Source organism: Dysidea avara, chromosome 1 (genome assembly GCF_963678975.1).
Source record: "Dysidea avara chromosome 1, odDysAvar1.4, whole genome shotgun sequence".
Classification (NCBI taxonomy): Eukaryota; Metazoa; Porifera; class Demospongiae; order Dictyoceratida; family Dysideidae; genus Dysidea; species Dysidea avara.
This window is the reverse complement of record NC_089272.1, coordinates 43,753,461-44,041,818: the sequence shown is the minus strand read 5'-3', so window position 1 is coordinate 44,041,818 and position 288,358 is coordinate 43,753,461. Positions and strand designations below refer to the sequence as shown.

The following is a 288,358-nucleotide window of genomic DNA, read 5'->3' as shown; positions in this document are numbered from 1 at the left end:
TATGAGGGGGGGGGGCTTAAAAAGGAAATCGGTGTTTTCGCACTTCATAGCCACCATATGCGCATTATTTGCCCATAACGAAACTGAAAGTTGTTGCAACAAAATTTTCCGGGCTTGTTTGGTTGAAGCACCAGTCGTGCCAGTAATCAGCGCCGGATCAGTTGTAGCTAGTCTAGCTATGGAGGGTATGAAGAATGAAGGGTGAACAAACACCAAAGGTTTCTTTTACAAGAGGGATAAAATCACACCCTGTCTCCTCTAGGCTCTACACTACAGTATCTTGACGTTTCCAATCTTTAGCTAACTCCCCAGCTGCATTGACCATATTTCTACGTTTGGATAAAAAAGAATGCATATTTGACATCTCTGATGTGAAATTAGAATGTCAGCTTGAGTAACATGAGTAGCTGTGAGAATATAGTACAGTTGCATATAACCATATAACCCATTAGATTTTACACTGGAGAAGATCAATGAAATTTAAACATGTTAATCTTGATGTGGAATAAAGATAGGGGTACATAATGTATGTATCTATGATGAACAACCCCAGCACAAGAGGAATATCAACTTGAAGTAGCTAAGCAGCTCAGGACGACTATACTAAAATTAAGGTAGTACATAGCTATCACCGGCCGGGAACAGTCCTCACAAGAAACACGTTGTTCCTTTAAACTCCTGGATGACCTCTGGTGACAGATTATGACAGACGATATCAACTAGAGTGTCATGGTGGTGAGTTTTAATGAGTCCATGGGAGCATTCTAGAAGATGATCACCAAATTGGTCAACAGAAGCAAGGCACACGCATAGCTAGTGGGGATAGTGGAAAACAATAAACTGAGGTCCAGGAAAAACCAGAGCAAGAGAAACTTGGAAATAGCCTTCAGCCATCCACTACTAGCGAGAGAGAGAGAGAGCTGTGAGATGAGCTCGATCTCAAAGAAACTTGCCATGTTGGTGTTGGTCTAGTACAGCCTGTAAGTCATGTTGAGTAGCACAAGAGATAAAGATATTAGACAAACACCTATCAGAGCAACAGCTTCTTGTGATAGAAGATGAGAAGGCCAGTAGACAAACACTGTTACATGACTACATGTAGAGCTGGGAAATAGTTGAAAAGTATCGAGTATCGTGATATTAATTTTCAAATCGTATTGTGATTGTTCAAGTAACCTCTACACTATTGTGATGGATGTAACACTTTTAAATGACTTCTAAACAGTTCTATTCATGAACCATATTGTTATCTTTTCACAAGAAAGGAGCAATAATTAGGTGTAAACAATGTATAAATTAGCAAGTTTGTTCACAAAATTCTCAATTGTACAAGCAGCTAACTACTGATCTGTCATTTAGATACTATCGTGATGCATATCGTTATCATGATATTTCATTACTATCGATCATCTTGTGAAAAATTTGCTATAGCCCAACACTAGTTACATAAACCCAGAAAGGCAGCAGCAGCCATCAAGGAGGGGTGATGTAATTCAACACATTTCAAAGTAGCTAAATGGATCACGTTTATCAGTTGTTTTGTTGTAAACCTCTATAAAAGAAAAGGTATTATGAATGCCATCAAGTTGATGAGCTGTTGACTGCACCAAGCTCCATAAAGCATTGAGTTTTATTGTTTTCTGAGTGATGATGCTGATGGCCAGGCTGCCTTGTCTATTATATAAATGAAGGCATCAGGTTCTTGGCCTGGCATGGATTTGTGGTAGTTTACATTTTGTTTCAGATACAGTAGCTACGTAGTTGTGTTTTGCCCTGAAGGCTTAACACACTGTTTAGTAGTGCAGTGGTCACTCAACAAGTCAAGCTTTAAAATAATTAACTGGAAATTAATTGTGGTTGTGCCATAATAGCAGAATTATATTTTTGTTGAGTGTGGAGCAGAATTGTCAGTTGCAGTGTTCACAGCTTAGCTATCTGGGCCTGCCCCGATATTCATATCTCTAGTACTGTTTTCAGCAAAACTACACGCTCCTTGATTTAGTGCATCACATCAGTTCTGTAATATGCAATGCAGTATTTGACAAACTGTTTACAGAAGTAACTAGTAATGCAGGTGTGCAATGATGAAAAGATGATCCATGCAAATGGCATTAGTAATAGCCACTCATGATCAGGGGCAGGCACAGTAGTGTATGAACCACAAGTTGATGCAGAGCGCTAGTCTAATCTTTCATCTACACCTTGTGGACCAGTGAAAGTTTTTGTTGTACAGAACCGGCAACTATGATGTGATGGCATTTGTTCCCATTTAGTAGCATGTTTGGCTTGACAAACCGACTATTTACAATTTAATCTAAAGGAATAACGCTATACAGTGTAGTCATATTTAAATATTTCATTACAACTCACAAATGTTTTAAAGTCATTACAGTATATAGTGAAATCCTTAATTAAGTACATGACTAAAATGTGGAAAATGGACTCACAAACTGAATGGAAGGAACTTGCTTGACTGAAAGTGCTTATTTTCCATAGAAACTCAGTGTATAGCTGCTAGAAAGAATATAAAACATAACATCAGCCTAAAGCAAACCTCTGAACACAATCTTGAAGCATGACCTTAAACCCTGGTCTTTTAAAATTGCCAGTGCAAGAACCTGTGATAGCAAAGTTGTTTCTGTTAATGCCGTAAACAATTTTTAATAAATACAATAACACAGATTGCATTAGTAGCCAGCATCTTGACTTGATTTTTTTCATTTGACTTGATTATGACTTTAAAGTACCACATACAGGTGTATGGTAATTACAATCATTGGTATTGGGGGTACAGTACTGAAGATCCACTAGCTCCAGGTTATATAGCGGCCATTTAAAGAAAAAAACACTTACAATACTTAAATTTCATTAATAAGGGGAGCCGGAGAGTATTAGAGCATCTACTACATGGATGGTACATACAAGGATTATCATGTCTAAAGAATGTGTCCATAAAAATTGTATATTCCTGTCTTGCTAGATAGAGATAAATCAATTGGGGGTAGGGCGTTCCATAATTGAGGGATTTTATTGAAGACGAATATAACGTCTACACTTATATTACTACTGTTTTGAACATGACCACTTCTTGAAAACCTAGTAGTTCCATTAGCAAAGGTGATGTAGTTTGTGACATTGAGCATGAGAGGGATACTTAAGTGACTTCAGCACAAAAATAATTTCGTTAAATTCAAAGCTATACATTAAGGGTAGCAAATTTAGTTCTTTGAGTCTATCAAAATAATTGGAGCTGTATATAGCCAATTATGAACTTTATTGCTCTCCTTTGAATCTGTCCGATAAGCATAATATTCTTGATAAGGTTGGTCTCTATATCATTGAACAGTATGTAACTTGTGATCTCACCAAAGACAGGTACAATGTTCTCTTGGCTGTCACTGTTTGGTACCGGCTAAAGGTGCAATGGAGCAACCCCAACATTCTAAAACACAACATAAAGTCTACCCGTCACCTGTAAAACTGAAGAGCAGGCGCCAAACTAATTTCAGCAATTAACAAGAAAATTCAAGCAACCCTATCCAAAATGACCTGATTGGGATGAGCCTGAGCGAGCCCCACACTAGCAAGATGTTTGTAGCATGGTTCATGCACAAAAAACTACGACAAAAATTGGAAAACTTACAGGCACGTCATTGATAACACAGAGAATAATCGGTGTCATTTACTGATCATCCATATAAGGTACATACGTCGTTGATAACACGAGATAATAATCGGTGTCGTTTACTGATCATCCATATAAGGTACATACACAGGGAGTAATCATGAACAGAGAAGACCAGCTTAGAAGAAGAAATGGGCATTAGAGATATAGAAGAATAAGAGAATCACAACAGCAAAGGGAATCTAGATTAGCTAAGAGAAGAGAAAAGGACAGAACTAAACAGGCTGCAATTGCTTTCAAACAAAGAGATGCCATCTTCAAGCAATGGATATCTACGTTTACACAACATTTCTAACAGTACACGTTTACAAGAACAACTTTCTGAAGATCACGTTTACTTTTGCACACTTTACAGCAGGAAAGTTCATCTACATCACAAACCGGTCTAACTTTAAATAAAGTGGTAATAGACATAGGTAAAAAAGAATTTTGCTCTACCTAACTTTTGTTACTTGTTCTAGAGTTAGACAACTTAATGATCTTTTGTTTGCTGCTCCATTTTCATATGAACATTTACACAATTTCTAACAGTACATGTTTACAACAACAACTTTCTCAGTGAACATCAAGGTTTACAAACTTTATCAACATCAGGGAAACTCATCTACATCACAAACCGTTTTCCATTTTCATATGAACATTTACACAATTTCTAACAGTACATGTTTACAACAACAACTTTCTCAGTGAACATCAAGGTTTACAAACTTTATCAACATCAGGGAAACTCATCTACATCACAAACCCTTACATTACAGTCAACACCTGCCACTAACAATTAATGTCATTTCACCATATTGTACAACACGTATATATAATGCTACACAATACAGCACAATCTCCCCCTATAATATCATATACTGCATCTCCTATAATGTCACAATACAACACCCTCTCCATCAATTCCATCTTTGTATCAAGTAACAACACACTGTCTCCTATAATGTTACATAGTCCATGCAACACCATCACCACCTTTGTTAACACGTATGTGACTGGATATTGGAAAATTACCCTTATGGGCACATTGTTTATCCAGAGAAAACGTATTTTAATAATTTAAAGCTTTGTTACTCACCAGCCTTGGCAGCTACACGTTTGGATTTTTCAGCAAAGATGGAGCAATTCACAACCTTTAAGAGCAGCTAGTGGCCAAGGTAATCCCTGTAGAGTTTCCTGCCATTTTAGATAGGTTTTTTCACCGGTGTTACTGTATCATGAGTCCTCAAAAAGGGGTGGAGGGTAGGGGGTGGCGGGGCAGGCAAGAGATAGACTACAAAATGGATGAGAATCGTAAATGAAGGCACTAGACCACAAAACAGCCTGTCAGAGGCAGGAAATAGACTGAAATCTCACAAAACAGACATACATCACACATTCAGCTCCCTGCTTGTCTGTCCAGAGAGTATGAACCCCCCAAAGCACTTCCCTGATGTTCACAAACCTGTACAGACATCTGGGGTGGTTATACAGGCCGCCAGAGAATGGTCCACCAAAAGCAGACCCGACAAGTTGAAGGCGAGTTTGATATGGAAATTGTTAGCCTGATAGTGCAGCAACTTCATGCTGGTGTTATCTCACTTTTGCCTTTTGCGCCCATATGGTTGATTTTGCTAAATCTGGTCACATATTACAACACCATCTCCATCAACTCCATCAATGATCTCAACTAACAACACACCATCTCCCCCTATGATGTTACATAGTCCAACACCATCACCACCCTTGTTAACACACAATACAACACCGTCTCTATCACATAAGAACACACCATTACCTCCTATCATCTCACATACTATAACACAGTCACCCTCAGCTCCATTTCTATGACAATATCAATAATACTTTAATCAAAAAAATAACTAGTTGTATAACAATTATCTCTTCATGTTATGTATACTCACTATAATATGTAACCTGTATAATATATATGAATATAATATTATTAATTATCTTCTAAAAATCCATTTACATTAAGCAATTAACATTAAATTGCTACACTCAGTGTTAACCATTTCCACCTTATTCAGTATTAAGCTTTTAAATGCACTAGCTACATGCTTTCCAAAATCCATTTAAATGACCTCCCAACTTCCTATTCTTGCTTTCAGTTCCACTTTGTAGTACACACATTTTTCCACTACCATTTAAATACTGGTCTCAGCACATATCAAATTATCCTTCTTCACACAATTCAGATCACCACCTACAAAATACCAAAACACATCAATATTATACAATTGGCTATACCCATATAAAATCAGTAAAAAACACACACACACACACACACACACACACTACCTCAGGCTCGTCCCATGATGTTATAAACATCTGTCTAGTTAGTATAAATTGCAGTTATTTTATGTACATGTTGTTGGTCCAAGAATGATGCAATTTGTTCAATATAAAAAGGCACTTTATAAATAACCTGTGAAACCTGTCATGTATGGTTGTTTATGTGTTTATCAATGCTTCTGTTAAATATTATTACAGTTAATGACTTAAAAATCAGCAAAAAGGCACTTTGTAAATAACCTGTGAAACCTGTCATGTATGGTTGTTTATGTATTTATCAATGCTTCTGTTAAATATTATTACAGTTAATGACTTAAAAATCAGCAAAAGGTACTTTATAAATAACCTGTGAAACCTGTCATGTATGGTTGTTTGTGTGTTTATCAATGCTTCTGTTAAATATTATTACAGTTAATGACTTAATCAAGAGTCCATGGGTTAAATATTATTACAGTTAATGGCTTAAAAATCAGCCAGGCTTGCCACACAGTATCCAATACATTAGTAAGGTGGCTCCCCAGTGTAGGCATGAATGGACCACTGACAATAGCAGGCCAGGACCTGAGTCTCTTCCTACATCTAAATGCAATGTGTTAATGGTGTAAATAGTGTGAATAGTAAATGGATATAACTAAATGTAGTACTAATTGTGTAGGCAGATAAATCTGTAGCTCATACAAATGGCCTTGCTACAGTACTTTTATAGAAGTATCAGTTTTGTTTCTTGAGATTTTATTAGTTGTATGGGTGATACAGCTGTACACACTATTTTGAAGATAAAAAATGAGCTGTAAGACACCAAAGCTGTGGAGTATTTCATCATCAGAGGACTGAGAATAACATATGTATCCAAAATTCTCTTTGGGGAAAAGTTATGGACGTTTGAAGTCTTATGCTCAGGCTAATAATTGCATTCTTTGAGTAAATGAGTTTTCGTTGGTCAAAATAACATTACTCCAGCATTGAATGTAATCATAACAGTCACGTGAACTAAACAAATACAATACACCTGATAATAAAATTATACCTTCTGTGTGGTTAGTATAGGATATGCTTATTTAATTGAATAATTGTTTAGGTAAATCCTTTTCTATATCATGGAACAAGTGATGCCTTTAAACTATATTAGAATTTTGTAAGCACTTTGTCATTAGGATATTGTGTACAAGAAATTATAATCATACTTTTAGATGTGGTAAAAATGATCAAAAGACTACAATACTTAGTGTGAATGAAGAAAATAGCTGCCAATTATGTTATAAATCCATCATAGGGAAGGTTAATAGGTCTTGTTTCACTTATATATCTATAAGCCTATTCATTATCTGTTATTTCAACATGCTTCATCATAATATAGAGCTATTATACTCTAGTTTACTGCAGCATTCTTAGTGAATATTTTGCATCTACGTAAATTAATCCTCAAATTATTAACATAATTAACACACTAAAAGGTTATAAATAAGGGGAAAATTTAAATTAAGGTTGAATAAACACGTTTTTATTATCATTAACACTTTGCAGTGACCAGCTTTTATCAGATGAGTTTAAATTGATTATTGGAGTAGCATCTTTATAAGATAATTATGTTAATAATTTGAGGATTAATTTGAGTAGATGTAAAATATTCACTAAGAATGCTACAGTAAACTAGAGTATAGCTCTATATTATGATGAAACATGTTGAATAACAGATGATGAATAGGCTTAGATATATAATCAACGTTGATTAGTGCCATTCATTTAAATAATGACATGGTGTTGCTGCTGTTATTAAAAGTGGGCCATTAACATCATTGTAGTCCTTTCCTGACTGCCACCTTTGATTTCACAACGTATTTATCCCAGAAATTTGAAGGCCACTTCATTTCCCTTTTCATAGCTTGACTGCTTTGGCATGAGTTTTTAGTACACTAAGATGCACCTGTACTGATACACTCAACTGTGGACAAGATGTTGATGATGTAGAAGCCATTACACCTAAGTCACTGAATACAGTGTATTTGGTGATATCATACCCAGATTAAAAATACTTTAATGCATATAGTGATGACCATTCAGCCAATTTATTCAACATAATTTTTTTAAATCTATTCAACTTAACATGTTCCTAGCCTTATCATTACAGTATATTAAGTTTATGCCAGATCAGAATGTTGGTGCCTACCACCGCTTGCTTGACTTATCAGAGATGTATATCAGCATGTGTGTTTAATATTATCCAAAGCACATTAGTACTAATAGGTTGTGGATATATGAATTTTCTTTCTAGACATTAAATTCATAATGTTACAGTCTACAGACATGCTACATTTTAGAGATTCATGACTCCATGAATTTTTTACCAGACTACAAGTTATACTAAACTTATGTCATCTTGCACATCCACGTGCACATACCAGTAACTCCACATTTCAATTAAGGGCAGATTTCATGGGGTGAACCCCTCGGATTTTTAAAATGTCCTAGTAGATGGGTGTGCATTTTGATTGAGCATAGACAATAAAAGTTATCAATAGTTGTAAAAATCTATTAAAATCAAAATACTCTTATAGAACACTGTTGCAACACTATAGTACTGTGACCTTTATGCCACTGCTTAAAATCAGTCATGATGTTTATTTGTAACCCTAAATTTATTCCTCAAAGTGCTATATATAGTGAGTATTCCCATGGCATGCTATGATTCTAATTTTTCATACTGAGTAGCTAGCACTTGTCCCTTGTATTCCAAAACACATACATGACATGTTAGAGTTTACATTAAATTTGGCCACTCATGAGGATCACCACTGGACCTGATACCTATAAAGTTACAACACAAAACAGTTACTGACATATTTAATGAAGAATTTTATCTTGCAGTTAGATATTAAATGAAATCTACCAAAACTATTCTTAGACTACTGTTTTAATGTGTGGGCACCTTAAGATCTCTAACTGAAGTTCTGTGAACCCCCTCTGCCAAATCCTGGCCATGAATCTGACCTATGATATATTTATTTTCAGTAATGCCATTTGCATTGGCAAGAGTTCAGAGTTTTTATGAGAAAAAAATACATGGCAACCAAAACATTACGATACTAAATTTACCAGTGTTGTCATATCCACTCATCAAGTACTCAAAGTAGCACACGATGAGTTATCATATATGAGAAAAACATACATGGCAACCAAAACATTAGTATACTTAATATACCGATGTTGTCATATTCTCTCAACAAGTACTCAAAGTAGCACACATTGAGTTATCCTATATGAAAAAATATATACATGGCAACCAAAACATTAGGATATTAAATTTACCAGTGTTATCATATTCTCTCAATAAGTACTCAAAGTAGCACACAATGAGTTATCCCGGCTATTGAGAAAAATATATATACATGGCAACCAAAACATTAGGATATTAAATTTACCAGTGTTATCATATCCTCTCAACAAGTACTCAAAGTAGCACACAATGAGTTATCCCGGCTATTGAGAAAAATATGTATACATGGCAACCAAAACATTAGGATATTAAATTTACCAGTGTTGTCATATCCTCTCAACAAGTACCCAAAGTAGCACACGATGAGTTATCCTATATGAGAAAAAATATACATGGCAACCAAAACATCATAGGATATTAAATGTACCAGTGTTGTCATATCCTGTCAACAAGTACTCAAAGTAGCACACAATGAGATATCCTATATAAGAAAAAAATATAGCGACATGACTCCCTGTATTAGCCTTCTCACAGGTCCCAAGTGGGATAGCATTCACAGATAGCTATAACTATTGCTGGCAAGAATTAAGTCAATGTTTCAGTACAAGTTGAATGCAGAGAAAATCTCAGATCCTGATTGTTGTGGCTCCTTTAGCACCTATAGACTGCATGTTGCTGGGGATCAAGTCACCACTGGGTCTGGGATTTTTTTCTGCATTCTTCAACATTTTAGTTACATGTTAATGACTCCCTGTATTCACAGGCTTTAGCCTTTTCACAGGTCCCTAGTGGGATAGCATTCACAGAAAACTAACTTACCAGCATTGTTATATCCTCTCAATAAGTACTCAAAGTATAGCATACAACGATTTAGCTATCCTATACTGTATGAAAAAAGTACATGAGTATCCCTACTGTGCACTGCCACAAGTACACCTTTGATGAAATTAATGCCTCAGAATTATTGATTGGCATTCAATGCAACTCTGGTATTAGAATATAGAACTGTTGATTGGTGCGAATATGATGAAGCCAATATTGCTGAATCTACCTCAGTTAGATACTCTCTCTTATTTACTACTGTATATTATGAACTCTTGGTAATGGCTTATAATGTATATTGTGCGCTTAATATTCATCCTTTACTACTAAAATGTTGAAGTCATGCACATTCATGCAACCTACATCAGAACTAATCTATTGTCATGTGTGTGTAGACAAAAATGATAGCATTAAAACTGATTGTATATTTATTGCAATTAAGACCTTACAAAGAAAAATTACTTATAGATGTGCAGCTCAGATTGCTAGGTACAGCTGTGCCAATATGGAAATTGCAATGGAATTTGTCTGAGCTAATTATCCTCAGGACAAAATTTAATTTCTTAACAGAACTTAATAAGATGGTAGACAGGTGGATTACTGTTTAAATTTCTCACATAGGGAATTTGAAGTTGGACTTTTATATAGAGAAGTGACCTCCCTACAGTGGTAACTGCTAAAACAGGTTTCACTGTATGTGTGTGTGTGTGTGTGTGTGTGTGTGTGTGTGTGTGTGTGTGTGTGTGTGTGTGTGTTCTACAAAATCACCAAATCAGTCCAATACAGTATTTGTAGCAGAGTGTGGTAAATTTTCATGAAGTGGGTTTTGATAATAAAATTTGTTTGTCTTGTTTTGTTACAAACATTTTAAAAATAGACTACCAATAGGTAGTTAGTTACAAGGCCTTAGAGGGATCATGTTACGGTAATAGCTGTATATGTGAATATATTAGATTCCAACACCCATAATATAAGTATACTATCATTACTTCTACTATAATGAATCATTGTATCCCACCAGTTTATTATGCCTTCTTGAAGTTTGCATGTACATACCACTGTGCTCTCTAATGAACAAGGCACATTCATATTAACATGTTAAGGTATAACGTAGTCCAAGCATGTATGTTGCCATATTGATGTAGTATGATGCATTTCTAAAAGTACTGTACGTACACATTCATAGAACACTTTCACCTTAACAAAACTAGTTATAGAGTACTTCTAACTTGACTGTTCTATTAGAGTATATCCGTCTCCAGTATCAATCTCACAAAAAGCATGTGCTGAATAGTAAATGCCACTCTACAGAGTAAACTATATCTGTACAAGACTAGTAGCTACAGCTTAACTCCAATGAGCATTATATCCCTGTACTGAGTTGGCCATAGAATTTCAATGGTAAACTTATATGGTGATACTGTGTACTGTACAGTAGCTATATTACACAAAGGAAATGTGCTGACTTATCACCATGACATTCACTGATAACATGCCTTTATTGTAATGATCAGAACACCATCTATAATTACTAGTACACGTCAGTCTCACAAGTACCCAAGCTGTAAATGCATGCAATATTACTGTATGATAAGGTGACACAATATATATTGTAAGTTGTGATATACTGGGTACATGTGTTTCATTGAGGTAACACTTCAGATATTCTTATGGGTCAGATAAGCTGGATTAGCCATCATTGGTACATCTTGATGATCAGAAGGAACTTGTATAGTATCATATTGTGGTACTATGGAAGAAGTTGAATTGTCTTGACCTACTGGAACATAAGCTGGAGATGACTGCATCTTGATTGTGTCTGTGTTTAACTGCTGCTGGTTCACAGGAGTTTTAACTTCTACAGTAAACACAAAAGTCATTGATAATTGTTCACTTGTGTTTATACATCTTACCAGAAGTGTTGTGCTCCTGTTTGTGATAACGCTCCACACAACCAAATAATAATGACAACAGTTATTACTAATGTTATAATGAGGAGGACAATGATAATAGTGAATACAATGATCAAAGTTGCGTTCCCATCATCATCTGATTCAGTGTCAATACTCTGATCTATTAGTGATTATGATGAGCATAGTGACATGGTCAGTATAATAGTTCGACATCGAAACACAGGGTTCTACAGAAATTAGAAACCCAAACTGAAAACCCTGTGTTGTGGTGCAAAAGTGAAGCGAGGGCACTACTACGGGACCTGAGGGTTTCTAAATTTTGTAGAACCCTGTGTTTCGATATCTAACTAATTTAGACCACAGTTTGTTGTTGTACCTTCACTGCTGCTTTTTGTATCTTCACAGCTGCTTGTGACACAAGAAATGTAGCATTAACAGCTCCCTGTAACTTGTAAAGCATGTTACAGCACCTTGTTACCAGTTAAACGCCCATGCACTGCCAATGTTACAGGCATGTAATTGCCGTGTTTTGTATCACCCCATAGACAGGGATCTATTGAGACATGAACAAGGATTTAGATACCTGTAAATAGCCAATTAAATTTGAGTATTTCACCTTGCTGTGGTCTAAAAGGTTTTTAGATATGTATGAGTGTATGTATTGTAGTTATGGTACGTCCATCACTAAGGCCATACCAGAGCCAGAGGAGGGAAAATTGAGTTGGTCAGGCCATTGTATGAAGTTGTTACTATATACATGGTGCTGCCAATGAGAGGAGTTACTGCACAGCGTGCAAAACACACTCTGCGAAGTGCAAAGCACGGGCCTTCTAGGGGGATCTGGGGGGCATGCCCCCACAGGAAGAAATTTTTGAAAATTAGACACTCAAATATGCAATTTTAGTGATATTTCACTGTTAGTTAGCAATATAAATCTCAAGCCTGTATATAGCTATCTGTTCTTCAGACTTCTATACTATATTATATGCATAAGTAATTGTAGACCTGACATACAGTGGGCACAGCATGAAACTTGCTAGGCTCATGCAGTGTACAGCTAGTTATAGCAATTAGAAGTTCAAGGGGGTTTGGGGGTGCCCCCAAGGAGCTGCAGAATTTTTGCAATTTAAAGGCTTGAAAATGCCTTAAGGCCAATGAAACTTGATTACCAGTTTTTCGCTCAGATTTTTAAAAATTTGATGCGGGCGGGCAGTTATTATTCATTATTCATTATTTTCCAAAAGTACAACACACATCCCAAACAAGAAGATTTCTGCCAAAAAACAGTGAGATCTACATTGATTACTCTTGCATTAAATAGCTAAAATACATTACTAATTCATATAAGAATATTCAGCTATTTCTGTTACTCCTAAACAAGTGATTTTTCCATTAGAGTATAGCTGATTGCACTATTAGAGTAAAAGTGACTGCTCTATTAGAGTATTTCGATCTGAATTACCAATAATGAAATTCCACGCGGGTATATAAAAAGCATGCGGGCGATGACGCGAAACTGCTAATCAAGTTTCATTGGCCTAATATTGATGCTAAATTTTGAAGTAAAACTAGCTAGCTAGCAACTTGCAACTTCCCCAAAATTTCGCAGGGAACTTATGCAACCACCTTATGAAAATTTTGTTGTTCGGACCTGACTGACCCAATTTTGATTTTAACTAAGAAATAAAAAAAAAGTTAGATCACGTGACATCTTAAAAATTGCTGCAAAAGATCGAGATACTCTAATAGAACAGTCAGTTGGTACAATTTTGATCTCAAATATAATGCTAGCTATCTGTAAACGTAAAACCAGCGTGTTCCTCATCTCTGGCAAAGAAAATCTATGATAGCATCAGTGTAGTGCTCATTGAACCACTAGCTATGTTTATCTGTTGTAACAGTTTATAGAAGGGATTTGATAGGTCTGCATACAGTTTTAATGTGACTTACTGATCTGTGGAATAAACTACCGTTCATTGATCTCGACCAGTGTACCAACTATCAAAACCACCATCTATCAAGACACACGGTAGTGTGTCGTGCGGCCCAAGAAGCCGGCGCGCCACACCCGTGAGTATATTGACAGGAAGAACGAAAACGTCATTTTCACACCTTTGTATCTCGGTGATCACTTATCTGCATAGGCGGCGAAAAGGGGGGGGCTAGGGGGCTAAAGCCCCCCCTAGGTCTGCTGAGGGGGGGCTTAGCCCCCCCTCAGAATGATATCACACCGGAATTATCTTTCTTGGAGTGGGGCTGAAAACCGTGATAAAGATCGAGATACTCTAATAGAGCAGTCACTCTAATAAAGTAGTCAGTGTGTAGCGAGCTATGTAAGGATTTTTATGTAGTTTATCAGCTAGAAATGGTAGCTGGTGAGGTGGAAAGCTCTTGTGAGTTGGTTGTGACCTTTTTTTTTTTTTTTTTTTTTTGGTCTCACCTTACCAAACTATAGAAATAAGTCTGGGTCAGCTCAGCGGAGCCCCCCCTCATATCAACTACTTCCTCCGCCGCTGCTTATCTGATTGGAACCAAATTTGCTACACAGTTTCCCGCCAGCCAAGGGAGTCTACATTCCAAATTTGAAGGAAATCGCTCCAGCCATTTCCGAGATACGAGCTGCCAAAGTTTCGTATTTTTTTCTTCGTTTTTTTTCTTCTTCGTCTTTTCGCACACTTGCAAAAATTGCTGTAACAAGCAAACGCGTATTCCGATCGCCTTGAAATTTGGCACACAGAAAGGGAGTCCAAAGGCGAATCCTAGCATCACATTTGGTACAAATCCGATGAATAGTTCAGGAGTTATGACCGATTATTCGCGTAAAACAAGATCGATTTGTGTCACGCCTACAGGGTAAACCGCTTCATGGAATGAGTTGAAAATTGCTATGTAGATGGAGTAACCATCGTAGGAGTGCCTTTTGGTGGTTTCAAAGGAATCGAGATAAAGACCACGGAGATATGACACAAAACCCAACCTGTGTCACAATTACGCGATCGATTTTTATGAATAAAAAAGTATTAGTTTTCACGCCTACTAGGCAAACCGCATAGAGCAATGAGCTGAAAATCGGTGTATAGCTGGAATAATCTTCATAGAAAGTCCTTGCAGTAGTACAGAAGAATCGGATTACAAACCACTGAGTTATGATTCGAAAGCCAACTCCGTGTAGCAAATGTGAGATCGAGATACTCTAATAGAACAGTCACCCTAATAGAGCATTCGGCTAATTTATTTACTCCATTATAGAATTTTATTACATCACAACTTATTCTGTAGGGAGTTCAGCTGCAAACAGTTAATCTTATAGACAGTTCAGCAAGAAGACAGTCATCATGTGGAGAGTTAAGCAAATATATCACTATAGAGATTCAGAACATTACAAGTCACACTGAAGAAAGTTCAGCTATAAACAAGTCATGCACTGTGTAGAGAATTCAGCTACAATTAAGTCACTCACTAGAGAATTCAGTTACACAGAATTCAGCTACACACAAGTCACTGTGGAGAGAGTTCAGCTACAAACAAATTACCCTTTAGAGTGATCAGCTACAAACAAAACACTTTGCAGGGTGTTCAGCTGCAACAAATCAACCTTTAGAGCGATCAGCAATGAACAAATCAACACAAATCTACCTGTAGAGAGATAAGCTAGAAACAAATCACCCTGAAGAGAGTTCAGCTACAAAAAATCACCCTGTAGAGACATCAGCTAGAAACTAGACACAATGTAAGGAGTTCAGCTACAAGCAATCACCCTGTAGAGAGTTCAGCTAAAACAAATCAACCTGCAGAGAGATCAGCTACAAACAAATCACCTTATAGAGAGTTCAGCTACAAACAAATTACCCTATAGAGAGATCGGCTACAAACAAATCAACCTGCAGAGAGATCAGCTACACACAAATCAACTTGTAGAGAGATCAATTACAAACAAATCACCCTGTAGAGAGATCAGCTAGAAACTACACACAATGTAAGGAGTTCAGCTACAAATAAATCACCCTGTAGAGAGTTCAGCTAAAACAAATCAACCTGCAGAGAGATCAGCTACAAACAAATCACCTTTTAGACAGTTCAGCTACAAATAAATTACCTTGTAGAGAGATCGGCTACAAACAAATCAACCTGCAGAGAGATCAGCTACACACAATCAACTTGTATAGAGATCAGCTACAAACAAATCACCCTGTAGAGAGATCAGCTAGAAACTACACACAATGTAAGGAGTTCAGCTACAAACAAATCACCCTGTAGAGAGATCAGCTACAAACTAGACACAAAGTAAGGAGTTCAGCTACATGCAAGTTACCCTGTAGAGAGTTCATCTACAAGCAAATCAACCTGCAGAGCAATCAGCTAGAAACAAATCACCCTGAAGAGAGGTCAGCTACAAAAAATCACCCTGTAGAGAGATCAGCTAGAAACAAATCACCCTGAAGAGAGGTCAGCTACAAAAAAATCACCCTGTAGAGAGATCAGCTAGAAACAAATCACCCTGAAGAGACAAACAAAACACTTTGCAGAGAATTCAGCTACAAACAAATCAGCTTGTAGAGAGATCAATTACACACAAATCAACCTGTAGAGAGATAAGCTAGAAACAAATCACCCTGTAGGGAGTTCAGCTACAAGCAAAACACCCTGTAGAGAGTTCAGCAACAAAGAAACCACCATGTAGAGAGTTCAGCTGCAAACAAATCACCTTATAGAGAGTTCAGCTACAAACAAATTACTCTGTAGAGAGATCAGCTAGAAACTGGACACAATGTAAGGAGTTCAGCTACAAGCAAATCACCCTATAGTGAGTTCAGCTACAAACAAATCAACCTGCAGTGAGATCACCTACAAAAAAGCACCTTGTACAGAGTTCAGCTACAAACAAATTACCCTGTAGAGAGATCGGCTACAAACAAATCAACCAGTAGAAAGATCAGCTACACACAAATCAACTTGTAGAGAGATCAGCTACAAACAAATCACCCTGTAGAGAGATCAGCTAGAAACTACACACAATGTAAGGAGTTCAGCTACAAGTAAATCACCCTGTAGAGAGTTCAGCTAAAACAAATCAACCTGCAGAGAGATCAGCTACAAATAAATCACTTTATAGACAGTTCAGCTACAAACAAATTACCTTGTAGAGAGATCGGCTGCAAATTAATCAAACTGCAGAGAGATCAGCTACAAACAAATCACCCTGTAGAGAGATCAGCTAGAAACTAGATACAATGCAAGGAGTTCAGCTACAAGCAAAATCACCCTTTAGTGAGTTCAGCTACAAACAAATCAACCTGCAGTGAGATCACCCACAAAAACGCACTTGTACAGAGTTCAGTTACAAACAAATCACCCTGTAGAGAGATCAGGTAGAAGAATTCACCTTGTAGAGAGTTCAGCAACAAAGAAACCACCATGTAGAGAGTTCAGCTGCAAACAAATCACCCAGTAAAAAGATCAGCTAGAAGAAGTTACCTTGTAGAGAGTTCAGTTACAAAGAAACCATCATATAGAGAGTTCAGCTACAAAGAAATTACCCCGTAGAGAGTTCAGCTAGAAGAAGTCACCTTGTAAAGGGTTTAGCTACAAAGAAACCATCATGTACAGAGTTCAGCTACAAACAAATTACCCTGTATAGAGATCAGCTAGAAGAAGTCACCTTATAGAGAGTTCAGCTACAAAGAAACCATCATGTAGAGAGTTCGGCTACAAAGACACCACCATGTAGAGAGTTTAGCTGCAAACAAATCACCTGTAGAGAGTTCAGCTAGAAACAAAATACCCTGTAGAGAGACCAGCTAGAAGAGGTTACCTTGTAGAGAGTTCAGCTACAAAGAAACCATCCTGTATATATTTCAGCTACATTTCAAGTCACCCAGTAGAGAGATCAGTTGCAAAAAAAATCCTGTGGGGAATAATGGGCATGTAATAAATATATGTATATAATTTGTATAATTACTAATAAAATCAAAAATAATTGAAGTAATAAAATTCTTCTTTAAGTTCTTTTCTTCTTCCTGTGGTAAAGCAAAAAACACATGGGTTAAAAAAGCCCCAAAGCCAGCCATAGGCCGGCTTTGCAGTATACAAAAACAAAAAGAAGTGATATCTAATCAAAAACAGCCAAGCTGTAAAAAAAGGTGCGGCCTCCAAAAAGGCCATGGTGAAAAAAGATGTGAAATCCAAGGTGGCGGCCAAGAAATGGCTGTGATGGTAGGTTAATGGTTACATTTTAATAACGACAATTCAGGTGAATTTTGTGCCGCTTGGTCTTGGCACCAAATTCACCTGAATTGTTGTTATTAAAATGTAACCATTAACCTACCATCACAGCCATTTCTTGGCCGCCACCTTGGATTTCACATCTTTTTTCACCATGGCCTTTTTGGGGGCCGCACCTTTTTTTACAGCTTGGCTGTTTTTGATTAGATAATTATTTGCAACAACATTTTCAAAATAATTTCTCATCTGACATTCCATGCACCTATCATTTTTGTTGTAGATGTACAAACTTCCATAATTTAGGAATAATCAGTGATGTAAGCCTAGCTAACTCTTATCGTAATTGTATATATATAGTTAATTAGTTTCATAATTAAGTAATTAGTTCCGTAATTAATGATTTCCTGGCTGCCAGCACAAGTTGTTGGCAGACCATCAATACATACTTGTATTGTAAAGTATTAACAATAACATAGGGTATAAAGGATCTATGATGATAATAATAATAATATTTTATGGCTTGTAACCAGAAATCATAAGCATGTACATATCTAAAATTACAGCTAGCTATTTTTTTGTTGTTGTTTTTTTGTTTTTTTTTTGTTTTTTTTTTGCCTAGCTACTGACTGATCCATTTTCATTGTTGTAAAATGAATCCAAGCAACAACTTTTTAAATAGGTATGGCCTAATAGAATAGAAGTATATTATATGCATGCTACTAGGTGGTTCGCATGCAAACACACTATGCACCTATTACATTTTGCGTACTGTTAATTTACACAGTTAATATAAGTAGTACTTAGCTTGTAAGACAGCAGCTACTGGAACATAATTTGTACACATTATCAAACCTTTAATTGAAATGGTAGGTAAAACAATTGACTTGCTTCTGGAAGGTTGAACTATACAGACAGAACATTTGTAACAAACAATTTGTAAATACAAAGTTAACATGTTTATTATGGTGTCTATTTTGTGAGCAAATACTGTAAAAGCTAATAGAGAGGTTGCACATGAAATGTACATTGTAAAATGCTTAACAACTGTTGCTAGCCAGCCATGCTTGAGAGCAGAGGATGAAGGCTACAATCATTTTCAATGGTTAAATTGAAAATTAATAATGAGCTTGTCTGTTAATATTATTTTGTTCCCAACCTTATCCTAGCATCTGACATCGATACCGGCTTGTTGTTGGTAGCTCACAGTGACAAACCAAGAGCATTCATCTCATTCGGTCCCTTTGAGTTTGAAACCCGTGTGACTAGCAACAGTTGTTAAGCATTATTGGCATGATACAAGACCTTTATAGTGTGCAAATAACTAACGAATATGATTGGAAAAAAACTGCATGGGTGGTAAGTTGAATTTTTGGGACTTTTTTACAATGCCAAACTGAAATTATCACTGAAATACTTAGCTAGCTATCTATACATGGCAAACAATAGTAGTGACTATAATAATTGTATAGTATGTCTACATATTTGCACTAAACATGAAGATTTGTTTAATCACAAAGTAATGTAAGCTAATGCATATCTATTGTTAAAAGTCTTTTATTACAGGTTTTTGCTATTGGATTTGTCACCTTTGCAAATGATTTTGTCCCATTTGCAGTAGAAGAATTGTAGAATTAAGTGTTATTACATTAGAATTTGTTATGTTTGCAGGAAATTTTGTCACAACTAATCAGTGAGCACCTGGCTAACCAAGAACTTGGAACACTATGTGAAGCAACTGAAATGATTGTTGACTAACAAGAACTAGTAGTGATTAGTACTTAATAGTTTGGCTACAGCACGTTTGCAATTGATAAGGCCAGTCCAAGTTGTAATCTTGTTTCTGGTCCCCACCAGCATCAGTTATTGGACAGGCCATTATTGGTACTGCACTTGTGTAATTCTAATATACATCACATAAACAGGTGGTTGCTGTTAGAAGCTGTGCAGGTTTGTAAAAGAGTTGTAAATTGTAAACTGTGCCAATGTGGTGTTTTATACCTGTATGCATGAATAGAATCTCAGAGGCTTTGTGGTTTGAATAGATTGAGTGCCAAATATAGTGCCTTATAAGTTATAACTTTTGTATTTATTTAATTTATCCAAAGAGGAAGGGGTGGCACCAAAAGGCTAGGCATGCACAGGGGTGCTTCCCCAAAATCTTGTATTGTATGATTAATAATCATATAATGGCCCCTTCATCCAATTTTGCACTCAGCCAGGACCAGAAACAGGTAGGAATACCACTTAGGATGGTCTAAGGTTTCCTACCACTAGTTCACTATTGACGGACATTATGCCATTCATCAGATGCACATCTGAATTTTATACCTCTGAAAATACTAGATATGTAGTAATTTATTTTGAAACAACTTTATACAGAATTGTCAACAATAAATTACTCAAAGAAATTCACTTCTACCTTGGCCGAAGAACAAACAATCAGTCCTGACAAAATTTCCTGCAAATGGCAACTATATATATATATATAGTACCTGAATTCTACTGCAAGCATGTCGAATGAGTTGCCAAGGTAGCAAATTCAATTGCAAAAGAGTTAGTGATGAATGCTACTGTAAAAGTGAGAAATTCAATTGCAAATGGGATAAATTCTACTGTAAAGGCGACAAATTCAATAGCAAAAACCTGTAAGTCACAAGTGTATGTGAATAAACTGATAGCTTACATGTGGGTATGCTAGTTGATGTATCCACCATCAACTCTTTTCCTTCTCCCTGACACATTCCCACACTAGGGACAACACTGATCCTATATGATGTATTACTGGTTAGTCCATTAATAGTGTACTGAGTATCATTAGTGATGTGTGACATTATCACATCACCAGTTGAAGATGATAATGATATAGTATAAGTCACACTACCAACTGATGTACTGATCCATGATATAGTGATGAAGGTGTTACCAGTATCCTCCACTCTGAGGTTGAGTGATGGTGGATCTGTAACATGTATACTACATGAGTATACCTACAGAATAGTGTATGTATGTTATACATGTATGTGTGTAGGCCAATCAGACATGACTGCAGCATGCAAACTTAGATTCTATATAGTCTAGCAGGTACATAATTCTGTGTAAACACCCTGCTTACCAGTAACTAATGCACGTGATCAAGGTTTGCAAAATTGTGTTCAAAACTATTTTAAAACTATTGTTAGGCCTGATTGCTAGTTTCCCATTTCCGCCTGCATGCCTTAATAGAAGTGCCACAAAATTTTCATTATATGGCTATTTCCACTGCATGGGTTTTTCAAATATTCACAATATTGTAATAGTGAGTTTTAGTGTTTTCTTCAAGGTTTTAGCCATAATGAATAATGAATAATGACCTTCCGCCCGCATGATGTTTTGAAAATCTTGAAATGGGAAACTAGCAATTATCTTCGCCTGGGGTTGTTTCTTCATGCAAATGTCACGAAATATATAGGATCTCATATTTATAAATACACATGTATTTGCATTTTTAAAATACAGTTGCTAATCTTATAGATTATAATAATACAGGTACTGCTGGTACCACTGGTACTGTTGGTACTGCTGGTACTACTGGTACTGTTGTACTACTGGTACTGTTGGTACTACTGGTACTACTGGTACTGCTGGTACTGTAGGTAATACTGGTACTGCTGGTACTGTAGGTACTGCTGGTACTACTGGTACTGGTGGTACTACTGGCAGGGCCGCCCACGGGGGGGGCCAACTGGGGCATTTTGCCCCGGGCCCCAGCCTGAAAGGGGCCCCAGGAAGGGCCCCCTGAATACCTGTTTAAAAGATCGATATACTCTAATAGAGCAGTCAGATCTAAATACTCTAATAGAGTAGTCACAGTATTCTTCAGAGGAGCAGTGTAGTAAGCTTATAGATAAGGAGATATGGTTGGTGATGGGTAGTTATTGTCATTGCCAGCAGGTTGTGACCTTTTTTTTTTTTTTTTTTTTTTTGGTCTTCACCTTACAACTTGGGTCAAGGGCCCCACTTTAACTCTTTGCCCTGGGCCCCTTAATTTCTCTGGGCGGCCCTGACTACTGGTACTGTTGGTACTGGTGGTACTGTAAGTACTACTGGTACTGGTGGTACTGCTGGTACTGTTGGTACTACTGGTACTGCTGGTACTGTAGGTACTACTGGTACTGGTGGTACTACTGGTGGTACTACTGGTGGTACTACTGGTACTGGTGGTACTGCTGGTACTGGTGGTACTGTAGGTACTACTGGTACTGCTGGTACTACTGGTACTGCTGGTACTACTGGTACTGTAGGTACTGCTGGTACTACTGGTACTGCTGGTACTGTTGGTACTACTGGTACTTTTGGTACTACTGGTACTGCTGGTACTACTGGTACTGCTGGTACTGCTGGTACTACTGGTACTGCTGGTACTGCTGGTACTACTGGTACTGTTGGTACTGGTGGTACTGTAGGTACTACTGGTACTGGTGGTACTGTTGGTACTGAAGGTACTACTGGTACTGTTGGTACTACTGGTACTGGTGGTACTACTGGTACTGGTGGTACTGCTGGCACTGTTGGTACTACTAGTACTACTGGTACTGCTGGTACTACTGGTATTGGTGGTACTGTTGGTACTACTGGTACTGTTGGTACTACTGGTACTGGTGGTACTGGTAGTACTACTGGTACTGTTGGTACTACTGGTACTGTTGGTACTACTAGTACTACTGGTACTGTTGGTACTACTGGTACTGTTGGTACTACTGGTACTGTTGGTACTGGTGGTACTACTGGTACTGTTGGTACTGCTTGTACTACTGGTACTGCTGGTACTGGTGGTACTTCTGGTACTACTGGTACTGCTGGTACTACTGGTACTGTTGGTACTGCTGGTACTACTGGTACTGTAGGTACTGCTGGTACTACTGGTACTGCTGGTACTGTTGGTACTACTGGTACTTTTGGTACTACTGGTACTGTTGATACTGGTGGTACTGTTGGTACTACTGGTACTGTTGGTATTGGTAGTACTGTTGGTACTGCTGGTACTGTTGGTAATGTTGGTACTGGTGGTAATGTTGGGGTACTGGTGGTACTACTGGTACTGGTGGTACTACTGCTACTGCTGGTACTGGTGGTGCTTTTAGCAATACTGATACTGTTGGCACTTTGATGTGGGATTTCTACTAATGGCTCAGTGGCTCAAAATTGTGGCTCAAAATTGCCCATATAATTATGTTGTATTTATGTTGTAGTAGGTTCTTTGCCCATATACCTGGTTGGTATTGGGACTATGTACCAGATTGCCACTGTATCTGTGTTTATATTAATTATAATATTAATGAAGTGAAGATTCTATTGTATTTCGATATCTGTACAGATCATTGTATTTCTGCCATCACACAAATATAGGTTATAGTTATAGTTGATAATGACACTAACTCTGTTGTTTTAATTGATGTAGCTGTTCCTGATGACACTGTTATTATTAGCAAGGAGTGCTAAATATCAAAGAGCAATGTATTGAGTTGAAGGGACTGTAGAATTTACATTTTGTTACTGGTTGTGATTGAATGTCTGAGATTAAAGGTTAATTCTGGGTACAAGTCCCAGAAAAAGCTATTAGTTTGCTGGTGAGGTGTGTTAGGTATCTTATATAACGTTCCAGCTGAGGTCTGTTGCAGAGGTCCATACTACCATCCACGGGATCCTTCTCTCCTCATTTGTCAAAATATTTAAAGGAACTTGCAGGGAAAATCCTATAGCTCCAAAGCTGCTATTCTTAGCTCTGTGTACTTGCTACAAAGGGTTCTGAGTTCAGGTAGAGCTTCAACTCCAGACCCTCACTGACCAACATAGCTATTTATGTTTTTCAGTGTGTGTATGCTATAGTTACAAGAAATAATCATAATCTAAGCGACTACATAGCCAATTTCTTAGTGATATATCAGATACTGTAGATTACACGTTTCAGATGAGCTGGCTCTCCAACAGCAACTGTAGAAAGCAATTGAAGGATTTGTCATGGCTTGCCAAAATCAAGCCACATCTAATAAAACTAAGGTTAAAGTTTTCATCAAGCTAGTTTTGCTAATTGCAAATTATGTAAGTCACATGATGAGACTGTTGATCATTTATTGACTAGTTGTAGCATAATGGGTCGATCATATTTAAGCACCATGATGCAGTTGCTAAGATAATCCACTGGGAGTTAGCCAAGAGAGGTGGATTTAAGTATGCTGCCAATTGGTGTGAACATTTCCCACAGCCTGTAATACAGAATGATCATATGAAACTTCTATGGGACATTACTGTTTAAATAGATAGGCATTTTCCCCACAACAGGTCAGATATAATAATGTATTGACTTTACAAAGAAGCATGCTTTCCTCATTGACATTGTCATCCAAAGAGATAGTCACATCTCAAAAGGTCAACAAGAAGTGCCAACGGTATACTGATCTGAAGATTGAGACACAGACGATGTGATTAATGACAGCCTCTATAGTCCCTCTCATACTCTCATACTTTGCTCACTTGGTTCTATTCCTATATCCTTGAAGAGTGCATTGCAACAGTAGGGTATCTATTATGATAATCTTATCCCCAAGCTATATGCAAAAGCTACAAAGGAGTGTGCTTCTGAGCTCCTCTCACATCTTATAGTATGTACAGGTTGAGCTGGATCCTCAAAAGCATTTAATGTTACACACTATCTTGAAATTTGGCTCATTTGTAGTACTGCTTGACGTGCTAAAAGTATTTCAAAATCTTTTCGTTGAAATGTCCTGACATTATATTTACAGCCAATAAAAATTGTCACCATACATTTCCTGTAAGGAAACCATAAAAGTGGTGTGTCCTTTACAGCCTTTTCCCGAACTTATGATGGAGCCAAACCATACATGTCTGTTGTTGACACCTTTGCTGTCACCACTAATCATCTGGTTGGCTGAAATGTTAACTCTTTGGAGAAAAATCCACTTTTAATATTTAGATGTTTTTCAGGATTCAGTTCAACTTGTACATACTACAAACAGTCAGATGGCTTCAGTGCATACCTTCCATCCACACATCTTTGTACAAAATCTAGAAAGGGAATATTTTAGCACAATCAAGGCCTAAATATACATAATTAAACCCTCCCGAAAGAGTTAGCTATACATACTACATCCATGGAAATAATGCATTGCTTAATTCTGTTCTAATATGTATATGCATGTCTGGAGTCTGTGTGTTGTGCATGTAGAGTATTGTACAGTTGATGTGTGCAGTGCATGTGTGTTTGTGTGCGTTTTTGTTTGTGTGTGTTTTTGTTTGTGTGCGTTTTTGTTTGTGTGTGTATGTGTGTGCGTGTGTATGTAAGTATGAAGTCTGCAGTGTGTCAACATGAAATTATTAAGGTTGCATTGTTTAGTAGCTTGATTGATCCTAAACAGTACAGTATCAATAATACCAAAAGCAGCAACAGTACCAGTAGTACAAATAGCACCAGCAGTACCAGTAGTACCAACAGTACCAGTAGTACCAGCAGTACCAGTAGTACCACCAGTACCAGTAGTACCAGCAGTACCAGTAGTACCTACAGTACCACCAGTACCAGCAGTACCAGTAGTACCAGTAGTACCTACAGTACCGCCAGTACCAGTAGTACCAGTAGTACCAGTAGTACCGGTAGTACCAGTAGTACCTACAGTACCATCAGTACCAGTAGTACCAGCAGTACCAGCAGTACCAGTAGTACCTACAGTACCACCAGTACCAGTAGTACCAACAGTACCAGTAGTACCAGCAGTACCAGTAGTACCAGCAGTACCACCAGTACCAGTAGTACCTACAGTACCAGTAGTACCTACAGTACCAGCAGTACCTACAGTACCAGCAGTACCACCAGTACCAGCAGTACCAGTAGTACCAGTAGTACCAACAGTACCTACAGTACCAGCAGTACCAACAATACCAGTGGTACCAGCAGTACCTGTACTATTATAATCTATAAGATTAGCAACTGTATTTAAAAAATGCAAATACATGTGTATTTATAAATATGAGATCCTATATATTTCGTGACATTTACATGAAGAAACAACCTGAAAAGTGAAGTTTTCATTGGGTGGCACCAATGAAATTTTATTTTCATAGCATTTTTATAGGAAAATTTAATGAAAAACCAATGAAAAATTACCACTGAAACTTCCACGAAAATCAGTTTCACAGAGTTTTCAGTGGTAATTTTTCATTGGTTTTTCATTAAATTTTCCTATAAACATGCTATATGAAAACAAAATTTCATTGGTGCCACTCAATGAAAACTTCACTTTTCATAGGGTGAACATTGTTTTTCATTGGATTTTCATGGACAAAATCTCCAGTAGTGAATCTAATTAATCATGGTTGTGCGTACTTTGTGTAGTAACACTACTGGTCTGTGGTGGAATCTAACTTACCTACAACTGTCACAGTTCCTATTATAGTGCTCTCAATAATTTCATTCAACAATGCAAAACTACACTGATATGATGACTGGTCATCAGTCCTATTCACTGGACCAACTCTTAACACACTAATGTTTCCATTAAATGGATCAGATATCCACTCCAGTCCATCGTTAGTGTTAGTGATAATATCTCTTCCAGTGATAATGCCATTACTGACAACTTCACCATTTCTTCTCTTGATTATTCTCCAGTTTGGTACCACAAAGTTAGGATCAGCTCCAGTAAATCCACATGTACAATTTGCCACTTGATTGATACACACTGTTGTGTCTTGTGGACCATTAGAGATAGTGAGAGCTATACAGATACATTTCATAAGTGGGAAATTTACTATCACACAACCTCTAGAAACTTTTAAAAATTCTCCATACAATTTACCTACTTCAAAAGTAACAAAATTTCATAAGAAAGAAAACATAGCTGTTATATATACACAGGTAGAAAATGGTAGTAGGCTCCACTATGACACACAATAATCATACTGGTATTACTGACTACACACATAGTTTATGCACACATGTTTTTACCATTTTCTACTAACCTGCTGATGCTGCTGTAACAAGACAAGTCACTAAATACACCTTATTATCCATAGAATTCTGTAATATGTATCAAAACTAATATACAAGTATGCACTGTTCTCCTACAGTACAGAGTAACATTCCCCTTACATCCAAAAATGACCAGACTTGTAGATATTGCAGTTATATTACATGTTGTTCTAAGAGTGATAATGTATTTTTTGTAAAATTAATGTTACTTTATAAGGAAATAGGTAATGTGTGAAACCTGTCAAATAATTATGGTTGTTTATGGCATTTGGGAAGTTGATAAATTATATATCTATTAAATTAGTCTATATGGCTTCAAGATTGGCATTAATATTATCCAAAATACATCACTCGAATGGCTGCAGGTTCAAGGCTGCCACATCCAGTCATGGATTTTTCTCCTTGGCTGTTGGACCAGGTGCCCTACAGACTTTCATCACTTGTGCTGTAAAGCCTAAAAAATTTAATTAAATAAATAAATAAATAAAAGTATTGGTTGTGGACATAATAATGAACTTTCTTCCTAGATAATAACTTTGTTATCATGCATGATGCACAGTCTACAGACATGCTACATACATGTATGTAAATTTTGGAGATTTATGAATAGTTATACTACTAAACTTACATATCTTGCACACCCACATGCCACTAACTATGTATAATGTCCACATTTCAAGGGCAGGGTGTTTGGGTGAAGAATCAAACCTCCTCAGATTTTAAAATATATACTAGTAGAGGGGCGTCTGGATTCAGTGGAATAGAATGGTGGATTGGAATGGTGGAATGGAATGGAACGGTACTTAAGTAATGTCAATTAGTGGTCACCTCTTTATAAAGACCACCTTCTAACAAAGGCCACCTATTTACAAAGACCGTTTTACATTTTTTAAATATCTAAATTGTTGTTTTAGAGCCCTATTAGACAGTCTTATTGATGAATTGTGTGCCACATGTTATATCTAGAAAAGCCAGTGATATCTGATTATGATACAATACAGTAATAGCTATATACCCCATACAAAAAACAGCTTGGCTATACAAAAAAAAGATATGCCCACAAAACTAAAAGTAACTGGCAACTAAAGGAGCTAATATCTGGTGAGGCCAAGAAATGAATGTTAATATATACTGGCAACTAAGCATAATTTACAATAATCTTGGTTCTTTATCATTGACTTGTGCAGTCTGACTGTATTCCTAATTAATTCCCTGTAAATCTAATCGGCTAGTAAATTGGTACCTTTCCCAATAGTCCGGCATTGTAGAGGAGTAAAAAGGCGGCTAAATTACTAGCCAATTATAGAGTTGCAGGAATTAATTAGGAATGCAGCAAGACTGCATGAGTCTATGATAAAGAACCAAATTATAGCGAGTTATTTGCCAGTATTTCTTGGCCTCATCCAGATATTAGCTTCTTTAGTTGTCAGTTACTTTTAGTTTGATGGGGGCATCATTTTTGTATAGCCAAACTGTTTTTGCATAGGGTATATTACTGTATTACAAATCAGATATCACTGACTTTGCTAGGCATGTGGCGCATGACTGATCAATAAGACCATTCTATGGGGATACGCTTTAAAACTACAAGATATATAGCAGAAATTAAAGCATTAAAGTAAAACGGTCTTTATAAAGAGGTGACCACTAATTGACATTACTTAAGTACCATTCCATTCCATTCCACCATTCCATTCCATTCCATTCCACCATTCCTGTCCATTCCACCATTCCTTTCCACTGAATCCAGACACCTTAGTAGGGGTGTGTGTGTGTGTGTGTGTGTGTGTGTGTGTGTGTGTGTGTGTGTGTGTGTGTGTGTGTGTGTGTGTGTGTGTGTGTGTGTGTGTGTGTGTGTGTGTGTGTGTGTGTGTGTGTGTGTGTGTGTGTGCATGTGTGTGCAATTGAATATTGAGCATTGAAAAGACAGAAAAAGCAAGGGGAAGGGTTAATCTCCACTGAGTCCAGGTCCCAAATCAACAGTATACCCCTTAACTAAGGACACCTCTTTAATATAAAGAATGAAAATAAATTCAGAATCCCCAGTGGTGTCCATCATAGAGGGGTTCCACTGTATTTATTCCTACATATACTGCGTACTTGTACAGCACCATTATAGCTCTTGTTGCATCAATGACTGTTACTATCAGCTTCCAAATATTTGCTCATCTACTATAGCGTTGACGGTCTGGCAATGCTTGTAACACTGCTTGTTAATTGATGCAGCTATACTGTATTACAGTATTTCCACACATTGCGCTAACCTATCCCAGACATCATATGCATTAAAAGTATTTCTAATCTGTGAGCCTTTACTACCCAAGTGTATGATATGCACCAAATAAACTGTATTCAGTTGTAATGGCTTCTACAGCATCAACACCTTGTCCACAGTTGAATGTAATCAGTATGGGCATCTTCATATTCAAGTGTCAATGCCAAAGCAATCAAGCTTTAAAAAGGGGAGTGGCATTCAAATTTTCCAGGATAAATGCACTGTGAAATCAAAGGTGGCCGTCAGGAAAGGACTACAATGATGTTAATGGCCCACATTTAAACCAGCACATTACTTAAATTAATGGCACTAACATCAATGCAACTTCTTTGCTACTACTTTTTATTTTGTTCACAGATTGGTATCACTTCTGAATCAGTTAGTGTTTGTGAGCCCCCAGCAGCCATCCTCTATGGCCAGCTTATATATACTTTTTGCCTCTTCTTTATGACCCTGATTAAAGGTTACTGTATATAATGGGAAAATTTGATTATTGTGCTTGATTTTAAATTAAGATTGAGTAAACACATGTTTTATCAGACGAGTTTAAATAATATTGCTTATTGGAGTAGCATCATTACAAGATAATTATGTTAATAATTTGAGGATTAATTTAGATGCAAAATATTCACTCAGAATGCTACAGTAAACTAGAGTATAGTTCTGTTTATGACAAAGCATACTGAAGTAACAGATAATATAGGCTTATATGAGTGAAACGAAACCTATAAAACAACAGTAGAAAAAAATACAATTTTAGAGGATTTTGGGATGTTTTCTCCAGAAAATTCTGCATCTAATAATATAAAATCTATCTTGGTACCATTTTTTTCCACATGTCATGGCCCACCTGTAGATGCACCATTGATGGTATAGTACAGGTGTTAACTAGGACTAGGTTGACTGACATCGATACAGCCAGGCTGCATGTGGAAAAATAGGACAGATCTGCTGCTACTCAAGTTTCTGTAACTGTAATGCAGATAATTCATAAGCATGTATTCAACTGTAGCCGACAATAAACCTATATTCCGCAGCAGTCTTGTAGATCAGACTGTGAAAGGTCAGAAGTTATACAGAAGATGGGGCAAACAATTACAAAAGAGAAATGGTGAATGACATCAATAATAGTATTGCACAAACATTGAAATATCCTGGATTTTCAAAAGAAACCTTTTCACACACAAAATGTGACTCACATTTTGAACCTTGAAGCTTCATAACTTTTTGATCATTGCACATAATAGCCTGAAATTTTCTACAAGTGCAGCTAAAGTACCTGGCTACATTCAGGTACTAAGAGCAAGTTAATCAGTATAAGGAGTCAAGTGTTACATCATTTTGTGTGCTAGCATGTACAATGTGTGGAAAAGGTACCTTTTCACAAATCCAGTCACATATGAAATGTAAATATACTATATCGGTTTACCTAATAGGCTACAGCTAGAAAAGTCAGTGATTAATATCACATAAGGCTTCATTGTATACACCAAAATTAATTATATTAAATGTCAACTACTACAAATGTCCCATAGTTGGCTATTTAGAATGAGAATCATTATAGTGACCACTAACCAGCTAAAAGAATACTTTAGATTACATTCTCATAGTCTACAACAGCATGCAATGAAAGACAAAATAAAAGGTGTATAGGGATAATAGGCAATTTAGTAAAGGCAATGAATAAGTTTTTGGTCTAAAGTAGCTATAATGCTCAAGTTTATGAGCATAATAGTCTCTTGCATACAAAGGTTCTGTACTCAGTCATGCTCTACCAGGCATGAGGCGAAGTACTTTGGTACTTGTACTTAAGGACACTTAAGTACACCTTCTTGAGTACTTGTACTTATACTTTTTGTATGAAATGTAATGTACTTGTACTTACACTTAAGTTCTAAGCGATGTACTTAAGGTACTTAAAGTACTTGTAAGTACTTATAAGTACTTTGAAGTACATGAAGTACAATGAAGTCCTTTTACATATGTATAAGTGAAATAAGTTGTAGCTATATATACATGTATATATATTGGCTCAAAGATAATATATTCCTGGATTGACATGGTCAGCTTTTGGTTGAAGTCACAATTGCTGCATTTGCTCTAAAAACAGGATTTAAAAGGTTTCCCATCTTCTGATTCATTTCTCTGTTGATCTTAGAAACAGTTGTACTGCTTTTGGCCTGAAAGATTTAGTTGATCATTATAATAAGCAGGCAACTATAGCAGCTAAGAAGAAAGATTATGTCCTGAACAGAAAGTCAAAAACAACGAAGTACACTCACTAAGCAGGTGGATGAATACGTTGAAGCTGACGCAGTAACAATGGCCCAAAGTCCAGCAAATAAGATAACCAAAGGAAATATCCTCTGCTTTCAAGGTTGGCAAAAAACATCCTAGGAGTAAGCACCATCTTCTTCTGTGTCTGTTGAGAGACCCTTTAGCATTGCAGGAAAGGTATTTACTCCTGAAAGATTTCGCCTTACAGATGGTAGATTTTCACAATTTTATTAGGTGCAACTAAAACTACATAAATGCAATCGTGAACACTGTAAGCATAATCTGTACTTGTATTTAAATACCTTCAAAAGTACCTGTACTTTACTTAAGTATTTCTCTTAAAACAATGTCATGTACTTGTACTTGTACTTCAACAAATGTCAAAGTACTTGTACTTTACTTAAGTACTTTCACATGTACTTTGCCCCATGCCTGTGCTCTACACATGTATGCATCAAACTATTTTTTTCTAGTGGGCAGTAACTGAGGGAAAGAATTAGACAGCATAAAATGTGACCACTGTATCCCCTGCAGATATGCCTATACTGCATAGAATTTGGCACACACCTTGACAATGTGAAATCTTCTATCAATGTCCACTACAATAATTGCACCTCAGTAATACAAGGTGTGGATTTTAATTTTACACAATATACAAGTTCAGACAATTCACACTTGTTCAATAATACTACTAGTAATTTCTCCAGCTCCCCAAACTAGAAACCCTACCAGTGCTCCTACAACTAATCCTCTGGGTCCATGACCAATACATCCAAAAACTGCTAAAGTTCCAACATTCCCAGCACCACCAATAATCATTCCAGCATCTTCATACCCAATACGCTTCAATCCTTCTTGGGCAAGGTCAGCTATCACAGCTATAGACAGACCAGTACTGTGTAACGTCGTCACTTTCTCAATGTGAGATTTTAACAATTCTCTCAAGAGAATTTTTGCAGCTGGTTTAGCAAGCAATTCAATTATGGTCTTATATCTTCGACAAAATCCCCAAATTATCTCTGGCAAATGGGTTCTTAACCATTGTTCAGCAGCTTCCTGCAGTTCCTCATCATCAAGCAGTCTTTCCAAAAGGTTATCTGAAAACCATACACAAAACATTAAAGTATCAGTAGTTTCCAATACAATATTAATTAACTAGTTGCGGTTTCTATGACCAACCAATACTATTATATGAATACATATGAGGCTCGTGTGGAGGAATGGGTGTGTCAGGGTGGAATGGCTGAATTGTCTTGTATCATTATTGTGTAGCTAACCATTTTCCTGGTTTAGGGCACACGTGAGATCCTCACGTGATCCGGGAGACAATTCAGCCACTACAAATCTTCATTACAAACTCATGTGGTAAACAACCCCACAGCTGTCCATATTTTGACACCCTGAACCCATGTCACATTAACCATACCAGGTTAGGCATGATCAATGGAGACAAATTTAGGTGAATTAAAGGAAGGGAGGGTGGGAAAAGCAGCTTCCTAGCTCACTATGGCTTGTCTGTTGAACGTCGCTAAGTAACCAGTTGGTGGGCGCCTCAATCTTATTCAAATTCTCGCCCACACTATGTTGGTGCACGTGACTGCACTGTTGTTCATATTTCAAGATCAACAGTACTAGTTATATCAATGTAAAAATAACCTTCTAGTTAACACTGTTTAACCTGCAATTAAACATGTATTATACAGTGACTATGTATTTATTTAAGTAACAATAAGCTGATTTCAGAAGTAGTTTAATCAGCAAGTAATACAACATGACCTCACTAGAAATCAAGAATGACCTTGTAGTAGGAAAGTCTGGCAGCATTAAACTTTGGAAAATAGCTATTGGTGAAAAATACTTTTGTCACATTCAATTTGGCATTAACCAATGGCAGGAAATAGAAAATGTTTGCAAGCTAAACCAAATTTGCCAATGTTTTATGTCACCAAAGTTTCTTGGTAAGTATATCTAATCCAAAACAGCCAAGCTGTAAAAAAAAGTGTGCGACCCTCAGAAAGGCTATGGTGAAAAAAGATGTGAAATCCAAGGTGGCGGCCAAGAAATGGCTGTGATGGTAGGTTAATGGTAAAAATTTTAATAACGACAATTCAGGTGAATTTTTGTGCCGCTTCACAAAATTTACCTAAATTGTCATTATTAAAATTTTTACCATTAACCTACCATCACAGCCATTTCTTGGCCGCCACCTTGGATTTCACATCTTTTTTCACCATAGCCTTTCTGAGGGCCGCACACTTTTTTTTACAGCTTGGCTGTTTTGGATTAGATTTCATTTCTTTTTGTATTTGTATACCCCAAAGCCGGCCTATGGCCAGCTTTGGGACTTTTTTAACCTATGTTTTTTTCTTTACTACAGGAAGAAGAAAAGATGAAGTAGATGTACTTTAAATATTTTATCAGTAAATGTACAAATTATATATGCTGTATAATACATATGTGACCGGATTTGCGAAAAGGGGTCTTCCACACACATCCAATTTGCCAACTTTGACAATTGATAACTTCATATTGGAAAGAGCTATTGCCTTGAAATTTGGGCAGTGGTGAGCACCACTATATATAGCTGAATACATGGTGAAATTTTCAGGTTAATATGTTACTTGAACACTGAGTTATGGTCTCCAACGTTTATGGAATTGGATGTTTGTGGAAGACCCCTTTTCGCAAATCCGGTCACATATATTGATTACAGAAATCTCCATGGTGGTTTCTTTGTAACTGAACACTCTACAAGGTGACTTCTTCTAATTGTTCTCTCTACAGGGTGAATTGTTTGTAGCTGAACGATCTACAAGGTAACTTCTTCTAGCTGATCTCTCTACAGGGTGATGTGTTTGTAGCTGAATTCTGTATAGGTGATTTGTTTGCAGCTGAGCTCTTTACAGAATGGTTTCTTTGTAGCTGAACTCTCTAAAAGGTAACTTCTTCTAACTGATCTTTCTACAGGGCAATTTGTTTCTGGCAGAATTTTCTACAGGGTGATTTCTTTGCAGCTGAACTCTCTACATGGTGGTTTCTTTGTAGCTGAACTCTCTACTAGGTAACTTCTTCTAACTGATCTTTCTACAGGGTGATTTGTTTGTAGCTGAACTATCTACAAGGTAATTTCTTCTAGCTGATCTCTCTACAGGGTGATTTGTTTGTAGCTGAAATCCCTACAAGGTAACTTCTTCCAGCTGATCTTTCTACAGGGCGATTTGTTTGTAGCTGAGTTCTCTACAGGGTGTTTGTTTGCAGCTGAATTGTCTACATGGTGGTTTCTTTATAGCTGAACTCTCTACAAGGTGACTTCTTCTAGCTGATCTCTCTACAGGGTGATTTGTTTGTAGCTGAACTCTCTACAGGTGATTTGTTTGTAGCTGAACTCTCTACAAGGTGATACTTCAAGGTGATCTCTCTACAGGATTCCTTGTTTCTAACTGAACTCTCAACAGGGTGATCTGTTCATAGCTGAACTTTCTACTGGGTGATATGTTTGCAGCTGAACTCTCTAAATGGTGGTTTCTTTGTAGCTGAACTCTCTACAATGTGACTTGTTTCTAGCTGATCTCTCTACAGGGTGACTTGTTTCTAGCTGAACTCTCTACAGGTGATTTGTTTGTAGCTGAACTCTCTACATGGTGGTTTCGTTGTAGCTGAACTCTCTACAAGGTAACTTCTTCTAGCTGATCTTTTTACACTGCATATTTGTTTGTAGCTGAGTTCTCTACAGGGTGATTTGTTTGCAGCTGAACTCTCTACATGGGAGTTTCATTGTAGCTGAACTCTCTACAATGTGACTTCTTCTAGCTGAACTCTCTACAGGGTGACTTGTTTCTAGCTGAACTCTCTACAGGTGATTTGTTTGCAGCTGAACTCTCTACATGGTGGTTTCTTTGTAGCTGAACTCTCTACAAGGTAACTTCTTCTAGCCGATCTTTCTACAAGGTGATTGAGTTTTTTGCAGCTGAACTCTTTACATGGTGGTTGCTTTGTAGCTGAACTCTCTAAAAGGTGACTTCTTCTAGCTGAACTCTCTACAGGATGATTTGTTTGCAGCTGAACTCTCTACGTGGTAGTTTCTTTGTAGCTGAACTCTGTACAATGTGACATCTTCTAGCTGAACTCTCTACAGGGTGACTTGTTTTTAGCTGATCTCTCTACAGGGTGACTTGTTTCTAGCTGAACTCTCTACAGGTGATTTGTTTGCAGCTGAACTCTCTACATGGTGGTTTCTTTGTAGCTGAACTCTCTACAAGGTAACTTCTTCTAGCTGATCTTTCTACAGGGTGATTTGTTTGTAGCTGAATTCTCTACAGGGTGATTTATTTGCACCTTAACTCTCTACAAGGTGACTTCTTCTAGCTGAACTCTCAACAGAGTGATTGATTTTTTTTGCAGCTGAACTCTCTACATGGTGGTTTCTTTGTAACTGAACTCTCTACAGGGTGATTTGTTTGTAGCTGAACTCTCTACAGGGTGATCTGTTCATAGCTGAACTCCCTATAAGGTAACTTCTTCTAGCTAATCTTTCTACAGGGCGATTTGTTTGTAGCTGAGTTCTCTACAGGGTGATTTGTTTGCAGCTAAACTCTACAAGGTAGTTTCTTTGTAGCTCTACAATATGACTTCTTCTAGCTGAACTCTCTACAAGGTGACTTGTTTCTAGCTGATCTCTCTACAGGGTGACTTGTTTCTAGCTGAACTCTCTACAGGTGATTTGTTTGCAGCTGAACTCTCTACATGGTTTATTTCTTTGTAACTGAACTCCCTGCAAGGTGACTTCTTCTAGCTGATCTCTCTACAGGGAGATTTGTTTGTAGCTTAACTCTCTACAGGTGATTTGTTTGCAGCTGAACTCTCCACATGATGGTTTCTTTGTAGCTGAACTCTCTACAAGGTAATTTCTTCTAGCTGATCTCTCTACAGGCCGATTTGTTTGTAGCTGAACTCTCTACATGATGGTTTCTTTGTAGCTGAACTCTCTACAAGGTGATTTCTTCTATAGCTGATCTTTCTACAGGGTGATTTGTTTGTAGTTGAACTCTCTACATGATAGTTTCTTTGTAGCTGAACTCTCTACAAGGTGATTTCTTCTATAGCTGATCTTTCTACAGGGTGATTTGTTTGTACCTGAACTATCTACATGATGGTTTCTTTGTAGCTGAACTCTCTACAAGGTAACTTCTTCTAGCTGATCTCTCTACAGGACAATTTGTTTGTATCTGAACTCTCACATGATTGTTTCTTTGAAGCTGAACTCTCTACAAGGTGATTTCTTCTAGCTGATCTTTCTACAGGGTGATTTGTTTGTAGCAGAACTCTCTACAAGGAAACTTCTTCTAGCTGATCTCTCTACAGGGAGATTTGTTTGTAGCTGAACTTTCTATACATGATTTGTTTGCGGCTGAATTCTCTACATGATGGTTTCTTTGTAGCTGAACTCTCTACAAGGTAACTTCTTCTAGCTGATCTCTTTACAGGGTGAATTGTTTGCAGCTGAACGATCTACAAGGTAACTTCTTCTAATTGATCTCTCTACAGGGTGATTTGTCTGTAGCTGAACTCTCTACAAGGAAACCTCTTTTAACTGAGCTCTGTACAGGGTGAATTGTTTGTAGCTGAACTATCTACAAGGTAACTTCTTCTAGCTGATCTCTCTACAGAATGATTTGTTTGTAGCTGAACTATCTACAAGGTAACTTCTTCTAGCTGATCTCTCTACAGGGTGATTTGTTTGTAGCTGAATTCTGTATAGGTGATTTGTTTGCAGCTGAGCTCTTTACAGAATGGTTTCTTTGTAGCTGAACTCTCTACAAGGTAACTTCTTCTAGCTGATGTATCTACAGGGTCACTAGTTTGTAGCTGAATTCTCTACATGGTGGTTTCTTTGTAACTGAACTATCTACAAGGTGACATTTTCTAGCTGATCTTTCAACAGGGTGATTTGTTTGTAACTGAACTCTCTACAAGAAAACTTCTTCTAACTGATGTCTGAACAGGGTGAATTGTTTGTAGCTGAACTCTCTACAGGGTGATTTGTTTGTAGCTGATCTCTATACAGGTTACTTATTTCTAACTGATCTCTTGGATTCTGTTCAGGGTGACTGCTCTATTAGGATGACTGCTCTATTAGAGTATCTCGATCTCGCACTTGCTACACCAAGTTGGATTTCGTGTTATAACTCCGTGGCTTTAAGTCTGATTCTTCTACACCATTGAAGAGCCTTTCTAAGATGATAACTCCATCTGTACAGCGATTTTCAAAGCATTACCCCAAGTGGTTTATCTGGTAGGCGTGGCAAGCATAATAATAATAATAATAATAAAATATAATAATAAAAAATTAGCTAATCTCGATTGCGTAATTGTTACACACTGTTGCTTTTTTCGCTGTATCTTCCTGGTTTTTAGCTCGATTTCTTTCAAACCACAAAAGGTTTGAGGTTCAATAGATAACCTATTCACCCACCGATTTTCAGCTTCTTCCCATACGCGGTTTACCCTGTAGGCGTGACAACATATTGGTGTTATTTTTCGTGCATAATCGCTCATAACTCTTTGGCTGTTTATGGTATTCCAGCCAAAGTTGGTACCGAGATGCGCCTTTATACCCCCCTTCTGTGTGCCAAATTGCAAGGCAATCGGATAACGCGTTCGCGTTTTATAGCAGTTTTTGTAAGTGTGCGAAAAGAGGAAGAAAAATAAGAAGAAGAAAAAAAAAACGAAGAAACTAAGCCAATTTTGGAAGTCGCATATCTCAGGAATGCCTGAAGCGATTTCGCTCAAATTTGGAATGTGGAGTGCTGAAGGTGGAGGGAATCTACACAGCAAAATTTGTCTTGTTTCATCAAGGCAGCACAGAGCTACGGAGGTGCGAAAATTGCATTTTGTTTCTTCCTGTCAATATACTCACGGGGTTGCGCGCCGGCTTCTTGGGCCGCACGACACACTACCGTGTGTCTTGATAAGAAACCCTATCAAATTTGAAAATGCTGCAATATGATTGGTTTACATGCACCTTGAAGTCTAGTCTCCTAGTGGAGCAATGATCTGGTTGTATCAATAATAGCACTTGTGTGAAGTGCAAGAATAGATGCAGCACCAATAATTTTCAAAATTGATAAGGTTTCTTTACATTGACTAGAAACCAAGAAAAGAAATTCACTGCAATCTGATTGGTACTGCATCTATTCTTGCAGTTTGCACAAGTGCTAATTCCATCACACATGATTGCTCAGAATGGACACCAAGTCAAACAGGCACAATATAATATAATCAAACAGTACGATAGTACTGTTTAAGTAGGGATCCGGGTGGATTTGGCGCGCGACTCAAATTTCGATCCCTCAAAAATCATCCTAGAAATATCTCACACAGCAATAAACCTTTTACTAAAGAGTCTTCAAGTTTCTAACTTTATTTCTAGCGTTATATATCAGGAAACGACTAGAAAAGTGCTGGAATTTTATTTCTAAAAAATCGCTAAAACAGAAATTTTCGTCTGCCTGCCAGCCTGCCTGCCTGCCTGCCAGCCTGCCTGCCTGCCTGCCTGCCTGCCTGCCAGCCTGCCTGCCTGCCTGCCTGCCTGCCTGCCTGCCTGCCTGCCAGCCAGCCTGCCTGCCTGCCAGCCAGCCTGCCTGCCTGTCAGCCTGCCTGCCTGCCTGCCTGCCAGCCAGCCTGCCTGCCTGCCAGCCAGCCTGCCTGCCTGACCACATTCGCAAGGCTACAGGCCAAACGAAGCAGCGAAGGATCACCATTCTTTGCCACAATATTTAACTCGCTGCTGGGATGTGCCTTTTCGGGTTCCGACGAGTATCTGCCTTCTGCGCTTTGCCTTTCCTTTTATCTTCAATTACGGATCGTCTTCTTCTTTTCCAGTCACGGAGGTGTTAATAATTCGTATCGACACTTTCCTTAGAGCAGCCGTATTCGGACGCCACAAAACTAATAACGGATTCCGTACTGTAAGGGCAAGTAGATGCCTGTATATATAGCAACACTTGCAAAGCGATCAAACAGCCTAGTGAAGTAAGAACACACGGCCACGCCCTTATCAATCAGAGCGCGCGCTCGTACTTAACGATCAGTGGACCACGCCCATTATTAATGGTCCAGCTGTAACTAATTGTAGATAACAGGAGATAGAAACCCTGCATGCCTTTCAATTTAGTAATTGAGCAGCTTGCATAAAGCAAGCAGCAAGATCGAGATACTCTAATAGAGCAGTCAGTGCCAAAGATCAATAATAGCTATATACCTATACCAAAAAAAGTTAACAAACTAGTGAATTTAAAAATTGTTAATTTAGAAATGGAAGTAGGGATCAAGCGATAAAAACTACTGAACAAGTGATTTGAATGATGGCAACTATTACAACATAGCTTTGTGGGGAAATCCCTACTTTGGCATTCAACATATATGGTGACGTGGTGAGATGCCAATGTAAGGATTTCCCCACAAAGCTATGTTGTAATAGTTGCCATCATTCAAATCACTTGTTTCAGTAGTTTTTATCGCTTGATCCCTACTTCCATTTCTAAATTAACAATTTTTAAATTCACTATATATATATATATACGTATCATACAGTATTTACATACAGATTACAGCTATGCCAGTCTATAAAAATGATCAGCTAAAGTTGCAAATAAGTACATAGCTAGTAAGCAACAGTTCAGCTAGTTCCAACAGTTCAGAAATATAGAATTTTAGTGGGTTGGGGAAGCAGCCCCCAGAAGCTGTGTAGGATTTTTGCATGCAAATTGAATGGTTTTTGTAATGGATTAAAATTAATCTTTCAAGACCACAACCTGAAGACCCTGGGAAAAGTACACCAGGCCAGTTGCCCTCCCCCAGCTTGGCAGCCCTGCACACACAGCAGTAGCTATATGCATCTGGTCCCTTACAGCTTTGATCATATGACATGGTGGTCCCAACTGAGCACCACTGAATAGGTCCAAAATTGGTACAGTGACACCTTATGAGGCTAAGCAGTGGTGGATTCAATGGGGACACGTGTCCTCCCCCTCCCCCCCCCAAAAAAAAATCGAGATACTCTAATAGAGCAATCAGTCAAATACTCTAATAGAACAGTCACCGCATGTAACGCTAATAAGAATCTTCCAAGTATATAAATAAATAAATAAAAACTGGAATCTGCAGCACCATCCCATGGGCACAGTTAGCCATCAATAGCCAGCTAGGAATTTTGCAGGTGAAATGGGCATGGTCCATTGTATGCCACTCTATATGACAAATAACTTATAACTGAACTACTTATAACTGTCACTAATCCCTAAAATCCTTGATCAGTGCAGACCATTTAGCATTTAGCCACATGTTTGTGCACAAAACTGCTCTACATCAAAAATTTTAGTCCTGAAACATATGAGTTACATTTAGCTTCTGGGAGGCTGTGCCCCCCAAACTCTCTGCTCCATATGTCTACTCCCCTGGTGGACCCCCCTTGCCAAACTCTGGATCCGCCCTTGCTAAGTGATTTCAGAATGGGCAGCACCTTGAAATCTAGTGTAACATAGCTAAGATCCTCGTGGAGCATATCAAAACTACTCTGTACATTTTGTCAAATCACAGCCAAAACCTCAATGGTCAAATTTTTTTTTTCACAGAAATCTAAGTTTTACCCTTAATTCTAAAGAATTAAACATTAAAAAGATGTAATATCTACTTTATAACCCTTTCACTACCTCAGGTTTGTCAAACAAGCTGATTAAAAAAAACTTGTCATTCCTTGTAATTCCCTTGTCCAATGCAAAATACATGCGTTTCGTGTAATATATTCAGAAAACACAAAAGTACAGACATTAGCACCCATAATTTCTACAGCACATTATACAATGAAAGAAAGCCCATGAATTGCACTATACAATACCGCCCATACTGGGATTGTAACATTACCAGAGTGTCACTTATTCATTGTTGATTACGGCATAATGCGCACTCCATACAAAAGCCTATTGGAGAAATTGATTACGCGGGTGGACAAATACCAAAAGTACAGGCTGTTATCCTCCACCAAATCCCCAAAACTTAGTATCATTGTATGTGTTGAAGCGTACTGATTAAGAATCTACCCGTACTGAGTGTTTAACTGGTAAGTTTACAGAGAAGTACTCGAAAAACCTTGTTTTTCCAGCATTATTTTACCTACCTGATGATGCGTAATTCACCAGAACAAGGCTCTTTCTGCCCTTCCTGTTCGTCTCAGAGCAAAATCTAATATACCACAGGACTCGCCTGACATTAACGAGTTCGATAAACCAAACGGTGTTTCCGTAAACTGAAGTATGCGGAAGTTATAGTGGTTTGTTTACGAGGTGGTGTAATTTTTACCGGAAACAGGCAAAACCTTGCGGAATCCGGTAAATTTGACATTAGTTTTGATATGGTGAGGGTGTACGTCTTGTCTGCATCAATCAACTACGTAAAATTGATCAACCCCCCTAGATTGCATCTCCACACTGATTGCTAAAATTCAAACTTTCTGGTAGTGGCGTAGCCAACCAGGGCTAGAGCTCTGCTTCACAATTAAACCCTTGGTAATTTGAGCTCAACCTGTCAGTTCAAACTACTGTTAGGCCTGGAAATGTTATCCAAAAAGCCCTAGTACCCCTTGTAATCATGAAAGGATGGCTACGCCTCTGATTATACATGCCCCCAGCTCCCCTAGCATGGTGAGTAGTTACACACTATTGGTTGTAGGGGTCCCCGCCGGCTCAGTTCCCTGATTTCTCTTGGAAGCCCTGTGTGTGGCACTAGATTTAGTAGCCTCGGGCGGCTACAGATTAGCCACAACATAGCTACCTGTACAGCTACATACACATAAACAACAACTGCATAGCAATTATCGAGGTACTCATAAATTATATTGACGTACCCATTCCATACAGAGAAAGGTAGCTAAGGGCGTCCGACTGAGATAACGCTAGAACCAAATTCACCGCTGCGAGTTGTACACACCTCTTATAATCTGATTAAATAATGGCAATCCATTACCACTTTTGTGTCTTCCTACTCCAAATAGGGAAGTAGTAAGCCATACATGAAAGCCGTGGTTGCTTTGTAAACGTTTGCCCGTAAGTCGGTTAAAAAACCATAATCGACTTTTATAGCTGGGAAAGGTGTGGCCTACTTAGTGCTTAGAGAGATCAGCTCCTTTCGTGATGGACCTCACGGGGTTTATGTTTGGTAAAATCAATGAACAGGGAGAATTAGAAAATGACGAACTGCTTGACAAGGTAAAATATTGAATTATAAAATTATATAAGCTGACCGACTTTAAATGCTCATGTAGAAATAACAGGAATAATCTCGGACCCCCTCTTGTCAATTCCTAGAAGAGATTATATAGCTCTTCCCTTCTTGCTCTTTCCATCTTTTCATTTCCCATGTATGCTTTAGATACAATTGCACCGTCCGGGCTTATTTAGCCTTGTAGCTCAAAATTAATGGAGGGGGTGCTTCATCACCCCATGCACCCCCCTAAATCCGCCTTTTTTTATTTTTGGCAGAGAGGCTAAAATAGCCTGTACACCAAATCATGATAGAAAAAATACATATTATTAGCTAGTCTAATACATATCCAGCTCTGACTTGAAGTTGTTCAATGAGCGTGCCTCAATAATATGCTGCGGTAAACTGTTCCAAAAATTCACTACATGTTGAGAAAAAAAGTTACTTTGTAGCAAACAAGAAGAATAACACTTGTAAATTTTTAAATGATGTCCTCTGGTAATTCCTGACTGTGTGAAAAAATCATTAACATTGATATCCACTAAATTATCTGACATAGAAGTATCATGTCACCATGCTGATGACGATAATTAAGTGAAGGCAACCTTAATTCTGTGAGTCTTGTGCCATAGTCACTATCATGCAAATTGTTTATCAATTTGGTTGCTCTTCGTTGAATTGTTTAAACTTTCTTTTGGTCTAATAGGCAGACATGGGGCCAAGTACATTTAAAAGTACTTTTGAATTTTCCAAATACAAGTACAAGTACTCCAGCAGCAATCAAGAGAGTACTTAAGTAAAGTACAAGTACATGCTGGAAGTACTTAAGTAAAGTACAAGTACATTTTGCTGTAGTAAAATATTTGCTGTATTCAGTGTATTGTAGTATGTAAGTGTGCCTAGGGGGGTTGGTTTTTGTCAACTATTCTCTCTCTTAAACTCTTAAAACGCACTGACTTGAACAACAGCATTGGCGACATCGTTAATCGTGGCAACATGATACATAGTAAGGTTGGGGAAGGCAGTAGAAGAATCGCAAGAAGTTGTAAACTGCACCTTCATACAATTTTGATATTCTCATTGTACACCCACTGTGTACAAACTATGTACAATGTTTGCAGTACTTACAAGTACTTTAAGTACTCAAGTACATACAAGTACTTAGCAAAGTACTTGAGTATAAGTACAAGTACATTGGGGAATTTAAGAAAGTATTTAAGTAAAGTACAAGTACTTTCAAATCTGTACTTAAGTGTACTTAAGTATAAGTACTCATGTACTTGGCCCCATGTCTGCTAATAGGTAGTGGGTTCCCCATATTACATTACCATACACTAGTATAGGACGTATACCATAGATCTGTAGAGATGAACCAACATGTTGGAGTCTAAATAAGAAAAACGTCTTTTAATCAACCCAAGTATGTGATTTGCTTTGTTGGTTACAAGTGAAGTGTGCTCATGAAACTTAAGATCTTGATCAATCATAACCCCGAGGTCCCTGAAAGATTGTGCTGATTGGATGGCAGTGCCGCAAAGGAAATAGGTGTTGTTTTCTTTAGTGCCAAGATGTAAGGTATTACACTTGCTAACATTGAATTTTAGTTTCCACTTAAATGACCATTCAGAGAGGCAATTCAAATCTGATTGGAGCCAGATATAATCTTCGTGCGACTTAATGCATCTAAAGATCTTGATGTCATCAGCAAACAGAAGAATTGTACTATCAACAATATCAGGTATGTCATTCACATATAAAAGGTAAGGGCCCCAAAACAGACTGTTGGGGCACGCCGCTAAGTACATCAGCCCAGGTGGAACAATGACCATTTAAGACAACTCTCTGTTTCCTTCCAGTAAGAAAATCTTCAATCCAAGAGAGTAATTGTCCTGAATACCATATCCATACAACTTGCTCAGCAAGTACTTGTGTGGAACCGAATCGAAAGTTTTGGAAATCCAAGTATGCAACATCCACAGGGAATTAGTCATTCAAACATTGTGTCCAATAATTCATTGCACAAAGTAGTTGGCTGGTGCAAGACCTTCTTGTGGTAAAACCATGTTGGCTTGGTGAAAATAAGTTGTTATTACTCATATAAGCAGAAATATTAGACTCCATCAGTTTCACAATTGGGGAGATAAGACTAACTGGTCTATAGTTACTAGAAAAAAGCCGGCTGCCTTTATTATGAATAGGGGTTACAGTATGTGGCTATGTTATAGAGGTTATCTTGCTATAAACTTTATGCTGTTCTCTCAGGTTACCTGAGAAATCAGCAAAAAATTACACCAAGTACTTGGAGGACTAACACTTGTTAAGTATTAGTCCTTCTTGTACTGCTCCACCCAATCTCCCCTCATCACTTAGCAGACTTGGTTTAGTATTGGTTTTCAATGACTCTATGAATTTTAACAATCACTTCTTGCTCCAGAAAAGTGGATCGCTCCTCAACCTTCAACATCACAATGTTTCTGTTGAACTTGTTAGGGGTGAAGTTGGCCGTTTAGACCAGCATTGATAACAAAAAATTCAAAAATAAGCCATCTACCGAAATGCACTATTAAATCAATTACTGAGCAAGCTGCTCATCTCTTGTTCATACGAAATTGTGGGGTGTCACTGAAGATTTTGACTGCCGATCAACTGTTGTGTGTACATACACGGAGAACAAATTTCAGTAGTTAACAAAAAGAAATCATCAAAAAATGTAAACACCATCTCAGTCTCTCACTAGAGCCATGGGCCAGCAAAGTTGTGGTATGATTAACTAGGAGTAGCAGAGGAATGGCAGAGGATTTGATTATGGGTTAAACTAAAAGAGAAATTAAAACAAGAGCCACAGTCACCTGGTGATGAAGACGATGAAGGCAAGCCACCATCAGTGATTGAAGACCAACTATCACTGGAGAGTTACAGTGTGTTAGCAACTGGCACATGGGAGGATAATATTATCTGGGACTGTCCACCACATACTGGACCAATGAAGTTTGCTATAGGTATGTACATGTATGAGTAAGGTGGGCTGGAAGAAGTGTGTAGTGAATTTTTTTCATGCACCACTGAGGGCGTAGAGATGGGTTGCACTTAACCTTAAATTGAAATTTATATTTCTAAATTAGCTGGAAATTATTTAGTTTGACAGCACAAAAATGAGTGAGTAATAGTATGTGGTTCAGTTAGTATGTGGTAACAGAAAACTTCCATTCATCTCTCAGGGTTAGATCTTGACTCTCTAGAGGGGGGTATGAGTTTCCCTTTATTGAGATACTCTAAATATTAACAGTTAACATGACTAAGACCTTCATTCTCTTTTCTGTTGGGGTGATGAATATTTCTAGACATTATAAATTCTAGGTGATATGAAGTTATATACATAGCTCGTCTGCATACAGTTTTTATTCAATGGGAATAGTCCTAGCTAGTCATATCAAATAATGAACATGGCTGGTTTATCATAATGTGTATATGTGACCAGATTTGTGAAAAGGGGTCTTCCACACACATCCAATTCTATGAACTTGGATGACCATAACTCTGTACTCAAGAAAGATACAATACAAACTTGAAATTTCTTCATCTATTAACCCATGTTGGTGCTCACTACTTGCCAAATTTCAAGGCAATAACATTGTCCAATCTGAAGTTATGAAATGCCAAAGTTAATAAATTGGATGTGTGTGGAAGACCCCTTTTCGTAAATCCGGTCACATATATTGGTTATGGTACTACAGGGGTGGATACAAGGGGGTCTTGACCACCCCTCAGCAGTCACTCTAATAAAGCAGTCACAGTACTAGAGTAGTGTGTAGTGAGCTATTTATGGACTTTTATGTTCACCAATAAATGTGTAGTTGGTGAGGTGGGCAGCTGCTGGCTGTGACCTTTTTTTTTTGGTCTCACCTTACCAAATCACAGACAATGTAGTGCCTCAAGCTCATTTTGACCCCCCCTTTCCATAAGTCTGGATACTCCCTGTGGTACTTTACTTACAAACACTACTGCATGTATAACTGTATAGAATGATCACCAGCAATAAATTGGGATTGACTGTGTCAGCTATAACAGACTTGGGTTATTGTACGTACATGTATGGTATTGATAACACAAAATTTTACAGAAATGAAATCACATGTACTTGTATGGGTTCACTGAGACAGGAAGTTACCACATTCTATAGTGATAATGTATGGGAGAGTACTGAAAACAATCAACCATTAAAACTCAATGTGAATGCTGCTAATGTGAGAAGTAACATTGATCAACCACTGTTGGTAGTGCCTCAAGCTCATTTTGACCCCCCCTTTCCATAAGTCTGGATACTCCCTGTGGTACTTTACTTACAAACACTACTGCATGTATAACTGTATAGAACGATCACCAGCAATAAATTGTGTCAGACTTGGGTCATTGTACATACATACATACATGGTATTGATAACACAAAATTTCAGAAATGACATCACATGTACTTGTAACTGTATTTATATCACTTGGATGATGTTGGATCATGTCCAAAGGGTTGATTGTAGTTAGAAATCTAAGTAATGTTTTGATTATTTACTGTTGTATCTGTTAAATAGATTCATGTCTGTATAATAGTGTATATAGGAATCATACGAATATAGCTCATGTACTGATTAACACATGAAATATAGCAATCTGTCAAGTTGAGTTTTGAATCATTGAAATATTCAAGGACTCTCAGTGGCTGGGAGCTGTGTCCCCAGACCTCTGCATCTGGTACCATATCTCAGCCGGTTCCCCTTTTAAAAATTCTGGGTATCTATTACAAATTCCAGAATTAAGTTTTCATAAATATCTATATTAATGGTACAATACATTGTTTCTCAAAAGTAAATTTCTATCTTAGAGGGACCAACTTTCACTAACCCTCCAAACATTACCCCTAAATTTTGCTTTGCTAATTTACAGTATATATTGCACTTCACTAGATGGTAAGTGCACTATTAGATCCAGTCTACCACTGGCAGAGTAGCAGTCAGTTATCATCCAATAAGGTAAGAGATGAACAAGTCTATTCTATTCTGCCAGCCGAGAATTACAATCTGATACACACTAAATGGGAAGACGACATAATCGTGTATTCCATGATACTGTGCATATTGGAATGGGTTTTGTTAATAAGAAGTGATTCGCATTCCATATCCCAAACCACTCCAAATTGACTACTTTGATCCTAACATTGTAGTGAGTGTGTTTAAAGAGCCAGAAAGCTTAGAATCAGCTGAAAAGAAGCCAGAAAGAAAAGTAAAGTAGTGTTTTGTTATGGTCAACCCTCACACTACATACCCACATTGCAGGATACAGAAGGACGATCAAAGTCATGAGGAGTCAAGTCAAGTCATGGAGATAACAGTCAAGTAAGTACACTGATCATATGTATATTAAAGTAATTTTTTATTGTGCCATTGGATGTTGTTGTTACATCAGTGGATGAATATGTTCACTACCTCTCATGATGAGTATTATAATCCTTGCCACACTGCTGGTGATAATGTAATGGTAGGTACTGGACAAATAGCACAGGTACATATGTAAAAAAGAAAACAAAAAGGTGCTACCAAAAAGTCCAGAAAATGTGGGGAAAAAAAAAAAGCTTAAGACACATCACCTTCAAAACTTTCACCTTCTAAAGTTTGGTCATCTGGTTGACCAGAACACAGAGTCATGTCCCATACACAACCTTGTATGGTGACTACGTCAAGTCAGTCAAAGTCTGGGTACTAATTGACTTGAGTAGTGGAAACTGGAGTGGAGGATATCCAATTTGTAGGAGGAATAATTGCTCCAATCACATAACAATATTCAGAACTGACAAATATTCACAAGTAATTGAGCATACTACAATCCTAGCAGGATGTGGTCTAGAATATCAGTCAACATGTAATGTATCTTAAGCTTGTGAATATGGAAGTTCATTTTTGCAATATGAATGCTACAGGCACCTTATCAATGTAAACTACACATGTGCAACACAAATATCTAAGCACAACAAGTTAACCAATTTCAGTAGTTCTTGTTTAATTCTACATTGAATTCTACACTGCAGTCAGTTCCATTCCATCATCCAGCTGTGTCTGAGAAAAAACTACTTAACTACCACAAAGTCATCTCAACTCCAAAGGACCTGGAAACAATGAGAAAGGTAGTAGATATTAACCTTATATGACATCACATTCCTGTGCTCTTGTAGAAGTGTAAGAACCACATGTACTGAAGCAGAGAAGAATATTTCTGGTCAATGTCACCCAAATAGTCCAAAACAGTGTCAAATACAATGGTACGATATAATGTGATATAGTGTGTAACACCAAGTTTTTAAATATGTATATCAGGGCCAGACAGTTTCTTCATTGAAGTTACCAAATTGTCATTTTAAAACATTATTTACGATGTTTTACAGAACAATGTAGAGTTTGACCAACTTGAGGGCAAAATACTACTAACATCTCAGCAACTAGCTGAGGGATAAGATGATGATTCACATTTGTCTGGTAGTAGCTCCATATCTGTCACTCCCAGGGCAGTTTGAAGACTTGATGGAGATTGATGTGGGAGGAATGGACATGCTGTTAGAGGACCTGCACTGATATATCAACACAGCATTCAAGTGATCATAGCTTAGAGAGTGACAACCTGGACAATGAACTATCTGCTGTTGGTTCACTTCCTATGGATTTACAGTCAATGAACCAAAGTTCATTGTCTCAGATCAGTCAACCTTCACCAGATGAAACTTCCAGTAGTAGTGACAATAGCAGTAGCAAAGAACAAAGTGACCTAGAGGATGACCAGTACTAGCTGGATGTGAGTAAGATACATGTCCTTCCCAATAACAATGAAATCAGTACTAATTGAGATGTACTCACAGTTTGCTATAGCTATACATTGTAACTAACAAAGCAAATCACATACTTGCATTGATTAAAAGAAATTTTTCTTATTTAGACTCCGACATGTTGGTTGTCTCTACAGATCTATGGTATACGTCCTATACTAGTGTATGGTAATGTAATATGGGGACCCCACTACCTATTAGACCAAAAGAAAGTTTAAACAATTCAACGAAGAGCAACCAAATTGATAAACAATTTGCATGATAGTGACTATGGCACAAGACTCACAGAATTAAGGTTGCCTTCACTTAATTATCATCATCAGCATGGTGACATGATACTTCTATGTCAGATAATTTAGTGGATATCAATGTTAATGATTTTTTCACACAGTCACCAGGAATTACCAGAGGACATCATTTAAAAATTTACAAGTGCCATTCTTCTTGTTTACTACAAAGAAACTTTTTTTCTCATCATGTAGTGAATTCTTGGAACAGTTTATTGCTGAGGCACGCTCATTGCAGAGCTGGATATGCATTGGACTAATGATATGTATTTTTTTCTATCATGATTTAGTGTACAGGCTATTTTAGCCTCTTTGCCAAAAATAAAAATAAATAAATAAATGTAATAAATCAGGAACCCTATAAAAATGCAAACATGCACTATAATTATACTTCGTCTATGTACCACAGTACATACAGAAGCCAAGTAGTGAATGTAATTCAGTTATGGGAAAAATATAATTTAATGTAGTTTTTAAATTTAATACATGATATTGGCAGTCATATTACTGTAGATTGCGTGACCATTGTCAAAAAAAATTTAAGGTCAATGATATCACGTGAAAAGTAACCAATCGAAAGCCATTCATTATAGACTCGGTTTAAAACTAAGTTGCAGCCATCTATCTGATTCACAGCTACTCATGCCTATATCAGTAGATCCAAGGTGGCGAATTGTTTGGCAACACATCTTGTTTAATAGCAAAGCCTGCTGAAGAAGCTGGTAGTACGTATGCTATTCGTCAGTGAAAGAACTGTCCATCGCAACCTCGAGTCTACTGAATAAGATACAGGCATGAGTAACTACTTGCATGTGAAACGGATAGACTGGCTGTAACTTAATTTTAAACTCAGTGTATAATGTCTTTCGATTGGTTACTTTTCACGTGATATCATTGACCTAAAAAACTTATTGACAACGGTCACGCAATCCGCAATACTACCTAGGTGTGAATCAACCACAGGAAATGATGAAATTTGCCCTCCGCCAAAATTGTGATAATAGTGATCTGTGTACTTTAAAAGTTAACACTCATACAATACAAAATAATATAATCGCACTGTATATACTATGGTTATGGTGAGGTAAGTGGAGTACATGAATAGCATTAATAAATTCAACAGTACATATACTCTGTGCATAACTCATTATATATATATATATATAATACTGTTATTACATAGCATAATAAAATTAGAAACCTTGTGACTTCTGTACCTACCCATATAAACATATTGATATTTGGAAGTTCTGGAAGACACAGTGTCTAGGACTTTAGTCTAGATTAGTCTAATTAGCAATGAGACAAATCCCAACTCCATAGTCTGTTGTACTTGTGACTTACGATCAATTAAATGAGCACCTGTAATTATTTATTTTCTGTACAGTCATGTGCTCTTCCTGCTATCTATTGCTATATGAATTTATTCACCAGACAAGGCTGAAACTTTTAACAGCCAATTGGTTATTCTCCGTAGACAGCAAAGAAATCATAAAATTAGTTCAACAAAAGTAAACTAGTAGTTTGCTCACCAAGTCACATGTATTACTTATACCATGGCCACTTGAAATTAGCCTGATATACTATTTTATTATGCTTAGCGGGTTTCTTGTTACAGGTTCTTGTACACAGTAGAAGAACAACTATGAATTAAGTCAACCCGAGGTATGTAAGCATCCATCAAATATTTATATTTAATAGCTTGTCAACCATGTACTGTTTTCTGCAATTCACATTACATGAGCTTATTATATTTTATGCTAATACTTCTCTGTACTCTCTGGCCTATAACCACATCATCAACATCAGTGTGTATATGTATCAGTATTGAGTCCCTGAATAGTTTAACCACAAGTAATAATAGTTGTTATCCATTTGACTCTGGTGTCAATGTGGTGGTGATGATCTCAATAGATAGTTAATTTAATTTTTTTTATTTATTAAGGCTTCACAGCACAAGTGCTGAAGGTCTGTAGGACACCTGGTCCTACAGCCTGTTTAAAGATGTTACATAAAGTGTGTTTGAAAAGGTGGATATGGTCAGAGCAATAACTGTGACTATGGGAAAATTGGCCTACTGATTTAAAAGCTTTGAGAAAGAAATGCTGTTTTCAAGTAATTAGTGTATTGTAGTGAAGCTACAGTATGTATACCAAATTTTCACATGTTATATACCAATTCTTTACCTTCCAGAGCATCCACTGTACAAGTAGTAGTTTCCCACCATTTATAGTTTTCAACTAGAGGTTGACTATGACTGTATCAGGCAAGCTCCAATAAGGGTAGTGAGTGGGGAGTGGAGGGGAGGGCAAGAGGTTTTTACAAAATAAAATAGAAATGCTTACAGATAAATTAGGCCAAATTATCAAACCGTACGGTAGTACCATTTAAGTAGGGAGCTACCTGAAAATTTTGTGGGCCTCCTAAAATCTTGCCTTTAAAAATAAAAATCATCCTAGAGACATTTTACTTGACAAAAATCACCTTTGTGGAATAGTACTAGTCCATATAATATATAAAACAGCATTAATATAACAAAACATTTACAGGTGGCCGGATATAGAATTTTAAAGAATCATCAAAATTCGAATTTTAGTATCACTAATTGCCTCACTGCCTGACTGACCACAGTTGCAAGGCTAGAGGCCAAACGAAGCAGCGCATGGCCACAATTTTGCACCACAATAACAAACTCACCATGCAGTGGGTTGTGCCTTTTGGGGTTCCGATGAGTGTTGGCTGGCTCTCTGCGCCTTGTCTTTTCTTTTATCTTCAATCAGGCTGCTTGTCTTCTTCTTTGTCCTACGAAACCATATCAAGGTGTTAATTTTCTGTATCAAACACTTTCTTTCAGCGGCATATTTAGCCATCACAGAATTATTTCAGAGCTGGATTTCAGAAGCGCTTCAGTCCTGGCACTACTGTAAGAGTTACACTAGCTAGATATCTACAACTTCACGATTGGGATCCCGTTCACGATAGGTTTGCGACCACGCCCCCTCAAATAAAGATGTAGGTGGATAGATTAGGGAGTCCCCACCTCTTAACAATCAGCACAGTAAACAAACCCTTATTGGTATACCATATAACCTAAATATTTTGAGGGGCAAGTATTTCGAGGTTGAGCAATGTTGCTAAAAATAAAAATTTTGCAGATTTGCAAACACTCCCAAAATGTATTAGACATTTAGACTATATGGAGGTCTAAATATTTCAAGGCTAAAATTTTTGCTGATAACTCCCAAAACCGTGAAATCAGCAAAAATTTTCCTCCTCAAAATTTTAGGCTATACAGTAGCTAGCTGCGCACCCCTTGGCTGACCCGAGATATACTCCAATACAACAGTCACTCTAGTAGAACAGTTGTAAGTTACATTGTTCTGGTACTACTGGTAGGCATAATTTTATAAGAAAAAGAAGCAAGCACAATACAAAAGCATTATTGTTCTACAGGAGACAGATGCCGGCCCCTCAATAACAGCATGGTGGACAGCTGGAGGCACACAGAGATGTTTGGATCTAGAACATGATCCCCTGATACACATTAGTGAAGAGCACAGTAAGGAGAACTCCAAATTACAGCGAAGCCAGCCCATAACCACAGAATATCCACTTCTCACTGAGCAAATGGGCAAGATGTTTGTAAGTGATGGTATCTGCCTTCCCCATACCTACAGATGTGGATACAAGTTACATTGTAGCTAGCTGTGCCACAACAAAAAACTAAACAAACTAGTATTTTTTTTAAATTGGTAATTTAAAAATGAACTAGGGATCTATGCAATAAAAAGTAGTGAAACAAGAGATGAATGATGGTATCACAGCAGAGCATAGCTCAGTGGGAAAGTCCCTACTTTGGCACATTAGCTATTATTTTGTTCCATGCCAAAGTAGGGACTTCCCACTGAGCTGTGCTATGTTGTAATACCATCATTCATCTCTTGTTTCACTACTTTTTATTGCATAGATCCCTACTTCATTTTTAAATTAACAATTTTTAAAAATATATAATTATGGGCCATTCCGGTCTCAAAAATTGGTTAAAATGAAAGTAAAAGTTTATATAGTATTCAATACCACAGAGCTGTACAGCCACATACAGCCATCCCAAGGTTGACCAGAGCTTCATTAAGAAGGAATCAGACCACTCAAACTCTGCTTGGGGAAAAAGCAGCCAGCAATAGCAGACAACTCAAGTCTGGCTGATGTAGATGTATTGATGTGGCTGATTTAGATGTATTCATGTAGTTTTGTGTTCATGGTGAAAAATAAAACCTGCTGTCATGGGCGATAAGACTTGTTTTCCCCTTCACTCAAAGCTTTGTGCCATGTCAGCATCAAGTTTTGACATATCCTACATGTGCATCAAGTCAATATTCTCTCTTTCCTTATGTGTTGTTAACTTGTTTTTCTTCTCTATGAATGAATCATCTCGTACCCCTGTATGAGACTGTGTGTCTAAATCCTCTGCTATTCATTGATAATACAGTAGCAATCATCACAGAGCTGTAGTACACACTAATTAGCAATTGCTAAAGTGGTCACCATCTTTTCATGGGGTGGTGGGGCAAGCTTTGATGCCTTGTTACAGTTGGCTAAACATTTTCTGTACTAATTATACCAGCCATTAATGAGACAGCACAGCCCTATAACTTTATCTCTGCAGTTCAATTGTGATTCCCATTCATTTGAAGCGGTGTATTTGGTACCCCCATCTCCCCACCTCAATGTGAGCACTCATGATACTGCTATACCACTCAGTTGTTTCATTTTATGCAGTGAGAAAAAAAACCTACAGGTAGCTACTAGGTGCTGGGAATACTCTGGAAGGTAATACATGGTGTAAATTTCAAAAGCATGCTTACTATGGCTTAAAACTGTTTATCTCAAGAACTACTGATTTACATATTGAATTAGTTCTGTCACATATATGGCTTTTTGTTGTATGGTTTATGAGATAATCTTCCAGAAATCATCTTGTAAACCATTTAATTGATTAAGAACGCTAAATTTTCAGATCCCAGTTGTTTTGACTTCTTTGGCACATACCTAGACTGCATGTTAGAAGAGGATCAAGTTATACTGCTAAGTCTGGGATTTTCACACATTAGCTTTCTCACAAGTCCCTAATGGGATAACACTTTCAGGGTGATATAACTACCACTATAAGTGGTTGATGGTAATCAATTACATAATTATGTGCTTATAGCTGCAAGAGGGTCTGGTATAGTTCAGATAGCATAGTTGTTCTAATAAACATTCACTTCTCATCGTTTTGACACTAGCAATCTTGATTCAATCCTCTCATTCTGGTTCATGCACTAATTATCCACCCACCACTTGCAATTGACAGTGTGACGTGGTCTGTGACATTTATAAGAATCTGACCACGTGTTTAATTATCACTCTGAGAAACTTCAGGTGTACAACTTTGCTATACACATATACCAGACCCTCTCACAGCTAGGCTAGCTTGTAATATCCAATGAATACCATCTCACAGAAGGTAGGATCTGGCCACATGAGACTACCCATGTACTACTACATGAAAAATGAACTAATGTGTTAGAATACATGCTATGCATGTGTAGCATACCAGCTGTGGCTTGTGAGATAAACAGTCTGGCCTCACATTGGTAAATTAATTACTACGTAGCTATATTCATGATTCTCCATTTGTAAGCTTTCTAGCACTACATGCATCAGATGCACAGAATCTCCATAAGTTGGGCTGGTTTTCCAATCTCCTTATGCTTATAATCAAAGTTCACCGATACAAAAATATGTGTAACGAATTATTCTTGAGTGTACTTGCTATAGTTGTCAATACCATGATCAATAATCGTGATAATACAGTAAGCTTGTCCAACCCTTAAATATAGCAGGTACTATATGTTATTCTATGATATATGATGTCATCCTTAGGTAGAGACATATGTATATGTTTGGATATCTACCTTGACAACAACATTATGCACCTTGTCTACCACAAAGTCAGAGCAGCATTGTTGATGTGTACTGCAGCGTTTACTAGAAAGATGTGTAAGTTTTGGATATGCATGTGTACATATGTACATAGTGTGGAGGTTATGTCTGTCTGTCTAATATCTGGAAGACCTCAGTGCTTTAGATGTACATGCCGAGTTTTGTACTTACATTTGTATTATGTATGTTTTCGTCAGTGGTGTGGGTTATATTTATTGTGTATTTCATGTGTATAGCGCTAATCTGTACCTAATGGTTGGGGGGTAACTTATATTATGTTATGCAATAAAACGCACATTGTATGATAAGTAGCTGGTTAAAAATATTACACAGACATAACCTTACTCCAACAATTCCTTCGTGTTTTGTCAACTTTTTCAGCAATTCCTATTTCTTATTTATTGTATCTTGAGGTCAGGAGAGACAGTATTAGGCCAGGGTACAGATACCACAATACAATTTGTCTTTATTTGTGGACACCAAGCAACATGTTGTAGGGTGGGATCTTGTACATGTGTTTAGCAGACTGACTCACTTTTATAGCTTGTAACAGTTAAAAGTAATATGAAATATTATGTTATAATTATTAATATCTGGCCTGACAACATTTCCATAAGATAATGCATGTACTTTATATAAATCATTTTAACATGCTGTTATAGCTGTTCTAGGATGTTTTTCATGTATCTCCACAAACGTTACGTTAGTTGCATGTAATTAAAAGCTATAAAAGTATTTGTCTACAGGTTGCAGCAGGGGCGTGACTAAAACACGGAACTAGGACTGGAAAATGGACTCGCAAATGGACAGGGAGGAACTTGCCTAAATACATTTATTTGCCATAGAAACTCAATGTATAGCTGCTAGAAGGAATATTGAACACAACAACAGCCTGAAACAAACCTCTGAACATGATCTTGAAGCATGCTCGAGCTGACATTAAGCTGCCCTGGGCTAACCAGTCTTGTAAAAACTGTGACACCTGTGTGAGCGCCTGTGATAGCGAAGTTGTCTCTGTTGGTGCTGTAAACAACTTAAAATAAATAGACTAATATGGACTGTATTTGTAGTAGTCAGCACCTTGCCAGCTGATTAACGTGGTCTCCATAAAGCCAGTAATGTAAAACTGAAGAGCAGGGGCTGAACTGATTTCATTAACACAAAATCCTGAACAGTGTGTCTTTATATACAGCCTTGAAGCTTGTCTTGTCTTGTTTCTCATCTTGTAACCATGGATAGATGACTCTTAATAGGGATTGGAAATGGCATCACATGCCCAGTATGCTACCTGTACATTTTACATCACTGGTTAGATACGAGGTGCATTTCGCTTGCTACCATTTGAAGAGCATGAAAAGACTGACATGTCTTCTTACTGTAGACTTTTACTGTAGGTTTTGTATAATATGTAAGTTCTGTAAGGTTGAGTGATACAAGCTGCTTTGGTGGAAGCCACTAAGTAGCCTTTCCCACAGAGGAAACCTGTTTATATCATGCTGTTTCGGTATCGCTTCTACACCAAGGTACATTTCTGTTCCTGTACCCTCCACAGACACTTCCTGGTATCAACAATATGTGGCTTTTTAGTACACCTTTGGTCATTGGAATTGAATAGAATGGTTTGTAAGTCACACCCTTGCATATTTCCTTAGTTACAACTTTGCTTGGTGCTGTAATACTCTCGCGTTTCTGATCTTTTAACTCAGCATGGTTGTTGTCTAGCAAAACTATTTATCTTTCAAGCATAAATCTAATGCCCAAGCTGTTGAACAAAGCTAGCAGTATGGTGACACACTTCGCTATCAGGTTCTAACCCCTCTTGTAAATCCTGAAAAACTCCATCAATGGCCAATAAATTTAGTATGCAGTGCAAATTATGGGAACCACATGCCCATTCGAAACACAGCTATCTTAGGTGCGTGACCCCCATTTCCAATCCCCCTGTTAAGAGTTTATATATCTATGTTGTAACAGAGAGTGTGCTTTTAATTAAATCATACACTACTAATATTGAATACTATATTTAAGCGCAGGACTTACAAGCACACTTCACAGGTTTTTTTAGGCAGTTGTAGCATTTTATAGCAAGTATACAGTGAGTTTTTATGGCAAATAAACATCTTCAGGCAAATTCCTCCCAGTCCGTTTGTGAGTCCGTTTTCCAGTCCGTTCCGTGTTTTAGTCATGTCCTTGCAGCAGTTATAATTTGCTATTAAAATCACTACTATAATATTCCAAATGCTGACCAAATCTGCTAAATTTTACAGTGCAAAACATTTATTATAATAAACCAGTTATGTTGACTTGGATGACACACTCCAGACCCACTATAGCAATTAAGTTGTAATCCAAATAAGAAAATAGAAAACAACTCACTCAGCTAGATCCACATGATCCCAAATGAAATGTAGCCTGGTAGTGTACATATTTTCTATTTGATTGGATTTTGATATATAGATATATTAATTTATATATAGATACAGTGGGAGTATCGCAAAATGGAATTTGTAACAGTCTAACTTGTAAAACTTTTCAAACATTTTTCAACTCCACAAGCACTTATTATGTGATACAGTGTATGTACCCTGGTTACGTTAGCATAGTATCCAATATATCTTAAGAATTTGATTTATATTTCACTTTTAACTCAAAATGTATTTGTATGAATTAAATGAAACATCAAGTAATTTTTCCCTAAAGTCTGCATTAATTCATAGATTGTTGAAATATCAAAGTGTGTACTCCTTTCAGCATGCCATCTCGTCTGCTGCCAACTCTATTTGCAAGCATAGTAATACATAACAACATTGCAGTGTAGATCTGCATTCAATAGTGGTCAAGGTGTCTCTATCATTTATATATTTATATAACATGCAGGGTGTGCAAAGTGTACAAAGTAATATGTACACACTACACAAACATATGTACTGTATTACATTCAAAATATTGTACTGATCACATGCTTTTTTTCACATGTATCCTCTGAACTTTTGAAATAGCAGCTATCAAGCCATTTGGAGTGCAAGTTATTTCCTTGTTTATTGCTTGTGTGCGTATATTTGTAGATAACAGACAAGTGCATGCTACGTATGTGTGAATGTGTGTGGCAGCAACATGTTTAGCCAGGTTTGATTCCCTACCCAGTTTCTGCATGTTGTTGTCCATTCTACCCAGTTAATACATAGTTACTGTACCTGCGTACTGATGCTACCCCTGTACTTACTGATGGTGTTCAGCAGAACTAAAGCTTTCAGTGCAACAAAAATTTGAATCATGCACTTTAATGGAGAGCATAGTATCAATAAAGAAAGTAATGTTAGAGAGCACCATGTCCCACAAAACTACATTAATGCCATTTGTATACAAAGATTTGCTCATAATTGCTACGTATATACATACTGTAACTTATGCTGTTTTAGTGCTGAGAAAATTGACGAAATGAGTTGAATACTCAAATAACAGCTCAGGCATTCAAAATCCAAATAAGGGTGGTACTTGCTCTCGTGTCCTTATAAACATTTGCATATTGTTTATGTATGGCTCAGAGGAGGTTGATCATGTGTCGTAACCTTATGATGTATAATAGCATTACGCCAGATGTGAGGCTGTTTATTAGCCAGGCACAAAATGTGTTGTGCTCAGGGATGCATATGGCATGGATATACAATTTATACTTTAGAATGTTTGGTATCAATCTAAGGTGTATATCTCATTTCTTTGAGATTGCGTGACCAATATCCTCTGTAATAGTGATCAGTTTTGTTTTGTTTTGTTTAATGATGTATAAAATGTTGTAATCACTCACACATTACTTTAGTTACTGGTATGTGTGCTATGTAGTAGCTGTTCATCTATGGTACATTACATCATGACATTCCCAAGTCTGAATTTCTCACCCACAAGTTCAAAAGTCCTCTAGTGGTGCTAGGTTAATAATAAGTTGCTACATGTATGTATAACCTACATATGTTATGTATTCTACAGGTCTATGATATGCAGTGACATGGTTGAATCATGGTGACATGTATACACGGAAAGATGCCAAACAGCAAACCACCAATTACCAAGTAAACAACACATAAGGTGAGTTTAGTTGTATAAGTTTATTATATACCATATAGCTGGTTATTTGAGTCCACTTTTTTACTTTGGGTAGTGTAAAACACATTTCATGAAAGTTGATACCTGCAGCTGTATGCATATGAGTCTGGTATATACCACTTCAGAGAAATAAATACCTCAAAAGTCCTTTATGAAAATGGTGTCTATAGGTTATGCATGTCTTAGAGTAGAAGTAGTTTTATCACCTGTATCATCAGCGTTAAATAAGTCGCATGTTAAGTGGTCATACAATTGCAAGAGTGATTATTTAAAGCTAGAGTGTTTCGAAGAGTATATAATGGGGAGGGAGTGTATCGAGCTGCACTATAGGCTGTGAAAAATGAGCCTGTAAAGTAGCCCGCGTACCTTCGTTTCTTCTTGTAGACCTAAAGTAGCCCGCTGTAAAAAAAAGAGTGTGGCCCCCAAAATGGTCAGGGTGAAAAAAGTTGTGAAATCAAAAGTGGCAGCCAAGAAATGGCTGTGATGTAGGTTAATGGTAAAAATTTAATAATGACAATCTGGGTGAATTTGTGTTTCCTTCTCCAAGAATTCGGCACAGAATTCACCTGTATTGTCGTTTTAAATTTTTTTGCCATTAACCTATGGTTGTCAGTCTAGCTTTAACAACTCTTGAACAGCACAACTTAACCTTGTGGAACTACCATCACACATGCAGGGTAGTTATCGTGCAGCTGTGGAAAGTTGCTAGACCTTACAAATCAGAATTCTACAACCATTTGCTAATAGGTCATTGAAGTACATGTAATGAGTGTAAGTTGTTAAGATATAGTAGAGACCAAGCACAAAGACCTTAGAAAATTTGTCTGAGGCTGTTGAATCATCATAGAAGAACTGTTCACCATTAAAAGTCTCACCAGAAATACGTACATTACGATGATTACGGCAGCTTGGACAGCAGTTTTTAAATCCACTCATATGTATCATAAACAGCAAGATTACAAAAATCAGCTTACCAGTGTCCACATGTGAACTCTAGTGTACATTCATTACCACACGTGAATAGCACTTTGCCAACCCCAACCAAGACTTGTAGTCTGTGTTGTGTTGTTGCATGTAGTCAAGTAAATACTTGCTAGTAATGCTTGAGCAGGCCCCACTGGGTTTATTTGATTATTATTGTAGTCATACATAGGTGTTTACCACATCTTGTTGACTGTGCCAAGGAGACTCCAGTGATAAAGTTAAGGCTATTCAAATAAAACCACTGTGTAAATGTGTGTGTTATGGCATTCACTATACAAGGTTGGTTCTGAGAGCTACTATCTCTGAGTGCTGTGTCAAGTTGGAGTAGTAACATCTGACCATGGTGATGACAATAAACAGTTACAAGAGTGGATAGTCTTGTACAGTTCACTAAAGTTTTTCTGTGTTGATTTTAGCCAGTATGGAGCAAGTGCAACCCTATAATTTTTCCCCCAGCCTTTAGTTATGATCTTTAATTTTAAAGCCTAGCTGGTGCCCACCTTCACCCTCCACCCAGTATGAACACCCGTCGTACTACTATACTCCTCAAATTTCTATCTAAAGTCAACAGGCATGTCTGTAATAAAAAAAAATTCATGTTTTTTTAACTGCCTTTGATGTGTTATAATAGCTTGACCATCTATCTCAATCCTTCTGTTCTGGAGTTTTCCCATCTTATTTATCCTTCCTACAAAGATCCCCTTCCAACCACATACAATAACACCACATGTTTGTTTGTGTTCTGGTAACATGTTTTTATCATGAGCCAGAACATGAGTGCACTCTGCACTTCACATGTATACATGATATCTGCCAGCAAACTGTATACTCAAATAGTCATAACTATAGTTCACACATGTCTTACATCATACAATGTATGTGTAAGATTGGCTTAAATAATATGTGACCAGATTTGCAATAAGGTACACATTTTCACACACAAAATTTGACCCATTTTTTGAATTTTAAAGCTTCATAACTTTTTTTTGTTATTGCATATAATTGACTGAAAATTTCCATAAGTGCAGCTAAAGAATCTGGCTGTATTTTGAAATGAAAAGCAAGTTAATCAGTGTAAGGAGTCAAGCGTTACATGCTGGCATGTAAAATGTGTGAAAAGGGATACCTTTTCATAGGTCCGGTCACATACAACAGTTGTGTTAGATATAAGTTGCATGAAAGCCAGAAAATGTTGCTAATCAGATTCACTCCTACACTCTCCCAAGTGTACAAGTACCACAGTGAGTTGGTTACAATGATTGACTTTATTTGCAGAGTTATGCTCAACAGTTGTGATGGACACAACCCAAAACCCTATACTGTATATGTACTGTAGTAGTACAGTGTAGTATTGATACAAGCAGTTTGACTTTTACCATGTTTCTAAATTTCTATTTTTTGACATCAATAGCACCACATAATGTCACATGTCAGGTGTAGCTACCAACTGAAAGTTGGTCAGTCATTGCATGGTTAAATGGTTAGTCTTGCAAAGTCCTGGTTCTGGTTTTTGCCTGATACCTCTATTAGAGTGACACCCCTTGTTGACAGACCCAAGTACCGTGATTTTTTATCGTCTAGTTTTGCTTTTTGGCCTAGCTTGGTCTTAATCTTAAGTATTTGTCACTTTACTATCGTTGAACCTTGAGTTGGAGGTAACAGTGTGCTGTATTTGGAGTATAGATGGATAGTCGTCCCAGCAAACGTAATGCAGACGAAATAGAATCACCGGATGGGAAAACACAAGGAAGAAAGGAACCTAAACTGACCACAGAAGGTGAGTCTTTTTGTTGTCCAGTTTATTTAGGAGAAGTATTACATTGCGAAGCGTCAAACGACTGTGATGACAATGAATCAATATTTTGTGAAGGTGATTGTGACAGCTGGGTACATAGGCACTGCATTGGCCTACCCAAGAAGGCATTGATCAATTATAGGACCTCCAACAACCCATTTATGTGCCCTTCCTGCCGAATCAACAAATATGAACATCTGATTTCTGACATGAAATCTACCATTGCTTCCTTAGAGCAGAAAGTATCACAGTTAGAAAAGAAGAATGTCACTCCTACCAATAAACCACCCTTGCACAACCCCACATCAACTACCTCTACTAGTGAAAATTCTAATATTTTGAACAAATGTGCCAAACTCAATTCAGTACCAAGGTGGTAATAAATAAAGCCTTCAGCTTAGGGAAGAAAGGTGCAAAACCCAGATTACTGAAGATTAGTCTGTCCTCTGATACTGAAAAGACAACTATCCTTAAAAATAGCACAAAGTTGAGAAGCTCCGATGCATCACCTGTTTACAAGAGTATTTTTATAACACCAGACCTCACTCCCAAAGAACAAGAGCACAACAAACAATTTAGAGCAGAACTGAGAACGCAACAGAGGGGGCCAAACTTTCCAGATAAAAAATGGGAAGATAGTGCGGAGGAAGCAATAGCTACCTGCTGCACTGATAATAACAATACCCCACCCCTGCAACAACTTATACAGTTACAAATAATTCCCCACCAACTGAAAATTCTCTTAAATTACTTTCCTTAAATATTCAGAGCATCATGGCCAAAAAAAGCCTCTTTTGACAACTTACTACATGAACACAATCCTGACATTATTGCAATATCTGAAACCTGGCTTAAACCTGAAATCTTGTCAAGTGAGTTTATATCAACAGACTATAACATCTTTAGAAGGGATAGGCCAGATGGATATGGCAGTGTTTTTATTGCCTGCCGTAACTCACTGAATTGTCATCATCTGAATATAAATTTTGATACAGAAGCTATTGCTTGTCAACTCACTCTTGCTAATCACCAGACTCTGTTATTGTATGTGCCTTCTACGGACCGCCAAATAGACAGCCAGACAATGAAACAAATCTATGTCACCTTTTCAGAAGCATTGTTGATCGCTATCCTACTTCACCTATTTGGATTGCTGGAGACCTCAATTTACCAAAGGACACTAACCATATCAGTAACTTCACGTACCCTATGTGATACTATCATTGACCTTGTTGAAGAACATGGGTTTACACAAACAGTCAACTCTGCTACCAGAGAAAACAATATTCTCGGTGTATTTTTTACCAACAGACCATCTCTAGTCAAATCCCGTCACACTGTTCCTGGAATTAGTGACCACAAAGCAGTTGTTGTACAATCATTAATCTCTTTTGCTCCTCAGCAACATAGCCCAAGAACCATCTACATCTGGCACAAGGCCAACATGCCATCTATTAGATCCACTATAGAACAATTTAGCTCCAATTTTTTCACCAGATACTCTACATCTACCTCAATTAATACCTTGTGGTAAGAATTTAAATCTCTGTGTTGTATATGTTTATCATATATACCAACAAAGTTTTCCAACACTGGAAATAAGAAACCATGGATTAACTCTCACATCAAACGTCTTTCACGTAAAAAGCAATGCCTATACAACTTAGCAAAATCATCCAGCTGTCCAATTAAATGGCAAACATATAGAAATTTTAAAAAGACAGTCCAGCAAGAAAGCCATAGAACATATCACAGATACATATCATCCCTCACTGATAAATATAGTGTAATAACCAAGCGATTGTGGTCCTATATTAAAAAACAACAGAAGGACAACTTTGGTGTTGCCTCCTTAAGACATAATGACAATGTATATAACGACAACCATACTAAAGCACAACTACTGAACAATTATTTTACCTCAGTTTTTACACTGCATTTATCAGAAACTCCTCCACGTATCTCTGACTCACCTTTTTCTGATATTGCCACCATTTCTGTAGATGCCAACGGAGTTCTCAACTTGCTAAATGCATGAGTTAGATATCTCTAAAGCAACTGGACCTGACAAAATTCCTGCCCATTTCCTGAAGTTGTGCTGCACTAAAATAGCTCCCATTTTGACACTTAATTTCAAGCATCCATCCATCAATTCAGAGTCCTACCTGATTGGAAACAAGCAAATATTGTCAAAGGGAGACCGTACCCTCTGCAGCAACTATAGACCCGTATCATATGCTCCAAGATTTTAGAACATATGATATATTCGCACATTTTCTCCCACCTTTCCCAACACAACATCTTGTGCGATGAACAACATGGCTTTCACCATGGTCGATCTTGTGAGACACAACTTCTACTTACTATCAATGACTTTGCCGAATCCTTAAACAACAATGGACAAACTGATGCAATTCTTTTAGATTTCTCTTAGGCCTTCGACAAGACCAACATCTCTACCATAAATTACATCATTATGGTATCCGGGGCAACACTTTGGAATGATTGAAAGACTTTCTTACTGGAAGACGACAACAAGTATTAGTTAATGGTGAGCAAAGTGACACAACTCAAGTGACATCAGGAGTTCCACAAGGAACCGTTCTTGCTCCATTATTGTTTTTATGCTTCATAAATGATTTACCGAAAAACATACTATCAACTGTAAGATTATATGCAGATGACATCATTCTGTACACCCTTATTAACTCAAAAGAAGACTGTTACCAACTTCAGAAAGATCTAACTATTTTGGAAAGATGGGAAAATAAATGGAAAATGATGTTTATTAATGTTCAGAAATGTAAATTTATAAGAATAACACACAAGAAAAAGCCTATTCTTTACCATTACACTTAGTATGACACTGTTGTGCAGGAGGTGACACACACCAAGTACCTAGGTCTTACTGTTGACTCAAAGCTATCCTGGTCTGTACACATTAGACAAATAACTAACAAAGCTAACAGTATCAAAGGGTTTTTACAACGTAACTTTCATAGCTGCTCAATGTTGGTCAAAGTGAGTTGTTACAAGTCACTTATTAAACCAATCCTAGAATACGCCTGTGCAGTCTGGGACTCTTATACACAAAAGGACATCTTAGCTATTGAATCAGTTCAAAGATGGTGTGCGAGGTTTGTGTATAATAATTATTCTTCATATGCAAGTGTCACAAATATGTTGCAAAATTTGAATAGGCCACCTTTGGCTCACTGCAGAAACCAGCTGAAAGCGATCACAATGTTTAAGATCATGCACCAATTAATAGATATACCGACTGATACCATACTCATACCAGCTCCATCTAACTACTGTTTACGAGGTCACCTAATGAGGCTGTTACATGCAGCCAAACACAAGAGTAAACTCATATCTTAACTCATTCTTTCCATCAAGTATAAAGATCTTGAACAATTTACCCAATGACCATACAAGCATACAATTACAAGTACTGTAACAGTAAACATTAAGTTAAGTACTTACTGTAAAGTACTAAACAATATAAACTGTACAAGTAATATGCTCTATACTTTACATATAATTTTTTTTTTATAAATTAAATTAGTCCCCATGTACACCACCACCAGCAGGCTGTAATACTGCAGGGTTGCTGACACTAATAGAAACATATGTTGATGAAGTTACAGTGTCTGGAGTAGTATGCTTCTGATTGGCAGGTTGTTTAAGTTCTACAAAACAGCAAAACAATTAATGATTTAATACAGGGTATATGTACATCTGTACAGCTTACCACATGTGCCAAATGTTATCTTGTAGCGATGTTTAACACAGGCCCAGGTGATGATAGCAACAGCTATTATTATTATTACTACCAGACAAACAATTACAATGATGATTGCCGTCCTTCACTGATCATCAGAGTCACTGCCACCTAGTACACAAAGCAACACTATGACAGGTAGTTTTTACAGTAAGCAAAGCATGGTAGTGATGTAGTTTACACTTTTCATGGGTTACTTTGGTGGGTATAATTCATTCACATAGTTCTACCTTGTCATCAAATTTTACTTTGTAAGAAGAATGTGTGTCGTAAAATTAAAGGTGGCCACTATCAAATGGCTGCAGCGACAATTTACAATAATGAAATGTTGACATTGTCATTGCAGCCATTTCACCTTTAATTTCAAAGCCATTGCTTTTTTGATGGACATGTCATTTTTAGCTTTAGTTAGTAGATATATTAACACAGAGCATATTAACTATCTCACCTACAAGAACAATCATACAATATCACTTTCATACAGTTATATTATTATATACACCCTCACAACTTACGTAGTTAAATTACAATGGGTGAAAGGTAATCCACCATAACCCTGTATAAGGTATTAAATGATTTGTCCACAACACCCATTTGTACTTGGTGGATGTCTATATCAAGAGAATCACTTCTGGATAACCAGCTACGTAATTGAGCACATGCACAAAACATTCTAATAGAGCACTCCTAATTATGAGATATTGTTATACGTATTATGTGCATAAATAACAGATATAAAACTACAAATTAAACTTTATCGTTAAGTTTTAAATACGTTATTACACGTAGTACAGGGTACATACTAAACCACATGTACTCAAAATCACCACACTGAATTTCACTACTTGACATGTGCGAGGTGCAGGAATACATCATACACACAAACACATATCAGTACTTCCACAAATACACAAACTACAGGGTACGCACACTTTCAAATATCAAATTATTAAACAGGAATTGAATAGTAATAATAAATGAGTCAACTACATTAATAGAACATTCAATTACTCTAACATAACAATCATTTGGTATCCAGTATGAACAGGGTAAAAGTACACAAATTGTCACCATTCAAAATTTTCAAGGGATATTTCACTTTTCTCAAGGAGATTTGCATGTACACATGGCCTACTGTGATTGGTTCAATGCTACTAGTACATATATTTCAGTTATCTAGAGATAAAAACATACCATGCATACTATAATAATATTCCAAATGATATTAGACCTCAGGCTATCATGTGTTTTGATGTACCTGTTATGAAACATGTTACCTTTGAGGTGAGTTGGCATGTAAATTTTGACATCAGGAGTACAGCAAAGCTCAGTGGTTTTAAATGTACATGTATAGACCTCTAAACTGCCACAATTAAATTCAACCACAACAGTGCTTAACGTATTTGCTATAGAATCATCACTGAATAACTGTACACCATTAAAAGCCTGCAGAAGCACATTATGATGATTGCAACAGGGCTGGAACAAAGCTTCACAGTGTTTGTAGCCTTAGAAGGTTCTTCCAAACTCATGGATGCTGGCATGTCTAATCAGTCAAAAAGCCATGTTCCTGAAAGCATGCAACTCACCTTGACTAATTTTGGTATATTTAGTTGTACTAGAGCCTGTCCTACAGCTGCAACAAAGTGTTAGACCATATGGGCATACACTCATCACTTTTGATCACTAACCAACGAAGCTTCAGTGGATTTCTTGCAAGAACCTTCAGAGGTTAAAATTTCACTTTGTTAATTCCAGTCCCAGTTTGAACAGCAGTTTGAACTCCATGTGTATACGTATTATAAACAGCAAGATTTCAAACATTCACTGTTACAGATGTCTACAAAATCTGTAAATGTGTGAAGTCTGTATGTTACCATGCATGAATAATACCTTGCCAACAAAGAGTTGCTGTTATCTGTGTTGTTTACATGTGTCTGCATTTGTAATCCAGTAAATACTTTCCAGTAATGTTTGGGCAACACCTCTGGCTCTATTGGTATTATTGTAGTCATAGGTAAAGTTAAAGTTATTCAAATGAAACCACCATATAAATGTGTGTGTTATGGCATTGGAGCTGTTACTGTGGACACTTAAAAAACGAAAACACTTGTGGAACTGAGTTCTAAAGCATCCCTTAGTTGCTAAACTGACCTGGACATCTCAGAGAACTATTGAAAGTGTCTGTAATATAAGTACATTAACCATCTGGTAATAGTGGTAATAAGAAACTTTGATTTAGGTAAAGAAATTCAAGGTTGTGGTGTGCCACCTACAGTTGTTTAATGTTATTCATAGCAGTAAGGTATTCTACCCTCTGACATTTCTAATCACTTGCTTTACGTATATAATGACTGAGTAATTTATTTTTTTATTTGCATACCTAATTATTGGCATGTTACTGTATTATCTATGAAGAATTGAACATTATAGAAAGTGATTTCTCAGCTTATTTATACTGTCATGTTTTCTTGTGTTAGCTACATGTAGTGTTCGTGGCTGCGTATTTTAATCCCTATAACTGCTATTCAAGCACACAAGACTGATAGTGATAATTTTCACCCACATAGCACATAAGAATGCCCTACATGATAATATCAAAAGACACAGTACTTCCCAATTATGGATAGTTGCAACAAAAAAGCTATGCACCATTTAATACGACCTTCATTTATAAACTTTTCCTTTTAGTTGACATGTTGGGGTGGACAGACATGATACACATGGTTGTTTTGAAATGATTTAGTACATCCAGTCAGCTGTAGGCATGTAGTGTTGTGTCAATCATACAAATATAAAACTAGTTAAATATACAGTGTGTGCATATACACCTGTAGTGAGGTTTGCTGAGTAAAATCCCACTAGTCTGCATTACTACAGTAGGATAACAGCATTTGTTACTACTGTGGCTACATCAAGCACTCCTTACCTCTACTGGATTTCATTTCCCATTATCTCTCTGGCTGCTTTAGTTTGTATGAGCCTCTGGCAACTTGTGGAGACTTGACAGTTTACAGGTCCAGTAGAGTTCTGTTATTGTAGTTACTCTACTCTTGTAAGGTTTGAAATTAAGTACGTATGTTGGCTTCTGATGTATAGCATTCTGTGGCTTCTTACCTTCCAGTTCTATTTTTGTTTGTCTATTTTGCAATATATTATTAAAATGAGGTTTACATACACATTTAAACCAAGTTAATGTAAGAGCTATTAATTATGCACGCATTAGTTAGAAATGTTAGTGAGCATTAACTAGAACTTGCACATGTGCAGTGTTCAACACATGCCTCCTAGTTTGAACAGCGTGACTCGTTAGTTGTTAAGGGTGAACCATCATGCCACAGACAGAGGACAAAAGGAAGAATCCCTCCCTCCCATCCCATTGGTTTGTACAATGGTTACTCTGTCTGTCACCAAATGGGCCCCCAGTTTACGAAATCACGATCGCATACTAGCGTACCTTATATCTGATGTGTTTTTTTTTTATACATGTGGTTGTGTATTTATATGTATAGTTTGTTATTGCAGGAAACAAGCAAGTTAATTACAATGCCTAGGGAATCGACACCCAGTCAAGGCTTTGAGCAACCCAATGTGTGTAGTAAGAAGAGCACAAAAATGGGAGGACTGGTTGGCATTACCGAGTGTGTTCAGCAAACAATAACCGCAGCTCATGCATGAGTAACTGTAGACATGTGCATGCAGCTGTAACACCAATGGGGTCACATAAAAAATTGGGGGAAGGGGGGGGAAGACACACTATATAATACCTTTAGTTAATTAAATCCATAAGAATTTGTGTATCCATTATTTTGATTCACTGTAGGTTACATGGAAATGTGTACTTTAATCCTATCATCATGTGTGGTTTCTATTCACTGCAGGTGTAATGTGAGTCTGAAATGTTCACATAAGTGGGTACTAACAGCGCGATGTGAATTTTGGCAATAGCTTGTTAGTGCTAATGCTACCCGAAGTCACAGACAGAAGCAGTGCTACCAGTATTACAGGGTATGTACAGTCTGGCAGGAGCCTGTCAGTGTTAATGCTACCCTCTACGTGCCAGCAAAAGTATCTTGTCAGAGTATACCCTACCCAAAACATAAAAACAAAAATTTACCAGTCTATGCAGTCTGGCAGGAGCCTGTCAGTGCTAATACTTCCCTATATGCCTAAACAGTATCCTGTGTCAGAGTTAAGTGTGAGTATAGGCACAGCTGAATACAAGGTGGCAGGTGTGCGCCTGCCCATGATTCAGCATCTCCATCCTGACTAGTCGGGATGTGATAGTGTGAGGACTCTAATAGGGTCTGCCTCACTGTATACTAAGTGATGCCTGATACACCCAAGCTATGTCAAAAGTCTGCAAAATCCCATTTTACCATTCAAAAATATTCACCAACCCATCTAATATACATATAACTTCCCAATTTAAGTCCCAGCCTACAATTTTGGTTAGGTTTTCCCACGGCAGACAGAGTCCTTGTACAACTACCAACCCCACCACCATCAGATGACGGTGGTGGATAAACCAATCAGTAACATCTGTGTGGGACAAAGATTGGTGACAAGTACGTTAGAGGTGAGCGAACTACATTAATTAATAATATTGCCCACCCACAATCCGACTGTTACTCCTATGAGAGTGTTTGTATTTCTTTATCTTAAAATGTGAGGCAAGCCTTTGTATACAACTATGCCTATTAATATCGTAGCTCTATTTGTGGTGTATACTTACAGTAGCCAATGGTCAGTCACGACTACTTTAAAATTTTAGCCATGATTTCTACAAAATGCAACCATGTCATGTTCTTGCTCGACAATATGTCATATATAACATGTGAATATATGCAAGCACACAACTCTTAAGTTTCCTTTGTTTTGTAGAGTCTTTTCCTAAAGACTTTTATCTGGAAACCATTAAAGATACTGTAGCGTAAACACCCACTGCATCTCTATACCTTTTGCTTAAGTGTATATACCTGTTCTTTAAGCTTATTGCAGGTATTAATCCATTCCTTTTCTGAAGGATTAAAATGTCTTTATGGTATTTGTGTGCATACACATACATCATAATGGTGTCCATCAGTCATGTAGTCACACACATTTAGTCCACAGTGCATTATGTACAACCCTAAATGTGTATGTGACTATATTGGTATTTTGTGATATACATAAAGTGTAGAGTCCACACATGTTCTGCCTCATGCATAATAACATACACAAACAATCAACCTACAATTCAGATCAAGCTGTAGCACCTCAGACTGTTGGTTTTGAGAGGTAGCTACTACCTCTGGGTGCTGTGTCAATTTGGAGTGGCAATGTTTGGCCTTGGCAATGACAAGAGTGGATTATCTTGTAAAGTTTGCTAAACTATTTGTGTTGATTTTAGCCAGTAAGGAGCCAGAATTACCTATAATTTTGTCCCTAATCTTTAGTTGTTATCCTTTATTTTAAATTCTAGCTGGTGCCTACCCTGCCACTTTCACTCTCCACCCATATGAACACCCATCATACTATTATACTCCTCAGATTTGTATCTATAGAGGTAAGAAATCAACATGTACTTTTGTAGCTAGTAGAGTAATACATACTTTAAATGGTGACCAGTCGATGCATTTGTAGTAAAAATTTCATATGTGTTTTAACTACCTTTGATGTGTTACAATAACTTGATTTCTTTAAAGCTGTGTATTTCAAGCTGCCTGATGTGGAGTTTTCTGATCTCTTGTCCTTGCAAAATTCCCCTTCCAACCACACAGTAACATCATGTGCTTGTTTGTGTTCTGTTGACATGTTTTTCTCATGAGCCAGGACATGTGTGCACTCTACATTTCACATGTAGAGTGCACACATGTCCTGGCTCATGAGAAAAACATGTTGACATGTAGAGTGCACACATGTCCTGGCACATGTCCTGGCTCATGTTATACTTGTTTCCAGGAACTGCCTATTTTTTTAGTAGTGTGTCCATGTGTTGGCAAATGTACTCAAACAGTCATAACTATTATATGTACAGGGGTGTAGAAAGATATTTAACTTATGGGTGCCCAGCGTTAAAGACCAAAAAAAAAAAAAGGTCATGAGGGTGACTGCTTTATTAGGGTCATAGACTGCTCTTTTAGAGTATCTCGATTTTTTCAGTAATATATAGTACAATGTACAGTGTGCTGACACCCGTTAGTTATGCAACTGGAAATGTTTATGGGTGCCCAAACACCCATGCTTCCTATGCCCCTGATGTGTCAAATTGACTTAAATAATATAATGGTTGTATCAGATAAAAGTTTCATGGGAGCCAGAGATGCTATTCCTGCACTCTCCTAAGTTTACAAGTGCCATCGGGGTACAGTGAGATTAAACACATGGTTACAGTGATTAATGTTCTTGGCAGTGTTTGCACAGTTATGCTCAACAGTTGTGGTGGACACGAGACCCAACACTGTATAGTGTAATTATAATACAGCCATCAATTCAAAATTTTCTATTTCTTGACATGTAGCATGTATGCATTGTCTAGTTTGTATTGATAATGTATAGTGGGTGTGCCCAAACTTGTATATGTTATACATAAAAAAATGTGTGTAATGTTATGTTATAAAACACGACTGACTACACCCATGTGCTTACTATTATCTCACAGTACTAAAAGAGAAGTCTTGTATGTCCGAGTATGACTGCTACCGTGTATGTAAAGTAATACTAATTTATGATATATCTCTATGTTTATTCACCACTGTAAGTGTTTCACCATCCATGTACCTTATATGTTTTGTTAACTTGTGATGTTCTATAACTGCACTGTCATTTTGACAACTACATGTATATGCACACAATACTATACCACACACATATACACACATGTACACACACAAACACACACACAAAAGCCTTCAGCTGCCGCTACACAGTCATGCTGCCCAGTGCCTGTGTGCTACTCAGGTGCTACGAGTCAGCATAGGCATTCCCTCCTGGGGCAGGACTAGTAACCCACAGGAGGCTGTACCATGTTTCACAGGTGAAGGTGTCCAACCCGAAGTCCCTAACTGCTATATGAGACATGGACAATTGAGCATTTGCTTCTTTAGTTTACACACACACACACACACACACACACACACACACACACACACACACACACACACACACACACACACACACACACACACACACACCACACTAACAGGCATGTGCACATGCAGCATCAAACGCACAGTACACACACACCGACACTATTGTAATATATAGACCCACTACAGATTCACTCACATACTTACACACGCGTACAATTAGCATGCAAAGCACTCATGTATGTATGGAATAAGATTAGTTTGCATGCAAAAGTACAGTACTTGAGTTGTAACTGAATTATGTGTCTGTATTAATATTGTTTTTTTTGTAGGTGTATGTCTCACACCCAGTGTTGGGAGTAACGCGTTACTTATGTAACATGTTACATAAATTATTACTTTTGTGGTAACTAATATAAGTAATATAACGAAATACACTATAAAAACAGGTAATATAACTCACCATGATCATTGCTAGGTATGTTAGCAGCAATGAGGGGTACCTTTCCCAAATCCCTTCTTACATGTAAATTTATACCTTTATTCCGTCACATTGCAATCACAAAATACTCTAATAGAACAGTCACATTAAATTTATTTCTCTAAGTGCATTTGGCTATTTACAGAAATCTCCTAGTAAGTATGCCCATGGTATACTATGATTGCAAGTTTTCATACTGAATAGTACTTATCCTGTGCATGCCATATACACTGTATGTACATGTCACATTTTACACTATAAAGCCACTTATGAAACTCACCACTGTACCTGATGCCTATAAAACTGCTGCGCATAATTATTATATATTTAATGAAGACCATAATTTATCTTGCGATTGGATATTTGCAAATTAAGACTACTCTTAAACTACTGTATTTAAAGTTTGTCAAATGTGTGGGGTTACCTATACCTCTTAAGACCCCCGCCTAATAGCTTGCATTGATGTGATGTTCTGTGAACCTCACTGCCAAATACTGGTCATTAATCTACATAATTATTACAAGATAATAAAGAAAGTAGCTTAGTATGGTTGTGCCAGTATGGAACTTGTCTGAACTGGACAAAATTTTGTAGCTTTAATATATAATAAGGTGGGGGGGGGGGGGGGGGGGGGGTAAAGGGGGATGTATCCCCTGTCAAAAAGATTATGGAGGGGCTTATCCCCCCTAATATTATCTATAGCTGTCATTGAGAGCCTAGCTCAATAGCAACAATGATTCGAGATACTCTAATAGAGCAGTCACAGTATTCTTCAGAGAAGCAGTGTAGCAAGGTAGCTATAAATAAGAAGATATGGTTGGTGGAGGGCAGCTATTGTCAGCAGGCAGTTGCCTTTATTTTCAACTTACAGCTAGGCCATGGCATCACCAACCCACTCCCCAAGGTGCCTCCTCCGCCCCTGTAAGAAAGGTGGCTGATTTAGACAAGTAAATTGCTTCTCACATGGGGAATTAAAGTTGGAGTTTTAGAGGGGGCCTCCCTACAATGGTAACCGTTAAGACAGGTTTCATTATATGTCCTATAACATATTCTAAAGTATAATTTTGGGGTAAAGTGCAGGAAGGACTTTTACACTTGTGTAGGAACATAGTTCCTACATGTGTAGAGTTTTTGAGAATTTTTGCAGAATTTTGTAGGAAATATTCCCGTACTGTTGAATTTTGTAAGAAAGATTCCTACCTACACATTGAGCAAAGTGTAAGACATCCTAATAATTCCAATGAGTGTAAGAATTGTTCCTAAAAATGTTCCCAAAATGTCCTACACATTGTGCCATGTGTAGGAATTAGGGATGCGGCGATTATGCCGGTATAATTTCGGGCATAATAGGTATGTGTGGGAATCAGGAATTATGTTAGCATTTTGAGGTGATTATAAAGCTTTAACTGTAGGAAAATCTGCAGATTGCACAATTCAGTTTAACAAGATCGAGATACTCTAATAGAGCAGTCAAAAATTCTAATAGAACAGTAACTGAATCACATTGAAATGAAATTCTCTAATACAGCAACCAGCTAAAGAATTTGAAGCTTAAACATCAATGAAAATGGTCCAATACAACAATAAACTGGCATTATTAGCCGATTATGGTGGCATAATTTAGAGAATAATGGGCAATTCTCAAAAGCATAATAGGTGATTTTTGAGCATTGCTCAAAAGCATAATGTTCAATTTTTGGAGCATAATAGCCTCATGCCTAGTAGGAATCTTTCTTACAAAATTCAACAGTGTGGGAATATTTCCTACAAAATTTCTTAATGTAACTCTACACGTGTAGGAACCATGCTTCCTAACAAGGGTAATTTTTTGGTACATTACATAAAATTTGTTGTATTTTTGAGAAAAACTTGCCACAACTTGAAAATTTTGGCTTCTTATTTAGTTTGGAACATATTCTATACAACACAGTAATATTTGTAGCAGTGGTATTTGTACCTAGTAAACCGTATGTGGTATTTGTGCTAACTTATTGCAATCACTGATGGTATATTTTTACTGTAATGATCAGAAGACCATCTATAATATGTAGTACATGTCAATCTCATGAGTGCACAAGCTGTAAAAAAGGTTTGCATGTATACAGCACTACTGCAAAGTGATACATTATATTTTGTGAAAGGTGTGATGTACTGGATACATGTGGTAGCACTTCAGATGTTCTTATGGGTCAGATAAGCTGGATTAGCCATCATTGGTACATTGTGATAATCAGAAGGAACTTGTACAGTATCATATTGTGGTACTATGGAAGAAATTGGATCATTGTCTTGACCTACTGGAACATAAGCTGGAGGTGACTGCATCTTGATTGTGTCTGTGTTTAACTGCTGCTGGTTCACAGGAGTTTTAACTTCTACAGTAAACACAAAAGTCATGGCTAATTGTTCACTTGTGTTTATACATCTTACCAGAGGTTTTGTGCTGTAGTATGTGATAACGCTCCACACACAACCAAACAATAATGACAACAGTTATTACCAATGATATTATGAGGAGGACAATGATAATAGTGAATACAATGATCAAAGTTGTGTTCCCATCATCATCTGATTCACTGTCATCATCTATTAGTGATTATGATGAGAAACGTGAATTGGTCAGTAAACCTTTTAGTTATGAGTGTATGTATTGTACTTATGATACTAGGTGCTTGGTTCACACACACATGCACGTACACACACAAGCATACACACTAGAGACCCGCCGATTATGCTGGCATAATAATGAGCATAATAGGTGCCTGAAAGCATTGAGCATAATGCTAGCATAATAGGAAGAATATTTGTGAAATGCTATAAATTCTTGCTTATCAAAATACATATCCGACAAAAAGATCGATATACTCTAATAGAACAGTCAGTAACGCTAATAAAATTATCAGGTAGCAGACTGTTCTATTAGAGTATATCGATCTTTTCTGTGACATGCATTTTGACAAGCAAGGATTTACAGTCTGTGCTTCCACCACTTACTGCTTTTCCATAAAGTGCAAAGTTATTAGAAAAACATGGGAACTGAAGTAAAAATATTGAGCATAATTTGAGCATAATAGGTAAATATTGAGCATTAATTTAAGCATAATAGGTAAATTTTTGAGCAGTGCAGCATAGCATAATAGGTAAAATAATGAGCATAATCGGCGGATCCCTAATACACACACCCACTACACACAAACCAACTATTACATACAGCATAACACTACGTTATACAGTATCTAAGTAGTATTTAGCTTGTAGGAAAGCAGCTACTGTAGCATAATATTATTTGTAAAAGTCAACAAATCAACACACCTTTAATTGAAGTGGTAGCTTGTAAAACAATTGACTTGCTTCTGGAAGGTTGAACTGTGCACAAATCATTTTAACTAATATTCAATTACAAATTGAACTACGTACATGTTTACCATGAAATTATACAAAAGGGTGTCTATTTTTGAGTGATATACAGCTAATAGCATACAAGTAACTGATGAGTATGATTGGAAAAGCTGCGTGGACAGATTGATTGAATTTTCAGGATGCCAAACTGAACTTCTCTTAGCTATCTATACATGACAAAAAATAACAGTGGTTATTGTATATAATACATACTTATACTAAGCACAAAACATTTGTAGTATTATAAGCTAACAGCATAAATTATCTAACATACAACTCATACAGTATAGTACTGTATATTAGGGATCATGAAGGTTAGCACCTTTTCACAAACAATTGACCAGAATCAGCCTTGCAATAGTTTCATGGTGCCTTGGCAGTATTGGTTAAGAAGAATCAAGAGGAAGTAGGTAGAAGAAGAAGGTATCAGGTAGAAGAAGTTATCACATGACTTATTTTTAAGTGGATTTTCCAGAGCAAGATGCTGTGTAACATTAGCAAACCAAGTGTGATATGATTCTCTTCCAAGCACAACAAAAGGAAGTCAGTATATCCTCCTGTTATGATTGAAGACCAGCCTCTTAAAGCCATCACAAAGCAATGCTATTATTTAGGAATAATTTTTTACTGTTGTCGGCCAGCATCACATATGCCAGCATAATGTTAGTACATTAGGTGGATATTTCAAACTATGGAGCTTAATTCCTTAAAAATAAATTATACTCCCTACTAGAGCAGTCAGAGGAAATTGCAAACTAGCTCCTTAGGTCGATACTCTCTAATAGAACAGCCACTTTGTAGTGAAATACTCTAATAGAGCATTCATTGATTAAAATGTTCCAAAATGATGGTAAGAAATGTTTTTAACCTAGAGTCATTAATGGGAACACTGAAGAGCATAAATTTTGGGAAATTCTGTAAGCATTTTGGGCAAACTTCTGAACACATTTGACTCAGGCCTAGTTGTCTTCAGTGAAACGCTCAAGTGTCTGATGTGTGTCACAAGTGTTCTTACTATTTATATGTGACCAGGCATGACAAGTCATACCTCAGTACTGGAATGGAATATCCACATTCTGTGACTTGACAATGCATTATAAAGCTTGCCAATTAAATGTTTAATAAAGACTGCATAGCCATAGCATATGAGTCATGAAAATTTGAAAAAGTAGGAAAATTGTATGTACCCATGTGCCCTATTTTTGCAGGCGCGGTCACATATTTCATTGGGTGCAATCACAAAAATCTTCCTGTTCCACTTCTTAAGTTGTTGAAGGAGTTTTTGATTTTACTGCATATCAGGTATGCTCTACCAGTGTGGGGACTCTCTCTTCTCAATCAACAGGTTAGTCACTTGCGCCATATGCAGAATAGGGTAGTAAGGGTGGTTTTATCTCTTAAAAGATTTGACCATGTATATGTGCCACGTGAACAGCTTGGTTGCCTAACATATCTGATGAAATCAAGATCTGTAGCTTGGCAGCAGTTCACCATCAATATTCTAGTTGCCAGTGCCTGCAACTTCCAACAATATTTTTGGTAGCCCACATACCCATAACACTCGATGTAAGGACTATTTTGCAAACAGTCTTCATTGTCACATGGTTAGAGCACAGCAATATTTCTGACATAGTGCCACTTGCTGGCAGAATAAATTGTCATTTGAACTTCCCCGCAAGCATGGGGAATTTGTCTCATAAATTATAAGTCTCACTATCTGACTAAATGACTAAAAATAGTTAATGTGTGAGTATATTTAACTGTGTAACTTTTTGTTGTTTTGTATTTATCATTTATTTATTTATTTATTTTGTGTGTGTTCTTTGTTTTGGTACTTTGTCTTTTTTATGCTTATGTACTCAGGCATGAAAGAACAGCTATGCTGAATGTCAAAAAATCAAATCAAAATCAATCTAGCGTAAAAGTGTCTCCAAAACAGCCAAAAATACTTCAGGTGGGTTGCTATGGAATTTTTTTTTTTATTCAGTAGAATTTTTTGCTGACCGACTGCCAGCCTGCCTGCCTGCCTGCCTGCCTGCCTGCCTGCCTGCCTGCCTGCCTGCCTGCCTGCCTGCCTGCCTGCCTGCCTGCCTGCCTGCCTGCCTGCCTGCCTGCCTGCCTGCCTGCCTGCCTGCGTCATGGCTGGTTAGTTATAGATAGACTGAATTAGGGGTTAAATGTCCACTAGTATATCTGTAGGTATAGGCGACCTCCCTTGTTTCTTTACTTTTCATTTCTATGATCTCTAATTGAACTTAATTTTTCCTTATAATTATATACAGTAGCGTACCTATTAGTATGCTAGGTGACACTCTGGTTGTATTCACCATCACTTCTTTTCCTTCTCCCTGACACATTCCCACACTAGGGACAACACTGATCCTATATGATGTATTACTGGTTAGTCCATTAATAGTGTACTGAGTATCATTAGTAATGTGTGACATTACCACATCACCAGTTGAAGATGATAATGATATAACATAAGTCATGCTACCAACTGATGTACTGATCCATGATATAGTGATGAAAGTGGTACCGGTATCCTCCACTGTGATGTTGATGGGTGGTGGTGGGTCTGTATAAGCATGGAGCTATAGTTGTATGTACATGAGCATATCTACAGAATAATGTACGTATAATATTATACATGTACATGAGTAGGTCAATATATGTCAATCAAGCATGACTGCTGCATGCAAACTTGTATGCTGGCCTTAGGCTGGTAAGTAAATTCTGTAAACACTCTGTTTACCAGTAACTAATGAACATGATCAAAGGTTTGCAAAATTGTGTTCAAAACTGTAGTGGTTGTCTTCATTATTACTGTGCATACATCTGAAAAAGGTAGCTATGATGCACAGATCACTATAGAGGCCGGTAGAAGGCATATGACTGATGACAAGAATTGATCCCTTCTTTCCCTCAAAATTTGGAATTCTCTACCTCAGTACATAAGTGACTCTAAGGACATCAATCAATTTAAGCTGGTCTAGCAACAATTAATTAAGTAGCTAATTGTTGTTTTGCATTTTTTTGTTTTATGAGAAGTAGTAGGGATGTCAACAAGGTGTTGAATTATTTTAAACATCATTACAGCTCTTATGCTTGGTAAGTAGTTATACAAAAACCTCATTAGATACTTCAATAATCTACAGTACAATAAATTTTTGTTGTTTTCTTGAGACAATACATGTGCTCCATATACTCATACTTGAGATACGTATGTAATTAATCATGGTTGTGTGTACTTTGTTCATTAACACTCTGGTCAATACATAAATCTAACTTACCAAATACTGTAAGAGTTCCTATGGTACTCTCAATAACTCTATTCAACAATGCAAAGATACACTGATATGATGAGTGGTCATCAGTCCCATCCACTGGACCAACTCTTAACACACTATTGTTTCCATTAAGTGAATCAACTATCCACTCCAGTCCATCATTAGTGCTAAAGATGATATCTATCCCACTGATAGTCTGATTACTAACTATTACTCCATTTCTATTCCTCTTAATGATTCTCCAGCTTGGTACCACTGAGTAAGGATTAGCTCCAGTAAATCCACATGTACAATTTACCACTTGATTGATACACACTGTTGTGTCTTGTGGACCATTAGTGATAATGAGAGCTACACATAAACAATACATTTCATATGTGTGAAGTTGATACATACAACCTCTGGACACTCAAAAAATTTCTGAATTAAAGCAAAAGTAATTTAAGTAACAAAGCTTAAAAACTCTAAAAAATAATTTTAACAAGACAGAAAACATAGCTATATAAAATGGTACTAGACTCCACTACATCTAAATTAGCATACATAGTAATAACTATACTGGTGTTAGTTACTGACTTGTATACATTGTTTATGCACACATGATTAACTGGAATTTTCTGCTAACCTGCTGATGCTGCTGTAACAAGACAAGTAATTATAATAAACACTTTATTATCCATAGATGTGATATGTATCAAAACTTATTATAATACAGAGAGTAACATTCCATGTAACTTCCTTACACCCAAAATGACAAGACTTGTAGATATTGCAGTTGTAATACATGTTGTTCCAAGAGTGGTGATGTAATTTTGTAATATAAAATTTACTTTATAAGGAGATAGGTCATGTGTGAAACCTGTCAAATATGGTTGTTTATGACATTTGGGAAGACGATAAATTATATCTCTATTAAATTAGTCTATATGGTTTCAAGATTGGCATTGATATAAGGCTTTCCACAGTATTCAAAACACTTCAGTAGGCTGTGGACATATGAAATTTCTTTTAGAGATTGACTTGGTTATACATATCCACACAAAAAAAAAACAGGCAAGCTGTGAAAGACAGTGTGGCCTTAAAAGGCCTGGAAAAAAAAAAAGAAAGGTGGCAGCCAATAAATGGCTGCAATAATGTTAATGCTAACAATGCACACAGCCATTATTAACATTAACATCATTGCAGCCATTTGTTGGCTGCCACTTTTGATTTCACAACTTTCTTCACCCGGGTAGTGATGAAACCCAGAATGGAGCGGAACGGAATCAATCGGGGGGCGCGCCAAGTTTAAATCGTTTTAAACAAATTGTGCACTGTTTCCAACTGTCACACAATAACTAGAATTGTACTAGAATTAGGTGGTTTCTGTTTATAGGTATGCTAGTAATCGTTCGCTCGAAAGTTCTATTAAATGCCCACCACGTGGCAAGTTGTGTATAAATAAAATCCGAGATAAAATCCATCCAGTTTAGTTTAATCTTGATGTAGAAGTACTTTCGTACCATTCCAAAAGGTAAACTACTGTAGTATATTCATGTTGTAGCGATATTCAAGCCTTTTTAGTACAAGTGTCGCTGGTTTTCTGAAGCAACTATAATTCAACTATTATTGACAGCGATTTACGAGAGTTAGCAAACTGCAGTATGTTATATTAACAGTGCTTACAAAAAATAGGTTAACAGCTTAGCTAAATGATCGTTGTTCAGCTTAGATGATTGTACAACGCATTCTTGCAGTGGGCATTAAATAGAGCCATCGATCAAATGACTTCTAGCGTGTCTATAGCAGAAGCAAACCAATTCCTAGTTATTATGTGAAAGTTGGAAACAGTGCACAATCCTTTTAAAACGATTTTTTAAAATTTGGCGCGCGCCCCTATTCGTTCCGTTTCATTCCGGCTTTTATCAGTACCCTCCTTCACTAAGGCTGCATCTTTTTTCACAGCTTAATTGGCTGTTTTTGTGTGGATATCACTCCTTTTTGTAATTGTAAGTTCCAAAGCCAGTCTATGGTTGGCCTTGATACTTCCTTTTAGCCTTTTCCCCTTTACTACAGGCATCGTTGAAGACCACGTTGCTAAAACCTTGCACACCCACTGATGGTAATTCATGCCACTAACTCTAATGTTCACATTTCAAGGGTAGGTTTAGGGGTGCTTGGGTGATTAATTTTTTACAACAGTATATGCTAGTAGAATCCATATGTGTAATTGCATTGTAAGCATGGAGAGTGTTTAACATAACAATGAGACATGATATTTTAGTTGTAAGGATTAAATCGAAGCCGCCAGCTAAAAATCAAAATGCTTTAACAGAACAGTCAATTACTGTAATAAAATCAGAACATTCAAAAAGACCAGCATATAAGCTGAAACTTTATCCCACAGACATTCTGAATTCCTTAAAGTTAAAAAGTTTTACACTTTTTGTGTACTCAATCATTCATTTTGCAATTCCAAAAATAACCATTAAGGCTTAATATATGTGCCGGGAATTTTCAGCTTTATCTACAAACAAAAATTAATAGTGTTTGGGTAAATTGGGTTGCATGCTTTCTTTTTCCAAATATAAAACGATGCTGATGCTAGTGAGAGGTACAGTAGGCTGCAGAAAAAGTTAACGTTTCATAATTGTAATTACGCTGTAGTAGCGTAATTGCAAAGCGTAATTACGAATTATGCTCTATTGGTAACTATTAGTATAAATTATAGTATATATGGCTGGTGAAAAACGTACTTTTTTGCATAATTACGGATTACGGTCAAAATGTAATTACAGTACAAACATGGTAATTACTTAGTAATCACACCGTAATTACAATTACGAAACGTAAACTTTATTTTGTAACCTACTGTATCTTACAAGTTAACAGAAGTAGCTACATAAGACCCCTTGAAACTGAACTGAACTTTAAAATTATGTAGCTGTCTGTATGACAGGACAGCTCTAGCATTTATAAATTTACCACTGCTAGAGACTGATGATGATCACTTTCCTTCAACATGCTGTTACTCACAATGCACATGATATAATTCAGTCAAAATTGTTGCCAGATGCTATCTCAGAAAGCTAAACTTTTTGAACGTTTCCTTTTGGGGGCATGCCCCCAGACCCCTCCTAGATAGAGCATGCTCTGGATGCTCAGCATACTTTGCACAATGTACACTATATACCTGTATATCTATACTCTTTATATCAACCATTTATAATTATATATAGACCATGGTTCATGCAAATTGCAATAGTTCAAGACTTAAAATCAGTAGGCAAATACATACGTAGTTCATATGTATGTGGCTGTGTAGTACTTTCAACAAGGAAATGTAACCTTAACCATAGATACTGTAGTATATTCTATGTACCTATCTATGTCTTAACTGACAAGATGGCAACCAGTGCCACAACTTAAAATTTGTTATGATGTTCACTGATAATGTTCAGTTAAATAAAAATTACAGTAAGTACATATGTAATATATATAGTTAATCTTATTCATATGTATACTGCAGTGAGTCCCTTTTTGTTGTACTGTACCTACAGGGTTATCAGTACTCGGTGAATTACTAATCTGTAGGGTGCCATGCAAGTTTTTAAAGACAAAGCACTTGATTGACAGTACCAAGACTAAATAATGGAGAAGTGTGTCTGAATGTGTGCCCTAGACACTTGCATATGTGCAGGATTATTCCCTCATGTTTAAATGTTAAAATGCATGTGAGCATAAAGATTGTACAGTAGCATAGATAAAAATACCAACATTGTATAAGCTATGTGTACATCCATGGACATACACATGCACTTAATCAGCCTAGTCTACTGTTTCTTAACTACTGGGGACAAACTTCCGGTAAAATGATGCTAATCCCAGAAACTGTTTCACTGTCTTTACATCCTAGGAAGTAGCAAATTCTTTGACAGCTGTGATTCTCTTTGGTTTGGTTGTAACCCATTTGGTGTGAGGAATGAGGATATGTATGTCCTAAACACTCCACTACTTGACACCCAAAGTGGCATTTCTTTGGATTGAGTTTCAGATTAACCTCCTCCAACTTCTGTAACACTTGTTGGATATGGTTTTTGTGATCAGTAAATGTCTCAGAAAAAATGAGTATGTCATCAAGGTATACAGCAACAAAGTTAGGAGAACCTTCTTGATGTGAAGTACTTAAAATCTGCTGCATGAGTCTTTGAAATGCAGCGGAAGCGTTCATAAGACCAAAAGGCATTACCCGAAATTCAAAGAGCCCTTTATGTGTTGTAAAAGCGGTCTTTGCCTGTGAAGATGGGTGTACTTGTATTTGCCAATAGCCTGACTTTAAGTCCAGTGTACTAAAGTACCGGGATTTCCCTAGCTGGTCCAACAGATCATCAATTTTTAGGAGTGGAAATGCATCAGCAACAGTTATCTTATTGAGGGCACGATAGTCCACACAGAACCTTAATGTGCCATCAGTCTTTCTTCTTCACCAGGACTATGGGACTAGCCCATGCACTTATGGATGGCTTTATAGCATTGGCATCCTGCATTTCCTTGAGTAATTGAGCTACTTCTTGTTGTGCAGCATGTGGGATCTGCCGTGTTGGCTGTTTCTTTGGAACGACATCCTCTGTATTGATTTCAAATTGCATAAGGTCTGTTTCACCTCCTTTCCAGCTGAATACCTGATGATGTTCCAACAGAATCAATTTCAAATCATCTCGTTCACTGGGTAGCAAGCCAGATTCACTACAATCCACAAGGTGACACAATTCTGTTCTTCGCCAGCTAATCGTCTCTGAGGTCATCGTCACCTGATTGATTCTAGGATATTCCAGCCTTTCTGAGTCACTTGATGGTACAATTTCAGCTATTCTTCACACCTTCCTCCAAAATGTGTGTGAACCCGGTGCAGTTATCCACAGTAATGTCATAGGTTCCATAGGCACTATATGAAAGCAAGGCTGGCTCTACTTGAAGCATATTGTCTAGACTAGCCAGTTCTAGTAGGAGCTGTTTTGGCATATCCTGACCTGTCTGAGTACCTACTAGCTTTACAGAGACTACACGGCACTGTTGTGGCAAAACACGAACACTCCTTACCACTTGCACTTCAGAAATAGTGCATGCCAAACACGGACATCTGGGTGATATTGAACTATGCCAAGCTGGCGGCAAACACCAGGAATAACTGATCATGGGTATTAATTTTTATGTAAACTGTGGCCTCCATCCTTTTGTCATTAAACTCCACATCAAGCTCCATGTGACCATCTAATGTGAAGGGCTTCTGATCATATGTGCGTGGAGTGATGTCGGGAGGTTTAAAGTTTTTCTTTTTCACCCTCATCCAAGGTGTCAGTGGTAGCACTACTCGACTCCACAGGTGTATCTTGTTCTGCTACAACCATGCTTGCTTTCTTTGGTTGACTGGTACCTATTTGGTTAGGCCTGTTCAAGCTACTACCATCTTGTTTCTTGGGGCCCTGGCTTTCTTGTTTCTTAGCATCACATCAGTTTGCCAGGTGATTTGGACTACCGCATACATAGCACTTCCGCTGGTTGGTGGATCTGGCAGGTACGTTTGAGTTAACATACTCAGCTACTGACACGTCCTCTAAAGGAGTTGCTATTTGTCAACTGCAGACTGTTTCTAGCATGCTGTTGTCACTTCAGTAATTCTGTTTGTTGATGCTCCTCACTTTTAGCAGCTAGGCACAATTCAGGATATGATTGTACCAAGAGTTCATTATGTAGATTTGACAGTACATTAATTTTGTAATGCAGCTAGCTTCTGCAATTACAAAAAGTTAGCTTGTATAATGCTTAACCAGTAATGAGAGCAATTATTACTACCAGACTGACAACTGATAACGTTGATGATTGCTGTTCTACTGTTTCTATATTATAGCAAATATTATACATTTATTGTACTAGCCAAATAAATTTAATTATGCACTAAACTAGTTAAATTTGCAGTTACTCAATTAACTGTTAGTAATTGTTAATTATACACTGAAACTAATTGAATAACAGAACTTAAGTATTTTCTATGTGTTTGGAAGGTCCCTGGATAGAGTTGCAAATCTAACTAAATTTCTCTGCATGGTTGTACACATGTATGCTAGGTAGCACTGTGAAAAAAGAGGGATATAAGATGGTATTTCCAGTGGCTTATTGAATACAAAAAAGCTTGATATAACCTATACTATACTAACAATCTCATGTAAGGCTTTACTTAATGTGTTAAACATATTGAAACCATATATGTGATGGTATAGTGTGGGAATTATACTAGATATAAACTATTTCAGGTAATGTGGTAAATAAACTGAAACCATATATGTAATAGTATAGTATGCATTATACTAAAGTAGAACATGAGTATAATACAGGGTTTATATTAAAGCTTATTTGTATTCAATAAGCCACTGGAAATACCATTTTATATCCCACCTTTTTCACAGTGTAGGCATCATGCAGCTATCCTACAACAGAAACTTTGATAATTTGTTGATCTCACTGTCGTGACAGAGCTGTGTCCGACATTGACATTTTCGAAAATATGTTAATACAACAGTTATTTTTCATACCTAGTGTTGTTCTATACAGTAGTCTTCGCTTCCAGACATAGAAATTGACTTCGAGTAGCACTTATCTATTTATAAGCGCATGTGCGGAGGATAGGCTAGCACGCTACAGAGTACCATACATTATTTTATAGTTGTAACATGGCTATGTCCACCCAAAGCATGAAGGCCGCAGGCCCCAGGGCTAAGGGTGGACATATCAGGCAGACCACGAGTGCCCGTGTTACAATTATTATGCAACACTTTTATTGCAGGCTAATAGCCTGCCAGGTGATTAATTACCCATGCCAATATGAGTGTAACCATTGGGTTCATTTTAAATACATGCCTGAAAGATTCGATTGTAGTTAGGCAGCAGGTAACGTTGTAGCTACGTTTGTTATAATAAATGGACGAATCCTAAAGTTATCATGGAAATGTTGAGTTTTTGCAAATCACGGGGAATTTACAAGTGTTTTAATGCTATTGAGTTGTTTAAAGACTAACTGCAACATATACTATAGTATGTACAAGTTGAGCTGGATCCTGAAAAACAGCTAAAAATTAAAAGTGGATTTTTTTTCTCAAGAGAGTTAACATTTCAGCCAACCAGATGATTAGTGGTGACGCAAAGGTGTCAACAACAGGCACATATGGTTTGGCTCCATTACAAGTTTGGGAAAGGGCTGCAAATGGACATTGCACTTTTATGGCTTCCCATATGAAATGTATGGTGAAAATTTTGATTGGCCGTAAATATTGTGTCAGTCATTTGAACAAAAAGATTTTGAAATATTTTTAGCAGGTTGAGCAGTGCTGCAAATGAGCTAAATTTTAAGATCATGTGTAATTGCATCCATGAATTATTAAATGTTTTTGAGGATCCAGCTCAACACATACATACTAAGGGCATAAGGGGTAAGCTTCATTGCAGCATGGTTAACTTGTGTTGTCTGTAATGTGGGTATGGTCCGTATTTGACAACGTGCCAAAATGCTTGTGTATGTGCAATAAGACTAGTTCTCACCTTCAACTAATGTTTCCCAACTTGTAGAATGGCAAGGATACTCCATCTGAGTGCTACTTGTGGCCAAACTCCAACTCGTGATAATAGTCACATGAGCATTAATTTATTCCCATGATCAATTTCATTCTGAGCTTTTTATAAAGCAAACCGGGCAGTACCACTACTTCGTGAGTTGGAGGGCATTATAAAGATAATGCCCTAACCACAGGGCATTATACAGATAATGCCCTGACCACAAGATAATATCAGATATGGTTACCCAAAAATTCCTTTGATCTGCCTATGCAAAGTGTTACACATATATACCATTGTACACACACTATAGAATCTAATGCATACTCACAGAGATTTAGCTGGCATACCCCAACTTAGCCTCGCAAGCCAGGACCTTAGTAGGTATAAGCACCTGTACCCTATACTGAAAGCTGAGAACTCCTGGATCTATAGCCTACGACAGTAAACTAGGGTGGATCTCTACAATTACATAACTGTATTAGATTTCTAGAGCACTTGTACAACAGTACATCGTCTATAATACTTGTAGCATGCTAGCCAATCCTCCACACATGAGCTTATGAATGGATAAGTTCTACGCATAGATTATGTCTGAGCCTAGAAACAAAGACTACCGTACAGAACAACGTTAGGTATGGAAATAACTGTTGTATAGATGTAAAAGTGTATTTTGAAAATGTCCGTGTCCACATCCATACCCATATATTCACCTTTTTCAACTACCCTGTCGTAGGTGACACCTGCAGTCAGTCCCAATTTATTGCTGGTGATCATTCTGTACTGTTACATGCAGGAATGTTTGTACATGTAAGTAAAGTGCCATAATCACTATAATACACATTATATATAATTTTGGTAACTCAGTCACATTTGAACAATTATGGCTATATACGTAGCTTCATGAAACCCATATGAATGCTAACAAAATTTAAAATTATTACCTAGTGTGTTGGTAGAGTTAACATGTTTAATAATTCAGCTTCCCACTGTAGTGTTATAGGGAGGGTTTTTCAAAGGTTTCAGGAAACCCCCTATTGAAATTTAGATTTCTAAAGTTCACAGCAGAAGCCTAACACCCCTGGGTGAGTGGGTAACAGCATCTAGTACAGAACAACAGTAACATAAAATTTTCGTACATCTCTCAGGGACACGAGCCCTTTTATTGTTGTCTTGAAAATTTGAGACTCTAATAGAACATTCATATATCTATTAATGTGTTGAGGTGTAGGTTTTGAGGAAAGATATACATATGAAAACAGACATGGTATGTAAGCAATACACAAGATGCATCCTTCATACACTTGAATGCAGAAAGAAGTTTTGATTGCTGATAACTCGTTAGTGGATTCTGATTGAAAATTATATACTGAGTGGGCAGTCAGCTCAGCAGGGAGTGAGAACCTCAAATAGTACAATCATATACAATTCGTTAACTAGATAGGTAAAGTAGGTAAGTAAATGCATCCAAGTTTCTTGACTCTATTACATATTCCAGTCCTTGGATAAAAACTAATCTATATAAGGCCAGCCAAATTGGAGTACTTGTTTCTCATCCATGGAAATTCGGATTTCCATGCAGGTAGGAGGTCATTTTTCTATATTCATTATTAAAGAAAATACTTCAAAACAAGCTGTCTGTTACTATAAAGGTTAGCTAAAGCCTTTTAAGAACTAGTACTTACATTTCACTACCGCTTCTGAGATGCAAGTGACATTTGCTGTACTGTAAAATGAAAGCCAGCTTTCTTAGTATCAAAATACATGTGCACAATAACAGCTGGAATAATGAAATTAGAGATGGTGGGGTAAAAAAGGAATACGGGCGGGACTGAGAAACAATTATTCAAGCTATTAAGTTTGCCTGGCCTAAGTATAGTTTTTATCTAAGAACTGTGTGCAGGATGCATAGGGATTCATGTCTGTAGTCTCCCGCACTGCTATTAAATTTAAAAAATGTAAATCCACCCACATCATGTCCCATATGTATTAACTTTAATTTTGTGCAAAACTCAATGCACAAAGAAGAAGTGAAGACCACAAAGGAAGATTAGGCACAAATTAAATATTTTAAGCTTAAAAGTCATTGTCCTCCATGGTTATTATAGAATACTGGTATTTGATTTTATCCTTTGAAGAAATCTATGTTCATATAAAGGTCGAAACTCAAAAGGGGGGGTCATACACTAATAATAAAAAGGGTATTGTCAAACAGTTTTATCAAGACACACGGTAGTGTGTCATGCGGCCAAGAAAGCCGGCGACCACACCGTGAGTATATTTACAGGAAGAAAGAAAACAGCTTTTTCACGCATGCATAGCTCCATGGCCTCTTCTCCAAAGCACACTATTTTTGCATTATAGCTCAAGACACACGGTAGTGTGTCGTGCGGCCAAGAAAGCCGGCGACCACACCGTGAGTATATTTACAGGAAGAAAGAAAACAGCTTTTTCACGCATGCATAGCTCCATGGCCTCTTCTCCAAAGCACACTATTTTTGCATTATAGCTGTCCCCCAGGTAGGGTACGCCACACAGCAAATTAGATTAAATTCGCAACAGCCATTTGCGAGATATGGGGGTCCAAAATTTCATTTTAATTTCTTCGTTTTTTTCTTCTTATGCCGTACGGGGGGCTACGGGGGCTTCGATTTCTTTTCGCACACTTTGCAAAAATTGCTATAAAATGCAAACGTGTAACTCGATTGCCTCGATCTTTGGCACAAATTAAGAACGTGTAACGGTGGATTCACATACCAAGTTTGTTGTAAGTCTGAGTAGTATTCAAGGAGTTATGGACGTTTATTCACGTAAAAACAGATCAAACTTCTGTCACGGCTACAGGGTAAACCAAGCATAGAAATAACTTGAAAATTTGTGTGTAGATAGGCTGATCATCGTAGCAGCGCCTTTTGATAGTTTGAATAGCAATAGAGTTACAGCGACAAAGTTATAAAGCAAAAACTAAGCAAGTGTAAAATCGCGGATCGAGATACTCTAATAGAGCAGTCACCACGGGGTAAAAAAGGTGTGCAAAAAATGTCGAAAAAAACTTACCAGAGTTCGAACCAGGGACCTCCATACCTAACACCTGCATCCTTAACCACTGAACCACTGCTACCTTGACTGATCACCTCACTTAATTTCTGCTTTATAAATGAAATTTCTAGTTGAAATCTGCTTATAGTCAAACGTTTGTAATTTCATAGATCTACCAATAGAAGTTCTAGACTGTTCTAGAACATTCTATGTATGTTCTATTAGAAGTCCTCAAAAAACTGTGCACTCTATTAGAGTATTACAATAATATTATCAAATATTGAATTAAATCATGCAATGAAATACATTTATAAGTCTGTCTTCAATAATCATTATTGTATCTACATAGAAAAGAAGAAATGTGAGTAAAGACAAACCTCAAAGTCAGCCATAGGCTGGTTTTGGGGCCTTGTAAAGTACAAAAAGGAGTGAAATCCACACAAAAACAGCCAAGCTGTGAAAAAATGGTGCGGCCTTAAAAAGCCTGGGTGAAAAAAGTTGTGAAATCAAAGGTGGCGGCCAAGAGATGGCTGCAATGATGTTAATGCTAAAATTTTTAATAATGGCTGTGTGCATTGTTAAAATTTATTAGCATTAACATCATTGCAGCCATTTCTTGGCCACCACCTTTGATTTCACAACTTTTTTCACCCAGGCTTTTTAAGGCCGCACCATTTTTTCACAGCTTGGCTGTTTTTGTGTGGATTAATCTTCCTTTAGTGCAAATACCCTGTACATCAAATTTACCAATGTTATTTTTTACATCACATATAGCTTGCTTTCCATTCCTTTGTACACATCTAGAACACTAGTGCTGTCCCACCCAATAAGTGATCCAGCTACAGCTACATGCATTTTGTATAGTATACTATATTATAGCTATTTTGAGGGTTAATGTTATCAAGGTAGCTAAAAATAAAATTTTCGTGAATTTGCAAACAAACCCAAAATATATTGAGGTCTAAATATTTCGAGGATAAAATTAATTTTTGCTGTTAACCCACAAAACTGCAGAACCAGTGAATTTCTTCCTTAAAATATTTAGGCTATACAGTAAAATTTCTATTACTATAATAGTATCCATGTTCATGAGTATTTATTAGGCCTGAGTCAAATATGCTCAAAATTTTGCCCAAAATGCTTTCAGGAATTTCCCTAAATTTTCACCCATTATGCTCTTCGGTGTTTCCATTATGCTTGCATTTTGCTCCTAGGTTAGCAACATTGTTTACAATTGTTTTGGAACATGTTAATCAGTGAATGCTCTATTAGAGTATTTCGACTGTTCTATTAGAGAGTATTGATATCAGTTTCTACTGACTGCTCTATTAGGGAGTATTGATCTACTTTCATGGAATTAAGCTCCGTAGTTTTAAGTATCCACCTAATATTGTACTAGCATTATTCTGGTATAACACTCCAGCCTATTATGCTAGCATATTTGATGCTGGCATATTTGATGTAGGCCTAGTATTTTATGACTCATCAAAGTTTTTTGGCTAACACTACCGCAGAGAGTTTACTACTATATAATTAGCATCTTGTTATTGGAACTTAAGGATTCGGCGGCATCGACTCTACCTGATGGTGTTACTATTGCAAGGCGTTCAACAATGTCCTTGGCAAATGACCTCGGGGACATAGGCTTCTTGTTGGGGGTCTCACCGATGATATCTGCAGACACATCCAGGAGACTACTATCCATGTCTTCAATAATGCTACTTGTGTGGTGGAGAGAAAAAATGTAAATAATAAAATGTTTAGTTTTAATACTGTAGTAAGTTATGATATGTGTTAAGAGGTGATTGGTGAGAGAGAAGATGGTAGAAGGAACTCTGTGACATTGTTCAGAATTCCAGGGAACTCTGTCAATAGTCAGGTAACTAAGAATTTAATACAATAATGTTTGGTAGTCGAATGTGCCCAGATTTGTTAAAAGGGTCTTATAGCATTTCCAATTGCATGTACCTGGCAACACATAACTTGACTAGTGAACAAGGTACCAGCTTGAAATGTGGTCACCTTACACTGCTAACATACCACTATTGTTTGATGTAATTTCAAAGTGATCAGTTATAAATATGAGGAGATATGATTAGTCAAAGTCAGAAATTTTGGAAAGGCTCTAAACCCCTGTTCATAGGTCTGTTACTTTTAGAGTACAATATGAGTGAGAATACTGACACTGTATTATTTATTCAATAACAGGACCTTTAATTACCATCATGAAATGTGGGGGACGCATATGTACATATATCCTCCTTTCAGGCCAGTCCACACAGCACAATTGCAGCTCTGTGAATGTAAATATTCTAATATAGCAATCACCATTATACCATCACATTGCAATTTCAGAATACTCTAATAGAACAGTCGCATTATTTAACCTTAAATTTTACATTCCATTTACAGAAATTTCCTAGTGGGTATGGTTATGGTATACTATGATGGTAATATTTTATACTGAGTAGTACTGCATGCCATATACATACAGTACATGACATGTCACAGTTTATTTACATTTGTGACTGGATCTGAAAAAGGGGTCCAATAGCCTTTTCAACTATTCATAACTCTTCATGACATGTGTTTACCCTATCACCTTAAAAATATACCACTATGTTAGCGGTATAAACTGTAAAGTAACCAAATTTCAGGCTGGTGCCTTATTCACAAGTCACATTATGGGTTGCCAGGTTAATGCAATTGGAAAGGCCATAACACCCTTTCAGATTTGGTTGCATTTGGTTCACACTAAGCTATTAGGCAGGTGTCTCAAGAGGAACAGGTACCCACTTATTTAACAAATTTTAAACTCAATACAGTAGTAAATGTCTAATTGCAGATAAATTATGCTGTTCATTAAATATGTCAGTAACTATATAGTGGGTCGTAGCTTTAATTTATAAACATCACGTCCAGTTGTGATTTTTATAAGTAGCCTACTGCCAAATACTGGCCATGAATTTGTCCTTGTGGTATTTTAATGCCATTTGTAATGGCTTATGTATACAGTGGATATTTAGCTGTGTGTTAAAATAATGATGCTTGTTATAGGTGTGTACATGCATCATAACTAATCCATCATCAACTGTAAGGGTACTTTGTGTTTCTAGACAAAAACTATAGCATTAAAATTGGTTGAGATTGCTACACATTTAATATAGATCTTATAAAGAAAATTATACATAGTTTGGTAGCTCAGTTTACTACAGTAGTTATGGTTGTGCTAATATGGAAATTATTACACAGAGCCTGTCTGAGCCAGTCACCTTCAGGACAAAATTTCTTACCTTAATAAGGTGGTGGCTAATATAGACATGTGGATTACTGTTTAAATTTCTCACATACCGAGGAATTTTAAGTTGGTATTTTAGAGAGGTGGCCTCCCAACTACAGTGACCACTAATCACTGTATTCCTATGTCCTACACAATCACCGAATCAGTATGATACAGTATTTGTAGCAGTGGATTACAGTACCTATGGTAATTTCATTTAACAATATAGCAAAGTCTGTTTTGATAACAAATGTGACCCAATTTTGGAAAGCCATTCTTTTGGGCACATTTTCCTACAACTTTTGCATGTGCCCAAAAGGATGGTTTTCCAAAATTGGGTCACAAATTTGTCTGTCCAGGGGCATGCAGATCCAGACTTTTCACTTTGGAATTGCAACTTCAGCCTAACTGTAAGTTGAAGACAAAAAAAAGGTCTTCGCCTGCTGACAATAGCTGCCCCTCACCATAGATGCCCTCACCAACTACATTTCCTTACTTATAACTGTATACATATAGCTTGCTACACTGCTCCTCAAAAGACTATACTGTGACTGCTCTATTATAGGGTCCGCAAACCAAAAAATCGATATCTTCAAATCGACTTACAAACTATAGTCATGTGTACGGGTAGATCTAATCAAGAAAACACTAGAGTGGCAGCAAATTTCGTCCATGTCTTCTAGTGAAAATAACGCTAAATACCTTGAATTTGATCGATTTTCGCCGTCGTAATTTACAATGTTATTCTTTTGAGCCAAAACTCTCTCTCAAGCTTTGAGAGGTTGTCCACTCTTACTTTGGAGTATAGGTAGTTTAATATAATTAATTAATATTTGGTAGTGGCGTCGCGCGCATCGCCGATCGGCGAAAAAAAAGACGTTTCGTGATCTGGAGCACAGCAGACTTGCAGGAAATACTGCAACATTTACTGCAGTGATCACCTCCAAGTCAAGTACCTGTGTGCAGAATATGGTGTGGATTGAAGTTTGTTGACCATCTGGCTGAGACCAGCCTCACCCGATTTAGCGAAAATCATATGGAAACAATTTTGTGACATCAGTGAATGTTCTATTAGAGTATGTAAATACAGTCTTCACGGATTTCATTGATATACATAACACCTTCAGAAAGTTTGTGTGTATAGACACTTAGTAAAGTGCTATATGCATCATATGGACCAATGAATTTGCTTTAATAATGAATAACATTTAAGAAACCAAATATGTCATACCTGTCTCATTGAGTGGTATGTATATATGAATATACTTAACATTTGTAAGGATTTCCATTACCTGAATAAGTAAGTAGCTGACCACTAAAGAAGGCAATACAGAGCAACTGACTTTAAGTACAATTGTTTCTGATATACGATAACAATTATTTTGAAGTTCTCTAATAAAGCAGTCGGCCAGGTTTGGATTACAGTAAACAGTGATCACTTGAAGAAAAATTGAAGGGTTTGCCTTGAGACAACTATTATGTGCACTGTATGAGCTAATGAATTTTCTTCAATAATGAATCATGTTAAAGAAAATTAATGCGACATAGAAAAGGCTTACTGTCACATATTTCCATATGAATATAATTTGCACTTGTAGGGATTTCATTGGTTAGTTAGGCAACTGATCAACAACTAAAGATGTTTGTATACATCAATCATCTCTCAGTATAGCTATCTCTGTTATATGACAGAAAGATTTTCAAACACTCTAATAAAGCAGTCTGTCATTTTTTTGTATTGAATTGTTCCATATGTTTCCTCCACGATCCAACAAATATTGCAGTTTCGTGCAAATTAACACCTTTAGGTGTGCTGAAGTATGGAAATGATTGCTCAGAGCAAGTATAAACTAACGGCAATGGCTTGATTACTGACGGAAAATTTTACAGTTAGCCAATAATGCAATTTATTTCCGGTGCAAAACTAAAACTCTTGTAATGAAAGTTCTACGGAATTCAGCATATAATGTTACTAACTTGATATGATTATAAATCACTGTGAGCACAGTAAGATGATCATTTCTGTAGTAAGGATGGAGTCCAGAGGTCTTGAGTGCATGGCCAGATCTATATAGCTATAGCTATGAAAGTCATGTAGCATAGTTATGCATGCACACCTTTTGATAGTTAAATTAGAGCTTATAATTATCTGATCATTTATTCTTATGTGATACTCAGATGCAGTAGCATGCAAGGTCAAATGGTATGCTCCCCAGACAAGTTTTTACATGCCTTGAAATTATATCTGCATGGAAAACTATCATACAAAGCCGTGATATTTCCTGGTAGCTAATTTTGTACCAAAGTACCAATTGCAACTTATTCAGTCTCAATCATGTCTATCCTGTGCAAGAAATTCCATGACACAAAATCTCTAAAAATGAAGTTTAGTCATTTGTTATTTGGAAGAAATTTTGATTAATTGTTATAATGAGATGCCAATTGGATGATTTACTGGAACTTGAAAATTGACATAGTAAATTAAATTAAATTATAATGGATTAGATCAACATTTAATAAGAGCAGTAGTCACATGTCACTGAATTTAGAGTAATTATCGCAATGACTTTGTCATACTAATATAGATCTTTTCACAAAATTCAAATAGTTGAAAAGTTGTCTTGCACTGGGTCCTGATTTTGAAGTTTTTGAGGCAGAATTTTAGTAGTTTGAAAAATTACATGGAATGTATAAGAGTGGCCCACACAGATAGGATAAACAAAATGTACGTATTTTAAACTGTTGTCTTGAAGATTGCTTTTAGGTGTATATCTCAACTTTTGATTTTATTTTACATATCCTTACAGTAGTCAGCAGAGCCACTCTTCCCTACCATCAACTATGGAATTGGAGCAAACCCTTGGTTTCTGCTTTTGATAGTTACTATAATTATTGCTAATATACTGCCCCCATGCATAAGTGGGATCAGCATATACATACCAAATAATACATTGCATATCAAAATGAAAATGCAGATGCTATGTCTAGACTATACGTTTAACCCTGTTGAGTATATATGAGGAAGAATATTTTTTTCAGAAAAAGGCACAATGATTTTACTATAGCATGCAATATGCCAGCATTAAAATTAATTATATAGGTCAATTTACACCAACGCCACATAGCTATAATATGTATAACTTGCATGAAGGAAACTCTCCAATAGAGCAGTCAGATATTCCTATAGAACAGTCAGAAATTGATTTTTTATACATAATGTCACTGAAATTAATTAACAATCACAAACATGTTTATTTAACTGCACTCAGAGTAGTTGTCAAGTATATTTCACAATATTTTTGTAAAATTATATATTAGTTACGAGAGCCTTGGTTTTGTGCAATAAATCGCGTTTCGCATGCAGTAATTGATTAACGTGTCCGTAATCTAGCCTTCGCTGGAAGTTTGTACTTGTACTGAGTAATCATTTCCATAATTCAACACACTTAAAGGTGCTTATGTGCACGAGACTGCAGTATTTGTTGGATCGCGGAGGAATTTTTGCTAAATCAGGCGAGGCTGGTCTCAGCCAGATGGTCAACAAACTTCAATCCACACCGTATTCTGCACACAGGTACTTGACTTGGAGGTGATCACTGCAGTAAATGTTGCAGCATTTCCTGCAAGTCTGCTGTGCTCCAGATCACGAAACGTCTTTTTTTTCGCCGATCGGCGATACGCGCGACGCCACTACCAAATATTAATTAATTATATTAAACTACCTATACTCCAAAGTAAGAGTGGACAACCTCTCAAAGCTTGAGAGAGAGTTTTGGCTCAAAAGAATAACATTGTAAATTACGACGGCGAAAAATCGATCGAATTCAAGGTATTTCGCTTTATTTTCACTAGAAGACATGGACGAAATTTGCTGCCACTCTAGTGTTTTCTTGATTAGATCTACCCCTACACATGACTACAGTTTGTATGTCGATTTGAAGAGATCGATTTTTTGGTTTGCGGACCCTATCTATTAGAGTATATCTCGAGTAAGAGAGGTTCTTTCAAAAGGGGGGTTCCATGGAACCCTTTGAATCCCCCCGGATCCATGCACCCCTGCTGTCCTGTGTTGTTACAAACATTATGAAAATAAAATAGACTACAAAAAGTGGCTAAAACATCAAGGCCTTAGAGGAATCTATATAGGTATATTTTGTTTATAATAGTAGCTATATTTTTAAATATATTGTCCTAGATTCCAACATCCATTATACTCCTACCAGTTTATGTGCTTTTCTTGAAGGTTTGTACATACCACTGTGCCCTCTGATGAACAAGGCACATTATTGTGTACATCTTAAGGTACTGTAGTCCAAGTGTTGTCATATTGATGTAGTATGATGTATTTCAAGAAGTAAACATTCATAGAACACTTCCACCTTACGGGTTGAGAACAATATTGGAACATGACTGTTCTATTAGAGTATAATATTCATCTCCAATGTGTTGAATAATACGAAGAGTAAATGCCACTCAACAGTGTTCTATGATTAACTATATCCATACAAGAGTAGTACAAATGAGCATGTACTCCTGTAATTGGTCATGGAATTTCATACATTGTAAAGTTAGTTGACTAATAGCTATAGGGTGTTGTCACGATCACTGATGATATGCTTTTTGTAGTGATCAAGAACACCATTTATAATAACTATAACACTTGTCAGTCTCATAAGTACACAAGCTGTAAAGAATGTGCATGCTATATGCAGTATTACTGCACAATAAGGTACACCAATTACATTTTGTGAAAGGTGGGTGCATGTGTTTCATTGAAGTAACACTTCAGATGTTCCTATGGGTCAGATAAGCTGGATTAACCATCATTGGTACATCTTGATGATCAGAAGGAACTTGTACAGTATCATATTGTGGTACTATGGAAGAAGTTGGATTATCTTGACCTACTGGAACATAAGCTGGAGATGACTGCATTTTGATTGTGTCTGTGTTTGACTGCTGCTGGTTCACAGGAGTTTTAACTTCTACAGTAAACACAAAAGTCATTGTAACTATTCACTTCTATTTATGCATCTTACCAGAAGTGATGTGCTGTAGTATGTGATACCGCTCAACACACAACCAAACAATAATGACAACAGTTATTACTAATGATATTATGAGGAGGACAATGATAATAGTGAATACAATGATCAAAGTTGTGTTCCCGTCATCATCTAATTCACTGTCATCATCTATTAGTGATTATGATAAGCATAGTGACATGATCAGTAAACCTTTTATGAGTATATTTATTGTATGTATGTGTGGTATGTCCATCATAAAAGTACAAAGCCTACAAAAATCCATGCAAACACAGCTATTGCCACTCAGCAAACCAACACTGGGATGCCTGTGCATCACTCAAGCACTTGAGCCTTGTGCAGACAAATCCTCCTGGGGCAGGGCTATTGGCCTGTAGGAGGACTGTCCAGGTATCAGTGAGAGGTCGTGGAACCTGAAGTTCCACAACAACCCCAACACCGCTAAGCGAGACAAGGACAGTTGAGCATTTGCTTCTCCAGTAAATACCAGCCACCTACTGATGTTACAGCTGGATGGGCTGCTTCCCCAGATGACACCAGGCCACCAGGTCCCCGATATACAGTAGGGATGCCGCGATAGTCACGATATACGACATGTCACGACATATAAGTCTACGATACGATACGACATACAGTACTGTATGTCGCGATACGTACACGTGACCTCACGTGCACCTGTAAGTGAATAATGGCCATTGTCTCGAGAAATGGATGCCAATTTAACTTTTGCTGCCCCTAGTTTTAAGACTAGAAGTGAAATATGGACTTACTTTGGGTTCATGGCGGACAGTGATGGAATGGTAGTAGACAAGAAGAAAATAGCGTGCCGTCTTTGTCGAGCGATAATTGCCTACTCGGGTAACACGTCCAATATGACGTATCATCTCGAACGATTGCACATCAGCGAATTCAAGAAATACTTAGAGAAAACTGGGAAAACCAACTCTGTCAATGGCGGAAAATTGTCCGAAGAAGACACAGTCGTGGATGATGAAGCTGAAGCCCAGCCAGAGTCTAAACAACTCACGCTTAGTGCAGCATACAAAAGGACAGCTCCGTTTCTACAGAATAGCCCCAGGTACTGTTCTCTGCTTCGTGCAACAACAAATTTTATATTTCACACGATGCAGCCATTAAGCTTAGTGGATGAGCCAGCTTTTCGCAACCTATTACAGGTTGCTGAGCCTAGATTTCAGCTGCCACACCGTACTCACATAACTACAAAAGTTCTTCCTGAGGCATACAGCGGAGTTAGGATGGCAGTTGAAAAACAGCTGGCTTTGGCAAGCAAATGTACCATAACAACAGACCTGTGGACATCACAGCACCAGCAATGTTCATACATGTCTTTAACAGTTCATTTCATAGCTGATAATTTTACTCTGCAGAGCAAGTGTCTTCAAACACTTGAGGTCCCACAGGACCATGATGCAGCTTCATTGAAAGATGTACTCTCATCTATGTTTTCGGACTGGAAAATCACAGATAAGGTTTGTGGAGGTATCAGTGATAATGGTAGTAACATTGTCAATGCCTTCACTCTGTTGAATATCGACCACTTTCCATGCATAGCTCACACTTTACAATTGGCAGTCAACAAAGGTCTGAAGGTAGCAAGAGTGCAGAGAATTATTGCACGTTGCAAGGCAATTGTCAGCCATTTCAAGAGATCAACAAAAGAGACCTACAAGTTACGAGAAAAGCAAGAATTGTTAAAGTTGCCACAACACATGCTTGTTCAAGATTGTGTAACACGCTGGGGTAGCACACTTTCTATGTTACAGAGACTGATTGAACAACAAACGGCTATTTCAGCAGTGTTGGTGGAAGGGAAGGACAGGCATTTGATGTTGGAAAGCGGTGATTGGGAAGTTGTTGAAATGCTAGTGGAGCTACTGAAGCCATTCCAGCAAGCTACCACTGTTATGGGAGCTGTTAGATATCCCACATTAAGCACTGTTAAGCCTCTGCTCTATAAGTTACTTACTAAAACACTGAAGATCACTCAAGGAGACTCTGCTACGTCTAAGGCAGTAAAGCAGGAGATTAAGAAAGACCTGGATGATAGGTATCACAAGCCAGCTGTGGAGAGGATAATCAATATGGCTACTTTCCTAGATCCAAGATATAAGGAACTACCATTTCTTGACTCCTATAGCAAGCGAGAAATTGTAGACATGGTAGAAGAGGAGTTGATTTCTTTGGAATCTGATAGTACAAATCAAGAATTGAGAACTGAAGAAGTTGTGGATGATGATGATTTAGATCCACCGGTGAGCAAGAAAAAGAAGGGACCAATTTCTAAGTTGATAGGAGACTTGTTTGAAGGGCAGAACAGCTCTGGATCTTCTACTTGCAAAGCATCAAAGGAATTAGAGCTCTACAGGGCTGAACAGCCTGTGAAGGACCTTGATTCAGATCCTCTAACATGGTGGAAATCAAGACAGTCAGTGTATCCCCTGTTGTGTCAGCTAGTCAAAGCTGTACATTGCTTTGTAGCAACCAGTGTACCTTCAGAAAGGTTATTCAGCTCATCAGGGAATATCATTTCAAGCAGCAGGAGTCGTCTAACCCCTGAACATGCTGACCAACTAATTTTCCTTTTTGAAAACAAAGCTTAACTAATTACCTGACAGCTAGTGACAAGTGACAAAGTTTTAATGGTTTATAAAACAGTTTATACTTCATAACTTCAGACTTGTACTCATTAAAATTGTTAATTTGTTACATGATGTTATAAACAATATAGCAACTGTAATAATGTTCTAGTTGGATGCAGTGGCTTGGCGTTGGTTGATAAGTGATGAGGTTTTACCTGTAGATAGATATAATACACATACAACCAACTGAACAAAGTGGCTTATGTCGTGACATGTGACATGTCGTGACATAAATGCCTGTGACATGTGACATAAAAATTTCTATATCGTGACACCCCTAATATACAGCTGGGTAGAGTGGAACAATGTGAGTAAAATTTCTTGTTCAAGGAATCGAAACAACAACAACAACACCACAATGGCATAATCAGGCATCAAACTTGGAACCTTTTGATTATCAGGCCGATACTCTAGACACTTGGCTAAGCTGCCTCACACACACACACACACACACACACACACACACACACACACACACACACACACACACACACACACACACACACACACACACACACACACACACACACACACACACACACACACACACACACACACACACACACACACACACACACACACACACACACACACACACACACACATGCATGCACACATGCACGTACACACAGAGTAAATACAAGTTAAAAGTTTAGACAGCAGCTATAACACAATTTCATAAGAATTATCAAACCTTCAATTGAATTTGAAGTAGTAGGTTGTAAAACAATTACCATGCTTCTGGAAGGTTGAACTATACAGATAGAACATTTGTGACAGTTAATTTTGTAATAACAAATTGAATTACATATTTACCATACAATTATACATAAGGGGTTTCTATTGTGAGTGAGATACTGTAAAAGCTACTAATGTACAAGTAACTAACTAGCCGTATGATTGGAAAAAACTGTGTGGACAAGTTGGCTGAATTTTTGGAAGTTCATGTCTTAGTACACTGTACATTATAGATGCCAAACTACTAAAGTAGTTAGCTATGTACATGGCAAATTAAGTGACTATTTTATAGTGTGTTAGCTACGTATGTACAGTATACCATACAGTATATACTAAACATGGCAGCATTTAATTAATTATCCATTACTGACCATTAGTGGATAGCTTACCAATGGATATGCTAGTTGATATGCCTGTTGTATCCACCATTACTTCTTTTCCTTCTCCCTGACACATTCCCACACTAGGGACAACACTGATCCTATATGATGTATCACTGGTTAGTCCATTAATAGTGTACTGAGTATCAGTAGTGATGTGTGACATTATCACATCACCAGTTGAAGATGATAATGATATAGTATAAGTCACACTACCAACTGATGTACTAATCCATGATATAGTGATGAAGGTGGTACCAGTATCCTCCACTGTGATGTTGATGAGTGATGGTGGATCTATAACATGTATGTATAACATACAAGCTAGTAGTGTGTGGGTCAATTCAGATATGACTGTAGCATGCAAACTGATATGCTAGCCCAGCATGTAATTCTGTAAACACCAGTAACTAATGCACATGATTAAGGTTTGCAAAATTGTGTTCAAACTATTATCATCATTATTATTACTACTACTGTGCAGACCTCTGAAAAGAGTAGCTATGATGTACAGATCACAACTGATTCACACATAACTACAATACTTAAGTAATTAATTGTTACTAGACCAGCTTAAATCTATTTATCCATATCCTTAGAGTCGATCACATGCTGGGATAGAGAATTCCAAGTTTTGATACGCATGGGAAAGAAGGAAATCAATTGTTGTCATGGTTACATAAATTTCATAATTATTATAGCCTCTATAGTATCATGTATCATGGGTAAAGATGTCAGGTAAGAAGTAGTGGGGATGTCAACAAGGTGATAAATTATTTTAAACATACCCTTTTTTAGACAAGGAAATTTGTGACCCAGTCTGAGAAAACTGGTCTTATCGCCCATGTCAGCAGATTCGATTTTCCACCCAGGACACACAGCTACATGAATAAACTATCTAATTCCACATTTAAAATCAGCTAGACTTGAGTCAGGGGCGGATCCGGGGGGGGGGGCTTTGGGGGCTGAAGCCCCCCCCCCCCCCCGCCTCCTTCATATTTAGGCTTTACTAGATCAATATGCTGAGTATTATGAAATTTTGTCTTAGCATAATTATATGATCACTAATAATACAAATACTCATAAAACCACCTTATAAACATCTTTCCAAGGTATTATAAGTGGATTTATGCTAAAGTTTATGCAACAAGGATCCGGATCAGCATTGGAGGTGTACAAGATCGAGATACTCTAATAGAGCAGTCAGTTAATTACTCTAATAGAACATACACTGGAAGCATATAGTTGGTTCTGTAAAACTTCTGTTATGGAATTTTTCCAAATCTGTCTGTACCTATACATACAATGAAGTGCATTGGTCTGTTTAAAGGGCTTCATTTATCTACTTGTGTAGTTAATATGTATGGCAATACTTAATTCAGGTACACAATTTCCATTGGAAATGCTCTCAGATCCAATCTTGTATTGTTCAAATTTCAAAATTTTCCACTTTCAACATTATTATTCTAACATGCACCTATTCAGTGTTGTGCAATTGTGAGAGGGTGCATCATGTACTTGGTTGTCTGTACCTACCCAAACTTTTCCATTAATAAAATGATTCAGAGAGCCATACCTATAATCTAAAGGCAGTATATAAAATATCTACAGGCAGAAATTATTATGACTTTTATGTGAAAATGTCTCCAAATTGCAGTATTTTAGCATCTATTTTTCAAAAATTTCCTGGGGGGCATGCCCCCAGACCCCCTAGTTCCAGCATGCTTCGCACACCTCTACCCAAGAGATTAATACCTTGAGTTAGCCCCCCCCCCCCCCCCCTTTATAAATCCTAGATCCGCCCCTGTGAGTGGTCTGGTTTTGCTGGCTGCTTTTCCCAAGACCAGTGGCGATCCGTACGTGTGGTGTGGGGCCTTAATGGAGCTCTGGTCAGCCTGGGAATGACTGTATGTGACTGTACAGCTCTGTGGTGTTGAATAAGTACCTCTGCTGTGAATTTCCTTTCATTTTAGCCAGTTTTGAGACCTCAATGGCTCAAAATTTGGCCTAATTCATCCCTTGGCCTTCCTTTTCTATTTTTGAACACCATCTTTCCCGCCTTCTACAGACATGCCAACTCTCACGCATTAGGCGTGAGTCTCACTCTTTGGCTAGTAATCTCACGCTCTCACGCCTAACCCTCTGTTTCTCACTCTTTCAGCTTAGTTCTCACGCATTTCTCACGCCTGATCTGCTTTGTAATTAGCCCTGTGCTTAAAATTGGGCAGACCTGTGCTTATTTTTGTACTTAGAACATGCGATGACCTTTTTTTTTTTTTTTTTTTTTTTTTTGGTCTTCACTACCAAAAATCCTGGAGCTGCACTTGAATCTGGTCCACACTGCTGGTAGTGTTTGAGGTCTCACTCCTAAAATTGTTCAGAGGTTGGCATCTCTGCTTCTAGGGCCCCCGCCTCCCAACCAATTTGCAGCTCGCCTGATACAGTCAACCTCGGTTTAAAAACTATCTAAAATGGCGGGGAAGTTAGTTGTTGGCTACTTGCACAGTGGATGCTCTGGTACTATAAGTATCGAGAAATACCGGTTTTAAGTATTTAGTGTGTTTTTTTATTTTTTACTGGTAGGTTAGGAATTGGTGTAAAACGTGTGAAAATTTGGTACACATAGCTTCAACCATTGGCGATCTACAACACACTATTTATGTGTTGTTAAAACGTGTTCATTAATAATGAATGAATATAAAAAAACATAAAAAAAAAACAAAAAAAAAACACTAAATACTTAAAACCAGTATTTCTCGATACTTTTATGCACCTATCATTGTAATCCCCGACTACCACTAATACGGGCTGAGGTGGGGGAAGGTGGGGATTTGCATTTCTGAAAATTACAATTCTCCACCTACTGGGGGAGCACTGGCAATACAAACCCCGACCAAGTCTCGGCCTGCAGACCCCGAGAATACTGGGGCTAGGAGGGGATTTGTACGATCGTGTGGCGTTGGTCTATAGTGATGAGTTAGTTCGAGTGGATAGTATGAACGTAATAGCTAGCACCCGAGACACTCTTATATTTTTATTTATTTTCCAAAAATGTGCAGCCTCAGTTTGAGGATTAACGCACATATGAAACATGCATACAAAATGTTTTACAATATGATTGATTATGGGATTACTGATTGGTAGGGGAAAGTAATAATAATTTCAGTTGGTACTTAAAAAATTGTAATGATTGTTGTTGGATTAGGTCAGGTGGGAGTGAATTCCACAGTCTAATTGATCTAGGGAAGAATGAATTACTGTACTGATTGGTCCTTGCATAGATATGATGAAATCTTTGATCATGTCCTCTGGTGTTAGAAGTGACAGGGATTAAATCAACTGGGGATATATCAATGAGATTGTGAACAATTTTGTAGAGGAGGGTGATACTAGATACTTGTCTGCGGTGTTCTAAGCTGGGAATGTTAAGGTCAATGAGCATGTTAGTTACGCTGCTGAAATGCGAGAAGTCAGCCATAATGAATCTGGCAGATTGCCTCTGTACTCGTTCAAGCCTATCAATGTCTCTTCTTATGTGAGGGGACCAGACAGGATTGGCGTATTCTAAGATTGGTCTTATCATGGCATTATAACATTTCAATTTGATTTGAGTTGGGCAGGACTTAAGATTTCTCTGTAGGAATGCTTTGACTGATAGAGCTTTGGATGTGATGTTAGTAATGTGTGTGGACCAAGACAAGTCATTGGTGATTGTAACTCCTAAATATTTAGTAGATGAAACTTCTTGGATAGAGATGTCATTAATGGTGTAGTTGTAAGTGATCGGATTGTGTTTACGAGTGATTCTCATGAATACACTTTTATCAGGATTAAAAAACATACCAGATCTAGTGCCCCATTGTGATAAGGAGTTGAGATCATTTTGAAGTGATAAACAGTCGGATGTAGAGTGAATAACAGTATAAAGTATGGTATCGTCAGCATACAGACCAATGTTGGCATTGATTGATAATGGGAGGTCATTAATATAACATAAAAATAATAGAGGGGCTAAGATTGTTCCTTGGGGGACACCCGAGTTAACTGCATGTGACTCACTGGTTGAACCGTCAAGAGTTACTTGTTGATGCCTACTCTTTCCTAAACTGAAAGCGCACATCTTCGCTGTCTGAGTGAATTTCTTTAGCGAAGACAAATTCTCCAACTTTTCAAACACACCTTAAGTAGTTAAAGTCTAAGTAGCTAAAGTCTTTGAGCAGGCTGTAGGACCAGGTGTCCTACAGACCTTCAGCACTTGTGCTGTAAAGCATTAATAAATGAATAAATAAAATAAATAAATAAAAATCCCCACTATGTCGGGGAAATTTAGCGATCAATTCCTCCACCATCCCCGACCTTTCCCCACCCTCAGCCCGTATCAGTGGTAGTCGGGCATTACATTGATAGGCGCATTAAATAGGCGATAAGCCCGGTTTTGTCAGACTGGGTTACATTTACTATTTTGTGTACACTAAATTAATTGTTGTTGCAAAACAACAACAATACTCCATACTCATACTTGAGGTATGTGCATAGCTAATATAATTAATCAACGTTGTGTGTATTATACTTTGTGTGTTAACACTTTGACTTACCTAATACTGTCAGAGTTCCTATAGAGCTTTCAATAATTTCATTCGACAATGCAAAACTACACTGATATGATGACTGATCATCAGTCTCACTCACTGGACCAACTCTTAACACACTATTGTTTCCATTACGTAGATCAGCTATCCACTCCAGTCCATCATTAGTGTCACTGATGATTTGAAATCCACTGATAGTCTCATTACTGACAGCTACACCATCTCTTCTCTTAATTATATTCCAATTTGGTACAAAAAGGTTAGGATCAGCTCCAGTAAATCCACATGTACAATTTACCACTTGATTGATACACACTGTTGTGTCTTGTGGACCATTAGTGATAGTGAAGGCTACAGACACATACGTACATTACATAATATGTGTTAAGTGTATTCATACTGTACAAACTTTCTGGATACTTTCAAAGTTCTCCATACAATTTAAATCAAAAAGTAAATCTTACAACTTCAAATTAAACCCAAAGGAAAAACGTGTATAATATAGCTATAGTAGCTACCTACATGAGCTGAGGTGACTGCACACAGATAGAAAACAGTATTAGACTCTACTACAACTTAAATATCTACTGCTGACCCGGATGACCCACTGACCCGGATAGCAATCCGGGTCAGACCCGGATTAAATTAAGCTGAGGCGCGCGATAAGAGCTATGTTTCGGGTATTCTCGAGCGAGCGAGACTACGTTTTGAGCGTTCGATTCGTGTTGAGTAAACGAGTAGTTATGTGATAACTAAGCCGGTAAGTTTATAATTTAAAATCAGTCAGTGGGTTTGGTTCCACGTAGCTACTGTGAGTTTACAGACAGCAATTGGGTGTGGCTTCATACATACTTAGTATTGCAATTTCCCAATATATTAAAATGGGTGTGGCTCACAAAAGTACTTAATATCTTGCTGCAAGACTAGACCTAGACTATATACAACTCATACATTAATCGATTAGTGGGCGTGGCTCCACGTAAGCTTGCAGACAGAAACGGACACAGTTTCATGCTACAGACTGCACATTACTAATAAATGGGCGTGGCTGAGCGTATGTTTGTAACGCGATAAGTGGGCGTGGCTCATGAAAGAGCTACGCGACTAGCGTTTATAGGTTCCACGTCGTCAAACGATCAATTTCGTTTCTCACGTGATCCAATCCTGGTCAGACCCAGATAATTTGTAAACCGGGTCAGACCCGGATGGCCCGGAGAAAATGTGACCAGGTTGACCCGGATGACCCGGATGACCCGACCCGGTTTCAACGCTGTTACATATGTAATAACTATACTGGTATTACTGATTAACATATGAACGTAGTTCATGCACACATGTTTGTACTATTAACTGGTGGAACTCTAACCTGCTGATGTTGCTGTAACAAGAAAAATGATTATATACACTTTATTATCCATGAATTTCTGAGATCTTACAATACAGAGTAACATTCCTTGTAACTTCCCTACACTCAAAATGATCAAACTTGTAGGTGTTGCAGTTAAAGCTGCTGTTCCAAGAGTAGTGATGTAATTAATTGTGTCAATATAAATAGTTACTTTATAAGGAAATAGTTAATGTGTGAAACCTGTTAACTATGGTTGTTTATGGAATTTGGGAAGATGATAAATTAAATCTCAGTATTAAATTAGTCTATATGGCTTTAACATTGGCATTAAACTATTAATATAACACTTACCACTGTATTCAGTAGGCTGTGGACATATTAAATTTCAAATTTCTTTTTAAAGATTGACTTGTGATTGGTTATGAAGTAGAGAAATTGGACAGTCTTTAGACACACTATTATAACATTATAAGCTTTGGAGATTAATTGGAATTCCATGGATATACCAGTATTCCAAACTTTTGTATATAATTTTACACACCGACATGGTGGTTCATGCCACTAGCTATTTATATGTTTACATTTCAAGGGTGGGTTTAGAAGGTGGCAGGGTGCTTGGGTAAATAATTTTTTACAACAGTATGTGCTAGCTACGTAGTCAGTTACACATGTAGCTAATTGCATTTTAAGCATAGACATTGAAATGACAGAAAGAGCAAGGAGAGGGTTAATCTCTTACTAAGTAACAATGAAGGGTGGTCAAAATTTTATTTTAGTTGTAAGGATTAAATTAAAGTTGCTGAGTAAAATTAACTACTCTAATAGAACAGTCAATTACTGTAATAGAATTGGAACATTCAAAATGATTAATCATTAGAATTGTCCTAAATATTTGAGGTAAAGATGAGTGTTTAAGCTAAAACTTCTTCTTGGCTTGTGTACTTCTATATGAGTCACCATTATGTCAGACACCCTGCTATACTGATTCCTGCAAGTTAAAATTCATGTACTGAACCAGTAAAAATTCTTCAGACATTTATTGTTGGCCATGCAATTCAAGAAATAACTGTTAAGGCTTAATATTGTGAGATTCTTCAGTTTCATTTACAAATTAAACAATGTTAGGATTAAAATATGCTTCTTTTATTCTAGCTCAGTGAAATACTACTGTAGGTATGGGAAGTATCTTTAGAGTTAACAGGGCTGAACAGTGGCAGATCTAGATGGGTTTCTGGGGTTTCAACAGAAACCCTCTTTTAAATTTAGCTCACTGGCAGTCTAAATACATAAACATTGTTTACTGACAATTTGTCATAGCAAACAACTATATTACCACTGTGTTTCAGTAGCATGCATGCAGTTGCACTTAACTAACACCATTTATAGTTACATGATCCATTCAATCAAACCAAACTTACAAACTATAGTTTGTACTTTAAAATTTGCACTGTAGACAGTGTATAGTATACCGTAATCACCAATGTGTGAATGGCTTCTGGCATAGCACACACACAACTCTGTGATCAAAATGAGTCGAGTAGGCAGTAGTATAGACAACACCATTGTTAACATATAGGTAAAGATAAGGATTGGCAACTAACTATAACATATATAGACTTTACACTTTTCCTTGCACTCTGCAAGAAAAAAAACAACTGCAATGTTGTCATAATCCTGTACAAATTTTCCTGTAGCTAGATCAGAGAAAGAGTAAATTAAATATAAAACTGTAAATGACATATTTATTTAAAAGTATTTTTTTGACTCAGTATGTAAAACAAGAATCAAATCAATGAACAAAAGTACAAATGTGACCATGGTGTACAGTATTAGATTGCACAGTCTAGATACGCCACTGTTAGTAGATCTATGAAATTACAAACATTTGATTATAGCTAAGCAGATTTCAACTAGAAATTTCATTTATAGAGCAGAAATTAAGTGAGGTGGTCAGCCAAGGTAGCAATGTTTCAGTGGTTTATGGAGGTCCCTGGTTCAAACTCTGGTAAGGTTTACATGGTATTCCTCTTTCTAGGGTTGATCAATTGAAATATCTTCGTGTCACTATACATATTTGAAATTGTAGTTTTGTTCTTGATCATGCACATTTGTAATAGCAGTATAGTTTAGTTTGTGTTTTAAACTGCTTATTGTAGCTATAATTTTTGATTCTCTCTCTCCCCCTCCTTTTCTGTGTATAATTATCTTCTGTAGAAGTTTTACACAGTAAGGAAAAATAATAATAATAATAATAATATGCCTTTGGGCATGTATATCAGGCAAATCACTTGTGCCCATGTTACAGCTATAAATATATTATGTGATCCTAGATACTAGTATACTATCAATACTTCTACTACTGTATAATTGTATTGTATCCAACCAGTTTATTATACCTTCTTGAAGTTTGTATATGTATCACTGTGCTCTCTAATGAACAAAATATATTCATTTTAACATCTAAAGTAGTCCAAGCATGTATATTGTTATTTTGATGTAGTATGATGCATTTCTAAAATTATGTACACATTCATAGAACACTTTCACCTTAAAAGGTCGAATCTAACTTGACTGTTCTATTAGAGTATATTCATCTCCAGTATCAATCTCACAAAACGCATGTGTTGAATAGTATAATACATAAAATATTAAATCTGTACAAGACTAGTAGCTACAACTAAACCCCAATGAGCATTATACCCCTGTAGTTGGCCATGGAATTTCAATGGTAAACTTAGTTAACTAATATGGTGATACTGTGTACTGTATACAGACTGAGTATATTATACAAAGGAAATGTGCTGACTTATCATTATGACGATCACTGATGATATGCTTTTATTGTAATGACTAGGAAACCATCTATAATAACTAGTACATGTCAGTCTCATAAGTACACAAGCTGAAAATAATTTGAATACGTATATGCAATATGTGTATAAGGTGACACATTATATTTTGTAAGGTGTGAAGGTAACACATCAGATGTTTTTATGGGTCAGATAAGCTGGATTAGCCATCATTGGTACATCTTGATGATCAGAAGGAACTTGTACAGTATCATATTGTGGTACTATGGAAGAAGTTGGATTATCTTGACCTACTGGAACATAAGCTGATGATTGCATCTTGATAGTGTCTGTGTTTAACTGCTGCTGGCTCACAGGAGTTTTAACCTCTATAGCAAACACAAAAGTCATGGCTAATTGTTCACTTGTGTTTATGCATCTTACCAGAAGTGATGTGCTTCAGTTTGTGATAACGCTCCACACACAACCAAATAATAATGACAACAGTTATTACTAATGATATTATGAGGAGGACAATGATAATAGTGAATACAATGATCAAAGTTGTGCTCCCATCATCATCATCTGATTCTGTGTTTTCAACTATATATTAGTGATTGTGATGAGCATAGTGATATGGTCAGTATAATAGTTAACATCAAAACACAAGGTTCTATGGAATTTAGAAACCTGAAAGGCCCTGTGTTGTGGCACACAAGCAAAGTGAGAAAGCTACTGCAGGGCCTGAAGGTTTCTAAATTCCGTACACGTAGAACACTGTGTTTCGATGTCTAACTAATTTAGACCACAGTTTCTTGTTGTTCCTTTGCTGCTGCTTGTTCTACCTTCACAGCTGCTTGTGACATGAGAAATGTAGCGTTAACAGCTCCCTGTAACTTGTAAAGTATGTTACGGCACCTTGTTACCAGTTAAACTCCCATGCGTTGCCATTGTTTTTGTATCGCCCCAGAGACAGGAATCTATTGAGACATGAACAAGGGATCTACAGGATTTAGATACCTGTAAGTAGCCAATGAAATTCGAGTATTTCAACTTGCTGTGGTCTAAAAACCTTTTAGATAAGAGTGTATCTAATCAAAAACAGCCAAGCTGTAAAAAAGGAGTGCAGCCCTTGAAAAGGCTATGGTGAAAAAAGATGTGAAATCCAAGGTGGCGGCCAAGAAATGGCTGTGATGGTAGGTTAATGGTAAAAATTTTAATAACGACAATTCAGGTGAATTTGGTGCCGTTTGGTCAATTGGCACAAAATTCACCTGAATTGTCGTTTTTAAAATTTTTACCGTTGACCTACCATCACAGCCATTTCTTGGCCGCCACCTTGGATTTCACGTCTTTTTTCACCATAGCCTTTTCAAGGGCCGTACTCCTTTTTTACAGCTTGGCTGTTTTTGATTAGATTTCACTTTTTTGTATTTGTATACCCCAAAGCCGGCCTATGGCCAGCTTTGGGGCTTTTTAACCTATATTTTTTTCTTTACCACAGGAAAAAGAAAAAGATGAAGCAGATTTTATAAATACTTTAACTGATTCTGATTTTATCAGTAAATGTACAAATTATATATATACTGCATATCAAGACACACGGTAGTGTGTCGTGCGGCCCAAGAAGGGGATTGACTAAGTTCACCCAATCCCATGTCACTCACGTGACTAGGATATGTAACCACAGTATTTTGCGGGTGAATCACGAGGTGACGTAACACGTACATTACAACTCTTATTAAAGCGCTTTTACGTTTCAGACTTGCAGGATGTTTGTACAGCGGTTTGTTTTGAAAATCAGTGTAAGTGATCAAATGTCTTCCAATGATTATACCAAGTTTCAGTGGGGTAACTACTGAACAAAGAAACTAGAGTGCTATAAATGGTAAGTAGGAACATAGATATTAGAATACACTCGAATATATATGGTAGGAATGTATTACATTGTACTGGTAGCTAGCTCCATAGTAAGGCTACAGTCCACTAATACTTCCACTGTGGCCAAATAACTGGACTGCTTACAAAGCTGCCGTAGTTCTTTTTCCAAGTCAGTACAGAGGCCAAACAGAAGAAACAGCCAATTGTCAGCTTGTTAATTATGCTACAGTGCATGGCTATTAATGCTCATTCTGTATTCACTGGTAGTGCTGTTGGGTATGCCCTAGTTTTTGCAGCCTACCTCACTTTACATCCACCACCTTAAAATATATTATGTAATTTGTGCAAGCTCGATGTTACGATAGACAAACCATCATTTACATCTATGAAATGTTTTCAGAAAAGCGATAACAGTATAGACTCTGTGCGCACAAGGGTGTAGCACTTTAATACATGCCGTGAAAAGTGCATCCACCTTTTTATAGGGCAAAAAATGTATATTTTCTATAAATGCTAATGTAAAGGAATCTGAAAGGTAAAGTATTGCTATTGAAAAGTAAGTTACTAGGTAAAAGACTTGTTCCATGTCTAGTTATTCCACTTTGTATTTGTAATAGAACACTCAACGTTACTGCCCTCAGTTTCCCCATAAAAATAAAACATCATGAAATCTGAAGCCATAGCAATGTTTAGCTGGACCACTCCTTAGGGTCTATAAGCAATTGTGATTAGAATGTCTTTCAAATCTTTGTAGTGACAAATAGCCTGCTGTTGTTGCAATTTTGGTTACCTAGATAAGTGCTGTGTAATAATCACTTATACACCTGTATGACTTACAGCTGTGATTGATTTTCTAATTATTGAGATAATAGAAACCTTTGTATACTGTTAACAAGGGCAGTTTGAGGGTACACTTGTGAGACATTTCTCCAACCAGTTGTGGCAGTGCTGTTTGAACCATTTTGAGAATAATTACTTGCTTGCTCGTAAACAATTTTTTTGCACCTGTAAAGACTCATTATTATTGTGATAATTGGTTTCATTATTGAAAGTTATTGAGATATAGTCTTTTTCATTATTGCCTACTCCTAAATTCCTAACCCACCCTGTATCGAAGCTGAGGTATTAAGTGGACAATCAGAAACAAGTTATCTGTACTTTGCCTGGCCGATCAGAAAGCTTACCACAGCACTATATACTAGTATGGCTCCATTCATAGACTAACAAATGGCCTGGCTATCTATTTGAGTGGAAACATGTGCGGTGTACCATGGGTGGGATGTTAACTGTGATACTGTTGGGTGAAGTAATCAACTATCCTATGTATATCATCACAACCATTTTGTTGTCACATGTGATCTAGTTGGACCATTTTTGCAAGATATTAGGTCCACCTGAACTGTTTATGCACACGGCCTATGTACTAAACTAAACATTGTTACAAACCATGAAGCAGGGATGAGCCCACAGCGGTCGGTATGACCTCTCAAATGAAATAGCCACCACTACCACTCAACAACCACTACAAATTCACCTCTGCCATACACGAGTTAAGGCCTCACACAACATTTCTGGACTTATCCCTGTCTCTTGTAGCCACCACTATTCTAAACCTGGGCACATCCCTGAAGTACCTGGTGTGAGCCAGTTTGTGTGATGGAATGATAGAACCATCTTGCTTGCCTTATTTGTGTACTGTGAACCTGAGGTATTGGGCACTAATTGTCCAGATGCCCATGTATGTTAATTTATGTTCACAACTTATGGGACCAAACTATATGACAGAGATACTCCTTATAAATAGATGAAGTATCATGATAAATATATTCACGTAGGAAGCATTTAATGATCTCATCACCAACCATGTTCGCAAGGGTTGTCCTGAGCTCCTAAAGATGAAGCTATCTACTTGTGGAATGTGATGAAGAAGGGCAAAGTCAGTGTCCAACTTATGTTAGTTCGATTGGTTGATATAATCTAACTGATCCATCCATCCATTCTGATCTTTATAAGCTCTGGACCTGAAAAATCTGCTAGGGAGTGTGCAAGGCTAAAGACCTTGTCTACATAGCTAGTGGAGAGTTAGATGCTTAAAAGAGGTATTACTGCTGTATTTGTATACAGGGGATATTGGAGGAATGGCTGTCTGAAGTATGAGATGGAGCAATACTGATCTGACAGGCCAATACAGCTATTATGTGTGATTATCTAATGTATAATTAAAGGATATATGAATTACCAGATATGTGGTTTCATTGGTGTGAAATTTAAACTACAAAATTCCCTGAAATGAAATTCTGCCAATATCCCTCCATGCCATGGTTACAAAACCAATGCATAGTCTCCCAATTAAAATCACCAAATAAAATTAGACCACATTTACACTATTGTGTGTGCTGCTTATTACACTGCTCCCCTTCACCTAGACAGTTTGAAATCATCATTTCCTTCATGACTATAATAATACCAAGTTATAAGACTTGTCTAAATTTGTCCATGAGAAAGTTTGGATAGCAAAGAATGCGTTAATTTAATTTCACTTACCCTTACTAATTAGCAGGTCACTTTGTACACAAGTAACCATGTAATAATATCACACCTTAAAGCATTTGCAGCAGATGGAGATTTAATGACCAATAGTCATTAGTACCTGGTACAGTGGAATCCGTTAACCTGTTACAGCAACACCTGTGCAATCTGGACACTCAGTAAAGATCCCAAAGTATCCCATAGTACATAGACGGACTTGGAAAAGCAGGAAGCCTTGATAATCAGGACACTATTAGTTGGTGTCCATAATAGTAGAGCGGCTAAGCAAAAAAAAAATTGTTAACTTTTTGATATAAGCTCCAAACTTGATACAATGTGACTGGATTTACGAAAGGGGTGTTCCACACACATCCATTTGTATGAACTCAGGAGATCAACTCATAACTTAGTGTTCAGCTAATGTACAAACCTGAAATTTTCTCCATCCATAAAGCTATGTTAGTACTCACTACTAGCCAAATGTCAAGTCAGTAGCATTTTCCAATCATAAGTCATTAACCATCAAAGTTGGTAAGTGTGGAAGACCCCTTTTCGCAAATCTGATCACATGTTTGCTTGATTCATACTAATATGATATTAGATATGGTGCCATTAAAAGTAACCATCATATGCTCAAAGAACCTGAAAAGTAAAACCAACAGAAATGTATTGAAGAAGCCATAAAAGTGAACATACTGACACTTTACATCTGCATTTGTCAATGCTGGTATGCTCAGGAAGAAAAAATCATACATTCACATTGGTACAGTAATTTGAAATAGAAAATGAATCAAAGCCATCTAGTTCGATTAGGAATTGTGGTAACGAGTTCCATTCTTGTACTGTTTTGGAAAAAAAGCTTTTTTTTGGTATGATGTTGTAGGTGTTGTTGGAGGCATGAAATGATATTGCCTGGTTTCTCTGGTCATTGGAAGATAATTAAAGGAATTTGGGTGTGGAATGCTTTGTAAAACGTTTGTAGTCTATGTCAAGTTTAAAGATCTGGCCAGGAGCTGATCAAGGGAGGTGTCCATAAACAACACATCCAGAAGCTGAGGTGTCCATCCAGGTCATTCATTAGCTTGCAATGTTAAGAAGCATGGAGAATTAAGGTATACAAAACCATAGATACTGTTTCTATCGGATTGTGTCTCTACTTTTTACACTGAAATATTGGCACCTTTAGAAGTGACTAAGTACAGTTGATTACATTTTCTGATTGCACTAAATTTGAAATTACATTCATGCTATTTAAACAAAAACAAAGATTTGAATATACTTGTATGGCTTTCTGCAGTGATTTGGATGTCGCACCATATCTAAAATGATTTAGTATACCTTACTCAACTTGTACATAAAATTTGGTACTTTTATCACATCACAATAGTGAACAATTTCATCAAAATTTGTCGTTTAACCACTCTACTGTAGTAAGCAGTACTTTTACAGACACTAAGTAATAGTTAGAGACCTACCATGAGGATCTTTGTGGTTTTAAACACTAAGGATGATACATAAAAATCCAAGGCGACCTCAAAGTTTTTTAAAGCCACAAAGATCTGAGTGAACTCTCCAGAGGTCTCTTAGTGATTTTAAAGACCCAAAGATCAAAAGATTTTATGCATACCATGTTGTACAGTAGAGTTATTCTGCATATGGAAGGTCTCAATTCATGTATAGTTGAATGTTAGGATGCTGTCTAGACAAGCTGTGTCATTATTCTTTATTTCTCGGCTTCTCTTATTCTTCAGATATTATTGAACATAATGACTGTACAACACTAAACAAGTATGACCGATGTTTTTCTTTCTAGCTGCCTTCTCTTGTCTCCATAGCCTTTGGCTACTTTGCCATTCATTGTCACATTCCAATAATACAGTGTAGGATGGCTTGGTCTTTAAGAGCTCATGATAACCTTGTAAGCATGGCTGGTGATGAGGTCATCAGATGCCTCCTACATGAATAGTTATCATAACATTTCAAACCAATTCTCTGTAGCACCCCTATTAATAAGGTTATATAATTTGGTCCCATAAGTTGCATACATAGGCACCCGGACAACTTAATTAGTGCCCAATAATTGCAATTCCACTAAATACGATAAGGTTAGTTGGCTGTAGTGCAGTTAGTAAAGTAATGCTAAAGAATTCCCCTTTAGAAACAGTTTTGTTGCAAGACCTAACCTTACCTGTCAATATGCACCATCAGCAGTAACTTCAGTGAATCAACACCTGTTAAAACACCTGGTTGAGAACACCTATGCCTTGTTGTTTACGACCTAAAATTATCCACATCATATCAGGATGATATACAGTGTATGTGTATGTACCTTACCTGTGAAGCAGGAAGAACCAGCTAGCAACTTTTACCAATTGGTTGTATACAAATCTAGCAGCAGTAGATTCTCGATTAATGGACATTCGCTGAAATGGACATTTCCTAATTACGGACACTACATCATGGGCCCCTACCATTTGGTAACCTTTGTACACCTCTATATAACAAGTAATGGACAATCTATGAGTACCCCTGCTGTGCACTGAATACATGCCTTTACCTCTAAACATATTGATTTAATTGCAGTTCCTTAAAGTCAATCCTCCACACTATTAGAGACAACATGCACTGCACCAATTATTACAATACTCTTATGTCTTTAAGTCAGTACAAATTGGGAGGAGTGTTGTGGAACATTTACGGTGATTATGAATAAATAGGTATGTAAGAAACTAAGTAGTTACATTATGTTATCATGCAGTCTACTGTAAAGCTAGCTAGTTGCTGTCTAAGCCATACTTGTGTCTAATGTAATGTAGTGTGTACACTTCCTTGCTAAGTTGTGTGTTGCAGCCTTCAGAATATTAGCTAAAAGAATTGCTAAAATAATTTTGCAAGTTAAAATAACGTCAACCTTCCTGCATAGGACTCCTCCATACAGAGAACAAGCAAGCATGGTCCCCAAGTGTCCTTTACTTAAGAGGTTCCACTGCATTTAAGTAGCTAGCTCTTACCTTAATAGTACATTGTTCAACCCACCGAGATCCTATTGATATAAAGGACAATTTTCAGAGCTCTCCTGTAGGGAAGCCTTCCATGGCAGCAACTATGGATCAATGAATGATGCCATTGAGGGGTAGCTACTTATAGTTCACCTCAGTGTCCACAGTTTTACTTATCATAGTAAAAGAATCAGAAGAAACAGCTACAACACCAGTAGATAATTGCGGTGTACTAGCAATACCTTCAACAGAAGTTTTTTTGGCCCAACCACCAAATCCAGGCAGACATTCCAATGACGAAAACTGATTTCTTGCAAATAATCTCAGTGCTCTCATCAAGAAATGGTTCCGTCATGTATCATGCAGTACCTAGGCCTGTTATCAGATATCATGTAACATGTACTATGTACATCCATATATATATATATATATATATACCTGGGGAATTTCTTCCCCAGTAAAAATCAGTACAACCAGTTATAGTAATTAAAGTCAGGACCTGGGTTAATCTAATGGGGATCTGGTGTTAACTGGCAGCTGATCCCCACTTAAACAGCTGGGTACACTTGAACAATGTAATAGTTTCCTACTGAAGAAAAATACGACCGGACACAACCGAAGACATACGCACACTTCTGGCAGCCATATTGCCCAGCAAACTATCACTGGGCTACTCAGGCAAGACTGTCCAAGTGTCACAAATAGTGGCCAGGCCTGAAGTTCCACAACGACCTAAATACTGCCAAGGATGACAAGGGACAGTTGATAAAGGGAACACAGCCTGGTAGATGATGAGAAACATTGCCTTGCCCAGTATGTTGGAGTATATTGTTATTGTGTCAATCAAGTAAATTCTAGGCAGCATGCAACAACTAGGGCATACCCAACAGCAGCACTAACAGAATACAGAATGAGTATTTAACAGCCATGCACCATAGCCTGACAACTTCTGTTTGGCCTCTGTACTGACTTGGAAAAAGAACTACGGCAGCTTTGTAAGCAGTCCAGTTATTTGGCCACAGTGGAAGTATTAGTGGACTGTAGCCTTACTATGGAGCTAGCTACCAGTATAATGTAATACATTCCTACTTACCATTTATAGTACTCTAGTTTCTTTGTTCAGTAGCTAACCCCAGTGAAACTTGGTCTAGTCCCAACAAAGAAACCGCTGTTCTTCTCTTACAAGCATCCTGCAAGTCCGCATCATCGTAAAAGCGCTCTAATAAGAGTTGTAAGGTACGTGTTACGTCACCTCGTGATTCACCCGCAATCGACTGTGGTTACATAATACTAGTCACGTGAGTGACATGGGATTGGGTGAACTTAGTCAATCCCCCCAAGAAGCCGGCGCGCAACCCCGTGAGTATATTGACAGGAAGAAAGAAAACGCAATATTCGCACCTCCGTAGCTCTGTGCTGCCTTGATGAAACAAGACAAATTTTGCTGTGTAGATTCCCTCCACCTTCAGCACTCCACATTCCAAATTTGAGCGAAATCGCTTCAGGCATTCCTGAGATATGCGACTTCAAAAATTGGCTTAGTTTCTTCGTTTTTTTTTCTTCTTCTTCTTCATCTTCTTCTTATTTTTCTTCCTCTTTTCGCACACTTACAAAAACTGCTATAAAACGCGAACGCGTTATCCGATTGCCTTGAAATTTGGCACACAGAAGGGGGGGGGTATAAAGGCGCATCTCGGTACCAACGTTGGCTGGAATACCATAAACAGGCAAAGAGTTATGAGCGATTATGCACGAAAAATAACACCAATATGTTGTCACGCCTACAGGGTAAACCGCGTATGGGAAAAAGCTGAAAATCGGTGGGTGAATAGGTTAACTATTGAACCTCAAACCTTTTGTGGTTTGAAAGAAATCGAGCTAAAAACCAGGAAGATACAGCAAAAAAATCAACAGTGTGTAACAATTACGCAATCGAGATTAGCTAATTTTTAATTTATTTTATTTTATTATTATTATTATTATTATGCTTGCCACGCCTACCAGATAAACCACTTGGGGTAATGCTTTGAAACTCGCTGTACAGATGGAGTTATCATCTTAGAAAGGCTCTTCAATGGTGTAGAAGAATCAGACTTAAAGCCACGGAGTTATAACACGAAATCCAACTTGGTGTAGCAAGTGCGAGATCGAGATACTCTAATAGAGCAGTCATCCTAATAGAGCAGTCACCCTGAACAGAATTCAAGAGATCAGTTAGAAATAAGTAACCTGTATAGAGATCAGCTACAAACAAATCACCCTGTAGAGAGTTCAGCTACAAACAATTCACCCTGTTCAGACATCAGTTAGAAGAAGTTTTCTTGTAGAGAGTTCAGTTACAAACAAATCACCCTGTTGAAAGATCAGCTAGAAGATGTCACCTTGTAGATAGTTTAGTTACAAAGAAACCACCATGTAGAGAATTCAGCTACAAACTAGTGACCCTGTAGATACATCAGCTAGAAGAAGTTACCTTGTAGAGAGTTCAGCTACAAAGAAACCATTCTGTAAAGAGCTCAGCTGCAAACAAATCACCTATACAGAATTCAGCTACAAACAAATCACCCTGTAGAGAGATCAGCTAGAAGAAGTTACCTTGTAGATAGTTCAGCTACAAACAAATCATCCTGTAGAGAGATCAGCTAGAAGAAGTTACCTTGTAGATAGTTCAGCTACAAACAATTCACCCTGTACAGAGCTCAGTTAAAAGAGGTTTCCTTGTAGAAAGTTCAGCTACAAACAAATCACCCTGTAGAGAGATAAGTAAGAAGAAGTTACCTTGTAGATCGTTCAGCTACAAACAATTCACCCTGTAAAGAGATCAGCTAGAAGAAGTTACCTTGTAGAGAGTTCAGCTACAAAGAAACCATCATGTAGAGAATTCAGCTGCAAACAAATCATGTATAGAGAGTTCAGCTACAAACAAATCTCCCTGTAGAGAGATCAGCTAGAAGAAGTTTCCTTGTAGAGAGTTCTGCTACAAACAAATCACCCTGTAGAAAGATCAGCTAGAAGAAATCACCTTGTAGAGAGTTCAGCTTCAAAGAAACAATCATGTGAGAGTTCAGGTACAAACAAATTGTCCTGTATAGAGATCAGCTAGAAGAAGTTACCTTGTAGAGAGTTCAGCTACAAAGAAACCATCATGTAGATAGTTCAGGTACAAACAAATCACCCTGTAGAAAGATCAGCTATAGAAGAAATCACCTTGTAGAGAGTTCAGCTACAAAGAATCTATCATGTAGTCTAGAGAGTTCAACTACAAACAAATCACCCTGTAGAAAGATCAGCTATAGAAGAAATCACCTTGTAGAGAGTTCAGCTACAAAGAAACCATCATGTAGAGAGTTCAGCTACAAACAAATCGGCCTGTAGAGAGATCAGCTAGAAGAAGTTTCCTTGTAGAGAGTTCTGCTACAAACAAATCACCCTGTAGAAAGATCAGCTAGAAGAAATCACCTTGTAGAGAGTTCAGCTTCAAAGAAACAATCATGTGAGAGTTCAGGTACAAACAAATTGTCCTGTATAGAGATCAGCTAGAAGAAGTTACCTTGTAGAGAGTTCAGCTACAAAGAAACCATCATGTAGATAGTTCAGGTACAAACAAATCACCCTGTAGAAAGATCAGCTATAGAAGAAATCACCTTGTAGAGAGTTCAGCTACAAAGAATCTATCATGTAGTCTAGAGAGTTCAACTACAAACAAATCACCCTGTAGAAAGATCAGCTATAGAAGAAATCACCTTGTAGAGAGTTCAGCTACAAAGAAACCATCATGTAGAGAGTTCAGCTACGAACAAATCGGCCTGTAGAGAGATCAGCTAGAAGAAGTTTCCTTGTAGAGAGTTCTGCTACAAACAAATCACCCTGTAGAAAGATCAGCTAGAAGAAATCACCTTGTAGAGAGTTCAGCTTCAAAGAAACAATCATGTGAGAGTTCAGGTACAAACAAATTGTCCTGTATAGAGATCAGCTAGAAGAAGTTACCTTGTAGAGAGTTCAGCTACAAAGAAACCATCATGTAGATAGTTCAGGTACAAACAAATCACCCTGTAGAAAGATCAGCTATAGAAGAAATCACCTTGTAGAGAGTTCAGCTACAAAGAATCTATCATGTAGTCTAGAGAGTTCAACTACAAACAAATCACCCTGTAGAAAGATCAGCTATAGAAGAAATCACCTTGTAGAGAGTTCAGCTACAAAGAAACCATCATGTAGAGAGTTCAGCTACAAACAAATCGGCCTGTAGAGAGATCAGCTAGAAGAAATTATCTTGTAGAGAGTTCAGCTACAAAGAAACCATCATGAGAGTTCAGCTGCAAACAAATCACCTGTAGAGAGTTAAGCTACAAACAAATCTCCCTGTAGAGAGATCAGCTAGAAGAAGTCACCTTGCAGGGAGTTCAGTTACAAAGAAATAAACCATGTAGAGAGTTCAGCTGCAAACAAATCACCTGTAGAGAGTTCAGCTAGAAACAAGTCACCCTGTAGAGAGATCAGCTAGAAACAAGTCACCTTGTAGAGAGTTCAGCTAGAAGAAGTCACATTGTAGAGCTACAAAGAAACTACCATGTAGAGTTCAGCTGCAAACAAATCACCCTGTAGAGAACTCAGCTACAAACAAATCGCCCTGTAGAAAGATTAGCTAGAAGAAGTTACCTTATAGGGAGTTCAGCTATGAACAGATCACCCTGTAGAGAGTTCAGCTACAAACAAATCACCCTGTAGAGAGTTAAGTTACAAAGAAACCACCATGTAGAGAGTTCAGCTGCAAAAAAAATCAATCACTCTGTAGAGAGTTCAGCTAGAAGAAGTCACCTTGTAGAGAGTTAAGCTGCAAATAAATCACCCTGTAGAGAATTCAGCTACAAACAAATCACCCTGTAGAAAGATCAGCTAGAAGAAGTTACCTTGTAGAGAGTTCAGCTACAAAGAAACCACCATGTAGAAAGTTCAGCTGCAAACAAATCACCTGTAGAGAGTTCAGCTAGAAACAAGTCACCCTGTAGAGAGTTCAGCTAGAAGAAGTCACATTGTAGAGAGTTCAGCTACAATGAAACTCCCATGTAGAGAGTTCAGCTGCAAACAAATCACCCTGTAGAGAACTCAGCTACAAACAAATATGCAGTGTAAAAAGATCAGCTAGAAGAAGTTACCTTGTAGAGAGTTCAGCTACAACGAAACCACCATGTAGAGAGTTCAGCTACAAACAAATCACCTGTAGAGAGTTCAGCTAGAAACAAGTCACCCTGTAGAGAGATCAGCTAGAAACAAGTCACCTTGTAGAGAGTTCAGCTAGAAGAAGTCACATTGTAGAGAGTTCAGCTACAAAGAAACCACCATTTAGAGAGTTCAGCTGCAAACAAATCACCCAATAGAAAGTTCAGCTATGAACAGATCATCCTGTTGAGAGTTCAGTTAGAAACAAGGAATCCTGTAGAGAGATCACCTAGTAGTATCGCCTTGTAGAGAGTTCAGCTACAAACAAATCACCTGTAGAGAGTTCAGCTACAAACAAATCACCCTGTAGAGAGATCAGCTAGAAGAAGTTACCTTGTAGGGATTTCAGCTACAAAGAAATCACCCTGTAGAGAGTTCAGCTACAAAGAAACCATTCTGTAAAGAGCTCAGCTGCAAACAAATCACTTGTACAGAATTCAGCTACAAACAAATCACCCTGTAGAGAGATCAGCAAGAAGAAATTACCTTGTAGATAGTTCAGTTACAAACAAATCACCCTGTAGAAAGATCAGTTAGAAGAAGTTACCTTGGAGAAAGTTCAGCTACAAAGAAACCATTTTGTAAAGAGCTCAGCTGCAAACAAATCACCTGTACAGAATTCAACTATGAACAAATCTCCCTGTAGAGAGATCAGCTAGAAGAAATTACCTTGTAGAGAGTTCAGCTACAAAGAAACCACCATGTAGAGAGTTCAGCTGCAAAGAAATCACCCTGTAGAAAATTCTGCCAGAAACAAATCAGTTAGAAGAAGTTACCTTTTAGAGAGTTCAGCTACAAAGAAACCATTCTGTAAAGAGCTCAGCTGCAAACAAATCACCTATACAAAATTCAGCTACAAACACATCACCCTGTAGAGAGATCAGCTAGAAGAAGTTACCTTGTAGATCATTCAGCTACAAACAATTCACCCTGTAGAGAGAGCAATTAGAAGAAGTCACCTTGTAGAGTGTTCAGTTACAAAGAAACCACCATGGAGATTTCTGTAATCAATATATGTGACCGGATTTGCGAAAAGGGGTCTTCCACACACATCCAATTCCGTAAACGTTGGAGACCATAACTCAGTGTTCAAGTAACATATTAACCTGAAAATTTCACCATGTATTCAGCTATAGTGGTGCTCACCACTGCCCAAATATCAAGGCAATAGCTCTTTCCAATCTGAAGTTATCAATTGTCAAAGTTGTCAAATTGGATGTGTGTGGAAGACCCCTTTTCGCAAATGCGGTCAAATATGTATTATACAGTATATATAATTTGTACATTTACTGATAAAATATTTAAAGTACATCTACTTCATCTTTTCTTCTTCCTGTAGTAAAGAAAAAAACGTAGGTTAACAAAGTCCCAAAGCTGGTATACAAATACAAAAAGAAATGAAATCTAATCCAAATCAGCCAAGCTGTAAAAAAAGTGTGCGGCCCTCAGAAAGGCTATGGTGAAAAAAGATGTGAAATCCAAGGTGGCGGCCAAGAAATGGCTGTGATGGTAGGTTAATGGTAAAAATTTTAATAATGACAATTTAGGTAAATTTTGTGAAGCGGCACAAAAATTCACCTGAATTGTCTTTATTAAATTTTTTACCATTAACCTACCATCACAGCCATTTCTTGGCCGCCACCTTGGATTTCACATCTTTTTTCACCATAGCCTTTCTGAGGGCCGCACACTTTTTTTACAGCTTGGCTGTTTTGGATTAGATATTTATTACATGTCAATTAATCCCCACAGGATAATTTGCAGCTGATCTCTCTACTGGGTGACTTGAAATGTAGCTGAACTCTCTACAGGGTGATTTGCTTGTATGTAGATGAACCCTTTACAGGATTCTCTCTACAGGGTGACTTGACTCTAGCTGAACTCTCTGCAGGGTTATCTGTCTGTAGTTGAATTCTCTACAGAGTGATTTGTTTGCAGCTGAACTCTCTACAAGGTAACTTCTTCTAGCTGATCTGTCTACAGGGTGACTTGTTTCTAGCTGGTCTCTCTACAGGGAGATTTGTTTGTAGCTGAATTCTCTACAGGGTGATTTGTTTGCAGCTAAACTCTCTACATGGTAGTTTCTTTGTAGCTGAACTCTCTACAATGTGACTTCTTCTAGCTGATCTCTCTACAAGATGACTTGTTTCTAACTGAACTCTCTACAGTGTGATCTGTTCATAGCGGAACTCTCTATAATGATGATTTGTTTGTAGCTGAACTCTCTACAGGGTGATTTGTTTGTAGCTGAACTCCCTACAAGGTAACTTCTTCTAGCTGATCTTTCTACAGGGCGATTTGTTTGTAGCTGAGTTCTCTACAGGGTGATTTGTTTGCAGCTAAACTCTCTACATGGTAGTTTCTTTGTAGCTGAACTCTCTACAATGTGACTTCTTCTAGCTGAACTCTCTACAGGGTGACTTGTTTCAAGCTGATCTCTCTACAGGGTTACTAGTTTCTAGCTGAACTCTCTACAGGGGATTTGTTTGTAGCTGAACTCTCTACAAGGTAACATCTTCTAGCTGATCTTTCTACAGGGTGATTTGTTTGTAGCTGAATTCTCTACAGGGTGATTTATTTGCAGCTGAATTTTCTACAAGGTGACTTATTCTAGCTGAACTCTCTACAGAGTGATTGATTTTTTTGTAGCTGAACTCTCTACAAGGTGATTTCTTCTAGCTGATCTTCTCTACAGGGTGATTTGTTTGCAGCTGAACTCTCTACATGGTGGTTTCTTTGTAACTGAACTCTCTACAGGGTGATCTGTTCGTAGCTGAACTCTCTACAGGGTGATTTGTTTGCAGCTGAACTCTCTACATGATGGTTTCTTTGTAGCTGAACTCTCTAAAAGGTGACTTCTTCTAGCTGATACAGGGTGACTTGTTTCTAGATGAACTCTCTACAGGGTGACTTACATGTAGCTGAATTGTCTATCAGATTAACTGTTTGTAGCTGAATTCCGTACAGAATATCTTGCAATGTAATATAATTCTATAATGGAGTAAGTTATAAACGTAGCTGAATGCTCTATTAGGGTGACTGTTCTATTAGAGTATCTCGATCTCGCATTTGCTACACGTAGTTGCCTTTCGAATCATAACTCAGTGGTTTGTAATCCGATTCTTCTGTACTACTGCAAGGACTTTCTATGATGATTATTCCAGCTACATACTGATTTTCAGCTCATTGCTCTAAGCGGTTTGCCTGGTAGATGTGAAAACTAATAGTTTTCTTATTCCTAAAAATCGATCGCGTAATTTTGACACAGGTTGGGCTTTGTGTCATATCTCCATGGTCTTTATCTCAATTCCTTTCAAACCACAAAAAAGCACTCCTACGGTGGTTACTCCATCTACATATACATTTTCAACTCATTCCTCCAAGGGGTTTACCCTGTAGGCGTGACAGGCCTTCGACCTTGTTTTACGCACATTATCGGTCATAACTCCGTGAATGTTCATCGGATTCATACCAAAGTTTGTACTGAGATCCGCCTTAATGAGACCTTCAAGTGTGCCAAATATCAGCCCTATCCGAGTACGCATTTGTGTTTTATAGTGGATTTTGCGAAGTGTGCGAAATGAAGAAGATGAAGAAGAAAAAATCGAAGAAATTAAAAAGAAATTTTGTTCGCTCGTATCTTGAAAATGGCTGGACCAATTTTCTTCAAATTTGGTATGTAGACTCCCATAACTGGCCGGCACGTCTGTAGCAAATTTGGTTCCAATCGGATAAGGGATCACAGAGCTACATAGGTGTGAAAATTGCGTTTTCTTTCTTCCTGTTAATATACTCACGGTGTGGCGCGCCGGCTTCTTGGGCCGCACGACACACTATCGTGTATCTTGATATAATGTATTGTAGTTATGGTATGACCATCACTAATAGAATAGAAGTATGTATGCTACTAGGTGGTTCACAACTTCACACACAAACACACTACACACCTATTACATTTGGCATAACATTAATTTGCACAGTTAATGTACGTAGTACTTAGCTTGTAAGACAGCAGCTACTGCAACATAATTTGTACACATTATCAAACCTGACATATAAATGGTAGGTAAAACAATTGACTTGCTTCTGGAAGGCTGAACTGTACAAACAGAACATTATTTGTAATGAATAATTTGTAAATACAAATTAATTTTAACATGTTTATTATGGTGTCTATTTTGTGAGCAAATACTGTAAAAGCTATTAGAGAGGTTATGTATGAAATGTACATGCATTGTAAAATGCTTAACAACTGTTGCTAGCTAGCCATGCTTGAGAGGAGAGGATGAAGGCTACCATCATTTTCAATCATTAATTGAAAATTAATAATGTGCTTGTCTGTATTAAACCTGTAGTTTTCAATATTTGTTTCCAACCTCATCCTAATGTCTGACAGTGATACCAGCTTGTTGTTGGTAGCTCACAGACAAACCAAGAGCATTCATCTCATTCAGTCCCTTGAGAAACTTGTGTGACTAGTAACAGTTATTAAGCATTATTGGCACAATGCAAGACCTTTATAGTGTACAAGTAACTAATGAATATGATTAGAAAAAAAACTGCATGGGTGGTTAGTTGAATTTTTGGGACTTCTTTACAATGCCAAACTGAAAATATCATTGAAATACTTAGCTAGCTACGTATCTATGCATGGAAAAAAATATCTGTGACTATGCCTACGTATTTGCACTAAACACGAAGATTTGTTAATCACAAAGTAATGTAAGCTAACGCATATCTATTGTTAAAAGCATTTTATTACATAGAATTTGTCACTTTTGCAAACAACTTTATACCATTTGTAGTAGAAGAATCATAGAATTAACTGTTATTGCATTAGAATGTGTTACGTTTGCAGGAAATTTTGTCATGACTAATCAGTGAGCACCTAGCTAACCAAGAACTTAGAAGACTATGTGAAGCAACTAAAATGATTGTTGACTAACAAGAACTAGTAGTGATTAGTTGTATTTAGTACTTAAACGTTTGGCTATAACATGCTTGCAATTGATAAGGCCAGTCCAAGTTGTAATCTTGTTTCTGGTCCCCACCAGCATCAGTTATTGGACAAGCCATTATTGGTACTGCACATGTGTAATTACATCACATAAACAGGTAGTTGCTGTTAGAGGCCGTGCAGGTTTGTTTAATGTAAATGAGTTATAAGTGTGGAAACTGTGCCAGTGTAGCATTTTATACCTGAATGCATGAATAGAATCTGAGGCTTTGTGGTTTGAATAGAATGAGTGCCAAATATAGTATCTTAACTTTTGTATTTATTTATTATTTGATTTATCCAAAGAGGAAGGGGTGACACCAAAAGGCTAGGCCTGCAAGGCTTTCCCAAAACCTTGTATGATTAATAATCATATAGCTCCCTCATCCAATTTTGTGCTCAGCCAGGAACAGAAACAGGTGGGAATACCACTTAGGATGGTCTAAGGTTTCCTACCACTGTAGTTCACTTCACTATTGATGGACATTATTCCATCCATCAGGTGCACACCTGAATTTTACACCTCTGAAAACACTAGATATTTAGTAATTTCTTTAGAAACAGCTTTATACAGAAATGTCAACAATAAATTGCTGAAAGAAATTCACTCCTACGTACCTTGGCCTATAGAACAAACAATCAGCCATGAAAAGATTTCCTACAAATGCAACTATAGCACCCTGGGTCGGAGCCAAGAGATTTTGAGTGGTCCGGCCAACTATGTGGACTACAATGGAGGTCATAGTCATGTATACTACTTTTTATTGATCTGATGTGATATTTAGATTATGTACTTTTATATGTGATACTCAACTGCATGTGCTAAGCACACACAGCCCACACAGGAAAAAATGTGGCATTTCCTGTAGCAGGATATGTGCAGGAAATTTACAGGACAGGTGACATTTCCAGCACATATCCGGGAGATGGAAATGTACTGGAAATTTGCAAATTTCCTGTACATTTCCTACTACATGATAGGGCACAATTTCCTGCAGATTTCCTGCACTGGACATATGAAATTTCCTACACATTTCTTCTATAAGGTATTTATGAAATTTCCAATACATTTCCTCTATACAATATCTATGGAATTTCCTATAGATTTCCCTTATACAATATCTATGACATTTCCAACAGATTTCTTCTATACAGTATTAATGAAATTTCAAATACATTTCTTGTACAGTATCAATGAAACTTATACATGTGGTAAAAACTGTAAACAATAATATCTACATGGTATTACATTATATACATGTACACAGTTACAAGGGTATAGTATAGCTACAAGTTAGTCGATCACATAGTACAGTACCATATATCAGATTTTGTGACCCATCACGAAATTTCTTTTGCTTGGGACAACGTGTGATCACCTGGGCTGAACCTGTTTAATTGACTACCATCTTTATCATTATATCAGCATGTTTACTCCTTAAGCTTGAGTTTTAACTTTCATTAGCTCATCGTGTCACTCCTTGCTAGATGTCTCTCTGCTCTCTTGGTGTATCGATGTCACTTAATATCTTCTTGATTGATAGCTATTTCCACCTTGCCCTTAAGTTCGGCATATTACAGCTGCTCCACTTTATTGAAGTTTCTGCAAATTGTATAATGTAAATGAATGCACGGTATAATACACATTAACAAAAAAAATGCAACCTACACTACAATATAACTATTTTTCTTGGACATTTAAGAAAGTTGGACGATGCAAGATTACTGAAAACAGATCCAGTGTAACCATACGAAAAATGTTTGTGGTCAGGGCCAACAAATATGAAAAACTGAATACATTAATACTATGCATAGAAAACACATTAATAGTAGGACCTAATGTATTTCGCAGACTGGACTCGCAGACTGGACTCATGCACTGAACTAAACAGCTTCTTAACAGTTATCCAGGCATTATCTAGCTCCTGTACCACTGGAAACACCATTATCAAGCTAAAACTGTTGAAGCTGCTCTTCCTACAAAGTTACAGAGTTCGCGAATGCACTAATTTAATAGAATGTTTACAAAACATGTGTACTTGTGCATACTAACAGTGGTGGAGGCTATTGTAGTTGCGTAGGATTAATTCCTTTGCTGCTTTACTGCTTAGTACTAGTGGATAGGCTACTGTGAATGACCAGAAGTAAATACTTAGCGATGTTGTTAGTATTGCGCTATCCGCTTAATGCTGCCCGCTAAGCTAGTTTACATCTAAAAATATGTTGTCACTATATAGACTGTGTAGAAAAGGCTATGTGTAGCCTATATCTAACTATTTACGCACTATTATAACGTCTTGTAAATATTCTAATAAATTAGTGCACGTGCGATATTTGTGACTTTGTAGGAAGAGCAGCTTCAGTAGTTTTAGCTTGACATTAGTGTCTACAGTGGTACAAGAACTAGAAAATTCCTGGATAATTGTTAAGAAGCTGTTTCTAACTTAGTGTGAGTCCACTCCACAAAATACATTAGGCCTATTAGTAACAGGTTGGCAGCTATTCTTGAAAACTAGCTCCTTAAGTGGCTGAAATACAGCAGAATCAATACCAAATCTTTGGCTGGCTGTTGAAGGCCATCCACCACTGATTCTCATGAAGCGAGGTCCTCGTGTCAAAGCCAGAAAATGTGACTAGAGCCTGACAGGGCACCCAGAAAACATAACCTCAAGAAACCAGTTTTGAGCATCAAAATCGCCGGATAGTTTGATAGTGTAGCTACCCACTAGAGGTGGTTGTTCAATTTCTCCTGGTGTATAATTTGGATCTGCTTTCTAAAATCAAGTTACAAATAATGGTAAAGTACTGTGTGGTATTATGTTCAATCCAAATGCACCTGGGAATGCATACATACTACTCAAGGTACTACTTAGCACAATAACTGTAGGCAAGATATGAGCAATGTAGGATATAAGGTTACACATATTTTGAACAGGATGTCTGTTTGTGGCCTTGTTTAATGATGCACCACAGAATAAACACATACTACAAACAAATAAACACATAATTACAAACAAGACTTGTAATCACAAAAGAGAACCTCACCTACAGACCAGGTGACACATCAACGACATTCAGCAACAGCTCAAACTCAATTGTAGGTTGGCATCCTTAGGTCTGATGGACTTTTTCAACAGGTGCTATAGTCTTAATGATGTTCACCATCTTGGCAAAGCTACCATTTTCTTAATATATCTGGTGATACATTCTGCTGACGAGTAACACTATATTTATCTCCAGACATACTACTCTATTGATGAGTGCGATTTTGATAACCTGGATATAATAAATATTTGTGTACTAGACTAGGCGACTCTAAATGATGCCTACCTTGTTTTCCTGCACCGAGTTGTAGTAAGAAGAGCTTGTTTGTTTCCTCACATTAGAAGCAGTGGCAATAATACTATTCCTTTTCACATACCCATATGGAATTATAGCTGTTAAGGTAGGCGGGTGATGTGCGAGTAGTGACTTGAGTCCAGAACCCCTCGAGTCGAGACGGCCGCTTCACTGGCATTCTTTTATTTCACTACTTGCTTGCGGAGTCTTCTCTTTCTCTATGTCACAGAAGAACGCTTCGATTCTCTCCAACTTTCTGCCAGCACCTGCCAACGTCGCCATTTTTAATGTTCCCGCGCAGCATAACAAACGCCTCAACTTTTGTCAGAAAAAAACTATTAAGTTGCGCGCTTAGGTTAAAATCGATCGGTTAAAATTCTTGCTCTTTGCGACCCACCCAACTTTTACTCTAGAAGAGAAAGAGAGTATCTTCCCTCATATTATGTACAGCTAGCTAAATATTATACGTAGCTATACCATAGATTATAATAGAGGGCAATGATCTATGGTTATAAACTCTAGTGCACAGACTAACGTACGAGAAGCCATACAATTGCACGTAAGAGTTTGCTACTTGATATTATTTCAGCCCTTCAGTACACTCAGACTTACTTCAAAGATTCTGTTGAGCAGCATGCAACTGTCAGCACCCAACTAAATTACGTTAAAAATGCTTTCAGATTGCTGCATCTCAGGCTTGAGTGATGATTTTAACCTGGTGGAGAGGGGGCCTGCCCCCAGACCCCCTTGAAAATATGCTACAATTGCTATGCCCTCAACTGTGGTGGCCCACCCGCCTGTATTTTGCCAGAGCCAGCCCTGCTTGGTAGTCTTGTTTGGTTACACTTTGGTTCACACTTATCAGATTTGATCAATTTAATTGTTCAGGACAAGTAGTGCAATCTGGATCCAGAGGCAGAGATGGTTTCAGTGCCCACAGGTGATTAGTGCTGTGAGCAACTGGCAATCTGGCTCAGTGCCCGAGACATGCTGAAACACGTAGTAGCTACTGTAATTATACATGAAGGAGTTGATTATATAATTACAGGGGAGGATCCAAACTTTTAAAAGGGGGGTTCCACTTTAAATTGCAACTTCAGTCTAGCTGTAAGTTGAAGATCAAAAAAAAAAAAGGTGATTACCTGCTGACAATAGCTGCCCCTCACCATAGATGCCCTCACCAACTACATTTCCTTATTTATAACTGTATACATATACCTTGCTACACTGCTCCTCAAAAGACTACTGTGACTTCTCTATTAGAGTATCTCGAGTAAGAGAAACTCTTCTTTCAAAAGGGGGGTTCCATGGAACCCTTTGAACCCCCCCTGGATCTGCCCCTGAATTCGATACAGAATTTTGCATGTATGATCAGCTTTGGCTACACAGCATGTGCAATTCCCACTGAGCCAAACTGGAAATTGACAAATAGCTACACCAAAATCTTTTAAGTGCATTCTATGTAAGTAATTATGCATCAGATGTAAAGCAAAAGCACACATCACAATGTCGACCCCATTTGATGTGGTGTCAAACTCATACATTATGTAGAGTCGTTTTTCTATGATAAAGTGTGTGGGAATACTACCTTAAATAGACATATACTTCTTGTAGCCAATATAGCTCCTAATGGTGTCCAGTCCCCTTCATTGACTCATTGTCAATAGTCTCTCAACGGACCACCCTATAGTTTGTGGCTGCTGATAGTAAAATATCTGAGTTGAGTTAGCTACATATACGTATGCTGGTGAGAATTTTATAAATTTATCCCAGAAATTTTATTGTAGTTGTAGTGGCACAATGGATCCTAGCCACTACTGCTATGACCCAGTAGCAGTAGTGGCTACTGGGTGCTAGCTTCATTGGTTTCGTATACATAATTATGTGTTGACCTGGTTATAGTGGTACTCCTCTGGTAAGAGTAGAAAGGTGTGTGCTGAAGTTCCAACAGGTACTGTAGAAAATGTATGGGAGATGAGTTTCCTAGTTCGCTGTGTATAGAAAATTGTTCCAGCTCATCAATAAAATGATTTTTTGCTTATTGTGAGATGACACATAACAGCCTATAATATTATTTAATTTTATGGTGATCCTGTGTAATTCATAATACAAAGTGACGTAATTATACAAAGGTTGCTTGTTTTCTGTTTTGTGCCATGGTTACCAATGGGGCTCAATAGAGAGTGTCTGGAAAGCCACCCATTTGTTTGTTTAACCATTACTAGCACTTACAAATTGTGGCAAACCTATTATATCAAACAGCATGTAGCATTTTTTGAGCTGTAACAATTTGTTATTACATATATAGATATATTGATCACGAGATTAAAGTTTGGTGCATGGGTTAATTTCTATATTCTGCAAGACAACAAAAACTGTGAAGTGTGCGATAGAATTTTCAGTGGATGCAGATATATTCATGTAATAATTCTACCTTTAGCTACCAGTTAAACTGCATAGTACAAACTGAAAATAAAATTATTGCAAAATTCTACAGTAATTTGAGCTGAAGTGTAACCATATCAATTTAAAATTCCATAGTAACTTCAAATCAATGACAGTAAAAGTGGCACGTGTCAAACTTATATTACATGCCTAACTGCAAACTACCGTAACAGGTGATATGTACTAATACAGAAAATGCACCAGAAATGTAAACAAATTACCTTGAAATTTCCGCATAACTGGAAATCACCTGGACAGGTGGTATGTACTAGTACAGGAAATGTTCCAGAAATGTGAACAAAGAACTCCTTGACAAAATATGGTTGTGGAATTTCCTGCACAACTGGAAATTAGATGGAAGAGTGATATGTAGAAGTACAGGAAATGTGTCAGAAATGTAAACCAAAAAATTTCCTTGACATTTCCTGTATGAGTGGAAATTGCCTGGAAAGGTGGCATGTATTAGAGCAGGAAATGTGCCAGAAATATGAACAAAATATTCCTTGACATTTTTGAAAGTGGCATTTCCTGCAAAACTGGAAATCACTTGGAAAGGTGATATGTACAAGTACAGGAAATGTGTCAGAAATTCAAACAGAAAATTTCCTTGACATTTCCTGTACCGATATAACCACCGGAAATGTGGTATTTTTTGCTGTGCCACACACAGCATGCCAAGCTAGGGGGTCTGGGGCCACCAGGGAAATTATTGAAAATATGGATGGTCTGAAATGGCATCTGGAAGCTATTTTACTTGCAAAGCCTCTTTCTAATTATGCATGTATGTGTGTAGGTCAATCAGACATGACTGCAGCATGCAAACTTAGATTCTATATGTGACCCGGTCTGCGAAAAGGGCTCTTATAGCCTTTCCAATCACTGTGAAAAAAGCTCAGAATAATAAGGTCTATAACAGTCTTATTATTTTAGTATTGGAATGAAATAGTACAGCATATATTATTAGATTAGGACTTTACTATAACAAGCTTATTGAATACATTTAAGACAGTCATATATTAGAGATTAAATCACTAGTATAGTGCGGTGTATTATCAGACTATACTAAGCCTATTTCAACCATATATTGGCTACTATACTACTGTACTTTTTTACATTCCTATAATCTGTGGCTACCTTAATTAAATAATTTCTATAATTATATTTGTAATGAATTTAATTCTGTAAATATGTTAAAACCACAATAAGTACAGCTAGTAAATCAATGTCTCCTTGGCCATGGCAGTATCAAATCAATTTCGTCATTTATCAGTCTTTATCCAACTGCAGCAGGTAAGACAGTAAATACAATTCACAAGTTCCATTACAAATTACCTGTATTATCATCACTATGTAGAACTCTGTGACAATCTGATAGTCGTCTCCCACAGCTCTAATATAAAGATGGTAAATATAATGTGTATTCTGGATAATCGTTGGACTTACAGTTTGCAACAATAAGAATCTCATAAAACAGAGACCTTGTCTGGAAACCTAGTATTACTATGTAGAACGGCGGCTAGGTCCCACAACTTTATTAAAGATGGTAAATATAACGCGTATACTGAACAATCACTGTACTTACAGTTTGTAACAATCTTTTAAAACTGAGACCGACAATCCATGTACATCTAAGACAAGCCTAATAAGACCAGGTCTCACAACCCTAAATGGAGGCAAACATAATTCATATTCTGGATTATTTGGTGCACTTACAGGTGTTATCAGTGAGTCTAACCAGACATAAAACAGCCATGCACTTAGTATGTGACTTTGTTGGGCTAATGTGTTACGTAAGCTCACAAGAAGCATCTGATACACTGATAACCAAGTCCAAGAATCTTGTAATCACTAAGTACAACTGAAACAAGACTAAATATAATATAATTTGCATACTTTCAGTGAACTTACTTTTGTTAGCATACGAGCATGGTCAGTGAAATAAGGACAAACAAGACGGAACAGGTTCTTGAAAACACTCAACTCATTTACAGTACCAGACAAGGTAGCAGCTGTCAGCTGTTGATAAAAAGTAGTGAAAAATATGAAGAAATGAGACCGGTTCTCAGAAGAAATGAGACCAGTTTCCACAAACCTAAACGAAGGTAAATATAAATTGTATACTGGACACTCTCAGTGTACTTACTTACAGATGTTAGCAATAAGAAGAATCTCCTAGAACTGAGACCAAGTCTGTAATTCTACCCTATTGAAAAGAGAATGAATAAAAACACAATCAGGCTTAATGCACTTACAGCTGTAAGTAATTAGAAGATGACGTTGATCAACTCCGTGAAAAAAGAACAAAACTGTCCGCATATGGTCACTACCAGATTCTTTAAAGGAAGCAGCTGCCACTGAAGGAAACTAACACTGCAGATGTTGTACACTGACAGCCTGTAGAACTAAGAGGTTCGACAAGAAACTGTACCTCTGAAGAGATAATATACAAAATCGTAAGAGCAGACCATGTATACTCTTACCGTTGATGGCTGATGAACTGTGTCCACTCGTCATCCGCCATAAGCTGAGATAACAGGATATACAACATGTAATACGTACACAGCAACACCAAAGTTGAATCGTTTGCAGGCCATTGTCATAAATACACAATAAACAATTTAATACGGCTAAACCTATCGTACAAGCTATCATTTTAGTCTAATACTTACTCATCTAGAGCTGTTTTTGATTGCTGCCATCGAAGGAATTGTCCACTTGGCCTGGGCGCGTCACTTCACCACTACAGCCAGCAGGGATGTACAGTTGTGGTCCATAACTATCATCGTGGCTCATTGGACGATAGCGCCGATCGCGCACACTCTCTCCGCTAGATACACCGTCGTATCACTCACATTTACAACCTCTGATACAACAATAGCGACAAAGATGGCGACTTAATTGCACCTAATACGCATGCGCACACCACTGACCCCTTCAATTTTAAACAAGCATTACTACGAACTTTTGCAGGTGTGCTAACTGTGCAAGAAAATCTAGATTTGTATGGCTCTTAGATTGAATGATTAATTTTAGTGGTATTATATGCTTTGCTATATGAAAATGTGTGTGTATGAAATTATCACAACAAACTGAAGCTAGTTAGCTAGCTATAGTGATTAACAGAAGTGTAGCTACTTATTGTAAAATCATCATGACTTTGTTTGGTACAGTAAAAAAATCTTAAGTCACATTAGATGCTTATAATGAGATGGTGAAGCTAAAAATGAGACAATAATGAGACCTGATGGTGAACCTAAAAAGTTATCACATTTAGTTAAGTAAACAAAGCCATACAAAGAATGTGTATTAAACTAAAATATAATCTGTTTCCCATAATATAAGATGGGGTTTATACTAAAGTATAAGATAGTTAGTATAATGCAAGGCTATACTGAGATTATTTGTATAGTTTAATCCATTAGATATACCATCTTATATTCCTCTTTTTTCACAGTGAATTGCATATATATGGTAACCCATAACTTGACTGGTGAATATGGTACAAGCCTACAATTTGGTCACTCAACAACCCTAACCTGGCAGTAACTGTGGGTGTAATTACATGGTGATAGCTTTAGTAGATTAGGAGTTATGATTAGCCAAACATGGATAATTGGAAAGGCTATAAGAGCCCTTTTCGCAGACCGGGTCACAAATTATAGCCTAGCAGATGCATAATTCTGTGTAAACATCCTGCTTACCAGTAACTAATGCACATGATTAAGGTTTGCAAAATTGCGTTTAAACTATTATTATCATTATTACTACTACTACTGTGCAGACCTCTGAAAAGAGTAGCTATGATGTACAGATCACAAAACAAAGAATACAAAACTAAAATTATACTCAAGTAACTGTTGCTAGAGTTTAAATTTATCAATATCCTTAGAGTTGATCACATGCTGGGATAGCGAATTCCAAGTTTTGATGCTAATGGAAAAGAAGGAAGTCAATTGTTGTCATGGTTACATCAATCTCGTATTATATGTCACTATGGTGAAATATGTCGTGGGTAAAGGTATCAGGAAAAAGTAGTGGGGATGTCATACCCTATTAGGCAAGGAAAATTAGTATATTGTGTACACGCATAAATTGTTATTTTCTTGAATCAAAATTGTACTATATAGTCAGCTTACACTCACCTGAGCCCTTGTTTCTTATTAATAACTCTTATTACATGAACCAGCTGCCCAAACATTTAATAGTGCTGTGAAGCCCTTTAAATGCCAGAACTGATAGTCAAAAAGCATTTTGATATGGGCAAGAACAAGTGAGTTGTGAGGCTTTAATATCAAATACCTTTAATATGGACAATTCAGGTGTGCAAACATGTTTACAATATAAAACATGCTTGTTCCAGTAGAAAACACTATTGAAAGTGAGCACATGTTCACCTCTGATATTACTATATTTAGTGGGACTCAGGTGAACACATACTGACTATAATGAAACATCTATACATGTACATACTTGAGGTATGTTTATAATCTAATTAATCATGGTCATGCAAGGGCGGATCCAGGAGCTGGCAAGGGGAGGCGCACAAACAGGCTAAGTTGTAGGCAGTGTTGGGAGTAACGCATTACATAAGTAACGCATTACGTAATATTATTACTTTTGTGGTAACAAAGTAATATAACGAAATACGCAATAAAAACAGGTAATATAACTCAAGTTACTTCACTTACAAATGTAACGCGTTACCTAAGTAATATAGTTACTGTAACGAGTCTATTATTACGTAATATTATTACTAAAAGTAACGAGGTTACTAATTTTGTTAGTTAGCCTCTGAGTAACGCCTAGCCACAACGAAGTAACGAAGCCTACTGAATGAAGCTTATTCACCAGCTTCTTACTTATAGCCAAGATTTGCACATTGTCCAACTACGCAATCATGTCATGTGGTAAAGTGGTAGTTTCACACATGAAAGTTTAAGGCTGTAGACACAAAGTAATATAATTATGTAATATTATTATAGTTACTTTATTTTATGGGTAATATGTAACTGTAACTAAATAGTTCAGTTGCAAGTAATATGTAACCTGTGCCAAAAACAGCCCAGCTGTAAAAAAAGGCGAGGCCAACAATGCACAAGTACATGTTCATGGAGTAACCAAAAGACATGATATCAAAATCTGGCCAAGAAAGCATTTACAGTATAGGCACTTTTGTGTATTCATTTTCTATATGCTTCACATTATCACATCCAGCTAGCTGTACATGTGTGCTTGCAATACAAACAATACTACTGAGATGATAAAAGATATTACATGCATTGTTACCAAAATTAATTTAACTAAAAATTTACAGTTGGTTTCTACTTGGCCATCTTTTTATTTTAATATACAGTGCAAAAAGATATATACAGTGCAAAAAGATGGCCAAGTAGAAACCAATTGTAAATTTTTTGTTAAATTAATTTTGGTAACAATGCAGTGTAATCATCTTTTATCGTCTCAGTAGTGTTGTTTGTATTGCAAGCACACATGTACAGCTAGCTGGATGTGATAATGTGAAGCATATAGAAAATGAATGCACAAAAGTGCCTATACTGTAAATGCTTTCTTGGCCAGATTTTGATATCATGTCTTTTGGTTACTCCATGAACATGTACTTGTGCATTGTTGGCCTTGCCTTTTTTACTGTTTTTGGCACAGGATATCACTACTTTTTGTTGAATAGGGAACATACAGTTAGGTATTATATTACATAGGAGACACTGCATGCATGCATGCATGCATAATAACAGCTTCAGCAATTAGCTAGCTAAATTAGTAGCAAAAGCTTCCAAGTTCAGTGTTTAGAAGTGCTACTAAAAGTGACTTGCTAAGAGAAAATTCATTCAAACTGAAAATAATGTTCAAATTCCCGAAAGGACTCACGTGATATCTCGTGTGATGTTTCACGTAAATAAGAACCGGAAAAGTCGAGGCTACAGTCTTAACTGTTCTTGCTGAAGCAGTGGGTTGGTGATATAACTAGTCTAGTCGAAATATGTGCGTGACAAGTGGAGCCAAATCAGCTGCGAGTTGTTGCTGAATGTATTCCTCGGAATGGACTAGTCTCGCAGTTCATGGCTAGTAAAGTAAGTACTAGTTAGTGTAGTTGAATCGTCTTTACATTGCCGTTTTGACACCTGGCGCGATGTCACACACGCGTAGTGACTGGGCGTGGCGCTTAATTAGCTAGGCCATTATAGCGTTGTAAACATATTCACTGCTTTAGTTTATTCATGGCTAGTATAGTAAGTACTTTATAGTTTTTTTTTATAGAAACAACAAATTAAACATACAAAGAAAGGAGGGAAAAAAATACAATAAGAGTTACTGCTTAATTAATGGGAGTCTTGACTCTACTTGAATGAAGTACTTTATAGTGCACTTAAGCTTCATTATGAACTGTTCAGCTCGTATTTGAGCCTCCTGTGTTTAATTGCGTACCCACAATCGAAGCGATCTGCATGCTCGTGACAATACACTTACGTTCGGCCTCTCAGCAGTGCCTTGTCGTTGCTCTTACGACGTTACCCACAATCGAAAGTCACATGGTCCCATATAAATACACTCGCAAAGCATTCCTGTAGTTTCCATGTACACTTGCAGGCGATTCACCCAAGTGGAATATATTAGTTGTAACATGGGCACTTGTGATTTGCCTGAAATATACACACTCGCACTCGGGCTGTGCCCTCGTGCTCGTGTGTATATTTCGGGCAAATCACTCGTGCCCATGTTACAACTACTACATATATGGCTATGCTGCATAGAATTCAGCACACACCTTGACAATGTGAAATTTTTTTATCAATGTCCACTACAATAATTGCGCCTCAGTAAGAAACAAGGCGTAGATTTTACACAATGTACAAGTTAAGAAAACACATGTTCTATAATACTACCAGTAATTTCTCCAGCTCCCCAAACTAGAAACCCTACCAGTGCTCCTACAACTAATCCTCTGGGACCATGACCAGTATATCCAAAAGCTGCAAAAGTAGCAACATTGCCAGCACTGCCAATAATCATCCCAGCATCTTTATAACCAATAAACTTCAATCCCTCTTGGGCAAAGTCAGCTATCATCACAGTTACAGTCAGACCAGTACTGTGTAATGTCATCACTTTCTCAGTGCGAAATGTTATCAATTCTCTCAAGAGAACTTTTACAGCTGGTTTACCAAGCAAGTTAATTATGGTCTTATGTCTTCGACCAAATTCTAGAATTATCTTTGGCAAATGAACTTTTAACCATTGTATAGTAGCCTCTTGCAGTTCCTCATTCTGAAGCAGTCTTTCCAAAACGTTACCTGAAAAAACAAACACAAAACATAAAAGTATCAGTAGTTTCCAATACAACATTTATACTACTTCTTTAAGTAATAAAAAGCTGATTTCAGAATTAGTAAATACTTAATCAGCAAGTAATACAACAATACCTCACTAGAAACCAAGTATGACCATGTAGTAGGAAAATTTGGCAGCATAAAACTTTGGCGAATAACTATTTGTGAAAAATACTTTTGTCACATTAACAATGGCAGGAAATATACTTTGGTGGGAAAATGTTTGCAGATTAAACTAAATTCGCCTATGTTATATGTCAACAAAGTTTCCTGGTAAGTGTAATGAAACCATATCAATTTAAAAGAAATTCACTGCAATCTGATTGGTACTGCATCTATTCTTGCAGTTCACACAAGTACTAGTTCCATCACACATGATTGCTCAGAGTGGACACCAAGTAAAAAACGGACACAAAATTACCTACAACTATACCAGTTATCAGCTAAATTTGCAATTAAGTACATAGCTAGTAAGCAACTGTATTAGATTTGATGCAAAAACAATTGAATACAACATTCTCAATCAACTACATCACAAGTGTGCCTAACATACAGTCACGTATGTGTGCATATAAATGTATGATTACTTTGTTCAAATATGCTACAGCAACTTTCAACAGTGGGTCGGGGATGCAGCCTCCAGAAGCTGTGTAGGATTATTGCATGCAATTTAATTGTTTTTTGTTTTGTTTTTTTTAAATGGCTTAAAATTGATGCTAGAGGTATTAAAAGTATCTTTCAAGACAACAGCCTGGGAAATGTGCACCAGTTTCCCTCCCTCCAGCTTGACAGCCCTGCACAAATAGCAGTAGCTATATGTATCTGGTCCCTTACAGTAGGCATTCCAACCCGATTTTTAATTTTGGAAAAACGGGCTTTTTATATGCTTAATAGATAGAGTATTGATTGCCAATCTCAGAAATATATAGTTTGCTGGGTTGGAATTAGCTACTTTGGCATGCACAGTGCTTAAAAACTGAAAAAGGTACATTTTTTCTCCAGGGCTCCCCATACATTTTAAAAAGCACAATTGAATCAGGAAGCCATCTAGCAATCTGGACTGTCTTGAAACTGCAGTTGCTTCTAGTTGCAAGTTTGTACATGTAACGAGAGTAACTTCAGGTCTTATTGTATCTTAGCGATCTTTGTATACTTTGTGGTGAGCAAATATGCTTCACCTATTGCACACTTCTCAATACAATGGTGTATACCCATATAGGCAAGTGGCTATCTCAAGTTGGTAAAAACATCAAGTTAACAACTTATAAAGGTAAACAACTAAAGTGGAGGTGCCACAATGATGCAACAATACCTAAGGTGGAGTTGTGGTTCAATTATGGCATTGTTATGCCGACTTTGAAGTAGTTCATACTTTTGAGCTGATGACTCAGCCATCAGAAAATTGCTCTGGAGCTGAAAATCACTAATCCGAGTGAAGTAACTACGCACTTTAAAGTAAGCACCAGTGACTACCTTCCACCCGACAGTACGTTTTTTAAAGTTTTAAAGTATTCTACATATATTACAAGGCTTGAAAAGATTACAAAACAACACAAAACGTACTTATATGTAACGTGCATGATAAAACTAAGATTTTCATGATGATCATCATGTGGACAAACCCCACAGCGATTTTCATCCTCATTGGAGTTCAGACGACGGAGCAATCCCAAGTTAAACACGAGTTGTCATTTTGTGCCAGGGTTCTATTGGGGAATATATGGAGAATTTTTTTATTAAAAAATCTTGGATACTGGAATGCCTACTTACAGTTATGATCATATGACATGGTGGTCCCAACTGAGCACCAACAGGTCCAAAATTGGTACAGTGACACCTTACGAGGCTAAGTGATTTCAGAATGGGAAACATCTTGAAATGTAGCGTGACATAGCTAAGATCCTCGTGGAGTGAGGGTGTAGCTACGTCTGGTCTGCATCAATCAGCTAAAACTGATCAACCCAAAAATGCCTCTTGATATTGCTAAAAAAAATGCCGCTTGATATAGATGGTGCCCGTCTTGATGTTGTTGCCAGGGATTTTTGGGGTTGAAGTAGGCAGCGTACGTTTTTCGATGTAAGGGTTTTCAACCCTTTTGCACCCTCTTATTTTCACTCCCAATTGTCCAGATGTTACCAGCTTTATGAATGTGAAAAAATACGGGCATATGATGAGCGTGTTAGAGAGGTTGAGAGAGCTTGCTTTTCACCATTGATGTTTGCAGCTACTGGTGGTATGGGGCCCACCGCTACAACAGTTTTTAGGAAGCTTGCTTCAATGTTGGCTGAGAAGCGCAGCATTAATTACAGCAAATGCTTATTCTGGCTGCGATGTAGGCTTTGCTTTTCATTGTTAAGATCTGCAGTGATGTGTTTGAGGGGTCATCGCTCTTCAGTTGGCCATCCATCAACTACTATTTATTTATTATTACTGAGCAGCCAGCATTGCTGATGCGCTCAGGAAAAAAAACCACACAATCATGTACATTACTACAATAAGTAGAAATGTTAACTGAGAAAGAGTCAGAGTCATTTAAATCAATTAGGAATTGTGGCAACAAGTTCCAGTCTTGAGCTGTTCTGGAGAAAAAACTATTTTGGTAAGCTGTAATAGATGTTGTAGGGAGTATGAAATGGTACTGATGATATTGCCTGGTTTCTCTGGTCATTGGAAGATAATTGGATGGAATAGATAAGGGGATTTGGTTGTGAAGTGCTTTGTAAAATGTCTGCAGTCTAGATATCTTGCGTCGAGTTTTAAGTTCAGGCCAGGAGAGATGTTGGAGCATGGAAGTAACTGAACTGTATCTACTGTAATCTTTCAATACCCATCTTGCTGCTCTTCTTTGAATATTTTCAAGTTTATGTACATCACTGTTATAAATAGGGTCCCATACTACTGAAGCATATTCCAGTTGTGGTCTTACCATTGCTAAATATGCTGCTGCTTTCACTTGTGTAGAACAATTGCTTAGGTTTCTCTTAAGAAAGTTTAATGTTCTGGATGCTTTTCCTGTTATTTTGGATACATGAGGTGACCAAGATACGTAAATGTTTGTCCAAGAGTACTCCGAGGTATGTATGTCTATCAGTAATTGTTAAGGTATGGTTGTTCAGTTCATAGTTGTGAATGATAGGTGACCGAGACCTGGTGCATCTTATTACAACACATTTGGATACATTAGACCTAAGTTGCCATATGTGTACCCATTCTGATAGTCTGTCAAGATCTTGCTGAAGGATGGAAGCATCATTCTGGGAATCAATTACTCTATATAACAAGCAGTCATCAGCAAACAGCCGTAGTGGGGATGAAATACTTCTGGTAATTTCATTAATATACAACAAGACCATCAGAGGACCAAGTACTGTTCCTTGTGGTACCCCTGATGTAACTGTTACTGGGGTTGAGGATTTGCTATTAAGAAGTACACATTGTGTCCGATCAGTTAACCATGTTTTGATCCAGTTAAATGTATCGTTTCTAATGCCATAGTATTGTAATTTCGTCAATAATCGCTGGTGTGGAACTGTGTCAAAAGCTTTAGCAAAATCAAGCAATATGATGTCAACTTGTTTCTGATGGTCTAGAGTATGTAGAATATCTTCTGTTAGGGTAATGAGTTGGGTAGCACAAAAATGACCAGCTCTGAAGCCATGTTGGTTTTCTATTAGGATGTCATTGGCATTAAGGTGGCTCATTACGTTGTGAAACATGATGTGTTCCATTGTTTTTGAGCACATAGAAGTAAGGGATATCGGTCTATAATTACTTGTTTCATCATGCCTACCTTTTTTAAAGACTGGACAAATGTTTGCTTTTATCCAAACTGATGGTAGTAAACCTGAAGATAGTGATTTTGTAAAAATGACTTGTAAGATAGGAGAAATTTCCACAGCAAACTGTTTAAGGATGAATGATGGAATTTCACCTGGACCACTGGCTTTATTTGTATCAAGGTTAGACAATAACTGACGTATGCCTTCTACTGAAAATGTAATGTCATATATTTGGGAATAGGACTTCAGAGCTTGGATCTGCCAGATTAGGTAAATTCTCTGTATCTTTTATTATTATTATTATTATTAGTGCTTTACAGTGACCAGCACTGAAGGTCTAACAGCAACATGTGCTGCAGCCTTAGGATTACCTAACCTACAAGGACATAGACCTAGTGACTTGACTTAGTGACTTCTTTTGTAAACACGGATTTAAAATAACTGTTCAAGGCTTCAGCTTTACTTTTAGCATCAGTACATGGCTTTCCATCAACAACTATAGTGGAGATTCCAACATCATCTTTACTCTTAGCCGTAATATATTTCCAAAGCTTCATGTCTCTTGCTACCAAAGGAGTCATCAAATAGTCTGCTACAATAGTTGTTATGAGCTTCTTTGAGTTTGTTATTAATTTAGTTTTTGATTCTGCGGTAAGTACTCCAGTCTCCCTCACTATTGCTTCTTTTAGCAATATCACATAGATGCTTATGAACTTTCATGTCCTTTTTCAACTCTTTATTAATCCATTGCAAACCATTATTTGATCATATAGTTCTTTGAGGGACATGCTTGGAGATAGTATTATACACAGCTTCTTTAAAGTCATTCCACATTACTTCAACATTAACCGAACTTGAGTCCTGTTGCAGAAAACTGTTCTGAAAATTTAATAAATTTGCTTTTATTCCTTCCACATCAGCTTTATGATACAAAAAGACCTTACGAGGGGGCTGTTGATCAGGTACATGGTTTATTGAAAAACTGAATACTATGGCATCATGATCTGACATGCCTGGTACCACTTCTAGATTATGGATATTAGAATTAGTAGAAAGCACCAAGTCTAAAGTTTTACTAATCGTATTGATCTGGCCTACTCCGAGGGTCGCTTGGAGTCTGGTGGCCTTGTTTGATTGCTGGTATTTCCAGCTGTCCAGCACTTTAACACCTAGTGCTGGGGGTGGTGGCAAGGGCAGTCCATCTATTGGTACGACCTTATTACGCACGTACAACAGATATTGCCAATGAAATTTATTCTTTCGTGAAATTCAAATATGTTGCTTAAATTTCATTGATTAGTTACCGCACATGCGCGACGCAGTCGTGTTTCAAGCAACCTCAAAACCTCTGTATACTGCAGTTTTCCAAGTTCTTGCAATGCAAAGCGTCATGCGCTATTTATTTATTTATTGATTAGCAAAACCGTTAGGGTAGCACGCTAATGTACAATTACATTATTAAGTAAATAAGTACGACCTAAATGTGTCTGTGTCAATCTCATGAAGATCAGGATAGGGTAAGGAATTCCATTCAATGATCGTCTTGGGGAAAAGGAGTTTCAATAGATTTCTGTTCTTGATTGGTAATGAGAAAATTTTAATTGATCGTTAGCTAATAATGTGTCAGTACGCATCAGCGTTGGAAGTGGGTCAGTGCTGTTGACCCGTTTGACCCACTGACCCGAATAGTAATCCGGATGGGACCCGGATCTGACCCGCATGTGACCCGGTTTAATTAAAATAGAGGCGTTCCCCAAGAGCTACATTAAAAGTCCACAAGTTCCACTAGTCAGCCCTACATTTTTTTACACTATAAAAAATTGTTTGCAAGAAGTGAGTATTAAGTGGGTGTGGCTCCACGTACATATTATTATGTGGGGGGTGGCTCCACGTAAGTTTATTTATTTATTTTATTTTCCAAAAATGTGCAGCCTCAGTTTGAGGATTAACGCACATATGAAACATGCATACAAAATGTTTTACAATATGATTGATTATGGGATTACTGATTGGTAGGGGAAAGTAATAATAATTTCAGTTGGTACTTTAAAAAGTTTACATGCAGCTACAGAATTTCCAGTAGTAAGTTACCTACATTTCAAGTAGCAATACGGATCTGGTGATGCATGCATGCCCACAGAGCACAGCTGGTACAATTCTGATAAGTGGGCATGGCTCTACATACCCCGAACAGACAGAAAAGCCTATTCCTGAATGGTGGGCGTGGCTCCACGTGAGTTTCTTTAGTGTTTACAACTGCATTTCCATCAGTACAATCGACCTTGTTAACTTATAGTCACACGTGAGCTCATCCGGGTCAGACCCAGGTATTCAGTGAAGTGGATAAGACCCACTTGACCCGGACAAAATGTGACCCAAATGACCCGGATAATCCGGATGACCCGGCCCAGTTCCAACGCTGGTACGCATAGTTCTTTAAATACACCTGTAATGTTCTGTGGCTGTCGAGTTGTATGCATAGGCATGCCTAAAGTCCTGGGAGTCAGTAGTCTTCACTGAAAACTCGCTGCTGAGCAACTGCGCATCACATGCTTGTACAGTGCATGAAGCTTTGCATTGCAAGAATGTGGAAAACTGCAGTACCTAACCATAGATAATATACCCTAGCACAGGGGTATATTATCTAATACCTAACACACCATAATTTTAAACAGTATAACACATTCCCAATATGAAGTGGGCGTGGCTCCACATAAGCCTGTAGATAGCTATGATCATGGTTTCGTGTATACCTGTAGACTTACCCGGGTGACCTGACCCGGGAAAAATTTTTGTTTGGCCCACTTTCTACTTTAACTTAAAGAACCCAAACCCTACCCCTAACTTTGGACTACTAGATCATGAGAATTGGTTCTGGATAGTAGAGGGCATGGGCATGTTAGTGCCCTCTACTATCCATGGAACTTCTTCCGTAGGCACCAGAAAGGTAGTCTCGCGTGGCCACACCGCTTTTTTCCGTATACTGGGTGGGGAAAAAAGGGTCTGGTGCAACTCCAATAGCTGTTTACTTCTGAGCCGTCCCCACATTCCGGGGAAGCTGATTGAATAACATTGGTCACAAAGGAGGTGCCATGACGTCAGTAAACTACGAAGTATTCCTACACTCCTGCTCCGGTTGTGAGTCTTGTTACACGATGAGGATTAACTTTCAAGACGCTATAAAAGAGACATCGGAGCTAATTAATTCGTTTAAAGGATAAACAGATCTCTAGTTAACTTACTGACGTAATGGCACCTCCTTTGTGACCAATGTTATTCAATTAGCGTCCCCGGAATGTGGGGACGGCTCAGAAGTAAACAGCTATTGGAGTTGCACCAGACCCTTTTTTCCCCACCCAATATACGGAAAAAAGCGGTCTGGCCACGCGAGACTACCAGAAAGGGGAGTGGGGGGGGGGCTAAACCTCCCCCCCCTCAGAATGATACCACGCCGAAGTTATCCTTCTTGGAGTGGGGCTGAAAACCGCGATAAAGATCGAAATACTCTAATAGAGCAGTCACTCTAATAAAGCAGTCACAGTATTAGAGCAGTGTGTAGCGAGCTATGTAAGGATTTTTATGTAGTTTATCAGCTATGAATGCGTAGCTTGTGGGGTGGGCAGCTATTGTCAGTTGGTTGTGACCTTTTTTTTTTCTTCTTTGGTCTCGCCATACCAAACCAGAGACTAAGTCTGGGTCAGCCCAGCCCCCCTTCATATCAACTGCTTCCTCCGCCCCTGACCTCTTCTCTTTAATTATATAAAATAACCAAAGTGGGCCCAAAAAAATTTGACCCGACTTGGTTTCAATGCGGATTTGTACAACTAGCTAGCTCTAACCTGGGATATACACAGTACATGAAGTAAGTACCTTTTGTGCTGTGTATTGCCATCATAACAGTTAAAGTAAAGAGAGGGCTTGTGTGATAAAGTGCTAGTAAAGAGGAACACTGTAAGATTTCTGACTGAATAGTGGGGTCTTCCCCCAGGGTAATTTTATATGAAAGAAAGTTAGATTGTATTGCAGTTTCAAAGAGTAGACTATGAAATGGATAGTTTTTGAAAAAGGCTATCTCAAAATTGGTACTATTAGCTAAATCCCTGCAGTAAGTTTCACAACTAGCCCAATCACAACTTACAAATAACCAAACAACTAGTGTTTGGCCACAACTATCCCCCTTTTAACCCCTGGGGTCAAGATTATGATAGAGTAGCTATCCACTGGGGGTGTAAGTTTGATTTTTTTCTCATGTGCAATTTGGATCAGTTTTGTAAAATCTGGTCACATATCTGAAGTTCATAGCACCTCCAAAGACAGTCCAAATGATTCAAAGTTATAAATCTATACTTAAAACTCCAAAGGTGAAAGTTTAAAACTACAAAAAGGTAAACAGTATATCATTATGGGCTGGAAAAAAAGGTGCTATGAACTCCATAGCATATACAGCTACGTATATTGGTAGCACTGATATACAACTACAGTAGTACAGGAACATATATATGTACTACTGTATTGATATGTAGAACAGAATATATAATTATTCTACTGACCTGCTGCTGACACAAAGCAACTACGTATGATAAACAGTTGTTTCTTCATAGTTTTCTAAGTGATTATTGTTCTATACAGAGTAATATATAGTATCTTGTAATCACCTTATATACAACTACTGTGATGTATTTTTACATGATGTAATTTGTAATTACAATTGCATTGATTGTATGACGTGTTTGTATGATGTGTTTGTATGTACACTTTCAACCTTGGGCTTTTCCCTTGGTGATTATTGTCAGTTCTCTAGATACATGGATTTGTGTAATAAATTTCAGTGAAGTGATTACAACTTGCAGCTTTTTTTTTTTTTTAGTCTTCAACTTGCAGCTAGGCTGAAGTTGCAATTCCAGAGAACCTGAAACCCCCTCAGAAAATTTCTAGATCCGCTCCTGTACATAATTATTATGTAAAATATAATAAATCATGTATACTTTGCAATTTACTGCAACATTTATGGTGTCTACCTCTATTCAGTGTTTTATTTGTTATGGTGTAATAGTGTCAATCAGTCAGCCACACCGAGAGTGTTTTCTTGTGATATGCATAGCTATGTGTAGAGTGCACACAATGTTTTCTAGCTCGTGATACATGTCAACAGAACACAAACAAGCAAGCTACAATATCAGATTTGTAGCCTTAACATCCCTTACACTACACAAGAATAGTTCTGAGAATCATAGCTGCTTACAATCAGTGGTCCATCACCTTCTAGAGAGTAGGTTGCAGTGACAAAGGGCTTTCCACAGTCTATCACTACAGCCAATTCAACTTCAAGGTAAACTCGTTTCTGTGCATCTGTAAAAAAATGGCTAGTGGCCTTGACCTTATGTTTGGTGATCCTAAGTCTTCACTGCTTATAAACCCCTCTACATTTCCAAATTGAACAAGCAATTGCTCCATCAATTCCCACCTACTCCAACGTGTAGCACTGTAACTATCCATTGACCTGTCTGTTTATTCTTTCCTTTGTTTAGAAAAAACAATTGATCAATCCAGTCATAAAATATGACAGATTTGGTGTTACAAAATGTTCACTGACATGATCATTGGTGTGAGAAAAACAACCTATATCAATCAGGTAAAGGTATACAATTTTAATTATTTAAGTACATGCTTGTTTGTGTTCTGTTAATAAATTTTTATCATGAGCCACAACATGTGTGAACTCTTCATGCACTTCACATGTGTACATAATATGTTCAGGAACTGCCTACTTTGTTAATAGTGTGCCTGCATTAGTGAACAGTCATAACTATTATATCAGCAGGTCACACATGTCTTACACCATGCAATCAATGTGTTAAATAATATAACAGTTGTATCAGATAAAAGTTTCATGGGAGCCTGAAAATGATGCTAAAATCCACTCCTGAACTCTCCCAAGTTTACAGTATGATCAGGATTAAAAAACACTTGCTTACAGTGATTGATTTTTGTGCTTATCTTAACAGTTGTGGTGGACACTACCCAATACCCTATACTGTATATGTATATGTACAGTAGTTGTAGTATTTATTGTAAACGAATAATTAGATCTTTACCATGTTTCTGTGTTTCTTGACATGTGCGTGTGAATGTTATGGGTTGCCTAATTTGTATTGGCTATGTACAGCATCCCAAATCTGTAAATATTATCCATAAACCATCTGTGTGATAAAACATGACTGACTACACCCATGTACTGACCGTTTTTTTCACAGTGCTAAAATTGTATGTCCATCACTGGCTACTAAAAGATAATGACATCTCAATGTTCATTCATCACTGTAAGTGTCTCACAATCCATGTAAATTATGTATGTATTATATTGTTTAACTTGTGATGTTCTGTAGAGCTGAGCGATAATATCGATAGTTTGATACTCGCGATCAAATTAATCATTATCACGATACAGTATAGCTATACGATTACAGCTTACTATCGCAATATTGCTGTAAGATTACTAGAAACCAAGTTTATTTTTAACTGTTTTGTAATTCTTTAGGCTTGCTTATTTGTGAAATGCTTGGCCGTATGCCGTAATGCGAGTGCAGTCACTATATGGTTTGAAAAGATGGCGATGCCGGCCCGGTGTAGCTACGCCGTGACCAACTGATAACTACGATACCGACGTACAGCAGAATATAATAGTTCCGGTAATCCGTCGCTAGCTAACGGGGCAGGGCAAACCACCTTCCACTGTGACACGATATAGCTAGCTACAGACAATATATTCAGATCTGAGCTTTATATGCCTCGAGGCATGCTGCCCTGAAGTACTGCTGCCCTGTAGCTGCCCTGCTAGCTGAAGTACTTGTGGGTAGCCAAGCCCACATCGTCTGAGGGACTCTAAATAGCATAGAAACCGATGTCAACCCATTCTAAGTAGTTTAGAACTTTTCCTAGGATAAGAAAGAGTGAGAGAAAGTGGCAAACTGCGTGCTAGCATTGGGATTTATCCTTGAGTTGAGTTGATCATGTGAGTACCACTGCACCGGTGTGACATTCATAGGTGTGCATGACTATAGCGCCAGCATCAAGTAGTTATATGCCAGGCTAGAAAGACGCCTGTATTGTTGAGAAAGTAAGTTATTAAGAGGCAAACTGTGAGTGCTAGCATCAAGATTTTTTTTTGAGTTTGTTGTGTCAGTGCCAGACCGTACCGGGCATTGGTATTGAATGCCTAGCTGAATGCTAGCAGCCTGTCTTGTCCAGAAGGTAAGCTAACAGTAAGGGCATTTTGTTTTTGGCTTTGCTGATTTTCATTTGATGAATGTAGTAAACAACCACCGGCGAGACCAAAGGTTAGTAATCCTGTCTATTGGATTTAGTAACCTCAGACATCAAAGGAATATTACCTAATGTACTTTAGTTGTCATTGAGTTGGATACCCTGAATGCCACATGGTCAAGCCTATCAACTGACTGACAGTGAGCAATCCATTTGCTTTCAGAAATCATACATAGACCTGTGTGTTTGCTTGTATTGCTCAATATCTTGACTATGACAGAGCTCAGTATGGATAGCAGATACTAAATAAGTAATACCAAGAGTAAATAATGGAAGAGAGAGTATCCAACTGCCATATACTGCATCAAAAATGAGCACATCAAGTAGAGAAGCCATCCTGTAGTGCTTTTAAAGGCAGTGTTGAATGAAGTAATAAACATCTTCTAGCTCAGACTGTTTGACTTCAAATCATGCCTAGACACTTCAAACAGTCTGAGCTAGCAGGTGTTTATTACTTCATTCAACACTGCCTTTGAAAGCACTACAGGATGGCTTCTCTACTTGACGTGCTCATTTTTGATGCAGTATATGGCAGTTGGATACTCTCTCTTCCATTATTTACTCTTGGTAATACATTTAGCTTCAGTTGGTAAATATGTACAGTATACTTATAGTATTTGTGATTATGATTATGATTATGATTAAATACGGGTAAAGGCACAGCCTGCATACCCGATCAATGCAGTGTACTAACTACACTACAACCCATGACTGTTTCTATACTTGTGTGCTATTACACTCCAAAACTGGCAAGTTTATTTTAAATACATTACTGTTTGTTTGTCATTGTAAATATTTGTGTACTGCACGCAGAAAACATAGTCCATAGTATGGAAGATAGCCCACCCTTTTAGTTGTACTTTAATTGTTCAAAGCTGGGATATGTGCAAACTACATGCTTTGATATCTACACATGGTTGTAGTGTTCAACATCATGACGTTATGTATATACAAAATATTTTCGATACAAAGATAATCAAGACTCACGGTAGTGAGTCGCACGGCCAGTAAAGCAGAAACGCGCGCCGCAGACAATAAATGACGCGACCACTACGTGAGGATTTTACAAGAACGAACGTTGTCAAATTCGGCCTTCCTGTAATCCACCGGTCACTTACGCTATCCCTCTGAAACTCTGGAGTTGAACTCATCGTGTCACTAGTAACTACCACACAAGCAGTGAAGCAAATCCATGCCGATTGTTTCGTGATCGAGGTTGCCGACATCAAAGGGGAAGCCGGTTTCATTTTTATTTATTTTTATCGCATGCGGTTAGACGCAACCGCAGGTGTATGCCTTGCGTTCCTTTGTGCATTCCGAACATTCATCGCCCTGTTATCGCTTCAGTATTCACTCAATCACCTCAAGATTCACATCATCGATTTCACCATACATGTTACCCTACAGTCGTGATTTCAGCACCAAACGAAGTTTCAGTCGACCTAGAGGCCAAATACAAATCCCAGATTGTTGTTTTCCGCAATACTCGCTTGGCATGTAGGACAATGTGTCTTTAAACTGTTCTAAAAGTTTCGTTCAGATTGAAACATTTGTTTTCGAGAATGGCTAGTTTGAAATTTGAAGTTAGTCGCCCCCACGTCATTTGCTCTCTAAGAATTTTACTCGGAATTTAAAGAATGACGCAGAGCACAACAGCGGTCACTGGGTATTGATGAACTGGCGCTCTATGTAGTTAATCAGTACATATAGCCACCAAGAAGTGTGCTGCCATAGATTATAGTCCATAGATATAATCTATGGTGCTACATATCATCCTTCGTTTTGAAATTAGTCGCCCCCCACATAATTTGTCCTCTAAGGGCGCGGCTTAAAGAATGACACAAGAGTACAACTGCGGTTACCAGTTGTTGACACAAGCTGTGAGTAATTAGCACATGTAGCTAGCTTAAAAGGAAGTGTGCAAAATCGCCTAATACAATTGTCACCATGCATTATGTAATAGTTGTAACACTGTAAGGAGTGCATTGCCTGATATGTACGCACGATGCCCGAGGGCGCGCAGCACCCGAGGGCGAGTGCATACATATCAGGTAATGCACGACTTACAGTGTTGCAACTAATATGTTACACTTCAAAGTAGCTTTTTAAGCTTTTGAAGGTGCTTTTTAAAGTAGTTCTAACCCTCTTTCAAGTTACTTTTACAGTAGTTTTAAGCTGCTAAATTCACTTTTAAGGTAAATGCCTTTGATGTGGTTGAGGGTGCCTTTAATGTGGACTGGCATTTGTCCAGGATCCTCTGTGGTGGTTGAATATATCATTATTGTTACTGTGGAGAAGCTTGCTGTACACAACAGTGACTTCATACTTAATTGGATTACTATTAACATTAATTACCACTTTGTATGCATACACTTATCAGTTTTTGTAGCTTATTAATGTAATCAGCCAGTTGTTTTTACCTACCCATGTCTGTATTACTACTTTTTGTATGTTATCATTAGGTTGTTTTGACATATCTCTGTCTCTTTATTGTTCTAGTTTTGTAGCTAATTAACTTTCTTTGTGAACCTGTATGGTTAACCTTTAGTTGACCTTAGCACCACATCTTGTATAAATACAGTGTATGTGTGTTTGAAAAGTCTAAGCCTTGAGAGAGCAGGTTTGGAGAATTGTAGCTAGAACCACTCCGACACGCGACAGTTACTATATAGTCAGGGGGTATTTGTTAATATTTGAAGGCTACTTTATATATTTTGCCAACTCTTGTTTCTCTTTAGATTTGTCAATTTTAGATGTATATCTATCAATTCCAAATTGTCTCCAAAGTTTTATATGGCTTCTTCGGTCTTTATCCATGCTATCAATTTTCACATAAACGTACATTTAAAATTTCTGATTATATGTATCAAAATTAGACTGTGCTGTTCAATACATGTTACCTTTCATATTTTCAGGTTACTATTGATACAAAATGCATTAAGTACCATAGAACTGGAAAGTGAGTGGGGGGTACCCCCAATTGGCTAGCCCTGTAATCAATCACTGATGTTCAGATGATCTGATTGTACAACCACTTATGTTTTTTTCAGAATCAGACAATCAATACAACAATTTATATGCATTTATCTGCTTACATACTGTACTTCTAAGTAGTAAATTGAAACCACGATCGTAATAAGCGCCTCTAGAATTATTTATCGTAGTATTAAATGTGGATAATTTATAGAGAATGGACTGATGGAGTCAAACTACAGAAGTGAGTGTAGACTGCTGGATTTGATAGCATGCTTGCTTGCTGTCAACAATTCTGTTTTAGAGTGTTGGTTTATAAAAAATTCTCCTGGGGGGAATCCCCAACTCCCCCTACCTCTAGTTTGGCATACTTTGCATGCTCAGCTCCCCCAACCATGAGGTGCTTGCTATGCCAATGAGTACACTGCGTTTGGTGATGCTTAACTTAAAGATTTCGCAGATTGGACCATTAAATTTTCAGTTTGTTCATTTTAAAAGGACAAATATTACTTCTGGCATTATGCAAATTAGGATTTCCAGACATACAAACATGATGGCATTTCACTTTGCAATTTTTGTTTTCTTCCAGATTGAAAACCAGTTCCGGTAATAACAAGAGCTAAACATGGAAAAAGATGTATAATTTGTGACAAGACTGGTGGTGGGTCTTTTTCAGAAGCAAGTTCCACATCATTTGCAACAATCCTTAAATATTTGGAAGACTGGTCAAACCTGGGCAAACACATGAATGATTTCAGAAGAGTAAAGGACTTGAAATTTACCAAGGAAGTAATACGCAAGTACCACAGAGAGTGTTACAAAGGCCTTTGTAACAAAACGCATTTAAGCAAGGCACAAGAAAAACATGAAAAAGACATAGTTTCAGCAACAGCTAAAAGCAAACGTGAAAGATCAAGTGATGAGCCATCTTCCTCAAAATTCAGGAAAACATTTGATCAAGAAATGTGTGTGTTCTGCCAACAAACCAGTATAGAGATTACGCACAGTGTTTCTTCGCCAGACATGGGACAGAAATTTCTAAATATAAAGAAAACAACTTGAAGGGACGATGTGCGTGCTAGGTTTGCTTTTCTGTACAATCCAAAGGATGCATTTGCACAAAGTATGAAGTATCACAGAAGCTGCTTAAGAAAAGAGACTCGAGCATCAGAAACTATGGATTATTCTCCCTCAGAAGAAGAAAATATTGGCAAGGCTATTTTTGACATTGAAATAGTCCACATAGTAAAGTCCGAAATCATAGCCAACTGTGAATCCGAGTTCCCTAAAACTGACATGAATTCCATCCAAGATTCATACAGGTCTCTTCTTACAGAAAATAATGTGGCGTTCGACCCTGACACCAATTTTAAACCGCACATAAAAGGCATTTTACTAGAGTCCATACCAGACATAGAAATTGCAAAACGGGGACCGAAACCAGAAATAGTGTTCTTGTCAAAAACAAAAGAAACATTAATGGCCAAGTTTTATGAGGATTCTGAACTTGATGAAGATATGAAATCTTTGTTTAAGGCACCTCAAATCATTCGTAAAGAGATATCAAGATTGGAGGACTGGAATTTTACAGGTTCCTTTGATGATTTTACAACACCTATGAAACTGCAGCAGTTGATGAGGTGGATAATCAGCAGTCCCCATACTGTTCTTAACGTAAATAGGGAGTTGCTAATAGAAAAATCTTCCAGAAACCTTGCTCAGCACATTGTTTCTTCATTTAGGTCAAGGCGGCAGGTGGCTTATGAGACAAAGACAGTTAGCAAATTTCAGAAGAGCAAGAAAACACCATTGACTCTTGGCTTAGGACTTACAACATATCAGACTAACAGGTCCAGGTCTGACGTGGAAACCTTGAATGACTTGCAGCTTGCAGTAACATATGAAGATATACTAAAGACCACAACAAGAACAGCAATTGCAATCATGGAAGACATGAAAGAAAATTCACAAGGTATTCACATTCCTCCTTTTGTAAAGCAAGGGATTAGACCTTTGTTTGCCATTGATAACATTGACTTGGGAAGTGATGCAGGTTCTTTGCACGGAGCTGACTTACTTATTGCACAGAAGGATGAAGATGGAATTCCTATTCTTGGAAAGGATCTAAAACTTAATTTGAATATTCAAGACAAAGCTTTTAGACAATCACTAGGAATTACTTACTATGATTGTAATACACCAGAGAATCCCGTTGCATCTCACACAACCTACAAACTGGATACACTGAGAGGCACATCATCTTCCTTTGTACAGGGTAGTGTCATCTGGCTACTTCTGTCTAGCTTGCAATTATCACGGGTGACTGGCCATGGTATAGGTGACACTAGTGCAGGTTCACAAGGGTTAGACTTGAATCAGGAGGATGTCGACCTGGCTTCAACAAATTTCTTCCATGAAGAATCAAGCATAGCTAAAAGTACCCCAGATGGTTCATTGCTTGGGGCTGGTACTTCAGATTCAACTGGTTCTCATGGTGCAAGTGACATTACACCCTTGCCATCACCAGACACGAGGAGTCAAAAGTCACCAACATGGTCCACATTCAATTCCTTGGTAAGTGAAAAAACTGCAAAGTGGAATGTTGGCATTGCCGCTCCCCTATTTACAAGAAGTCCCACTGAATGGCCAGTGCTCTTCACAATTTTGAAGCAAGCTCCAAGAATCAATTGTCTCACAGTTGGAGAAAGAATTAGACCAGTCATAACTTCAGATGGTGATTTATATGACCGTGCAGTGAAGCTGAAGGATTACAAAAGTAACTGGTGCATCAGACTAGGGGCTCTCCATATCACTATGGCAGCGCTCAAGTGTTTGGGGAAGTGCATAGAAGGGAGTGGCTTGGAATTAGCATGGGAAGAATCAGGTCTTTATGGATCGGCCACAGTACGACAGATATTGGATGGTTGCCACATATGTGACTGGATTTGCAAAAAGGTACCTTTTTCACACACAAAATTTGACCCATTTTTTTGGACTTTAAAACTTCATGACTTTTTGATCATGACATATAATTACTTGAAATTTTCAATGAATGTAACCACATTATCTGGCTATATTTTGATACTAAGAGCAAGTTAATTGGTATTAGGAGTAAAGTGTTACATCATTTTGTTTGCTGGTATGTCAAATGTGTGGAAAAGGTACCTTTTCGCAAATCCGGTCACATATACAGATGCATTGAAGCTCACACAGTCACACTTGTTGCAGTCTTTACCCTCTATGTGGAAGCAGTCTTTTCACATAAAGAAAGGGCAGAGTATGAGAACCAACTGAGTCAAATGTTGGATGCCTTTGCATTGTATTCAGAAGGAAAGACAGATGGCAAGGCTGAGACATTTAAGTCAGAAGTGGTTGAAGTCAGAAAAGCTTTATCAGATAAGCATGTATTTGAATGTTTAGATGAGTGGAAACAGAGTGGCAGGGCATCCAGAAATTTCTCACAAACTACATGGATCAGGTGCAGGTGCTACTGCTGTTCATTGCTGCAACACGAACATGCAACTGGAAGCTACACTTGGCTAAAATGGAAGAACTGTTGCCTTATTTCCATGCTCATGACCAGTACAACTATGGAAGATGAGGCCCATTATATGTAGCAGATATGTTGGAGCTGCAGACAACAGATCATGTGACATGGAAGTTTTTAGATGAAGGCAATTTTGCTATCTCGAAACACAATTATATTCCATTCAGTGCTATCGATCCAGATCATGGTATTGAACAAGAGCACAAGAAGATGAAGATCAAAGGAGGTTTCATTGGCATCACAGGTGATGAGCATGCTTTGGAGAAATATTTTATTATAGCTCCCACACTTGCCAGATTTGCACAAGAATTCAAGGATTATGCTGGAATTGAAATGAGACAACCTAGTTCTCTTCATCATGAGGTATTTGGAGAAAAGGGTAGTAGGATGATAGCAAATGCTGCAAAGATCATGAAGGTTGTAACCAGACAAGGAAATCCATTTCTAAAGGATGACATGTACAATCTAGTAACATTTGCTGTAGTCCCAAGCAATGTGGCCAGTAACATTGAAAACCGTGACAGGCTAGGAAGACAAGCTTTAGAAAAGTTTGTTTCTACAAGAATGACAGAGAAGACTGTTAAATTCTGGGACTCTCAAAAAAAGAACAACTGGTGCTACTTTAAAAACGTTGGTGCTACAGTACAGACAAAAGTCAATGACAAGTTGACTTCAATCAAACAAGAAAGAAAGCTTCTTTCCCTGTTACTTGTTGTGGCCAAGAGCAGGTCAAGCTTTGCAATTAAGGATACAATAGGAGATTTTGAATTTAGTGTAGCCCCTCCTTCAAACTTCAGTCCAGATGGGTCAATGATAATGCTCTCAGGTAAATCACAAGTGGCATCCTTGATCCTCAATATGTAGGGACCCGCCGATTATGCTGGCATAATAATGAGCATAATAGGTGCCTGAAAGCATTGAGCATAATGCTAGCATAATAGGCAGAACACTTGTGCATTACCATAAATTCTTGCTTATCAAAATATATATCACAGAAAAAGATCGATATACTCTAATAGAACAGTCAGAAAATAATAGACAGCTGACTGTTCTATTAGAGTATATCGATCTTTTCCGTGACTTGGATTTTGACAAGCAGGGATTTAGAGTCTATGCTTCAGCAACTTACTGTTTTCCCATAAAGTGCAAATTTACTAAAAAAACATGAGAACTGAGGTATAAATATTGAGCATAATTTGAGCATAATAGGTAAATATTGAGCATTAATTTAAGCATAATAGGCAAAATTTTGAGCAGTGCAGCATAGCATAATAGGTAAAATAATGAGCATAATCGGCGGGTCCCTATCAATATGCCCCTTCCAGAAAGCACATCCACATCTAGCCTGCAAGGGGGAAGTCCTTTGGTGCTCATTATTGATGCCATGTGTATAGTAAACATGGTACCAAAAACACCTGACTTGCTTAAAGCTGTGCACTTTGCCAACAAGTTTGTTGATATTGTGGCAGGAATGGGTTCAGCGTATGATGAGCTGCGAGTTGTTTTTTGATCAGTACATCCCTGGCTCCTTGAAGGAAACAACACGTGACAAGAGAATTCTAAAGGTGACACCAATCTGATACCACATGAATGATGACACTGATATCAAAAACCTCAAGACATTTCTTTCACATATTGAGACAAAAGCAGAACTCACCAAGTACCTATCAGACAAGCTTATGACATACTATAAAGACCGAGGCCAAAGCTGATTGTCATGCATCACACAACGATTGAAGCTAACGTTCCTCTGTCTGTGGCTGCCTGTATGCCAGAGATGGAAGCTGGTGGGCACAATCTTGAAGAAGGGGATCAGCTTGTACTTTTAAATGCATTTGATGTGATGTACAAGAACCCAAATGCTACCCTGGATGTGTTTTCTGTGGATACAGATGTCTTCGTACTTCTTACAGGTCACTGCATAAAGCTTCCCAGGTCCACCACTCTCATCAGAAAGAAAGGTGAAAGAATATCGATTTATGAGACCTACAAGAAGCTTGGACATAAGCGAACTGAAGCACTAATAGGCTGGTATGCCTTCAAAGGGACAGATAATACTGGGTCATTTGCTGGCAAGGGTGTAGCAAGTCACTTCAAAGCTTTTATGGAAGCTGATGATCAAATTCTGGGAGCTTTTTCCAAATTTGGACTCACAGATGAAATGCCGAATGGAATACTTGACCAAATGGAGCGATATCTATGTCTGCTGTATGGACGAAGTAACAAGAACGTATGTTCTGTGCGAGCTTAGATGGACACTGTTTGCCCAAAAGAGTAAGGAAGGTGCACAGTTGCCTCCAACCTTGGGAACACTAGTTCCTCATACATGGAGAGCATATCATATGGCACTGGTATGGAAGGCTTCCCAGAAACCCTGTCCGAAACTTCCTTCACCCACATGCTACTACTGGCAGTTAGAGGATGACAGACTGAAACCAGTCTACTGTATCAAGGCTCCAGCTCCTGAAGCTCTGCAGGAAGTGTAACTGCAAGACATACTGCACCAGAAAGTCCTGTTGCTGTTTAAAAAATCAGTTGCCTTGTTCAGATCTGTGCGGGTGTGGAGATGAATGCCAAAACAGTGCTCATGATAGGCCAGAGGATACAGATGAGGCACTCTAAGATAAATATAAAGATGATGATTATTCACACATTTCAGACTTAATGATTTTCACATCACTTATATTAGGATTGGTTTTTAGTATTGTATGCTTAGAAATCGATAGTGTGTTTGTTATCTAATACTAATGCTTTCAAGTCTTAGGGTGTGAAATTCAGATTTTATGATGTGGTCGAGCTTGTTTTTAACCTTGGTCTTAGTAATGACAGAGAGAAACTTGATTTATTGTCATATAAAATATTACATATCTGATGTGGATTTATAATTACCATGTATCACTTATGTGGCGGTTTCAGTACATTTAATGCTCGGTTTTAATTTTTTTTAAATCCAATACTGAAAATGGTCTTTAAAACTTTGGAGACAAGGTGAATTTTGTTCATTGGAATGTTAATAAAGAAAAAGTACTGAAAAAATAGAGTTGGCAAAATTTATAAAGTAGATTACATTTGCTGCCTGACTAATATCAAAGCTTCATATTAGCTCTTACTATAACACTAGTACTTACTATGTAAGGTTTTCAAAATGTATAAGAAACCTTATCACCATGAGACAGTTTTGATTGTGAGATTCGGTTGGTCTCAATTGAGAGCCACAGGAGGCTCAATTGTAGGCCACAGGAGATCACTGAAGCCCACAATGTAAAGTGGATGTTGGTCATATAGGTTTCATATACATTTACTACAGTATTCAATAGTATGAAACATTAAAGCTGTACAGTTTGTGGAATGCAGTAATGAGTGCCACATCACAATTGTAGCATAAAAAATTCCTTTGATCTGAAGTGTCAAAGTGTTACATTGCATTTTATAGCACCCCCACACAAAATTACACATGTAATTACAACATACAGAGGAGACACATGAATACCAAACACTTTTCACAACAATAATGTAAGAATTGTACAATAATGACTGTAATATAACTGCTATGCAAATGTTTTCCAGTGGCCCGCCATAGTAGCAAGTCTCACATGACGGCATGTATATTCATCCAAACACAATGGGAGTAACGAGTACGTATGATGACAACAAGTTGGTATGACTCCATTTGTAGAATCCAGATGAGTGGGTGTGGCTCCAGTATGTCTAAACAGTTAACAAACATTCCTGTTATAAATACGTGCTACAGTTGCAATATAATAGTATAGTATTTAAATGCAATAATACATAGTCTCCATTGCATCACTATCAAACGACACTAAGTGGAGGATATTGTTGCATCTCTAGTATGTACACTCTATCAGTACAACCTGTCTTAATGGCCACTAGTATAGAAAGACAACCACTCTTGAAAAGCCAATTCCAATTGAGAATTTATACACTGTTACCTGCTGAATGAGTGAAGGTGGCAATAAACAAGTTCCACCGTAATTTATACACGTGATCTGATCCTGTATATTCTGTCAGTGGATGAGATCCACTTGGCCAGGACAAAATGTGACTCAAGTGCCCTGGATGATCCATACTCAACCAACTATGACCCAGTGGCACAATGGAACTGACTATTTATAGAGAATACAATTATATTTATTTCTAAGATGTGTGGATGTGTGGACACATTACAACACATTACAACACATTACATGTACATACAAGACATGCTACATACTGTTTTAGCATTTCAAGTCACCACATTATACACGTACCAGTCAACAATGCTTCATAGTGCCCATCAGTAAACCTGAAGAAAAGTTACGAAAAATAAAAATTCACATAAGTACAATGAAACCTCATTAATATGGCAGGCTGTGGGACCAAAAAATTTGGCCTGAATAACAAGGTGGCCTTATTAATGAGTTCATAAGTAATGCTTAGCTATATTTGGGACCTACTAGAGGTGGCCAATATAATGAGGTGGTCTTATTAAAGAGGTGGCCACTAAGTGAGGTTTCACTGTACATATAGTTCACAATATTGTGAACAATATTAATGGTTAACAATATACACTGAAACCTGCAGGTCACTTCTAGTGGAAGATTGCTCTCTACACAAAATGACACATTCAGAGATTGTATTTAGATGGATGATACAGTAACGCATTGTGACTTCAATACTCGTGATGTGTCACTGCTAGGCAGCAACCATATACACGGCACTGCCACATCGCACTTGCTCGCACACACAATTTTGCTAAAGGTTTAACAAATTGATAATTAAGGGGTGTGGCAACTAGCTGTTTCGCTCGCAAGACTGTGTGGCAGCTGTTTCCCTTCTGTACAAGTGGCCACCAAGACAGGTCCACTGTGGATGAAAGCCAGGCATTAGATATTTGGTATTTCATGAGTTGAAGACATTCCAGGGCTTCTGGTAGTCTCAAATCTCACCACAGTTTAACTCAGGCAGTGTTGTGGTCACCACTAAACTACTGGAATGCTGTGTTATGTTCATCTTATGCTTGGCTACTATATTGTAGAACTGAAATGGATACTCTGAAAAATATATCCTATGGATAATGACTTCATCACTTTCTTCATCAGGAGCTTATAAGGACCAATAGTGAAACTTTTTATACTTGGGGCTGACAGTCAACTGCCTATGTCTGAAGCAGTGCTTTTGGTGCTCTAACAGATTGGCTGCCCCCTTGCTGCCAGCACTCACTGTCTCATACGCTGTCATACACTAAATCCATCTCTATAGCCAGCATGCTTCTTACCTTTTTTTAAGGCCGCATAATGCAGCCACCTCTTTAAAAGGCAAGGTCAGAAAATTTTGTCCCTACGGCCTGAATAATGACCAGTTTTCACTGTTTAGTGATCATGGGGGATTATTTATTAAGATACTAAGATATACAAATGCTACAACCTCTAAATATAGCAGTAAATTTTTTACCCTGGTCCAATGTCTCGTAATAATCGTGACTTCGTGAGAGAGTCTACTGTGACAAATACATGTTTATCATGATATGTGCTAATCGCCTTTTTACAATTAAGTTTTACAACACAAATACATGTATAGTTAAACTCACCAATTGTGACTAAATCCCTTCAACATGAAAAGACAAGTAATGAGACAACCTTGGAGACAACAGCCACACAAGCCTATTCTGGTGCATTTATTTAGTAGTAATATAAATTTTAAAGGCGTTTATTTACAACAGGACATAATTACGCGCCCCTCTACTGTCTCTGTACATACTTGCCTTTTCTTTACTACTCTCATTTCATTTCACAAGATCTCTTGGCAAGGGCGTAGCTACTTCACTTGAATTAGTCAATGCTTGAAGTAGATCGAGATACTCTAATAGAACAGTCACATTTCTACAAGTGCCATATTTTTATATTGTAAAGTCTGTAAGTAGCTAGTAATTTAAACTATACAATCCGATGCTAAGCAGAAGTTGTAACTATGCTAAATATTGATTGTTGTGTTACAGCTGTTTTGTGACTGCTCTAATAGAGTATCTTGATCGTTTCAATGCAGTACAAGATGAAAGGCAAAGTGTTGTTAAGGGTTTACTAGTTAAAATGGGTGTTAGTTGGCTGCAGTTGCATGCCACTAACAGGGCCGTCCAGAGAAATTAGAGGGCCCAGGGAAAAGAGTTAAAGAAGGGCCCAGGGGCAAGGAAGGGTCTAGATCCTGACTGCTCTATTAAAGTATATCGATCTTTCTTTAAACAGGTATTCAAGGGGCCCTTTTCGGGCTGGGGCAGGGGGCAAAATACCCCAGTTACCCCCCTCATGTGGGTGGCTCTGGCCACTAAAATTACAGTTATATTTTAATATTCTGTCACTGTAATCTGGGGTTTCTGTCAAAACCATGGAAACTCACCTACTGTTATCAACAGTGCATTGCTTATTCTAACAAAAAGTATTGAAATCCCATCCTAAAACAGCTTATAGCTGTAAAAGAAGTGCGCATCCAAGTAAAGCAGAGTTAACTGCGACAAAAGGTAATGATATCATAATGCGGCCATGTGCGAGGTGTGCAAGTTGTAAAATTAATATTAGCTAATCAGATAATACAATGTTATTGTTAAAGTGTTAATGAGAACTATGTGATGCTGCTAGTTTTTAAGTGTGTGAGCATCTTCATAAATGCCACATAAATTTAATTCTCAATAAAGCAATGTGTATAGATTCTCTGATAGTAATAAAATAGTTTGAGTTTGGCCACCTTTCCTGTATACAGCAATGCTACGAACAAAGGAAAGGTGGCCAAACTCAAACTATTTATTACTATCAGAGAATCTATACACATTGCTTTATTGAGAATTAAATTTATGTGGCATTTATGAAGATGCTCACACACTTAAAAACTAGTCTGGCGGCGCCCGCCCATTCGCATGGAGTAAGGGTCTGGTATCCTTAGTATCACCGAGTTGTACCGGATTACCAAAAACTGGTGCAACCAATCAAATCGTAGAAAACATAATCAGTGCATTTTTCAATGTTGACGTAAAAGATCAGTCACCATGAGTATTATTAACGATATTGAATCTGAAGCGAGCTTGTTAGGTTATCGTAGAGTGAAGGATGAACAGCTGCGAGTGGTTAGTTACCAATGTGGTAAGCGGGAAAGACGTATTCGCTGTGCTACACTGTGAAAAAAGAGGGATATAAGATGGTATTTCCAGTGGCTTATTGAATACAAAAAAGCTTGATATAACCTGTATTATACTAGCAATCCCACATAAGGCTTTAGTTAATGTGTTAAACATACTGAAACCATACATGTGATGGTATAGTGTGGGCATTATATCAGATATAAGCTATTTCAAGTATTGTGGTAATTAAACTGAAACCATACATGCAATAGTATAGTATGCATTATACTAAAGTATAAGATGAGTATAATACAGGATTTATATTAAGGCTTATTTGTATTCAATAAGCCACTGGAAATACCATCTTATATCCCACCTTTTTCACAGTGCTACCAACTGGTTATCGCAAAAGCCTTTGTTTTGCTCTATTACCCGGCGTGTTTAACCGTTTGATGGGAGTACCGATGTCCATTGTGGTTGTACTGAGTCCGTTGATCGCCATCATGAAAGATCAGGTTAGACTAAAAGTTTTAACTCACTGCATGGGTAGAACAGGCATGGCACGCAGCCATTTTTTATGTTGATTTGCATACCAGTTTCGTATACCCCCATACAGTTAGTATTGCAAGTGCTTTGTTCTGTACTGTATACAAAAATGTTGTATATATGTGTAATGACACAAATGTTATTGTTGTAACACTCAATTTTCATCGATAAAATGATCGTCTTTCCTTTGTTATACAGGTTACACGTTTCTCTTCACAAGGAGTTCCAGCAGCCTTCATATCAGGAGACCAAGATGATGGGGATGTTATTCAGGGAGTGATTGATGGCCACTATAGGATCGTGTTTTTTACACCCGAGATATTACTGTTAACCAGACGATGGCGAGGGCTATTGTCGTCTCCTGTATATGCAGAGCACTTGCGTGTCTTGGTCATAGATGAGGCACACACAGTTAAAAAGTGGGGTGAAACTTTTCGTCAGACAATGCTGCGTATTCATGAAGTACGATCTTTGGTGCCATGGCGCATCAGTACGCATGCTAGCTCTGACTGCCACTGCTACTACAGCCGTTCGGGAAGATGTCAGCAAGATTTTGGGAATGAGGAACCCTTTAATTGTGGCAGTGTCACCTTGCAAACCTAATAATGATTTATTATGTTAGAAAAAGTGACAGTATAGAAGAGGCATTTTTCACAATGGCTGATAAACTATGTAGGTTTAGATGCAGGTTCCCTAGAACGATAATTTATTGCCAAAAACATAGTTACTGTGGCAAGTTATATCGATACTTTAAAAAGGTGATGTGTAATGAGTTCAATGAACCTTTGGATGCACCTGATCTACCACAATTTAGACTTGTGGGTATGTTCCACAGCTGTACTTATCCATGGATAAAAGACACCATACTGAAGATGTTTTGTGCACCATCATGTCTCCGAGTAGTCATAGCAACTGTGGCATTTGGAATGGGTGTGGATTGTCAAGATGTAACACAAGTAATCCACTTGGGACCACCATAGAGCACTGACTCTTACATACAGGAAACAGGACGTTCAGGAAGAAGTGGCTCGTTGTCACTTGCACTGTTAATGCAAGTCAAGGGAATGACAATCCACGACATGGATACAAGCATAAAGCAGTATATGGTTAACACTGACCAGTGTCGACGCCAAATTCTTTTTGAAGCCTACGAAGGGTATAGCTACAATGCAAGTACTCCATGCACATGCTGTGACGTATGTGTCAAAACTTGTCGTTGTACACATTGTGAAACTGTCAATGAATTATTTTGTGTTTAATGCACTCTAAATGTACCTTCTTTATGTGATCTTTCAACCACTTCTTGACTTTTTCTAGGCTGTAAGCGTAGGATGCATCTTGGCTTAGGAAAGGTTTTGTGTGTTCTGCCATCAATAAATTCAAAAACTTGATGTGTCTTCAGTTCTTTTATTATAGTGTTCAATTCCCTTTTACAAGAGGGTGGACGATGAACTTCACTAGTATTATCCAAATGATTATCTTTATCAAACTGGGAAAGCATATTATGCAGAGTCCCCAGAGCTTTTGAAGATCTAACTATCGCCTCTTCAGTTTTATTTGCACCAATACCTTTGATTATGTCCTTCAAAAGCCGGTTAAGATGTTCTTGGTGCAAATCTAAAGGAATGTTTCGTCCCCTAATTCCGTGGGTGTTGACAAATCGACACCACAATAGCTGTTCAGCTTGGAGAGGAGGCAAATCAAAATAGTACTGACATAACATGTTGAATGCTTCATAACAATAGTTTTTTCTTCCAGAGTTTCTGAACACAGGGAGCAAGTAACGCCAGCATTCTAGAACTCTCTCACCATCCCCCTCTTTAATAGCATCTTTAAAATTCAAATAAAAACATCCAATACTAATAAAATGCCTGGTGTAATCATACACATAATCACTAGTATTGGTTGGTGTTGGTGGGTTAAGTGAAAAGTCAACATATTCAGCAACAAACAATTTGCTAACTTCCATCAAAACTTCCTTTCTTTCTTCATCAGTTTTAGTCCATAGCAACTCAGGGGATGCAATTATGGCACTATCTGGTTCGCTATCAATACTGGACATGTGCAACAAATGCAGAGCTCCTTGTATTACGTAAGCAGTTCTCACAATTTCTAAAAAATCATCTACTGCATTAAAATTGGACTTTGGATTCTTCGGGACATTTTTGTAATTAATCAGATTTTTTAACTGATACAGGGTACCATGTTCTCCTGCAGACTGCTCTTTATAAAAATACTTCCATATAACCTGCAAATTTACATAACATATAGCATTATAATTCATGTTAGCAAGCTTACTTCAGCCAACACAACTCTGGCATGCCAATCCTCGACCACAGGGATCAGACCTTCCATTCTTTTGGACACTGAACAACCATCAGCCATTGCTACTTGAGATCCACGTGCTCGAGCAACAGTCAATTGGTCTCCACCAAAGAGAATTGGGTGGCACTCAGTTTTCACAACTTGTACTACATCACTGATGCTTGGCACCAACACATCTGCTGTGTGCTCAACAATTGGCACATACTGGTGCATATGGTTAACAATTTTGATCATCTCATCGCCTTTGTTTTCGTTAAGTAATAAAACACCCAATGGCACCTGCAAGACACATAGTATTGTAGTACTGTATGTCCAAGTTGAGCTGAGTTCCCAAATACACAACTCATTGATGGATTTACACAAGTTCTTGAAATTTGGCTTAATTGCAGTACTGATAGACCCACCAAAACTATTTCAATTGCAGTACTGATAGACCCATTAAAATTATTTCAATTTTTTCCACTCCAAAACGAGACAACATTATTTCTGAACAATACATTTTAGCCATGTATTTCTTAAGCCAGTAAAGTCCATAGTCTGTTACGACCCTTTCCTCAACTTATGACGGAACTAAACTGTACATGCCTGCTTTTGGCACTATTATTGTCACCACTATTCCATTTTTTTCATTTTTAGCTGCTTTCTCAAGGCTCAGCTCAACATGTACATACTTACACACTATAGCATAATTATAGACAATTATTATACTGCTTACCACTTCTGATTTCAAACCCATCTCCTCATAATGTTTGTGGTCCTTGTGCCATGTAGCAACATCAGCTACAGCAAACTTAAAGAATGGTATGTTTGCTGCTAGAATGCGTGACACAATCACAGAAAAATCTGAGAGCAATGTATGATTAGTATTAGTGTTGGGTAATAACTCCTTAGCTATTTTTGATGAGTTGTTATGGCACAATTGTTTTGGGACTGCCTCCAACTCACTAAAATCGATCCTGTCACAGACTGCTAAAAACTGGAAATAGTGGAGCGACTGATTGTGAAGATGTGCACCAGCACGCATATACCTACTCTTAATAGAAATGTCTATGTTGTCCCCCATAAGTTTGTAATTGTTGATGGGATTGACAGTTCTTTCATCAACGGTGGCAGCATCAGGAACCTCAAAAATCAGAACCGTATCATCATTGGTGGGATCCCTAGAAATTGTTTCTTCATTTCTGGTAGCAGTGCAAATGGGATCCGTAGAAATCAGAGCTGTTTCATCATCCCTGGTTGTAGCGCTACTGCAAATGTGATCCGTAGAAATCAGAACTGTTTCATCACCCCTGGTAGTAGTAGTGCTACTGAAAACGAGATCCGTAGAAATCAGAACTGTTTCATCACCCCTGGTAGTAGTGCTACTGCAAATGGGATCCGTAGAAATCAGAACTGTTTCATCACCCCTGGTAGTAGTAGTGCTACTGAAAATGAGATCCGCAGAAATCAGAACTGTTTCATCACCCCTGGTAGTAGTGCTACTGCAAATGGGATCCGTAGAAATCAGAACTGTTTCGAACTCTTCATTAGTAAATGGAGAACATAAAGATTCATCAATTGCCAATTCTGGTGCGTCATCTTGTGAACCAACTGAAATATCATCAAAGTCACACACTTCGTTATCAGTTAAAATAGAATATGTTAGTCCTTCTTCTGATTGGTCTGAATCACAGTCTGATTCATCAGAACTACTGGAGAACACACATGTTCCAGGCATATCACACATTTCTGCAATGGCATCCACCTAAAGAAACAATGATATGAATGACACCATAATTATATAAAAGTGAAGATTTAGCCAATTGTTAAACAGTTTATGATATTGTGGCTATTCCAATTGAATTTGCCCTACTAAGGCATACAGAAATACTTGGGTCACGTAACAATATAATTGTTGAGGCTTATGCAAACTACCATACATACTTCTTGTTGGTCTTCTAATGTGGTAGCCAAAGCTTTTCTCCACTTCAGTACTTGATTATCAAAATCCTCTCCTAATGATTTGACCAGTGTTACTGTCACTTGGTGAGACAAACAAAGATTGAGCCTTTGTAGACGTTGAAATACCTGTTGAATTATAGCAGACTAGCTAAAGCAAACAAGTCACTAGAATACCTGTTTGCTAGCATGACCACTGTAAAGAATTAGGGAGATGATTCTTTGCACCAAACTCATTTTGAAGTATCTGTGTTTAGTGATGATAGCTATACACATACCAATCACTGCATTGGTATTGATCCTCTGGCCCTTGGTGCTTGTACAAACTTTCAAAATGTACAATAAAACTGGGGCTTTCGATTCCAATTCTGACATCAGTTGATCCCAGGAAAACTGGTTCAGAGCCTCATTGGTTTTCTGGTACAGCTATTACTTTCTTTAGTAGAACATAAGGCTTTCAACTCGGATTTAATCAGTCTGGCTAACTGCTCCAAAAGCAACCTTCTGGTAATTGTGTCTTTTATGCACTCCTGGGCAATAACGTTTCTACAGCCTCTTCCTACAGCCTTACCAATCCTTTTCCGTCGTGGTGTAAGATAGTAAGACTTTGGCCGTTTTTTGTATTTCACACCAACCTTTAAAAATAACAACACATGCATGTATAGCACTTTCAAAGTTCATACTGTACTTGCTACATATAAATAAGTATACAATTCAAAGTACCCCGATATCATTAACACAATTATAATGTGCAACCCACAAACCATCACAGCTGGAGACTCTCCACATTCACTAGCAACTCCAACTGGTTTTAAACAAAGCCTTTTGGGCACTGGGGAACTGAGTGGACTGCAAGAAGGTGTGTTCTGACAGTTCCCATTGTCACATGTACATGGCACTTCGTTATCTTGAGCTTCCATGTTCTCTATTAAACACAAACTACCGCTGTTCTGCACAATATCTAAAGCTTTTGAAAGAGGCCCTTTCAACTTCTTTATTAAGTTCACACATCTGTTAAAAGTGCTAAAACATTTTCTGCACATTTTGCCATTGTGCTTGTACACCAAGTCCAAAATCATGAGTTCTTCATGAAATAAACCACGATTCTCCAGCTCCTCACTACAAAGGTCAGACCACAATGGAACGACAACACGAGACTTCTCTGTCTGTAACAAGCGGTTTCCATTCGCGGAGGAAATATCGATACCACAGGCTAAGCAATAGACTTCCGTTACCGCCATTTTTCTTACGTAATTTACATAAATTAAAATTCCACCAGAACAACTCGGTGATACTAAGCATACCAGACCCTTACTCCATGCGAAGGGGCGGGCGCCGCCAGACTACTTAAAAACTAGCAGCATCACATAGTTCTCATTAACACTTTAACAATAACATTGTATTATCTGATTAGCTAATATTAATTTTACAACTTGCACACCTCACACATGGCCGCATTATGATATCATTACTTTTTGTCGCAGTTAACTCTGCTTTACTTGGACGCGCACTTTTTTACACTCGGCTATAAGCTGGTTTTGGATGGGATTATAGTATACAGCTAAAACCAGCTATGCATGGAGCTTAATACATATGAGTAATTACATACAGTTTTTCTATTCTGTGAATGCTATCCCACTAGGGACCTGTAGGAAGGCCTACACCCCATTCACACTAGCCCAGTAGCACGGTTCGGAACGGTACGGCTCGACAAAAAGTGCAATGTGAACACCGTCCGTACCGGGCCCAACCAAACTGAGCCAGCCCAGCACGGTACGGTACGATTATTACTCACCAGACGCACAAAATAATTATTTTATAAACTCGACATGCAATGAAGAAGGGCTCAGGAACACTGTTCGACACGAGGTTCAGCACGAAAGAAACCCTAACGACAGTTATGAACTATTTGTCGTCGTGGCAGTTACTATTTCACTCACCTCGATTCGCGGCATGATTTCTGCAGTCACAGTTTCAGCTACATGGCCGCCTATCTAGTTGAAATGAAAGAATTCCAGCACAAGAGGCTTGAAGGGCAAGAGCTGCATCCAGTTTTAGTAAGTAAACTAAATAATATTTAATTGTGCGCTTATGGAAACCAGATGACTTATGAGCAAGACTGCATAGTGTGAACAGAGGCAATACTAGGGGCTATCGTTTTGTTCACCCAAGTTGAGTCCATAAGCGCCTCATAAAATAATTACGTATATATGAGTCAGCATTATAAAGCGATTTCGTGACATCATGGACGAGAGAAGCATGAACAGAAGCAGTAAACTGTCTAATAAGCTGAGTTGATTGCCATTGTTTGAGGTACAATGTGTGCATTTGTATTACCAAGTACTATGTTTTTCCTGTTTCTTGTCTACCCCTGAGAATAGTATATGAACAGAACATGGCTTACAATTCAGCCTTAAGTGATCAACATTAGGGCTTGGAAAATGTTAGGTACAACATAGTGTACTGCCATTAGGCCATGCAGGTAAACTTTCTCAACCATGGTATGGGTCCATGGATTCTATGTGGGAGGGAGGTCATTTTATATATGTACACTCGGCTGCAGGTTCGAGGCTACCTAGGTCCAGTCATGAATTTTTTCTCCTTTCTGCAACTTTTCAAACACACCTTATGTAGTTAATGTCTTTGTCTTTGAGCAGGCTGTAGGACCAGGTGTCCTACAGACCTTCAGCACTTGTGTTGTGAAGCTTTAATAAAAAATAAATAAAAACACCTATCGATGCTAACCCCATACTGCCCATACAGGCAGCTAGGATGGTGATCAAGTGGGGATTTAACAAAGCAAATGTTACCTGCTGGAATATTGCTGCTACCTGTAAACTCATTGTAATTAGATACAAAATAGAAAATTTATTGCAGTGGCCTACACCTGGCACTGCTGGCAGGATATTTTATTGGTAGCTAAATCCCGAATCTCACCTACCAAGCCTGTACTGGGGGTTATGGATGATAGGTGCGGTGTTCATTGTTCAACAAAATACTCACAAACCACTGCAAAAGCAGGTTATCCACTATGCAGAAATTAGCAGATCAAAATACGTGTGCATATGATTAATAAAATTTGAGGCAGGAGGATGTAAGTAATGCAGTTAGGAATGAGAAACAATTAATCTGGCCTTAGAGTGTACATTGATTTTGGGGTCATGCAACTTACAGCTGAATGTGCTGTGCTGTCATGCTTTATTAGACTTGTGATTGAAGCTCTTGAAATGACTAAGGTTTACAAACTAAGTGTATATAGCAGTCTTGTAGTTAGAGAATGAGAAAGTCAACTAGGGTAGTAACCCACCCAGCTAAACTGGAGAACAAATACCAACTGTTCATGTCTTTGAAGGTCCAAGTAGGACTTCAGGTGCTCACACCTTCATCTGTGAGACATGCATGGTACAGCCTCCTGCAGATGACTAGTCCTGCCCCAGGAAGATCTGCTGGCGCTGACTCGAAGCACCTGAGTGGCACACAGGTGTCCCAGTGCTGGTTCACTGGGTGGGTGTGACTGCTAGTGGCAGCTAAAGGTTTTGCTTTGTGTGTGTGTGTATTGTGTACCTGTTAGTCTCGCATAACCAGACCAGTGTTTTAATGTAAAGGCTCCCAAGCTGAAAAGGGTTTGCTACAGGCATGGGTCTCAGTACACGAGTAAACTAGCTAATACTTCAGTACAAATTAGAAAGTACTGGCTTTATCTCAAATTTCCCAATGTATTTGTAAGTTTTTTGCTAAGTACATAAAGTACTTATAAGTATTTTAAGCACTTTAAAGTATTGTGTACTTTGTATGCATGTGTATACTAAGTAAGATTGGAAAACACTAGAAGAATTCATGAAGTTATATATTATACTTCTACAGCAAATGACATGTGAGTTATGGGTGCTAATTTACAGTGTGATAGGTTGTCGTCATAATTTCCATGTTAAAACAGCTCGCTTCAGCACATGGAGGAGTACAGGAAAAGTACTATATCTTATTTGTCAGTTCATGGTGAATAGATTAGTAGCTTGTTTTGGTCATGATTCCTGTAACTAATTTGCCATATTGTTGCTGTACAAATTATCAACTGTTCCAACTGTGTAGTGCTATAACTCAAAGACCACTCATCTTACAAGGCTGAAACTTTGACACTCACTCCTTTGTTACAAAAATGGAATTCGAGAAATGTGCAAAGCTTTTGCTCAGTCAGTTGCATTCAGCATGAAATGACAAATCCATACATGTGCTTGTTGCCATTTTGAGTGGTGTAATCAACACTTCACATTTCCTGCTGGGTGTTGTCACAATTTGCCTATTGGAAGTGTACCAGACCCTTTTAGCACGGGCACTTATAATCTCTAATTGATATGCCTTTGCACTGAAATAGTGGTGTGGCAGCAGGAGACTTTGTATGTGTGTCTCAGTAATAATCCATGCCAATAGCATCGCAAAAGAATGGTGCAATCTATGTACATGTCACACTTCTAGTGGTTTTTTTTTCGGCCACTATTGTGGTCAAATTAGTCTAGTGTGATTATATTCCTGCTGCAATTTTAATATCACTGCAAATGTATAAAGTGTTCCCAGTCATTTTCAGCTAAAAGATGATTTAGGAAATTAGGACAATACTGAGCATGACAGTTCAATTTATAAAGCGTCACTGCGTCATATGCATCAAGTTTCATACCACAAGTTGCTGCAGAGATTTATAGATGTATTCCACACATTATGGAATTTTTCATTTATTGACCAGTGAAATAAAGAATATGCTGGTGTGAATGCCAATCTAATGCAATAAATTATCTGTATTATCTATGCAACAGGTAAGGTTTATAACTAACGATTGGTTAGTAGGCACGTTTCAAAGTCAGTTTACAAACTACATATATAAAATTAATGTGTTTTGCTTCATGCATACTTACAAAATTCTTACTGATAAATGAGCTTGGCTCCAACCATGCAAAAACATCACACATCCCTAATAAGTGGGCGTAGCTCACAAAAGAAGTTGGCTTGCTGTTAGACTATAGACTACAACTCTTACGATAACAGTGCATTTATATAATTACATGGATTTTAATACCAATCAATTAGTGGGTGTGGCTCCATATGTATAAGCCTGCAGGCAGTAACTGTCACAAAGACAGAGCTGCCACTCCTATTTAAATATTATCAATACTAGAAAAACAATATAATATATTTATACAATTTTTGAAGTCCAGCTTCGTTAAATACATAATATCAGTCTTATCATAATTCTCAGCAGCAACCTACGTACATTGATTCATGCATACCTGCAGACTGCAATACACCTACAGCTACTGATAATTGCATGACTACATATGCCTATAGAACACCACTGCAACTCCAGCATACATAGTAGTGCGATTATATATTGCTACTGTATTTGCAAAATTAAGGTGTACCACGCTACTATTAAAGTGCAATGGTGATATCAGTAGTCATACTAGCTCCTACTTTTCATAACTACACGTGATATATGCATGTCTACGTGTATAAATATGTGAATGTGGCTACAGTGGAACCTCTTTTAATGGACCCTCCCTGTAAAGGACACTGTACATTTAACCTAGAAGTGATGATTGGCTTATTGTGAATGAGGCATTCAGTTGTTGGACAAACAGACTAACTGATACAATGCCTCATTAGCAGTAAACTATAGTAAGGCGATGGACCAGGGGAAAGACTGCCTGTCTGATTTACCTTTACATTATATGGGACACAGGCCTTTTTTTATCTTCTAAACCAATGCTGGCACTAGTAATCTGTTAGTCTGTGATTGTACCAGGAGCTTTATAATTACTGCTAGGTGCCTTTGTGTTTATAAACCCCTTGTACTAAGTGTTTACATAAAAGGTAGTCAGATTTTGGAGCTACGCATTCCCACATTGGTACATAATAACATAATATACTATAAGGGTTGACTCTTCTGAAGCTCTTTAATAAACTCTAATAAGTGACTGAATTTTGGAAATTCACCCATATGGGCGTGCATGAAATAATTAGAATTTTCATGTTTGATGGGTTGCTAATAAGAGGACACAGTTTTGAAAATATTTCAAGTATTTTATTGTAATTTAAGGTATTGAGAATGACTTAAAACTGTCAAGAATTAGATTTGTACTATACAGTTTGTGATTTGATCATTAAATATTTTAGGTGTCAAATGTGCCCATATGGGTGGTTTTCCAAAATTCGGTCATATTAAGCAGATGTATCTGTTTAGTTGCATAACCCCAAAATCAATGCACACGCACATGCAAGCTTGGTAATTGTTTCTCATTCCCACCTGCATTACTATTCATCCTCTCGCCTCAAATTCTATTAATGTGTGCACACATTTTGACCCGGAGAAGTCTGGCTTTACAGCACAGAAAAAAAAATATTTCCAGATAACTTTAAATAAGAAGGCTAATTTCTGCATAGTGGATAACCTGCTTTTGCAGTGGTTTGTGAGTATTTTGTTCAGCACACCTATCATCCATAACCCCCAGTACAGGCTTGGTAGGTGAGATTTGGGGGTTAGCTACCAACAAAATATCCTGCCAGGTGTGCACGTGGGCCACTGCAATAAATTTTCTATTTTGTATCTAATGACAATTGGTTTACAGGTAGCGGCAGTATTCCTGCAGATAACATTTGCTTTGTTAAATCCCCACTTGATCACCACCCTAGCTGCCTGTATGGGCAGTACAGGGTTAGCATCGATAGGTGTACATATATAAAATGACCTCCCTCCCATGCCATGGTTGAGAAACAAGTATCAAGTTTACCTGCATGGCCTAATGGCAGTACACTATGTTGTACCTAACAATTTCCAAGCCCTAATGTTGGTCACTTAAGGCTGAATTGTAAGCCATGTTCTGTTCATAATTATACTATTCCCAGGGGTAGCTAGACAAGAAACATAAAAAACATAGTACTTGGTAATACAAGTGCACACATTGTACCTCAAACAATGGCAGTCAACTCAGCTTATTAGACAGTTTACTGTTTCTGTTCATGCCTCTCTCTTCCATGATGTCACGACCCTGAAATCGCTATACGTAATTATTTTTATGAGGCGCTTATGGACTCAACTTGGGTGAACAAAACGTTAGCCAATACTAGGCCGTACCAAACCGAGTCGAACTGAACCGTGCTACCGTGCTAATGTGAACACAGTGTTAAATCCTGTGACTACAGGGAGTCAAAATTAGCAACATGAAAAAAATTTTATTTTTTTTTTTTGGATTAAACTGACATTTACTCAGACAACACTAATAGCACCTGTGTACTGAAAAATATTTAAGTACACAGGTGCTATTAGACAATATACACCTGTAGCTACAGACAACACATACACCTACCCTCAATTTTCTGTTAATATGGTGACAAGCATCTACATGTCACATATACTAGTTAAAGCACCACCATGAGTGCAATATGGAAAAAAATAGCATGAGGGTGTGGGCGAGAGACTAATGCATCATGAGGCAAAGCCGAGTGCTGTATTTGGCTCAAGAGCACACCAGAGTGCTATTATTTCATATTGCATGAGCATGGCAGTGCTTTAACTGGTTTAAAGTGCTTTCTGGTCATCTTTGTTTGGAGCATTTGTTTTGTAGACTCCAATTATCAGACAATCAGTAAATGTCTGTATAATACCAGTTTGGCCATAAAAAAACAGATAACATTACTTTTGGTTACACACGTGACCAACAGTGCTGTATTTTCCTTTCAGTGCTGTATGGAAGTTTGATCTTCACCAATGCAAGTGATTTAAATATAATGTTACCAACCGAGTAACAGTGGTATGGAATCCACAAAACCACTCATCTGGTATTATCACATTTACAATCAGTTTTTTTTTTTGTTTTGTTATTGTATCATACTTATTGTTAACATTAGCCATACTCAATACCTAGCTGCACCCAACCAATGCTTTGCTTGAACTGTTATATTAATGTGTGTGTAATTGGTGTTAGCTAATAAAAACTAACAACTAACAAAATTACTGAGGCTTTACTTCACTCAGTGTGTATGCTCGTGTGTAAGTCATTTTTCAACTGAGGGGGAGTACTGTATTACATGCACTAAAGTAGCAATAGTCCACATTACTGTAAAATGATGATATAGTCAACACATTTAACATACTACATGACACCTATTCCTAAATGACTGAGCTTACGTACCTTATAACTGTTTAGCTAGTGATTACATGTGAATGGATGTAAACGAAAATTAAGAGTGAGACTCGAACACTACATACAGCCCAGGCCTTTCAAATTTGTACAGCTGAGGAGATACAGTGATTGTTTGGTGATCACTTTTTAATGATGCGTAAAAATTTTTATGATCTCATGAAATAACTAAATTTGTTCTCTTATGTACCTAGTTACCGATATGTATCCACATTGTGTAGTACAAAACTACAAACATTATGAAAAAGTTGTGAATCGCCAAATTATAATGCTCATTCACAAACCCAAGATGGTGCTACATAGTTTAGAGATTAGCAACATATTCTTACTACACGTGCTATTTTCACTATGGTGTGTAGGTTCAATGATCATGGTGATGTGTATATGATAAGATAAAGACTCCAAACAGCAGAACACTTACAGGTGTATTTGAACTACGTACAAGTCTTCAAGGTGAATTACTTTACAGTATAGTTAGTTGTTTTTTATGAAGTAGTGTCTTGAAAAAATTGTTTCCAGTAAAGAATATATAGCAGCATGCACAGGCATGAATGCAGGTATGGTACTGTATCACAAAAATACTTCAATGATATAAAGTGCATTGGATACCTCCATGGGAGTACATGTACGTACATACCCAGCTACTGTACAAGGTGTACATGCACTAGGTGGTATAATTCAGTTTTAATGGTTACAAGTGAACTAAGTATATTGGTCCAAGGGGTATATGACTATATGTCAGGGTGATATTTATACATATATTGAAGCCACCGCCATACTAATAGCGAAAATAGTGTGAGATTGCAGTGTATGTACTACTGCAGTCACGTACGTGTGTGTCACTATGTATCGTGATGTCTTCCATAACATTGACGGTAAAGCTAGGTGCTTTTTGTTGTTTTTTGTTGTGTAAAATTTTTCTATGGTGATGTCTTTTGGGAAGAGGGAAATCATCATTTTATTGTTGTAAATAGTTTGTTTATTAGGATTCATCCCCTAGTGATTAATTTATTTAACAGTGTATAGATAAATAGCATTCATCTGTTGTTGTTCTGCTGGATCGCTAAAGGTCATCATGCCAGTTTACAAACAAGTCTGTGTGTTTGTATGTGGTAGTAGTAGTGGTTGAGAGTGAATGCTCCACTTGACATGTCTGCCACAGTCAATGGTAGCTATTGTGGGCTTGTTGTGACTGGCTTTATAAAGGAAAGGACAATCAGTCTGGGCACGTTGGGACCATAATAAGTGTCCTGGTAGATATACACTTTTGTATTCTGATTCCAGGAGTCTAAATGTATGTGTGCACTAATACAAATGGGACCATGGATGAAGTTGGGATTAATAAGTGTCTACATTTCAGGTTGTCCTTTTATGATTGAACTCCACTGTTACAGTTGTTTCAGTTTTTGTATGATTGCCTATTGTAAGGTCTACCTTTAACACTTACAGTTTTCAACCAGGTTTATATCTCACGTGCTGGCTCAAAAGTAATCTACAGAATATATACCTAGTTCTTGTACATATTTGCATGTCTCTGTCTGTCCTTATATTTTGAATTTTGAATATTACAGTAGGTACTGTACATGTATACTACCGTGTGGGCTGTCACTATTCAGTGAACTAGACTACTGGATTGACATATTTTTTGGTTTTGCACGTTCTATGTTTGATTTTACTGAGTCTTCCTAGTTAAGGCCTTTAGAGCATATGTGGCCTGATATGAGGTATCCATTTTGTATTTTTCTGCTGAATATTGTTCCAGTAACCAGTTACATGAGTTACAAGAATACATCTTATAATTGTGACCTGATTTTGGAAAATCAGTCCTAATGTCACATTTGACAGTTGAAGTATTTATGACCAAAACAAGCCACTATAAACTTTTGATTACCTTTAATCAAATTTGAATCATTAGACAATACCTTGAATTACAACAAATCCTGTGAAATCAGGTCACAATTAAAATGGATACATCTCTTAATCTTAAACTACATAATTATAATCTCATTTTCACATTTAATGAATTTTTGTACATGCATCATTCATTCCTTCATAACTCGATGATAATGTATCCCATTATTAATGCTAATATTAAGGCAATAAGTGAATAAACAGAATAACATGTAGATGCACAGGGTTACATATGGATAGACAGGGTAACAAGTGGATACACAGGGTTACATATGGATACACAGGGTTACATATGGATACACAGGGTAACATGAGGATACACAGGGTTACATATGGATACACAGGGTAACAAGTGGATACACAGGCTTACATATGGATACACAGGGTTACATATGGATACACAGGGTTACAAGTGGATACACAGGGTTACATATGGATACACAGGGTAACAAGTGGATACACAGGGTTACATATGGATACACAGGGTAACAAGTGGATACACAGGGTAACAAGTGGATACACAGGGTTACATTTGGATACACAGGGTAACAAGTGGATACACAGGGTAACAAGTGGATACACAGGGTTACATATGGATACACAGGGTAACAAGTGGATACACAGGCTTACATATGGATACACAGGGTTACATATGGATACACAGGCTTACATATGGATACACAGGGTTACAAGTGGATACACAGGGTAACAAGTGGATACACAGGGTAACAAGTGGATACACAGGGTTACATATGGATACACAGGGTAACAAGTGGATACACAGGGTTACATATGGATACACAGGGTACATGGGGATACACAGGCTTACATACTTGTTACCCTGTGTATCCATATGTAACCCTGTGTATCCACTTGTAACCCTGTGTATCCATATGTAACCCTGTGTATCCATATGTAAGCCTGTGTATCCACTTGTTACCCTGTGTATCCATATGTAACCCTGTGTATCCATATGTAACCCTGTGTATCCATATGTATCCCCGTGTATCCACTTGTTACCCTGTGTATCCATATGTATCCCTGTGTATCCACTTGTTACCCTGTGTATCCCCATGTAATCCTGTGTATCCTCATGTAACCCTGTGTATCCACTTGTTACCCTGTGTATCCCCATGTAACCCTGTGTATCCTCATGTTACCCTATGTATCCACTTGTTACCCTGTGTATCCCCATGTAACCCTGTGTATCCTCATGTTACCCTGTGTATCCACTTGTTACCCTGTGTATCCCCATGTAACCCTGTGTATCCTCATGTTACCCTATGTATCCCCATGTTACCCTGTGTATCCCCATGTAACCCTGTGTATCCCCATGTTACCCTATGTATCCCCATGTTACCCTGTGTATCCACTTGTAACCCTGTGTATCCTCATGTTACCCTATGTATCCACTTGTAACCCTGTGTATCCATATGTATCCCTGTGTATCCACTTGTAACCCTGTGTATCCACTTGTAACCCTGTGTATCCTCATGTAACCCTGTGTATCCATATGTATCCCAGTGTATCCCCATGTAACCCTTTGTATCCTCATGTTACCCTGTGTATCCCCATGTAACCCTATGTATCCACTTGTAACCCTGTGTATCCATATGTATCCCTGTGTATCCACTTGTAACCCTGTGTATCCCCATGTAACCCTGTGTATCCTCATGTAACCCTGTGTATCCACTTGTAACCCTGTGTATCCACTTGTAACCCTGTGTATCCCCATGTATCCCTGTGTATCCCTGTGTATCCACTTGTAACCCTGTGTATCCACTTGTAACCCTGTGTATCCATATGTATCCCAGTGTATCCCCATGTAACCCTGTGTATCCATTTATCCCTGTGTATCCATATGTATCCCTGTGTATCCACTTGTTACCCTGTGTATCCATATGTATCCCTGTGTATCCACTTGTAACCCTGTGTATCCCCATGTAACCCTGTGTATCCTCATGTAACCCAGTGTATCCACTTATTACCCTGTGTATCCCCATGTAACCCTGTGTATCCTCATGTAACCCTGTGTATCCACTTGTTACCCTGTGTATCCTCATGTTACCCTGTGTATCCCCATGTAACCCTGTGTATCCTCATGTTACCCTGTGTATCCTCATGTTACCCTGTGTATCCTCATGTTACCCTATGTATCCACTTGTAACCCAGTGTATCCATATGTATCCCTGTGTATCCACTTGTAACCCTGTGTATCCACTTGTAACCCTGTATATCCATATGTATCCCAGTGTATCCCCATGTAACCCTGTGTATCCATATGTATCCCTGTGTATCCATATGTAACCCTGTGTATCCCCATGTAACCTTGTGTATCCTCATGTTACCCTGTGTATCCCCATATATCCCTGTGTATCCACTTGTAACCCTGTGTATCCATATGTATCCCAGTGTATGCCCATGTAACCCTGTGTATCCATTTATCCCTGTGTATCCATATGTATCCCTGTGTATCCACTTGTAACCCTGTGTATCCATATGTATCCCTGTGTATCCACTTGTAACCCTGTGTATCCACTTGTAACCCTGTGTATCCACTTGTAACCCTGTGTATCCACTTGTAACCCTGTGTATCCCCATGTAACCCTGTGTATCCTCATGTTACCCTATGTATCCACTTGTATCCCTGTGTATCCATATGTATCCCTGTGTATCCACTTGTAACCCTGTGTATCCTCATGTTACCCTGTGTATCCCCATGTAACCCTATGTATCCACTTGTAACCCTGTGTATCCATATGTATCCCTGTGTATCCACTTGTAACCCTGTGTATCCACTTGTAACCCTGTGTATCCACTTGTAACCCTGTGTATCCCCATGTAACCCTGTGTATCCTCATGTTACCCTATGTATCCACTTGTAACCCTGTGTATCCATATGTATCCCTGTGTATCCACTTGTAACCCTGTGTATCCACTTGTAACCCTGTGTATCCATATGTATCCCAGTGTATCCCCATGTAACCCTGTGTATCCATATGTATCCCTGTGTATCCATATGTATCCCTGTGTATCCACTTGTAAGGCTATCATGTGTTTTGGTGTACCTGTTATGAAACATGTTACCTTTTAGGTGAGTGGGTGTGTAAATTTTGACATCAGGAGTACAGCAAAGCATCAGGAGTACAGCAAAGCTGTTTTAAATCATGCATAGACTTCCAAACTGCCATGATTAATTTGAACTGCAACAGTGCTTAACATATTTGCTATAGAATCATCACTGAAGAACTATACACCGTTACAATCTTGCAGAAGCACATTATGATGATTGCAACAGGGCTGGAACAAAGCTTCACAGGGTTTGTAGCCTTAGAAGGTTCCTCCAAACTCATGGATGCTAGTATGTCTAATCAGTCAATAATCCATGTTCCTGAAAGCATGCAACTCACCTCGACTAATGGACCTTATCCGCAATGACATCATAATTGACAAAATGTCTGTGTTTAGTGTGGGCACTTCGTACGTAATCACTAAAATGAGGTTTGTTTGCGGATTTCACGACACGGAACTATTGGATAATAAAGGTAAAAAGCTAGTTAGCATGATGTGGCGATGCAAAATAGTCCCACCAAACGAACCAGACTTAAGTTTGCTATCAATGCAAAATCACGTGCTTTTGTCTTGTAATTAAGTATGTATGCCTCACCTTGCCCCTTTCTGCAGTATGTAAACGTTAACATAGCGAACTGCCATCTCTCCCAATAGCCTCTGTACAAACGTGCCCACACTATCGGCCGCCATTTTGTGCTTTGACGTCATTGCGGATAAGGTACATTTTGGTATATTTAGTTGTACTAGAGCCTATACATATACTACAATTGTAACAAAGTGTTAGACCATATGGGTTTACGCTCATCTCTTGATCATTAACCAACAAAGCTTCAGTGGCTTTCTTGCAAGAACCTTCAGAGGTTAAAATTTCACAGTCCCAGTTTGGACAGCAGATTGAACTCCATACGTATACGTGTTGCAAGCAGCAAGATTTCAAACATCCACTGTACAAGTCTCCACAAAATCTGTTAATGTGTGAAGTCTGTATGTTACCACGCATGAATAGCACCTTGCCAACCAAGAGTTGTTGTTATCTGTGTTGTTTGCATGTGTCTGCATTTGTAATCCAGTAAGTACTTGCCAGTAATGTTTGGGCAGCACCTCTGGCTCCATTGGTATTATTGTAGTCATAGGTAAAGTTATAGCTATTCAAATGAAACCACCATATAAATGTGTGTGTGTGTGTGTGTGTGTGTGTGTGTGTGTGTGTGTGTGTGTGTGTGTGTGTGTGTGTGTGTGTGTGTGTGTGTGTGTGTGTGTGTGTGTGTGTGTGTGTGTGTGTGTGTGTGTGTGTGTTATGGCATTAGATCCTGTTACTATGGATACTTAAAAAAAACAAAAACACTTGTGGAACTGAGTTCTAAAGCAGCCCTTAGTTGCTAAACTGTCCTGGGCATCTCAGAGAATTATTGAAAGTGTCTGTAATATAAGTACATTACATTGGCCATCTGGTAATTAGAAAGTTTAATTTAGATAAAAATATTCAAGGTTGTTGTATGCCACCTACAGATGTTTAATATTATTCATAACAGTAAGGTATTCTACCCTCTGGCATTTCAAATCACTTTAGAGTAACCACAATAATAGAACTCTATCTGAACCTGTAAACTGTCAAGTTGCCAGAGGCTCATTCAAACTAAAGCAGCCAGAGAGATAATGGGAAATGAAATCCAGCAGAAGTAAGGAATGCATGATGTAGCCACAGTAGTAGCAAATGCTGTTACCCTACTGTAGTAATGTAGATTAGTGGGGTTTTACTCGCAAACCTCACTATAGGTATATATGTACACATTGTACTCTTGTAGGGTTTGAAATTAAATATGTTTGCTTCTGATGTATAGCATTCTGTGGCTTCTTACCTTCCCTTCTATTTTTGTTTGTCTATTTTGCTATTATTAATTAATAATATTGCCCACCCACAATTCGACCATTTACTCCTATGAGAGTATTTGTATTTCTTTATCTTAAAATGTGAGGCAAGCCTTTGTGTACAAGTATGCAGCACTAACCAGTGGTTAGTCACCACTACTTAAAAAATTTAGCCATAATTTCTACAAAATGCAACCATGTCATGTTCTTGCTCAACAGTAAGTCATATATAACATGTGAATATTTGCAAATATACTATATACACTTTTAAGTTTCCTTTGTTTTGTACAGACATATTTTTATCCAGAAACCATTAAAGATACTGTAGCGTAAACACCCACTGCATCTCTATACCTTTTGCTTAAGTGTACGTACCTGTTCTTTAAGCTTATTGCAAGTGTTAATCCATACCTTTTCTGAAGGATTGAAATGTCTCTATGGTATTGGTGTATGCAAACATACACCGTAATAGTGTCCATCAGTCATGTAGTCACACACATTTAGTCCACAGTGCATTATGTACAACCCTAAATGTGTTTGTGACTATATCAGTATTTTGTGTTTTCCTGTGATATACATAAAGTGTAGAGTCCACACATGTCCTGCCTCATGATAATAACATGTTAACAGAACACAAACAAGCAACCTACAATATCAGACTTTAAACCTTAGCACCACACACTGTTGGTTCTAAGAGCTACTACCTCTGGGTGCTGTGTCAAGTTAGAGTGGCAATGTCTGGCCTTGCCAACAACAAGAGTGGATAGTCTTGTGCAGTTTGCTAAACTATTTCTGTGTTGATTTTAGCCAGTAAGGAGCCAGCATTACCTATACTTTTGTCCCTAACCTTTAGTTGTTATCCTTGATTTTATAGTCTAGCTGGTGCCTACCTTACCACTTTCACCCTCCACCCATATGAACACCCATCATACTGTTATATTCCTCAAATTTGTATCTATAGAGGTAAGAAATCAATAGCTATATATGTAGCTAGTAGTACAGGCATCAAGTAATGCATACTTTAAATGGTGACCAATCGATGCATCTGTAGTAAAAATTTCACATGTGTTTTAACTACCTTTGATGTGTTACAATAACTTGATTTCTTTAAAGCTGTGTATCTCAAGCTGCCTGATGTGAAGTTTTCTGATCTCGTCCTTGCAAAATTCCCCTTCCAACCACACACATTAACATCATGTGCTTATTTGTGTTCTGTTGACATGTTTTTTTGTCATGAGCCAGGATATGTGTGTGTACTCTACACTTCACATGTATACTTGTTTCCAGGAAATGCCTATTTGTTTAGTAGTGTGTGTGGCTGAATCTGCAAAAACAGGACATAATCACATATTTTTCGGATTCCTGTTTATTAACTATTTATAATCTACTTAGCCAAGTGTACCCACTGGTAAAGTTTCAGCTTCATATACCAATAGCTTTTGGAGTTAGAACCCTACAAAGTAGCAACAACAGAAAAATCAATATATACAGTAAGCATAGGGAAAATAAATTACAGGCGTTTACAAAAACAGTTGTAACTTACCAACGGATTGAGGTACGGAGCCAAAATGTTTCACCATCGTGTTCACCATGAACAGGGGAAGCAATTACTGGAGTTTTTCCTTTACTCACCCTTCTTCACTACATACAAAGGCAAAATTCGTGAGAAAATATTGATCATGTATAATTTCTTTGACATGACATAAACAAACACTCATAACTTATGTATCCTTGGGTCTACTGCAATGAAACAAAGGTTTTCCAACTCCTCTTGAGCAGGCAAATAAGATGATATCCAGAGTTTTATTGTTAGTCCCTTCCTTTACTAGGGGTTTAAACATTTACGGAATTCTTTCAATAATACGCAAGTATTTCACCCAATGTATTCAATGCTTTATACTATAAATTTAGGCTTGCACAATTATGCCCCTTTTCGCAGATCCGGTCACATAATTATGTGTCAGATTGACTTCAATAATATAATGGTTGTATCAGATAAAAGTTTCAATGGAGCCAGAGATGCTACTCCTCCTGCACTCTCCCAAGCTTACAAGTACCATCGGGGTACAGTGAGATTAAACTCATGGTTACAGTGATTGATGTTCTTGGCAGTGTTTGCACAGTTGTGCTCAACAGTTGTGGTGGATATGACTCAATACTATATAATCATTGTTTAATTATAATACAGCCATCAATTCAAAATTTTCTATTTCTTGACATGTAGCATGTATGTATTGCCTAGTATGTATTGATAATGTACAGTGTGTGTGCCCAAACTTGTAAATATTATGCATAAAACTATGTGTGTAATGTTATGTTGTTATAAAACACACCTGACTACACCCATGTACTATTTTCTCACAGTGCTAAAAGAGAAGTCTTGTATGTCCATCTCTGGCTGCTACGATATATGTAAAGATGATGATATATCTCTGTGTTTATTCACCATTGTAAGTGTTAACCATCCACGTACCTTACATGTATACATATTGTTAACTTGTGATGTTCTATAACTGCACTGTCATTTTGACAAGTATATGCACACAATACGATAACAAACACACACACTACACTACACCACACTACACTACACATTATTGTAGTAGACCCAGCCACTCACTTACTTACACACGCCTACAATTAGCATGCAAAGCACTCATGTATGTATGAAATAATGATTAGTTTGCATGTAAAAGTACAGTACTTGAGTTGTAACTGAATTATGTGTCTGTATTAAAATTGTTTTTTTCGTAGGTGTATCAAAAAACATTGTGTATGCCAGACAACTACATTTGCCAAATGTACAAGATTGATGTACTAGCTGGATACAAGTAGGTATGCTTTAATGTGGCGGAATCTCAGTCACACAAACTTCCTTTACCCAAATGCTGAAATGACTTACTTTTAGAATGTTCTATTAGTCTAAGAGTAATCTAATCTTATAAGACTATTCCACACTTGACTTCAGTGATACAAACTTCTCTAATGTCTGAACACTAGGTGATCCACAGGGCATTGTACTGCTAAAGTTCTGCTGTAGTGATGGTGAAATAGTGTTACCACAAAAACACAGAAAAACATGTACATTATGTACTGTAATGCAAAGATGGTTTCTAGTATTATAAGGGTACGTATATATGTATCTAAGAGTAGTGGGACTATAAGCGTGTGTAACAGTAAGCCAATGACATTTATAAAGATTGCGAGTGATGGAGTTCTTCTTTTATGCACTCTGCACAGCCGCACTCTGAAGGCTTATCACAGTTTTTTCTTACCTAATATCTACCTCACGTGTGTTCTATCAACATATTCAAAGAGGCCACAATGTTTATATCGAGGATCGTGTTTATGGCTATTTTATATACTATAATATAAATATAAATGTAGCTTTTATTCAAACCATAGTTTTTAACCAGTGAAACACAGTAAATATAATAAGTTTGTTGTGCATCTCTAGGTGAAGAGATTTTGATCACAAGTGAACTCATCAGGAAAACATCAGATTTGTTATTGTTGAATCATGTTACACATTGTAATTTGATCATTTGATATTTGTTGTAGTGTAATTCAAACTATGCTAACTTATAATTATATTATATGTGTATTGTATCACCTATGACCTTCTAGCTAAGTGTGTAATATGTAAGTGTATGTACTACATATGTACTGTAGTTGTGAGAAGTTACCATAGTCTGGTTAGCTCATGAAGTATTATCTGCCTAATGTTATTCTGACTTAGTAGCCAGAATATGGTGTTGTTTGGTTGATTCTGTATGTAAGGTGTACTGAAGGTAGTGTTCCTTGTTAATGGTCTGTTGTAGTGACCCCTATTTAACCATAAACACACCCTCCTAGTTAGACCATAGGCGTTGCCCCCCCCCCCCCCCCCCCCCCACACACACACACACACACACACACACACACACACACACACACTTATGGGACGAAGTTTGCAAAAAAAGATCGAAATACTCTAATAGAACAGTCAAGATCTAGATATTCTAATAGAACAGTCACAGAGACGCAGTGTAGCAAGTGCTACTTAGCTACGTATGTGTAGTAATAAATAAGTTGGTGCAAGGCAGCTATTGTCTGCAGGTGGTCACCTTTTTTTTGGTCTTCACCTTATAGCTAGCCTGGCCCCCTCACTCTTTGGCCTGTTCCATCGCCCTTAAGTTAGACTACTCTAATATAAAAGCCAGAGTATATATACTTATCTGGTTAATAACATTTTGTACATCTTGATATTATCAAGGTGTAATTTTCATAGCTAAGTACCTCATCCACTGGTGTGTAGATAAGATTATACTACAACAGTTAGTGAGTTTTGGTTCATGAGAAATTGTTTAAGATAAAAGTTGTACCATTTATGGAAATTTGCCAAGTGAAATGTGTTTTAACAATTTGGGGATCTGCAAGATGTATAATTGATACATGTGCTGTACATACGTAGGTTTAGATTCCACAATAAATGCAATGCATTTACTGAAGACTATGACATTCACGAATATATAGTGGTTGTCTGGTGAAAACAGCAAGGTTGCCTGTAGTTAATAGCTCGTAGCGGAAGGGACACCCTTCAAGATCATTGTTAGTTGATAAGTCACGAAGTCTGTCTCTCCACTCCACTGTCATAACATTTGTACCTGATGTGTACCAACAGTTGTTGTTCTCATGACATCAGTGTCACTTGTCACATTAGCAGCATTCACCATTTTAATTAAGTGTTCTATTGGTTAGTCAAATTAATGGTTGTTAATTGATTTTGGTACTCTCCCTACATCATTACTATAAAATGTGGTGACTTCCTGTCTCAGAGAACCCATGCAAGTACTGTGATGTCGTGTCTATGATATGTTGTGTAACATTGTAATCAATAATATATATGTACAATGATCCAAATCTGTTGTAGTTGACACTAGTAAACTGGCCTGATCATTTTATACAATTATACTTGCAGGTGTGTTTGTAAGTAAAGCATCACAACCAATGTAATAAATAATTTCATCATTCATTATGACTATAGCTTTCATGAAAGCATATAAGTACTGCTTCTGCTAACAAGAGATAACATGTTAAATTCAGCTTTCTACCGTAATGACATAGGGAGAGGGTCTCAAAGGTTTCAGGAAGACCCGTTTAATTTCTAAGTTTGCAGAATGTAACACCACAGCACAAAGGTGAGTGATAGTGAGTACTACAGCTGTAGCACAACAGTTTATAATAGCAAAATTTGCATTCGTCTCTCAGGGACATCAACATGAGCCCGTTTATAAAGATTGAGATACTCTAATAGAGCAGTCACATAAATAACAGGATATTATAAATATGAGTGTTGAGTTGTAGGGTTGTTCATGTTGATTGTGGACATTGTAGTAATTATAGATACTCAAGATGCATCCTCAGTGAATGCTTATAAATAAAACATTCCATTTATGTCAGTGGATTCATGCCTGTAACCCTATAGGTTGTTTCCCAGGGGGTTATACCAATATAACTGATTCACTGTCATGTTAATGTACAAAGTCACACATAAAAATAACAATTTGTTGAGTTATCAAAATAGTCAAGGTTTCTTAGCATTTGGCTGTGCCCCACACCTTTGCATCTGGTTAACTTTATGGTTATGCTGTGCTGTTTGCTATTGGTAGTCTAAATGTGATCAGATTTTCTTATAGCCTTTCCAATTGCATGTACCCGGCAACTCACAATTACATACAACTAGTGAATTAGGTACCAGCTTGAAATTTGGTCACCTTATGCTGCTAACATACCACTATTGTTTGATGCAATTTCAAATTGATCTGTTAAAGCTATAAGGAGATATGATTAGTCAAACTCCGAATTTGGAAAGGCTCTAAACAGACCTATGTAGAGTACAGCCATAAGCTTGAGAACACTGATACTGTACTGTATGTTCATTACAAGGACCTTTAGTTGTCACCATGATCATTATTGCTAGATATGTTAGCAGCACTGGGGAGTATCTTTCCTAGATCCCTTACATGTATCCTCAAAATTTATACATCACAATGCTGGCTCTATGATTATTCTAACAAAGTTATTCCATCACATTGCAATCACTAAATACTCTAATAGAACAGTCACATTAAATTTATTTCTCCATGTGCAATTGGCTATTTACAGAAATCTCCTGCCCAAGGTACACAATGATACAATTTTTCATACTGAATAATACTTGCATGCCATAAACATCATGTCACTATAAAGTCAATTATGAAACTCACCACTGTACCTGATGCCTATAAAACCACTACACTTAATGAAGACCATACTTTATCTTGCGATTGGGTATTTGCAAATAAAGACTACTGTTAAACTACTGTAAGGTTTGTCAAATGTGTGGGGTTACCTATACCTCTTAAGACCCCAGCCTAATAGCTTGCATTGATGTGAACTGCACTGCCAAATACTGGTCATTAATCTACATATTTATTACAAGATACAGTATTACAAAGAAAGTAGCTCGGTATGATTGTGCCAGTATGGAACTTGTCTGAGCTGGACAAAATTTTGTAGCTTTAATATGTAAGAAGACAGGGAGAAGGTGAGGGGCAAGGGGGATGTATCCCTTCAAAAAAGTTTATGGAGGGGCTTAGCCCCTCTAAAATTATCTAAAACTGTCATTGAGAGCCTACCTCAATAGCAACAATGATTCGAGACACTCTAATAGAGCAGTCACAGTAATGTTCAGAGAAGCAGTGTAGCAAGGTAGTTATAAATAAGGAAATATAGTTGTTAAAGGGCAGCTACAGTATTGTCAGCAGGCAGTAACCTTTATTTTCTTTGGTCTTTAACTTACAGCTAGGCCATGGCATCACCAACCCACTCCACCTAAATAAAGGTGTCTCCTCCGCCCCTATAAGAAGGTGGCTGATTTAGACAAGTAAATTGCTTTTCACATGGGAAATTAAAGTTGGAGGGCCTCCCTACAGCAGTGACTGCTAAGACAGGTTTCATTATAATTATATCCTATAAAATACAGTGGTATTTGTACCTTGTAAATTGTATGTGGTATTTGTGCTAACTTATCACAATCACTGATGATATACTTTTATTGTAATGATCAGAAGATCATCTATAATATCAAGAGTTAATAATAAGAGCACTTATTAGTCTCATAAGTACATAAGCTGTAAAACGTCTGCATGTATACAGCACTACTGTATGATAAAGTGATACATTACATTTTGTGAAACGTGTGATGTACTGGGTACATGTGTTCCATTGAGGTAACACATCAGATGTCCTTATGGGTCAGATAAGCTGGATTAGCCATCATTGGTACACCTTGATGATCAGAAGGAACTTGTACAGTATCATATTGTGGTACTATGGAAGAATTTAGATCATTAACTTGACCTACTGGAACATAAGCTGGAGATGACTGCATCTTGATTGTGTCTGTGTTTAACTGCTGCTGGTTCACAGGAGTTTTAACTTCTACAGTAAACACAAAAGTCATGGATAATTGTTCACTTGTGTTTATACATCTTACCAGAAGTGATGTACTTCAGTTTGTGATAACGCTCCACACACAACCAAATAATAATGACAACAGCTATTACTAATGATATTATGAGGAACACAATGATAATAGTAAATACAATGATCAAAGTTGTGTTCCCATCATCATCTGATTCACTGTCATCATCTATTAGTGATTATGATGAGAAAAGTGAATTGATCAGTAAACCTTTTAGTTATGAGTGTATGCACTGTACTTCTGGTATGTCCATCACTAATAGAATAGAAGTACATGACTATGGTACGCACTAGTCTGGCTCTGCCGACCCTTTACATCGCTCGCTTTTTGATTGGTTGGGCGGCGTTCGCTGTAAAAGGGTCTGGTCACAACCGCATACTAAACTTGTGCAGCTGGAATTAATTAACGTCTGAATCACGCGGGTTTTGTCATGGTAACACTGTTGAATTATGGCTTCGAACCTCGCTTCGAGTTTGACAGCAATCAGAGGCGTACCTCATGTAGCCAACTTCTGTATACAGTTGATAACAGCGCACTCCGCCCTCTTCCAAGTAAGACCATGCATAGTTGCCGTAGATACGATACCCACAGGACAATAGTATCCATGATTTCACTCTTTACGCGCTGAATGTTCAGTTTAATTACAAATGCTGCGATTTGATTGGTGCTGCCACTATAGTGGCAGCATACACAAGTTTAGTATGCGGTTGTGACCACACCCTTTTTACAGCGAGCGCCGCCCAACTAATCAAAAAGCGAGCGGCGTAAAAGGGTCGGCAGCGCGGCCAGACTAGGTACGCACATGCACACAGACACACTACACATGCACAAACTGTTACGTATGGCATAACTGCCATAAGATTAATTATTCATACAGTTAATACTACTATGTAGTATTTAGCTTGCAGGAGGAAATGTTTAGACAACAGCTATACACAATTTATAAATTAGAATTATCAACAAACCTTTAATTGAATTGGTAGCTTGTAAAACAATTGACTTGCTTTTGGAAGGTTGAACTGTATAGACAGAACATTTGTAACAAATAATTGATAATTACAAATTGAACTACATACTTGTTTACCATGCAATTATGCAAAAAGAGAAAGTATAGAAAACTAACAAAATAACTATTATTAAAAATCTTTTATTAACCTACAATATTATAGCTTACCTATTGGTATGCTAGGTGACACTCTGGTATTCACCATCACTTCTTTTCCTTCTCCCTGACACATTCCCACACTAGGGACAACACTGATCCTATATGATGTACCACTGGTTAGTCCATTAATAGTATACTGAGTATCAGTCGTGGTAAATGACACCATCACATCACCAGTTATAGTGTAAATCACACTACCAACTGATGTACTGATCCATGATATAGTGATGAAGGTGATACCAGTATCCTCCACTGTGATGTTGATGAGTGATGGTGGATCTGTAACAAGTACGTATAACATACAAGCTAGTAGTGTGTGGGTTGACTCAATTCAGATTTGACTGTAGCATACAAACTGATATACTAGCCTAGCAGGTGATTCTGCAGTAACTAATCAGTAGTGCATATGATTAAGGTTTGCAAAATTGTGTTCAAAACTATTAGCATCATTATTATTACTGCTACTAGGGTTGGGTGATATAGAATTTTGTGACATGCAATTATTGCATGAGTCATTTAATGCAATTACTGCAATATTACATGTGATAATTGAAACACAAAGTTTGAAAAGTCCATATGACTGCTTGTTTTCACTGAGAATTAGTTTACAAACACAACTTTTTTGCTAACAAGTTAACCAATTGACATAGTTAGCAATAATATGCACAAACTGTATAAATATGAGGTCTAGAAGAGACAAAAATTAGACAATAAATGCGATAATTATTGCAAAATGCAATAGATATTGCCTATGTATATAATAATATTGTGAAGGAAAAATAATACATGCGATAATGGTATTGCGAGCACTTGCTTAGGCGGTATTGGCGATTTATTGAAATATTGCCCAACCCTAACTACTACTACTGAGCAGACCTCTGAAAAGAGTAGCTATGATTTAATTTAATTTTGTTATGTAAGACTCAAATATGAGTGTAGTGCATATCAAGTTAACGTACACTTAATAAGTTAATAAATGAATGTAAGTTAGGAGAATTAACTGTTTCTTCAGACAGAGAGTTCCATAATCGAATAGCTGTGGGTAAGAAGGAGTGATAATAAGTGTTTCTTTTAGCAGGAATAGTCACAAATCTCACTTGATGACCTCTTGTCCTGGTAAAGCTTCTATGAAGATAATTGAAAAAGTCAACTGAAACAATATTGTTGATGATTTTGTAGAACATGACAATGGTAGACTTAGTTCCTTCTGTGTTCAAGGGATTCCCATTTTGAGCAGTTGAGCACGTTAGTTACACTAGAATATCTATAATAATCATTAAAAACAAATCTAGCAGCCTTACGTTGTACCTTTTCAATCTTGTCTATGTTAGATTGTGTAAATGGTGACCAAACAACAGAGGTGTACTCCAACACTGGTCTAACATAATGTAAAATAAGCTAAAGATTTGACACGAAGTGAACACTGACTAAGGTTTCTTTGTAAAAAAGCTAGAATGGAATTTGCTTTACAAGTGATAATGTCAATATGTTTAGACCAAGGAGATATTTTGGCTTATTGTAACTCCTAAATATTTTGCTGAGGTAACTTCGCGAATGAGGTAGTCCCTGATATTGTACGTAGTTGATAAGGGTTGTTTTTTACTAGTTATAACTAGGTGTTCGCATTTGTTAAGGTTGAGAGACATAAACCAGGTTGCAGCCCAGCTGACTAGTTTATTTAAGTCTTCTTGCAATATTGAAGCATCTTCACTTGAAAGGATAGCTCTGTAAATTATTACATCATCAGCATACAAACGAATCTTGGAGGATATAGAGATAGGTAGGTCATTAATGTATATTATGAACAGGAGAAGACCCAGGACAGAGCCTTGAGGAACACCAGATAGCACACTGCAAGATGAGCTGTGCACATTTCCAAGAACGACTTGCTGTTTCCTGTCAAGCAGAAAATCTTTAATCCAACCTAAATATTTAACCATTGATACCATAGTGGGATAATTTGGATAGTAAACGTTTATGAGATACTGTATCAAATGCCTTTGAGAAATCTAGCAAGAGGAAATCTGTTTGAATATTAGCATTAAGATTAGATGTGAGATCATTTACAGCCTCTAAAAGTTGAGTTTCACAGGAACGGTGTCTTTGGAAACCATGCTGTTCCCTACAAATAAAATTAAAAGTGTTTAGAAGATTAGTTATCGATGAAGACAATGTATGTTCAAATATTTTGCAACAAATGCATGTCAATGAAATGGGACGGTAGTTGGAGGGATCTGTATGGAAGCCCTTCTTTAAAATAGGTGTAATAAAAGCACTTTTCCAATCAAGCAGAAGTTTACCTTAGGTGAGGGAAGCATTAAATATCAATGCAAGGACTGCATGGTGCAATGTTAACAGAGGTCTCTTTTAGAAATCTAGCTGAAATGCCATCAGGACCAGAAGCTTTATGAGGGTTCTCTTCCTGTAAGAGATGAGAAATACCATCACAGTCAATTTGGATAGGAGATATGTTTGGGTAGGAGGGGCCATCAAGGGAAGGAACTGATTCAACTTCAGAGTTGTCAATGGTGGATACTGACGAAAATTGATGTACAGATCATAACTGAAACAACACAAAACTACAATTATACGTTAATGGACCAGCTTAATTGATCAATATCGATCACATGATGGGATAGAGAATTCAAGTTTTGATGCTGATGGGAAAATTAATTGTTGTCATGGTTACATCAATCTCAATATTATAGCCTCTATGGTATCATGTATCATGGGTAAAGGTGTCAGTTAAGAAGTATATAGTGGGGATGTCAACAAGGTGATCAATATTATTTTTGCCCTATTTTAGACAAGGAAATCTAATAATATCCTGTGTACACATAAAATTAATTGTTGTTGGAAAACAACAACAATACTCCATATATACTGTAGATGTACTCCATACTCATACTTGAGGTGTGTGCATAATCTAATTAATCACAAAACATGGTTGTGTGTACTTGTGCATTAACACTCTGGTCAATGCTGGAATCTAACTTACCTAATACTGTCAGAGTTCCTATAGAGCTCTCAATAACTCCATTCAACAATGCAAAACCACACTGATATGATGACTTATCATCAGTCCTGTCCACTGGACCAACTCTTAACACACTATTGCTTCCGTTAAGTGGATCAGCTATCCACTCCAGTCCAACACTATTGTTTCATTGAATTTCACTTCCACTGATATCCTCATCACTGACAACCACTCCATTTCTTCTCTTTATTATTCTCCAATTTGGTACCACAATATTAGGATCAGCTCCAGTAAATCCACATGTACAATTTACCACTTGATTGATACACACTGTTGTGTCTTGTGGACCATTAGTGATAGTGAGAGCTACAGACACACACATACATTACATAATGTGTTAAGTAATAAGTATTCATACCATACAAACTCTGGAAACTTTCAAAGTTCTCCGTACAATTTAAATCAAAAGTAAATCTTAAAACTCCAAATTAAATTCATAGGAAAAACACAAGTATAGTATAGCTAGTAGCTACCTACATGAGGTGACTGCACACAGATAGAAAACAGTATTAAACTCTACTACAACTTACTACACTGGTATTACTGACTAACATATGAATGTAGTTCATGCACACATTTTTATGATGTAACTAACTGGTGGAACTCTAACCTGCTGATGCTGCTGTAACAAGAAAAATGATTATATAAACTTTATTATCCATGAATTTCTGATATCTTATATATAATCCTACAATACAGAGTAACATGCCATGTAACTTCCTTACACCCAAAATGATGCAGACTTGTAGGTAATGCAGTTATATATATATAGCTATTACATGCTGCTGTTCCAAGAGTAGTGATGTAATATAAATAGTTACTTTGTAAGGAAGTAGTTAATGTGTGAAACCTGTCAAATATGGTTGTTTATGACATTTGGGAAGATGATAAATTATATCTCTATTAAATTAGTCTATATGGTTTCAAGATTGGCATTTAACCATTAATATTATGGCTTACCACTGTATTCAGTAGGCTGTGGAAAAATTTAATTTCTTTTTAGAAATTGACTTAGTCTCGCAGCACCCGACCCTACAAAGAGGGTCTGCTGAAACTGTGTTCAAAAAGTTTGGCGCTGCCAGAATGTTGGAAGCTCCAATCAGATCGCTCCATTTCAAATTGATTATGTAATGCGTACATTGGGAAAAATGGTAACTGTTTTTGGTCATGTCAACTTCAGATAATATGCACTTATCCCTTGCAGCTCAGTGGTTAGAGTACTGGTCTAGTAAAACAGCGGTCAAGAGTTCAATTCTATTCTGGGGTTTTAGATTTTTACCTTAATAATTTTTCAATTTACTCTTTGAAACAACCATTCAGTGATTCAAAGAATTACAATTTCAGCCCTTGTAACTCAGTGGTAAGGGCACTACTGTTTGTTTGAATATTGCATCTGTGCTGTGAGTCGTCCGTGGCAGTGTTTTAAAAGCAAAAACCACCAGCAACTTTACGGGTTGATCACAAGTTCACAACCACTTGTAAGAAGTCACTGTAACAAATCTGAGCTGAAGAAAGGTTGAGCTTCACCTCACACATAACATGGAACTTGTATCATGGACAGAACTGTTCAAATAGAAATGAAATTAACAGTACCATTCAAATATCTTCTGGGGCTGTTATTTTTCTCAATTTATATCTGATTTCATTATTTTCTACACCAATATTGTACATACCATACAGCACAACTTTTGTAGCACAACTTTTTTGTTACAATATTCAATATCTTCTGGTAACAAATGAAAAAAAATTGTAACAGTTCTATGTGGTCCTCACAATATTGCTGTGTAATTAAATACGTCCACACAAACACAGCCAAGCTGTACAAAAAACGGTGCAACCATAAAAAGCGCCTGAGTGAAAAACGTCGTGAAATCAAAGGTGGCAGCCAAGAAATGGCTGCAATGATGTTGATGCTAATAAATTTCAACAATACGCAAAGCCATTATTAAAATTTATTAGCATTAACATCATTGCAGCCATTTCTTGGCTGCCACCTTTGATTTCACAACTTTTTTCACTCACGTTTTTCAAGGCTGCACCATTTTTTACAGCTTGTCTGTTTTTTTTTGTATGTGTGGATTTTGCTTCTTTTTGTACTGTCTAAAGCCTCAAAACCAGCCTATGGCTGACTTTGAGGTTTGTTTTTACTCGCATTCGTCTTTTCTACACAGACACAATAATGATTATTGAAGACAGACTTATAAATGTATTGTATTACATGATTTACTTCAATATTTGGTAATACTACTGGTATTGCAATACTCTAATAGAGTGCACATTTTAAGGGCTTCTAGAATGTTCTAGTACAATGCAAAATTGGATGAAGGTGGGAGGGTTTGGCTATTATACCATACAAGATATGTGACTGGGCCTGCACCGGGTGTAGTTTGTGCCCACATGCCCTATTTTCGCAGGCCCGGTCACATATATACATGGAAGGCACCAATTGAAAGTTTCATAATTGTATTACAAAGTGCACAAAATGCCCATTATTTTGCACTATGCCGCTTTAATACTGCAATATAATGACCCTGCAAACTGTGCAAAGTGCTATGGCGTATGTAATTTACATATTATAAAGATCACTTAATTGTCAATGAAATAGTCCTAGTATGTAGTTCAGCTAGCAATTTAACATAGCCATGTGGTTGGAACAGATAGTGCCATTGTAGGGATTTTCCCTTAGACTTATGTTGCAATACCATATTATTCATACATAACATTATCTTGTTTCACTACTTTTTATTTCTGGAACTCTAGTTAATAATACACTATAGCCTTAGACTTTTTGTATGCAACCTTTTGTCTTGTATTCTGATTATCAATCTGATTAGAAAGGGAATGATCATAGTGAGCCATTGTAGCTCAGTGGTTAGAACACCGGTCCTCATACACTAGCGGTCAAGAGTTCAATTATCTTCTGGAGCTAGTTTTTTGGTTTTATTATGACTGTAAGTAAACTGAGTAGTTCAATCATGAGTTTCAATGTGTACGAGATGTGTGCATGTAAAATTTTGCTGTAACTTTATGGATTTATTCCAACTTTGAGCTGACACAGGTAATCATAGTGTTTATACCACAAGTCCATAGTTGGGTAGTGCATTCATGTACAGTCTGAATATGTTGTTGAGAACTACAGTAACAGTTATTGCACACTTGCAGAAGGAATATTTTATAATCTTGGCTAACAAGATCCTTCCTCAACAGTGGATAAAGGATTGGCTTTAGTTCATCCACTTCTTGAATGATCAATGTCTTACCAAACCTGACTGCTAACTCCAGCGAAGTGGTGAAGTTGGAGTCCTACAAAATAAACAAAATATACACACACATACCATTGTGTTTGCTTATTTAGCCTGCTGTATGTATATATGTATGTGAGTGTGTATGAACTTTACACTGCAAGACATGGATTAACAATAGAGTGACAGTGTTAAACACAATAATGTAGATACATACTATGTACACATATACGCACCTGCTGGTTTACCATTTCCAATCTTTGTTCTTTCAAGTGAACTTTCAGTCACTCAGTAGCTCATTGCGATGGATCAATGAGAAATGGACACAATTGTCTCTACAAATGTAAAGACAAGACAAATACACAAAAGCTTAACACATCTGTAGTAATTGAATTCTAAATACAGTACACACTGTATGTCAGTGTGTTGTTCATTTGCATCTGTGTTATTACAAAAACATTATGTACATAAGAAGTGAATACTAACACAGAGTCTAACACAGAGTCTGTGTTTATGTTAATACTACACAATGCATGTATATACTGTATGCAGAATTGTGGTACATAAATAATATTAGTCCAACCACACATGCTTACTTGTAGTATATATAGCTGGAGTATTCTCCACACTGAGATCATTAGATGGTAATCCCTCTCCTTTCCACACTAACTGTTCACTCTCAGTACTCAAGAAGTACCTTAGAACAACAACGAATGAAGAGTAGTAACATTGACTGGTAAATCTGTTTTTATTCACATAGTACCATATGTATTAGAGCAGCTATGCACCTCACTCATTTATATATGCATGTATGTATGTATGTATGTATGTATGTATGCATGTATGTATGTATGTATGTATGTATGTATGTATGTATGTATGTATGTATGTATGTATGTATGTATGTATGTATGTATGTATGTATGTATGTATGTATGTATGTATGTATGTATGTATGTATGTTTGTGTGTGTTTGTATGTATGTATGCATGTATGTATGTATGTATGTATGTGTGTGTGTATGTATGTATGTATGTATATATGTATGTTTGTACGTAACTACACTGTACACATGTACATACTACTGGTACATAGTACATACAGCATTTTGTAACCATGAAGTCTTTACCATAACTGGTATAGGGACAAGTCTATTTAAATTTGCTTTTTTCCACCTATTTTTCTCTCCAGCAATTCTTTTATATTTTACCTATTATGCCCCATATTTTGCTCAAGAATTATAAATTTTGCTCAGCATTAGTCTTGACCATTTCCAAGTGCAAAGCTACAATTTCACTTTCAAGTGACTGTTCTATTAGGGTACACCTTGATCACCACTTGTCACTTGCCACTTGTTCTTCCCATAACAATTAGCTATGTATTGTTGATTTTATTACATCTGACTATTCTATTAGAGTATCTCAATCTTTTGTGCAATTTTTATGTTCACTTCACAAAATTTGTACCTACAGTGGAACCTCAATTATCCGAACCACTTGGGACCAGGGGTGGTCCATAAGTCTGAAAAGTCAGCAACTCTGAAACTGTGTATAAATAACCTTAAAATAGCATAAAGAAAATTTTTAACATCATCAGTATTTTCAGCTACCCTAATAGAGCAGTCACTACTCTAATAGAGCAGTCATTTCCGTAGTTTGGTTAACCAAGAATCCGGATAAGTGGGGTCCGGATAACTGAGGTTCCACTGTATTATGCCAGCATTTTGCTCAATGTTTTTACCGACCCATTATGCCAAAACTTTGCCAGTGAAACTGACGCATGCCCAAAACTGCTTATACCTTAAATTACCAGGTTAAGATGGTTGACCCAGTCAGACAACTTGCTACGTCACTCTCCCTCAGAGGCCTGACTGAAGTAAGTGATAAAACCTGCTGCTAACAATGTCCTCTTGGGTAACTGGTTTAACTCTTCCTTTAGATCTTTAATCTGAGAATGTAGATATCATGTGTAGCTATGTATGTATGTATACAATACTGATGTACTAGCTAAGTGCATACAGCTACTGATGTGTAGCAGAAAGAATTTACACTGGTAAAAAAACACACACACACAACAGACTTTGCGGCTATGTGTATGAAATATGTATGCAAACATGTATTGTTTGGTCCATAAAAACCCTCATACTATACAACAAATAAATGGTGTATGTATGCATGGAGTTCTGTCTAAACATGTCAAAAGTGCAACATTTATAGTAAGAATCAAATTCAATAGACAACATGACCAAATTATCACTTAGTAAGTTGGTTGCTGCATTAGGTAGTGATATAGCCATCTTAATAATGATGGGCCCCAATGTGTGATCAGACTAGGTTTCACAGTTACTGTTTAGGTTTACGCACTAGTTACCTGTGATGACCATCCCTCGTACTCTCCTTTTAGTTTACCAATCACGTTCTCAGCTACTCCAATTGTCTCATTTCTCTTATCCACATCTAACTTGAGCTTAGCTGCTTCTGTAGCATGCTGTTTAAACCTGCAGGAGAAAGAATAATATATACATTTGTAGCACATTTTGCATGTACATACTTTGTTCTGAGTTCTAACACTTCCTTGTCTAAGCCTTTAAGAACATGATTCAGTTTTCTTAGACAGCTCTCAGATTTCACAACAGTAACACAAATGATGACACTGATACAGTTGTAAAAAGTAAATTCTAGCACAAGTACACTATTGTTATTACTACACAGTGCAACCTCAAGATATAAGTACACCCCAATGAATACTCTACTAGAGTTGTTGCTGCAGTTTCTTAATAGTGTTTTAAAATGTTATCTACTATTGCATACACAGTCTCAATGATACCATGGTCTTCATTCATCAGTAATGAAAACTGAGTTATCAACACCAAGTAACCCTTGTAGCTGTGGTTAGAGCACTGGTCTTGTAAACCAGGTGTCAAGAGTTCAATTCTCTTCTGGGGCTGTTTTAATTATCTTTTTTTGTTGTTTTATTTTATCTCCCATGGTGGAATAACACTTCACAGATTCACTGAATGATACAAAAAGGGAAAACAATACAAAAAGTGCATTACTAATAAACATAAGCCCTTGCAGCTTAATGGTTGGAACACTGGTTAGTAAACCTGGGGTCAAGAGTTCAATTCTGTTCTGGGACTTTTTTTAAAACTTTCTATCTGTATGGAAGCTATATAAAAATGGTCAATTTTTGCATGGTCATTCATATGTGCCAGGTTATCTGGAATTGTAACTTCAACCTAGCTGTACATGTAAGTTGAAGACCAAAAAAAATCACTACATAGTTTTGAATGCTGTGAAGGTGACTTCAAAGGCAAAAGCATAAAGTTTTTCCAATAGAAAATTAAAGCCATACTATAATACGGTATGTATAACTCTTTGTAACTTTTTATCACCCAGGCGAATTGTAGGGGTACGTGCTATTTCGGAGGGGGCTTCTGGAAACCCCAGAACCCCCTAAAACCATCTCTGCCAATAACACTAACATGTGGTGTTTTGAAGTACGCTAGTTGTAGAATATAGCCATGAAAGCAAAAGATAAAGCCCCAGAAGAGAATTGAACTCTTGACCTCTGGTTTACTAGACCAGTGCTCTAACCACTGAGCTACAAGAGCTTATGATGTGATACATTGTTTTATGCACTTCTTCAATCATTGAAAAGATTGCATAGATGCATACATGCCGTATACCTATTATAGAGAAAATTAGATTAAATATTAACCCATTACCTGGAAAGTAATTATTTACATTTGCCTGTGCTCCAATGTCTAGTTACAAAAGTGCTTCTCATGTTTCACTCCATACCTTCTCATGTTTCACTCCATACATTCTCATGTTTCACTCCATACCTTCTCATGTTCCCTCATGAAGTATCAAAAGTTCCCATTTGCCTCCAAGATATCCCTGATCATATCGGGTGGTGCTCTTATTTCAGACAGTGTCTCTGTCTTGATACTGATTACCAACAGCCTATTTGGCTTCCTTGGATAGCTCTTTGTCAACAGCTTTCTTCTTCTTCTCTAGTTTGGCTCTCTTTTCAGATTGTTTTGGTTCACTTTCTCACAACTTCAGTCTTTTGTCATTGGATTGCTGCATAATGGTAATTTGGACTAAATACTGTACATATGTATGTATATGTACAAGCACACTACTACTGATAGCATAAGTTGGTTACCCTGTTTACTGTGCCTTTAGTAATATATACATGTACTATTATTAATACACTGTATATCCAGAAATGTGAAATTCTGGAGTGCACATGCATGCAAGTTGTATAACGTACTGTATACATTGTTTCACAACCTCTGAGTCAGTATTAACATTATTGCATGAGAGTTACAGTATTGTCATACGTACATACTTGCATACTAACAGTAATCTCCTTCAAGGCCTCACCAGCTTCTGTTTGTTTCTGAGCTAACAGACTGAGTGTACTCTGCTCAGCAGGTTTACATTTATAAGTTCGATTGGCCATTTCTAAGTTTAAGCTCACCAACCAGAACAGTGGCTTCATTGAGTTTGGACAAGCCAGCCTGTAATAGAATAACAGACAAACTATATTACTTTGCATTCAGAAAACAAATCTACTGTAAGAGTTGTGCAGTCCGTACATGCAGTTATTCAGAACTCATGCATTAAGAACTCATGCAGAGATAATACTGTACACACATATAATTCAGTTATGTCTATGTAGATGCAAATTCTACTCACACCTGTAAATGGCTCTGTTTCTTCAGGATCTTCTGTTTCTTCTCACCAAAGTCAATATTTCATTCTGACATGAGAATGGAACTTAACAAACCATCAAATGCTTTCTGAGCATTTTCACCAACCGGCCTATCCCAGAGCAACCTCTTAGTCTCATAGCTCTACACCTCCAACACTTCTTCACTGCTACTAGTACTAGACTCTGAACTGAACTTGTACCTCAGTAGACTGACCACCTACTGGGTAAGGTCTCTTGGAGTGAACAAGTAATGTGACTGATCATCAGTTGTGAATGTGCTTCTGATCTGTTTGGGTAGGTCTAAGGTAATATGAGTACATATACGGTAGGTAGTGAGCATTTATTACTGCAGCCAGTGTAGTATCACACTGAAATACCATATGGCAGGATTTTTTGAGGGGGGAAATACTTCCCGTATAATATTTCCACCATCCAAAATTTCAAATATAAGTTTTTTTTTGTTTTTTCAGCATCTTTTATGCATATATAATACTCAAATAATGCCATTTTGTTTCAGTTACAAATTTCGAGGATGAAAAGAAAAATTTTATGGATACATGTAGCTGCAGTGACCCCCCCGAAGAAAGTCATTGTAGGATATCACACTACAAGTCTTAGACTTCCAATCACTGCAGAAATACGTACACACATGTACAATACCTTTTCATATAAAGAGACCATGGAGCCAGCTAGGGAGTGTACTCTAGCAGTGGAGCCCCATATGGGATGAGCCCTGAGGTCACGAAGAAGAACCAGTGTGAGGTAAGCACTGGTCTCTGTCTGAATAACTGTGGAAGAAAGCAAAATCTTAAATCTACTACTATCACTACGTAGTTATATACTGTGCTATAGGGTGTCATGTTCTATATGTACCTATCTAGATGGTAAGTTGTGTCATTACGTTACAACACATTTCTAAGTAAAGAGCAAGGCATCCAGTGTACATGTATATTAATTTTATGTAAAACTATAATAAAATGAGTGCACATATGTAGCTAATATTATGTGTACATTATGTTGAGTACTCACCCAATGGAGCATACTCTAACAACAGAAGTAAATCGAGTGCTGAGTGAGTAACAACCTAACATGCTGCTAGGGTTCATGGAAGCCACAATCTGCACATCTTCCAGCCACGCCCACTCCAGATTAGCATCATAGAACCCATTGTAGGTCAGCACCTGGGGTAATAAATCAACAAATATTAAAATAAAATATAGCATGCTAGATAAATAAAAAAAGTATTTAAGGCCACATAAACTTAATTATTAGTTTCTCATTCCTGCCCACATCACCGTTTTCTTACCTCATCAAGGATTTTTTGTACCACTGGTGGCTAAGGGATGCCAATTAGCACCTTTTATAGTTGGTACCCAAGGTGCCTTGCTGGTACAGTTTAAGAAAATTGCATTTTGAGTCATTTTAGCTAGCTAATTCATCTATCTAGTTAGTAAAAATAAAAATAAAAATTCACCCTCCCACACTGCTATTTTGAGTACAGGAGGATGAGAAACTAATAATTAAGTTTATGTGGCCTAAGAGATGCACAGAAACTAGTATCTTGTCCAACTTTACTACCAGGTGTAGGGTGGTGTAGTGCATATTAAAGCCATACATTGATGCACTATGTTAATGGTACAAAATTCACATGTGTTAGATGGGTGACCTTTGCCACAATTATAATGCTAAATACACTGTATCTATCATTAGCATGTTAATTTGTAGTAATCGTTTTTGTACCCATAATGATATATGACTGGATTCATATAACAAGGCTTCCACACACACAAAATCAAACTTACGTTTTTACCAGAAATGGATTGCTGGTCTAATACACTATCAATCATATTCCACACTGTACTTCCTTCAGAACTGGCAAGTCTGGTTTCTGTAGCAGCTTTCTTCCGACCCTGTCAAAGCCACGAGTGGGAGATTGGCGCCATGGCTTTGTGATAATGGTGTGTAGTGAGCTGGGATTTCACAGAGAGCTCGCCAATAGTGTTCTCAGTCAATTTGGAGTGATTTGAGGGCCATGGACGGTCATGGAGAGCCCAAACTTGGCCTCTGGGTTCCAATCGTCTTCTTGCTTCATTTTATACCCATATATCAAGACCACCCTCCCACCCACCACCCCCACCCTATTACTACCCCCCGCCCTCTTACTACCCACCCTATTACTACCACCTGTGATATTATTATCCGCTCGAAAAAAGCTGCCTAAAACAGGGAAAATTTTGGGTATCAGAAATCTATACACCCACTCAATGATATCTAGTAAATAGATGAATAATTGGAGCAAATTTTGTTTGCACAGCTGTAGGCACTAGGAAGTTATTACACAATGATTAGCCAGTTAAAATCGCTATATCTCATAACATAGCTCTGTGCGTCGAAGCCTGGTTTTGTCAAATTCAGTCATATATATGGCTTACATCGGTTTTGATTGTGGTTATATGATCGATGTTTGTGTGTTTAATTACAACTGATTATTGAGTGATTTGCATATGAGTTGCTACTACTTTACATTGGTTGGTGCCAAAACTCGGGACAATGGCGACTGGCAACCAAGGAATCGCCCTTCCTGAACCTCTCCAAGGCACAGATGCTAGATCATAACTTAGTTTATTTATTTATTTATTATCAATTTACCACAAGGGAAGGAACGGTACAAAAGGTAAGCCTGTACAAGGTACTGTCCTAATACAAAGCACATACAACCACTAAACAAAACACACACAAAATAACACTTACAAAACAAATCAACAACAATTATAATTACATCTACAAAACAACAAATCAGCAACAATAAATTACATTTAAAAATTACAACAGAAATGTCTGTAAATAGCGTGGCAAGAAACAGAACGGCTCTCAATTCCCAGAATACTGATTGGTACTTTGTTCCACACAAAGCAAACACGGACAAAATAAGAGTATCGTCTAGCATTAATTGATGAAGGTGGGGGTATGAGGGTAAGATGATGGCTACGCGTAGGCATAGTGTTGTATGTACAATAGTTTGAAAACTTAATAGAACCAGCATGATGAATGTCCTGAAGAGCACACACCGACAAATAGTCCCGCCTAGCAGATAAGGATGGTAAACACAGCTTTCTATAGCACACATCATGAGGAATAGACCAAGAGTGCGTAGTTTGGTTCCAGCGACTGCCACAAACCCACCGTGCAGCACGCCTCTGAACAGCTTCTAACAGGTTCACATCTTTCACGGCATGAGGAGACCAAACCACGCAAGCGTACCCCAACAGTGGCCTAACAATAGCTTTGTAAGCTCTATATTTGGCTTCTGAATCACACCCCAAACACAGTGCGTCGTAAAACATTCAAAACCCTGGTGGCCTTTGAGGCAGCAAATTGACACTGGGAGGACCACTGCAATTTATTATTTATATGGATACTCAGATTGGTCCACCGAACTGGTTGACTGTCAATAAGATAAGTAAAGGAAATTGGCTTCCTCTTGTTCGTGATGGATAAAGCCTCACACTTTTGGGGACTCAGATTAAGTTGCCACCGTTTAGACCATGCCACTATAGCCGAAAGATCATCCTGCAGCAGCTGGCAATCCCCAACTGATTTCACATTAAAATAAAGTAACACGTCATCAGCAAACAGCTTCAATTTACACACCTTGGGTATTGTAGTTAAATCGTCCACATAAAGCAAAAACAATAGTGGACCCAAAACAGATCCCTGCGGCACTCCAGAACGAGCTCCAGAACGAGCTCCAGAACGAGTGTCTGAAGCCCAATCAGAGTAAGTACCATTCACAACAACCCTTTGAAACCTCTTGGTAAGGAAGAATCTAACACACTCCAACAAATTACCACATATCCCAAGGGACTCCAGTTTCAAGAGTAGGCGTTCATGTGGAACAGAACGCCTCTGAGTACGGTGGGGACTATTCTACGGAACGGAACGGAACGGAACGGAATGATGGACTAAACTGCGGAACGGAATGCTTTCTCAGATTGAAGCTTGCAGCTTACCATTGCTGTACAAGTTATCAGTGGCACTTCCAGCAGGTAATCAAACGTTACCCCAAGAAAGATAAAACGAATTTAAGGATCGATTGTGGGTTCTTGTTGGTTGTCATTAGTAACGAAGTACTAATTGTGGGAATAGCTGACTCAGTGTGTTCATCTTCGGATATATCAAGTAGGGAACTAATGCATGACTTGTTTTTACTAGTATGTGAGTTATTTTTACTTACTTGACTTTAGAATGTACAGTCTGAGGCCCAGCCTTTCTAATCGGCATAAATCAGTATGTGTATAGCTACACTACAAAGGAAACAAGGAGGCTATATTGTGTGAACATCAATGATTCATTAACAGAGTAGTGGACTATTGTCAGATATCTCAGCCTGAGTACTGAGTTGAATTCTGGATGGGGTCTATTTTACAGAATGGAATGCCGCTTTCTGAATCAACTTGCAGCTTGGCTAGCTGCTATCATTGCTGAAATTGCATTTTATCAGTGGAACCTCCAGGAAAATGGAATAGGATAATTATAAAACATTAATTGATTGTTTAGGTAATCATGACTCTAATAAACAGATTATATGGTTGATTGAGTGAGGTATCACTTTCAGAATGTTCAGACGACCAGTGATGAGATGCATGGATTCATCGAATTTTTGTTGTGGTTGGAGACATTAAATATCCAAAAGCAAACTGACTGTATAATATTAATTCACTTTCTTTATATTTTCTCAATTTTGAGCCTGTATACAAATAATTGAATTTTCCTTGTCAATAGAAATCCTAGAATAAGATGGGAGAGAAACTTATCTTTGTTTACCTATACTGTACAACCAAGAGTTCGTAATACTGATTTGTATGGGGGAGAGTGTCTAACTCTCAGTATGGCCTGTACAAACACCCTGCGTAAAGTTCACCTTTCATCAAATCAACACCTTTACTGGGGGATAGAAAACTGTTGATTAGTGTTGCTGAAGAAGGTAAAGCCTTTGTTCTGAAATAAGGCCGAGGTGTTACTTTAAGCAGGGTGTTTGGTGAATGCGTTCAAGTTAGACACTCTCCACCTTATTATGAACTCTTGGTACAACTTCAAAGGAAAATGAAGAAAACATACAGATGAATCAATAAAATCACTACAGTAGGGTGAATTACAGACTAGTGAGATCTTGGTTAATTAATGACAGTGGTTGGAGATTAAGTGTGGTAGCTACTTGTTCTTGAATATGTTGCAAAGTGGAAGTACAAATCAAAATGGGATATCAATTTCATTATGAAAAATACATAAATAATCTAGCATTACTATTTCATTTGTCCTCCACTTAAACATGCTACAACAGTACTAGTGTCAGTACATTGGCAGTGAGTCTACCTTGAAATCTCAACTCTAGAGTAGATCCAACACAGGACAGCCCGCACTGTAACAAATACATGTGATCCCATTGTAATTTCATGGACCAGCTGGACTGGGAATCACTTGAAAATAGACGAACAAATTTAACCTGTTTTGTTTGAGTGAAGCATGTGAAATGTTACACTTAAGAAATCCTAGGATTGTTAGGTGGTATGTAATTAATGTGAGTGTTCCATTTCAAGTCTGACTAGATACATTGAAATTACACACACATCCTGGTCCAAATCACGTTTGCCTGGTGGCTACGGGCATGGTTTCACATGCGGCTTATAATAGAGATTTGGCTGATCTTGGAGTTTTGGCATTTAGCCTGATTGAAGGCTAGCAGTCAGACACATCCTTGAATTGTGCAACAGATAAAATCAGCTCACTATTGAATACGGCATTAGTCCACTGCACCAGCTGTTAATATATAAATAACTCCATGCATACACTTCAGTGATGTTTGCAGAATATACCCTCCTTGCGGTCTGCCAAAATATTTGCTCCTCACACACTGCACAAAATTCTTCAAGTTTTAATTCAGCTGGCTCTTTCCTGTTACCAGTATCTTCCTGCTTGCTTTATTTATACACTGACTTATGACTTGAAAGACCGGCCCAGACTGTTTTCTAAAATCTAAATAAGAAAAACAGCTCACATAAAGTTCCCTTCCGTATGGATGAACATCACTGATACAGCTCATCCCACAATAATACTTCGTTACTAATGACAACCAACAAAAACCCACAATCGATCCGTTAATTCTTTTTATCTTATGTTTAATCACCCACTGGAGATGCCACTGCTAACTTATAAGGGAAGTTTCAGCAATGGTAAGTTGCAAGCTTCAATTTTAGAAAGCGTTCCGTTCCGTGGTTTAGTCCATCATTCCGTTCCGTTCCGCTCCGTAGAATAGTCCCCACCTCTGAGTACTCTTGAAACTGGAGTCCCTTGGGATATGTGGTAATTTTATGAATAGTTTCGACGATATGAAGTATACTGCACTAGACTACAAACAACTGGAACGACAGAAAGAAGCTTCAGTATACGCCTCCCTACATTGTTAAAGTAGCGATTTCCAACCTACCAATTTTTCACACATATTTTTGCTACTTAAATTATACACCTTCAATAAACGTTTCACAAGCTGCCGTACCAGTAAATAGTAGCCAATGCTTCGTATACTTTGTATTGCACTTTACTGGATTAAAATCTATGCGGTATTTATTGAAATACAGCAAATCAAAGTTTGAGAAATAAAAATCCCCATAGGGAGCCCATACAAATAATTGCATACGTAATTCTAATTTAGGGTCCGCAATCCGAAAAATCAACTTTTACAAATCGATCCCCCTACCATTGTGGGATGTTCATTGTGGTATCCCATTGCAAGATTCACCATGAAACCGGAGGCACGATTGTTGTCTTCACAGAAATATCGATTTCAGTATTTCGTGAGATGCAAATATTATTTTTTAAATTTCGTGCTCCACACAAAGAACAGGATAGAACTTGCTGCTTAGCTAGATATTATCTAGAGTTAATGTAGTTAGAAAGTACGCACAGTAATAAGCAAATGATTCACTGGGTTCCCGGCACAGGGTCGCTTTTTCTCAAAAAGCAGAAAACGAAACACAAATTTTCGAATTCAAACTGCCCTACCAGTCAAGACAAGAAAAGCCAACTCTTCCTCATAGTGATGTGATAAGGTTAGATGCATAGTCTGTCTATGCTGTTAGTCTGGATAGGATCTGAGACTTCTCACCATCTGGGTGAAGAACGTCAAAATTTTCGTGCGTCATTAAGCCAATTGTATTAACTTGATTTGATTTGTTGTTTTAACTCCACACAATCGGCTAGAGCTGTTCTTCCTTGCAGGAGTGACAATATAAAATATTATTATAATACATGATGTAATCAAATTGGATGAAACCAGCAGACTGCCACACACGTTCAATTCCTTCACTTCAACTACCTGTAACTTGGAAATTATTGACCAAGAATTTTCACCCAAAGCTCTCACAGTATTAAGAAATGATATTGTACATAAAAATGTGTAATTGTGACCGGATTTGATAAAACCAGGCTTCCACACACATCCAGATTAGTGACTTTGAAGGACCATAACTCAATGTGGGAGTAAGTTATCACTTTCAAAGTTTGACCTTTTATTACATAATGCAATGAAAGACATTTGTGAAAATTGTAGGTCAATAGCATACTCAGTCATTAAGATACAAGCGATTAAAGTCGAAGAATTGGATGTGTGTGGAAGCCTGGTTTTGTCAAATCCGGTCACAATTGATGACATACTCTTTAGCTGAGTTGTAGTTTCAAACACATAAACTTGGATGTGTGCAGAAGCCTGGTTTTGTCAAAATTAAGTCTCATACATTATAAAGATTAATAGAGTATGCCAAAACCTTATCCATTTATATACTTGTGAAGAGTGCATGGGATATTATAAAACTGCAGTAAATTAATTTTGAATGTTGAGAAAATTAATATGCTAGCATAATAAAAGTGTAATAAGCTAGAGTGCTTGCCAGCATAAGGCTATATAGTGGATATTTCAAACTATGGAGCCTAATTCCTTGAAAATAGATTGGACTCCTTAATAAAGCAATCAATAAAAAAATACAAAATTGCAGTATATAGAACACTCAAACATTAACAGAGCTCATATCAATACTTTTTAATAGAACAGTCACTTTGTATAGGGTAATACCCTTATTTCTAAAAGTAGTCTTTGCTATGTTTGACTCAGGCCTAACAATAGCAAAAGGTTTTAATTATAGTGAAACCTCACTTAGCGGCCACTTTTTAAATACATGTAAGACCACCTCATTACAATGGTCACCTTCAGTAGGTTCTAAACACAGCTCTGGTGCACTTTCTAACCTCGTTAATAAGGCCATCCACCTCATTATTGGGGCCAATTTCTTTTTGTCCCAGAGATGGCCCTAGTAATGAGGTTTCACTTCATCTTTTACTTACACCAGTGAATAATCATAAAAAAGTATATTTTCTAGAAGAAGCCATTGTAGAACACATGTACCAGCAGAATAGACAGCATGATTCCTTCACACAACGTCCAACAAAACACGGCCATTACAAAATAATTCAGAATTGCTGCCATTATTGTACACCCCACCTGTGTGCATGTGGGTAGAGCAATAACAGTCAACTAAGTGTTTACAACATTGATACACTACTTATGACACTTACTCTGTGATATAAGGTAACCTTGATGCATGTTAAGAAATTGTGGCCATTAAAATTACCTCTGATGTGAGTTATTACCTAGAAAACCTGCACTTATGTAGTTAATATTTCAATTTAACATGAGTGATTAGTGTTAATGGGATTAGCATGCTCTATACAGTGGTATAACTGTATACACACCATGTACTGTATATATGTCTTATGCTTGTGTGTGCTGATGTGTTCTTTCCAGCATGTGTGTGTGTGGAGAGTTGTCCTTTCTGCCACATGTGTGCTTGCGCTGATGTGCTAGATCCGTCATGGTCATGGGTGGGTGTGTTCACTGTGAAATATATACTTGACCAAATTCAAATGTACACACATTGCCCTCCTCAGTTAGCCTATTTGTAACCCAAATTAGTCTTAGACTAAGAATACTGTATGGTTCGAGTCATGGTGTGGTGGTGGAGTGGCTGAAGGTCTCACATAGTGAGGACAAAGCACGCAGCTACATCTAAGCTGCATGCTAAGTGCATGTATACTATATGACCACAATGTTAGTGTAAACATGTTTAATATAATTTGCGTTAATTGTCAAGTGAAGACATACCATAATAAATTTATTTGTATTTTGTATTCTGGCTTTATCTGACAGCAACATGTGCTGCAGCCTTAGGGTTACCTAACCTAAACTGCATATAGGGACTTAACAACTTTGAAACTACAGTACATGTCTTAGAGATAATAAGGTGAAACAGAAAGGGCCAAAGAAGGAAAAAATCCCTCAACCTCAGGATTCAAACTGCAGGTCACCCAATGTTTAGTCGGGGCCATGCTCAGTCTTCCTCCAGGAGGGATGGATTTTATCCCTTAAGCCTAACATAAAGTTTATACACCATTTTGCAATGGGAAGCTACAAATAAAGAATTGAAATTATTAATCTTTGAAACATCATGTCCATCAGTCATTCTTAAAAAATTTGGTGAAAAGTTATTCTTAACAACTAACTAACAAAATTATGTCATAAGCTTTGTAAGCTGAATGACATTATTTGCACATTTTCATAGCCTAAGTATTTATTTAAAAAATCACATGAGATTGATGGTCATAATCCAGTTACCAGCGGATTAATTTCTACTAACTTTTCAGCTGTGGTACCATGGCTTTCCTTCTATTAATGGTACCTGCACAGGTTTGCCCCATTTTCTTTGCGGCTGACATTGTTTGCCGTTGTGTTTTGTCATAGTGGTGTGTATTACAGTGGAACCTCAGTTATCCGGATTCTCGGTTAACCAAACCACGGAAATGACTGCTCTATTAGAGTAGTGACTGTTCTATTAGGGTAGTAGAAAATACTGATATTTTCCATGCTATTATAAGGTTATTTATACACAGCTTCAGAGATACAGACTTTTCAGACTTATGGACCACCTCTGGCCCCAAGGGGTTCGGATAACTGAGGTTCCACTGTAATTGGATTTGCTGGCATTATGATGACTAACCGGGCGATCAAACGAAAGGATTTGGCAAGTTCTGTATCACCTGAAGCCAACAGATTAAAAAAACATCAAGGAGGTGACATATGTGGTATTTGTAATGCTGTAGTCAAAGATAAAGATGAATGTAGTATACAATGTCAGTGGTGCCAGGTATGGGAGCACAGTGAGTGTACCAAAATAAGTATTGATGAATGTACGATCCTTGCTGAGGCTCTAGATTACTATGATGACAAAGAGGCCAATCACCCTTTGACAATTGATCTACTTGAAAAACAAAGCCAACTTACAAACAAACTTGCAGTTGTCAAGGCTAAATTGCATGAAATGAAAGAAGAATTGACAGTTCAACTCTCCAAATGCCGTGAAATTATTAGCACTCCAGAAGTGAATCCCACCAAAACACCTGCTGGCCCTGCACTTATAGCGAACACAGTTTTTACTGGGATAAATGAGGAGAGAGACAGAGAGAAGAGACAGCTAAATTTGATAGTTCACAACCTTGCCGAATCAACTTCTGATCGTGGTGAAACCCAAACGTCTGAAGATATAAAATGCTCCACTGATATTTTTAACAGCTATCTTAAGGTGAAGGCCACAGTAACCAAGGCTATTAGGCTTGGAAAGAAATCCGATAAACCAAGATTACTCAAAGTCACTGTCGATACTGTTGAAGCAAATAAAGCATTTATTCTCTGCAACTGTACAAACCTATGGAAGGCTGATCCCTCTAGCCTTTTACATATAATCTATATAACTCCTGACCTAATCCCAGCTGAAAGAGAGGCAAATAAGCAGCTATGTTTAAATCTCAAAGAAATAAACAAGGATGGGAAGCACTACATAATAAAAAATGGGAAATAGTGTAGAGGAGGAATTCCCCCTCCTGCACTGATAACTTAACCTTACCTACAAAGCCTTTGCATAATATTAATTTTAAATTACACTGTTTACTAATTAATGCTCAAAGTATTGTGAATAAAATGGTAGAACTTACAAGTCTGGTAGACTCTCTCAAACCCAAGATAATCACCATCACTGAAACATGGTGCAAAGACTCGATGCTGAAATACATTTACAAAACTATGTCCTGTATAGATGTAATAGAAATAGCACCATAGGTGGTGGGGTTTGTTGTATATTCATGACTCATTACAATCTGTATCATGTACTCCACTCAATGATTTGGGTATAGAGTCTATAGACGAAGCTGTGTGGTGTACCATCCATTTGAGAAATAATGACAAGATGCTTGTAGGTGTTGTCTATAGACCACCAAACTCCAACTCAGAAAATAATTCTAAAATAATCAATCTTATCTCTAAGCTTTCTGAGTATGTTGGATATTCTCATTGTTTATTACTGGGTGATTTTAATTTACCAAGCATAAACTGAGCTACTTTAACATCTCTCAAAGGGGACCACTCATTATCAACTGGTTTTCTAGATTCCTGTGAAGATGAATTTTTAACTCAACATGTCACCAAGCCAACCAGACACAGGCATGGCCAGAATTCTTCCTTGTTGGACCTTGTATTCACTTCAGATCACCTATCCCCCTTGGTAGTAGTGACCATGAAGTATTGTTTTGGATTGTTATTTGCTATCTTGATGTTACTGTTGTCGATTCTGAAAGGAAGAAATGCAATTACTTCAATACTGATATACAAGCAATGAATGAGTTTTTTGCTAATGTTGACTGGGCAGAAGTCTTATCCAGCGATGATGTAAATGATAACCGGGCTGCTTTCAAGAACACCATATTAGATGCTCAAAGTAAATTTATTCCTCTCCAGCCCAATAAGTCTAATAACAAACCACCTTGGCTGAAGAAAAGCTTTCACAAAGAAATTAAGAATAAGCAGGTAGCTTTTAAACAATACCTTAGAACTAAATCAGACATTGACTTCCAAAACTATCAGATACAGAGAAATAAGACAAAAGATATTATCTGGAAAGCCAAGACTGATCATGAATCATCAATATTATATCTGACCTAAAATCTAATCCCAAACGGCTGCATAAATACATTAAGCAAAAGCAGAAAGTAAAACACACTATTGGTTCACTCATGAAGCCTGATGGATCAACTACTACAACTAGTAAGGAATCTGCTGAAGCTTTAGCCTGCTTCTTTAAGTCAGTTTTTGTTCATGAAGACCTTCAAGTTCTCCCCAACTTTTCTAATAGAGTCAATGATACTATCCCTAAATTTGTCGTAACTGAGGATTTGGTTTACAATAAACTCTCTAAACTTAACACCACCAAAGCCAACGGACCTGATGAGATACATCCATACATACTTGTGACATTTTGTGACTATTTGTGTAAGCCTCTTTGTTTGATTTATAACCAGTCCTTGCAGTCAGGACAACTCCCCCCAGGATTGGAAATTGGCTAACGTAACCCCAGTTTACAAGAATGGTCAAAGGAATTTGCCTAACAACTACTGTCCTATCAGCTTAACCTCTCAAGCTTGTAAGGTATTAGAATCAATCACTTGTGATCACATCATTGCATTTCTATCAGACAAAAACATTTTTACAAATCAGCAGCATGGCTTCACATTCCAAAAATCTTGCTTCACCAACTTACTTGAAACATTTGAAGACTGGACATCATCTATTGACTTAGGTTATAGTGTTGATGTAGTGTTTCGTGACTTTAAAAAAGCCTTTGATAGTGTGCCACATCAAAGGTTGCTGATGAAATTGAAGGGATATGGTATAACTAATGAGTGCTTAAATTGGATAAGCAGTTTTTGTGTAATCGATATCAGCGAGTTGTTGTAAATGGTGGAAACTCCAAGTGGTACTCTGTGGACAGCAGAGTACCACAAGGCTTGGTGCTTGGACCTCTTACAGGTTATTCTGTAAGTTGATGTGAATAATGAATCTTGCACATGAACTACTTGATGATGCATTTCATTTAGAAAACAGTTGGAAGTTCATGAAACTTTGTACATAATCACACTTTAGTAACTGCATTGTTATATGCTGTAAAGTACAAAACTTTGGGGCGTATAAAACATTGGCGAATTTGGTGAATTGTCCTTTAGTTCACCAAAGTTTTTCACCAAAGTTTTTCCACCAAAGTATATTTCCAGCTGCCATTAACTAATGCCAATGTATAGTAACATGTAACAAACATGGTTTTTTTTTCATCGATAACTAGCTATTCACCAAAGTTTTATGCCTCCAAAGTTTTATGCCTCCAAAGTTTTATGCCTCCAACGTTTTATGCCTCCAAAGTTTCCTACTATACTTTATATATACACTGTATAATATTAGTTATAATGACTGTATGTAAAGCTGTAACTTATGTACTGTATGTCTAATGTTCAAAATCAGCTAAAACAGAATATTGTCACAGTTAACTTATACACTTAATTATTATAACTGATGTATCTTTACCATTATACTTTGCACATAGTGCCTGTGCTTGTGTTTGAAAATCACTTTATGTCAGCTATAGCTAGTTGAACATCGTGTAGCTATAGTGAGCGGTAGTGTGAGATGTGTCTGATGTACTGAACAGCCAGGCCAATAATGTGGAGGTGCTAGAAGAACCTAACTGGTTCTGTGAAGTGTTAAGGTCTTTGCTACAAGACCCCAGTGCACATAATGTGATGCTTGTAACATGTGATGGTGGTAGTGCTAGTGGTAACAAAGCTATCAAACAGTACGGTAGTACTGTTTAAGTAGGGTTTGCATCAAAAGTGACGCACGCCACCAAAAATACCGCCCTTAAAAACCAGCTTAGAAACTTTTTACGTGACGAAAATCACCTTTACGGAATAATATTAGTCCATCTAACATCAAATGTAGCGTTAAAAACAAGAAAACACTTACTGGCGGCCGGATATAGAATTTTTTAAAAATCGTCAAAACTCGATAATTATTTCGTCTCACTCACTCACTCCACTCACTCACTCACTCACTCCACTCACTCACTCACTCACTCCACTCACTCACTCACTCACTCCACTCACTCACTCACTCCACTCACTCACTCACTCCACTCACTCACTCCACTCACTCACTCACTCACTCACTCCACTCACTCACTCACTCCACTCACTCACTTCACTCACCAACTCACTGACCACAGTCGCAAGCCTAGAGCCCAAACAAAGCAGCGCACAGTCACCATTTTATGCCACAACAACAAATTCACCGGTGGGATGTGCCTTTTGGGGTTCTGACAAGTGTGTGCCCTGTGCGCCTTGTCTTTTCTTTTATCTTTAATCAGGCTGCTTGTCTTCTTCTTCATCCAACGAAACCATACCGAGGCGTTAATTTCCATATCAACACTTTCTTTAAGCAGCATAATAGACGCTACAAAATTATTTAAGGCGCTTAGACTACGCCACTGCACGGCCTCCGACTGTACGGAGGTACTGAGGATTTCCAAATCTTTGCAACATGTCTGAAACGCAAAGCGTAAAAACGTGATCCAGTACGTCACTTCCTGCCTTTTACCCATTCGACAGTTTAGGCCCTTTACACCGGACCAATGGTTATGATTCAATCAAGTCGTTTTTTGACAGATTGTATACTCGTGTGTCAGTGTTTCACTGGTCTCATTGCGTGTTATAAGAATTTTAAATTTCACTTGAGAGGCGTGCACGTGAATGCATTGCGCTTTGGTGTTGCAAAGATTTGGAAATCCTCAGTACCACTACTACACGATAGGTAACAAGGTCACGCCCATTCTTTATTCTACGTATTATCGATCTATCGATCGAGACCACGATGACCATGCCCCTTTTACGCTAGCTGTATTTGTGACCACACACCCTCAAGTTGGTAGGCTGATTCGAGATACTCTAGTCTATTAATCGATCAAAACCACAATGACCACACCCCTTTTTGGGGCAAGCACATCTTCGTAGGCTGACTAGAGATACTCTAATACAGCAGTCACCCTAATAAAACAGTCACATGTTTTTAGCTAGCTGTATGCTTTAACAAAACAAACTAAACAAACTAGTATATTAAAAATTATAAATTTAAGAATGAAGTAGGGCTTCAAGCTATTAAAAGTAGTAAAACAAGAGATGAACAATGGTAGCTATTACAGCATAGCTCAGTGGGAAATCCCTACTTTGGCATTGAACAGAAAATAATTGTTACACCATGCCAAAGTGGGGATTTAACACTGAGCTATGCTGTAATAGCCACCATTGTTCATCTCTTGTTTCACTACTTTTAATAGCTTGAAACCCTACTTCATTCTTAAATTTATAATTTTTAATATACTAGTTATATATAATTCAGCAGTGTTCCGTGCTATGTTCTCTGGTAATGTTCACACCAGGGGATAACACTTAATTCCATCAGTGAATGCAGAGACTTTACCAGCCTTTTAAGGTACATCTACACAGGTAAGGTGGCTGTAAGCTCTGTAACATGTATGGATATGCTGGGTGCTGCCATGCACTTCACGATCACTATATTGGTGACAAAGGTAATCATATTACCTCATTAGACAACAGTATGTCATCTCCGTTGTCATACTGTGTTTAATATGTATATGCACCTTGCCACACTATGGAGTTTGTTCGTGCACACATGATAATTAGTATCTATGTGTGAAAGTGGACAGCGGTTAATGAAATTCACTAAGTTGCCCATACTAGTAGACATCACTATACACAAAGTTATCCTAAGTTGGCATTGATATTTTCACAGGAGCAACAAACAGATAATTGACTATTTGTCAAAGGCTAGCTAGCATTGTACTAACATAATTAAATCCAGAGCTTTGTATATCTCCAGTGTCATGAATAGAAGCCATTAATTTGCACATGCATACAATTACACAACAGCTTGTCTCTGAATATGAAACCCTTGGTTACACATCAGTTTCAAACTTCATGGATATGTCATAAGTGTTACTTGTCTTTGTTATCTCACCAGACAATTCTACACATGCAATTTTACTTAGGTATAAAGTCTAATGACTATTGCACCAAAATAGCAGCTACAGATACTTTATAAAAGTGTTGAAAGGCCTTTCTCCATTTCTATGATATTAATATGTTATAAACATGACAATCTAATTTAATGTACAAACTGATGTGTATAAATATGTGTTACAATGTTGGCCAGTCAAGAGCCACCTGGCGTACAAACACCATATGTGACTGTCTCTGGGAAAACCGGTTTTATCGCCCATTTAAAAGTATCGAGAAACGTCGGTTTTAAATATTCAGAGTGTAGTAGCTGGCCAATGGTGGTAGCTACGCATGCCAAATTTTCACACGTTTCACAACAATTACATACCTTCCTGATCATCCACTGAAGAAGTAGCTGACAGCTAAGTTTCCCGCCATTTTAGATAGTTTTTAATCCGAGGTTGTCTGTATCAGGTGAGCTCCAGAAGGGTGGGAGGCGGGGGCCCTGGAAGGTGGGAAAGATGGTGTTCAAAACGTGTTGGGATGAATTAGGCCAAGTTATGGGCCATTCAGACCTCTGAACTGGCTAAAATGAAAGGAAATCTACAGCACAGGTCATTGTCCAGCACAACGGAGCTGTACAACCACACAGCCATCTCCTGGTTGGCCAGGGTTCCATCAAGACCCCAGACCACTCGTACAGCTCGCCACTGTGCTTTAAAAAAGCAGCCAGCAAAAGCAGATTGCTTTACTCTGGTCGACTGTGGCAGTGAAACTTGATAGTGCATTCATTAAGCTTTGTGTTTGTGAGAAAAAATCAAATTTCCTGTCTTGGACGATAAGAACGGTTTTCGTAGATCCAGTCACATATATAACATTCAGTATAGAAGTCGAGATTTTATAGACTGGCATGGAGGTACTCACAATTTGTTCTACCATGAACTTGGTAGCAGATGTTATCAACTATTACTACATGAGTGGAGGAACTTCAAGATTCAATCATCTTGTATCCTGCAATAAACTTCAACATAGACTGTTGGTGTGATTAAATAGCACACTATAGACTCTTATACGTAGCAGGCTAGATTTATATTATGCATTCCTGTGTTTATTTTTTATTAAGCCCTTAATCCTCATAAAAGTCAATCTGTAAAGTATTACGTCAGTGGGCCTTGTTGCACCAACTTTTTTTTCTGAATCAGTGCTTACAGCATTCCTATTGTGGTATTTGCCATTTGTGACTGGCTGAGCAAAACCCATAGGCCAACTATTTTGCATTTCTCTTTAGTTCCTTTTAAAAATTTATCTCGTCATAGTGAAATAACAAGAAACATTTGGTGATTTGCTAAAAAATTGTAATTGTGACATTTTAATTTGGTGAAATGTTTACACCATTTTTGTTGCATGTAAAATTGTAGATGTTATAAGTTGACGAAGCAAGCACTGCACCATCCTTCTTGTGCTGAAACGTCTACAGCTTTATTTCATGCATTAGCAGGCTGGCTACCCTGCACCCGGTTGCTTTTACAGTTGAAAAACAAGTTGGGTCATCCCCTGCGTTATAAAATATCCAGGTTCATTTGTGTGATGGATCAATAATTAGTTCATGTGAAAGTGTATTAACCTAGCACTGCTGCAGCCCCATGTCTTTTGTGAGCCACACCCACTTATAGGGATCATGTTTTACTGTCTTTAGAGCTTCGCCCATTTATCAATGAAAGTATTGCAGTCTGCAATCTTACAAACCAACTAATCATGTACAAATTCCCAGTCTATAGTCTTGCAACACACAGTTTCTGTCATGAGCCACACTTGTCCTACTTGCAGAATACGTGGAGGTATGTTGTACAGCCATACTTGGCTTGGCAAAACTGACACCAATCAAAATTTTGAACTATAGTTATGAGAATAATATCAGCAAAGTTTAAATTTGGTGGATTGGTGATGAATTGCCAATTCACTAAAATTTAGTTGTTCACCAAATTACACTAGAAGGTATACAGGAACAGCAAAGCTGTCATTTGGTACAGTGACTATATTAATCATTACGTCACGAATACATCAGTCTGTGGAATTGGGACTTGGATCATTGTGTTCACCATGAACTGGCAAATCCATAAAGGTATAGTTTTCAACCTAAATCCACCCAAGTTTGCCAGCAAAAAGCTTAAGGCTGTTCACGCTTGGAAATTTGAACAAAAAAGAAACATAACAGAGACACATTACCCATATTGCTTGATGGTACTGAAATGAAACAAAGATAATTATTCTTAATTTCCATGAACAGGCAAATACAATGGAATATCACATATGTATATCAATTTGTGTCTTGTTTCACTGTTTACCCAATGTATTTATTGCAAATAAAAAAACTAGTCAGGCTTTTGCTTAACGGGTTTAATTGTAGCTACCGTATTTATCCATATTAAAGCCGGGGTCAAACAAATGCCAGGTCCTAAATGAAAGCCAGGGGGTACTATCTTAATACAAGGGGTAGCTATGTACAAGGAGAATAGCTTAATTTGTAGAGAACAAGGTTTTGTACTACAACTAATGAAACCAGTGACTTGTCAAAGGTATGTCAACAGCAGCTACTACAAGGAGCAACAAGATTTTTCAGTTGGTCAGGAGTTTTTGTATTGGCACCCCATCAGGATGCCTATAGGAATGAATACAGTATACGGAGAAACTGAACACATTTAGTATAATGAATGTTGAATTGACATTTAATTAGCTCAGTACTGTTACAGTATTAGCTAAATAGAAATTTATTGTCAAGCACCTCAACTGAACATACAAACACGTACACTATGTGCACATCAATCCAAGCCAATACTATGCACAGTACAATTATCACCCACTGTACTGGCAATATAATCCACTAAGCCAGTGATCTCACTGTACGTGTCTCAACACAAAACACTTACATTAATTTTGTGCTAGCTTTTGGTTGGCTCTTCAACAACTGTATTGTCCTCCATGAACACAAGAATTTTCACATACAGCATGTATATTTAGGCTGTTCTTGAGCCTTTTCCACTACCTAGTAGAGTTGTCCATCTATAGCATACACATGATAGCTAATGTCCGCCTGGAGTCTCTGGCTCGAATGTAGTAAATACGTACAAACCCTTTCAGCTCCCAGTTTCTTGACTAGAAACATCCCGACTTTCACAGTAAATGTTGCCAACTCTTTGTACTTCGTGGCCATCCGTAGTTCAACCATTCTTTAACACCAAACGTTTCAGTTGTAAAGTGCATGGATCACGTGATTATTAAAGCAGACCAGATTCGATCCATTCTACTGTTTTATTTGTTGTTGGAATTAGTTGGCACTTCCAATACCCTGTAAAAGTCAACGTTTTATAAGTGTCAGTCACGTGACTATCGGTTCAATAGCCCCGCCGTTATTGAACCGACTTTCGGTTCAGTACTGATAAATCACCCTAAATAAAAATGGGCAGCAGCATCGGCGATGCTGTTTAGAGCGCTTCAATGTTTCCATGAATGGCGCTTTACATGGTGGTCACTATACTATCGAAAACGGATGCGTATTCTTGGTGGAACAGATGCTGCGAGTTTCTAAGGCATAGCGTGAGGGGTGTAACTAATCACTGGACTGGAACATTGGACTGGACTACTGGACTGACATATTTTGGGTTTTTACACATTCTGAGGTTGGTTTTATTGATTCCTGCTAACCAAGAGCGTTCAGAAAACTTGCAGTCTGTTACTAAAATGATGAGTATGAGGAGTGGGAGTAAGCAAAAACTGACTTCTAGTGATTTCACTTCTATTTATTATGTTCTTCTACAGTACATACACCTATACTACTTATCAGTATGCTACAGGGAATATGCTAGTTATAGTTAACCAATTGGAGATAGTAGCAAGCTTGTACAATGCTAATAAATTTGGTCACATATTATAGTACGCCAACCAGCACATGTAAGAACTAATCATGATAGCAGAAAAAACTCTACAGTTGTGTAATGAGTTTGTATATTACATGTAGGAACAAATTTAGCTACAATAGATTATCTTAGGAAGGATAGGTTGTGTCCCAGGGGTCTGAGCTATTTAGTTTAAGGATACAGTGTAAGATAGGGAGCACAAATATAGTAAAATGATTTTTGGTTAGCTACTGCTAGGTATTACAATCTCCAAAACACAATACTAAGAAGTGTATAAATGCTGTAGAACACAACAAGTAGTGAGAAGTCAGTTTTTGCTTACTCCTGTAGCAGGCTGCAAGTTTTTTGAAGACCCTTGGCTAGCTAGACTCAATAAAACCAATCTCAGAATGTGTAAAAACCAAAAGTATGTCAGTCCAGTAGTCCAGTCCAGTGTTCCAGTCCAGTAGTCCAGTCCAGTGATTAGTTACACCCTAGCGTGAGCGAGGACGTCAGTTTGCATTAGCATGTAGCTAAATACTGTAAATCTCCACTTAATAAGGTTCAAAAAGGTGCCTGGAAGTTAGTAACCAACCTTGGACTTCATTAAGTAAGTTTCAATTGATTGATTTTTCGAAAATTGAAGTAGCTACAGCGAATCACCTTTTAAGCAAGTGTATTTTGTAGAGCACCTCACCCAGTAACCCAAAACAGCAATGGACAACATTCACATTTCTAGACGTTCCTGCCCATTTTTATGAAAATGAGCCGAAATCCGTCAATATTTACGACACGGCTATAACCCAAACGGAAAGCATTTACCCACCATTTAAACTGACCATTGGTAGGCTCCATCCCCTGAGTTACAAGTTAATCCAAAGAGGATCGATTTTTTCATTGCCAGCCCTACTGTATATTGACTTCTGTATGCCCCAAAACTATGGAACATATTATATATCATTCCATAATGAATCATTTAAACTCTAACAACATTCTCATTGATACCCAGCACAGCTTCAGATCCCAGCACTCTTGTGTTACCCAACTTATTTCACTGATAGAAGACTTGTCATATGTTCTAGACCAACAGAAACAAACTGATGCCATTCTCTTTGACTCGACCGCTTTGACTTCGCTAAAGCGTTTGATAGTGTCCCACATCAAAGACTATTAGTTAAATTAAGACACTATGGTATCAACAATCACATCTGTCAGTGGGTCAATACTTGGCTGACCAGAAGGTCACAGCAAGTACCTTTGGACGGTACTTTTTCCGACTCGATAGCTGTTCACTCAGGAGTCCCTCAAGGGGCGGTCCTCAACCCTTTGATGTTTCTTCTATACATTAATGATATAACAGAACATGTAAATTTGCCACTATGGTTATTTGCTGATGACTGTTTACTTTACAGAATTATCACCACCAAGGAGGATACCATTCAACTTCAGCATGATCTTGATCAACTACATGAATGGGAAACTAAGTAGCAATTAAGATTCAATGTAACCAAAATAATGTACTATTATGCGGTTTACCAGATCATTATCACCAATCATTTTCAACTACAAGCTAACCAATCACAACTTGGGTACATCAAACCAACACTCCTACCTTGGTGTTATATTGGATAACAAACTATCATGGTCTCCACATATTAGTAATATAGCTGCTAAGGCCAATAGAACATTAAACTTCTTGAAACACAATCTGAGATGCTGCTCGTCTAACATCAAAGCAACAGCCTACCTTATGATAGTACGACCATCAATGGAATACGCCGCAGTCATCTGGGACCCATATATACCACCATAACAATATTCATCAGCTAGAGAAAGTACAGCGTAGGGCAGCTAGATGGGTCCTAAATAATTTCAATCGATTCAGCTCAGTCACAACTAGCTATGTTACAGCATCTTTCTTGGCCAAGCCTTCAGCTGAGACGTAAAATATCCAGATTACAAACACTTTTCAAAATTATACATCAAGATTATTCACTGTCAATTCCTCCTCATTTTATTTCAGTGACAAAATCTGCCAGACTATATCACCCACATCGTTTTATTCTACCAAACTCATCCACCTATTCACACCAACAGAGCCTATTTCTCCAGATCAATTAAGGATTGGAACAACTTACCATCTTCCATCATTGAGAGCAACAATATTGACTCTTTTTTGGCAGAACTGTAAACATTGTATGGAGGTCAATAACTGTAATCTTGTGATTGCTTTTTCTTGAGCATATCAGCTGTGCTGTCTGCTCAGTAACAATAATAATAATAATATTACAAGTTATGGGAATGACCACTACCGAGATATGACCCCCTATATAATTAATTCCCCTTCCCTGGATAATTTTTGTAACAACTTAAGTAATTATATCTGTGCATTATAATCATTTGTGATTTCTGCACAGTAACAACAAAATTAATAATAATAATACCGCAGGTGTCCTTCTATGATCTCTACTCAATGTAATTTTTTTTGTATGTAAGTATTTTAAAAGCTAACATGGTGGCTATACCAAAGCAATAGAGACTGTAATCTTTACTTTCAGATGAAGACAGTACGTGGTAATTTATACTTGGTAATAACTGGCAATTATGGGAGTAAATTTCCCAAAGAAGATAGCAGCATTTGTGGCCATTCAGAGTATCAAAAGTACAGTACCAGATGAGTGTAGCTGTATCACACGTGTCTTCAAAGTTTGCCTTACTCCTTTGCCTTGTTCATTTCACACACTTTATATAGAAAAAATCATAATAACGTAAGCATGTTCTGGTGAATTTAGTTCATTACACTGCACTAAAAGTAAGATGTCCTGCTTGTGTCAGCATGTAGGAAATTTTTCTAATGATTTCCTTTAGAATTTCCTATTTGAGTTATCATGCAGGAAATGTTTTTGAACATTTTCTGTACAATTCCTGTTAGTGTCACATTGCAGTAAATTGTTTTAACATTTAAAAGAAATGTAGATAAAATCAGTATTAAGATTTTCACCACATTCATGACTAGTTAAAATGCAGCTGTAAACTGATCAAATGGATGCTGCAGGTTTCTTGTGTTTAGCTCAGTGCAATACTGAGCCAAAACTTGGTTCTCAACACAACATAGGCTTTCAACATCATATAACAGAGTGTCTCTACAACAATGTGTAACACTGTAACCCATATTATGCTGCTGCAATAACTTTTTAGTGGTATATGAATTGTTATACTAAGGAAGCTCTATTTTACTTTTAAAATTAACTTTACGTGATGCCAGAATTGTATCTAAATCAACTACACCATATTTCTCAGTGACTTACCGTGCTACAGATAAAGAAGCTATGGCATACAGTGATGATACTCAACCCTTTAGGGCTTTCAACATGACAATGTAAACAGTCAACACACGGAGCTGGATAGTTATGTACTGTATGCCAAGGTAAATATTACATGAATTTATGGCCTTAATTGTGTGTTACACTTTGTGTCTTTGTACAATATGGATGTTAGAATTTGTCATGAATAGTGGCAGACAGCTGGGGAGTATGGCGTTGTGACAAAGTGTTTATTTTAGTAAATATCTAGCGATGGCTTTACTTACTGTTTCAGCGGTTCACCATCTTCATGCTATGTACTTTAATGTATACTACTATGATATACCTTGATTTGTGGAAAGGTACTGATTACTACGAAAAATAACCTGCACTTGGTTGCCAGGAGATAAAAAAAGAAACAGTGCATTTCATGAATATAATAATAAAGGAAATGTAAGTGGCTATGAATATTATATATGTACAGCATAAAAATTTCCCCTAGTGTATATATAAGGAATGGGAATATATGCCTTTACAATTATGTGGGTGATTATGTGTAACATAGCTACAGTGCAGTGACTAAGTTGATGCCATCCTAGCATTCCTGGTTATCGCTCGGGTGACATATTATTGTAATGTTGCTTTACATTAATTTTATAACTGAAGCAAGCTATCAACTTAGCTATGATGATATCACATCATTTTACATATAACTAGTTTCTGTGTACATTAGCTGCATCATACTGTCTACATTACCTGATACATGATGCACGCAAGTCTACATTGACAATATACAATATGGCTAATCTCAACTCTTTGGTCAGTCATGGATGATGTTAACACAGTATACTGTAATGTTGTGACCTCCCCTAGTCTCTGTTGAGGCACCACAGCCAACTGTGGTATAGTCTTTCCCGTAATCCTATAGTGGATGGTTGTCAAACCAACAGGTGTTAGTCTTTGTGTCACTACCACTGGGCACTTTCTGACAAGTGTATGTAATGTATAACAATACATTACTGATTTTTGATTGTATATGTGTACTATCAATAGTTCATAATAAAGAGGTCTTATAGTATGGACTCTTGGTACAAGAGGTTATTGGTAGAACTTTATTGCAGGAAAAAAACACTAATGACACTTAGATGGTTTATTAATTGCAATGTTGGTTTACAGTTAAATGGCTTCTATCCATGCAAGAATTATGATGCAAGAAAGCAAAATGTTTGGATTACAGCACTCTCATATGGTGGTCTATAGCTAGTAGCACATAAAATTGTTTTAGTTCACAGATTTACTATACAGATTTGGAGACTTGTATGCCTTATAACATTATGAGACCAACTAGATGTGATCATCATTCACATGTAACTAGTAGCTAGTAATGTGCAAGGACTTGCATGAGGAATAAAGTTCGCCTAAAATTAGCTATTTGCTAAGAAACTGCATGAGTGAGAAAGGTGGTGGCAGATAATTGGTCATATTCATAGAGTTGAAGAATTACACATAACTATATTCAAATGTTTTGGTAGACTTTTTGGTTAAATACATAAACTATAGCTACCTGCCGCATTTCTGTGTTCTGTTGTAAATGAGTTTCTGGTCACCTCTTAGCAGCAATGTGTGAACAAAATTCTATCATGTCAGCAAGGAAGAGTTTAATCTCAGAGGCTCGTAAGATGGAATGCAATCCATCTATGTACATGTGTCCTGTTTAACTATGTTACCTGATCCTGCATGGTGGTAGCTGCAGCTTTATGTGTTTAAAGTGTCAAGTGTTAACAATTTTTTCACAGCAATATGTGAAACACATTGCTCTTCAAAGCAGGCAGTGAACTGTAGCTTAGTAATCTACTCTATGAATTTCCATACTGGGCATCTACCACAGCGAGTTAACGTTATTTCATTAGTGGTTATATCCATTTAGTGGCTTGAAGTAACAGCTGTTAGTGTCTTTGTGTCGCCAATGCTTGAAAGGGACTTATATACTTTGCTATTCATTCATGTAAGCATGGCCTATAGACATTTTGAATCACAAAAAAAACTTCTATAGCTGCTAACAGTCTGTCACTATCAAATGCATGAATTTTAGTAGGCACAATCAAAGTTTGGTAATTGTAAGGTTTCAGCCAGGGTTGCTGTTGCTGCTTCCTTGAGCAAGAAAGGTTACTCACATTGCTCTGGTTTACCCAGTTGTTAAATAGGGACCTTTCTTAAATGGTGACTTTTTTGGTAGCCCTACTTTTAATTGCTTTTGGTTGAATACATATTAAACTATAACATTACTTTGTTCTGTTGTAAATGAATTTCTAGTCACCTGTTAGCAACTATTGTGTGCACTATAATACATATCTACATGTCAGGAACATGCATTAAGCATGTAGCAAAGTAAGTTTCAATCACAGAGGCTCTTGATGGATGCAATCCATCTATGCACATGTGTCCTGCTAATGGTGGTAGCTAGCTTTTTTCTATATTAAAACTAACTTAAAAGTGCCAAGTGTTCACAATCATCTCCATAGTGATGTGTGAAGCATATTGAACAAAAGCTCTATGAAGCAGGCAGTGATGTGTAGTGCAAAAAATTCTATGAATTTGCATACTGGGAATCCGCCACAGCACATTATTTCGTTAGTGCTAATGGTTATATTCATTTTAATGGCTTGAAGGAACAGCTGTTAGTCTGTGTGCCAATAGTTTGAAAGGACTTATACTTTGCTATTGCTTTTGACTCATGCATGCATGCAAGCACAGACATTATAAATCACAAAAAAATTCTATAGCTGCTAACAGTCTGTCATTATCAAATCCATTACCTTTGGTAGGCACAATCAGTGCTTTGATATATGGAAAAATTTAATCATTGTTGTATATATAGTAGCTAGTGTGTGTGTGTGTGTGTATGTGTGTGTGAGAGAGAGAGAGGGAGAGAGAGTAAATGAGGCAGTTAAAATAAGTGGTCTGAGTTTGGTAATTGAAAGGTTTCAGCCAGGTTTGATGCTCAGTACAGTTACCCAGGCGTTAAGTGGCAACTTAGTGACAACTGGGGAGGCAGACCATCCATAGCTCTGATATAATATATGTAGTGGGTGAAGGTACAGGTGATACTTAATTGGGCTGCCATGCCCACACATTCACATGAGATACTGTATGGTACAGCTTTCTGTGAGTTACGTATAATACTAGTCCTGCCCTCGAAGGATTATGCTTACGATGACTCTTAGCACCAGCCTACATGAGTAGCTAGCGCACAGATGCAGTCAGGTAGGCAAGTGGTATATAGCTGAAGGTATTGTCTTTTATGTGTGTGTTTGTATGTGTATGTGTGTGTTGGGCTTTGCTCTATTAGTGTAGGCTAAGGCTGAGTAAGAAGTTGACAGGAATGCATTTTTCAAGTACATGAATATTTTTACTGGACAATCTAATTAGCCACAGTGCATCCACCGCACTAGCTATATGGCTGCACGTGGATGAGGTCAGTGCTCTTTCATGCTCGTATCACTGGGGCGTAGCCAGGATTTTTTGAAGGGGGGTTCCAGCACCAGCATTGAGTTACTAGAAGCAGGGGTCTGGGGGCGCAGCCCCCAGCCGCTGAGAGACTTTCAATATTTTAATAAATCAAAACTCAGCAAATTACTATATTTTATGCAAAAAGTACATTAATTATGATGCATTAAGTGCCCCAGGGATGAAGGTAGTACTGGATAAAGTCACCTAGTGGAAACAGACAGCATAACACATAGAGACACATATAGTAATCTGTAAGTGATGGTTATATCTCACTGTGATATAGGAGCCATGAATCCACTGATACAAATGACAATCAAAACAATATAGCTATACAAATATGCATAGCATGAATTAATTTTGCATAACAAAAATGATAAATTACTGGAGCTCTATATCTTTAAACACTGCACACCAAAGCTATAGCAGTATAAGGTCATGCTAAGTTTTGCATTTAATGTTGGAATGTCTGAAAAACTTCATATAGACGTGGATATTTACATGCATGTTCTATTAGAGTATACCTGACTGCTCTATTAGAGTATATACCTGACTGCTCTATTAGAGTATATCGATCTTTTTAACAAGTTTTGAAGAAGGCTCATGTTACCTCTGTAAATCCTTCCCTGAGAGATGAATGTAAGTTTTATCAACTCACTCATTTTGTCCTGCCACACTAAATGGTGTGTTAGGATCCTGCTTGCAGAAGTCTAAATTTTACAGGGGGGGTTCCTGAACCCCCCTCCCTACGCCCCTGTTAATCAAGACACACGGTAGTGTGTCGTGCGGCCCAAGAAGCCGGCGCGTAACACCCGTGAGTATATTGACAGGAAGAAAGAAAACGCAATTTTCGCACCTCCGTAGCTCTGTGCTTCCTTGATGAAAGAGCTGTCTTAGCGTTTGCAAGGTCACTCACCTTTTACGTTGTGTGCCATCTTCCTCTTTGGGTTCCTTTCCCTCACATTTTGACCTTAGGTTGCGAGAATGCCGTGTGGAATTTCTGATAGTAGTTGGACACAAGCCACCTTGCCATTTAGGTTAGGAGGCTTGGGCCTACGTGAATCTGAGCGTTCTGCTGCTCCTGCATTTGAGGGGTCCTGTAATTCTTCCCGTATTTTAGTGTCGCGTTTAGTGGAAACTTTTGATGTTTTTATGCCATTTCCCGGGGAGGATTGTTCCCTCGCTTTCTTCGAAGGTATGTCTGTTTCTGTGTTGCAAAACTCCTCTCAAACTGACCTTCAAGCCATTTTAGATGATTCACTTTTTAAACAGCTTGTAAGCAGTTTCACCATTCGTGATCAAGCACGTCTGCGTGCTTTATCACATTCTTCTGGCACCAGCAGTGGTTGGCTTAAAGCACTTCCACAGCCTGCTTTGGGTCTAGCTATTCCTCCTCACGATTTTACTATAGCTTACGTTTGTGGCTTGGCATTCCTTTGTTCCCTTCTTTACCAGTCTGTACTTGTCTATCTGTCATTGACCAGTTTGGTGATCATCTGCTGGGGTGCTCTAATGGTCCCTTGAGGATCCAGCGTCATAATGCTTTAGTGTCTGTTGTACACCATGCCTTGCTCCAAGATCACCCTGGTGTTCTTAGGGAGCAAGGCATTTCATCTGACCGATCTCGTCCTGGCGACATATACCCGGGGGGTCAGCAACAAAGTAAAATCGCCTACGAGATTTTAAAATCTTGAGATTTTTAAAGATTTTGAGATTCTAAGGAGATTTTGAGATTTTAAGGAGATTTTGAGATTTTAAGGAGATTTTGAGATTTTGATAGATTCCGAGATTTTGTGGAGATTTTCTAAGATTTTCTCTCGAGATTTTTTCGTTGTTTCAGCGTGAGGCGATGTTCAGTAACTCTCCTTGTATGTAAGATCTCGTTCAATATTGTTAAATATTTGTTTAATGTCACAGGGCGAGGTCCAGGAGGCGAGAGAAGCTATTCAGTATACTCAGCCTAGTGATCAACGGTTATGATGAAAACTGAAACTGAGCTGTACAGCTGGTTGTAGCTCACCGACGCTAACTACAAAGCCAGCTAGTGAACTATGATGCTTGGAATGATCAATCATTAACTATCTACTGTAGCTATATACATCCAAAGCCGCGAGAAAAGCCATGGAGGACCGCGACTGTGTTATTGTTATTATCTACTTTACCAGTTAGGCACTGGAGGGTGTACACAGAAGGCAGAGCCTGTTCGAGGTGTTTACCCATAGCCTGTGTCCGCGGACCCGGCGAGACCGAGACTGCTTCGATGGTTTGGTGGCTATTACTGCTTGTGAAGTGCCAAAGAAAACCGTAAGATCCTTGTTTGAGCAGGCAGCTCGCATTGCTGTGTCCTGTTCTTACAGAATTTTTAATTCTAGAGCCTCCCTGGGCTGGGATCTTTTAGACCACCTTAGGTAAATTTTAAGTATTACGTATATGTAGATATAGATTTTTTTTTTTTTGGTGTATTGTAATTTAATTTACTTTTAGTTAATGTAAGTCTTGCCAGGGCTCCTGTACTGATCCATCAACACATGGTACCCCTGTGTCTAGGCCCCTGTATGCTTGTAATGTATATTTTGTCTAAGACGTTTATTCTCTCTTTAAGTAATAATTAAATCTTCGTGCTTATTCTGTGCTATTGAGTTGTATAATTATTATAGCTATTTGCATGCCACTGTATAAAGTAGAGCTACGTATAGAGCTAGAGGTGATTGTAGCTAGCTATTCAGCACAATTTTTAACTTGTGCATGGATTAACATTAATGCATGATAGCTGTTTTAATAACATTACTGCTCCGATAAGAACGGCTATGCCGATTACTGTGACCATGAGGTTAAATAAAATAACAAATGAATAAGTGATGTGATCATTAAACTTGAGGCTACATAGCCTCTGCATGCTACAGCATATAGTTCAAAAATACAGTCTTGTTGACAGAAATTAGTGTACATAGCTATATAAATACCCCATCGATCAATTTTGACAACTCTTACAGTACCACTTCTTCCCTTTCTGAACTTGAGTATTGATACAGTTAAAATGAAACCACTCTTTACATTCTTCATTGTCACAGCGTACCATAGGAGCTCCATCATCTACACATCTGCAATAACAATAAACACCGATGTTGATGAGACTAGAACTTCCAGCTCTTCTTGCTCTAATAACTGGAAAGGGTTGAACCATTCGTTCGTCAAAGCATTTGATTAGGTGTTTTCTCATCACTCCTTGGTTATAAACATGGCAGCTTGGATCCTGTCCATAAACCAGAGACGTGGAGTAAGCAGCTGCAAATAATCCGCAGTCATCAGTACCAGCCTGCTTGTTTGTACTAGCAAATTTGACAGTGATGGTTTTCTTTTGTGATTTCAGCAGTTTGGCTAGCTGAGCTTTAGTGTCCTCAGAGATGGTGAAATGTAGGGAATCATAAATGGTGACATCAACACTGGAGTCAAGTGTGGAAACCGTAACCCAATGGTTGCCATTCACATGTAAGACCTGAACACTTCCTGGTAAAATTTTATTGCCTTTTTTCAAGACTAAAGCAGTGTCCTCTAATCCATTGACTAGCGGAAACTGCTCTTTCAGAAAAAACTGCATTGCACTTAAGTGTGTTCCATAGAGCCATTTGCCATCTGCAAGTATTCTTCTGTCAGAATTGTACAGACACATTCCTTTGATTTTGAGCCATGCATTTGAGACATTGCTATCTTCATCTTCACCTTCATGGTCTATGACAACTACATCCAGAGTTTTGGTAACATCATTATCACCTATAACAAAAGGCTCAACCATTTTAGTTCCAGGTAAACTCTCTGAATAAGGTTGCTTACTTCTAACTCTGAATATTCTATCAGGGGATAGTCGCTCCCCTTCTTGGAGCAACCAAAGGGCAGTAGTTTTTCGAATTAAAACAGATTTGTGATTATGAGTCAGTACTTCAACAAAAGGATTAAACTTGCTCTGACCTGCACGCACAGATTTCTTTTGATTGTCATTCTGTACTTCAACACATTGATACATTGGTATTGTTGAAGAAGGCAGGCGCTGAAATGCTAATCTTTTCTTCTTCTGCTCAAGCCTTTCCTGAAGGGTGCTATCAATACACCCACTTTCAATACATGCTCCTATATCATCTGATATGTGTATAGACTCCTCACTAGTAGAGTCATCAACAGTCTCCTCTTCTGCTCCGTTGTCATTAACATCGTCATTTTCAGCATCGCTATCATCACCATCATCATCAACACTGCACAAAAAATTTTCCTTGCCACCATCTATTCCAACAATAGTTTTATCGGACCCCCACAATGTATGCTTCTCAAACAGCTCAGCCATGCCCAGCTTTTCAACCATTAATTTTGCTTTGTCCTTGGCCTTGCCGATTGCTTTATCTATTTCATCATTGGTGAAATCAAGACTATGAGAGAGCCTTTGAGCTTTACGTTGTTGTTTAATCACTCTTGGGAAGATTATTTCTTTATCTGAATTAGCCTGAAGGGCTAACTGAATATGCAAACGATGTAACCTTCGTAGCAATCCGAGCATACCGAAATTGATCATCGTTGAAAATATGCTACTCATACTTCTTGCAGCTCTGAAAGTAGCTTCACAGGATTGTGATCCAAGAAGCCAAGGTAAAAAACATTTGCTGTTATTGACATGATCTCGAATGGTAATCAGGAACACAATCAATGCATGAGCATTCAGCTCGATGCACATATATGCATTCGATGTAATAAAATTATCTCGAAGAGTAAATGATTTATTTAATATCAACCACTTTCGCCAATATCTCATAAAAAATACAACATACCACAGATCTTCGATTCGTTCAAGTGGGCCCAGCTGCTGATCTAAAAAGCTATTTGTGGCACATCTCATAAGCTCAACGTAGCATTTTGTGGCATCACTCTGTGGTACCTCAGACAACAAATGTGAAGCTGCTGTAATGTTTATAACAGCCTGAAAGTTCTGCTTATCTTTATGATTAATGTCTCTTAATCGCAATCCATGCTGATCTTTCTGGAATTTTCTTGTCAAGGCTTGTAGGTGACTTCCCGTTGCTGTATAATCTCCCATCCGTAAAGCAATATTTGGCTTCAGTAAACGGCTCTTCAACTTGACAGCAAGGTGGACAGTGTCTTGAACGAATGCTATATTTATTGGCTGAATATGAAACCAATTCTCCCAGGCGGTGGGTATAGTTGAAGATAAGTTATTGGTTGGCAGTGAATGAGATGATGGTACAAACGAGGAGGATATCTTCATACATTTCATTAACCTGCTATCACCATCAGCCCCAAAGCTTAATACCGTAATGCCACGCTTGGAACATTCATTTGTGATGTATGTCCACCTTGGCAGCAGATCTTCTGCACAAAACTTATTATCAGTACCAAAGCACACTAGGCAAAATGGTGGCACATTTTGACACAATGGTTGTGCCATATAGACATAAGCATATTTTGCCACTGAAACTTTGCGAAACATGTTTTCCATAGCAGGAAATGACACTGCCACAAAAGCATCTATTACTGGCAAACCATCACTATTCAGTGGTAGCACAAATCCTACACATCTGTCAGTTGCACAGTCATATTCCACTCATCCTACCACTCTTGTGGCATCTTCACCTATTGAAACAAATGGGGGTGCTTTGTAGCGGTCAATGTGCTCCTTCAGTTGATCAAATCTAAATAAGCCTTCATCAATAACTTGGTACTCAGAATAAATGGCAGTTTGAATAGTTCGAACACATGGTAATGCCTGTGGAATGTTTTGATGAATAAATTAATATGACAAAGGTCCAGCAAAAAGAAACAGTGCAGTTGCAAACTTTCTCATAATTTCTGAATGCCTTCGATGTGTGGGATATTTATAATGATTGTGCTCTGCATTCTTTATCAATTCTTGTAAGATATTGGAAAATGATATTGTGTTAGCTGAATTCACATAAGGAGTTGTCTCCGAAGATCGTACCTGTTGTAGCAATGCAGTCAGTGTGTCATTTTTGTGCTCTAATTGCTCTATGGTACTCATGATTTTCCAGTAACCTGTTATAAGAGATTGTGATGGATTAGAAGCAGCTGCTTCAAGATGCCTTTTCTTTCTAGAAGACCATGACCATTCTGGGGGGCATGGTTTTTTTTCAGCCCCTCTTTCCGTATGGAAAGAGGGGCTACCTAAAAAACCTGGTTCTCTGATTGATCACTGCTGGCTAAAGCTTGAGAATAATTATTTTTCAAGGCACTTACAGCTGTCAAATCAATTAAGCTATTATCAGCATTACTTGAATGTGTGCTTACTCTACTGCTAGAAGAACCATTGCCATCGCTAGCTGAAGACTCTGTAAAATAGCCCCCTAAGGAAGTTTGACTGAACTTTTTCTTATCTTTTTTCTCGCTTTTGTCTTTATTTTTATCCATGCACGAATCGACATGCCGGTAAAAATTGGAATTGGAAAATGACTGATAGGTTTTTTGCAGCAAAATGGAATTTCCACAATTGAGACACCTAATAGATACTTCAAAATCTCCAGGGCAACCTTTTGGTACAATATGCAGTGAATAATGTTCACCTTCTTGCATTTCCCGCAAGTAGCTCTTTTCTTGTCTTTTTGTCCATGTGCGTAAATTATGCCTCACCTGCTTAGAAACATCAACAAGTGTAGGAACTGTAACAGTTGAGTCATCAGAAGTAGTCTGCTTTTCTGTTATTTTCCTTTTCTTGTTTACCTTAGCAAACTGGGAATCCATTTTTCTTTTTGAGTAAACGTTGACATCACTCTTATTTCGGCATAATGTTTTCACTTCTCTGATAAAATGGCAAAGTCTGATTCTGTGCCCAGGTGAAAATTCAAATGGACTAGAAGAATATGGATTATGGTTTGGAGAGGAAGCAAATTTTCGCTCTATGTATTTCTCAATCTTCTCAATAGAATTACCTGGGTTTTCACTAGTATCCATTGAAGAGAGAACTTCTATTTCATCAAACCCTGCTGACACAACACAGTTTACGATGTATGGTGGAAGCTTCTGTTTCATTAGTCTCATGACTCTTAAATTCATTTTATTTCTCTGCACCTCATCTGACGAGTCGGAGGACGAGTCATCAAGTGTATCACAATCAGGTACTTCACTTTGCGAGTCACTTCGTCTTTGATGAGAAATCTTGGAGGAAATGGAGTTCGTTGAAAGCTTACTAGTTTGTTGATGTCTAATCAACAAAAAATGTAATTATTACAGCTTGAAATTAGCTATTGTGCTCTTACTTTTGAGATAAAGATTCATTAGCTTCCGAATTTAATTCAGCTTCACATGGGGCTTCATGGGGTACCAAGTGATCTCTATTCGAACTTGCAGTACATTTTTGAGTCAGGACTTGATTTAACCTCGGATTCAACTGAATAATTGATGAGCTACAAACAGATAATTCCGCGGATAATTGAGTTGCAACCTCGCAGTCAAGACAGCGGCATGCTCGACTCAGTGATGGCATGCGTACTCACCTTTGTTCAGTTATTAGTCCTGATTGGATTGTTGCTTCATTCGGCCCGGCTTCACTGACTGCAGCTCCACGCTGAGTAGTAGTGGGTCCTGGGGTGCTAATCGAGGTGCTAATTGGCTTACTGCTGATATCACGCTCCTCCTCTTGTTCAGAAGGGAAGCTTGACGATGTTGAATTAATATCCATCTTAACCCGATCTTAAGGGAAACTGATAGCCCCGTTGATAGCAAATGAACTCCGGAATGAACTCGATAACGAGATTAGCACGAGGTGAAACACGTGGTCCCGCACATGTCACCACGATTAAACATCACGTGATACATAGTAAACAAACAATTACGGATAAAATCCGGAAAAAAATAGGTGAAGATTTTAAGATTTTCGTTCAGATTTTCGGCAGCTCCTACGAGATTTTCAGCTTGTTGCTGACCCCTCGGTCAGGAACCTACTATAGTACGTTCGCGTTGAGCTGAACCCTCAAAAACGATTAATAACTTACGATTGCTACATCGCATGGGCCTCCTGTATTGCTCGATACGTAGCGCTTCTCAATCCGCTAAAAATATATTAAAAGCGCTTCATTCGAATGTAAGACACTCTAGTTATGACACTGCAAAGTTTCTCCATACATTTTCAATGGGGAAGCCTCTAAAGCGCGGCCCTTTGATATTCATGTTGACACATGTCTGTGGCGAAGCCAGACATCACACTCCCGCTCTCAACACGCTTGATATCACCATCTGTTATGTAAGAGGCTGTAATACACTTTTGCAAGAAAAAAATAAACAGTTTTTGTGTGTGTAAAACAGAGTTGCGTGAGTAGAAGAGCTGGGGCCACTGTTGCATTGTATTTAGAAGGTAAGTGGCCCACATATCTTCAGGGGAAAAACCTCTTTCAGCCATTAAGAGTAAAAACCCAAATTATAACAGCTCAAGTACTTTTTTCCAGCATAGGTGTACCTGCAAGTGAGGCAAACAACATGTTTTTAACTTCACATTTACCACACAGCTGCTTATTCTCTCCTATTCCCATCTAGTCAATTTGTCATTTTAATCCTTTTCCCATCACTTTGTGCACATGCCATACAAGCCATTTCAAATCAGCACCTGGTTCTCAAAGTTACATTCCCACAGAACTCTACAGAAAGTTTCACTAAATAAAATACTGTTTGTATGCATTTGGACCTATACCTTTAGTGACTTTTAAACACTCCTGCACTGATCAATTTACACAATGTCTGGTATGTTCACCTTCTGCAAGCATAATAAAGTAACAATAACTTTGAAAGTGCATGCACTTACACTTCATCTGTTGTTTTTTTTTCATGTACTTTGCAGAGTTCAATTCCAGCCATCCGATGACTCCTGGAGAACAACATACAAGTTGTAACACTAGTATTGTAAATATCAAACAATCTTACATCAGATGAAGTAGGCTCAGAAGAAGACTCGGACTCACTGTTGCTGGTGGTGGAGGAGTCAATAATACCACCATCACCACCATCACCATCTTCACTATCGCTACTATCACTGCTGACGTGAATGAGGAATCGTTCTAGAAGTTCCTCATGAAGTCCATCCTGTTCCCAGTAATGATCTTCGACTTCTTCTTGAACGTGCTTTATCAAAGATTGCCACCTCTCAGATGTAACAGCCTCAAATCCTTGATAAACCAGTTCCTTAACTTCAGTCAAAGTAAACCTAAATAGATGCCAAACTATAACAATGTCCATAACAATGTTGATATACGTCTTGTTGTCCCGCTTTACGTGTCCTTTCACTTGACTCCAGGCCATCTCAATAGGATTCAGTTCACAGTGTGCAACTGGTAGTCTGACTACTTCGTGGCCTATTATTAGGTTAGCCGAAAGAACTGGGATCACAACAGTATACCAGAAAAAAGCCATACCAGAAAAATATCAGAGCCACAATGTATACACTTAACATACCTTTACTTCCAGCTATCTCATCTATAGCATATCTTGGAGGAGTTTTTGCTCGTTTGATGATTTCCCACAGATCTCTTTTCAGTGAACTATCTGGATATGCTATACCTGTGAATCATCATACAGTCACATACTGAAACAGTGACAGTATATACACACTGCCTTACGTTTCTTATCTAACCACTCTCTCAGCTGTGCTTTTCGCCACTTTTGCTTTGGTTGCTCCTCCAAGTGGCGACTGCAGTTAACACAGTAATGTTTACAGTTGACAAATCTAATACCTACCTATGGTAACTGGCATTGTCCATTACAATCAGACAATTGGCTGGTAATGCTGGAAGTAACTTTTCTTTAAACCACCTTTCAAAACTCTCTGCATTCATTTCTTGATGGTAATCAGCTGCAGATCCTTTCTTGGCTTTAAAAACCCAATCACAACCTGAAAGAACAACTGTGTTTACTGGATACTTCACATCATAGAAAATTACCGGGAACCCATCCATCTTTGCCTCCAGCATGTAAGATAATAAGGTGCTCTCCTTTACCTGATGGCTTGCTATGTATAAATTAGGTTAAACAAGCATACTTTTGAAAGCTATTTAACCAACCTGACTCCTCCTATAGTCCCCCCAGTAGTCTTATCAGCCTCTACCCAGGCTCTGGACTTTCCATCATGCGCATTGGCCCAAGTCTCATCCAAGTACACCACTGGTTTCCCTTCAGTTCTGTTGCGCCTCATTCGTCTCAAATATTTATGACGCTGATGGACTATGCGGGGTTGCTCATAGTATACCCTGCATGTATGTGTAGTAAAATAAAAACACACAAACTGGTGCAATACTAACCTCTTGTCATTAATCGTTCTATGCTTGAATCCCACATCCTTCAATACCCTTCTAAGTGATGTTCTTCCCCCGGAGAAAACACCATCATTCCGAAGTTTTGACTGTAGACGGAGTAACAAAATCAAAGGCTCGAGCGTTCAAATTCACCCACCAAAATCTTCGACAGTGATAGATTTTCTTTCTTGTCGTATAACGAATGTATTTTCCGTCTGATTGCATCCCGGTCGAAACTGTCTGCATTGACACGGATCCGTGAACGTTTGTACCTGCCGTGACGATTAGATGAATAGAGTAGCCTCCTGCAAACTACTTTTGTACCTTTTTCTTGGCGTAGAGAACCCGCCTTTCTTGCGGTACTCCATCCTCACTCTTACAATAGATGACTCTGAAATTCCTACGTGGCGAAATCAATACCAAACCCAGCTGCAAAGATATTTAATACCAGTGGCCTTAGAAATTCTCTGCTTCACGTTGACGGAAACTTTAGAGTTGTTCGCTTCTTGCTCAAAGTAGTTCCATAGCTTCATGAGTAGAAACTTTGTTTGGCTGTTTAACCTCTTTCCAAGAGGGTTTCGCTCCGCACTCACTAACGCTGCACTGGACGCCATATTTTCGACAATTAAGTGCGCGCCCGTAACATGAGCTTACGAATAAATGCGTCATGAACATCATGCTCAACGCGAACGTACTATAGCAATACCTGATCATTGCTTACCGTCACTAACTCCAGTGTCCTCCACCCGTGCTCAACATCCTCTCAAGCTAACCGGCTCAATTGCAAACAAGAGTTGATGTGTACAAATACTCCTTCCTCCCTCGAACAATTATTCAATAGAACTCCCTTCAAATTCCTAACTAAACATCGACACAATAGATCTTGAAACATGTAAGTAATATAATATGTGATTGTAGCGCTCATTAGCGTGTTGCCCTTAGTGGGCTTTGCTAATTAACAATAATAATAATAATAATAATAATACCAGCTGACATGGAACTTTTCGTCCAGACTAGCGCCTTTGTCAGGGAAACACGCATCCCTAGTGATATGTGTGCGGAGAAACACGATACTCGGGGAAACACATATGACTGTGACACTGGACTGTAGTGGTACTATATCCGCTTTAACCTTCATCTATTTTCTTTCTTCAAAAAATAATAGTAATGTTCCTACAAAAATAATAGTAATGTTCCTACAAAAATAATAGTAATGTTCCTACAAAAATAATAGTAATGTTCCTACAAAAATAATAGTAATGTTCCTACAAAAATAATAGTAATGTTCCTACAAAAATAATAGTAATGTTCCTACAAAAATAATAGCAATGTTCCTACAAAAATAATAGTAATGTTCCTACAAAAATAATAGCAATGTTCCTACAAAAATAATACTACAAAAATATTTCTGATTTATTTCTTATTGCTGTTTTGTAAAAAAACGGATTTCAGCAAGTGGCTAATTGCTGGGCAACCGGCTCGCTCCTACTCTTCGCTTCTTTTCTTCTTATAGGGATACTTTTTAAATCTTTCTTATCGATGGTTTTGAACTTATTTGATTCATGCTTGTCTTCAATTGGTTGGATTTTATCATCATCAGATACAGTAAAGGATTTATCGAGTATTAACTTGCGCCTGGATGGTATGTATCCCTTTAATTGTGATCCTGCATGGCCATTTAAATCTTTACATAAATATCTTTTTCCTACTGTGGTTTCGGCGCCGTAGAACATCAGGTGTTGAAATCGGCCACATTTTCCAACGTATTCAAACATTTCAAAACAGATCTTCTTTAGCAATTCAATGGCATCTTGAGTAGATTGAGTAGAACGGATAGGTGGATTACCGGTTGGGTCCCCCCGTAAAAACCGATTTTGGGTTTTTTCTAAATAATAGTAAGTATTATTCTTTCTCTTAACCATAGACAAAGCATTGTAACAATGCAACTAGCTTTTATAGCCCATTGTGGCATTACATCATAAAAATTAGCTATGACGCATGTACATGTAACCACAAATTCTCGAATGATCCAAAATATCCTACAATATTTGCCATATAAGCCCATTGTTAAACGCACATGACTAGCAACATAATTTCACACATGTGTGTTAACCTCAATCGATTAGAAGGCTTACAATTATCTGCTGCAAGTCAGGGGCGGCGCAACCGGTCCGGCGAATTTTTTTTTGGAACCACTTTGGACTTAGAAAAATTTTCGACTAGTGAAATACAAAAATAACCGGAGTTAGTATGCGATATTGAGAAGTGATGGTCTGTGGATGGTACCACGTGATGTATTTGATAAGACTACCCTCAAGACTATACCACCTCATAATACCTCTGAATCATCGTGTCGACGTTCGAATTGTCGAGTGATCACGGGCTGATGGATAATCGTATAAGGTGACGACTAAGGTGGGTACTACCGTGAATATATAGGATTTTGAAGTGGGCAGGACATCATGATCTAGTCGTTGTAGTGGCAGGACTATATTTAGGTACTTGAGGGCACGTAAGTTTTCGTTTACTATCTGTGGCAGGATAACACGCAGACACTAATTTTATTCAGTCAATTACGAATGACCCTTCCTGTAATAGGCACTGGGGTCTCTGCACTGATGATAATTTTCTGAGTAAGACTGATTTGTTAATATCATAGATAATAAAGTAATATATCATCTATCTCAGTGCCCCAGTCTGAGACATTCTGGACAGTGCCTCACAAAAGTGTATATCTACATCTCAGCAAGGGGTTAGCTAACACAAAGGCACTCACTGTAGGTAGGGTCCGCAATGCAAAAAATCGATATCCTCCAATCAACTACCTAACTATTGTCATGTGTTAGACTAAGTGTAACTTGAATAACACCTGCGTGGCAGCCAAGTTTGTCACTTTCTTCTGGTAGAAAATGATACAAATGTCTTAAAATCACATATTCACTCTCAACATTGTTCAAGTAGTCTATCATCAACTCAAAGTATTGGTGGTTTGATTTTATTGGTCAGTTTCCGGTGGTAGCACGATCTGTGCAGCTTTTTGGCGACAGACAAAATGTTTCTTGCTCTGGAGCACAGGACAAGCAGAGCAGCAACTGTGCCGTGGGTCAGCAATGACCAGTACTAGGTAAAGTACCTGCATGCGGAGTATGGTTATAATTAAAGCTTGTTAGCCAGCTGGCTGAACCATCTAAATGCTGAAATTCGGCCAAAATGACGCGATTTTTGCAAACAAATACCAGAATGGTTGATACATCAGTGAGACAGTCTCCAACAGCAAGGATATGAAGCTTATAAACACCTAACAATACGGCTATCCCACCCAGTAAACGCATAGCTATATAAGTTTAATGCATGAAATAGACACTCACATGATCGATATTCAAATCTCGGAAAATACAACCATAATCTATTTCAATGACATTAAAATCACTTGGAATCAAATGACAATCAGTTTGTGTGCATTAGGTTGAGCATCTCGATTAGCCCAGCAGTCTAAGACTCTCCCTATGATGCCATCAGAGCATAAAACACACCTGCACTGGCCCAGACCACGCCTGAGTGAACAGTTGACACAAATACTTACAAAAGGAGCACACTGCATGGTTCCCATTCAGAAATGAAAGCGATTTGATGGGTATTTCCACGATTTGAATTTCGATCACGTGAGTGCCTATTTCATGCATTGGATTGCTCTATGCGTTTACTGGGCGAGATAGCCGTATTGTTAGGTGTTTATAAGCTTCGTATCCTTGCTGTTGGAGACTGTCTCACTGATGTATCAACCATTCTGGTATTTGTTTGCAAAAATCGCGTCATTTTGGCCGAATTTCAGCATATAGATGGCTCAGCCAGATGGTTAACAAGCTTCAATTATAACCATACTCCACATGCAGGTACTTTACCTAATACTGGTCATTGCTGACCCACGGCGCAGTTGCTGCTCTGCTTGTCCTGTGCTCCAGAGCAAGAAACATTTTGTCTGTCGCCAAAAAGCTGCACAGATCGTGCTACCACCGGAAACTGACCAATAAAATCAAACCACCAATACTTTGAGTTGATGATAGACTACTTGAACAATGTTGAGAGTGAATATCGTGGCAGATAGACTATCGTTGATAGACTATTTGGATTAGATTTCACTTCTTTTTGTATTAGTATACCCCAAAGCCGGCCTATGGCCCGCTTTAGGGCTTTTTAACCTATCATTTTTTTTTTTTACTACAGGAAGAAGAAAAGATGAAGCAGGGTGATTTCTTTGTAGCTGACCTCTCTGCAAGGTGATCCTTCTAGCTGATCTCTCTACTGGATGACTTGTTTGTAGCTGAACTCTCTACAGGGTGATTTGTCTGTAGCTGAACTCTCTACAAGGTAACTTCTTCTAGCTAATCTTTCTACAGGGTGATTTGTTTGTAGCTGAATTCTCTACAGGGCGATTTGTTTGCAGCTAAATTGCTGAACTCTCTACAATGTAACTTCTTCTAGCTGAACTCTCTATGGGTGGCTTGTTTCTAGCTGAACTCTACAGGGTGACTTGTTTCTAGCTGAACTCTCTACAGGGTGATTTGTTTGTAGCTGAACTCTCTACAAGGTAACTTCTTCTAGCTGATCTTTCTACAGGGTGATTTGTTTGTAGCTGAATTCTCTACAGGGCAATCTGTTTGCAGCTGAACTCTCGACATGGTAGATTCTTTATAGCTGAACTCTCTACAATGTACCTTCTTCTAGCTGAACTCTCTACAGGGTGACTTTTTTGTAGCTGAACTCTCTACAGGGTGATTTGTTTGTAGTTGAACTCTCTACAAGGTAACTTCTTCTAGCTGATCTTTCTACAGGGTGATTTGTTTGTAGCTGAATTCTCTACAGGGCGATTTATTTGCAGTTGAACTATTTACATGGTAGTTTCTTTGTAGCTGAACTCTCTACAATGTAACTTCTTCTAGCTGAACGCTCTACGGGTGGCTTGTTTCTAGCTGATCTCTCTACAGGGTGACTTGTTCCTAGCTGAACTCTCTACAAGTGATTTGTTTGCAGCTGAACTCTCTTACGTGGTGGTTTCTTTGTAGCTGAACTCTCTACAAAGTGACTTATTCTATCTGATCTATCTACAGGATGACTTGTTTCTAACTGAACTCTCTACAGTGTGATCTGTTCATAGCGGAATTTTCTACTGGGTGATTTGTTTGCAGCTAAACTCTTTTGCATGATTGTTTCTTTGTAACTGAACTCTCTACAAGGTAACTTCTTCTATCTGATCTCTCTACAGGATGACTTGTTTTTAACTGATTCAGAACTCTCTACAGTGTGATCTGTTCATAGCGGAACTTTCTACAGGGTGATTTGTTTGCAGCTCAACTCTTTGCATGATTGTTTCTTTGTAACTGAACTCTCTACAAGGTGACTTCTTCTAGCTGATCTCTCTACAGGATGACTTGTTTCTAACTGAGCTCTCTACAGTGTGCAGAACTTTCTACTAGGTGATTTGTTTGCAGCTAAATTCTTTGCATGATTGTTTCTTTGTAACTGAACTCTCTACAAGGTAACTTCTTGCTGATCTCTCTACAGGGCAATTTGTTTGTAGCTGAATTCTCTACAGGGTGATTTATTTCAGCTGAACTCTCTACATGATGGCTTCTTTGTAGCTGAACTCTCTATAAGGTACCTTCTTCTAGCTGATCTGACTACGGGGTGACTTGTTTGTAGCTGAATTCCCTACAAAATAACTTGCAATGTCATATAACTGAGTAAATTATAAATGCAGCTGAATGCTTTATTAGGGTGACTGTTCTATTAGAGTATCTCGATCTCGCATTTGCTGCACGTAGTTGCCTTTCGAATCATAACTCAATGATGTGTAATCCGATTCTTCTGTACTACTGCACGGACTTTCTATGATGATTATTCCAGCTACATAGTGATTTTTAGCTTGTTGCTATAAGCGGTTTTCCTGGTAGACACGAAAACTAATAGTTTTTTTATTCATAAAAATCGATCACGTAATTTTGACACAGGTTGGTCATATCTCCTTGGTCGATTCCTTTCAAACCACAAAAAGGCATTCCTACGATGGTTGCTTCATCTGCATATCAATTTACAACTGATTCCTCCAAGGGGTTTACCCTGTAGGCTTGACAGACCTTCGACCTTATTTTACGCAAATAATTGGTCATGACTCCGTGAATGTTCATCGGATTCCTACCAAAGTTGGTACGGAGATCCGCCTTAATGAGCCCTTTAAGTGTGCCAAATTTCAGCCCAATCCGAGCACGCATTCGTGTTTTATGGCGTATTTTGCGAAGTGTAAGAAATGAAGAAGATGAAGAAGAAAACGAAGAAATTAAAACGAAATATTGTTCGCTCGTATCTCGGAAATGGCTGGAGCAATTTTCTTCAAATTTGGTATGTAGACTACCTTAACTGGGCGGCACGGCTCTAGCAAATTTGGTTCCAATCGGATATGGGACCACAGACCTACATAGGTGTGAAAATTGCGTTTTCTTTCTTCCTGTTAATATACTCACGGTGTGGCGCGCCAACTTCTTGGGCCTCCCGACACACTACCGTGTGTCTCTCCCGCAATCCTATGGTGGATGGTTGTCAAACTTAGTCTTTGTGTCACTGCCACTGGGCACTTTCTGACAAGTGTATATAATGTATAACAATAAATTACAGATTTTGATTGTTTGTGTGTACTATCAATAGTTCATAATAAAGAGGTCTTATAGTATGGACTCTTGGTACAAGAGGTTATTGGTAGAACTTTTGCAGGAAAAAACACTTATGGCACTTAGATGGTTACTTAATTGCAATGTTGGTTTACAGTTAAATGGCTTCTATCCATGCAAAAATTATATATGATGTAGTAAGAAAGCAAAATGTTTGGATTACAGCACTCTCATATGGTGGTCTATAGCTACGTAGTATCACATATAGAGATTTGGAGACCTGTTGCCTTAATAACATTATGAGACCAACTAGATGTGATCATCATTCACATATAGCTAGTAGTTGGTAATGTGCAAGGACTTGCATGAGGAGTGAAGTTCTCCTAAAATTAGATATTTGCTAAGAAACTGCATGAGTGAGAAGGGTGGTGGCAGCTAATTGGTCATATTCATAGAGTTGAAGAATTACACATAACTATATTCAAATGTTTTGGTAGACCTTTTGGTTAAATACATAAACTATAGCTACCTGCTGCATTTCTGTGTTCTGTTGTAAATGAGTTTCTGGTCACCTCTTAGCAGCAATGTGTGAACAAAACTCTATCTGTCAGCAAGGCAAGAGTTGTTTTAATCTCAAAGGCTCGTAAGATGGAATGCAATCCATCTATGTACATGTGTCCTGCTCAACTGTGTTACCTGATCCTGCATGGTGGTAGCTGCAGCTTTATGTGTTTAAAGTGCCAAGTGTTCACAATTTTTTCACAGTAATATGTGAAACACATTGCTCTTCAAAGCAATTAGTGAAGTGTAGCTTAGTAATCTATACTATGAATTTCCATACTGGGCATCCACCACAGCACATTATTTCATTAGTGGTTATATCCATTTAGTGGCTTGAAGTAACAGCTGTTAGTGTCTTCCTGTGGCCTATGCTTGGAAGGACTTATATACTTCGCTATTCATGCATGTAAGCATGGCCTATAGACGTTTCAAATCTCAAAAAAATTTCTATAGCTGCTAACAGTCTGGCACTATCAAATGCATGACTTTTAGTGGCACATTTAAAGCTTGGTAATTGTAAGGTTTCAGCCAGGGTTGATGCTCAGTTGCTGTTGTTGCTTCCTTGAGCAAGAAAGTTTATTCACATTGCTCCAGTTGTTAAATAGGGACCTTTCTTAAATGGTGACTTTTTTGGTAGACCTACTTTTAAATGCTTTTGGGTTGAATACATATTAAACTATATCAATACTTTGTTCTGTTGTAAATGAATTTCTAGTCACCTGTTAGCAACTATTGTGTGCACAGCAAAACTCTACAATACATATCTGCATGTCAGGAACATGTATTAAGCATGTAGCAAGGTAAGTTTTAATCACAGAGGTTCTTAAGATGGAATGCAATCCATCTACATGTATGCACATGTGTCCTGCTAATGGTGGTAGCTAGCAAGTGCCAAATGTTCACAATAATCAGCACAGTGATGTGTGAAGCATATGAGTAAAAGCTCTTTGAAGCAGGCAGTGATGTGTAGTGCAGAAATCTACTCTATGAATTTGCATACTGGGAATCTACCACAGCACATTATTTCATTAGTGTTAATGGTTATATCCATTTAGTGGCTTGAAGCAACAGCTGTTAGTCTGTATGCCAATAGTTGAAAGGACTTATACTTTGCTACTGCTTTTGACTCATGCATGCATGCAAGCATGGCCTGTACGATCAGTGCATTTCTCCGCCATCAATATAAAAGTGAAAGATAATAGGCGCTTCACGCGCTGCGCGCGAAGCGCCTATTATCTTTCATTTTAAGTCAAGACATTTGGAATTCGTTAATTCCAAATGCCAACGATCAACGTAGTGGCTTAATGATTAAGAGTAAGCAAGCGTTGTCTATCAAAGACTGTGCCAATGATGACAGAGGCTAAGGTTATAGTAGTGGGTGGATATGTGTGAGGATTTAAATATTTGCGAAGGCCGGCTTGTTCACTCTTCCAAGTATTTCTCGGGCCTAGTCTGGCGCAGCCCGGCACCCTCCTATTTGTGAAGGGGCGGCTACTCCAGACTATCTCAGGCCTCCTTTCACTTTTGTCAACTTTTTTGGGAAATTATTTTTACAGTAAAGATGGAAGGCTGTCCTTCAGCTGTGCCCTATTTAGTCATGAATGCATCAGGTTTAACAGCTGGGTGGCTGGAGCAATGCATGGGGGTAAAATTTCTTTGCTCAAGGAAACGACAGTGGTAGTGAGTCCCAGCTATTTTCGCTTAGGTTGCGGTAACCACCTCATACAAGCTCTGTCTAGAGTGTGTAGTCCATGACCTAGGTGCCTGTTGGTACCATCTTTGCTGAATAAGATTCATGTTATTTTTGTTGTGTGGGTACAGTATGTAGTCAGATAGCATTGATCATGTGGTAGCTTGTGGTTTCTATGGTACAATTTTTACCACACCCCAAATTTCAGCAAGAGCCACATGTACATATAATATGTGCTAGTTGAATTTGAGATTGGCACAATTAATTTTTCATGTAATTTATATTATAGCTACTAATGTGGTTTTCTAACCACGCCCATTGATAGTAATCATGGTAACAAGCTAACAGTTCATTATTGTCAGTGTATTCATTAGAAAATACTTATCACGGTAATGACTGTAGGAAGCACCTCCAAACTGATTTTGGTACACTTAATGTCATAACAGGAGAGGGTCAGCCTGTGACAATAACACAATATTAAAATATTACAGCAGCTATTATTGTACTATAATATAGAAATGAAGAAATTGAAGTTAACACTGCTTGTGAAGTTTATACTGTTCATAGATTGATTTCAAGCAATAAAAATAATGTTCTGTGCTTTTATTGTAATTACGTAATATTATTACTTTTGTGGCAACTAAGTAATGTAATGAAATACGCTATAAAAACAGGTAATATAACTCAAGGTACTTTACTTACAAATTTAACACTTACCTAAGTAATATAGTTACTGTAACGAATCTAATATTACATAATATCAAGACTCACGGTAGTGAGTCGCGCGGCCAAGAAACTACAAAGCGCACGCCCAATTAAAAGACGCGCGGCCACTACTGTGAGTTATTTACGTGTAGGGCCGGTTTCGCAATATTAGTCCTAAATTACGCAACATCTCTCAATAGATTTGTATTGCGTTACGTGATAAAAAATCTTTAGGAGTCGTTATAGTTTTCTTGTGACCTCGCTAAAATAAAAAAGTAACCATCGCAAAAAAAAAAATAGGCGTATTTCACTTTATTTCTCTACCTTATGTTACAACTACTGTCACGTTATACCAGTCAACCAGTCAACATAGCTGTGTTTGTATAGTCCATCTAACACTGACATTATCCAATCCTGGTTTGCCTATACACGTATTTTCTTCAATCAACCTCTAATCCCTACAATAACTTTTAAAGACACGACGTGGACACAAACTCTAATGCCTGATAAACAAGTTGTGACAGCGTGCTGAACCGTAAGTTCCCTAGGGATGGCGTTTTAAACAGAAATCTTTTAAATTCCATTTAGTACCACACCCCATGCGAGCGTTTATAAATCGCCAGTTGTTTTATATGGTTTGAAGAACAAAATCACTAGCGAAGGTGCTTTAAGCATACTCTTCAATTCTCTATTTACATGTAATTTTTAATAGATTAACCACAAAGGCCGATAAGGTGAATACAAAAGGTAACAAGCCTTTAGGGGTTACCACCTCTATGTAGTGTGTACCATGTAGCTTGTGTTGTGGCTTTCATTAAGTATTATGCACACACAAATGGTGCAACAAAATTTTGTAATGGATTGCTCGAATGTGGTTGGTGGTGTTGTGGCTCGAATGTGGCTCGTGGTTTGCCAGTGACCATGTAGGAGTTGGGGTTGGTCCACACAACTTACACAATATTCAAATTTCATGATGGCCATGATAATTTCTTGCCATATGGTAAACATACAACAATGTGTAACAACGTTAATTAACATCACATCAAGACTTGACTAAAAATAGTTCCAACAATAGTGATGATTTCTTGTATGTCAGCATGACGATACTGAGACCTGTAAAAGAATAAGCAGGCACTGAAGTTAACCTTAAATTAAACACTCATGCAACTGACCTGGAACATCGGTCGCAACACCAAAAACACTTGTTTCGATATCTGATGACACAATCCAGCAGGCACTGAATTAAAAGAGAATGTACAAAAAATCAATATGCCGGGCTGTGTCAATAATAGCATGGATAATCGAAATGAACAAAAATTATATCCCAGGCTAAGTGAATGAATAACATAACTGTTGGGTAAGCATGTTAAACCAGAACATTAGTCAAACCAGAACATTAGTCAAACCAGAACATTAGGACATTAGTAAAACAAAAGTACGCTATCACAACTTGGTCATAATACAATGTTTGTACCACCGGACTTCACACTGGTTGCCAAAAATTGTTCCATTCCGGGACAACAGCATAATATTATGAAACAAATAGTTACTACAACACAGAAGGCTTACTGTTGCACTGTCTACACTGATATACCATAATTTAAAAACATAACAGGTGGGCATTAAATACAATACACTTAATATCTGGGTACTAGGAAAAAATCACTAACATCACAACATGTAAACTGACCTGGAAATTAACACCCTTGATGCCACTACAGTCTACACTGGATACTTGTTCGAACCCATCAACACTATGCCTGATACATCTGAGTAGACTGACCTGCAAATTCACATCACTAGTATACAGTGATAATTGATAACTGCAAAAACAACAATTGCAATAATACAATTCTTCTGTACGTCAACTGACCTGAAATTCATGACACTCAATACCGAGACCTGTAAAAGAATAAGCAGGCACTGAAGTCAACCTTAAATTAAACACACACGCAAACTGACCTGGAACATCGGTCGCAACACCAAAGACATCTGTTTCGATATCTGACGAAACAATCCAGCAGGCACTGAATTCAAAAGAGAATGTGCAAAAAATCAATATGCCAGGCTGTACCAATAAAGGATGAATAATCAAAATGAACTAAAAATATATATCCCATATGCAGGTTAAGTGAGTAACATAACTGTTGGGTAAGCATGTAAACCAGAACATTTGGTCATTAGTCAAACAAAAGTACGCTATCACAAACTGGTCACTGATAATTGATAACTACAAAAAGAACAATTGCAATAATACAATTCCCCTGAATGTCAACTGACCTGAAATTCATGACACCTCTATCTTTGTTCCTGCATGGTCTCAACTTACATATGTACCATGATCACATTCAACTGCTAGTGGATAAACCAGTATGACCAGATGGCCTGCAAAAACCAACATGCAGGTGTTAAATACAATACACATACCTAAAGCCTGGAATATGAAAAATATTATATAAGCATTATTCCACACTGATATAGTAATAGATTATAGGATGTTGTGGAACTTGCCTAAACGTGTAAACTGGACAACTGCATAATCTGGACACTTGGAATTGTCCAATACCTGATGAACCGCAAGTAGGTACTAATGACATTCACTTCAACATTTTATCCCAGCTGGGTGAATCTCTTGTAACTGAGTAAAAAGGTGTTTATTTTCCACCTGCAACCAAAGTTCTACATTTCTGTGGTTGGGTGTACATAAACTGACCTGGAAAATCAGTATGCCATAGGGGTATGGAAATGGTTCCTTTCCTTCTGTTGTGACATTACTTACAGCTGACTGGTAAATGATCATCGATGTCCCCATGGACCCCAACAATGAGTATACCAATAACTTCTGACAAGTTGGAATGAATTTCCTTTCAACATGTGGTGGAATGAATTTCCTTTCAACATCTGGTGGACAGGTCCAAAAACCCTATCGCACAAACACGGTGAATCAGTGTGTGGCGATGTGACACGTTGCACAAACTTCACTCCTCGTTTCGTTAGCATTCAAGACCGGCATATATCATAGAGTCCCTCAGTATTCTTGACTCTTACTTTTTCAAGCGTTGCTCAAGCGATGTAGTTTCTCACGAGGGGCTCGAGTTTCTCAGTAAAGTCGAGCCGATTAAAGTACGCCTCACCATCCAGTTACATTCTTAAACCATTAAATTTAAAACCACGTATCATGAGTGTCCTCTTAAGGTAATTAGGGACTTTCCACGAGATTTCCCCTAAATAGATCACGTGTTAGTTGTCAATCTGGTGGATTCTGGTGGTATACATGGTTCAAAAATGCGGTAAGTGTAGTATAAGCTGTCAATGAATAATTGTTTGTGCACTGCTAAACTAAGTTATTTTTGTGTGATAAGCATGCTTGAGGAAGGGTCTGGGGGACGAGACTAATGTTTTGACAGCAGTTGATAGACAGTAGTTGATGATGGCCAGGCAAAGAACTGCGAGAAGAACTACTATGATAGTATGATAGTAGGGAAAAATTCCCACCCCTATAGCTCTGCCTAGGGGCATTAACTAGCATTATCTACAGCTACTGTATTATGTTGCTGATATGTACATTCAGTCCAAGGATAAAGGTGAAACTGGTAGTAAGGCTCAATCCTATTATTCTGCTGAACAGGCAAGGGAGTCTGGGACTCTGGGGACATGTTCCCTCAGGAAAGTACAAGTACTACAACTTTTTTGTTTTAATTGCTTCATCAAGTATAAAAATTTCAGCCAAAAGGTGATGATTGAGCTCTGGTCTTATGCACTGGTTGGAGTGGTTGTATCGATACTGCACTGTGACATCCTTGAGGGGTTGGTTAGTGCTGGCATTGTCCATGGCAATACTATTCCATCTCCCCGAGTCTTGATGATTGAGTCCTTCATTCCTTTCTCTGCTGCTCCAATCCTGAAGTTGTGACCACAGTCAAAAGGTGACGATCAAGGCTCTGGTCTTGCATCTATACTGTACTGCAACACCCTTGAGGGGTTAGTACCGGCATTGTCCATCGCAATACTGTTCCATCTCCCATATACAAGTCTTGATGGTTGAGTCCTCTATTCCTTTCTCTGCTGCTCTAATCCTGAAGTTGTGACCAAAATATTAAAAAAAAGGTTATAACATGATAAATGATTATGATGATAACAATTACAAATGTATTTATAGCTGTGTAGCAACTGTGAACTAATTAGGCACTTGCAAGTTTAATTAGGTGTCTGAAGCATTTAACATGCACAGATATGAGATATATTCATCACGTACAGGCAGTAAAGATAAATTTACTCTAATAGAACAGTCATACTACACCGTAAATTCATACTTCCGAATTTACGGTGTTATGAAACAATCATTATTATGTATGGATTTTACTGACTCTCCAAGATAATATTCTGCATTAATGTTAATTGCTCATTTCCAAAAAAATAACCTTTTAAACCAAATGTAGAGTCTATCACTGACAAAAATGAGTGATATCCACCCCAAAAACACCTTCGCTGTAAAAAAGGTGCGCCCAAGAAACTACAAGTACCTGGAACCCAATGTAAAAAAACAACTTAACTACCACAAAGTCATCTCAACTCCAAAGGACCTGGAAACAATGAGAAAGGTAGTAGATATTAACCTTATATGACATCACATTCCTGTGCTCTTGTAGAAGTGTAAGAACCACATGTACTGAAGCAGAGAAGAATATTTCTGGTCAATGTCACCCAAATAGTCCAAAACAGTGTCAAATACAATGGTACGATATAATGTGATATAGTGTGTAACACCAAGTTTTTAAATATGTATATCAGGGCCAGACAGTTTCTTCATTGAAGTTACCAAATTGTCATTTAAAAACATTATTTACGATGTTTTACAGAACAATGTAGAGTTTGACCAACTTGAGGGCAAAATACTACTAACATCTCAGCAACTAGCTGAGGGATAAGATGATGATTCACATTTGTCTGGTAGTAGCTCCATATCTGTCACTCCCAGGGCAGTTTGAAGACTTGATGGAGATTGATGTGGGAGGAATGGACATGCTGTTAGAGGACCTGCACTGATATATCAACACAGCATTCAAGTGATCATAGCTTAGAGAGTGACAACCTGGACAATGAACTATCTGCTGTTGGTTCACTTCCTATGGATTTACAGTCAATGAACCAAAGTTCATTGTCTCAGATCAGTCAACCTTCACCAGATGAAACTTCCAGTAGTAGTGACAATAGCAGTAGCAAAGAACAAAGTGACCTAGAGGATGACCAGTACTAGCTGGATGTGAGTAAGATACATGTCCTTCCCAATAACAATGAAATCAGTACTAATTGAGATGTACTCACAGTTTGCTATAGCTATACATTGTAACTAACAAAGCAAATCACATACTTGCATTGATTAAAAGAAATTTTTCTTATTTAGACTCCGACATGTTGGTTGTCTCTACAGATCTATGGTATACGTCCTATACTAGTGTATGGTAATGTAATATGGGGACCCCACTACCTATTAGACCAAAAGAAAGTTTAAACAATTCAACGAAGAGCAACCAAATTGATAAACAATTTGCATGATAGTGACTATGGCACAAGACTCACAGAATTAAGGTTGCCTTCACTTAATTATCATCATCAGCATGGTGACATGATACTTCTATGTCAGATAATTTAGTGGATATCAATGTTAATGATTTTTTCACACAGTCACCAGGAATTACCAGAGGACATCATTTAAAAATTTACAAGTGCCATTCTTCTTGTTTACTACAAAGAAACTTTTTTTCTCATCGTGTAGTGAATTCTTGGAACAGTTTATTGCTGAGGCACGCTCATTGCAGAGCTGGATATGCATTGGACTAATGATATGTATTTTTTTCTATCATGATTTAGTGTACAGGCTATTTTAGCCTCTTTGCCAAAAATAAAAATAAATAAATAAATGTAATAAATCAGGAACCCTATAAAAATGCAAACATGCACTATAATTATACTTCGTCTATGTACCACAGTACATACAGAAGCCAAGTAGTGAATGTAATTCAGTTATGGGAAAAATATAATTTAATGTAGTTTTTAAATTTAATACATGATATTGGCAGTCATATTACTGTAGATTGCGTGACCATTGTCAAAAAAAATTTAAGGTCAATGATATCACGTGAAAAGTAACCAATCGAAAGCCATTCATTATAGACTCGGTTTAAAACTAAGTTGCAGCCATCTATCTGATTCACAGCTACTCATGCCTATATCAGTAGATCCAAGGTGGCGAATTGTTTGGCAACACATCTTGTTTAATAGCAAAGCCTGCTGAAGAAGCTGGTAGTACGTATGCTATTCGTCAGTGAAAGAACTGTCCATCGCAACCTCGAGTCTACTGAATAAGATACAGGCATGAGTAACTACTTGCATGTGAAACGGATAGACTGGCTGTAACTTAATTTTAAACTCAGTGTATAATGTCTTTCGATTGGTTACTTTTCACGTGATATCATTGACCTAAAAAACTTATTGACAACGGTCACGCAATCCGCAATACTACCTAGGTGTGAATCAACCACAGGAAATGATGAAATTTGCCCTCCGCCAAAATTGTGATAATAGTGATCTGTGTACTTTAAAAGTTAACACTCATACAATACAAAATAATATAATCGCACTGTATATACTATGGTTATGGTGAGGTAAGTGGAGTACATGAATAGCATTAATAAATTCAACAGTACATATACTCTGTGCATAACTCATTATATATATATATATATATATAATACTGTTATTACATAGCATAATAAAATTAGAAACCTTGTGACTTCTGTACCTACCCATATAAACATATTGATATTTGGAAGTTCTGGAAGACACAGTGTCTAGGACTTTAGTCTAGATTAGTCTAATTAGCAATGAGACAAATCCCAACTCCATAGTCTGTTGTACTTGTGACTTACGATCAATTAAATGAGCACCTGTAATTATTTATTTTCTGTACAGTCATGTGCTCTTCCTGCTATCTATTGCTATATGAATTTATTCACCAGACAAGGCTGAAACTTTTAACAGCCAATTGGTTATTCTCCGTAGACAGCAAAGAAATCATAAAATTAGTTCAACAAAAGTAAACTAGTAGTTTGCTCACCAAGTCACATGTATTACTTATACCATGGCCACTTGAAATTAGCCTGATATACTATTTTATTATGCTTAGCGGGTTTCTTGTTACAGGTTCTTGTACACAGTAGAAGAACAACTATGAATTAAGTCAACCCGAGGTATGTAAGCATCCATCAAATATTTATATTTAATAGCTTGTCAACCATGTACTGCTTTCTGCAATTCACATTACATGAGCTTATTATATTTTATGCTAGTACTTCTCTGTACTCTCTGGCCTATAACGACATCATCAACATCAGTGTGTATATGTATCAGTATTGAGTCCCTGAATAGTTTAACCACAAGTAATAATAGTTGTTATCCATTTGACTCTGGTGTCAATGTGGTGGTGATGATCTCAATAGATAGTTAATTTAATTTTTTTTATTTATTAAGGCTTCACAGCACAAGTGCTGAAGGTCTGTAGGACACCTGGTCCTACAGCCTGTTTAAAGTTGTTACATAAAGTGTGTTTGAAAAGGTGGATATAGTCAGAGTAATAACTGTGACTATGGGAAAATTGGCCTACTGATTTAAAAGCTTTGAGAAAGAAATGCTTTTTTCAAGTAATCAGTGTATTGTAGTGAAGCTACAGTATGTATACCAAATTTTCATATGTTATATACCAATTCTTTACCTTCCAGAGCATCCACTGTACAAGTAGTAGTTTCCCACCATTTATAGTTTTCAACTAGAGGTTGACTATGACTGTATCAGGCAAGCTCCAATAAGGGTAGTGAGTGGGGAGTGGAGGGGAGGGCAAGAGGTTTTTACAAAATAAAATAGAAATGCTTACAGATAAATTAGGCCAAATTATCAAACAGTACGGTAGTACCATTTAAGTAGGGAGCTACCTGAAAATTTTGCGGGCCTCCTAAAATCTTGCCTTTAAAAATAAAAATCATCCTAGAGACATTTTACTTGACAAAAATCACCTTTGTGGAATAGTACTAGTCCATATAATATATAAAACAGCATTAATATAACAAAACACTTACAGGTGGCCGGATATAGAATTTTAAAGAATCATCAAAATTCGAATTTTAGTATCACTAATTGCCTCACTGCCTGACTGACCACAGTTGCAAGGCTAGAGGCCAAACGAAGCAGCGCATGGCCACAATTTTGCACCACAATAACAAACTCACCATGCAGTGGGTTGTGCCTTTTGGGGTTCCGATGAGTGTTGGCTCGCTCTCTGCGCCTTGTCTTTTCTTTTATCTTCAATCAGGCTGCTTGTCTTCTTCTTTGTCCTACGAAACCATATCAAGGTGTTAATTTTCTGTATCAAACACTTTCTTTCAGCGGCATATTTAGCCATCACAGAATTATTTCAGAGCTGGATTTCAGAAGCGCTTCAGTCCTGGCACTACTGTAAGAGGTACACTAGCTAGATATCTACAACTTCACGATTGGGATCCCGTTCACGATAGGTTTGCGACCACGCCCCCTCAAATAAAGATGTAGGTGGATAGATTAGGGAGTCCCCACCTCTTAACAATCAGCACAGTAAACAAACCCTTATTGGTATACCATATAACCTAAATATTTTGAGGGGCAAGTATTTCGAGGTTGAGCAATGTTGCTAAAAATAAAAATTTTGCAGATTTGCAAACACTCCCAAAATGTATTAGACATTTAGACTATATGGAGGTCTAAATATTTCAAGGCTAAAATTTTTGCTGATAACTCCCAAAACCGTGAAATCAGCAAAAATTTTCCTCCTCAAAATTTTAGGCTATACAGTAGCTAGCTGCGCACCCCTTGGCTGACCCGAGATATACTCCAATACAACAGTCACTCTAGTAGAACAGTTGTAAGTTACATTGTTCTGGTACTACTGGTAGGCATAATTTTATAAGAAAAAGAAGCAAGCACAATACAAAAGCATTATTGTTCTACAGGAGACAGATGCCGGCCCCTCAATAACAGCATGGTGGACAGCTGGAGGCACACAGAGATGTTTGGATCTAGAACATGATCCCCTGATACACATTAGTGAAGAGCACAGTAAGGAGAACTCCAAATTACAGCGAAGCCAGCCCATAACCACAGAATATCCACTTCTCACTGAGCAAATGGGCAAGATGTTTGTAAGTGATGGTATCTGCCTTCCCCATACCTACAGATGTGGATACAAGTTACATTGTAGCTAGCTGTGCCACAACAAAAAACTAAACAAACTAGTATTTTTAAAAAAATTGGTAATTTAAAAATGAACTAGGGATCTATGCAATAAAAAGTAGTGAAACAAGAGATGAATGATGGTATCACAGCAGAGCATAGCTCAGTGGGAAAGTCCCTACTTTGGCACATTAGCTATTATTTTGTTCCTTGCCAAAGTAGGGACTTCCCACTGAGCTGTGCTATGTTGTAATACCATCATTCATCTCTTGTTTCACTACTTTTTATTGCATAGATCCCTACTTCATTTTTAAATTAACAATTTTTAAAAATATATAATTATGGGCCATTCCGGTCTCAAAAATTGGTTAAAATGAAAGTAAAAGTTTATATAGTATTCCATACCACAGAGCTGTACAGCCACATACAGCCATCCCAAGGTTGACCAGAGCTTCATTAAGAAGGCATCAGACCACTCAAACTCTGCTTGGGGAAAAAGCAGCCAGCAATAGCAGACAACTCAAGTCTGGCTGATGTAGATGTATTGATGTGGCTGATTTAGATGTATTCATGTAGTTTTGTGTTCATGGTGAAAAATAAAACCTGCTGTCATGGGCGATAAGACTTGTTTTCCCCTTCACTCAAAGCTTTGTGCCATGTCAGCATCAAGTTTTGACATATCCTACATGTGCATCAAGTCAATATTCTCTCTTTCCTTATGTGTTGTTAACTTGTTTTTCTTCTCTATGAATGAATCATCTCGTACCCCTGTATGAGACTGTGTGTCTAAATCCTCTGCTATTCATTGATAATACAGTAGCAATCATCACAGAACTGTAGTACACACTAATTAGCAATTGCTAAAGTGGTCACCATCTTTTCATGGGGTGGTGGGGCAAGCTTTGATGCCTTGTTACAGTTGGCTAAACATTTTCTGTACTAATTATACCAGCCATTAATGAGACAGCACAGCCCTATAACTTTATCTCTGCAGTTCAATTGTGATTCCCATTCATTTGAAGCGGTGTATTTGGTACCCCCATCTCCCCACCTCAATGTGAGCACTCATGATACTGCTATACCACTCAGTTGTTTCATTTTATGCAGTGAGAAAAAAAACCTACAGGTAGCTACTAGGTGCTGGGAATACTCTGGAAGGTAATACATGGTGTAAATTTCAAAAGCATGCTTACTATGGCTTAAAACTGTTTATCTCAAGAACTACTGATGTACATATTGAATTAGTTCTGTCACATATATGGCTTTTTGTTGTATGGTTTATGAGATAATCTTCCAGAAATCATCTTGTAAACCATTTAATTGATTAAGAACGCTAAATTTTCAGATCCCAGTTGTTTTGACTTCTTTGGCACATACCTAGACTGCATGTTAGAAGAGGATCAAGTTATACTGCTAAGTCTGGGATTTTCACACATTAGCTTTCTCACAAGTCCCTAATGGGATAACACTTTCAGGGTGATATAACTACCACTATAAGTGGTTGATGGTAATCAATTACATAATTATGTGCTTATAGCTGCAAGAGGGTCTGGTATAGTTCAGATAGCATAGTTGTTCTAATAAACATTCACTTCTCATCGTTTTGACACTAGCAATCTTGATTCAATCCTCTCATTCTGGTTCATGCACTAATTATCCACCCACCACTTGCAATTGACAGTGTGACGTGGTCTGTGACATTTATAAGAATCTGACCACGTGTTTAATTATCACTCTGAGAAACTTCAGGTGTACAACTTTGCTATACACATATACCAGACCCTCTCACAGCTAGGCTAGCTTGTAATATCCAATGAATACCATCTCACAGAAGGTAGGATCTGGCCACATGAGACTACCCATGTACTACTACATGAAAAATGAACTAATGTGTTAGAATACATGCTATGCATGTGTAGCATACCAGCTGTGGCTTGTGAGATAAACAGTCTGGCCTCACATTGGTAAATTAATTACTACGTAGCTATATTCATGATTCTCCATTTGTAAGCTTTCTAGCACTACATGCATCAGATGCACAGAATCTCCATAAGTTGGGCTGGTTTTCCAATCTCCTTATGCTTATAATCAAAGTTCACCGATACAAAAATATGTGTAACGAATTATTCTTGAGTGTACTTGCTATAGTTGTCAATACCATGATCAATAATCGTGATAATACAGTAAGCTTGTCCAACCCTTAAATATAGCAGGTACTATATGTTATTCTATGATATATGATGTCATCCTTAGGTAGAGACATATGTATATGTTTGGATATCTACCTTGACAACAACATTATGCACCTTGTCTACCACAAAGTCAGAGCAGCATTGTTGATGTGTACTGCAGCGTTTACTAGAAAGATGTGTAAGTTTTGGATATGCATGTGTACATATGTACATAGTGTGGAGGTTATGTCTGTCTGTCTAATATCTGGAAGACCTCAGTGCTTTAGATGTACATGCCGAGTTTTGTACTTACATTTGTATTATGTATGTTTTCGTCAGTGGTGTGGGTTATATTTATTGTGTATTTCATGTGTATAGCGCTAATCTGTACCTAATGGTTGGGGGGTAACTTATATTATGTTATGCAATAAAACGCACATTGTATGATAAGTAGCTGGTTAAAAATATTACACAGACATAACCTTACTCCAACAATTCCTTCGTGTTTTGTCAACTTTTTCAGCAATTCCTATTTCTTATTTATTGTATCTTGAGGTCAGGAGAGACAGTATTAGGCCAGGGTACAGATACCACAATACAATTTGTCTTTATTTGTGGACACCAAGCAACATGTTGTAGGGTGGGATCTTGTACATGTGTTTAGCAGACTGACTCACTTTTATAGCTTGTAACAGTTAAAAGTAATATGAAATATTATGTTATAATTATTAATATCTGGCCTGACAACATTTCCATAAGATAATGCATGTACTTTATATAAATCATTTTAACATGCTGTTTATAGCTGTTCTAGGATGTTTTTCATGTATCTCCACAAACGTTACGTTAGTTGCATGTAATTAAAAGCTATAAAAGTATTTGTCTACAGGTTGCAGCAGGGGCGTGACTAAAACACGGAACTAGGACTGGAAAATGGACTCGCAAATGGACAGGGAGGAACTTGCCTAAATACATTTATTTGCCATAGAAACTCAATGTATAGCTGCTAGAAGGAATATTGAACACAACAACAGCCTGAAACAAACCTCTGAACATGATCTTGAAGCATGCTCGAGCTGACATTAAGCTGCCCTGGGCTAACCAGTCTTGTAAAAACTGTGACACCTGTGTGAGCACCTGTGATAGCGAAGTTGTCTCTGTTGGTGCTGTAAACAACTTAAAATAAATAGACTAACATGGACTGTATTTGTAGTAGTCAGCACCTTGCCAGCTGATTAACGTGGTCTCCATAAAGCCAGTAATGTAAAACTGAAGAGCAGTGGCTGAACTGATTTCATTAACACAAAATCCTGTCAGTGAACAGCGTGTCTTTATATACAGCCTTGAAGCTTGTCTTGTCTTGTTTCTCATCTTGTAACCATGGATAGATGACTCTTAATAGGGATTGGAGATGGCATCATGTGCCCAGTATACTACCTGTACATTTTACATCACTGGTTAGATACAAGGTGCATTTCGCTTGCTACCGTTTGAAGAGCATGAAAAGACTGACATGTCTTCTTACTGTAGACTTTTACTGTAGGTTTTGTATAATATGTAAGTTCTGTAAGGTTGAGTGATACAAGCTGCTTTGGTGGAAGCCACTAAGTAGCCTTTCCCACAGAAGAAACTTGTTTATATCATGCTGTTTCGGTATCGCTTCTACACCAAGGTACATTTCTGTTCCTGTACCCTCCACAGACACTTCCTGGTATCAACAATATGTGGCTTTTTAGTACACCTTTGGTCATTGGAATTGAATAGAATGGTTTGTAAGTCACACCCTTGCATATTTCCTTAGTTACAACTTTGCTTGGTGCTGTAATACTCTCGCGTTTCTGATCTTTTAACTCAGCATGGTTGTTGTCTAGCAAAACTATTTATCTTTCAAGCATAAATCTAATGCCCAAGCTGTTGAACAAAGCTAGCAGTATGGTGACACACTTCGCTATCAGGTTCTAACCCCTCTTGTAAATCCTGAAAAACTCCATCAATGGCCAATAAATTTAGTATGCAGTGCAAATTATGGGAACCACATGCCCATTCGAAACACAGCTATCTTAGGTGCGTGACCCCCATTTCCAATCCCCCTGTTAAGAGTTTATATATCTATGTTGTAACAGAGAGTGTGCTTTTAATTAAATCATACACTACTAATATTGAATACTATATTTAAGCGCAGGACTTACAAGCACACTTCACAGGTTTTTTTAGGCAGTTGTAGCATTTTATAGCAAGTATACAGTGAGTTTTTATGGCAAATAAACATCTTCAGGCAAATTCCTCCCAGTCCGTTTGTGAGTCCGTTTTCCAGTCCATTCCGTGTTTTAGTCATGTCCTTGCAGCAGTTATAATTTGCTATTAAAATCACTACCATAATATTCCAAATGCTGACCAAATCTGCTAAATTTTACAGTGCAAAACATTTATTATAATAAACCAGTTATGTTGACTTGGATGACACACTCCAGACCCACTATAGCAATTAAGTTGTAATCCAAATAAGAAAATAGAAAACAACTCACTCAGCTAGATCCACATGATCCCAAATGAAATGTAGCCTGGTAGTGTACATATTTTCTATTTGATTGGATTTTGATATATAGATATATTAATTTATATATAGATACAGTAGGAGTATCGCAAAATGGAATTTGTAACAGTCTAACTTGTAAAACTTTTCAAACATTTTTCAACTCCACAAGCACTTATTATGTGATACAGTGTATGTACCCTGGTTACGTTAGCATAGTATCCAATATATCTTAAGAATTTGATTTATATTTCACTTTTAACTCAAAATGTATTTGTATGAATTAAATGAAACATCAAGTAATTTTTCCCTAAAGTCTGCATTAATTCATAGATTGTTGAAATATCAAAGTGTGTACTCCTTTCAGCATGCCATCTCGTCTGCTGCCAACTCTATTTGCAAGCATAGTAATACATAACAACATTGCAGTGTAGATCTGCATTCAATAGTGGTCAAGGTGTCTCTATCATTTATATATTTATATAACATGCAGGGTGTGCAAAGTGTACAAAGTAATATGTACACACTACACAAACATATGTACTGTATTACATTCAAAATATTGTACTGATCACATGCTTTTTTTCACATGTATCCTCTGAACTTTTGAAATAGCAGCTATCTAGCCATTTGGAGTGCAAGTTATTTCCTTGTTTATTGCTTGTGTGCGTATATTTGTAGATAACAGACAAGTGCATGCTACGTATGTGTGAATGTGTGTGGCAGCAACATGTTTAGCCAGGTTTGATTCCCTACCCAGTTTCTGCATGTTGTTGTCCATTCTACCCAGTTAATACATAGTTACTGTACCTGCGTACTGATGCTACCCCTGTACTTACTGATGGTGTTCAGCAGAACTAAAGCTTTCAGTGTAACAAAAATTTGAATCATGCACTTTAATGGAGAGCATAGTATCAATAAAGAAAGTAATGTTAGAGAGCACCATGTCCCACAAAACTACATTAATGCCTTTTGTATACAAAGATTTGCTCATAATTGCTACGTATATACATACTGTAACTTATGCTGTTTTAGTGCTGAGAAAATTGACGAAATGAGTTGAATACTCAAATAACAGCTCAGGCATTCAAAATCCAAATAAGGGTGGTACTTGCTCTCGTGTCCTTATAAACATTTGCATATTGTTTATGTATGGCTCAGAGGAGGTTGATCATGTGTCGTAACCTTATGATGTATAATAGCATTACGCCAGATGTGAGGCTGTTTATTAGCCAGGCACAAAATGTGTTGTGCTCAGGGATGCATATGGCATGGATATACAATTTATACTTTAGAATGTTTGGTATCAATCTAAGGTGTATATCTCATTTCTTTGAGATTGCGTGACCAATATCCTCTGTAATAGTGATCAGTTTTGTTTTGTTTTGTTTAATGATGTATAAAATGTTGTAATCACTCACACATTACTTTAGTTACTGGTATGTGTGCTATGTAGTAGCTGTTCATCTATGGTACATTACATCATGACATTCCCAAGTCTGAATTTCTCACCCACAAGTTCAAAAGTCCTCTAGTGGTGCTAGGTTAATAATAAGTTGCTACATGTATGTATAACCTACATATGTTATGTATTCTACAGGTCTATGATATGCAGTGACATGGTTGAATCATGGTGACATGTATACACGGAAAGATGCCAAACAGCAAACCACCAATTACCAAGTAAACAACACATAAGGTGAGTTTAGTTGTATAAGTTTATTATATACCATATAGCTGGTTATTTGAGTCCACTTTTTTACTTTGGGTAGTGTAAAACACATTTCATGAAAGTTGATACCTGCAGCTGTATGCATATGAGTCTGGTATATACCACTTCAGAGAAATAAATACCTCAAAAGTCCTTTATGAAAATGGTGTCTATAGGTTATGCATGTCTTAGAGTAGAAGTAGTTTTATCACCTGTATCATCAGCATTAAATAAGTCGCATGTTAAGTGGTCATACAATTGCAAGAGTGATTATTTAAAGCTAGAGTGTTTCGAAGAGTATATAATGGGGAGGGAGTGTATCGAGCTGCACTATAGGCTGTGAAAAATGAGCCTGTAAAGTAGCCCGCGTACCTTCGTTTCTTCTTGTAGACCTAAAGTAGCCCGCTGTAAAAAAAAGAGTGTGGCCCCCAAAATGGTCAGGGTGAAAAAAGTTGTGAAATCAAAAGTGGCAGCCAAGAAATGGCTGTGATGTAGGTTAATGGTAAAAATTTAATAATGACAATCTGGGTGAATTTGTGTTTCCTTCTCCAAGAATTCGGCACAGAATTCACCTGTATTGTCGTTTTAAATTTTTTTGCCATTAACCTATGGTTGTCAGTCTAGCTTTAACAACTCTTGAACAGCACAACTTAACCTTGTGGAACTACCATCACACATGCAGGGTAGTTATCGTGCAGCTGTGGAAAGTTGCTAGACCTTACAAATCAGAATTCTACAACCATTTGCTAATAGGTCATTGAAGTACATGTAATGAGTGTAAGTTGTTACGATATAGTAGAGACCAAGCACAAAGACCTTAGAAAATTTGTCTGAGGCTGTTGAATCATCATAGAAGAACTGTTCACCATTAAAAGTCTCACCAGAAATACGTACATTACGATGATTACGGCAGCTTGGACAGCAGTTTTTAAATCCACTCATATGTATCATAAACAGCAAGATTACAAAAATCAGCTTACCAGTGTCCACATGTGAACTCTAGTGTACATTCATTACCACACATGAATAGCAACCTTAACCAAGACTTGTAGTCTGTGTTGTGTTGTTGTATGTAGTCAAGTAAATACTTGCTATTAATGCTTGAGCAGGCCTGGTTTATTTGATTATTATTGTAGTCATACATAGGTATTTACCACATCTTGTTGACTGTGCCAAGGAGACTCCAGTGATAAAGTTAAAGCTATTCAAATAAAACCACTGTGTAAATGTGTGTGTTATGGCATTCACTATACAAGGTTGGTTCTGAGAGCTACTATCTCTGAGTGCTGTGTCAAGTTGGAGTGGTAACATCTGACCATGGTGATGACAATAAACAGTTACAAGAGTGGATAGTCTTGTACAGTTCACTAAAGTTTTTCTGTGTTGATTTTAGCCAGTATGGAGCAAGTGCAACCCTATAATTTTTCCCCCAGCCTTTAGTTATGATCTTTAATTTTAAAGCCTAACTGGTGCCCACCTTCACCCTCCACCCAGTATGAACACCCGTCGTACTACTATGCTCCTCAAATTTCTATCTAAAGTCAACAGGCATGTCTGTAATAAAAAAAAAATTCATGTTTTTTTTAACTGCCTTTGATGTGTTATAATAGCTTGACCATCTATCTCAATCCTTCTGTTCTGGAGTTTTCCCATCTTATTTGTCCTTCCTGCAAAGATCCCCTTCCAACCACATACAATAACACCACATGTTTGTTTGTGTTCTGTTAACATGTTTTTATCATGAGCCAGAACATGAGTGCACTCTGCACTTCACATGTATACATGATATCTGCCTACTTTGTTAGTATTGTGTCCACATTAGCAAACTGTATACTCAAATAGTCATAACTATAGTTCACACATGTCTTACATCATACAATGTATGTGTAAGATTGGCTTAAATAATATGTGACCAGATTTGCAATAAGGTACACATTTTCACACACAAAATTTGACCCATTTTTTGAATTTTAAAGCTTCATAACTTTTTTTTGTTATTGCATATAATTGACTGAAAATTTCCATAAGTGCAGCTAAAGAATCTGGCTGTATTTTGAAATGAAAAGCAAGTTAATCAGTGTAAGGAGTCAAGCGTTACATGCTGGCATGTAAAATGTGTGAAAAGGGATACCTTTTCATAGGTCTGGTCACATACAACAGTTGTGTTAGATATAAGTTGCATGAAAGCCAGAAAATGTTGCTAATCAGATTCACTCCTACACTCTCCCAAGTTTACAAGTACCACAGTGAGTTGGTTACAATGATTGACTTTATTTGCAGAGTTATGCTCAACAGTTGTGATGGACACAACCCAAAACCCTATACTGTATATGTACTGTAGTAGTACAGTGTAGTATTGATACAAGCAGTTCGACTTTTACCATGTTTCTAAATTTCTATTTTTTGACATGAATAGCACCACATAATGTCACATGTCAGGTGTAGCTACCAACTGAAAGTTGGTCAGTCATTGCATGGTTAAATGGTTAGTCTTGCAAAGTCCTGGTTCTGGTTTTTGCCTGATACCTCTATTAGAGTGACACCCCTTGTTGACAGACCCAAGTACCATGAATTTTTATCATCTAGTTTTGCTTTTTGGCCTAGCTTGGTCTTAATCTTAAGTATTTGTCACTTTACTATTGTTGAACCTTGAGTTGGAGGTAACAGTGTGCTGTATTTGGAGTATAGATGGATAGTCATCCCAGCAAATGTAATGCAGACGAAATAGAATCACCGGATGGGAAAACACAAGGAAGAAAGGAACCTAAACTGACCACAGAAGGTGAGTCTTTTTGTTGTCCGGTTTATTTAGGAGAAGTATTACATTGCGAAGCGTCAAACGACTGTGATGACGATGAATCAATATTTTGTGAAGGTGATTGTGACAGCTGGGTACATAGGCACTGCATTGGCCTACCCAAGAAGGCATTGATCAATTATAGGACCTCCAACAACCCATTTATGTGCCCTTCCTGCCGAATCAACAAATGTAACCAAAATGTGCCAAACTCAATTCAGTACCAAGGTGGTGATAAATAAAGCCTTCAGCTTAGGGAAGAAAGGTGCAAAACCCAGATTACTGAAGAGTAGTCTGTCCTCTGATACTGAAAAGACAACTATCCTTAAAAATAGCACAAAGTTGAGAAGCTCCGATGCATCACCTGTTTATAAGAGTATTTTATAACACCAGACCTCACTCCCAAAGAACAAGAGCACAACAAACAACTTAGAGCAGAACTGAGAGAACGCAACAGAGAGGGCCAAACTTTCCAGATAAAGAAATGGGAAGATAGTGCGGAGGAAGCAATAGCTACCTGCTGCACTGATAATAACAATACCCCACCCCTGCAACAACTTATACAGTTACAAATAATTCCCCACCAACTGAAAATTCTCTTAAATTACTTTCCTTAAATATTCAGAGCATCATGGCCAAAAAAAGCCTCCTTTGACAACTTACTACATGAACACAATCCTGACATTATTGCAATATCTGAAACCTGGCTTAAACCTGAAATCTTGTCAAGTGAGTTTATATCAACAGACTATAACATCTTTAGAAGGGATAGGCCAGATGGATATGGCAGTGTTTTTATTGCCTGCCGTAACTCACTGAATTGTCATCATCGGAATATAAATTTTGATACAGAAGCTATTGCTTGTCAACTCACTCTTGCTAATCACCAGACTCTATTATTGTATGTGCCTTCTACAGACCGCCAAATAGACAGCCAGACAATGAAACAAATCTATGTCACTTTTTCAGAAGCATTGTTGATCGCTATCCTACTTCACCTATTTGGATTGCTGGAGACCTCAATTTACTAAAGGACACTAACCATATCAGTAACTTCACGAAACCCTTCTAGTTTATGTGATACTATCATTGACCTTGTTGAAGAACATGGGTTTACACAAACAGTCAACTCTGCTACCAGAGAAAACAATATTCTCGGTGTATTTTTTACCAACTGACCATCTCTAGTCAAATCCCGTCACACTGTTCCTGGAATTAGTGACCACAAAGCAGTTGTTGTACAATCATTAATCTCTTTTGCTCCTCAGCAACATAGCCCAAGAATCATCTACATCTGACACAAGGCCAACATGCCATCTAATACTGTAGATCCACTATAGAACAATTTAGCTCCAATTTTTTCACCAGATACTCTACATCTACCTCAATTAATACCTTGTGGTAAGAATTTAAATCTCTGTGTTGTATATGTTTATCGTATATACCAACAAAGTTTTCCAACACTGGAAATAAGAAACCATGGATTAACTCTCACATCAAACGTCTTTCACGTAAAAAGCAACGCCTATACAATTTAGCAAAATCATCCAGCTGTCCAATTAAATGGCAAACATATAGAAATTTTAAAAAAACAGTCCAGCAAGAAAGCCATAGAACATATCACAGATACATATCATCCCTTACTGATAAAAATAGTGTAATAACCAAGTGATTGTGGTCCTATATTAAAAGACAACAGAAGGACAACTTTGGTGTTGCCTCCTTAAGACATAATGACAATGTATATAACGACAACCATACTAAAGCACAACTACTGAACAATTATTTTACCTCAGTTTTTACACTGCATTCATTGGAAACTCCTCCAAGTATCTCTGACTCACCTTTTCCTGATATTGCCACCATTTCTGTAGATGCCAACGGAGTTCTCAACTTGCTAAATGCATGAGTTAGATATCTCTAAAGCAACTGGACCTGACAAAATTCCTGCCCATTTCCTGAAGTTGTGCAGCACTGAAATAGCTCCCATTTTGACACTTAATTTCAAGCATCCATCCATCAATTCAGAGTCCTACCTGATTGGAAACAAGCAAATATTGTCAAAGGGAGACCGTACCCTCTGCAGCAACTATAGACTCGTATCATATGCTCCAAGATTTTAGAACATATAATATATTCGCACATTTTCTCCCACCTTTCCCAAAGCGTTTGAGCGTAAATCGGATGGCTGCAGGTTCGAGGCTACCTAGGTCCAGTCATGGATTTTTTCTCCTTTCTCCAACTTTTCAAACACACCTTAAGTAGTTAAAGTCTAAGTAGCTAAAGTCTTTGAGCAGGCTGTAGGACCAGGTGTCCTACAGACCTTCAGCACTTGTGCTGTAAAGCATTAATAAATAAATAAATAAACACAACATCTTGTGCGATGAACAACATGGCTTTCACCATGGTCGATCTTGTGAGACACAACTTCTACTTACTATCAATGACTTTGCCGAATCCTTAAACAACAATGGACAAACTGATGCAATTCTTTTAGATTTCTCTAAGGCCTTTGACAAGACCAACATCTCTACCATAAATTACATCATTATGGTATCCGGGGCAACACTTTGGAATGATTGAAAGACTTTCTTACTGGAAGACGACTACAAGTATTAGTTAATGGTGAGCAAAGTGACGTAACTCAAGTGACATCAGGAGTTCCACAAGGAACCGTTCTTGCTCCATTATTGTTTTTATGCTTCATAAATGATTTACCAAAACACATACTATCAACTGTAAGATTATATGCAGATGACGTCATTCTGTACACCCTTATTAACTCAAAAGAAGACTGTTACCAACTTCAGAAATATCTAACTATTTTGGAAAGATGGGAAAATAAATGGAAAATGATGTTTAACATAGGAGGCGGAAGGCTGCTAGAGTTGGGGGTGCCCAAAATTTATGTTGGTAGTAGTAAGTGTGCAAAGCACACCAAGCATGCGAAACATGCTAATTCTAGGAGGGTCTGGGGGCATGCCTCCCCAGGAAAATTTTGAAAATTAAGTATCAGGAGATTTGATTTGGGGGAATTTTTGGTGGATTAAGCTGTCAATGAAATGCTATCTATTTTAATACATGATTGACTGTTGTATTAGGTGACTGCTCTATTGGGGTGACTGCTCTATTAGAGTATCTCGATCGTGATTGACCAGTTTCTGGAAATCTTGCAGGTGTTCACATGATGACTATTGTGCAATACAGCTTTAAGTTAGGGGTGCTGGAGCACCCCCAGCACCCCCTCTTCCGCCGCCTATGTTTAATGTTCAGAAATGTGAATTTATAAGAATAACACACAAGAAAAAACCTATTCTTTACCATTACACTTTGTATGACACTGTTGTTCAGGAGGTGACACACACCAAGTACCTAGGTCTTACTGTTGACTCAAAGCTATCCTGGTCTGTACACATTAGACAAATAACTAACAAAGCTAACAGTATCAAAGGGTTTTTACAACGTAACCTTCATAGCTGCTCAATGTTGGTCAAAATGAGTTGTTACAAGTCACTTATTAAGCCAATCCTAGAATACGCCTGTGTGGTCTGGGACCCTTATACACAAAAGGACATCTTAGCTATTGAATCAGTTCAAAGATGGTGTACGAGGTTTGTGTATAATAATTATTCTTCATATGCAAATGTCACAAATATGTTGCAAAATTTGAATTGGCCACCTCTGGCTCACTGCAGAAACCAGCTGAAAGCGATCACAATGTTTAAGATCATGCACCAATTAATAGATATAACGACTGATACCATACTCATACCAGCTCCATCTAACTACTGTTTACGAGGTCACCTAATGAGGCTGTTACAGCCAAACACAAGAGTAAACTCATATCTTAACTCATCCTTTCCATCAAGTATAAAGATCTTGAACAATTTACCCAATGACCATACAATCATACAATTACAAGTACTGTAACAGTAAACATTAAGTTAAGTACTTACTGTAAAGTACTAAACAATATAAACTGTACAAGTAATATGCTCTATACTTTACATATAATTTATTTTTTTATAAATTAAATTAGTCCCCATGTACACCACCACCAGCAGGCTGTAATACTGCAGGGTTGCTGACACTAATAGAAACATATGTTGATGAAGTTACAGTGTCTGGAGTAGTATGCTTCTGATTGGCAGGTTGTTTTAAGTTCTACAAAACAGCAAAACAATTAATGGTTTAATACAGGGTATATGTACATCTGTACAGCTTACCACATGCCCCACATGTGCCAAATGTTATCTTGTAGCGATTTTTAATACAGGCCCAGGTGATGATAGCAACAGCTATTATTATTATTATTACTACCACACAAACAATTACAATGATGATTGCCGTCCTTCGCTGATCATCAGAGTCACTGCCACCTAGTACACAAAGCAACACTATGACAGGTAGTTTTTACAGTAAGCAAAACATGGTAGTGACACTTTTCATGGGTTACTTTGGTGGGTATAATTCATTCACCTAGTTCTACCTTGTCATCAAAATTTACTTTGTAAGAAAAATGTGTGTCGTAAAATTAAAGATGGCCACTATCAAATGGTTGCAACGACAATTTACATCATTGCAGCCATTTCACCTTTAATTTCAAAACCTTTTAGCCATTGCTTTTTTGATGGACATGTCATTTTTAGCTTTAGTTAGTAGATAGATTAACACAGAGCATATTAACTATCTCACCTACAAGAACAATCACACAATATCACTTTCATACAGTTATATTATATACACCCTCACAACTTACGTAGTTAAATTACAATGGGTGAAAGGTAATCCACCATAACCCTGTATAAGGTATTAAATGATTTGTCCACAACACCCAGGATAGACTGGTATTGTACTTGGTGGATGTCTATATCAAGAGAATCACTTCTGGACAACCAACTACGTAATTGAGCACATGCACAAAACATTCTAATAGAGCACTCCTAATTATGAGATATTGTTATACGTATTATGTGCATAAATAACAGATATAAAACTACAAATTAAACTTTATCGTTAAGTTTTAAATACGTTATTAGACATAGTACATACTAAACCACATGTACTCAAAATCACCACACTGAATTTCACTACTTGACATGTGCAAGGTGCAGGAATACATCATACACACAAACACATATCAGTACTTCCACAAATACACAAACTACAGGGTACACACACTTTCAAATATCAAATTATTAAACAGGAATTGAATAGTAATAATAAATGAGTCAACTACATTAATAGAACATTCAATTACTCTAACATAACAATCATTTGGTATCCAGTATGAACAGGGTAAAAGTACACAAATTGTCACCATTCAAAATTTTCAAGGGATATTTCACATTTCTCAAGGAGATTTGCATGTACACATGGCCTACTGTGATTGGTTCAATGCTACTAGTACGTAGATTTCAGTTATCTAGAGATAAAAACATACCATGTATACTATAATAATATTCCAAATGATATTAGACCTCAGGCTATCATGTGTTTTGATGTACCTGTTATGAAACATGTTACCTTTGAGGTGAGTTGGCATGTAAATTTTGACACCAGGAGTACAGCAAAGCTCAGTGGTTTTAAATGTACATGCATAGACCTCTAAACTGCCACAATTAAATTCAACCACAACAGTGCTTAACGTACTTGCTATAGAATCATCACTGAATAACTGTACACCATTAAAAGCCTGCAGAAGTACATTATGATGATTGCAACAGGGCTGGAACAAAGCTTCACAGGGTTTGTAGCCTTAGAAGGTTCTTCCAAACTCATGGATGCTGGCATGTCTAATCAGTCAAAAAGCCATGTTCCTGAAAGCATGCAACTCACCTTGACTAATTTTGGTATATTTAGTTGTACTAGAGCCTGTCCTACAGCTGCAACAAAGTGTTAGACCATATGGGCATACACTCGTCACTTTTGATCACTAACCAACGAAGCTTCAGTGGATTTCTTGCAAGAACCTTCAGAGGTTAAAATTTCACTTTGTTAATTCCAGTCCCAGTTTGAACAGCAGTTTGAACTCCATGCGTATACATATTATAAACAGCAAGATTTCAAACATTCACTGTTACAGATGTCTACAAAATCTGTAAATGTGTGAAGTCTGTATGTTACCATGCATGAATAATACCTTGCCAACAAAGAGTTGTTGTTATCTGTGTTGTTTACATGTGTCTGCATTTGTAATCCAGTAAATACTTTCCAGTAATGTTTGGGCGACACCTCTGGCTCTATTGGTATTATTGTAGTCATAGGTAAAGTTAAAGTTATTCAAATGAAACCACCATATAAATGTGTGTGTTATGGCATTGGAGCTGTTACTGTGGACACTTAAAAAACGAAAACACTTGTGGAACTGAGTTTTAAAGCATCCCTTAGTTGCTAAACTGACCTGGACATCTCAGAGAACTATTGAAAGTGTCTGTAATATAAGTACATTAACCATCTGGTAATAGTGGTAATAAGAAACTTTGATTTAGGTAAAGAAATTCAAGGTTGTGGTGTGCCACCTACAGTTGTTTAATGTTATTCATAGCAGTAAGGTATTCTACCCTCTGACATTTCTAATCACTTGCTTTACGTATATAATTACTGAGTAATTTATTTTTTTATTTGCATACCTAATTATTGGCATGTTACTGTATTATCTATGAAGAATTGAACATTATAGAAAGTGATTTCTCAGCTTATTTATACTGTCATGTTTTCTTGTGTTAGCTACATGTAGTGTTCGTGGCTGCGTATTTTAACCCCTATAACTGCTATTCAAGTGTGCCTAGGCACACAAGACTGATAGTGATAATTTTCACCCACATAGCACATAAGAATGCCCTACATGATAATATCAAAAGACACAGTACTTCCCAATTATGGATAGTTGCAACAAAAAAGCTATGCACCATTTAATACGACCTTCATTTATAAACTTTTCCTTTTAGTTGACATGTTGGGGTGGACAGACATGATACACATGGTTGTTTTGAAATGATTTAGTACATCCAGTCAGCTGTAGGCATGTAGTGTTGTGTCAATCATACAAATATAAAACTAGTTAAATACGTATACAGTGTGTGCATATACACCTGTAGTGAGGTTTGCTGAGTAAAATCCCACTAGTCTGCATTACTACAGTAGGATAACAGCATTTGTTACTACTGTGGCTACATCAAGCACTCCTTACCTCTACTGGATTTCATTTCCCGTTATCTCTCTGGCTGCTTTAATTTGTATGAGCCTCTGGCAACTTGTGGAGACTTGACAGTTTACAGGTCCAGTAGAGTTCTGTTATTGTAGTTACTCTACTCTTGTAAGGTTTGAAATTAAGTATGTATGTTGGCTTCTGATGTATAGCATTCTGTGGCTTCTTACCTTCCAGTTCTATTTTTGTTTGTCTATTTTGCAATATATTATTAAAATGAGGTTTACATACACATTTAAACCAAGTTAATGTAAGAGCTATTAATTATGCACGCATTAGTTAGAAATGTTAGTGAGCATTAACTAGAACTTGCACATGTGCAGTGTTCAATACATGCCTCCTAGTTTGAACAGCGTGACTCGTTAGTTGTTAAGGGTGAGCCATTATGCCACAGACAAAGAGGACAAAAGGAAGAATCCCTCCCTCCCATCCCATTGGTTTGTACAATGGTTACTCTGTCTGTCACCAAATGGGCCCCCAGTTTACGAAATCACAATCGCATACTAGCGTACCTTATATCTGATGTGTTTTTTTTTATACATGTGGTTGTGTATTTATATGTATAGTTTGTTATTGCAGGAAACAAGCAAGTTAATTACAATGCCTAGGGAATCGACACCCAGTCAAGGCTTTGAGCAACCCAATGTGTGTAGTAAGAAGAGCACAAAAATGGGAGGACTGGCTGGCATTACCTAGTGTGTTCAGCAAGCAATAATCGCAGCTCATGCATGAGTAACTGTAGACATGTGCATGCAGCTGTAACACCAATGGGGTCACATAAAAAATTGGGGGAGGGGGGGGGAAGACACACTATATAATATCTTTAGTTAATTAAATCCATAAGAATTTGTGTATCCATTATTTTGATTCACTGTAGGTTACATAGAAATGTGTACTTTAATCCTATCATCATGTGTGGTTTCTATTCACTGCAGGTGTAATGTGAGTCTGAAATGTTCACATAAGTGGGTACTAACAGCGCGATGTGAATTTTGGCAATAGCTTGTTAGTGCTAATGCTACCCGAAGTCACAGACAGAAGCAGTGCTACCAGTATTACAGGGTATGTACAGTCTGGCAGGAGCCTGTCAGTGTTAATGCTACCCTCTACGTGCCAGCAAAAGTATCTTGTCAGGGTATACCCTACCCAAAAAATAAAAACAAAAAATTACCAGTCTATGCAGTCTGGCAGGAGCCTGTCAGTGCTAATACTTCCCTATATGCCTAAACAGTATCCTGTGTCAGAGTTAAGTGTGAGTATAGGCACAGCTGAATACAAGGTGGCAGGTGTGCACCTGCCCATGATTCAGCATCTCCATCCTGACTAGTCGGGATGTGATAGTGTGAGGACTCTAATAGGGTCTGCCTCCCTGTATACTAAGTGATGCCTGATACACCCAAGCTATGTCAAAAGTCTGCAAAATCCCATTTTACCATTCAAAAGTATTCACCAACCCATCTAATATACATATAACTTCCCAATTTAAGTCCCAGCCTACAATTTTGGTTAGGTTTTCCCACGGCAGACAGAGTCCTTGTACAACTACCAACCCCACCACCATCAGATGACGGTGGTGGATAAATCAATCAGTAACATCTGTGTGGGACAAAGATTGGTGACAAGTACATTAGAGGTGAGCGAACTACATTAATTAATAATATTGCCCACCCACAATCCGACTGTTACTCCTATGAGAGTGTTTGTATTTCTTTATCTTAAAATGTGAGGCAAGCCTTTGTATACAATTATGCCTATTAATATCGTAGCTCTATTTGTGGTGTATACTTACAGTAGCCAATGGTCAGAACTACTTTAAAATTTTAGCCATGATTTCTACAAAATGCAACCATGTCATGTTCTTGCTCGACAATATGTCATATATAACATGTGAATATATGCAAGCACACAACTCTTAAGTTTCCTTTGTTTTGTAGAGTCTTTTCCTAAAGACTTTTATCTGGAAACCATTAAAGATACTGTAGCGTAAACACCCACTGCATCTCTATACCTTTTGCTTAAGTGTACATACCTGTTCTTTAAGCTTATTGCAGGTATTAATCCATTCCTTTTCTGAAGGATTAAAATGTCTTTATGGTATTTGTGTACACAAACATACACCGTAATAGTGTCCATCAGTCATGCAGTCACACACATTTAGTCCACAGTGCATTATGTACAACCCTAAATGTGTATGTGACTATATCAGTATTTTGTGATATACATAAAGTGTAGAGTCCACATGTGTTCTGGCTCATGCATAATAACATACACAAACGATCAACCTACAATTCAGATCAAGCTGTAGCACCACACACTGTTGGTTTTGAGAGGTAGCTACTACCTATGGGTGCTGTGTCAATTTGGAGTGGCAATGTTTGGCCTTGGCAATGACAAGAGTGGATTGTCTTGTACAGTTTGCTAAACTATTTCTGTGTTGATTTTAGCCAGTAAGGAGCCAGCATTACCTATAATTTTGTCCCTAATCTTTAGTTGTTATCCTTGATTTTAAAGTCTAGCTGGTGCCTACCCTGCCACTTTCACCCTCCACCCATATGAACACCCATCATACTATTATACTCCTCAGATTTGTATCTATAGAGGTAAGAAATCAACAGGTAATTTTGTAGCTAGTAGAGTAATACATACTTTAAATGGTGACCAGTCAATGCATTTGTAGTAAAAATTTCATATGTGTTTTAACTACCTTTGATGTGTTACAATAACTTGATTTCTTTAAAGCTGTGTATTTCAAGCTGCCTGATGTGGAGTTTTCTGATCTCTTGTCTATGCAAAATTCCCCTTCCAACCACACACAGTAACATCATGTGCTTGTTTGTGTTCTGTTGACATGTTTTTCTCATGAGCCAGGACATGTGTGCACTCTACATTTCACATGTATGTATACTTGTTTCCAGGAACTGCCTATTTTTTTAGTAGTGCGTCCATGGCATAGGAAGATATTTAACTTATGGGTGCCCAGTGTTAAAGACCAAAAAAAAAAGGTCATGAGGGTGACTGCTTTATTAGGGTCATTGACTGCTCTTTTAGAGTATCTTGATCTTTTCAGTAATATATAGTACAGTGTGCTGACACCCGTTAGTTATACAACTGGAAATGTTTATGGGTGCCCAAGCACCCATGCTTCCTATGCCCCTGATGTGTCAAATTGACTTAAATAATAATGTTGTATCAGATAAAAGTTTCATGGGAGCCAGAGATGCTATTCCTGCACTCTCCTAAGTTTACAAGTACCATCAGGGTACAGTGAAATTAAACACATGCATGGTTACAGTGATTAATGTTCTTGGCAGTATTTGCACAGTTGTGCTCAACAGTTGTGGTGGACACGACCCAATACTGTATAGTGTAATATTGTTTAATTATAATACAGCCATCAATTCAAAATTTTCTATTTCTTGACATGTAGCATGTATATATTGTCTAGTTTGTATTGATAATGTACAGTGGATGTGCCCAAACTTGTAAATGTTATACATAAAAAAATGTGTGTAATGTTATGTTATAAAACACGACAGACTACACCCATGTATTTACTATTTTCTCACAGTACTAAAAGAGAAGTCTTGTATGTCTGAGTATGACTGCTACCGTGTATGTAAAGTTATGATATATCTCTATGTTTATTCACCACTGTAAGTGTTTCACCATCCATGTACCTTATATGTTTTGTTAACTTGTGATGTTCTATAACTGCACTGTCATTTTGACAACTACATGTATATGCACACAATACTATACCACACACATATACACACATGTACACACTACACACACTACACACACACACACACACACACACACACACACACACACACACACACACAAAGCCTTCAGCTTCCGCTACACAGTCATGCTGCCCAGTGCTCCTGTGTGCTACTCAGGTGCTACGAGTCAGCACAGGAATTCCCTCCTGGGGCAGGACTAGTAACCCACAGGAGGCTGTACCATGTCTCACATGTGAAGGTGTCCAACCCGAAGTCCCCAACTGCTATATGAGACATGGACAGTTGAGCATTTGCTTCTTTAGTTTACACACACACGTACACATACACCACACTAACAGGCATGTGCACATGCAGCATCAAACGCACAGTACACACACACCGACACTATTGTAGTATATAGACCCACTACAGATTCACTCACATACTTACACACGCGTACAATTAGCATGCAAAGTACTCATGTATGTATGGAATAATGATTAGTTTGCATGCAAAAGTACAGTAGTTGAGTTGTAACTGAATTATGTGCCTGCATGTATTAAATTTTTTTTTTTTTGTAGGTGTATGTCTCACACCCAGTGTTGGGAGTAACGCGTTACTTATGCAATGCGTTACGTAGTATTATTACTTTTGTGGTAACTAATATTATAAGTAATATAACGAAAAAATACGCTATAAAAACAGGTAATATAATGCGAGTTACTTTACTTACAAATTTAATGCGTTACCTAAGTAATAATATTACGTAATATTATTACTACAAGTAACGAAGTTACCAATCTCGTAAATCCACTGAGTAACGCCTATCCACAACGAAGTAATGAAGCCTACTGAATGAAGCTTATTCATCAGCTTCTTACTTATAACCAAGATTTGCACATTGTCCAACAACGCAGTCATGTCACGTGATAAGGTGGTAGTTTCACACGTGACAGCTTAAGGCCGTGGACACAAAGTACTGTAATATAATATGTAATATTCTTTATTTTATGGGTAATATGTAACTGTAACTAAATAGTTCGGTTGCAAGTAATAACTAGTTACTTTTAAAAGGTAACTGTCCCAACACTGCTCACACCAAAAACATTAAAGACAGTATATTCCAGACAACTACATTATTTGCCAAATGTACAAGATTGATGTACTAGCCGGATACAAGTAGGTATGCTTTAATGCAATGGAACCTCAGTCATGCAAGCTTCCTTTAACCAAATGCATTTCTGAAATGACTTCCTTTTAGAATGTTCTATTAGAGTAATCTAATCTTGTGAGACTATTCCACAATTGACTTGAGTGATACAAACTTCTCTACTGTCTGAACACTAGGTAGTCCACAAGGCATTATATTGCTGAGGTTCTGCTGTAGTGATGGTGAAATAGTGTTGCCACAGAAACACAGAAAAAATTTGTACATTATTTACTATAATGCAAAGATGGCCTCTAGTATTATAGTGGTATGTACATATGTATCTAAGAGTAGTGGGACTATTAGCTTGTGCAACAGTACATTTATAAGGATTGCGAGTGATGGACTTCTTTATTTCTGCGTCTGCTCAGCCACACTCTGAAGGTTTATCACAGTTTTTCTTGCCTAATATCTACAGTACTTCACATGTGTTCTATCAACATATTCAAAGAAGTCACAATGTCATTTATATCGAAGATCATGTTTATTGCTATTTTACATACTCTGATAGACTACTATATGAATGTAGCTTTTATTCAAACCATAGCTTTTAACCAGTGAAACACAGTAAATATAACATGTATATTTGTATCTCTTAGACTAGGTGAAGAGATTTTGATCACAAGTGAACTCATCAGGAAGACATCAGATTTGTTATTGTTGAATCATATAGCACATTGTAATTTGCAATTGATCATTTGATATTTTTTACAGTGTAATCCAAACTATACAACTTATAATTATGTCTGTATTGTATGACCTATGACCTTCTAGATATAAAAGCCAGAGTATGTATACTTGTCTGGTTAATAACATTTTGTACATCTTGATATTATCAAGGTGTAAATTCTCATAAATACCTCATTGCTTTGTGACTTTTTAAAATCTAATCCACTGGTGTGTAGATAAGATTATACTGCTAGCAGTTAGTGAGTTTTGGTTCATGAGACATTGTTAAAGATAAACTTGTACCATTCATGGAAATTCACCAAGTGAAATCTGTTTTTAACATTGTATAAAGATTAGGGAATGTGCAAGATTTATAATTAGTTAATGTGCTGTATGTACGTAGGTTCAGATTCCACATAAATGTGAGGCATTTACTGAAGACTAAGACATTCACTAATATAATCAGCTGTAGTGGTTGTCTGGTGATTAAGAGACCCCCAGCAAGGTTGCCTGTAGTTAATAGCTCACAGCTGAAGGGACACCCTTCAAAATCATTGTTAGTTAATAAGTCACAAAGTCTGTCTCTCCCTATGTCATAACATTTGTACCTGATGTGTACCAACAGTTGTTGTTCTCATTATATGTCACTTGTCACATTAGCAGCATTCACCATTTTAATTGAGTGCTCCATTGGTTAGTCAATTATATAATTAATTAATGGTTGTTAATTGATTTTGGTACTCTCCCTACATCATTGCTATAGAACATGGTGACTTCCTGTCTCAGAGAACCCATACAAGTACATGTGATGTCATGTTTATGATATGTTGTGTATATAAACATTGTAATCAATGCCATATGTGACCGGATTTGCGAAAAGGTACCTTTTTCACACACAAAATTTGACCCATTTTTTGAACTTTAAAGCTTCATAACTTTTTGATCATGGCATATAATTGCTTAAATTTTTCAATGAATCTAGCTACAGTATCTGGCTACATTGTGATGCTAAGAGCAAGTTAATCAGTATAAGGAGTCACATGTTATATCGTTTTGTTTGCTGCTATGTCAAATGTGTGGAAAAGGTACCTTTTCGCAAATCCGGTCACATATTATGTACAAAGACCCAAGTCTGTTGTAGCTGACACTAGTAAACCCCTGATCATTTTGTACAATTATACTTGCATGTGTGTTTGTAAGTAAAGCACCACATGTACAACCAATGTAATAGATAATTTCATCATTCAATATGACTATAGCTTTCACGAAAGCCATATAAGTGCTGCTTTGCTAACAAGAGAGATAACATGTTAAATTACAGCTTCCTACAATAATGGCATAGGCAGAGGGTCTCAAAGGTTTCAGGAAGAGTGGAAGACCCCCTTTGATTTCTAAGTTCACAGAACATAACACACCACAGCACAAAGGTGAGTGATAGTGAGCAATACAGCTGTAGCACAACAGTTAATAAAATTTGCATTCATCTCTCAGGGACATGAGCCCTTTTATATTCTTTTTGAAAGATTGAGATACTCTAATAGAGCAGTCACATAAATAACAGGATTTATTTATATGCGTGTTGAGTTGTAGGGTTGTTCATTTTGATTGTGGACAATGCAATAATTATAGATACTCAAGATGCATCCTCAGTGATTGATTATAAATAAGCCATTCCATTTATGTCAGTGGATTCATGACTGTAACCCTACAAGTTTACAAGTGTACGTAGTTGTTTCCCAGGGGGTTATACCAATATAACTGATTCACTGTCATGTTAATGTACAAAGTCACACATATAGCAATTTGTTGAGTTATCAAAATAATCAAGGTTTCTTAGCGTTAACTTTATGCTGCTGTTGGGTTATGCTGTGCTGCTTGCTATTGGTAGTCTAAATGTGACCAAATTAAATTTTCTTATAGCCTTTCCAATTGCACATACCTGGCAACTCACAATTACAACTAGTGAATTAGGTACCAGCTTGAAATTTTATCACCTTATGCTGCTAGCATACCACTATTGTTTGATACAATTTCAAAGTGATTTGTTAAAACTATGAGGAGATATGATTAGTCAAACTCAGAAATTTGGAAAGGTTCTAAACAGACCAATGTAGAGTACAGCTATAAGCTTGAGAACACTGATACTGTACTGTATGTTCATTACAAGGACCTTTAGTTGTCACCATGATCATTGCTAGATATGTTAGCAGCAATGAGGAGTACCTTTCCCAGATCCTTTACATGTATCCTCACATCACAATGCTGGCTCTATGATTATTCTAATAAAGCAATCACCTTTATTCCTGCAATCACAAAATACTCTAATAGAACAGTCATGTTAAATTTAGTTCTCTAAGTGCATTTGACTATTTACAGAAATCTCCTGGTGAGTATGCCCATGGTATACTATGATTGCAATTTTTCATACTGAATAGTACTTGTCCTGTGCATGCTATATATGTACATGTCACATTTTACACTATAAAGCCACTTATGAAACTCACCACTGTACCTGATGCCTATAAAACTGCTGCACATAATTATTATATATTTAGTGAAGATCATACTTTATCTTGCGATTGGATATTTGCAAATAAAGATTACTCTTAAACTACTGTATTTAAAGTTTGTCAAATGTGTGGGGTTACCTACTGTATACCTCTTAAGACCCCTGCCTAATAGCTTGCATTGATGTGATGTTCTGTGAACCTCACTGCCAAATACTGGTCATTAATCTACATATTACAAGATAATAAAGAAAGTAGCTCGGTATGGTTGTGCCAGTATGGAACTTGTCTGAGCTGGACAAAATTTTGTAGCTTTAATATATAAGAAGGCAGGGAGGGTAAGGGGGGATGTATCCCCTGTCAAAAAGATTATGGAGGGGCTTATCCCCCCTAAACTTATTTATAGCTGTCATTGAGAGCCTAGCTCAATAGCAACAATGATTCGAGATACTCTAATACAGCATTCACAGTATTCTTCAGAGA

At 37.6% G+C, this 288,358-nt stretch overlaps 9 protein-coding genes, 11 long non-coding RNA genes and 1 other non-coding gene across 39 annotated transcripts in view; 6 read left to right on the top strand and 15 right to left on the bottom strand.

Moving 5' to 3' along the window:
• LOC136265195 (uncharacterized) overlaps positions 1–6,733 on the bottom strand; it is a 10,382-nt gene extending 3,649 nt beyond the window's left edge. The window contains exons 1-2 of one of the 3 annotated variants that reach the window (XR_010705428.1): positions 5,987–6,733; positions 5,463–5,891 (exon numbers count right to left, since the gene is read on the bottom strand). This is a non-coding gene — a long non-coding RNA (uncharacterized lncRNA). The remainder of the gene's footprint in view (positions 1–5,462; positions 5,892–5,986) is intronic. The other 2 variants (XR_010705427.1, XR_010705425.1) reach the window with 2 other exon arrangements.
• The window catches only part of LOC136265393 (uncharacterized), a 72,711-nt gene extending 45,338 nt beyond the window's left edge, over positions 1–27,373 (bottom strand). Inside the window, exons 1-7 of one of the 2 annotated variants that reach the window (XM_066060252.1) lie at positions 27,294–27,373; positions 27,164–27,221; positions 26,572–26,919; positions 20,835–21,110; positions 19,004–19,054; positions 11,930–12,089; positions 11,527–11,874 (exon numbers count right to left, since the gene is read on the bottom strand). In XM_066060252.1, the coding sequence (XP_065916324.1) occupies position 11,874; positions 11,930–12,089; positions 19,004–19,054; positions 20,835–21,110; positions 26,572–26,919; positions 27,164–27,215 (888 nt within the window). In that variant the 5' untranslated portion in view covers positions 27,216–27,221; positions 27,294–27,373 and the 3' untranslated portion in view covers positions 11,527–11,873. Of the gene's footprint in view, positions 1–11,526; positions 11,875–11,929; positions 12,090–19,003; positions 19,055–20,834; positions 21,111–26,571; positions 26,920–27,163 lie in introns of those variants that run through there. The other variant, XM_066060244.1, reaches the window with a different exon arrangement.
• On the bottom strand, positions 8,656–9,755 carry LOC136265203 (uncharacterized). Its single transcript, XR_010705429.1, has 7 exons — positions 9,622–9,755; positions 9,513–9,566; positions 9,400–9,457; positions 9,287–9,344; positions 9,074–9,233; positions 8,907–8,968; positions 8,656–8,785 (listed from the first exon to the last, which is right to left on the bottom strand). It is a non-coding gene; the product is annotated as an uncharacterized lncRNA (long non-coding RNA).
• Positions 27,374–32,330: 4,957 nt separating the features above from the next.
• On the bottom strand, positions 32,331–42,851 carry LOC136265173 (uncharacterized). Its single transcript, XM_066060018.1, has 2 exons — positions 42,626–42,851; positions 32,331–32,822 (listed from the first exon to the last, which is right to left on the bottom strand). The coding sequence occupies exons 1-2, from the start codon at positions 42,627–42,629 to the stop codon at positions 32,395–32,397; spliced, it is 432 nt and encodes a 143-aa protein (XP_065916090.1). The 5' UTR covers positions 42,630–42,851; the 3' UTR covers positions 32,331–32,394.
• Positions 42,852–43,031: 180 nt separating this feature from the next.
• Positions 43,032–49,954, top strand: LOC136265184 (uncharacterized). Of its 2 annotated transcripts, XR_010705424.1 has the most exons (7): positions 43,032–43,687; positions 44,284–45,980; positions 47,937–48,252; positions 48,306–48,365; positions 49,055–49,150; positions 49,199–49,285; positions 49,409–49,954. It is a non-coding gene; the product is annotated as an uncharacterized lncRNA (long non-coding RNA). The 2 variants fall into 2 exon arrangements; XR_010705422.1 differs by lacking the exons at positions 43,032–43,687; positions 44,284–45,980; positions 47,937–48,252; positions 48,306–48,365 and having other exon boundaries at positions 48,424–49,150.
• Positions 49,955–66,523: 16,569 nt separating this feature from the next.
• Positions 66,524–67,501, bottom strand: LOC136265170 (uncharacterized). The gene is made up of 3 exons (XR_010705415.1): positions 67,295–67,501; positions 66,750–66,890; positions 66,524–66,687 (listed from the first exon to the last, which is right to left on the bottom strand). It is a non-coding gene; the product is annotated as an uncharacterized lncRNA (long non-coding RNA).
• Positions 67,502–76,328: 8,827 nt separating this feature from the next.
• LOC136265414 (uncharacterized) lies at positions 76,329–109,838 on the bottom strand. 3 transcript variants are annotated; one of them, XM_066060264.1, is made up of 6 exons: positions 109,701–109,838; positions 81,023–81,370; positions 80,020–80,307; positions 77,643–77,696; positions 76,761–76,916; positions 76,329–76,705 (listed from the first exon to the last, which is right to left on the bottom strand). In XM_066060264.1, the coding sequence occupies exons 1-6, from the start codon at positions 109,783–109,785 to the stop codon at positions 76,503–76,505; spliced, it is 1,134 nt and encodes a 377-aa protein (XP_065916336.1). In that variant the 5' UTR covers positions 109,786–109,838; the 3' UTR covers positions 76,329–76,502. The 3 variants fall into 3 exon arrangements, with proteins under 3 accessions (XP_065916336.1, XP_065916344.1, XP_065916347.1); XM_066060272.1 differs by lacking the exon at positions 109,701–109,838 and adding an exon at positions 81,645–81,759; XM_066060275.1 differs by lacking the exon at positions 109,701–109,838 and adding an exon at positions 81,645–81,746 and having other exon boundaries at positions 81,023–81,274.
• On the top strand, positions 100,906–102,897 carry LOC136265387 (E3 SUMO-protein ligase ZBED1-like). The gene is made up of 2 exons (XM_066060212.1): positions 100,906–101,045; positions 101,098–102,897. The coding sequence occupies exon 2, from the start codon at positions 101,224–101,226 to the stop codon at positions 102,586–102,588; it is 1,365 nt and encodes a 454-aa protein (XP_065916284.1). The 5' UTR covers positions 100,906–101,045; positions 101,098–101,223; the 3' UTR covers positions 102,589–102,897.
• A 2,562-nt stretch (positions 109,839–112,400) lies between the features above and the next one.
• Positions 112,401–200,264, bottom strand: LOC136265473 (uncharacterized). 2 transcript variants are annotated; one of them, XM_066060360.1, is made up of 9 exons: positions 200,123–200,261; positions 199,474–199,818; positions 197,573–197,853; positions 197,435–197,511; positions 196,485–196,754; positions 196,276–196,329; positions 195,323–195,478; positions 195,187–195,267; positions 112,401–112,782 (listed from the first exon to the last, which is right to left on the bottom strand). In XM_066060360.1, the coding sequence occupies exons 5-9, from the start codon at positions 196,639–196,641 to the stop codon at positions 112,664–112,666; spliced, it is 567 nt and encodes a 188-aa protein (XP_065916432.1). In that variant the 5' UTR covers positions 196,642–196,754; positions 197,435–197,511; positions 197,573–197,853; positions 199,474–199,818; positions 200,123–200,261; the 3' UTR covers positions 112,401–112,663. The 2 variants fall into 2 exon arrangements, with proteins under 2 accessions (XP_065916432.1, XP_065916424.1); XM_066060352.1 differs by lacking the exons at positions 112,401–112,782; positions 197,435–197,511; positions 197,573–197,853 and having other exon boundaries at positions 194,911–195,267; positions 200,123–200,264.
• LOC136265167 (uncharacterized) lies at positions 114,137–118,407 on the top strand. 2 transcript variants are annotated; one of them, XR_010705414.1, is made up of 3 exons: positions 114,137–114,183; positions 114,235–114,276; positions 116,188–118,407. It is a non-coding gene; the product is annotated as an uncharacterized lncRNA (long non-coding RNA). The 2 variants fall into 2 exon arrangements; XR_010705413.1 differs by having other exon boundaries at positions 114,151–114,183; positions 114,235–114,359.
• On the bottom strand, positions 118,617–121,180 carry LOC136265528 (uncharacterized). Of its 6 annotated transcripts, XR_010705592.1 has the most exons (6): positions 120,974–121,180; positions 120,034–120,255; positions 119,893–119,984; positions 119,216–119,487; positions 119,070–119,159; positions 118,617–118,835 (listed from the first exon to the last, which is right to left on the bottom strand). It is a non-coding gene; the product is annotated as an uncharacterized lncRNA (long non-coding RNA). The 6 variants fall into 6 exon arrangements; XR_010705591.1 differs by having other exon boundaries at positions 119,216–119,304; positions 119,353–120,255; positions 120,974–121,168; XR_010705584.1 differs by having other exon boundaries at positions 119,216–119,984; positions 120,974–121,157.
• Positions 131,238–133,795, bottom strand: LOC136250542 (uncharacterized). Its single transcript, XR_010698567.1, has 3 exons — positions 133,427–133,795; positions 133,142–133,372; positions 131,238–131,699 (listed from the first exon to the last, which is right to left on the bottom strand). It is a non-coding gene; the product is annotated as an uncharacterized lncRNA (long non-coding RNA).
• On the bottom strand, positions 137,028–139,152 carry LOC136250528 (uncharacterized). 3 transcript variants are annotated; one of them, XR_010698566.1, is made up of 10 exons: positions 138,546–139,152; positions 138,361–138,404; positions 138,133–138,310; positions 138,024–138,083; positions 137,789–137,972; positions 137,594–137,738; positions 137,463–137,543; positions 137,324–137,409; positions 137,213–137,270; positions 137,028–137,161 (listed from the first exon to the last, which is right to left on the bottom strand). It is a non-coding gene; the product is annotated as an uncharacterized lncRNA (long non-coding RNA). The 3 variants fall into 3 exon arrangements; XR_010698564.1 differs by having other exon boundaries at positions 138,550–139,149; XR_010698565.1 differs by having other exon boundaries at positions 138,028–138,083; positions 138,550–139,148.
• Positions 164,187–173,160, bottom strand: LOC136265162 (uncharacterized). The gene is made up of 7 exons (XM_066059986.1): positions 172,940–173,160; positions 172,748–172,891; positions 171,540–172,568; positions 170,798–171,103; positions 169,775–170,747; positions 165,117–165,151; positions 164,187–164,556 (listed from the first exon to the last, which is right to left on the bottom strand). Exons 1-6 carry the CDS (start codon positions 173,135–173,137, stop codon positions 165,120–165,122), a joined length of 2,682 nt encoding a protein of 893 aa, XP_065916058.1. The 5' UTR covers positions 173,138–173,160; the 3' UTR covers positions 164,187–164,556; positions 165,117–165,119.
• Positions 196,501–196,890, top strand: LOC136265572 (uncharacterized). Its single transcript, XR_010705606.1, has 3 exons — positions 196,501–196,591; positions 196,653–196,763; positions 196,823–196,890. It is a non-coding gene; the product is annotated as an uncharacterized lncRNA (long non-coding RNA).
• Positions 200,265–206,294: 6,030 nt separating the features above from the next.
• Trnat-agu (transfer RNA threonine (anticodon AGU)) lies at positions 206,295–206,367 on the bottom strand. The gene has a single exon. It is a non-coding gene; the product is annotated as a tRNA-Thr (tRNA).
• A 5,030-nt stretch (positions 206,368–211,397) lies between these two features.
• Positions 211,398–212,264, top strand: LOC136250521 (uncharacterized). The gene is made up of 2 exons (XR_010698563.1): positions 211,398–212,036; positions 212,095–212,264. It is a non-coding gene; the product is annotated as an uncharacterized lncRNA (long non-coding RNA).
• Positions 212,265–242,427: 30,163 nt separating this feature from the next.
• Positions 242,428–243,420, bottom strand: LOC136250511 (uncharacterized). The gene is made up of 4 exons (XM_066042732.1): positions 243,106–243,420; positions 242,987–243,049; positions 242,876–242,938; positions 242,428–242,822 (listed from the first exon to the last, which is right to left on the bottom strand). Exons 1-2 carry the CDS (start codon positions 243,415–243,417, stop codon positions 243,026–243,028), a joined length of 336 nt encoding a protein of 111 aa, XP_065898804.1. The 5' UTR covers positions 243,418–243,420; the 3' UTR covers positions 242,428–242,822; positions 242,876–242,938; positions 242,987–243,025.
• A 124-nt stretch (positions 243,421–243,544) lies between these two features.
• Positions 243,545–245,083, bottom strand: LOC136246921 (uncharacterized). The gene is made up of 9 exons (XM_066038521.1): positions 244,918–245,083; positions 244,794–244,869; positions 244,627–244,741; positions 244,476–244,576; positions 244,239–244,424; positions 244,119–244,186; positions 243,916–244,069; positions 243,798–243,868; positions 243,545–243,738 (listed from the first exon to the last, which is right to left on the bottom strand). The coding sequence occupies exons 1-9, from the start codon at positions 245,081–245,083 to the stop codon at positions 243,545–243,547; spliced, it is 1,131 nt and encodes a 376-aa protein (XP_065894593.1).
• A 9,970-nt stretch (positions 245,084–255,053) lies between these two features.
• Positions 255,054–257,477, bottom strand: LOC136265142 (uncharacterized). 4 transcript variants are annotated; one of them, XM_066059959.1, is made up of 10 exons: positions 257,065–257,465; positions 256,801–257,010; positions 256,599–256,752; positions 256,368–256,472; positions 256,162–256,317; positions 256,050–256,114; positions 255,961–255,989; positions 255,778–255,910; positions 255,260–255,324; positions 255,054–255,200 (listed from the first exon to the last, which is right to left on the bottom strand). In XM_066059959.1, exons 5-10 carry the CDS (start codon positions 256,244–256,246, stop codon positions 255,125–255,127), a joined length of 453 nt encoding a protein of 150 aa, XP_065916031.1. In that variant the 5' UTR covers positions 256,247–256,317; positions 256,368–256,472; positions 256,599–256,752; positions 256,801–257,010; positions 257,065–257,465; the 3' UTR covers positions 255,054–255,124. The 4 variants fall into 4 exon arrangements, with proteins under 4 accessions (XP_065916031.1, XP_065916022.1, XP_065916037.1 ...); XM_066059950.1 differs by having other exon boundaries at positions 256,801–257,465; XM_066059965.1 differs by lacking the exon at positions 256,162–256,317 and having other exon boundaries at positions 255,778–255,870; positions 256,801–257,477.
• Positions 257,478–258,625: 1,148 nt separating this feature from the next.
• LOC136250504 (uncharacterized) lies at positions 258,626–259,492 on the top strand. Its single transcript, XR_010698562.1, has 3 exons — positions 258,626–258,688; positions 258,737–258,823; positions 258,947–259,492. It is a non-coding gene; the product is annotated as an uncharacterized lncRNA (long non-coding RNA).
• The last annotated feature ends 28,866 nt before the right edge of the window (positions 259,493–288,358 follow it).

Excerpts from the sequence above, each read along its gene's own strand:
- LOC136265387 (XM_066060212.1), top strand. The coding sequence starts at position 101,224 with ATGGCAGTTGAAAAACAGCTGGCTTTGGCAAGCAAATGTACCATAACA.
- LOC136265414 (XM_066060264.1), bottom strand. The coding sequence starts at position 109,785 with ATGTTACTCTGTATTGTAAGATCTCAGAAATTCATGGATAATAAAGTG. Across the intron at positions 76,917-77,642 it reads AGCTACCACTTCAATTAAAG|ATGATGACAGTGAATCAGAT; the intron begins GTGTGTTGATTT and ends AATCACTAATAG. Across the intron at positions 76,706-76,760 it reads ACTACAGCACAAAACCTCTG|AAGTTAAAACTCCTGTGAAC; the intron begins GTAAGATGTATA and ends TGTTTACTGTAG.
- LOC136265162 (XM_066059986.1), bottom strand. The coding sequence starts at position 173,137 with ATGTCAGAATTGGAATCGAAAGCCCCAGTTTTATTGTACATTTTGAAA. Across the intron at positions 172,569-172,747 it reads CATTAGAAGACCAACAAGAA|GTGGATGCCATTGCAGAAAT; the intron begins GTATGTATGGTA and ends TTGTTTCTTTAG. Across the intron at positions 170,748-170,797 it reads CCAGAGTTGTGTTGGCTGAA|GTTATATGGAAGTATTTTTA; the intron begins GTAAGCTTGCTA and ends GTAAATTTGCAG.
- LOC136265473 (XM_066060352.1), bottom strand. The coding sequence starts at position 196,641 with ATGGTGTCATTTACCACGACTGATACTCAGTATACTATTAATGGACTA. Across the intron at positions 196,330-196,484 it reads GTCACCTAGCATACCAATAG|TTCAACCTTCCAAAAGCAAG; the intron begins GTAAGCTATAAT and ends CTGTCTATACAG. Across the intron at positions 195,479-196,275 it reads AGCTACCAATTCAATTAAAG|ATGATGACAGTGAATCAGAT; the intron begins GTTTGTTGATAA and ends AATCACTAATAG.
- LOC136250511 (XM_066042732.1), bottom strand. The coding sequence starts at position 243,417 with ATGGACATTGTTATAGTTTGGCATCTATTTAGGTTTACTTTGACTGAA. Across the intron at positions 243,050-243,105 it reads CTGAGCCTACTTCATCTGAT|GAGTCATCGGATGGCTGGAA; the intron begins GTAAGATTGTTT and ends GTTGTTCTCCAG.
- LOC136246921 (XM_066038521.1), bottom strand. The coding sequence starts at position 245,083 with ATGGCGTCCAGTGCAGCGTTAGTGAGTGCGGAGCGAAACCCTCTTGGA. Across the intron at positions 244,187-244,238 it reads GGGACTATAGGAGGAGTCAG|CAAGCCATCAGGTAAAGGAG; the intron begins GTTGGTTAAATA and ends ATTTATACATAG. Across the intron at positions 243,739-243,797 it reads AGAGTGGTTAGATAAGAAAC|GTATAGCATATCCAGATAGT; the intron begins GTAAGGCAGTGT and ends GATGATTCACAG.
- LOC136265142 (XM_066059950.1), bottom strand. The coding sequence starts at position 256,246 with ATGCTTACCCAACAGTTATGTTACTCACTTAACCTGCATATGGGATAT. Across the intron at positions 256,115-256,161 it reads TGATTATTCATCCTTTATTG|TGCCTGCTGGATTGTTTCGT; the intron begins GTACAGCCTGGC and ends TTTTGAATTCAG. Across the intron at positions 255,201-255,259 it reads TGTTGCGACCGATGTTCCAG|GTCTCAGTATCGTCATGCTG; the intron begins GTCAGTTGCATG and ends ATTCTTTTACAG.